This window comes from Sander vitreus, chromosome 1 (genome assembly GCF_031162955.1).
Source record: "Sander vitreus isolate 19-12246 chromosome 1, sanVit1, whole genome shotgun sequence".
In the NCBI taxonomy this organism is placed as follows: domain Eukaryota; kingdom Metazoa; phylum Chordata; class Actinopteri; order Perciformes; family Percidae; genus Sander; species Sander vitreus.
Genome location: NC_135855.1, coordinates 24081461 through 24285466, shown reverse-complemented (window position 1 = coordinate 24285466; position 204006 = coordinate 24081461). Strand labels below are relative to the sequence as shown.

At 39.8% G+C, this 204006-nt stretch overlaps 7 protein-coding genes across 19 annotated transcripts in view; 4 read left to right on the top strand and 3 right to left on the bottom strand.

The window, feature by feature from the left end:
- The window catches only part of znf280d (zinc finger protein 280D), a 14961-nt gene extending 14244 nt beyond the window's left edge, over positions 1-717 (bottom strand). For both annotated transcript variants that reach the window (XM_078249283.1, XM_078249292.1), the window contains exon 1: positions 583-717. The gene's annotated coding sequence lies outside the window, so the exon portion shown is untranslated. The remainder of the gene's footprint in view (positions 1-582) is intronic.
- A 3981-nt stretch (positions 718-4698) lies between these two features.
- LOC144517256 (uncharacterized) lies at positions 4699-12429 on the bottom strand. 2 transcript variants are annotated; one of them, XM_078249262.1, is made up of 4 exons: positions 12281-12429; positions 8780-9223; positions 7359-7483; positions 4699-6903 (listed from the first exon to the last, which is right to left on the bottom strand). In XM_078249262.1, exons 2-3 carry the CDS (start codon positions 9200-9202, stop codon positions 7469-7471), a joined length of 438 nt encoding a protein of 145 aa, XP_078105388.1. In that variant the 5' UTR covers positions 9203-9223; positions 12281-12429; the 3' UTR covers positions 4699-6903; positions 7359-7468. The 2 variants fall into 2 exon arrangements, with proteins under 2 accessions (XP_078105388.1, XP_078105397.1); XM_078249271.1 differs by having other exon boundaries at positions 7364-7483.
- A 155-nt stretch (positions 12430-12584) lies between these two features.
- Positions 12585-23477, bottom strand: LOC144517236 (uncharacterized). Of its 4 annotated transcripts, XR_013501911.1 has the most exons (11): positions 23002-23477; positions 21906-21992; positions 21160-21751; positions 20755-20815; positions 17380-17475; positions 17024-17095; positions 16853-16912; positions 16647-16757; positions 15420-15544; positions 14752-15094; positions 12585-13485 (listed from the first exon to the last, which is right to left on the bottom strand). XR_013501911.1 is itself a non-coding variant. In XM_078249230.1 (10 exons), exons 1-10 carry the CDS (start codon positions 23386-23388, stop codon positions 14808-14810), a joined length of 1878 nt encoding a protein of 625 aa, XP_078105356.1. In that variant the 5' UTR covers positions 23389-23477; the 3' UTR covers positions 12585-14807. The 4 variants fall into 4 exon arrangements, 3 of the variants coding, with proteins under 3 accessions (XP_078105356.1, XP_078105377.1, XP_078105369.1); XM_078249230.1 differs by having other exon boundaries at positions 12585-15094; XM_078249251.1 differs by lacking the exon at positions 23002-23477 and adding an exon at positions 22479-22943 and having other exon boundaries at positions 12585-15094.
- A 13479-nt stretch (positions 23478-36956) lies between these two features.
- tcf12 (transcription factor 12) lies at positions 36957-114478 on the top strand. 4 transcript variants are annotated; one of them, XM_078249218.1, is made up of 21 exons: positions 36957-37144; positions 37891-37979; positions 38249-38321; positions 48119-48192; positions 56791-56893; positions 76438-76499; positions 77611-77743; positions 78661-78713; positions 93832-93931; positions 94524-94663; positions 95177-95318; positions 95413-95477; positions 98984-99128; positions 104440-104513; positions 105867-105938; positions 106386-106577; positions 108811-108922; positions 109033-109195; positions 110368-110597; positions 111110-111263; positions 111736-114478. In XM_078249218.1, the coding sequence occupies exons 2-20, from the start codon at positions 37908-37910 to the stop codon at positions 111250-111252; spliced, it is 2148 nt and encodes a 715-aa protein (XP_078105344.1). In that variant the 5' UTR covers positions 36957-37144; positions 37891-37907; the 3' UTR covers positions 111253-111263; positions 111736-114478. The 4 variants fall into 4 exon arrangements, with proteins under 4 accessions (XP_078105344.1, XP_078105325.1, XP_078105315.1 ...); XM_078249199.1 differs by lacking the exon at positions 105867-105938 and having other exon boundaries at positions 36958-37144; XM_078249189.1 differs by lacking the exon at positions 105867-105938 and having other exon boundaries at positions 36959-37144; positions 110353-110597.
- A 5986-nt stretch (positions 114479-120464) lies between these two features.
- On the top strand, positions 120465-154140 carry cgnl1 (cingulin-like 1). The gene is made up of 19 exons (XM_078249175.1): positions 120465-120650; positions 123815-125513; positions 125749-125843; positions 127253-127358; positions 127905-128006; positions 128504-128640; positions 129827-129965; positions 130683-130895; positions 141803-142009; positions 142148-142252; positions 142343-142495; positions 142981-143151; positions 146145-146306; positions 146495-146584; positions 149397-149480; positions 149690-149814; positions 151756-151864; positions 151999-152162; positions 152598-154140. Exons 2-19 carry the CDS (start codon positions 123867-123869, stop codon positions 152752-152754), a joined length of 3966 nt encoding a protein of 1321 aa, XP_078105301.1. The 5' UTR covers positions 120465-120650; positions 123815-123866; the 3' UTR covers positions 152755-154140.
- Positions 154141-160676: 6536 nt separating this feature from the next.
- myzap (myocardial zonula adherens protein) lies at positions 160677-173436 on the top strand. 5 transcript variants are annotated; one of them, XM_078249133.1, is made up of 14 exons: positions 160677-161181; positions 161959-162039; positions 166524-166616; positions 167317-167481; positions 167568-167660; positions 167769-167882; positions 167974-168138; positions 168564-168689; positions 168984-169112; positions 169197-169291; positions 169795-169900; positions 170343-170426; positions 170712-170779; positions 170883-173436. In XM_078249133.1, exons 1-14 carry the CDS (start codon positions 161104-161106, stop codon positions 171472-171474), a joined length of 1989 nt encoding a protein of 662 aa, XP_078105259.1. In that variant the 5' UTR covers positions 160677-161103; the 3' UTR covers positions 171475-173436. The 5 variants fall into 5 exon arrangements, with proteins under 5 accessions (XP_078105259.1, XP_078105248.1, XP_078105238.1 ...); XM_078249122.1 differs by having other exon boundaries at positions 160678-161181; positions 167986-168138; positions 170667-170779; XM_078249112.1 differs by having other exon boundaries at positions 160678-161181; positions 170667-170779.
- Positions 173437-176405: 2969 nt separating this feature from the next.
- On the top strand, positions 176406-181020 carry polr2m (RNA polymerase II subunit M). Its single transcript, XM_078249162.1, has 4 exons — positions 176406-176763; positions 177813-178409; positions 178565-178787; positions 180336-181020. The coding sequence occupies exons 1-4, from the start codon at positions 176654-176656 to the stop codon at positions 180477-180479; spliced, it is 1074 nt and encodes a 357-aa protein (XP_078105288.1). The 5' UTR covers positions 176406-176653; the 3' UTR covers positions 180480-181020.
- Positions 181021-204006: the final 22986 nt, after the last annotated feature.

The following is a 204006-nucleotide window of genomic DNA, read 5'->3' as shown; positions in this document are numbered from 1 at the left end:
GGACTTGGGCACAAGCTATTTCCTAGTGATAAAGTACAATTTGATGAAATTAATCTGAGAATGTAAAGATGCTGTTTTAGTTTTGAGCTAAATTAACATGGTTCCCTTCGCAATCTAATCCAAAATGTATAAAAACATAAATAAATAAGAAGAAAACACAACTATTAGCTTCCTTCAAACCTCTGAACAGTCACCACTTCAATTGTGTACCATTAGCAAATGTAGCTTGCTCAAAATGTAGCTAACGTTACTGCGCTGTGTAACGTTATTTTTGTTGTTAGCTTCTTGGTCCTTTTCAATACCCAGGGAGCTAATGCTAAGTAGCTAACATTTCTGATTTCCAATGCTCCTGCTCTTAAAATGCTGCAGTATGTAGCTAGTAAGTAATTTTTCAGAAAAGGATTTCTTAGACTTAAACACATTTTTTTATTTCCAATTCATCCTATCGTTACGTTGCAAGTTATCGGTTAACGATAACATTAGCTAGGCTCCGTTAGCATGTTCACATTGTCCGGGAGGTGAATGTTGGGACAAAGACTGCAGAGTTACAGGAAAAGTTACAAGGTTTATGTTTCAGCCTACCTCTCTCACACCCTGCCTCCTGTCTCAAGGAAGAGCCGTGTCTAGACACCAACTTCAGCACTAACGTTAGTCGCTGGTCTGAGGAACACAGTGCGGATCTATTTCACACAGGTTGGGGGTGGGGGGGGGGGTGTATCGCATCGCTAGCATGGATGTATTAAGGGAACATCGCTAGCCCAAAGACGGCGGAAATGCTAAAACTGTCTGGACCAATCAGATTACCGGTCGCATTTCTTCTTCCTTTGATGAAATTTGCGGCGGATTAGACGCGGCAAAGACGTATTGCTGCCCTCCACAGGTCACATGCATAACTCCATTCTTTTTTTCTTCCCCCCCCCCCCCAAGTCTCCTAATAGCGTCCACGTTTCCCTCATTTGTCCTTTATTTAGACTGTATACAAAGATTGGTGGCTTAACAGACAGATCCCCAAAAGTGAAGCCAAAACATCTCGATTGCCTCTTGGTGGCTGCCTGGTCATAAATACCGCCTCCTCCATTTTTAGCGGACTGGACATGGGCCAAACTACAATGTGTAGTGTATGGGCGGGACTTCGATACCGCGACTCCACCACCCGATCACTGCGCAGACACCACTGATGTATTATATTAACAGACCCAAACAGACACTTTACAATTATAAGAAGACCTCTACATTGCGGAGACGCGTCGTCCATGATCTTTTTATACTGTCTATGGTTGACATACATTTGTAATGCATTAGGAATTATATATACAGTCTATGGGAATTATGGACAGGGGGACATTTTCCAAATTGGTCCCCTCATCCACACACCCACTCTAGCACCACCGCCACCACACACCCTTAGCTCTAATGCACAGGTAACTAACTACTCCATTAAGCCCTAAATCAATCATGTTCCATAGTTCCATTGTTGTCTTGTTCTCATCAGTTGCTTTAACTACACTTTAAAGAGGGACAGATGTACCAATCATAGAACGAAGCATCAATAAATTAAGGATATATATATATATAGCCTAGTTCCCTGAAGCTTCTCTAAAGTTTTTTTTTTAAAATAACCTCAGGGAACCGAAAGATCGAAATCGAAAGATTTTTTAATATTTAATGACCTTCAGGGAACGTTCCCTGATACAGCGCTGTGGAGATAGGTCTGGCAATACAAGACTAGATGGGTGGCCAGTGCCCCTAACTGTAACAAATAGTTTCAAACATTTTTAACCTCAGCTTTATCCCCAAAGAGGGGGTATTATTCATGTGCAGTGATAAATAAAATGTAGTTTAAGACTGAATGACTATTCTTGTGATCATTGTTATATGTGTATCATTTGTCTTTTATAGATCCAAACCTATGGAGGGTTGGTGGTATATAACACTTGTGCTTAATACATTTGGTACCACTAAAATCGCATGTGGCCCCACCCTGGACCCTCCATTTAAAATGGTCTAGAACCGCCACTGGAAGTCATTGTTGCTTAATTACAAATGAAAGAATTATCTGCGCTATGACTACAATTTATATTGTCTTCCAGCTAATTTCATATATCCATAGAGTGAATGCTACTAGCGCCTGTATTGTTTACTTGTGCTGGATTATTATTATTTTATTTGCCAATTCATACAATCCACAAGGTACATGTAATTGGCAGTTGAAATTAATCTTTCTCAGACCCCACTTTTATACACACAGCACACACATGCAATTCAGCGTAGTGCATGTTCAACAATGGTACGACGCCCCTGGAGCAGTAAGGGTGTCAGCAGTGCTCAGGAGGCGAACTAGCACCTCTCTCTCCACACTCTATACTTGGTACATATGGATGTTACACTGTTAAGTTCTCTGTACTGCTACGTTTAACTGATTTATTTTCCAATTGTGTCAATAAAAAAACATACAGTATTAACAGCGGTGGAAAAAATGAACACAGGTGAGTTAAAGTAGCAATAACACAATGAAAAAAATACTCATGCATTCAAAATGTCAGTAAAAATCTTAAATTAATAATAGACGTGCAAGTGCTCATGCCAGTGTTACTAAGGCCATGATGTGTAAATAGCATTTTTGTAGCAGCTTTAGTCGAAGGTGGAGCTATTTAATTTACCAAGGCATCATATTTAACTATTTATTTAAGTTTTTTTTTTTTTTTTTTTTATGTTTATCTGTCAAGTAAATGTAGTGGACTAAAAAGTACATTTACTACTGATCAAACTGCCAAACACTATCAAATCATACTTTAAAGAACTATTCTTCACAATGACTAATTTTACTCTTGATGTCAAGTCACGCCCATCTGCAGCCTTGATGAACACAATTTGACTTCAGGGTGAATCTGGTTTTCTTAAATCATCTCTATACAAAGTTTTATTGTTAGCATACATGAGATCAGAACACTGCATTTCGTTGGCCATGTCCTTTTAGGCACTGATCATTGTATTTATGAGGCTGATTTGTTGACAGCATTGTGGTACAACATTTTTCAAATATCCCCAAAAAATTAAAAAAAAAAGAAATATTTCAAAGAAATACTGTAGCTTGATCACATTGTTGACAATGTACTAGTTCATTACACTAGGATATTGTGACCTTTTCTTAATGCAAAATTGTATATATTCCAGACCTGAGATGTAGCTATTGTAAAAGAGTATTTTATTCAGATAGTGAACACGTCTCCTCTAGGAGTTTCAGCTCAATGGTTTCTCCCGTGTACATTCATCCACTGGTGTTTTATTCAAATAGCCTACTTGAGTTGAGTAAAACTTTTTGTTGGGGTCAGCTAAGGAAAAAAAGCCATGCGTAAATCCGTGCACACAGATTTGCAAACTGTGTGCACAGATATTTCTTTCCTTCTCAGCTGACCCCAGGAAGGGAAGGCTCTGTAGAATTGTCTCTGCATCAGTCAATACTGAAGCCACTTTTTCCCAAAACTCTTCAGTCTGCATTACAACATACATATTGGCCAGACAGTTAGTCTCCTGTCCAAAATTCACTAAAAAAAAACCCCAAAACACACGTCTGAAAATAAGCGACCACAACACTGGCAACAATTCTCACTGAGAAAGCATTCATTGTCAATCACACTAACAACAGGGAGCAATATATAAATTATAGACTTTTATTTTTGAAGTTTGAATAATTTCACATAAATCAGTAACACCTTTTCACTTTCACATTGACTGTACTGAAGTATATGTAACAAAAATGAGTCAAAATTGCATCTACAGTCAGGTCCATAAATATTGGGACATCGACACAATTCTAATCTTTTTGGCTCTATACACCACCACAATGGAGTTGAAATGAAACAAACAAGATGTGCTTTAACTGCAGACTTTCAGCTTTAATTTGAGGGTATTTACATCCAAATCAGGTGAACGGTGTAGGAATTACAACAGTTTGTATATGTGCCTCCCACTTTTTAAGGGACCAAAAGTAATGGGACAGATTAACGATCATAAATCAAACTTTCACTTTTTAATACTTGGTTGCAAATCCTTTGCATTCAATTACAGCCTGAAGTCTGGAACGCATAGACATCACCAGACGCTGGGTTTCATCCCTGGTGATGCTCTGCCAGGCATCTACTGCAACTGTCTTCAGTTCCTGCTTGTTCTTGGGGCATTTTCCCTTCAGTTTTGTCTTCAGCAAGTGAAATGCATGCTCAATCGGATTCAGGTCAGGTGATTGACTTGGCCATTGCATAACATTCCACTTCTTTCCCTTAAAAAACTCTTTGGTTGCTTTCGCAGTATGCTTTGGGTCATTGTCCATCTGCACTGTGAAGCGCCGTCCAATGAGTTCTGAAGCATTTGGCTGAATATGAGCAGATAATATTGCCCGAAACACTTCAGAATTCATCCTGCTGCTTTTGTCAGCAGTCACATCATCAATAAATACAAGAGAACCAGTTCCATTGGCAGCCATACATGCCCACGCCATGACACTACCACCACCATACTTCACTGATGAGGTGGTATGCTTTGGATCATGAGCAGTTCCTTTCCTTCTCCATACTCTTCTCTTCCCATCACTCTGGTACAAGTTGATCTTTGTCTCATCTGTCCATAGGATGTTGTTCCAGAAATGTGAAGGCTTTTTTAGATGTTGTTTGGCAAACTCTAATCTGGCCTTCCTGTTTTTTGAGGCTCACCAATGGTTTACATCTTGTAGTGAACCCTCTGTATTCACTCTGGTGAAGTCTTCTCTTGATTGTTGACTTTGACACACATACACCTACCTCCTGGAGAGTGTTCTTGATCTGGCCAACTGTTGTGAAGGGTGTTTTCTTCACCAGGGAAAGTATTCTTCGGTCATCCACCACAGTTGTTTTCCGTGGTCTTCCGGGTCTTTTGGTGTTGCTGAGCTCACCGGTGCGTTCTTTCTTTTTAAGAATGTTCCAAACAGTTGATTTGGCCACACCCTAATGTTTTTGCTATCTCTCTGATGGGTTTGTTTAGATTTTTCAGCCTAATGATGGCTTGCTTCACTGATAGTGACAGCTCTTTGGATCTCATGATGAGAGTTGACAGCAACAGATTCCAAATGCAAATAGCACACTTGAAATGAACTCTGGACCTTTTATCTGCTCCTTGTAAATGGGATAATGAGGGAATAACACACACCTGGCCATGGAACAGCTGAGCAGCCAATTGTCCCATTACTTTTGGTCCCTTAAAAAGTGGGAGGCACATATACAAACTGTTGTAATTCCTACACCGTTCACCTGATTTGGATGTAAATACCCTCAAATTAAAGCTGAAAGTCTGCAGTTAAAGCACATCTTGTTCGTTTCATTTCAACTCCATTGTGGTGGTGTATAGAGCCAAAAAGATTAGAATTGTGTCGATGTCCCAATATTTATGGACCTGACTGTATTTGCTTCAATATCCTTTCATTTTTTCTATATCTGTGTATATAATCATTTATTTGTGAAAAATAAAAAGCTTGAAACAAAAACAAATTCCTGAAATTCCATGACTGCAATAATAATTACCAAAACATCAATATGTATAGTATTATCACTCATACTTTACAGTACTGTGAGGGTTCTAGTCCTACTTCTCTCCTGCATTTGACCTTAAGTTCTCAACATCACCGCTTGCGTCTTATCTTGGGATGCAATCAGCTATGTTTGGAATGTTTATTTAATTTTATTGTAAATATTCTACTAAGATTTTCTGCATATTTCAATATGGTTACTGTAGAAACGCACTAAATTTGATTCTGTTTTGAATGTGTTTTTGACAGTTTTGAAAACAGTGTGTTAGTATTTGTACAATGTGTTGCAGATACATACTGTAGTGTTTTGCAGGTGGTGGAGTACACATGAGAAAAAAGACCTAATTGAATGCCTTTTGTGTGAAAGAAATAAACAATGATTCACAGTTCGGTGCCCATAGTCTTTTGTTTCACTGTGTGAAGTGTTTTGACAATGTGACTTTAGTTTTGACCAACGCATGTTAGCAATCGAAAAAAAAACTAAGGATACTTGTACCTGTATTCTATCTTATACAGTATGCTTTGCCAAATCAGACGCATCAAAGTATGTTTTCCCGCAGATCTTGAAAAGGTACGGCTTCTCATCAGTGTTTGCTCCTCTCATGTCTTGCAAGAATATAGCCTCTCACCAGTATGGATTTTTATATGAGTGTTCAATTGTGATTTCTGAATTAACTTGTTTCCACACAGTTTGCAAGAATATGGCTTCTCATCTGTATGTTTTATTGTATGACCTTTCAATAGTGATTTCTGATTGAATCTTTTCCCACATGTGTTGCAAGAATATGGCTTCTCACTTGTGTGGTTCTTCAGGTGTCTCTACAAATCTGAGTTTTTCTTAAAAGCTTTCTCACACGTGTCATTTGAAAGCCTTTTTACCTGTGTGAGTATTACAGTGAATGGTTGACATAGTAGGGTCTGTAGGACTATTACTTTTGTGATGTCTCTTCTGTGGTTCTGGCTCTGCCTTTCTAGTTGATCCTGAATCTCCATGGTTGCCTCCTTTCCGATCTTGGTTCTCAGCTTCATGCTAGTTGTGAGAGAGGACCTGGTGGTCACTGTTTGGTTCTGATGCTTCAGAATGTTCCCAGTCAGATTCGTCTTTTAGCCAAGTGATACAGATGCTAGCTGGATGCTCGGTCTCTGCTGCACTCTGACCTTTGGTATCGGTCTCCTGCTTTGGTACAATCAGTACAATCTGCTCTCCCTTTTGACCGGTGTTGAGTTGCTCCAGTTCCTCTTTAATCTGTGGAGGCTCCACAGGTCCAGACTGGAGTTCCTCTCCTGGTTACAGAGCTGCTGATCAGGGAGAACCTCTGCCTCCTTCCAGACAGGTTGCTGTTGGTGCTCTGGAGAGACAGAGAATGAAAAGAATATCATACTACTGTGATAAAAAAAACAACAGACATCTGCAAATGGACTGACCGAGACCCCACACTATTGGCAGAAGAGCCATGGACTGCATTACTTTGAGCAGCATGCATTGGAATGAATTACAATATAATATATTTGAATATATTTCTTGCGTTTTCACTGATAGTCTGAATAAGTCACTAAATATGTATCTTGTTGATTCAGAAGTAAAGTCAAGAAGACTTTAAAAAAGTCGCTAAATCTAACGAGAAAGCCGCCAAGACTGTGTTTGAATATCACTCAAATATCAATATTATGATAAACTATCAATATTCAACCAACAGTAGCAGGTTATTTTGAAATGTTTACATAATGACCTGAAAGGCATATAGAACTCGGATGTTTTAAAATCTCAAACCAACATGTTTTTCAAAAATTTGGTGTGACATACTCAACTCTCTAACATCATCCTCTTCAACATCAGTCTCTTCTTTCAAGTGAACATGTAAAGTGTGTTTCTGCCATGGCTCCAGCTCCTCTTCTTCACATTCCAGTAAAAGTTCAGATGTTTTGGACCTGTAACAGAAGACAACAGACTGACACACCTGGTTTGAGTAATATACAAGATCCAAAGACAATTCTTATTCCTTGTATTCTTAATTTATATTATACTTCTTCCAAATAATTTATAAGTGTATGTGTCAGTTAAAGACAAGTAATGGAGGGTGAAGGAACAGAGTCGCAACAAATCATTTGTGATGTTGTGGTTTTAACAAGTGCTCTACCCACTGAGGCAGCCCGGCCACTATTATCAGGTGTACTGAGCAGGGACAATGCACCCTAATAAAACAATTATTTAACAATTTAAAATGTGCCAGAATTAGCCAGGAGACTATTTTACCTCTGCTGTCCCTGGACTGGTGGTAGGAGGTCACCCTTTGGAAGGTAATTTGAGCAAACAATGGCCCAATCCCAAAGTCCGGACTCACAGACTCACGGACTTTGGTGCGCGTTCTCGTGAAATTCGTAAGGGCTTAGGGTTGTCCAAATGTCGAATTTCAAAGGGCGTGAGGGTTTGAGTACACACTTACCGAGCCCTTTCCGTGAGTCTGCATCGATGCAGACTTCACCAAAGGGAATTAACCACAGTTCAAAGCGTTGTGACGTTTACCACGGAGACCAGAGGGAAATCCGGAAATTGCAAAGGTAAACAACAGCACGACACACGACCATGGAACACAGACCAACCTGTTGTCCAGCTTGTAAAATATGAGTTTGCAACAAACTTAAAATGAAAATTCCCAAACCGACAAGTGTCAGCAACATCTTTGTTATTAAACGTCGCCAAGGTAACGTGAGATCTCGTGAAGTGCTGTCCCAATCCCATTTATACCTATCTGAGCCCATGTGGCCTCACACACTCACTCTTAGCACCTGAGATCAATTCAGTCTGTGAGTCTTTAGTACTTAGTCCTCAGGGCTCACTTTGGGATTGGGTGAATGTCTTAGAGAGTTTGTGTTTGGACATTAAAATACGTGTTTACACCTAGCGCTTGGTCGTGTTATGAAATTGTGTTGGATAAATCGGTCGGGTTGTAATTACCTCCAAAGAATGGCTATTGCTGTACCCAGCTGAATAGTTCGTGGAGTACACAAACTAAAATATTAGGCTAAGCAATGGCCTGTAGTTTACTTTATCATAATGATGCACTGTTTATGCCATTTCATTTCAATATCAACATCAACAACAAGTCTTTTCCAAATCTGTGTCTGCTTGTAATGTTACCAGTCCCACCACTAGGCAGCACTCAGCAAATCCACATTTGTGCCATCACTGAAAAAAGACTAGTGCAGCACCCGTTCAAAACATACCTGTTCGGGTTGATTGCTTGGTGTATTGCTTAGAATCTGCTTGTAATCACCATGAAGCTCCTCTCGGAAGAAGTCAGTATCATCATAACATGCCGGGTTGTGACTGTCATGGCACGTCTGCTGCAGTTGCGTATGGTGCACTTCCTGATGCCGTACAGCGTCCCCAGCAGGGGTCTCTTCTTCTAGTGTACACATGTGCCGTTCAAGTTCACGTGCCCGACGTACCCTCAAGTAGGCAGAACGTGCAGCGTTTCTTGCCAGGCGCTCCACTCGCACCTCTGGCGTTTCTTCTGCCCTCTTTTTAGCCACACGTGCAGCGTCAATTGCCCGGCGTGCACGCCGTGCTTCGTCTGACTCGGCTGCACGTGCACGCCGCTTTGCTTCGCGCGTTCGCTCCCGCCTTGAACGGCTATCTTTAGGCATTTTAGCATCAGAAAATGTTGTCTGCAACAAAGATTAGAGGTCACAGTCAGTGGTTAAACTCTGATTCTACTTACACAAGTACCGTCCACTTTCCACAATGGAAGATGAAGATGCCGGTGAAAATTAGGGATGCACCAATCCGACTCTTTGAGTCCTGATACCTGGCCTTTGGGTATTTGCCGATACTGGGTACTGATCCGATAACAGTGCCTAATTAATAAGCTGTATACGTGCATCACTGTGTGGAAGAGACTGGGATAATTATTGTATGTGTAAGGCAACATCAGGCTTTATCTTAAACATTGCTTTCCTAACTGTGTAAAAATAAAATGTAATACATAGATATTATGTATAATATTTAGGCATTTATTTTGTCTATTTGTTCAAAATTATATTAGATAATTATTAATTAATGAGTGAGTGATTCAAGTCATACACCGGGGAAATACACTTTTATGGTGCATTCATCACACCGTCTGCTTTTTGCGCGAATTCGGCAGCACGGGTGACAACTGCATCAGGGGTAGGGGCGCGTGCGTGATCACGTAAAGCGTTCATTATACTAGCCATTCCCGACCTGTCACGCGACAGTGTGACGTCATGGGAGCGCCGTAACTGTTTATACTCGATGGTCGAGACACTAGTTGCAGTCTTCTCCTGTTGCAACTGAGGAAAGGCTACCAACTTTGCTATTTCTACGGTCTAGAAGAAGAAGAAAAAAGGTGAACAATGGCAGAACTGGCAGCAGCATTGGCGTCAATGTCAACAGTGGCTGAGACGATATTGGAGTCAATGGATGAGGAAGAACAGCTGCTTTTGAGCCTGCTTGCAAAGAAACGTAGAAAAAGAAGGTGGAATGTTCGTCCTTTGAACAACACCAGACATAAATATGGTGAGTTCAATATCCTCGTGAAACAAATGAGGGTGATAGACGAAGAGAAGCACTTTGAATATTTCATAATGTCTGCACAACGATTCGATGACCTACTTCGTCGGATCAAGCCTTTCATTCACCATGAAAGAACTCATCTTAACCCTGTAAGTTTACAAGAGAGAACTCGTCCATGCTTCCTGTTTCCGCTTTGTCGTGCACCGCTGAAAAAAATAGAGTGATGCGCGACCTCTGGTCGAGCACTTTAAAGCTACATTGTGTAAGAATTACTCCCATCTAGCATTGAGATCATATATCAACTCAACAACAATCAACTCTCTCTCGCCACGCAGTATTGCAGCAACAGTAGCCTTCACACTTCAAAAAGAGAAGGTGTACAAAAGGCCGTCTATCGGCCGTGGTTGTTGGAGTTCATGCATGAGTTCATGTCGGAGAGTGGTGCGGACGCGCGCTTCACACCACGAGTGGGCACGTGCGCCACCTGACGGAAAGGAGAGAGAAAGAAAAGGAGACTGCAGCGGTCCGGAGGATAATTAACTAGTTGGGATTTGGTGTGTGCGTCCGAAGCAGCTCCAATGTTCACTCTTTTTTCTGATGACGCCAGACTCTTTTCAATATCAGTTTTCTTTTTCTGGGCGAAGAAGAAGACTCCTGTTCCTGAAATTTTGATTTTGAATACGTGTGGTCCTCCATGTTTCCTTCTTCAAACTTGCCGGGGCCGGGAAGCGATGATACCCATTAGCAGCAGCTGTGAGTCGAAAACGCAAAAGGCGGAGCAGTATAGCCTGTATGTCCCTTACCGGCTAACGTATTTCAAGATGGCGCATCATTCTGGAGCGTCTACCCCAGTTCATGCAAGCGCAAATGTAAAATTCCAAGCCAATATGAATACTTGGAATTGATGGTGGTGGTCAATATTCATAAAAAAGGACGTTTGTTAAGGGCAATACAGGCAATACAGATTTTGATAATGAACAACTACAAATGTTACACACTGGGGCTTTAAAGGCATACTATGTAACTTTTCCCTCTTCGGTCCCCCTACAGGTTGTCTCATTGGAACTACAGCCGTGCCTGTACGTCCAATGAGACAACCTGTAGGGGGACCGAAGAGGGAAAAGTTACATAGTATGCCTTTAAATCCTGGCGCGCCAGTGAGATCATTGTCATGCGACAGGTCGGGAACGGCAACTGTAAAATAGTCTCCTTACCGACGTTGCTCTTTCTACGGACCAGAAGAAGAAGAAAAAGGTAAACAACAGCAGAACTGGCAGCAGTATTGACGTCAACGCTTCGATTTGATTCGATGATCTACTTCGTCGGATCAAGCCTTTCATTCACCATAAAAGAACTCATCTTAACCCTGTAAGTTTACAAGAGAGACTTGCAGTCACTCTGAGAGTCCTGGCATTCGGTTGTCGGCGAACTCATTCAGGCCTCGCGTTTTCCGCTGAAAAAAAAAGAGCCGTGCTGAGCTGACCTCTGCTCGCGCCCCATAAATCGAGCCGGCAGGATATTATGTCATTTTGATGTCACGATGGCGCGCGCCACCTTGAATACGGCTAGTATAATTCACCTTTAAAGCTTGTATCATGTGGACGCGCCGACAGTGTTGTTGTCATTACTTAGAATTCCTCATGGGGGCGACAGAAACTACGCACTATAGCTTTAAGTGCATTGTGCTGATAATGCCTCTCTTTCACTCTTACTGTGTGGTATTAATAGTTTGACTAATAATAGTTAATAGTTTTATTTTAAGAAAAAAATATTTAGAGTACTTTTTCTACCACTGCCAATCCCCAATACCTAGTTAAGTTAAAGCAAGACGGTGCAATACATCCATGGCCTGGGGCCGCCAAATCACTACATGAAACCACCCCTGAAAATTATGTTTCAAGATGGCAACGGCTCGGCTCTATCTGGTACTGCTTTTATTTATCCATTTGTTATATTTTAACCACATTTATAATGCAGTGTATAGTATATAGTATAATGACAATAAGATCATTCAGATAAAAAAAACAAAAAAAAACCAATCCAAGTCGAATAATGTTAGACGTATTAACGTTAGTCGCTTGCTTTGACATAACCACCGCGGTAGTAAAGCAGAGCATATGACATTATTTGATGTATGAAGGTAATTCGCCGGCGGTAACGTTATTAGTGTTATTAGTTGGCGAACTTACATAATTTAAGTTGCCTTGTAGTGGTACTCGTTCACTCCAGGGAAGTGTCGCCTACAAGAGTTCGGTTGTAACATCAACCGGTCTTATTATACATCCATGCCTGCGACCTGTAAGCTTCGCTCCGGACGTATTTGAAGACATAAAGACATGCTCGAGTCAGAGCCCGGAAGCCCCGCCCCCGCACAGAGCGGTGTTCCTTTGTTTGTTTATTCAAAGTGTATTAATATTGAACGTGTCAGACCTTCACCCGCCAAGTCAAGTGTGAAGTAAATTAGATGAACGGTTATGATTTATTTGTTTATTTTTGGGGCTTTTTCCCTTTATTACATAGTGACAGTGGATAGACATGAAAGGGGGATGAGGGGGGATGACACGCAGCAAAGGGCAGCAGGTCGGATTCGAACCCACGCCGCTGCAGGACTTACCCAACATGGGGCGAACGCCTTACTGGCCGCCCCAACGGTTATGATTTATACGCGAAGGACACACAATACAGACAGAATGATGATATGATTATCTATCTCTAGAGCATTAATGCGTATGCATGGCATTTTGCGTTATATTAATTATCCTATAATGTTTTAGTATATACTAAAACATTACAGGATAATTATACTTAGCAGTCGGCTACATATGCATCACAATATATCTTTATATATTGTATATCTAGTCAACTATGTTATGGAGGGATTTTGTCAGAAATACTCTCAGCTCAATGTATACAGTTAAGATTTTTTTGAGTATATATATATATAAAGAAATTGGATTTAAAATGAAACAAAGAACTCGCCTAAACTTTATTATGAGGGTGTTTACATTCATATCTGATAACTGCGGGGGAAATGTAACGCATAATTGTGGTACCCAAGTAACTAAATACTGTACATTTAATCAAGTACTTATTTTAATTTCAATCACTTTCCAATCCCCTTTTCTTCACCATCATCTCTTTAGTCTTGCTGACATTCATGAGCAGGTTGTGATCCTCTACTTCTTCGGGTAGGCCTTTTCATTGTCTGTGATCAGGCCCACCACAGCTGTGTGATTAGCAAACTTGATGATGGTGTTGGAGATGGAAGTGGATACACAGTCACAAGTGTACAGGGAATACAGCAGGGGACTCAAAACACAGCCCTGGGGTGCTTCGGTGTTAAGGATGAGGGTGAAAGAGGTGTGTTCGCACACCCTCACCGCCTGGGGCCTGCCTGTCAGGAAGTCAAGGATGCACATGCACAGTGAGGTGTGACAAACACTTTGTGACAAACAGTAGGACTTGTTCCTGAACAGACACAAGCTTCCATTGTCCACCACCCTTGTAGCTCCAATGTATCAAGTCTATAAAGATTCCGGCAAACAAGAAATGTTCAGAAAGCAAAACATGATCTCTTAATTTTAATTAGGCTCCTTTTCTGACTATTTCCCCAGTATTGCTATTGGCTGATAAACATTGCAATCAGATTTGCATGATGGTGAGTATGGGCTTCCAAAAGGGGGCTTGAGAGTTTGGGAACCACCAATTTAGACCATCTTTTATAAAACAGCCATGGTTATCCATCGGTAGCAAACGAAATACTTTTGTTCTGCTTTACAGTGATCCAACTACATGTTAATCTATTGTAGAGAAACTATATGAACCAATACCATGCATTTAAATACAGCAATGAAGCACTTGAAAATGGGTTTTACTTTAAGAATCTATTTTACTGTACAATAATATTACAACAAAACATACCTTTGACATGGAATGTAACTGACTGCCTGGTACAAAGTTGTTGATTTTAGAAAATGAGGTAACAGGTTGTGTAATTATGACAACTGGTTAACTTACCCATTATAACTGTTGGTACATAACGTTTATTACCTTCGCCAAGGAGGTTAATTTTTCGACTCGATTTGTCCGTTTGTTGTTTTGTTTTTTTGTCTGTCAGCATGATTACTGAAAAACTACTGGCCTGATTTTCATGAAACCATGGTGGAAGGGTGTAGCAAGAGCCAAAGGAGAACCCACTACATTTTGGTGTAGTTCCGAATCATGGAACAAATGGGGCACAAATTATTTTTCGCTTTACAAAATAAACTGCATTGGGATCCATCAGGACAACACAACTCTCCCTTTGCTCCGAGTGAAGACAACAGTGTATGGAGGACAAAGGAGGGAGTCAACAAATGAAGTTGAAAACAAGATTAAAGCGGATCATGAACCGCTCGCCGCTGCACAGTCCCGCTCTGACCGTGTTTCTCATTAACATGAAATGGTAAGTAAGAAAAAGCAGTCCGGCGAGAGTGACCTTCTCAACACCACTTCAACACAACCCAGCTCTCTCTGCAGTTACTGTGGTGTCTTCCTGATTTTAGCAGATTTCCCCTCATCAACGTCTCACAGAACTTTTGGAAATATAAAAATCATATTTTTTGCAGGTGCGGGCGGCAGCAGACGCACACACTGCAATCGGGAGCGGAATTAAGGATACAGTGCAGAGCTCTAGGGTATGGCCTTGGCGTAGGTCTACACTCTCGGAGTGCTCTTCTAGCCATTATATTTGTCTGATGTGCCAGTTGACTGAAGTTTGACTTCAGCTAAGCATGGCAGAGACAAAGGTACAGAGAGGGTCTGTGAGTTTGACTGCAGCTGGTTAGATGATGTTGCACATACTTCCGGACTCTGGACACTGGATAAAGACACAGGGTTGTTGCTGATTTGATGCACCTCAGAAGTGTGGACAAAACCATTGGCTTCAGGTTTTAGGGTGTGCTGACCAGCTGACCAGTTCTGAAGAGATGAAGGATCTGGTTTACAATCTGTTTGGTCATCATCTGTAAGAACATACAAAAAAAACACACAACAAATCAGAAATTTCAACAGGATGCAAGTAAACTATGGCAAATCAAGGTGAGAAAGTGTGCAACAGCACACAGACAGTCTAGTAGTCAATCCATCAATTAAATACCTTTAATATTTCTAAATATCACTCAAACATTAACATTATGATAACCGATAATTCAACCTACAGTAGCAGGTTATTTTAAAATGCATAATGACATGTTTCGACTCAGTTATTTGAGTTTTAGAGGCGTACAGAACTCGGATGTTTTAAAACTTTAACACTGACATGTTCTTCAAGAATTTGGTGTGACATACTCAACTCTCCAACATCCTCTTCTTTGACATCAATCTCTTCTTTCAAGTGAACATGTAAAGTGTGTTTCTGCCATGGCTCCAGCTCCTCTTCTTCACATTCCAGTAAAAGTTCAGATGTTTTGGACCTGTAACAGAAGACAACAGACTGACACACCTGGTTTGAGTAATATACAAAATCCAAAGACAATTCTTATTCGTTGTATTCTTATTTTTTTTTTTTACATTATACTTCTTCCAAATAATTTATAAGTGTGTCAGTTAAAGACAAGTAATGGAGGGTGAAGGAACAGAGTCGCAGCAAATCATTTGTGATTTTGTGGTTTTAACAGGGATGACTCAAGCTGCTGCCCCTTTGCACTCTTTGGCCAAAGAAACCCCACCGCACTAACTAAATGGGTTTAAAAGGTGCTTTTATGGTTACATATTAAACAATATGCTTGTCCAGAATCCTTCTTAAGTAGGCTATTTATGATTCATCTTAATTTGATAACTCTAACATCATGGCACCCTTTCCGGTTGCTTTTAGCACAGTAGCATATTTCAAGAGGGCTGAAGTGGTATTACCCTCGCCTGAACCTGTAGACGTTGCCCTATTAGACCGGATGCTCTGGACAGTGTAACCTGAAATTAATCTGTGTCCCTAATATATAGGTGTACCTGTGAAGTTGTTACTGTACGGCTGCTCCAATTTTACCCTCTACAACAGGGGTCTCCAACAAGTAGCTCTCGAGCTACCGGTAGCTCGCGAGCAATTGTCCAGTAGCTTGCGGATAGGTTGACAAACTGAGATACAAAATTACCCCGATATTAAAAGTGAGGTAGCTAACTTTGTGGGCCATAGACTGGTAAAGTGGTCATTTTTTCTTGGACCTTGATGGGAATATTTTCAGTAATGTAGCTAACTATGTGGGCTAAAAGAACCTTGACGTGAAGTTAAGATTTTTCATAAGCTTTGGCTATTGCAATTTCAGCAAGCAGTAGCTTCATTCAGCTATGTGATGCTAGTAGCTCTTGGCCACTTTCGTTATTTTAAAGTAACCCTTAGATGAAGAAAGGTTGGAGACCCCTGCTCTACAACGATTATTTGAGCAAAAATAAGTGAAAGATGGGAGTAAATACCGGAAAGAAATAGATTCTGCATATCAAAATTGTGGACTAAGTATAAAATCTTTATAACTCCAATATACAGATGTCGTCTAAAAAGGTAAAAAAAACAACACCACGTACCTCTGAGGAATTATTGGTACGTAGACATCTTCATCGCAGCTATCAGCAGCTCCTGGAGAACTCGGCTCAGTTGTTTCTTCAACGTTTTCCGTGTCACTGGTCAAGTCAGATCTGTGAGATAAAAAAATCAAATCATACTAGAATCAAATGAGCCACAGAAGCAAAAAAATAAGACATACATTCTGTATAATTAAGTATAAAATTACAGTCTGTTCTTCACACTGTTGCATTCATCTTCTTCTATGGTGACCTCCATTTCCTCAAAACTGAAAATAACAAATCACAGAGGGGACATTGAAAAAGAGAGGGTGAAAATGTATCTTAGGAAAGTCGATACAGTTATGACAGATAGTATAAACCTTAAGATCAACACTCACCTGTCCTGGAGCCAGTCCACCTCTGATGCCATGTGTGTGGTTTCACTCTGATGTTCATGTTTCCGTTTACCTCTGCAGAAGTCATTTTCTGACAGTTTAAAAGTTGTTACAGCATGTGGACATTAAATGGCTAGTAGTACGACACCCATGCAGTGAACACAACAGGAACGTCTGTCAGTGTGTGTGTGTGTGTGTGTATATATATATAAAAAATCATCGACATCAATATATAATGTTGTCCGATACAGAAGCCAGAGAGAAATGCAGAGCATGCAAAGCAATACAATGCCATACCAGGGTGTTCTGTTCGTACAACTGGTGTGTGAAAAAACAAAGGCAAGGTTGTGACTGCTTACTTTTCAGAGGCCGATAGACGTCCAAGACTTGATAGTGCAGTTGGCTCTTGCAGACACATTTCAGTAGACGCCAATATGGGGGATCTCTTCTCGTAACTGTAAAGAATCAGAATCAAAACGTCATCTTGAAATGTTAAGCATGCAAACTTACCCTTGGCTTGAAAAAGTTACAGGTCAACTTGTTTCAACTTTACCTGGTAGATTTCGTCTGAATTAGACAGTGGTGAAATCAGGTCTTGCAACCAAGAGTAGATCTCATTTTCTATGGACAACCATGTCTATTTGGGTAAACCAACCCTCCAAATATTAGTACTAGCACAAATGTTTGTCTTTAAAACTGAAAAAAAACAGTACAGATCACAATATATGTATACCACAAAACCAACTGTTTGGAGCAAAAGTTCACTTAGAGCTGAAATGATTGTATACAGTAGAAGTGATGATGTGTAGGCATAGATTCAAAAATCTCTTACGTGTAGAAACCTAGTTGTGCTTCAGGTAGAGCAGTGTTTCTCAACGGGGGTGGTACAGCCCCCCAGGGAGCGTTGAAAGGATGACCAGGGGTGCTGGAAGCAATATTTTGGAAGGGCATTGAGGTGCCCTTGGGGGGGGGGGGGCGTTTGTTTTAAGGCAAGTTTACACCAAAGATTCACAACAATACCAGTTAACACTTTAAACCAGTGTTTCTCAAATGGGGGTAGGTTTACCCCTAGGGGTACTTTGGAGTACTGCAGGGGGTACATGAAATGTTTACAAAAATGCTAATTTTAAAATATGTCAGGGAGGGGGGTAAGGGAAGTGGATAATGGATAAGGAGGCGCTGGACCAAAAAAAGGTAGAGAACCACTGAGTCAGAGTATAAAACCACTCACAACCTGGATGGTAGTTTCATTACAGTCAACAGACCATCCTCCAAAGCGCGCTGGAGGAGAGTCTGGCTACTCCACATAGCATTCCGGATGGGAAGAAAACGTGCTCTGGTTTATTGGCATTTCTTTAAACCAATCACAATCGTCTTGGGCGGTGCTAAACACCGGAGAAAAGCTGCGGTGCCGCTGCAAAATAGGCTCGGAAGGAACTTGTTTTGGTGGAACACGTTTAAAAGCTGTTTTAGTCGTGCAACAGTAAACTCAGATTGGACAGATAGTCTAGCTAGCTGTCTGGATTCACCCTGCAGAGATCTGAGAAAAGGTTAACCATAGTCCTCATAAAAATCGACCAGAGTTTAAAATGCCAACACAAAGGAAGCCCACAGCAACGGATATCCGACCTAAATGAGTGAAATCCGGCGGATTTTCCAGCAGCAACGGAGCAATCCCGGAAGTGGAACGTCAAGGATATAGACTACATTAAACATTACTTGAACAGGATATTATAAAAACTAGTATACCAAATTTTAAAACCAAAATTGGTTTATTATGCTTTGGGAAATTACAAGCTTATATGTGAACCATCTCATGACCCCAAAATGAAGAAACATGGCTTTTAATCACCATTTAGCCTCTTAAAAAGTTTGCCGCTCTTAGCCGATCAGTTGACTAATCAGTTGTTCAAATCAGGATCTCTCTGTGCGTGTGTCCCCACACATGCGCAATACAGCAGCGGGGGCGGGGAGTTGCTGAATCCCTACATGGCTCACAGATTGCGGTTCACCGGCTACAGGTGTCTTGCCAAAAACTGATCATCCGCTAAAAACTCATTGCCGTCTACCCTACATGCGAATAATGAAAACGGGGGACACGCTGAATGTCGAGATGAGCCGAGCCACGACTGATTGAGATGCGCTGCAACGTGTGTAACAGGTTGAGTTTTATAAAAAAGCCAATTACAAAAAAAATAAATAATTACACAGTCACAAGGCGCTTCACTTATGCCATAGAAAACAGTGCAAGTTCCGTTTTCAAATGTTTAAAGTAAAAAGAGAGGCATTATCACTCAACTAATATAATGCTGGATAGTTTAATACATTATATTTTAGTTGTGGTATTTTGTGAGTACAATCGGAATGCAGCGTTCCCCGTTAGGTAAATGTACATTTTCCTCTGAAGTAAAAGTACACAGTAAGTCAGTAGTATAGGCCTACAGTTGCATATTGAGTGCTTTGGAGGCCTTCTGTAAGTTATTTTGGAGTGCAGTGGTTCTGGAGAAAGCTACAAGCAGTAATACAGGAGGCCAAGCAATCGGCCCATTCCAAACAGCCATGTTTTGAACAGGCACTGCACTAGTGTTTCAAAATACGACAACAAATAAGAGTCATGGTGTTTCCAGGAGGCACAGTTTTGTGTAAATAAAAACGTTAAATGCCTTTGATGTTTTATTTTCACTTTATTTTGTGCTAACAGATGAGGATACATAGCAGGCCATTTAAAAAATGAAAGACAGCAATGCATTTAGCAAGCATGGTAGATATCAATTTAATGAGGACTACTCTTTATATTTATACCAAACATATTACATAAAGATTTAGGAGATCAATTTGATCATGTTGTTAGTACAATAAACTTACTGGAGTGACTTTGACCGACAGTACTGGCATCCCAGTCATCAGCAGACAATCCATGCAGGGTGGGGGTGCAAACTTCTTCAAACTGACTCATCTATCAGACCCTTGGGAGGTGGCCTGCCCACCGCAGGTGTTAATATCTATTAATGTTCACATGGGGAGTAAAACATGTTTCATGCTTCTTGGTAGCCGCAAACTGTCTGGTCGTCCATCGTCCATACTGAATGCTGTCAAAGCGGTCTGAGCGGCTCCAAGATCGGACTTCTTCTCTTCTGTAGCCAATCACTGCAACGCGGTGTCCGCATCGTTACAAAATCTTGGAGGTACGCGGCTCGGCTTGCCTAGGCAGCAGTTCCGTCATATTGCCGTCCACACCACCCTGACGGCGCTGAACTCAAGAAGCATGAAACACGTTTTACACTTCCTGGAAAATGGCGCCCTCATACTCCACTACTAGGTGCGACTCAGAAGTTTATCCAATAAAGCCATAATACAATTTTCAATTATGGCTTTAATAAGTTTTATCAAACTGAACTGCCTGTCTCTCTAGAATTGATATCCCACTGGTTACAAGCTTCATTTATTTATTTATTCTTACATTAAAAATAAATCGCTGATTAATAGGGCTACCCTACTCTTTTTAACTCCACACACCCAGATCAAGGTAAGCTTTCCATTTCAAATTTGTAGTCTCCCAACCACAATCAGATTACCTGATTGATGCCACTCAAGTCATTTTATTGGCTTTCTATAGTTTCCTCTTGATCCACAGATTACTTTATACAACCGTTTGACATGCTGATTAGTTCTTTCCATTAAAAGTAAAAAGAGTCAACTTTGCCTCTCTTTGTAATATGTAAATGCTGCCTCACCTTGACGATAGAGCTCCCTTCTCTCTTCTCCTCGACTTGGCCTTCATTTTCTTCAGAGGATCTTCAAAGTAAAAACAAGAAAACATTCAGTAACAAGTACTGAGATTTCAGTTTCTGGGTTAGGGTTAGTTATTAAGAATATGTCCAATAAAGGAAATTGTAACTGGCACCATAAGTTATTGCTTTACCTGACATGAAAAACAAGGAAAAACCACACAGAAATGGCAACATCACAGATTCACTAAGCTGAACAGTATATGCATATTTCTGCCTTAGTGCGTACACAGACTTTTAGTCTTCGACCAACACAGTTTCATGCATCTAGCCCCTGAAAAAGTTAAACGTTTGAGAAGTTTGACACTTTTTTGTCAACGCTGAAACCAGGAGAATCGGAGCAACCATCACCTGAAATGTGAAGAAGAATGCCTTCAGGCGGTTTGTGGACGTTCTTTGCAAAGATCCGTTCCTGCTCAGTCCTGTTCATCCGTTTCATTTTTGGGTTGAGGTATGCCTTTTGAATTTCAAAAAAGGTTTTATGCCCCATGAAATTCAGGTGCAGGTGTTTGGCCCATTTTTTAAAGTGTGTAAAGGTGCCTCCAGAAAAAAGAACAGAAAGAGTTGTAAGAAGGTGGATTTCAGGAAACGCCTCCCAAAGGTGAGGTGATGACATCCATATGCCCCTGTGTCCACTAAGGCAGCTCCACCTCACCTTTGTCTGTGCACCACAGTGAGACACCTTATTTTTGGTTATGGGCTGTCCACAGGTCTGACACTTCTTAAACAGCTCCATCAAACAGCTGTCATTTACAATAGTCTTCGATTGGCTCAAGTCTTTTTCTGTGTTCTCATCTGATTTTGAGGTTACGGTCGAGCTCAACTCAGTCTCTTGGTGGAAGCTCTCCTTCAGACGATCCACAGATGCCACACTGCACAAACTTCCACTGAGTTCAGCTGGCAGAGGGGGCTGGGAGGGGATACTTGGAGTTCTTGAGGAAATCTGGGATAACAGAGACAGATGTCAAATTTGAAATTAGTTACAAGTAACTGTCTGTGCAACTCTTCTAAATTGGGTTCACGATATCCACACATTACTTTTGACATGTAATACTCATTTACACAGAATAAGAGCTATGATGCCATGTTATACTTACAGTAATTGGCAGGGAGGGAGGTGATGCAGTATCGACACCAGTACCATGGACACCGAGGAAAGAAGCCTGTGAAGATGTACTCAGACCCTTGAGTAAAAAACAAAAAAATAAAACTAGTGTTACATTCAGAAAAGAGGGCAAGTGTCTTTTTTTGAAAAGCTGGGTGACTCTAATGTACATGAAAGACATAAATTGGAGCCAACTTTTGCTTAGTTAACACTATATAATTAGTTCCTCGCCCCTTCATCCCTCACCGACTCCCAAACAAAATGCCGTTCAAACTCCGAGGTTTTAAGACGGCACGCGCCGCAGTGTTCTCGCCATATTTGAACCTTATATTTACCTACAAAACCACAAGTGAAACACGTGTTTTACCTCTGTTCGGCCTCTGTAATCTGCTGGCAGGGATGTTCCGAGGTCCTCTTGCTGTCTTCCAGAGAAAACGGTTGGAACTACGCCGGATTTGAGGATTTTTCGGGGCGTTGTTTTCATAAGTTCTGCTTGTATGTCCGGTTCGTAATCTTCCGGTTTAAAATGCTGGCTACAGACTCTTATATTGCCGTATTTACTTACTGGTGTGTTTTCGTCAAATTTGGGATTCTGTATGGCCTTTAACCACTTTCTGCATCGCCCAGGGTCTCTTGTAGGCAGAGAGTGAAAGACGACTCCCCGGGACCTCGCCTTCTTGTAGCCCTTGCAGCCCGGCACAGAGCACATCCCCGGCATCGTTACAAAAATATAAACTAACCAGTGTCAAAGAAACGAGGAATTACAGACGAATGACTGCCACCATTTCTGAGTCTTGTACACTGACCAACTAGCCTGGATGCCAGCCGAACTTAGCCAATTTGGACCAATCAAATTGTCCGGGCGGGCTTTATACGATGATGGACAGATGATCAACAGTAACGTAATCAACAACGTCACCAAAGAGCGCTTGGGTTGAATTCGTTTACTGAGGAGTGTGGGAATGCAAGTGTGTTTACCACACTGGACAATAAACACGACTCACTATTCACTCATGAACAACTTGGCAATCGAGGTTATTATCATAGTCATATCATAAGAAGTAGAAACTCATCAACAACAAGCTTACCTCTGTAATGCTTCTTCGCGTTCTTGTAACGGTTGGAGTTGACAGATTGGGGCAAAACTTCTTCAGAGCCCTGGGCGTCTTGGAGGGCGTAGGCTCACGGTCTCTTTTCTCTGATGAACACGCTTCTTCAGCCTGGTCTCCTTCGTCGTCTGTCCATTTTTTAAACACAGGCATGTCGCGTTCCAACCGTGTTATTAAGTTCTGACAGGACCGACAAATGCGATAAGATTTGTTTGCTGTTTTGTAGAGTTCTAATCCTAAACGGAGAACTTGTTCGTATATGCATTCACCTTTACTATTTCTCTCAAAAATGATGATCGTGTTGGTAAGTACTCCGTGTATCCTTAAATTCTTTTTACAACACCGGCAAAGATCGTTTACACTCATCTTCTTTTTCTACTACTTCTTCCAGCGTGCGTGCAGTTGAGTTCTGGTTCTGTTGACAACCTTGCGTCGCTCAACATACGTCACAAACTCCGTTGCTCTGATTGGTTGTAGGTCTATCCAATTGAGTGCAGAGGCTTTTTAAAAAAAAAATTATTTATACAACTCATTACAGTCAAATACAACAAAATACACAGAACAAATGACATACAACATTACATCAGATACAACATACAGGAGTACAGCCACAGTCACAATAGGCCTAGGTGGACAGGCAGAGAAAGAAAAAGAAAAAAAACCTTATTAAACCTCTGAGGTCACACACGACTCATATAGAACCAGAGTTCTTACGGCCTTAGTATTTTTTGAGTACCTAATTGAATCAATTTCATTTCTAAACTCAGTCATAAATACAGAAAAGAATGGCTTAGAACCACTGAATTTGCTCCTATGGATGTGGTATTTAGCATATAGAAATAAAAGATTTATAATGAAGTGTTTGCCTTCATATTCAGCTTCAAAGTCAAACATACCAATGAAAACATCCTTAAAGCAAAATGAAAAATCTGGGATTAATACTGTGTGAATGAATTTTAAGAACTCTGACCAGAATTTTATTGTATGGGGACAGTTCCAAAAAAGATGTGACACGTTTTCATCAGCGCTATTACAAAAACGAGCAGTCAGATTCAATATTCTGCTTGTATCTTTTAAGGTTAGGATTTTGCTTTGTAACCATGAATTCAGTTTCCTTTGCGTTTTCTGAAAGGTAGGACTAAAGTTTAGGGAGCACCTTGTAGATTGGTCTTTGGCTATGATAATTCCTAGATAAATGACCTGATCTCTTACAGGGATGTTATGTATAAAGGGCACCAAGCTATCTTTTATTTATTTTTTAAAGAATACTAGATTTTTGGTATCGTGACATCCCTACAGTCAACGGAGTATTACAAATATGAACTGAAATGTTATCATTTATCAGGCATCTGGAAACCAGCCAATAATCAATTCTAGACTGTCTCGATCTGTCCTTATTAGATCAAGTATATTGTCACTCACAAGGAAACAATTTCATCCAGACGTCAACTAGTTCAAACTTCTCCATAAAACATTTCAGAGTTGAGTTGAGAGATACTGAATTCCCTGGGGGGAATCGGTCTATGGTGTTATTTAGGGCTATATTAAAATCCCCACTTAAGATTAAAGAGACATTGGGATATTTGGTTAACCAGTAAGAGACTTTATCTTCCAAAGTATCAAAGAATGTACTATTCTCCAGAGAGGAGTGGTAGCCATAAATGTTGATTATAATAATAGTAAGATTGTTTATGGCTATAATCATACTGACAAAGTGACCTGAAACATCTGTATCGGTCTCCATAACACTTCCCTTAAAGTTGTGTTTGAAAATCCCTACCCCAGCAGAATGTTCAGATCTGTGTGCTAACCATATGTCGTTCCCCCATTGTGATTTCCAAAACTTAGTCATTTGGAGTTGAGTGACATTCTTGAAAAAAATAAAAATCTGCCTTGTATTTCTTTGCAAACAAAAATAAAGCCTTGCGTTTCACATTATCTTTCAGACCCCTAACATTAATTGACAATAAAGACAAAGACATAGAACAATACTGTGAAGGAAACACAGATAACTAGAGAAAATTAAAAATGTTCCTATGAACACTTAATAGCAGACTAACTCTGCAGTAGAGGAACAAAACCTCTAATCAAGATAGCAAGGGCATGTTTTCCATACTGTTCAATAATATGTACATGCTGAATAAGCACTAAGAAATAACCTATTAATTTCAACACAAGGATACTTTAACGACTTAAACTCCCCCTTCTTTACCTAAAAAAAAAAAAAGTTGGTGATATCGAATCACATAACAGTGGCGCCGTCTTCAGGCCGCACACGAAAGAACAAAAATAGACTAGATCGTGATCTATGAGAATCTATTAATAACTTCATTACCCATTTAAGAGTGGGCCAAATAAAATTTCAGACAGCACCGGCAAAATGACAGCCTAGTAGCAGTAAAACAACCTTCATTCACAAATAATTAGCTGTGACTTTTTTACCGTCAATGTATGCAAAGGACCCTTTGAAGCCTGCTTTCTTCCCCTCCTTCCTCGCCTGTTCAACCAACGGCCACAGTTTGTTTCTGATGTCCTTGGACTCCTGAGTCAGATCTTCATCTAGTTTTATTTTCTTTTCCTTGAGTATGGCTGCTGATCTAGCATCCCTCCAGAATTTGTCCCTACGCGAACTTGATAGGAACTGCAATGATGCGACGGCTGGAGTTCACATGAGCAGAGCGGGGACCCGGTCTGTGCACAATGTCCACGGAGTAGGCCAGATGATGAGCGATGTCAGGGGAGACCTGGCTGAAAATGTCGACGATGATATTCTTAACGTTCTCTCCAGTTTGCTCAGGAATGCCAGCAACTCGCAGGTTCCATCTTCTTTTGTATGCATCCAGGTCGCCGCATCTGTCCCGGACAACGACATACTCCTTTTCTAAGATGTCAACTTTGTTCTGCAGGGATGCAACTTTATGTGTCACGTCTTCGACTTGTTTCCCCACGGAGTCAAGGACATCGGTGATGCTTTTGATGGAGTTGGTGTTGAGTTGGTGTTTTCTTTAACCGTTACGTCTGAGTGACTCCTCTTGCATCTTTTCAATTCTTTCCATTACCGTTAACAGACGTGAGGTGGACACAGGCTCAGAGTCATTCTCGTTGCTTGTTCGTAACTTGGATTTCTTTGCTGCTCGCGGTTTAGGAGTTTCTGGTAACGTTAAAGGCGCCAAACACATCTCAGTTTGCTCTGATAATGTTGAAGTGTTTGATTGAAATTGGTCACTCAGGGATTTCTTGGCATAAGAATGCATTACGGATGCATATCTTACGCTTCTTCCATGGTCCAAAAGATTTTCGAAAAAAAAGCAAGAGTAAAAAAAAGAATAAAAAAGGGCACTTACTGAGTTAGTTTCTTAAAAATAAGTCAGGTCAGTTTGACCACGCTGAGTTAGCAGGTTGCTCGAACCTTCTGGATAACTAGTTAACTCGGCTAGCAACTTTTGTTCGAGAATAAACTAAAGAAAAAAAACACTTGAATGAGAAGCTCTTCTTGAGAGTTGTCGTCTTGATAAGTTATTTTTTTCATAAGGTTTCTTCTGTTCAGCCCTTAGTCATGTTTAGTTGTTCAAAACATTAGTTTTATTCCTCACACTGCAGAGCCACGTGGAAAGGATGTTACCGAGATGCCATCTTGCCGTACGTCCAATTGAGTGCAGAGGCATTTTTCTTCCCTGGTTCGGTTGAAACACGCCCCATAATCACAGCCCAATGGAGCAGTATCAGACTCACTACTATAGTGATGAAGAGGCACGAAAGATTGTGAAACAAGAAAGTGAAACAATCCTTATTCTATCCCCTTCCATCAAAAGCTAAAGAAGGGACATTTAAAATATTAAAATGATATTTATCCATCAAATCACTTCCTACATGTAAAATTTAATTGGCAAAGTAACTCGTGTTTTTCTGTGAGAGCGATATTGAGACATGATCAACAGGCATAGTTCAAATGACTCTGTAAGCAATTGGATAGTCCTTCAACCAATCAGACCAACGATCCGAGTGACGTAGCAGCGACAGCGGCATCAACGGGTTGCTGCATTGGAGTGCTGCACTTCGGTGGCCGCTATATTGAATGTAAACAAGAAGCTGCTTGGTCGCTTCTCTATCGCCATCGTGTTAAACCCGCCAATAGCGCGCCAGGTGGATAAGCCAGTTAGTGATTGGTTCCCGCAAAATTGTGAACGGAAGCAGGATAGATAACGTACAGGTTTCCAGCCTGAGCTACAGGGCGAAATCAAATCGCCGGTAGATTGGGCGGGGTTTACCCAGTCTACCCATTAAATGTAATGTCAATTAAAGCTGGAATAGTTTTAAAGGATAATAAGTTAGAGTTCTTATAAATAAATAATAAATAACTTGATTGAACATGGTAAACATTGTATTCATAGGTGTACGTATTTAAGGTCAAACCCCACATCAACGGTTGGAAAAATGAGCTTAAGCTTTTTGCTACTTCTCTTCAATGCATGACAAAGAAAAAAATTCCAAAAGACTCTTATTTGTTGGAGTTACATTCCCTACTTGACTAAAAAGACCCCCAGTATCTCTTTTTTGTAATTTATTTTTAATTTGTTATGTTTTGCTGTATATATTGTCTCTACCTCAAAGCTGTCAACACTTTTTTGACAAATGTACAAACACATTGTGCCTTGATCGTTTGTATCACTATTATACAATAAAAACTGCTGGCCCTGCAGGAGGACTACGCTAATGGAAGAATCAGGAGAGAAAGAGACTTCAGGGACCACGACGATGACTGGCTAATATGCCGCTTTAGATTCCTTAAAGCTGTGCTCTTGGAGCTAGTATGTACTGAATTGGGTCCAGTAGAGAGGGCAACGCGCCAGAACTGTGCCATCCCGGTCCAAATACAGGTCCTCACCACTCTGGGGGCAACTGGCTGTTTCCAAAGGGAAATGGCAGACAGCCACAGTGTTTTTTTTATATATAAATATTATATATAATCTTCACCTTTATCACTAAGGCTTGCATTGACTATTTATGGTTAGAAATGGGCATGTACAGGGTGGGGTAAGAGACTGATTCACGTACGCACACTTGTGGGCAAACTAATTTATAAAGGGAACATTGCTTACAGATGTGCGTACGCATGTTTTTTTTTGGTGTACGCCATTTTTGGCTTTTGGGCATACGTACACTGTTAGTAAGTAAATGAGACCCCAGATGAGGCCAACAGGCACGTTTTAAACGGGCACTGCACTAGTATTTTACAAATATCAACCTGTCCAAGAGCAGTAACGCGACATCCGTGTCTGCCTTAGCCCCTTCTTTTATTCCAGCGCTCTCTAACGAGTAAGAGCTACACCAATGGCGATCCGTGTTTGTTCTCACCGTCAATCGCTTTCTTTTTTACTTTAACCCTTCCTCTGAACGCCGAGTGTCTTTTTTATGTGGAGCATCCACTCCAGAAACATTTCTTGGACTCTTCTAAAGATTTTCTAGTCGGGCTTCGCCCTCCTACGTACTTATGCTCAATTTTCATTTTCCTTCAGTACCAAGTCTGGGTTCGCAATACAGTCAGGTCCATAAATATTGGGACATCGACACAATTCTAATCTTTTTGGCTCTATACACCACCACAATGGAGTTGAAATGAAACGAACAAGATGTGCTTTAACTGCAGACTTTCAGCTTTAATTTGAGGGTATTTACATCCAAATCAGGTGAACGGTGTAGGAATTACAACAGTTTGTATATGTGCCTCCCACTTTTTAAGGGACCAAAAGTAATGGGACAACTGGCTGCTCAGCTGTTCCATGGCCAGGTGTGTGTTATTCCCTCATTATCCCATTTACAAGGAGCAGATAAAAGGTCCAGAGTTCATTTCAAGTGTGCTATTTGCATTTGGAATCTGTTGCTGTCAACTCTCAATATGAGATCCAAAGAGCTGTCACTATCAGTGAAGCAAGCCATCATTAGGCTGAAAAAATCTAAACAAACCCATCAGAGAGATAGCAAAAACATTAGGTGTGGCCAAATCAACTGTTTGGAACATTCTTAAAAAGAAAGAACGCACCGGTGAGCTCAGCAACACCAAAAGACCCGGAAGACCACGGAAAACAACTGTGGTGGATGACCGAAGAATACTTTCCCTGGTGAAGAAAACACCCTTCACAACAGTTGGCCAGATCAAGAACACTCTCCAGGAGGTAGGTGTATGTGTGTCAAAGTCAACAATCAAGAGAAGACTTCACCAGAGTGAATACAGAGGGTTCACTACAAGATGTAAAACATTGGTGAGCCTCAAAAAACAGGAAGGCCAGATTAGAGTTTGCCAAACAACATCTAAAAAAAGCCTTCACATTTCTGGAACAACATCCTATGGACAGATGAGACAAAGATCAACTTGTACCAGAGTGATGGGAAGAGAAGAGTATGGAGAAGGAAAGGAACTGCTCATGATCCAAAGCATACCACCTCATCAGTGAAGTATGGTGGTGGTAGTGTCATGGCATGGGCATGTATGGCTGCCAATGGAACTGGTTCTCTTGTATTTATTGATGATGTGACTGCTGACAAAAGCAGCAGGATGAATTCTAAAGTGTTTCGGGCAATATTATCTGCTCATATTCAGCCAAATGCTTCAGAACTCATTGGACGGCGCTTCACAGTGCAGATGGACAATGGCCCGAAGCATACTGCGAAAGCAACCAAAGAGTCTTTTAAGGGAAAGAAGTGGAATGTTATGCAATGGCCAAGTCAATCACCTGACCTGAATCCGATTGAGCATGCATTTCACTTGCTGAAGACAAAACTGAAGGGAAAATGCCCCAAGAACAAGCAGGAACTGAAGACAGTTGCAGTAGATGCCTGGCAGAGCATCACCAGGGATGAAACCCAGCGTCTGGTGATGTCTATGCCTTCCAGACTTCAGGCTGGAATTGAATGCAAAGGATTTGCAACCAAGTATTAAAAAGTGAAAGTTTGATTTATGATTGTTAATCTGTCCCATTACTTTTGGTCCCTTAAAAAGTGGGAGGCACATATACAAACTGTTGTAATTCCTAAACCGTTCACCTGATTTGGATGTAAATACCCTCAAATTAAAGCTGAAAGTCTGCAGTTAAAGCACATCTTGTTCGTTTCATTTCAACTCCATTGTGGTGGTGTATAGAGCCAAAAAGATTAGAATTGTGTCGATGTCCCAATATTTATGGACCTGACTGTATGTCAATGCGTTCATGCCACCTGGTAGTGATGGGCGGATCGATCCAAATATCGATAATATCGATACCAATGTTGGTATTGATATTGATCAATACCAGTGTAATGAGATCGATACTTTAGTTTTAGTTTCTCTTCAGTATGCACTGCGACCTGGCTGTCTGTGTAAGTGCCGCTGCTTTCAAGTGCCACTCCTGTCACAGCGCAGAGCAGACACACTTTGCTCCTCCTCCCCCCTCTTGTGATTTGATGTTGTACCATCAGGTGACTTAGTGGCGCCAGGCAAACAAGCAAGAAAGCAGCCAGGCACGGCGGTGGCCAGCAGCACACACAAGAGCAGGATAGAGACGGAGCAGAAGAATGGCAGAGAGGAAGAGGAGCGCTGTGTGGATATATTTTCAGGCCAAAAATGAAACAATGGCAAGCTGTATAATTTGTAAAAATGTTGTTGACACAACAAATTTATAAGCATATGAACATTCTGTACTGGGTTTTAATGTATTAATAATCCAAAGGAAAAATCACAAAACCACTCAATTCATTCAGAATTAGCAATTTGATGATGCATCCACCTAAGTTATTAAAAGGTATTGGTATCGTATCGGTATCAGCGATACTGGCCCTGTATTTACTTGGTATCGGATCGATACCAAGTTTTGCAGTATCGCACACCACTACCACCTGGGAATAACAGGGACCGCCTCCGTGATTACATTTTTCCGACTGCCAGCGTTCACATGATCGGGATGCTTGTTCTTCTTCTTCTGTTATATTGGCGTTTGGCATAACAACTTGTTGCATGACTGCCACCAACTGTTGGCTGTAGCCTAGAGCGTCAGGTGAGTGAAAACATGGAGGCCACAATAATAAAAGATTTGTTGCTGTTTTCTTATGCGAGCATACAAACAGCACATTGACAGGTGTTTGTTTGTGTTATCTGCAGGACAACGAACGGGAAAGGACACGGATAAGGTGTTGTTTTTTTAATACATGTGCCTATTTATGAATAATTTGAAACAAGTTATGTCTGTGTATGTTTCTTGGCAGAGGCATTTGTCCACGATAAACATTTTATTGTCATTGAAATATGTTCAGTGAACCAAAGTCGCCTACATCAAACGTCAGTTGTCAACAACGCGTCACCAACTGGGAAACTCGGTTAGCAAAATCTAGCCCAAGTTTCCCACCTCTAATTCCCACAGGAAGTGACGTGGATGATGACGTTTTCACTCGGAAAAATGTTTTTCCGATGTCTATGAACGCATCAATAGTCTTGGGTTTTCTCCAGCCAAATTTTTGGCGGTCCAATCAGCGAACAGAGGGAGTGGCGTTGAGGCCGTGCGTTAGAGTTGTAGTTCCGTAATGGTGGCGGAGAAAGATGCGAGCAAAGCCATTCGGTCCGTTGTGGCAACGCTGCCGAATATCCAGAAGTTAAAGCCCGAGCAAGAACAATATTTGCTGAGTTTTGTTGGTGGCCATGAACCCTCACGGGGTTTGGGAAAAGTTTGATTTTCCAGCTTGCTCTGTTAGTGGTGAAGGAATTGGCTAAGGCTAACGCTAGCGATGCTAATGCTAAATATAAGCCAAAGAATTTCTAATAAGGGAAGAAGTTCCACTCTCTCGTTACTTCCGGCTTCAAAACTGGTTGCAGTTCCACCAGAGTTCCATATAGGGGGCGCTCACAGGCCAGTGCAGAATGAATGGGACTCTATGGATCTATACCCCTCAAAATCCACTTTTCTCAGGATATCATTTTTTTGTCTTGTAGTTTGAATGTTGCATTCGAAAGAGGAGGCTAAGAAAATACACACTGCTGGGTGTTAGATTTTTTTAAAGTGGCTTTTTTGTTCTAAAAAGCCTTTTAAAATGTCAATGACGTCATACGACATCATATGCTCTGAGTCACTTCCTTTGTTCTCTCGAGGCATCGACAACACAGCTGACAGGTTAGGCTCTCCCTGTTAATACACGTGCTAGAAAGAGGTTTGCTAATGTTTTAAAGACCACACCGAAATATTCACTATGACATTCTGGCTCTGCTTTGGATGCCGTCAAGCGGGATCTCCGATCGTAATCAGTCCTTCACTGACCAATCAACATTCGTTAGCAGAATGCTAGCGTGTTATGGGCAACAACGACTCAACCTGTAAGAAATTGAAAGGACACAAGTACTCGTTCATTCAACTTTTGACCTATAATCCATGTTGAACTTGCAAAAACTACAATCAAATCTGAGATTTCTCAACGACAATCAGGCGAAAGAGACACATTTAGCCGTCTAGCTCCATAGAGTCCCATTCATTTAGCACTGGACCGTGATCACCCCCAGTGGAACTCTGGTGGAACTGCAACCAAATTCGGTACAATGGGGCTGAACAGGGAATGGAACGGCTTTCCGTAGACGGGCTTTGTATAAGCCTTGTCGGTCTCCCCTCTTGTTGCACATGCGTATGACATACGTCACGACCAAACGTTAGCGATTGGTTATGGCAGATCCAGAGTGGCTCTGGGCAAATCCAATAGTTTTAAACTTCAACAGAGTACCCGCCTTCAAGGAAGTTAACACTTGTCAATGGACAGTGGTAAGACTCTCTGTACAAATGAAATGTACAAGAGTCTGGTTGGACCAGGCTAAAGATTTTCTGCCATGGTCGTAACTGTTGCTCCGTTGCTATGGTCTATCCTCCATCCTTTTTCACAAGCCAATCTCCAGAACATTTTGACACTAAAATGGCAATTTTCAGACATACAAATTAGGAGAAAATTTGTTCGAGACCTGTTTCTGTCTCAGGAACAAACTCTCTCGAGATCTCGCAAAACAGATAAGCTTAACGTCAACTAACATTTGGGAACGCTGTAAAAAAAAAAAAGTAATTTTCATAAAGCTAAATATGGCTTTTAGCTGTGTAAATATCTAATGTTAGCGAAAGAAAATATTAGTACATTTTACAAATATAACATTTCATCCATCAACACGACCTTCACTACACTTTCAAACGAGGCCACGCCTATTTAGGAGACAGGAAGTGTTTACCCTAGTCTACCATTGGCGCTGCTTTAGCTGTAGAGTATCGTTGGTTTACCCATCATGTTTATATGTCCTGTGGTGGATCTTAAAACTGTCACTCATTGAAGCAGATAAAGTAATAGTAACGGGATACTCCACTGATATAATACATAAAGGTTTATTTCATTGTAAGTACTTCTCAACCTGTGAACAGGGTTGTATGATGTTGTCTGTGGCTGTGGAGGAGCTTTGTCAATTTAGAGAAAATAACCCTGATGAAGTCATAGTGATGTCACCAGGGTTATCTCATCCTGGGCTTCAAGACAAACTGGCAGCATGAAGTTTGAAAGATGTTGGATTTTACCGGGCTGGGAGGCTCCAATAAAAATAGGTTATTAAAAAAAAAAAAAAAGTATTTAACTTTTATTTATCCAGGTAAGTCGATTGAGAACATTCTCATTTGCAAGGACGACCTGTCACATTCACACAGTTACACATTCATACCTAGAAGCTGCCCAGTACAACCACAGTCTGATCTGCTGACCACTGAGCAGCTCCACAGGAGCAATTAGGGTTAAGGGCCTTGCTCAAGGGCACCTCAGTGGTGGTAATGAGGGAGGGACAAGCACTGCTCTTTCACTTTCCCCACCCAGATTTATTTTTCATTCTGTCAGTCTGGAGATTGAACCAGCGAGCTCCCAGTCACAAGCTCGCTTCTTTAACCTTTATTATTGCCCTGCATTAGGAAATGGAGTATCCTGTGATTCTGCAGCTTGACCCATATTAGACTCTGGATAGCTCTGCTGCTTCAATTTTTTTGTGCCAATGTGCATTCTGGTTTCACACCACATGAACAAGAACAGACCTGTTATTTCAAGCAAGAGCAGAACTTGCCATGATTTCCCACCAGGGTCTGAGGACAAGTGCAAATAAATAAAAAATGTCCCCCAAATAGGCTGAACTCCATGACATATTGAAGGTTATAATGTTGAAACTGTTTTAGAGAGGTGTTGGTTAACTTTATGGTACTGGAATTGTATTGTGCTATACTGACTGGTGTCTACCTTTATTGATATAAATTATGTTTTTAACTGTCACGCTTAACTCAACACAGTTTGGAAGACCAATAGCCACTGCCCACCTTTAGGAAGATAAAGCGTTTAACCCAAAAAATGTTGCAATGTTGACACCCTACCATGTCCCTCCCTTCATAGTCCACACAGTTTGGATAATGGTGGATAGGTGGTATAAAGGGCAAATACATTTTTAAAGGGGCCCAAAAATGCCATATAAGCATTTACATGTATAATGTTTTAAAATTACTACATAGCTGGGAAACACCTGTTTGTGTTTTGTCTCGTTTACTAATTTGTTTATTTCCAATATCTGTGAAATCTTGGAAATAAACGATAAAACATTGTTAAAACAATTTGCTTATCTGGGTGTGTTTTCATTAGTGAAGAACATCTGGTGAAGTTTGTGTGATCTGAGTTTGTCCAACAGGTGGCAGTCTGGAATAAATAATACAGGTCAGAGGTGCCTCCCATAAGTCCTTGTTTCAGTATATGAGAAAACTTGCTTCATGTGACAAAAGATCTCCTCTTGCATGACTTTTAAGTTCTAATGTAAAAGTTCAAACATTTTTGTTATTTTAATTGGCTGATATTTAGTATTACACTATAAACTGAACATGAGCACATTGTGTTTGAGCCCTGTAGTTTCTTTGGTAGAAATTATGTTCAGTGTTGTTTTAATTGTTAATAAATTGACAGGACATGGACATAAGACATTCCTCTCCTCTAAACTCGGCATGGTTAGCTAAAGTGTCCACTGGCTTTTTGCTTGGGCTCTTTGTTTCTTAAAGTGTGCACAAAATCTGTCTGAAATTATCATATTGCCACCTTGGATGATTAGGTCAGTTGTAATTTTACCGTTAAGTGTTCCCAACAGGCTTTACTGTTAAGTCAGTTTTATATTTTTTATAGTTTCAGCTTAATGCATTCAAGTTGAAATCTCACATATTATAAACAGTATGTTTTCATAATTAAACAGGAATGAAGAATGTTGATCAGTGTGTTGATAAATGTTGATTTATCAACACACTGCACCACATACCTTACCCTGTTTTATCTAACATTTACTAAAATACAACTCAAAACCTAACACTGTGTTCACACAGAAACATTTAGTCATATCATATTTTGTTGTCAGGATGCTGTTTGATGTTTACTATAGGTTGCAGGATAAACTACTAAAGCCAAGGATAAAGTGTGTAATCTTTACCCGCTTCACTTGTAGTTTTTATTGAGTTTGATGAGTTTTGAGTCTTGAAACTATGGTTTGTAATGTTTTGGCTGCCTGTGTCAGTACATGTGCTGCGCAGTAAGTGTTGATGAGTGAAGTTCTAAACTGTGCCAAAAGTGTTGGTGGTTGGTTGTGGGACTGAGTTTACTAAGGCTCCTGTAGGTGTAGCAGGCCTCATTCAATAAAACATCTACATAAGATAGGCAACCCCTAGTGATGCACCCCGCTCCTTTCTCAAAATGTTCATTCTAATTCAAGTGTTTCATTCTATTTATGTGCTGAATTTGATTCGCAGCTGTAAAAATATTGCATAGTGTGCCAAAAAGGTCTATCTAAAAAGATCTATATCTGTAGGGATCCTTTCCATAATGTTGTCAGACACTTAGAATAATATTTTTCATTTGGGATGAATTGGTTAGGCAGCTTTACAGCATTAGGAATGGGTGTCTCAACTGTAGGCCTACTCTGATACTGTTTCAACTGTACCTGACATGGGTTTATGAGCTAATTGTGAACTACTTATGGATGTTATTGATTATTAATATTTTAGTAGACAAGTAAAGGAAATGCGATATGAAAAATCACGTATTTTCAGTCCCTAGTTTTGGTGTGGTAATGGAAAAATCCAAAAGTGTACCAACTGTACCTGGTCTACCTACGTGTGTTAGGATGACGGCGTTAGAAGCACCAGGGGGAATCACTACACTGGCTGTATCTCAAAAAACATTTTTGCGAGTAACGTTCTCGAGTAGGCTGTGAGTATCTGTGATAAATTAGTGAAGCTCAATGCTTAACATTACCTGTTTATGAGGAAAGTAGCCAACTCTGCATCCGTTTTAAAGTCCTTTTGGGCTCTAAGCTGTCTCCAGCTTTCAAATGCATCTCCAATATTTACCCGGGTTTTGTTACGTCTCTGGTCATGCAACTGTTTAGAAAGATGCCGAGGTTTTTTAGGTCGCGTAGAATCTGTTGATCCAGTTCGTTTGGTTGCTGCTTCCATGGCTGCAGCATGCTGCGTTTGTGTTCTGTGGGTCAATGGGCAGTGCGGCAACACGCATGCCAAACAAAAACAAACGTTCCGGACCCGGGAATGGAAATGTCAAAGGAGAACATATGCTGGCTTTCAAGTATTTCAACTTGTTGAAGCATGTTTCCTTTATATCTAATGACCATGGTGATGACATGTCATAGTAATTTTATGATAGCCTGCCCTACAGCAAATATATTACATATTTATCTTATGTCGCAGTATGAAAAAAATAACAGCTTTGTGAGAATAAAGATGCAAACATAACAATCATGGCAAGTTTTGAATTTAACTTATTCAGAATTAATACATTGAGACACTACATGGTGCAGTGTGTGCTGATTCCCGCAGCATCTACTGCTGTGTGGGACCATCATGTCACTGTGCTTGGCGGAGGGATACAATAACCAATGTCATCGTGGTGCTGAGGCTTTTGCAAACCAAAAATGTCTGCCTAAGGGAAACTCGTAACTGATATATAGAGGATATTTTACCCAGGTATTGCCGTTTAAACCCACATTTCGCTCTTTTGAGGCGTACTGCAAGAAAGGGAGTCTTCACCAGATCACCCTAGTCGGGATTGTAATCGGAAAAAGGTAAAATATCAGTCGGAGTTTACCAAAAGCTTTCGGACCAGTGAAAGAAGTTGGGAGTTGAGAAAGACCTACGTTTTGTATTCTGGAGCTGGGGATTCAGATGGTCATTTGAAACATTTGTTTTTCGGAGTTACTTATTTTGAACCAGTAGCTTATGCAATTTATTTATTTATTTATTTTTTTCACTCGTTAGAGAAAACGGTCTTCTCTGCACTAATGTCTCCATTGACTAACACCGCTGCAGCTGGTTGCGAGCCATTTTCCATACAAATGAACCAGAAACTGCAGCTAGCGTTAGCCAGCTAGCTAACGTTAAGGGACGTTATGCCCTTATGCCTCAGCAAATGTTAACCATCGTTATGCTCGGAGAGTCCGCCACACAAGCCACTGACATCAACATTGTCAGTGACAACCTCATTAGCGAGTTACATAAATGTCGGTGTTACTACTGTAATGCGATGCTGCAGGTCCTGCAAGCTGTGCCATCCTTTCATCTCTCTTTAATCAACGCAGTGTATGAACAAACTAAAGGTGTACACAAAATGGTTGCACTACTTTAATCTATTATAATGTGGTTGAACTGTCAGTGTCTCTATTTGCTGCAATGCCAGAGCCAACTTTACTTCCCAGTGATGGTCTTTTATTCTGCATCCATAACAATTAGCTCGTGGCCATGGTCATTTCCCGTGGCACTCCGCTGTTGAATAAAGCAGCCACGCTGTGACCTGATGGACTGTTTTCTTCAGGTTTCTAGATCGCCAGGATGAATCCTCAGCAGCGGATTGCCGCTCTCGGAACAGACAAGGAATTAAGTGACCTGCTGGATTTTAGTGCGGTAGGATGGCTTTTCTCTCTCTTTTTTTCACTCTTTACCTTTTGGTGCCATGCTGCTCTGAGGGCTTTTAGAGGTGTGAGGAACAAATTGGCTAAAGCATGACTAATTGATCAGCTCATATTAGTGTTGGCTAATACGATTTGACAAACTATCCTTGATTTTTGAAAATAATGAGCTGCTTTCAGGATAATTGCAGCAGATAATGTGAGTGGTTGCTTGTACTCTGTTGAGTCTTTGCTCTAATTGTAGGTCCATATTCTACCTTTCAGATGTTCTCTCCACCTGTAAGCGGAGCGAAGAACAGGCCCACCACACTTGGAAGCAGTCAGTTCACTGCATCAGGTAGGATCCCTCAAACCTATTTTAATAAACCCTTTGATCTGCTCTTATAGTTTTAAGTCTTGCATTGCATGTGATGCTTTTCCCTCCTCTATGATCTCTCCACCTGGAATAATAGTGCAGTAAAGATGTAGAACAAAGCATGGTTTAGGCTATAGTCATGTAAATACTATATTGATCTGATTAGCATCATGTTATTATTTACTATTATTTACTGTCAGATGCATAAATAAGACGTAAATCTTGCATGGTTTGGCTGCTTTGATCATAGTGTTTTATTAAGTGTCAAGTGTTCACAGATAGTCTTTTCTTATCATGGTTTGCTATAAGGTGTGCTGGAGGAAATTTTTGATCAGGTTAACTCATATGTCTGAGTGAGATGCAATCAGAAGTGGAGCTGGTTGTGAATGGAAGTTTAGTTTAATGGGTGAGACATCCTCTCATTGAGTTATTCTGTAGTGTTTTTTTCTGTGTAGCAGTTTGATAGAGGGTTTTCACGGCGCGTCATCAGACCCGAAGTCGCCATGTTGGAGGTACTCCGCATCACAACAAAGCACAGGCACTGAAGTAGATCCCGAAAGGCGTTAAGGAAAATTGTTAATTATTGCCGTGTTTTAGGTTGTACCAATAGGTCAGACCGAGAAAAACATTTGGAATATTATCGACTTCCAAAAGTTATTAAAAACCAGGGAGAGTGCTTGTGGTTGGCAAAGCTCAACCAGGATCTATGAGGGAAAACTCTGTCTTGTTCGGTCTTTGAATTGAAAAAAAAAACAACTATTGAGAGTCACTTGGCTACACCTTGAGTATCACAATGATATCATACAGTTAAGGTTAGGTTGATTAAAGATGTTATTGCATTACTTACTTTGGCCTTCACAACACATTGGTCGTTAATGACTTGGTACTGCGTCTCCCTCACCCATCCACACACCATCTGGTTATAAGCCTCCAAACTTTTGTAGGATTTAAGGTCTTCCGCTGTGTATGGGCTCGGCGAGAAAACCATGTAGTTGACTATATCGGGATATGCAACTGAAGGAAGAATCACCGGGTCGCCATGGATCCAAGAAGAGGGAGCCATCTTGTAGGGATCTGCACCGCCAGTAAACTGTAATTTCTCAAAGTATCGCGCTTTTTTTTGGTGATCCAAGTCCTTCCATGCCTTTGCATCTTAGACGCGTTTTGATGAGCTTTTCTGTTGTTTAGACATAAAGTATTAAAGTATCCAAAGTGCACAATACTCCATTATTCCATTCAGTTGTTTACACTGAGTGCCTCCAATATGGCCGTGCATCCAGGTTACCACCCAGAACGTGACGTCAGTGAAAACCCTCTATTATTGGCCAGTACCTCTGATAGCCCTCATATACACAAACACGCATTCAATTGTTGTTTTGTTTATCTATGAGCATCCTGATGGATGATTTGGTTATAACAACAAGAGGTCAGATTCCCTGCTCCTGGATCGCTTCCCAGCTATAAATGCTACAGGACATTAATCCGAAGCACATCTAATGTCTGATATGCGACTAGAGAAAGTCAACAATCAAGCATTATGTTTTCTGAAAGCATGTTTTGTGTGCATCAACAAAGCCTCGTTGTAGTCCGTTATCTGTGAAACGAAAGACACACACTTAGTGGAAACTGAACGAAAAGACAAAGAAACGAGAACAGAGCTGTCTCGCATGAACTATGGAGTTTTGAGGATTCATTTTAGTATACCTAATCATTCAAGTGAGGAGGATGTTGTGTGTGTGGGTGTGTGCTCTCTTGAGTGAAACAAGGAAACCGTACTGTGAAGTCACACCTTCCTGGTGAGGTTCCCACAAAGATGATTGTATTAATGTCACAAAAGCTTCATACTATCATGTTTCTGCTTGTTTTTTTAAGAATCATATTAGAGGTATTTTTATTCACCTGTATTTTTATGTATATTAATGCAGCTCAGTAACAACACTAACTGCAGCCCCTTGCAGTTTATAATAAAATATATGTTGGCCAATAAGTGACAAGAAATTGTAGTACAGAAATGCCAAACTAACGTAGTTTGTCCACCAGATAGCAATCACAAGTCTAATTTTACACTGTGAAATGTCCCACTCAGTATGTATCTTCACAACAATTCTTAAAAAATACTAATCTAAGGGGGCCGTATCAAAATTGTCTTTTTATGTTATATATGTAGTGCGCGTGCCGGTGTGATTGTCTAACGTTACTCTGCGGTTGAACATCATGGATGTATAAATTGAAAATACAGAATATTCTTTGGAGAAAGAACAACAATGGCGAAAAGTCCAGACCAGGGATTTATTTGCTTGGACCGTATGTAAGCCTACCTAACGGATAAGACTGACATGCGGCGTCGTTTCCAAAGGTCTGTGTTTGTGCCCGTCCAGACTACAAAGCAACCCCGGCGTATCAAAAAAAGTTTGTTTCAGGTACAAAACAACAGCCTACAAATACACTTTATGTTTCTAAAGAACAAAGCTGCTCACCAGACAACACACAGTCATGACAATGAGCTTAGGCTGTAACACACGGTTCTCCTGACAGTCCCCAATTCTTTTCTGTTATAGACAAAAAGCATTGTGCTGATGCTGTCTATTTTAGAAGTCACAGAGTGCAAGGCCCAGAACTAAAGGTGGTTGTCCACATCTTACTATATTAAAATCCTAAAGCACACAGCAATGTCTTCTAAATACAGTATATGGATGACATCGATGGTCGTTCTAGTATACAGTCAGTATGCGGGGGTCTGGTTATCTGCACACAATGTGTTTCAGAAATCACTCAACATACAGTACTGGCTTGTGAAAACATTTCATTATCCGTTATAAGAAAACATACACTGAGTTACCAGTTTATTAGGTACACCTGTATAATCTGATGCAATCCAGTAAAACTAAACCTTTATCACGTAATCACATATTAATGTGAAAATGAACCGCTTCACCTCAGCAGTGACAGGCTGATAGTGGGTAAAACCCCTCCTTCCTTCAGCCCACAGTATGTGCTCCTGTGTCTCTGATCCTCAAGGAAAGGGAAGAAGCACCTATATAAGTGATTGTGAACATAAGGCAAGTGAGTGTGCAGACACAAGTGTGGAAATTGAAGGGAATGAGAGTTTGGATTATTGCATCTCAGCTGGGCATAGCCAGATAATTGAGGCAGAGTGGGACGGGCAAGAGCCTTCAAAAGTGTGCCAGAGAGAGATGGATTGGAAAAAATACCCAAAGTGGCTCTAACGGAGAGTCATCATTTCTCCCTTCCAGCTGTGTTGAGGATGCAAATTTGATGAGGCCATTGACTGTAGTGGGTGCAGTGGATGGCTGCTGTTGAATGGGTAATTTTCATTTAGTGGTGTGTGTATGTAGTGGTGCATTTGTTAGCTATGACCAGCAGTGAGTGTAGGTTGGTTTGTCAGTCAGTTGGATCCCAAAATGAAAAAGCACAGCTACAAAGAGCCTCTCTGCTGCCTCACTTTGAGTTCAGCTTGGTGGGTGAACTAAAGATCCCAAACAGAGGGCCTGGGCTGCAGTATGTGATGTGACTCATTTCTCAAGCTATTAACAAATTATTAAATTATTCATTACAAGATTTGTATCACTAAAATATTATTTTTGGTGATCTTACTTGACAGATTCACCTTTTCTCTGTGAGATAAAGATAGGTTTAATTGAATTTGTTGATTACATCCATTACAGGGTAGTTGATTTGTGTAGTCCTCTGTGACTCTATGTACAGTTTATTTGAACTATTAAAGCACTAAAACACACACACACACACACACACACACACACACACACACACACACATATCCCTGGATCACATTTGTGGATGAAGAATTTCCAGCTGTAATGCACATTTATTACTGTACATTATGGTGACTATGGACATTGGCGATACAGTGACTCTTGGCATGCATGGACATTTATTTTCTATTTATTCTTGTAACACTTTATTCTCTCTTTGCCTGTATTCTGATGTTGTTTCTTGGTGATTTTTATATACCTTTTCAGAAAGTTCAAAATAAAATGTAAATAATAGTGTTGATATAGACTATTGGCCATTGTTTTCTTACTGCCATCCATCATAATAGTCATGTTTGTGTCTTAGCTAATGTTGTGACATACACATCAGTGGGCATTTTCTCTCTTTCTCTCTGCAAATAAGAGGAATGTCACCTCTTCCTCCAAGAATGTAGGACCTGGTGCAGAATATTTCTCTAAATTAAATGTCATTTTATACACCGTAATGGAGGGCTGAGACATCAACGCCATGTGACCTTGTGTGTCTAGTTTTTACATCACATTTGTTATTTGTATACAGATGTTTGATGCAGTCATTGGTTTTACCATTAGTGCTGCTCTCAGTTCATTTATACAGGAAACAAAATTAGGTGAAAAGCTCTCTTTAGTCAGCAAAGCCGGGGGGGGGGGGTGTTGGTTGTGATTTGTTTGCATTAACATGGACTTTGCCAGACTGTGAATGTGGTCTGTGTAAAGGCATGGGAAGCGGGTCTTGAACTAATTACACTGCAGTAGAAGTTACACATACATATTTCCATAGTCTCATAAACAGATATAATAACCCTCCATCAGGGTTTTACATTTATTTTGGGTCATAGGAAACTTATTCGTGCTGCGAATCAGGTTAACTACTTTTTAAATGTCTGACGTTTCTCATTTCTCATTTTATTCAAGATGCAGCCCGGACCAGAAGCTTCTTTTTTTCTTTTTTCTTTTTTTCACCCCTGTAGTTTTGCTGCCAACAGTTTTTGAGTGACGGGAAGTGTTTGATCTCAGAAGGAATGGGGTTTTATAGATTCCTCAATCAAACTGAAGTTGATCCTTGTTTCCTTGTGAATGTATTCAATGTTGTTTTAGAGCTTATTGGAGGCATATGAAAACACCAGGAGGGTTTCTGTGTTTATATTGTAAAGTTTGTTTAACCGTTTGTCCTGAGTAAAATAGTTTGGCCAGTTTGAATTTTGATGTAATCACAGTTATTGTTATGTTAAGTATGTATATGTAATAGTATTTCTATCTTGTTGGGGCTTTTGACTGTTATAACTTTTATGTTTCACTATCATTTTCTGTATTATTCAGAGCCAATTTAGTTTGTATCTGTAATTTCTCTCTGTCTGTCTCTCCTTAATATAAAACATACAATTCAACTTCCAAATGAATAAAACCAAACATCTATCAGGTGTTTTGTGGTAAATAATAATCTGATCCGATTCTCATGAATTAAAAATAAATAAATAGATAATCACTCTACTTTCTATGTATGTAATGATTGATATCAACAACAATAAAGATACTGGTAAGTTGATAATTTAATACACAATGTTCTATGGCTGCTTTCACACCTGTAGTTTGATTAAATTGGTCCGAACAGAGGGGGAGAATATTCTGCATTGTTACATTTGAGTGGTCTGCATGTTCTGACTGACTTTGTACAAACAAACCAAGAGGAGTAAACATGAAGTTATACAGACTGACAGTGACAGGTAACTCATTGATTGGACAGTTTTGTTGATGTCATCCTACATCATCAGCGCTACATCATGGACCCATGTGGGGAAATCAAATTCTGTTGACTGACAGCAGTTTCTACACTTTAATGCTTCATATGTGTATATTTATGTTTTCTGGTGTCAGAGTTCATTTCAACTGAACCAACAGGTTACGTACAAAAGCACCTGACAGTAAATGGAGAAAATAGATCGTCTTCTCAGTGTGGGACTATGTGTTCTATTGGATATGGATATGAGGCAGTATCACTGGTGGTGAAATTGTGAATGAACAACCTGATATTTGACTTTACTTTTTGCCAAATATTGGTAAGGTAAGGTTTTGCAATGCTTTAGCCATGTCGCATGAGAAGACCTCGGTCTTTCTGTCGGATGACATTTTGCTGAATTGGGAGCTTGCTTGGGGAGGGTGCACCGGTTTATGAATGACCCAGCAGAGACGGTGAGAAAGTAAGAGTCAGTTATGATAGCATAGCTCTGTCTATCAAAACATTAGCACAGGTTTACAGGACATTTACAACTGTGGCATCATTATGCCAACTTTATTCATCTTGATGTTTTAAAATCAACCACATAATTTCCTAGACACATTTCTCTTCATTGTCATACATAAACTGTTATTGAGAATAATCTATAGTAGTATGATTTTTTCATAGTTAATAATGCCTGTGCACATGAACTTCTATAAGCCATGTATTAGGAGTTGTGGTGGAAAAAAAAGTGTTAGGAAGAATAGATGTCTGCTTTAGTTACAGATTTAATTATTCAGACTTAAATTGCTTGCGTGTGCTGAATCCTGACATCCCAGCAGTACAAATACTCGTAGACCTATAATTTATGCTGGATAGACAAACATATGAGGGTCACAATACTTTAAGGACATTCAAGGATACAAAATGTATCCACCATATGGCCTGTAATAAAATGGCTGAATATATTCTTTCTAGTTACGTTTTTTTTTTTTTTTTTTTAAATCTGCATGCACTCTGCAAGTCTAGTTGTAAGTTCCAACACAAAGTTGGTTGCATGACCGGACAAGTCAAGTAAATGCATAATATTGAATCCTAAAGCAGTGTGGGGAGTGACCGAGACCAAGCAAGAACATTTCCCTCAGGTGTCTCCCTCTAGTGCAGCTGTCTTTCATGAGAGGCTTTCTTACATTCTCTAATTCACACTTTTTCCTCTGGAACGAACCCGAAATGTAGCCAAATATCTCTTCCAACAGTGAAATTCTGTCCTTAAATTCTACAAATCCATATTGGTTCACTATTATTTGTCTTAATTAAAAATACCCATCAGATGTTCAGTATACATTTTTGTGTTTCTTGTGAATCGTTGTTACAGAATGACTACAACTGAAAGATGTTTCTGATATTTGATCTACTCTCAATAATTTGAAATCACCATAAAGTTGAATCAACACCTCTCTAAAACAGTTTCAACAAAAACTGAACTTTACAACCTTCATCAAGATGGGATTTGTTGCAGTACTTTTGTATTAGACTGCATTCGTTTTTAGAGAGGTGTACCTAATAAACTGGCAACTTAGTGTATGCTCATCAAATATTCAGCAACACTGTCTAGCTGCGGTTTAGTGCTGGGCATGTAGGGTGCATTTGGGTTATCTGAGCTTTTTATCATACTTTGCAGCTTTCTACTAAAAACATGGTTGTTGAGAATGGTTAGACAAACTATACACTGTATGTGTGGCTGTAAAACCAAAACAGTGAGGTAAATTAGGCTAAAAAGCTCAGCTCCGGAGTTTGGTGATCATTTCTTGTTTTGTTTTTTTTAAACATTACACACACACGTTTAGTGTTCATATACAACTATTGATTATAGCTGTGAGCATACTGTGTGAAAAGGAAATGGAAGTCCTAGCGTAGGAGTTTGTGCATCTTTGCCACAGAGTACTTCACAGCAGAGCAGCAATGGTTCTCCCAATTCATTAGACCTAAATTACAGACCGTGCATTTGTGTTTTTCCCTTTTGCCTCTTGTGTCAGTGAGTAATCTTATTGTGCAGCCTGTCTGTGCCTGGAGAAGAGAGGGGACCCTTGAGCCGTGGTAGGAGATGGTAATCAGACAAGATGACAGCCAGTGGCCCAGAGAGCAAACACTGACCATTGTTACATTCATTGTGTAAAAAGGCCTCAGTTGGGCTACAATATGTCACATCGGTGTTGTCACAGTACCAAAATGTAGACCCAAGTGCTATTTAGCAACACAAGTATAATAAAATTAGTAACACAAGTTTCTCTATCACAGACTTTTTAAAGAGGAAATGAGTCTGCTGTGTGCTAGCAGCAAAACATGTTTGTCAGGATGGAACTTATATCTGCTCACTGGAGCGTGATTCCTGGTTAAGAGAACTGTCGCGTACTTTCTGGTTCAGTATATGATTAGATTTCTGACTAAGAATTGATTGGCAGCATGCCTGTTGAAAATGAATATAATAATACTATAAAACACAATATAATTACAAAATGATATTCAAATTCCAAAATGTGTAATTATCACATCTCTGATTGGATATTATTCTACCTTCACAGATCCTGAAAACCACATCACACTGCCTTTTCATGGTTTCTCTTTGATATTGAAGTGCTCAGATTGAATTAAATAGTCTTAGTGACGCATAAGAAGCACCCATAAAGCTGCACTGAACCTTAAGGGGAATCAATAGCTAGTCTTTCTGTTAAGATGCTTGCTGAGCTATACTTTGACTTGAATCAGAGGACTAGTCCACATGTTTTGATCTGTAACTACAGGCTTTGCAGTGCAGATTCTACTTCTGCTTTTATTAATTGTTTGTTTCAGTCGTGTAAATTATTTTTCAGTCTTTTGGATTGTATGCCTTACCCTGCTACATAGAGGCACCTCAGTGCATATCATTTGTTAGATTTTAAGGTAAAAATGTACATTGCTTGGAGTATTAATATTATTATTATTCTGAGCATACACAATTCTTGAAATCTGATATTTTTTTATTTGAAGTTAAAAATATACAAACGGTATTGCATTTCACTGAGACAGATGACATTACAACAGGGACAATCAATAACTTTGGCTTTTACTACAACACAATATTGTTTCAAACAGCAACAACAATTGAGGCATCAAATATTTTTTACAGATAAATTAGATTAGAAAGATCAGATATTATATTTTTCAATATATGCCAGATGGTCTTGCTTTGGAGTTGGTTGGAGTTATTGATTTTATTTGTTTATCTGTTTGACGTTTGAAGCATAGAGATTTTCTTTAATTTTAACATGAGTTCTATCAAGTTTTGGTACTCCGCTGTCTGAAAGTAGCCTGGCATGCATCAATGCCAAATCATGGCGTTGTAAATTACCTTTTGGTACATTAGAGCACATAAAACAGTTACTATTTGTTATTCATTTCCAAATGTTGTAAAATCCCTATCATGGGATAATGCTATTACATAAACTATAACAGTTTTTACTTGAGTGAGATGTTAATCAGACCTTAACACAAGCATGCCCTTCTAATTATTTGTAGCATTGCCAACTTGTATGCAGATCACCTCTGAAGAGTGCAAGTGGATTTCAGGGTTTGATTTGGCTGCTAATTAGTGCTGCAACTTATTTTCACCAATTTATCTGATAATTATTTCCTTGATTTATCCTTTTTTTTTTTTAAATAAAATGTCAGAAAATTGGGGGAAAAAAAAGTGTAACATGACAAATTCACATCTTTATTTTGTCCAACCAACAATCCAAACCCCAAAGATTTCTAATTTACAATAATATAAAACAGAGGAAAGTCACAGATTTAAGAAGTTGGTACAAACAAATGTTTACTTGACAAGTGACTCAAGTGAGTTTTTTTTTTAAATTATCAAAATAGTTGCCAATTAATTTTCAAGCGTTAATCGACTAATGATTTCACTTATACTGTCATTATTTAAAAAGATTTTATATAGAAAAACAAGCATTTTTAACTCCTTATCTCTTGTAAGGTAACAGGAAAACACATCTTTGTCTCAAGTGTAGGATTGTCCATATCAAATGTTTAAAACTGAAAACACACTGTTAAACTCAATCACAGGGTCACTGCATAAATGTGTGTATTTAATTAGCAGTATTGTCTTTGTCATTGTGATTCAGCTGTTCACTACTTCTTCATCGTGCCTCAGTGTGAGACAAACACAGAGAATGTAGATATACTGTGTGTACATTGAACTATCTGAGTAACCTTGACTTGCTGACACAGTCGTTCATCTCTCTCTCTGACAGGTATAGATGAGCGGACCAACCAAGCGTCTTGGGCCCCAGGTGGCGAGTCCAGTCCCTCCTATGAGTCCTCCCGGGTAAGATGACCCTCACCTTAACGCCTCTGAATGGCCTTTCTGCTCCACAGCGCATCATTTAACACTCATTACATTAAACCGGTGCATTTACAATGTTATAGTCTCACCCTATCCAGACTACCAGTCATGTTGAATGAACTGTAATATACACAGTTCTCTGTAACAGAAATGACAAGTTAATGTTCTCATGGGTGGTGGAATTGATATATATATTTATATTTTTATACACACACACACACATATATATATTAGGGCTGTCAAAATAACGCGTTAATTTCGATTAATTAATCTGAGAACAAATAACGGGTTAAAAAAAAATAACGCAGATTAATCCATTCCATATTGACGTTTGACCCAGAGCCGTTCTAGCCACCATTGGACTGTAAAATGAAGGAGGGAGACGAGAATGTGCTGACTGGATTATTAATTGGAACATTTACTTGTAAAAATCTTCTTCCTGGCTACCGAAATCTGGTGCCACTGATATGTCTGCGCTTCTTTCTGATGCTCTGAAACACAAACACCGCTGCACATGACGCTAGTTAACACTATACTCGACAGCAGCTAACGTTAGCCTACCGCTAGCTAGTAGCTGGATTGAAACACGGTTAAAATGCTGACAGCTAACGCTAAACGGTGTAAAGTTTGACTGTGTTTTACTGTAGAGGATTCAACACCGGGATTAACAATCTGCAGCTGCCGTCGGAGAAACAACACAGCCGGTGCGTTCAATGAAACTGGTAAACTACAGCTTCGTGGTGCATTTGACGTTATTGTAAATGTCCTTTTCTCATCTGATGGTTCAACAGCAATTTACTACTGAAATTAGTTATTGTTATACATTATTATTAAATCATTTCATCTTGACCATATGGCCTTAGAAATAAACAAGCCGATCTTTAATGTCACCAACTGTTGTTTAGTACCCTTTTTTTCTTTTCTTTTTTTACTTTCTTAAAAAGTATCGGTTCAGGCACCGTTAATTACATATGCGATTCATTTCGATTAATTAATCACAGAGTATGTAATTAATTAGATTACATTTTTTAATTGATTGACAGCCCTAATATATATATATATATATATATATATATATATATATATATATATATATGTGTGTGTGTGTGTGGAACCAAATACCAGTTACTGCAATCTGATATTATAGTGGGATCAAGCTTCTTTTTAGTCATAGAGGTCTGTTGAAATGTTTCCGCTCATGTTGATGCTGTTACTTTTTTTTTAAACAAATTCAGCAGTTAGCATGTGATCAGTTGTGGCGCCTTTGAGGGAATGACTTTATAATCATGGGGGGAAAGATCATTATAATGTAAAATAGGGAAACAGTGTTATAAAAAGGACAATTAATGAATAAACATAAAAGTAAATTTAAGGGTCCTCCACCCCTTGAACCCCAGAACTCAAAATGTAATCCCAGCTCTCTGTTGGGGTTTTTAAACCCTAAAAAATATGTCTTCAATTTCAAAACATCACTGATAATTTTGGACGTATTATCAGGTGATATTAACTAAGGATTCTTTTCATTTTGGATTAATCTGCCAATTATTTTCTCGATGAACCAATCAATTGAATACAAATATATTTAATTTACAATAAGATATAAAACAGAAGCAGCACATTTGAGAATCTGGAACAAGAGAGTTCTTGGTGTTTTTGATAGAAAAACTACTGAAATAAATAATAAAATATCAAAATAGTTACCTTTCTGTTGGTTTACCGACTATTCATTTCACCTCGAATAGTGTATCTTTTAGGCAGGCACTGGCAGTAAAAAGCAGTTGTTGTTGTTTGTGCATTTGAAAACTGTCTGTCAACAGTGGTGAAACAAGCCAATGTAGTGACACTGCAGGTGATTCCCGTTTTTAAGCAGGGGTTGAATGGGATTCACTGACCTCCATTTGGTAGATCTCCAAGGCCATTGGTTTGTTCCTCAACTGGCCAGTCATATCCTGTAACGCTAGCGGGAGTAAACTGCCGTAAACTACAGTAAAAGACATGATGGCTGAAAGCTCTTCTTTCCACTGGTAATTCTTTACACATGCTCAGTATCTTTGTAGATATTGCAGTAGTGTATTTACAATAAATTGTATCTGTCACTGCAAATGGCACCCAGCTACTATTTGATGACTCTTATTAGATTTGGGGTAACATGGTTCCACTATATGCACTAGTAATAAGAAAACTGATGCAGCCAGAGGGAATACTGTACATCAACTTATTCATGGTCATAGAAAAAAGTATGAGCAGTAGTGAAAAAGGGGGGCTACACTGATACATAGATTAGATAATAGTTTTCTGTAGCACATCTAAACACTTCTTTGTCCATGACTCATATGAAGCTGGTTTGAAGCAAAATTAACATTTTGTCTTTCACTGTTGTTGCAGTGTTGGGCCATAATTTATTTTATCCTGCATTATGCAAGGAGGGGGCATGTCTTCTGTGCAGCCTCAATACTTCAGATTATACTATGACATTGTGTTAGTGATTACACATTTACACAAAAAAAGAATGTTTATAATTTACTTCATTTTATTTTTTATTGTTTATTTAAAAGGGACAATGCAAAATACATTTGTTGCACCAAAAATTGCAATAAGTGTGTGTTGCATTTGTATAATAATAATAATGTAGAAGAAATTGTGCATATTAATCTGCATCTCTATTGTTCTGTTAAAGTGAGAACATCATTTGTGTGAGCAAGTGTGAACAGCTCTCCCCCTGTTTGTTTGTCCCTCACACATTGGTTGTTCTAGATGCCCTGTATGAATTTCATTTAATGTCAATCTCCTGTCACTTTCCATTAGATTTCATGTAAATGTCAGAGCCACTCGGGCTGCGTTACCTTGTTTATTTCTCTGTGCCCTTCCCGAATGAACATCTACAGGCTATGGTAACATAGGCAGCTTGATTTGAATTATAAGACAGAGACGCTTGAGATATATGTGCTCCAGGTGCATATAAATGAGTGTTTCTGACATTGCAAGGCACAGCATCAGCCAGCAGACAGCTGTCTGCACCACCATAAGGCGTGCACGCAAACAAGCACAAGGCACACTCACACACACAGCTGCATACACACCTATATTGATATGCTTTAGGAAGTGAGTGGCATTTCTTATGAACCTCAGTAAAATCTGTTTAAAGGTGCAATATGTAATATATTTACTGTATTTAATTAAAAAATGACCCCAATGTGTTATCAGATATTAAGGAAGCATGCTAAGTTGAAATACTATGTTTTCTGACAACAATGTATTTTCTGAAATTTCCGTTCCACGGAATGTCTGTTTGTGTTTTGGCCTATGTTGGTATCAACTGCCCATTTTGACAGCCGGGCCAGGTTGCCAGATATGCCTGTAAAACGTGAACCCAGTGCGTTACAGCTGCAGTACAACAATGGAAGCAGCAAACAAACAAACAAACAGGATCAACAGAGATAGATTCATTCTACCCGTCCTAAAAAAAAACTCACCATCTTTCTAAGATTACATAACCAGAGACAAGGTAAAACACGGGTAAATGTTGGAAATGCATTTAAAAGGAGACAGCTTAGAGCCTTTTTTTTATTTCACCTTTATTTTTACAGGCAAGTCATTAAGAACAGGTTCTTATTTACAATGGCGGCCTGACAAGTGGCGTAGCCACTTAGGGAAAGGGAAGGAGGGCTCGATAATAAATACATTAGAAATACATACAGTTTAGAAATTACATAAAATACAATTTGAAATACTACAAATAAAACAATAAACACTTATAACGAGATAAGTGCACAGGTACATGGGTGAGTAAGAGAGGGAGAAACCATTCAAATATTTTGCTGGAAAAATGATTATGTAGAGAAGCAACTGCATATGTCCGTGAACAAGGATGATATGATGGTTTTGAAGGATGAAATGGAATTTAGTTTGTCCAGTTTGAGAATCTTTTGCAGAGCGTTCCAGTCGCGAGCGGCAACAGATTGAAAAGATCCGAGACCAGAGGCAGAGTTGGTTTTGGGAATGCTTAATTGAAGATGAAGTGAGGACCGGGTGTTGTATGTGACAGACTTTGGCTGCAGCAGGTGACCTAAGTAAGGAGGTGATCAGCCAAGAAGGGTCTTGTAAATGAAAGTGAACCAGTGAATCTTATGGCGGATGTGAAGGGAGGGCCAGTTGACAGATGAATATAGGGTGCAGTGGTGTGTATTGAAGGGGGCATTTGTGGCAAACCTGATAGCGGAATGGTAAAGAGTGTCAAGTTTTGATAGAAGGACACTGAGTTGACTAATTTCCTTCTAAACAGGTAACGTTAAGCGTTGAGCTTCATTCATTTAGCTGTATCATGGCTAATGTAGGGATAGTCATTTTCATTCATTTCAGCATTCATGTGCTCGCAATAAATTATATAGAGTACTCAAGTTAGTTACTCGCAAAAAAATTTACATAGCCAGTGAAGTGATCCTGACTGGTGCAAATGCCACCATGCTAACACACGCTAACTGCTAACGTAGGATCCATGACATATGCCAGAAACCAGTTTGACCTCCTCATAATGGAAACATGCAATTTAAAGCGTAACTCTCACCAAAATGCAACCTAGGGTCTTTTTGTTAATGTACCCGAGTCAAACTTTCATTTAAAAGCATATTTAGGACGGAAGCGCCACTTTTAAGATTTACCGTATTCTCGTTTTTCGGTCAAATGGCCTTTTGAATGGGAGAGCTAGCGGCACTTTTATGCTAGCCTCAAAATAGCTATTTTTAAAGCACTTTGTTCGAAACTTTGCTCGAAGTATCACAAGGGGCTTAAATTAGATTCAGAGAAAATTAACATCCTATTATGGTTGTCAATCATTACTTTATGACCATTAAATCACCAATTAAAATATATTAATTGATAATGCTCAAAGTTGTTGCAACATTCATTTGTAGTGTCAGGTTACTAAAAAATGAGCTGACTTGTGTGTGTTGTAGAAAACATGGGGTTGAAAGTTGAATAATAGCCAAAACGTATGAAACAAGAGTTTCTAGCTGAAAGTACGATTGAGAATATATGGAAAAAGTGTGGAAATGTTTAAATGTTCTGTCTATTCACTCGACGCAGAAGGTCCAGGGTTCGAATCCCACCTGTGACGATTTTCCTGCATGTCATCCCCCTCTCTCTCCCCTTTCATATCTAGCTGTTCTTTCCATTAAAGGCTGAAATGCCCCCCAAAAAAATCTTAAAAAAAAATAAACAGAACATAAGTGTGCTTCCTGCATTTACACCCAATGAAAGCATCATATTTATATTTGTGCATATTTGCAGTCCCTGAGATGTGTCTTCTTGTCATTCTCTACTTCTACTTGATTTTGAAAGTAACATCAGCGTTGCATAGAGCTTGGGTATTATTCTTTTCTAAAGCGAAAATATTGCCCTTGGTCATAAGTTGTTTTTATGAATGATTAGATTCAATCCATTATTTTGTTAAATGAGAATCAAATAATTGATTAAAAAAAAATAAGAGCTTTTTACAAATTATGCTTTATTCACAATATTTGTCCAAGGCTCTTGGGAGAAATTCTCAGTGCTTCATCTTTCAGTCTGTTACAAGGGGAATTCACTCTTGTCCCTGAGATTGTTTGAACTGGTGAGCTACGAGTGTGTGATCAGTCAACTGTGAACAGTCCTGAGACCTGCCGTGCTGACCTTGGCTCCCAGCCAGCCGCTGTATCCTGGGCAGCTGTAGCTTTAAGCTGGCGGCCTGACAGTCGGGTCTGTGCCCACCGCCACTGCATGACAACCCCCACTTCCCGAGTGCCCTGCCCCGACTTGATACTCGAACCCACACGCATCCATCATAACCATATCATCACTTCCCAAGTGGCCACATGCAGCCACATGTACACCTGGGACGCAGCACTGAGTGTGGAAGAGATGACTTTTTAAACATTGTGGCGAGTGATTGGGGGCCACAGTGATCTGACAGTTATTTAGCCAACGGAGCCCCGTGGCAGAGATGACAGCGTGTATAAGTGTCTCAGATAGATGAGGCCACTAGTGTTTGGGAATGATGAGGGATCTGTGATTGATGATCCAACAGTCCCAGAGGAGCAAACACAGTTTGGTTGCATTGACACAGTTGTAACAATTAGAGAAGACTTGTTGATAAGGGATCAAAGTGATCATCACCACCAAGTGCTTTCTAATATTTAGTTAAAGGAATAGTTTGACATTTTGGGAAATTCGCTAATTCGCTTTCTGGCGGAGAATTAGATAATACGATCAATACCACTCTCATATCTGTCCGGTAACTGTAGTTTTAAAGCTCAGTAATTTTGTTTGTCTAATTTGGAGAAGAAAAATGAAGCATTAGAATGACAATTCGCCGTTTTTTTCTTGGCTGATATCAGTTGCCAGGCAACGAGCAGAGACTCCAGAAGGTTACTGATCCTAGCCAGAAATAGTCCTGAACATAACCCCCGTAAAATGTCTGATTGTAGTTTTAAGCTCTTAAACTGATTAAACTAACTAGCTACAACCTGTTAATTAGCGGATTCCCCGTTTCCACTCTTTATGCTAAGCTAAGCTAACCGGCTGCTGTCTGTAGCCTTATGTTTAATGGACAAATATAAGAGGGGTATCAATTTTCTCATCTAACTCACTGCCAGAAAGCGAATAGTTGTATTTTCTAAAACGTGGAACTATTCCTTAAGTCTGTAGTTTGAAGCATTTTCCCTTTTCTGCTACAGAGCAGAGGATATGTTTTTTCCCTGCTTACGTTAGCCGTGTATGTGTAAGTCTTTGTGTGTTAGTTTGCTAGAGCCTCTCTCACAGGGCTGTTGTTGTTATTGAGTCTGTTCATGGTGTGATTAACAGTGTGTGCGGCCTGGCAGGAGCACAATAGCGAATCTCTAAGGATTCCCTCGACACAGCACAACACTTCACTGCCTTTGAAATTACTCCATCACCATCCACTCACTAAAAAAAGATGGATAATAAGATTTACTTTTTTTTTTTTTTTACTGTATATTGAATGCAAAGGGTATGAGTTGGTGAAATTACCTCTATAGAAATGCAAGCCCACTGCTGCTCGGTCCCTCTGGTGGGAGTTAATGTAGTTTGGGGAGATGTATTTGACTGGAGCACATGAGGACTTTCACAGGGCTTGGGATTAGCACTGTAACGGAGTATCTTTTATTACATGGGACCCCGAGTTTCAAAAAACCATACTGTGACCGATATTTAGACCTAAGCCCCTGAAGCTGATAACTGTCATGAAAAGGCACTGTTAAGCTGCAGGAGAAAAAGGCAATTTTTTTTAAGCTGCGGGTACCTGGGAATGATGTACGATTGCATCTCTCTGTTTCTTCCTCTTCTAACAACACCTTCTTATATGCTGTGTGGTGATATATAAACCTGTTATCATATAGATAAAATAGTAGATTAAAAAATAAAACTTTAAGATAAACACAAATGAATATTTAGGGTTTTAGATGTTGTTTTATGGATGTACTGTGATAAAGATAAAGCTCTACAGGTCCAGTTGTTTTCTAAGAGCCAAGAAACCAGCAAAAATATTTACAACACTCACTTGTTTGTTGGTGATGAAAGGTTGGCAATATGAAGTTCATATGCTGAGGAATTAAGTAGGATGTTAGTTAATGTTAAAGCTCAAATATTCCTTAACGACAATGGCATTTTGCCTCTTTTATAAAGAGCTTGGTTTTTGATTACACTTAGTCTAAGTGTTTTCATTCCAAGACAAGTGAAAGTTGGCCAAAAATGGTCTTACTATTGTATACAGTTAAATGATATAAAATACAACAGTAAAACAGCAATTATCATTATAATTTATAACCACTTCCACTTTCATTAAATACATTATACCCACGCAGGGCCCAGGGGTGTAGTGCTGCCGTAGTGCACCGGAACGATGCTCCGTCACTTTTTTTCTCCAATGAGGAAAGTTTATATAATCCAGTTGAAAAAAAATAAAATAAATGTAAGCGCTTGAAGATCCAATCATCACTAAAGCGAATGTCATGCAAGAGAGACAATAAAAACAAAAGGAATGGTCAAAGTTGTAAAATTGACATTTAAGGTGTGTTGATTGATTCACGACGTCAACACGTGCAAGAAAACATTCTGGCTAGTCTATAACTAGCTAACTGTTAACTCATCAAAATGACAAGGCAGCAAAACATCCTTTCATTTTATAGTAGTATTTGTCTAATGTATGTGAACTTACCACTGTAGGAACGGTGGTTAAATAACATTCGAAACGAGCCCCAATTTAAACTGCACGCCTGCGTCGTAGGTTCGCTTCGGTACTCAAACAAATAGCACTACACACCTGGGCAGGACTCACAATAGATGAGGTAAAAAACAACAGCAGTGTAATACATATCATTGTTGGTTTGTCCACTGAATGCTTGTATCTTAAGATCTTTTTTTCTTTACTTTCTCTTTAATGTATTTGGACAATTACACAAGAAAGGGGGATGTTTATTAGCATAACAGACCAGTTGGGCTCTCCTCTTACTAATTAGTGGTATGCCATATCACTCAATTAGTGAAGTTGCCCAGTAATGTGCTTAATATTCTGATCTCTTCCCCCAGGGTTTTGCTGACAGCCCTCATTACAGCGATCATTTGAGTGACAGTCGATTAGTGTCCCATGAAGGATTGTCCCCAACACCTTTCATGAATTCGAACATAATGGGTAAGTAAGTGATTCTCTTCAACTCACCCGTCACATGCCCTTTGGTAGGGGAAAGACATTGAGTTAGAAAATTGCCTGATTGAGGTTAAGGCACATCATGCATCTCAAGGTAGAAGTACTGAAAGGCTTGCCAGGCTGCAGGGCTGTATTTTCTTTTCATCTCCTGCTGTCTTTATTTCCTCCCTTAATCCCCCTCCCCTCTCTCTGTATCTCCCTCTTCCTCCTCCTGTGATGACCCTCCCCCAGGCTAGAAGTCACGCCATCAGTATAGCTTTCCGTCATAAGAAGCTGTCTCCTAGACATGAAAACTGCCCTCAGCAACTTCCACTGGCAGCAGTGTAGTGGTTTTGGGGTGTGGGGTTAAACAGACAGTTGTAGCAAAGACCTTCTCACATAAGAATCAAATAGAATTTATTGTAGATTATTTAACAGTGTTCTATATTTTTTACTGTCTGTAGTTTTTGAATTTGTCAAATCATGCTTGTCCTCATTGTTTGCTTGATAATGTTTCCTGATAATAATGGGAAGATTTCCATATTTGCATTTTATATAAAATTTTCAGAGAGCAGACATCCGTTTCAAATGTTATCACTCCATTGAATGAGGTAGGGCCTCACCGCTTCATATCTATAATAGCGATAAACAACTGATAACGGCCATTAAACCGGCTGATAACAGTCGAAGTAGGTGGAGCAGAGCAGTGATTCTCTGTTATTATATTGTTTCTTAGATCAGTGGTCTGATACACCCCCACAGTACTATCGGGTCAGCATAAGTACCCTTTAATCGACACCATCCGTCGTGTTCCAAGTATGTTTATAACAGGATGTTATTTAACACTATTAATTATATAAAAGTCATACAAGACATAATTATTCTGGAGATGGTCTCTCTTTTCAGTACTGTAGGTTTGGTCAAGTTCAACTCTTGGAGTTGCAGAAGCTGCACGTTTCAGCCATTTATCATTTATCATCATTTATTTTTTAGCAATCTTTGTTGACTCCTCTGCTTGCTTCGGAAGTAGTTTTCACATATTCTTAATCATAACGTGTTGTTAAGGTGTACTTACTCAGGTTGGTGGCATGGTAGCTGGTAGTTTTTGTCTTTTGTGAAAGTAAATACACTAAAGATCGGCCTATTTGTGTGTTTTTTTTTTCTCCTAAACTTTAATAATGATCGCAAAACCTACCCCCTTTCGCAACTAAATACTAACTAAGTTGTCCTATTATAACAACTAAAAGCTGTGTGTTATCCAGCTCTTTGGCCTGGCATCATTGTGATGTGTAACCACTTGACAGTTTTATGGCTACATACTACATCTCAGCTCATTATGTAATGACCATGGTTTCCAAGAAAAGCAATTAGTTCGCAAATGGGTGCTACTGAATTTAAACAAAATGTTATCTTTCTTGTAATTGATATCACACACACACACACACACACACACACACACACACACACACACACACACACACACACACACACACTGCATATCTCTCCTGCATATCTGTAATTATGCTTACGAGCTACAGAATATGGATGTGACCTGTTGCAGTAATATGTCAGATTTAGACAGCCTGATTGTAAACTTGGAATTGCATATGCTTACTTTAGGCGTAGGATTCGAGATGAGTAGGGTCTTATTAAATTGTTGTTCCAGGGTAATATCTGGGACTTACATAGATGTATGGAGTTTTCAGCACCCTCTTTAAATTATGTCTGAGGGGTTATTCCTTATCGATGAACAGAGGTGAAAACAACCACACAACAGTGAAATACACCGTTATACTATATTTTTTCTTGAAGTAGTGAATCCAGTCAGTCACTCTAGTTTCTGAACTGCTGAATGGTTGGTTTCAAGTCAGGTAGCATCTCAACATCTCTTGTTGTTGTTGCCGTCAGCAGAAAAATGCTGCTGACAAAGAAACCTGATCAAATGCTTTGTGCCTTATGTCACCTCATGTCTTCTGTTTAAAGTTGCACTTGATCACATTGCAAAGACTACAGCAGAGAGCCGGATGCAGGTTCTCCACCTGCATGAAACAAAATAACTGTATTCGTAAACTGAATAAGAAAAGCAGAAGACCCAGGATTGCAGAAAGTCAAACAAAACAAAAATAACTAGCCTACCAATTTTACAACTGTAATTCTGTTTAAATGTTAGCATTGAAACCCAATTTGAAATATGTTTGATTCAAATGTTAAATATAATAGCGGCTGGCAGCTTGGTGTGTCAGGGCACTAAGAACCTTTTCATGTTTCCTGCCTCTTATTCAATGTAATGTTCCTGATGGGAAGTGCCCAATTCATAACCCTAATGACATACTTTCCATGTTTACATGGCTTAGTTTATCAGCACAGTAGATCTAAACCATGCTTTGTATTAAAAAGTGCAACACTGATTAGAAATTTCCTTTGGAGAAAACATACGGAAATCTATCAGTCAAAGTATTAGTTGATCAAAGAAACCACAGACAAACAATCACTAACTATGTATTATATAGTGTTCTGATCTTGTATATCATTATTTGCATGCAGTGTAGTCTTGTGCTAATGCATGACTAATGATCAGTTTTTTGTATAACAGTATATGTGGTTTGCGTGTAGTAAAAGTATTGTATATACATTGGTTCATACTGTCAGTATTTTCTGAATGTGCTCAGAATGGTGTGACTCATAGTGACCAGGAATCCCTTATACACAGTGGGACACTGAAAAACATTAGTCATGTCAGTGTGTATGTAACTACAGTAAACATTATGATACAAACATTTTGATTAGAAAAAGCCAGCTTTCGGTTCCATGGATTTGAAGGTTTGAGTGAGCAGAGGTTAAACAGTCATAGCGGGTATCAGATGGCTGACAAGGGGAGCTCACAAGAGAAGTGTGTGGGGGTTCAGACTGAGGGAGGGGGTTTGGGTTAAATGCACTGACTGCTTAACGATGACACAGTTCTCTCCAGGGGCTCTCCATACTCCCATGTTAGTATGGATCAGCTAGTCTGGCCCTCACATGCACTAAGCCTCACCCTCTTGGGCTACAATCCTCTTACTAACCCGCAGGTGATCCACTGAATGCTGCCGTGCAGGTGGCAGCGACATTGTTCATGTATATTATTGGGCACTATAGACAAACGTTTTCAGTCTCAGCCATGTGAGTCCCTTTGACTCCACCGCTCATCACATGCGTTGCAAGAGACTGCCTTCGTTAAGTCCACAGACAAATCATTCAAAGTGATCTGCAGTTACACAATGTGTGATTCCTGTGGCCTCACAGACACACAAGTACTTTCCCCACCTCTAGGTTAGGGTTAGGTCTTAATAATGAGATGCAGTGGGTGGAAAAATGGAAAAAATGATCAGAGAGTTATATTAAATCAAAGCACAGAGCTGCAGTTCGGCCTCCGTCTGCTCGTCCAAAACATCCTGTGAATCCACAACAGCGCAGCTGAAATGATGTTACAATTATACAGTAATCATATTTATAGTGTAATTTTGATTCATATATATTGTGAAAAATATCCCTGTCAAAGAAATGTCTTTCAAATATTGCGATATTATTTTACAGCCATATCACCCTACCCCGATTCCTACCTGTTGTGACCAAAGAGCATTATTTGACTGAAGTATCTGTGTGTAATAGTTGTACATCACTGATTAGCTGGTCATTTAAATTCTCATTATATTGGTTTTAATGATTTGATTGATGAAACCATGATTGGATCAGAGTCTAAAGATAAATGTTTTATCGTCCAACCGTTCTAGGATTACACATTAATCTTTTAAATTCATGCAGTTGTTATTCTTGATTGTCTCATGTTCTTGCACAGCTGATGAGTTAAATCGGTGTAATTCACTGTATTGCTCTTTCTTCACTGTATGTAGTAACACTTGACTTAAGGGCTTGTAGTGGAGGGTTGTTTCTCATTCAGTTCGTCTAATTGTGTAGCCACAGGGATAGTCAACAGTTCATGGCTCTGACTTAAAAAATGGTTAGATCTAATAACATGCTAAGATTTTTTTCTCGTGGTGTTAGCTCGATGACGGGAAGCCAGTGGGGGAGGATGATTTCAAGCAATCTGGGCAATTAACACAGGCGATGAGCTGAAAGAGCTGCACTCTGCTCCTTTACTTCATGCTGTATTGTGATTGGACGTGTGTGTGTGATTGTGTGTGTGTATGCTGCGTAATGTTTGCCTTTTTGTCATTATTTACTTAATGGACTCATATTATTTTCCGCCAAAAGTGCCTTTTGATTCCCATGCCTAACCTCGGATGACGCTTTTAAGTTGCTATGCTGATTAGCAAGACAAGGTTGATGCAGCTATTCACAGCTGTCAAGAGTCACAGTTTGTGGCCCTTCATTGTAATAAGAAGGACAAAGTCTTATAGGGACATCGAAAGACCTATGAAATCCATTATTCCGTCAAATTTGCTGGCTTTTATTTTAATACTTGTACATGTTTAAAGTCAACCTTTCGTCACAGTCTTGCCCTCTGTCTTCAAACTACTCTTAACTGGCCAGAAAGACAAGGACCATGAAAACATCGTGGTTGTCACTACAAAATGCAAGATGCAGGAAAAGCCCCCAAGCCATTGTCTGGATTTCTGTCTGTGTTTGTGACACGTACACAAAGACAATATCTAAGTCCTCAAAAAGTCCAGAGGTGGGGGGGGTGCTTGGTCTCTTGTCTATACCACGCATAGTGTTATGTTTATTGTGATGAAATTTGATTGATTATAAATTACTCCATAGCCCTATAGCCTATATCACGTTTAAGTTTTAAGAAATGCTGGCTTTTTCCTTTTGATGTTTTCCTTTTGGGTTTCATGTTCACTGCATACCTGTGGTGATGACTGCTTGTGCATCATTTCTTTTTCCAGCCATGTGCCTGAGGGCACTGCTGAGTCATACTTTAATTCTCACATTTCTCTGGTGTGCTTCATACATAATACTCGTACAGCTTTAGTCCTGCATGAATACTAATCAGCTTAACGCTGTCATTAACACACTCATACAGTCGCATGCATCCTGCTCGCAGCCACGTGACCTTAATGTAACCATCTTTTTGTTTCGCCCGCCGCTAGGGCTGGGCGAAATGGCCAAAATCTTCTATTAATTACATAGGTAATTTCATATCTCGATAACGATATATATCACAATATAGCATGTTTTCTGCTAATTTGATAAATAAATAAATAGTCTATATGAAATAACCACATGGTAAACCTATTTGTGTCTACTCCCGTGTGAATTAAGTTCTTGACAAATGAAATGTACTGAGTATTTTTTTTATTTTATTAATAACTTTAATGCAAAATGAACAACCTGCAAAATATATAAGATAGACATTTATATATTGTTTTGATGATATATATCGTCTTATCACCGAGCCCTACCCACCGCTGTATATCCCCTTTCACTGGGTGTTGCAGGTACCTGCAAGTAGTATTACCAGCTTAAAAAAACTCCACATGTTAGTTAAACAGAACATAATAAGTCACAATTAACTACTTTCTGTCATTGTTATATAATTGCCTTGGTCTCTATTTCCATCCTTTAGGTGGAGTTTTTGCCATGAGTTAAAGAAAATGATGACAATACTGATGTTGCAGTACATGACAGACAAGCTCTGTATGTTGTATTACAATGTGTTTCAGACTTGTCATCCTAAACTAAGGCACCTCAGAGCTCAATCTCACAAGGGCTTCAGAAAAAATAAAACCAGTTTTAAGAGCTGTGCATTTTTGTATTACCTGACCAAGGGATTTTCTTAGTGCAATCAGATATTTGTTTAATGTGACCAAATAAAGGACCCACAACCTGTGGTATGATGTTAAAATGACTTGCATGTAACCTTTTCAGAGCCTGTGTGTTTGTTTGCTTATTGCCTTCATTGCTTTCAGTTCTTTATCATTGTTGTACTAGCAGGCTCCTAGCCAACGTTTATAGTTGTAATATGATGGTTTTGCAAATACCTCAGATCAATATTATTGGCCTGGATTGATATAATAGATTACCATATATGGTAATCATACGCTATGTATTTGTCTGTGCTCTCTAGGTAGTCTATTGCCATAATGCTGGCTGGTAAAGGGAAAGTAATAATGCACTGCTGGAAACTAAAATTTGCATCATATTAGCATTCATATTTAGCACTGATTGTGCAATTGTTTCCTCTCCTTGTCTACAAACTGTGTGAACAAAAATCTACTTCTTGTCTTGGTTTAGTTTCTTTTAAAACTAAAGAATTAAATTTAAAATGGAGTTATTTGCATTTTTTAGGATATAAAAAAGCTTTATCTTTTTGTCTTTTTCACTAGAACAGAATTAATCTCTTTCAGTCTTTTCCCTTTTCATTTCTAATTGTTCCTCAAGGCTTTTGGTGAAGTGTCCAATCTCACATCACACAGTGTGTTTTCACTGGGGCAGGTGTCATGTACTAATGCTCTGTCCCATGGGAGACCCTCCTCAGACCCAGGCTTTGATTGTGGCCAGGTGCTGTTCAGGTGTGCACTCCACTTTCCACTAGAGTATGGGTCACAGGTGCTGCCAATGCTGCTCCCTCTCCCCACTCTGTCATTCACCCACACATACACATACAGTATACTGCAAGCTTTCACAGTAAGAGCTGCCTACAGTACTAATTCACAGTAATCATGTTTTTGCACATTCTCTCAAAAGTGATAAGTGCAAAATATATATATGTACTGTATATATGACCAGAACAGAGAGCAGTGAAGGGAAGACAAGAAGATGTGTTGCAGTACAGTTAAGTGGATGTAGCCGGTCATTATGCAGAGCTGCAGGGTGTGCTTATCTATTACCGCGGTCAGTGGAGCTTGAAGAGCTGAAGACGAGCTGAAAGGCCGCAAATCCCCTTTCTCCATTCACATGCCGCCCACATCTCCCCACACATCCCAGCCCTCCCTGTCCTCGTGCTCCTCTCAGCCCATCTCGGCCCTGCCCAGCCCTGGCCTTGCCTTTCCTAGGCCCTGGCCCCCAGCATGCGACTGGCAAGGCTTCCCAGCTGCAGAGGATCAGCTGTAGTCCCAGTAGGCCCGGAGGGGCTGTCTCTCCAAAGAGGAAGGAAGAGCTGGGGTATGGCCAAAGTATGATGACATAAGTCATCACACACCACGATTGTATTTATAATCAGTGGAAAGCTGTCTTCAAGTGTAGCTCGTTTCACTACCTTTTATATGAGAGAATGCTTGTTATGTATGTTGATAGGAAAGACCAAAAGCAGTTGGTTATAAGGGTCCAGGATACTTGTGCATAATCGTGTACATGTGAGTCTACAGATGTTGCACAACAAAAGAGTCAAATTCTGTCTTAACTTTATTTTGTGCTGAAAATACAGATTTTCGAGAAGCGGTTAAAATAAGTTAGAATAAATCCATATTCTGTCGCTAAGACCCATTGTGCTCGTTGGCCTTCTTGTACATCCGACATCTCGCTTTATTTTCAATTTTTCCTTTCTTTCTCCCCTCCCCCCTTTTTTTCATTTCCCTCGCCTCATGCTGCTGGCAGCTGATGCCAAGAAGAATGTTAGAGATTATTTAATACAAGCGCAAAGCTTAAAGGGAAAAGATTCATTCAGAACAATTTCTGTTAGTGGAACACTTAAAGTCTGCTGACTTCAGCGCTGCCATTGCCAACAGCACTGAATATCTTATCACTGTGTAACTTCGATATACAAAAAAAACATTTTGTGTCTTGAATCTTCTTTGCAGAAAGTCGTACTTACTGTATAGAACTGTAAACACAAACCATGCCAGTGAGTATGTGACTCATTTTTAATTTGGCTGGACCCATTTTTCATCTCTATACATAGCAAACATATTGTAAACTTCGATGTATTATGTAGTGTTGACCCTGGTACATCTTTGGTACTTGGAATTTACAGATGTTACAGATGAGAGCATTAAAGCTAAGCTACAGTTGTTTTCAATTAAGAACAACTTGAATAAATTGCGCTGTGTCCATAATCTTACCTGACACTATGTGTTACTGTACATACCTGTTGCACACATCTATATCTGATCCTGTACATTCAGCATTCATAGCTCATTTTTTCCTTTACGATAAAAAATGTCTTGGCCTTTGTGCAAATTTTGTCAGGTTTGCCCAATGGAATCCTGGTATAAACCCATGTTGGGCACAGAGATGGATCCCCTCCTTCCTTTCTACTACAACATAGATAATGCATGAAATTGACCCCTGATTACTGGACATCAATCTCTGTGACATGGACTAATTCAGGTTTAAGTTTGTAAAGTTTCACTCACCGAAAGCCTCTAACTTGAAAACACATTGAAGATTGAGTCCTTTGTTGACGAGCCCCAGAAAACCTGGCCAACAGTTGCTGGTTAATTCTCGTGCCCACCACTCCTAACCCCCGCCTCCATTTTTTCCACAGTCACAAATGCTCTCCTATGTGTCCTGCGTCCATGCGTGGTGTGCTGGCAAACAAAGCACTAGATAATGTTACACTCCCTTCTTGTTAGACTGTAGTGGATTGTGATTGGTTAATAAAATGCAAACATTTGTTTCGCCTTTACACCCACTTAACAATGCCTGGCACAGGCCTGAGAGTGTGAGGTGTGGGATGTGTAAAGAGAAGCACGGCACTGTGAGACTTTTTCTTCACAGCCAGGAATATGGGGGTGGGGAGGTACATTTATTTTAGTCTACTTAGAATCAACAAAACTCTTTTAAATGGCTGCTATAGTTTTTGCCCACAATACAATGCCATCTCCACAGAGTGCACTCATCAAACGATTTATCCCCTTCAGGCTGTTTGGGTGTTTTATTTAATGCAGGCTTATATTCCTAAAGATTTGCAGGGGTTTTCTTGTTTATGAAATTAGGAAATATGCCCACAGTGCTTGGAGCTGGATCAGCATTCCTAACCCATGTGTGTATCCTTACTTGCCCTTCACCTCGGATCGCTGTTGTTTCACTGTTCAACAGTTGTTTGCCAAACATCGACACACACTTTGATGTCACACACTGACTTGATTCTAATATCCGACTGGGGGACATTTCTTCAGCTTGTCAAATGTGCTCTTGTTTTTCTGGATATCCCTCTCTCGTGAGCTCACATGTGAATGTGTGATGCAGGGGGAGCATGTTAGCATCCCTATCGAAGCAGCATCCATTACAGTGTTGGTGGGAGACGTTATTAGGGAGCTCATCGCCTTCCGCCTCCTGAGAGGATGGATGTGTGATTATGAAGTCATCAGCCATGAACCAGTGAGGCTGTGGAGGAGCACCCCTCCTCATGGGTCCTCAGGGTGCCATTGATTGGTGACCATGTGTTTGTGCCTGATAGACTGTGAAATGGTGTGTTGCTGCACGGCTGTGTCACACCTGTGTCCCACCAAGGTGATTGATTGGTTTGGTCATGTGGAATGTTCCCATCTGGTCCGCAGTAATGCATTTTTTTCCCTCATTCGTGAATAACAAGCGCTGGCAGGAGAATAGTTGGGCTCGGAAAAAGGCAAAGGCCAAGCAAAAACATTTTCCCCTTTACACCTCCCCCTCTTTCCTTTTTACCAAATTAGAAAAAATTCAAATAGACCGAGCCATGGCACCTGATTATCCCGGGAGGGGATAAATACAATCAGGAAATCCACATCTCCTCTCTCACACAGAGATGGATTTTAGGAGAAAATAAAGTAGTGTGAAGGGCAGCAGCTTCTAATTTTTGATGTCCTATTTCAGGGCTAAAAAATGTGCAGTAAAATCTTTGATATCTCTGATCTAGCTGAGAATTTAGACACCTTTCCTTGATTAGTATCCCTTTCCAGATTTCTAGTCTAATCTAAAAGCAATAGAGGTAAGCTTCCCACCCCCCAAGCCTAATGTGTTATTTTGTTTCTCACTCCTGCATTCCTCCTGGTTTGATTTCTCTTAATCCTGGCCCCTCTCCTTTAATTGATCTATTTATTCCACCTAATGGCTAATTACACATCAAGCTGCATGAGCAGATGCATTTATCATCATAGTACATAATAATCAGTGACATTTCAACAAAGAAAAAAATAAATATGCAAATAAGAACTCATTAACATTTGCTCTTGCTGTTTTGAATAATGTCACTGCTGACAAGGCTGTATGCAGAAATTAATGTGGAGCTCAGGGCAGAGGAGACATGTTTCCTCAGTGTTTTATGGCTCTATCATTTTTCTCTGTCCTACTGTTGTTCCTGATGCTGGGCTGTAGACATTCACCCCCAGCCAGGGTGGAAGCTGATGTGGTACACTACCTCCCTTCCCTGTTTCCTCATCCACACTGACCTGAACTCTAACCCAGCCAGCTTTTATTCACTGTCAAACAGAACCTGGTGGAAGCATCAAAAGGCTTTGACAGGATGGATGTACACAAACTCTTGAGAAAAGGAAACAAAAGGAGGCATTTTAAAAGGTATGGGGAAAAAGTGAGTGAGTGTACATCTGATTTGTCCGTGTGCCGTCTCTTGTTGCCAGAGGAATGCATTAGTAACCACAGAGCCTGTCTTGCTGTACTTCCAAGGCATCCAGAGAGGCCAAAACCTGACTTTATATAGGATAGGGTATCCTGGTCATGATTTAATCCTCACAGAATAAGAATCATATTCTCTCCCTTTCATGGAAACAACACACATCTGTATAACAGTATTTAGGTCTTGGAGATCTCAATAGAGATTCATCAAAATTTCTTTTTGCCATAAATTAGTCCTGCTAGGGGTCTGACATTAAGAAATGGGCCATTGACTTTATAGGATTAATGTTTCGTGGTTTGGTGCCATGGAAGACATCCCATGAGAACATGAGCACAGACACCAACAGCAATTGTGTGGTTTCAACATTAACAACATTTCCTCATCCTGTATTATGTGTTTGTTTTAATGGTCTTGGCTTTCCTTGGAGTGAGGAAAATGGACATGTTATCTGGATGGAAAAAAAGAGGCCCTTGGACTGCATCTGAGAGGCTTGTGAAGCACGCTCACTAATTGGCTGTTTTTGTGGCGAGGGTTTTGAATTGATCCCTGGAGACGCTTAGGTGACTACCTCTCACATTATCAGAATAAGGGTCTGTACTGCAGCACTGTGATCAATAAGGAGGCACACTATGAATGACTGGCCAGCTTGCTTTTTCCTTCAGTAGGATTTCCAATGTTGTTTTTTCACTTCATGAGCTCAGCATGTTGGTAGCTGAGGTTGAACTGGATTGAAATTTTCTAGATTCTTATTTTAAGTCCTTTAATTCAAACTATTATCTTTTGTAGAGTTACAACTAATGTGAATTTGTGGACACTATGGAAAATAAGTGATCACTGATAAAGTTAGAGGACGCATCACAATGAAAAACTATTGCTCATACTTGAATTTATAATTATGGAACTTGAACAGGTGTACTGGTGCTTTCTCTGTGCTTGGTGAAGGGGTGTGTGGGGTGTTTTGTTAGTTGGAGTGAGTTGAACAATCTCAATATTACTAAGTTCAAATTAACACCAAATTGCTTTGTTTGCACAGGCTTGTGAAGAAGGTGCTCACTAAACAAATTGTCGTATTTTATGTCTCGTATTTTATATTGTGGTTATAGCAGAATAAAGCGTGTGGAATGCAGTTTAAAAACCAACCTAATGTGTGTAAGGTTGCTGGTTTAATCTTGTGAAATAGTAGAGAACATCTGGGTAAGGAAAGTGAAAGAGAAAATGTCCTTTCTAGTGTTAAATCTGTAGTTTACATTTGGTGTATGTCATTTGGTTATGGTTTTTATATAAGCCATTACAGGTTTCTACCACACCCTCACATGTATTTTTGTATTTCTTCAATTTAATTTGTATTTTATGTTCTGTGAAACAAATAAACTAAACTAAACTAAACTAGCTTAGAGCAAAGCACCTAACCCCCATCCTCTGTAATTTGGCTGTGTACCAGGTGTCTGGGACAGCAGTGAATGTCAGTGTATGTCAGTATATTGCATAAAGTGTTGCAAGAGCTCAGCAGGTTTCATCATTAAGCGCTGCACTAGTATTATAGTACTAGTATTTACTAGGGCAGTGCCCGTTGAAAATGTGCCTGTTTGGAACAGGCGATTGCTTGGCCTTTGGTATTGCTGCTTGTAGTATTCTTCAAAACCAAATTGTACCCCAAAATTACTCACAGAATGACCCCAAACCACTTCATATGCAACTCCACTGTATAGCCTATACTGACTTACAATGTAGGCTACATCAGAGGAAGACATTGTAGGCTACTACTGTATTTACCTGACAGAGAACGGGGCAGATTCAGAATGTAATCACAAAATATCACAATGAAAATGTGGAGTAATCAGACATTAGCATCATGTACTCATGGCAGTGTGCTACCCACCGAGAGAGAGAGAGAGGGTTTGATTCGCGGGGGTATTTTGGCTACGGTAATATTATTAGTGTTGTAAGTTAGCAGTAGACTTAATTAACCCGACCCAGGGTGAGTCTGATGAAAACTGATGTGTCTGCCCGGTTCAGCTCTGAGATTTTCTCGCATTGCACAGCACTGTGAAGGAATAATCTCAGAGATTAGTTATGTTCTGCCAGCTCACAGCAACTTAATACAATAGCAGGAAAAGAGTCCCCGAGGTGTATGTCACATTTTAGCTGCCAAAGCTCCGCTGCTCTCTGTCTCTGGTCCTCAGGGTGAGAGGGGGAGTAGCCAGCAGCTAGAGCGGCAAAAGCCAATGTGTTTACCTATATATTTAACGATATCTTTTGCATTTCTAATCCAAACAACGTCAAACGTGGCACTGCACTTACTCGTGCCCATAGCAAGACACCTGTCAAGATTGAAATCCATCGGACTAACGGTTCTAGAGATATGCACATAACAGACAGACAGACAGACGTTCCTGCAATTTATAGATAGAAAATGTGGAACAAGAGACCTGGAGCTGCTCATCCCAACCAAACTGGGCAACCAAACATATATGAAATAATGTACTTCCTTGGCAGCAATGAGAGAGCTTTCCAGAAAAATAAGATAGCAGTGTAACAAAAATGTTGGGCGGAATGGGTAGAAACAAGCCTCTCCTGATAAAAGGCACATGACAGCAGCCTGGAGTATGGAAAAAACAGTGAAAGACTGAAAGCATGGTATTTTTGGGTCTGGCTAAACAATAGCTGATGTCCAATACAAAGTGCTATATTTAGCAGCAACTGGGCAGTGTTGGGGAGTAACGGAATACATGTACCGGCGTTACGTATTCAGAATACAAATTATGAGTAACTGTATTCCGTTACAGTTACAATTTAAATAGTTGGTATTTAGAATACAGTTACATTGTTGAAATCAATGGATTACATGATGATACTTCTGTTTCACGGGTTTATTCACTCTCGCAACTCCATGCATTTCCCAGAAGCCCCAATATGAAAACGAAAAAGTGAGCTATTTGCGTGATCACTGATAGAGGTAGAGATGGAGCTGGAACCGGCACAACAGAGCCAGGGCAGGAATGCGTTTCTATCTTGGAAATTCAAACAGCATTTTACATTAAAGAAAGAGAAGGGAGAACGAAATATAACTGTGCACTGCAACCTCTGCTTGCCAGCAACCAACTTCCTTTCAGCGTCCAAATTCCTCCACCTCCAACCTGAAGAAGCATCTTAAAGTAATTTATTTTATTTTTTTTTAATTAGCCAAGGGTAGTCGTCTGCTGTAGTTTCACTGATAACCTTGCTATTTTGTAGTTGACGTGCGACTTTACATTCTTCTACGTGCTGATTTACTATCCCTAGAGACTAGCCCCATTTGACATGTTAGCTAACGTTAGCTAAAATTAGCTCATGGTAGCTTAGACTGCGGTTAGATTTTTGTAGTATGCAGACTACAAATACATCAATCTATCTACTTGTTTAGGTACACATTCAGCCAGTTGGAACAGAAGAACACACCAGAATAGGCCTGTTTAGTAAGCTGTATGTGATGGCCGCATTCCTACACTTATAAAATGCAATTCAATGTGGAAGTAATCCAAGTATTCAGAATACGTTACTCAGATTGAGTAACGTAACGGAATACGTTACAAATTACATTTTTGGGCATGTATTCTGTAACGGAAAAGTTTTGAAAGTATCCTTCCCAACACTGCAACTGGGCACAGTGCATCACTGAGATGTTATTAAGCTGTGTTGACCAACTAATTTGACAGATACAGGCACATTATTAAGCATATCCTGCTTCAGAGTGCCTTACATTGGGATGATGATTTCTGTCCTGACAAAACCTTAACCTCTGGCATTCTTAGCTTAGAGTTAAAATAACACTGAAGTGGCTTCACAACTTGTATGTGAAAGTCTTTGAGTGGAACAAAATACCAATTCTTAAATGCCTTTAAAATCTGTGGATTGACCTTATTATAGCTATTCACAGATGCTCCCTAACCAGCTTGACCAAGCCTGTGCAAATGTAGCAGTTACGGTGAGAGATACTGTAATGAAGGCACAAAGACACAAAGCTATAATTGCTGGCAAAAGTTTCAATGTATCGAATTGACATGGTATTGTGTGATTTAGCTTGACACTCAGATCTTTGTGCTTTTTTTGATTGTTTGAATGTAGCTGGCACATCCTTTTTTTCCAGCTGGTTACATGGCTGCAAATACTGTACTGTAGGTTTTTAAATAATATTAACAGCTAAGGACCAGTGTTAGCGCAAGGGATGGAAAGAGTAAAGCATGGACATTTAGTTTTTTGCCACAATTTGTCTCCGTGGAAAATTAGCAACTAATGTAATCTGTCTGCCAGGACACATTTTTATAGATTCTTCTTGTGAAAATGTTCACGATCTTAGGCCCGTTCTGACCTGGTTTGGATTTAAGTGATCGGATCACAAGCGGACACCTCGGTACGGGTGTTTCCACCTGGCAGTAGAATGTGTCTCCAAATGCCTTCTGAGTGACCACTTGTGATCAGATCTCACTTCCCTGCTCTATATGCAAATAAAGACGTACATCAATTCAGTTTGCATATAAGCTGGTTGTCTGTGTTTATAAATATCAGTTGTTAGTCCTACATAAATCATACATACATACATACATAGAAACGTGTGATGACTTGAAAACGCGCTGCCCACAGTCTGTCTGTGTGCCGACATAAAGATGTCTACTGACGGGCGGTGGGACCCGTGCAGGAGAAAAAGACATTTTTAAAAGTCTCTGTGTGTCATCTCTCAGTTTGTAGCTTCTAACTGCATCTTTGTGGTTTAAAGTTTAGTTTCAATATTATATCTGCTTATTTACTTTTATGTTACCTTTTAGGAGTCGTGTTACTGCTGATGAAGACCCATCATTTCCTGATTTTGCCCCTTCATAATAAAAGCATTTAAATAACAAAATAACGGGGGACTTTTGTGAAGAATTTATAGGAAATTAAACCGTTTCACAGCCACACTCTCCAGAGCCAACACAGCACTGTGGAGCTATAACAATACAAGACTAATAAATAACAAACATCCAAAACACACGATTCACTCTCAGTGGTTTCTGTGACATGAGAAATACTTTGAATGAGTGCTAGTTCCGCTCACAATTGAGTAGGCGGTCGTTAATGTGGCTGAGGAAACATTCCCATTCTCACTGGTATTAAAAATGTGGACATTTGAGGCCTAGACCACCTCCGGTGTGGTTTTAGTGATCGGATCTCACTGCGTCCTCAATGCGTCCGGACGTAGCCCTGCTCAGAACAAATGGGCCTACTCGTAAATAAGAATAACAATAAAAGTGTTGCTCTTGTTGTAAGGCTGTGATCACACAAGCTCAGAGGAGGGAAAACAAAGCAAAGCATTGATAATAACAAGCCAGTAACTTATAAAATGAGTTGTGCTTTTATTTGGAATAGTTGTGGAACTTTATGATTTAACAACTTGTTTTGAGTTTTGTTTTTTATTGGGAAATACAGATTCTTACAGTGACCTATTTTCCTCTAAATGAGTTACAGTCTATGTAGACAGGAGATTGTGTCACTGTATGATAAGGGTATATTTTATTCAGCTAATTTAGGCTCCTGGCTTTAGAACTGGCCAACCCAGCAATATGTTCCACTTGATATATCACTTTGTTCTACTTAACTTCAGCATCATAAATATGCATTCTCCTGAAATTTGAAAAGCAATTCAGCCACATAGTCTTAGTTTACTGAGCCTTTTATAAGCAGATGTTGTTCTCGGGTCGTTGCTTTATTGTAGAGTTTAAGAGGCTACACAGGGATTTAAACTGTCAGAAAGACATAAGGGATTAACTTGAAAAGTGACAATCGACTCTTGTCAGATTGTTTCTTTAATATCTGTTCTATCTACTAAAGAAGGAAAAAATACCTACTCATTGTTTCCAGCAGGAGAAGAAGATGGAGTTGACGAGTTACCGCTCTCGCACTGCTGAGGGCAGAGATGAGATACATGATCAGATCTCAGATCAGAGCTGCTGCATCTTCAGCAGGACAGTCTAAACCAGTAGTGTCAAACTCAATTTCACTAAGGGCCACACTGGAAAATGAGAATCACATCAAGGGCCAGACATGTACTGTATAGTTTATAGACATGCTTTTATTTAAGAGAAAAAGTCAAATATCTTTGACTGTATTATTGCACGTCTCATATAGCTTTCTCATTTACAGTTTGGTTGACTTAATGCCCTAAAAAAGTCAGCAAAAAAGTTCCTCAGCCATCATAGAAAAAAGCGCCAAAAAAGGTTGAAAAAAGCAAAAGCAACTTTGGAAAAAGTGACAAAAACTAGGTTTTTTTGGTTTTTGATTGTGAACCTAAATTGAATTGCGGGCCGTTTTTAAAATCTGAGAGGGGCGGATTTGGCTGGCGGGTCTTGAGTTTGACACGTGGTCCAAACAAACCATGACCTCTGCACACGGTACTGAAGTTAATCCCCACAGTACGCTGCCATGTGGCCGCCAGTCCCCTGAGCACTGCAGCATCCTTCTCTTCTAGCTGGCTGATTCAGGTCATTGGAGGTGGGGGAGGGAGGGGGGGATCATGACTAGTCGTCACACAAGTGCTTCAGCTGGCTTCAGTTTGTCAGAAATGTTTTGGTGCTGTTTGCAGTGACAGGTGATGGTATTTTTGACAGACTTTTCCCTGTGATTTCTGATCGTGTATGCTACTTGGTTATTGTTTCATCTTCTAATCTACAAAACAAATCAAGATCATAAGTAAAACTGAATTTTACCTTACCATATTTCAAACTAAATACAAGTGACTAATTATCTTTGAGAGACATTGGACATAAAATTGGTGCCTCAAATACACCAAGAGCATCCACCTTTCCAGTCCTAAGGAGGATAGGGAGCCTTTCAATGCTAAATTGCAGGCTCTGTGTCATGTTGAAAGACAGACACTTTCAAATCGTAGTAATACAGTGGTGTTGATCTATTCCTCTAAATACACTGCATGCACAATAGTGGCTTTAGCTCTTCACAATTATAATTTAAAAATGTGCATTTCTGCCTCCTGAACCAATTCTGTCTATCAAATTTTACATGCTCTCTCAGATTTAGCAAATCCAGACCAATTCCCAGTAGAAGACCATGGTTCAGTACATTTTTTAACAATATTGTGTCATTACATTTCAAGTCTATTATGTGTTTTTGGATGAGATTTTTGCAGGGTGGGAGACAGAAAGGATGCCATGTAGTAGACTGAATCAAAGCTTGGTATCTATTTGCACAATGATGCCTGAATACATTTAATGCTGTGTTTATAAAAGAAGCAAGTTAAATTGATACATTGTTGATAACTTGTATGTATTTTTGTGTTATACAGTGTTAAGAACACATTTTTTTTATGTTGCATAAAATAAGCAGACATGATGGCTGCAGTAAGTGAAAAATGATATGTGTTTTCCTATTGTGACAGGTAGTGTCCTTGTAGATGCATTGGCAAGAAAGTAGAAGTATGTAATTGCTTACAAATGCAGTAAATGATTATGCAAGGTAATTTGCTTAGTGATTCCTTACTGTGTATTCCGGTGTATTCAAAGTTAAGGCTTCACTGTTGATTGAGCATCTTAGTAGACTTTCTTTTGGCAGGTTCCGTTGTTTTTGGGGGCGCTGTGTGGCTGCTTCTCTGTCTTATAGTGTGGACTTAGACATTGTTTTCACAAACACATCTGTCTGCCCCGGTGGTGCCTGAAACTACAACAGTGACCATCAATTATTCACATCAGACACAGTGTGTGTGACAGAACACATGCTGCCAATGAATATTTAACTTTTATTCCTCAGAAGACATTTTTGGAATGAAAATAAATTCCACTAAACCACTTTTAGATGTATTAGACAGAAAATAAAGAAATTAAAATTCTCCGTCAAAGGAGATGTTTCTTCATGCTGCCACGATAGTGAACGTTGGTGGTAACCGACAACTTAATCCTATTTCTTTTTGCAAGAGCGATGGCTCAGAACTGTATCACATTATTGTTAGAAGAGAAGCAGCTTTGCCAGTTTAACCATCTTCCCTGATTTCCTCAGCTTCCTTCGTCTCTAGACGCAGCCTGCACAGATGCAGAACAACTGTCTCCTTCAGGACTGCGCAGATAAGCACAAGTGAATTCTCTTAGATCTGCTTCTGTTCACCTGCGCTTTTGAACGCCACGTTCAGATCAGCCAAGGTGTAACAAAAGATCCAGGCTGTGCAAGTTTTTAACTCGCAAAGAAATATTTACCTTTTCTCCAGAGTAAACAGAATTTAGTTCCAACGCTTGTGTCTGTGCTTGTAATATTTGGAAGTGTGACAAAAATAATGTACGACGCTGTTAAAGTTATTCATCATTCTCCCCAAGGAGCTCTCATTTGTTTGTTTGTTTGTTTTTCCAGGGGAGTAAAACTGCTGAGTTTGGATATTGTGATGTGTATGATTCATGTGTGTTGTGTGCTGTATGTTTTTTTTACCCGTGATGGCTGCTTGTGAGCCTTCCTTTGAGGTGTGCAAACGGAACGTGACACTGATAGAAGGACTCCCTGACAATTAACACTCTATCAGTAATTCATATTTATTTTAAATTTTCTGCATACTGAAAACTTTGTGAACCATAACACTGTTTTACACAAGTGCAGGTTTTGGTTTTGGTTTTTCTTGCGATCCAACCTAAGGTCCAACTAAACTACCGTATGTTTGTTGGATAGTACGACATGGTACACTGTTACAGGACCTGTGGGAGTCTCCATCCATCCATCCATCCATCCAGCATCAGATGATATCCAAAGAAAACAAACACAACTCAGCTGCTTACCTCAGTAAAAGGAACAACACCTCTTAGATATTCCAATGGTATTTTATTAGTGTAGAAGAAACCCTCCAGCCCCATAGGCACAATTACATACCAATCATTATCAATGAAGTTAACACTTTACAAGAGCAAATTAAGTGTTCATATTGCAAGAAGCACTGCAGAACAAAACAATCAAAACAGTGTATGTAATCTATTATTCGGTGTTCATCCAGGTGTGTGCGCAACTATCATAAAATATAACAGTCGTTATCACTGTCTTTTGTGTGTTTTTACAGGTAAATCGGAGAGGGCTCCATTTCCTGGCTATGGGAGGAATCCTGGGGCATCTAGCGGCCAGGTGAGTTCAAAGCAGAGCTATATGCAATTTTTAAGCCATAAATCAGCTTCTATATTCCCCAATATCATAAAACTGGTTGACCTGAAAACAAATCAAGCAACACATCCTCAATTGTTCTATATTGGTAGTCCTATTTATGCAAGAATATATCAAAAAGAGTGTTAACATAAAACAGTTAGAGCTCAAAAGACCCAACATCTGAGTTGGTACCCAGCTACAGACAGAGGTAGAGGTATCATGTAGCTCTTTTGTTTTTAGTTCGACCAGTAAACAGCAACTGAACGTAGCCGCCCCCCGTTTGTTCACCTTTTGTTCCAGATAGATAGACTGCTATAACTAATGACAACGTTTTTAAGCTGCAAGAGTTTGATTCTCTCGTTCTTGCATTAATCAAACATATTCACAAAAAGAGTCACAAGCATCCAAATTTGCATGCGTCCTTAGTAGTTCCATCCTGAATAGCTACAATAGTGTAAAAGAGGCCAGAGCCAGTGTTGCTGCAGGGATTCAAAATCATTGAACAAAGGCAACAGCAAACGTGAGTCTGTTGTGTCATGTGAATGCTGTGGCACCAGTGACACATTTTACAGAACCTGGTTTATTTATTTTTACATTACATTAGTCTTACGTCGCCTCTAACAGTTTTTCATGACCTCCATTTTAGTGCTGCAGCCTATTACACTTGTTAGACCAAACTAATGGGCCTCTTAGCCCAGTTTGTTGGGGTTGTAGAGGTTAAATAGATATTGGTGATAGGATGATGTGGTGTGCTTTCAAAGGTTGCCTCAGTCTGTCCTTTGACACAGAATAAACAACAGGTTACATATCACCTAATATGCAATGTGATACAGTAAAAACATTTTCACACTTTATAATGATCTTGATATTTACAGTAAACACTATGTCAATGCTTGCATGCTTTTTACTGTTGTATTATTTAGGGCAAGTACACACTTTAAAAATGTAGTTGATGGTGGTTGAAATTACTAGCGGAGTACAAGATTGTTATTTTTTTTTAAACCATCAACAGGTGAAGTAAACACACTTCTGACAATGAAAGCTAATATCATTCTTTAATTTTAAGCATTTGTGTGTTGGTTTTCTCTTTCAGTCTTCTGTAAGGTCGGACGTCGGGTTGGTGAGTCCGAGTCCAGTGACTCCATCAGGGAAGTCAGCTGCTCCTTTCTACTCCTTCACTGGAGCCAATCCTAGAAGACGTCCTCTACAAGATCCTCCGTCCATCGGTCAGTGCCGTCTCAATGATTGAAAGAAGAAATGCCCTGAAAATCGTATTTTATAGTTTTCTCTTCAGACACAAATGTAGCTTATGAAATCCGAATCAGAACCTCACGATAAACAGAATCCAGTTGAACTTGGGTTGGTGACACAGTCACTCAAGATTTAAACTCCAAAAAACTATGAAAGGTATGCTTTTTTATATTAATGAAAAAGGACATTGATATATTATCTCATTCTTTTTGTAAGCAAGTGGATACTCTTGCTACATTGTCTTTTTACCTAGTGCCACTGTGGAGTGAGTTTACTTGGCAGGGATGAATTTAACACAGGCCTCTTGAAGCGGCCTTGATTACCACAAACACGGTCAGGTTTTTGGTAAAGCTGGCAGCAAAGCTGGCACCCTAAACGCTCCATGCAGGAAAAACCCAGCAAACAAGTCTTTCAAAAGGTTAGTCCTCTTTGGTGCACTGCTTGACCACACTTTTTTTTTTTTTGCCCAATACCGACACACAACCCGGTTTGGGGTCGAGATAGTCACTGGCCCTACTCTCAATCACAACTATTAAATTGTAGGTCAACGGCATTAGCCCCGGTTCAACGTGGCATGGTGTAAATGCAGTGAAAAACAAGTACTGTATAATCAAAGTGGAATTACACTAGATAGATAAGTGAAAGTGTGTAAATAAAGACACATTTTCAGCACTCCATTACAGAATGAAAATGTAATTTGTATGTATCTGAAGTTGTAATTTTTGAAGGTTGTTTATGTGAAAATCACGATTTAATCACAAGTAATACTTTACTTCATACAGAACAATACCACAGAGTAGATTTTGTTGGTGAGTTTTAGTTTACAGCAGATTCATAGTTACCTCTTTTTTCTTGCCTGTGAATGACTAGATGTGCTTTCATCTCTCCACAGATCCTCTACAAACAAAAAAGGTTCGCAAGGTCCCTCCTGGCCTGCCTTCATCTGTGAGTGGAAGATCATCTACCTCTCATATAAATAGATTTCACAGTGAGCTTACTTATGCAGACACACACACACACACACCCTCTCAACACTTGCACACAAAGAGCGCTCTTGACATCACTAACACACTTCTTGGATGGGAATTCAGTTGCTTTTTGTAGCTCAGTGACACCAGTGATGCCTGTTAATTTAAGTTCTGACTTTTTACATGTGTTGTTTCATATTAATATGTACATGTCTCTGTAGGGCACATTTTTCATGGTTGTATGTATGTGTGTGTGTGTGTGTGTGTACATGCATGAATGTGTGTGCGTGCACTTCAAGGTGATTGATTTTCAGTGCTGCCCTGTCACAGTCTAGCCTCCTCACAGCCTCTCCTGGGAGAAAGAGGCTGTCAGAGCGGATCCCCAGCTCTGCTCTTTTGATGTTTAATTAGTCATTACGTAGCCGAACAGGAGGACAGACAGAGATTAATAGCACAGAATATCTGAAATTTCTATTGGTAATGATCCCGGTAGAGCAGGAACCATTAGGATGCAGAGAAGTGTGGAGCTCAGCTTGCATTCGCTTAGACAGGGGGTGTTGGAGTTCATTAATATGCATAAATCAGTAAGTCAGATGTTCATTGTTAAAACCCTGGTGGATTAGCAGGTTTTATTAAGCTTTTGCTTAAAATTCCTAGAACTGGCACAAGACAATTCTTTTTTTTTCTTTTCTTTTTAATAAGAAGCAACTGGTTTACCAAAAGCCCACTCTTTTATTTCCTTAAACAATGAAAAGGGTTTTCTTTTCAGATTGTTTTTTGGTGAGGGAGTCTGAGACTGGATTTGCCTTTCAGAGCTTTGATAATCGTCACCTCTGTTCATGTTACTCTGAAATCAAATATGGAACAGGCTGCTCAACATAAAAGGCTGGCATGTGTTTTGTTTCTGGATTTGTATTTGAAAAGAAGTTTGTCAGAGCATGAGGGAGAGAAGCAGTCTCTCTGACAGCAGCAGGAGCGTGTGCTGCCTTCCTCTTAAGTAAGTGATATATTTGTCAGACAGAGTAAGGGAGGTAAAAAAAATGGTTGCCTCGCGGGTTACATTTCTTTGTTGTGTAAATGGACTCTGGGCTTTTTTTTTTTTCAGTACTTAACACGTAGGCGCAGGTGCGGTTCTGTGACTCATAAGAGTACAATCAAGCAGTACAATGCTATATGGGGAAAAACAGTGACAGAGCATGGGATAAAATACAGCTTCTTCTTGTCACTCAGCGCTTCTCAGAAGATAAAGCCTGGAGCTCAAAGGAATTATCCCAGTTAGTCTTTGATCCCATTTGAAAGAATAAAGATGGTAGTGTTGAATAAAGGGCTATAGGTGTCTTATAACCTGCTGACAGAGAAAGGACAGAGGTTTTTTTTGTTAGGTGGTATACGTGGAAAATGTTTGAGTAGGAGGTTGTCTGGCAGCTTTTAGGACGTGTAAGGATGTTGGTATTGGAGGAATAGGTGAGGTAGGGTGGCATGACCTATAAGATGGTGTAAAGAGCTACTTGTGGCCCTTAAAAATATGTAAAGTGACTGATGCAGATTGCTGTCTAAGGATGGCTATCAGCCAAGACCCATGTTTGTGTCGCTGGCACGGGCACTGGAAGCAGTGAGGGTGATGTTAAAGAAATGTCGAGAGGAAGGCACACCTGGAGTCAGAGCTACTCTGCCAGAGGCAGCTGTGTGAAGAGCCTGCTGCCTACCTGTAAACCCTGAATGCAGCTGCAAATGCCACTGAAAGCTTTTGCTTGTGTAAGCAAGTGTGAGAGCCTCACCAGAGACTTTAATAGCTGCTTGATTTATAAAAAAAATCAACACAGTGCATCCTATCATTATGTCTACTGCTGGGAATTTTCTTATTTATTTATTTCATTCTGAAATCCCCTTTTGCCTCCAGCTTGTATTCTAAAAATAAATTTCAGAGTTTTAAATCAGATTGGCAATGTAAGTTGCAAGCCCAAGCATGATTTGTGTGTGTACACTACATGATGGAGCTGAATCAAAATATTTACGGGAGCAGCACATCCTCTGTGCATTTAGGCTTTGACACTGCAGTGCACCAGAATGTGAAGGCTATCTAGACAGGCCAGCTGGCTGATTGCAAACATTTAAATGTTTCTTCATCTTATATACAGACACCCTCCTCCCTCAGCCACACACTTACCTTCCTCTGTGGTCTGCTGGATGTGTGTTTGCAGACATGGGATACTGCAGCTGTGGTTGTAATTGTGTGATGCGTATGCCTTAGAAATTCTTATTTTCTGCCGTTATTCTAAGGATTGTTTAACCTAGTTTTTTTTTCAGCCTTGCCAAATGAAGGAATGGAACAGTAATTCAAAAACTTTGCTAACAAATTTGGAATATTGCTTACCGCCTTGTGTGACAGAAGAACATCTTTAACGTGCTAAGGCATGAAAGCTTTTATTTTTGTTACAGTAGACACCTCGGCTATAATTGGCTGCCTGCATTATTTGACTGTATAATCTGAGTGCTGAGAGCAAAGGACAGAGCATGTTGTCATTGGACAGGCTGATACGCTAAGGGATGCTGATGGGCAGCTGCGTGGGCACCTGACTGAAGATGGAGAGAGAGAGAGAGAGAAAGAGAGGGTTTTGTGGCTTGTGGGGGAAAGTTGCATCTAGGATATTTATGGGAAGCTGCAAGGGCATGGTGTGTGTGTGTGTGTGTGTGCGCGTGAGTCAGTTTCTTTGTGTAAATTGTGGCCCCCCCCCCACACACACACACACACACACACACACACACACACACACACACACATGCACGCACACACCCTTGTCAGAAGGCAGCTTGATGTGACACTTCCTCCCTCGCTTTGGTTACGATATGGCTGCAGGATGAGAGAAAGAAAGTGGTGGGCTGAGATTCAGCTCCCCTCAGGGACTTTTTCAAGCGAGAACCCTGAGTGTGGATGACAAAATAGATTGACATTTGCTTTTGACAGATCACTCAGACACCCTTGTTTCTCAGAGATCTGTACTGTGTGAGCGGTACGAAAGGGATTCTGCTCTAGGCTCTGAATCTTAAGACCAAGAGATGTTCCATGCAATTCTGTCTGGTGCATGACATTCAAAAAAAACATATTCTCTCTCTCTCTCTCTCTCTATATATATATATATATATATATATCATAATATTGTACTACAACAGTAACCTAATATTCCTGCTGCTGAGAAAGCAGCTTCTTTTTGTTTGTTTCCTTTGAACCACAGCATGCCAGGGCGTAGTAATAGGACTTGGTGAATAGACTGTGGATGAAATGCATCAGTAAAGCCCTATGTAAACATCCAGGATCACTCCAGGCCTTTATAATTCTCCAGGCAAAATTAGATTTTAGGGCCTCCCAGCACAGTGGTGTAAAGCTGCACATGCACAACAAATGCATTTAACATCAACACTGGGAGGGTTAAATCATTTAAAAACAAATGTGCACATGCATGCAATTCACATTACCTCCTGCGAAGTCCACTGATGGAAGTGTATTTATAATTGTTAATGAGTCACTCTGCAGAGCCGTGTACCCGAGTCCAGTGTCATTATTTCACAGTGCAGCCAATTCCTAACACAAGTGTGGTAAAGCAAGGCAGGTTAGGCGAGGAAAACTTTAGGCACTTTTGTGCCTTCAAGGAGGTCAAACTTTCTAAACTGTTTTGAAACGGCAGTGTATGTTCTGTTCAGTATGTCATTAGTCGTGCCAGGAGAATGATTGTTCACAATTTTTATGCTTGTGGAAACTACAATTACTCTGGTTATGTCATTATAAGTGCCTGGTTAACTCAACTATGTTTATATATCAGCGGTTTTATTTTAATAATGTAAGAAATTACATTCTGTTTTGGTGTTGAACAAATGTGTAAAAAATGACTACAATAGTTGCAGCACAGGTTGTAATACGCTAAATAAGTTTTAAAAAAATCACATTTTTTTGTGCATCAATTTTGGATTTAAATAATTATTTAAATTAAATAATTTCACCTGATGCAAAGAAGACGCATTTTCTAGCATACTAATCTGAATTATTTTAGTATTAAACTTTTACCAAAGTATCTTTTCTAAATGTCTACAATTTGTATTATCAATACAAGTACGGAGGACCTGTTTTATTAAACATTAACATTGACATTATTCACTAGTGCTTAATTTAATGTAAATATGCAGAGGAAACTGCAAATCACTTAAATGAAATTAGAAAATTGAAAATTTGTACAATGACATTTTGACATTTTTTGTGTTAGCTTGCCTGCCTGTGTCAGTGCCAGAGTGACCTGATATTAACATTGAAACAAATAACTACATGCCACACTTACAGAAAGTTAACAGTCACTTCTGCAGTTCTAAGCAGCTTTCACCTGCCTTTAGATCATTGTTTTGGTTCTCTGGTCCACACAGAAACTGCGTGGTTGAGTCTCGCTCCTCTCATCGAGCCCACCCATATAAAACCATAGGCAGCAAACAAGCTCAGACAAGCCAAGTATATGCTGCCTGCCCAGTGCAAGATGACACACCAACCCAGACCTGTAAGTGAGTGCTGTGCTTCCTGTCATCAAGTAAAAACTTACCCATATTGCTCTGTTTTTTCTGGATGTGTAAGTAGGCAGGAAGGTCCTAGATAGTGTACATAAGCTTTCGCATAGTGCAGCGCTTGTACATGGTAGCTGTTATGCAGACCTAAGTGCATTTGTTTTTTTATTCATTAAGGATGGATTTACCTTGTGTAATGCTGCTGTCATTTATTTGGAATTTATTTTAGGTGTGTCTGGAATTTCAGAGATGTTGTGGGTGAACTATATATTTTTGAATAGGTTATTTATCCAAAATGTTCTGTTCTGTGTGGGTTAGTTTTGCAGTAGAAACACAGGTGAATGGGACTTCACTGTGTACTACAAAGTCTATAATGCATATTCTACATGTTATTACTCTTTGTTCAGCCTGTTCAACTGGCAGGGGACAATATTTTAGGCTTCGACCTGACCCCAGTTACTAAGCTCCCCAGAGATGACCTCATCAGATGGCTGATTAGATAGACACCCTTGGTTTGACAGGGATGATGCTGAACAGTCTCGGCCACCTCTGGGACCCTGGCCTTTGTGTTTATCTTTGTTTGGGTTGCTGAAATTTACCACTGACATTAGAAGCTGCAGATAATTGAACAGGCAAACAAGCCAGAGGCCTGACCCCTTTCATCTGCAAGGAGAACAAGGAGTTAAAAGGACAAAGAGTACGAAAATAATGCACAGATTAAAGTCATTACTTACATTCTGGCCTGTTGTAAATTATTTATGCAGGGCTTGCGTGAGTTTACAGCATTAATGCAAACCTTGATTTTAGATCGCTGGCAGGCTCAGAACACAGCCTGTCAACAATCACTAAGGTAGAGTCCGTGTTTGTAATTTAGAGGCCATCTAAGCCAGGCTGCTGTGACCGAGTACATCATTGGACCACATGAGGCTCATGTTGTCCCTGAGGTTCTTAACTCCTGGAAGGTGGCGTGTGTGAGGGGTAAATCACACCCGTTAAATGTAATGGTGATAGTGGGTGACCATCCTGCTCAGTGTGCAGGATGTGTCCGTTAGTTTGTTTCCCTTGTTTTGCATTTGCTATTTCAAATATAATATATAGTTTATCAGCACCAGTGAACTGTAAGAGCATTATCATGTAGTTCATTTCTGATTCTAGTTTCATAAAAACAGACTCTGATATACTTCAAAATGGAAGTATTTATAATTCAGAAATAAATGATGCAAACATTTTTGAAATATTCCCAGGTGCACATTTGCATTTTGTTCCAGTGTGCCTGTAAATTAGGGATTTGCACGATTTGACCTAAAATCAAAATCACAATTAATTGCACATTTAACTCGATAACAATAAATGAACGATAATTTAATTTTTTTATTTATTTTTTCTTCTTTTTCTCATAGTTCATTGGCAAGGATTGTACTGTAAATAGGCTCAAATATTGAAGATGAGATATTTTTTCAAATTCAAAAGTGCTTATCTTTGTGATTTTGTGAAGGAAACACACAAAGCGGGAACTATTATGGCTATTTATTGAAAATGTATAAAATTGAAATGAATGGAAACACAGCACACATTGCTTGACATGAAAATGTTTTGTGAAAAAAGTCACATTTTAGTTTTATAAAAATTATCGAAATTATCGTCATTGGAAAAATACGTCGATAACAGCTTCAGAATTTCAATGTTGATACATTTTCGATTAATCGTCCAGCCCTAAGTACAGTACATAGGTTCACACAGTCCAGAGTTGTGATAAGCCTGATTGAGCTTGCCATGAAAAGAGGTTGAATGCAATGTGAAACAATAGAAATCTGTTAGTGTAAATAATGAAAATCAGGTCTCAGGGTTTTTAGTTTTTAGTTCAACAAAGATGTCCAACAAATCTAGTTGTTTATTTTCCTTCTAGCATAGGGAATGGATGTATTTAGTAGCGTTGCTACGTACTGTACATTTACTGCCGTCAGACATTTAGATGATTAATATCCGTTGTTTGAAGGCGCTGTTCCCAATTATTAATTTGTGTATATCTTTCTTGCAGCCTTGTAAGTATGATTGAAAACATAAATGCAGGCAATGTACAGTATATAACAAAGGCAAGGCAATTGTATTTGTATAGCACAGTTCAGCAGCAATGCAATTCAAAGTGCTTTACATAAAACATTAAAACACAGTCAAAAATTAATACAAATTGATAACAAATTGAAAGCATTTAATACAAAAATAAAAACAATAAATACAAAATTAAAAACAATTAAAAGTACAAAACAAAGCAAAATTATAGTGGACAGGAATGGTAAAATGTTGGTGCATAGCACTATCTGTACTAAAATGTAATTTCTATGACAATATATCCACAACATGGACATTTTGTACCAAAGCTTGTCCATTGTCTTAAAAAAAGAAGTTATTTGTAAAAATCAAACACATGCAAATAGGAAACTTGTGTTTTAAGACTTAAAGGTACAAGTTATTAAGCTTAATGTGTAATTAAAACATGGGCACTCTCAGAATATTCTTTTTTTCCAGCATAATGTATTTACTCTGTGTGTGTGTGTGTGTGTGTGTGGGGGGGCACAAACTATTGGGCTGGTTTTGCTTTATTAGAGTTTATTAGAAATTTAAAGATGATGTTGTGTTTACCAGCTGTGGTCGACAGTCTCAGAATCCTAAAGTAGGTGGCAGTCAGTAAAGTTAATTTAAATTCCAGATTTATTAAAGTTCATAATGTCTCTTCACTTACTGTATGTGGATCCAAACAAGCTCAGCATTCTCTTTGAGTGCCTTTATATACGTGGAACTAGGGGTTTCCTGACCGCCAGTCAGTCAAAAGCAACGACTTTAATGAATACAGCTGTGACATCACTGCATTCTTCAACAGCAGTCGTGTCTAAACTCAGATGTGATGCAGTGTGTGACAGTCAGCAGGGTCAGACAGGTTTCCCCTGTGCTTTTCTTCACCTTCTATCACAACATCTCTATTTCTGCTCTCTGAGAGAAACAGTAGTGACTATGTTTACATGCTCGCAAAATTCTGGTTTTTGCCCTTATTCCAAAAAAAGAAAAATATTCCTACTAAGCTAAATTGCATTCTATGTGTATTAAGAATGTTTTACAGTCATCTTAAATTTAACTTGATGAACCCATCAAGTTAAATTTAAGATGACTGTAAAACATTCAGGAACCCTAAGTCATTCCATTCATGATACAGCCAGGAGTTTGAGAGGTGGGGCTCCATCCCCATGTACCCCCCCCCCCCCCACTCTCCGAGTCAGCCCTCTCTAATTAGAACCAGAGCTTACAGGAAACAATCTTCCTGTCTGATGACATCATCCCTAAAGCCATGCATGAGATGGGGGTGACCTCAGCCTGTGGATTTGCTCTGTGTTTTTCAACACCCAAACAAATCCCAAGAAAAGCACCTTGTGATGACTCGAGTGTCTTTAGAAAGGGTAGTGTGAACAGGTGGGTGGAGCTGAGCCTTCATCTCCTAGACAAGGGGGTTTCAAAGTCTGACCCTGTGAGCCCACCCTCAGACAAAATTGAGACAACTATGTCCACCATAAGCTATTAGCATTTTTCTGTATGCAATGCACGGATGTACAGACAACTATCACTGGATTACTTTGATATTAAAGAAAACTGATGATGATTCATGAAGTACTTGAAGAAGGAATGTATTTTCCTATGATTTCTAAGCAGATTTATGGATGTTTTTTTATAATAGACATCAGGGATAATGACATTCACGAACATTTACAGTCACAGTCACACTGAATCTAGAAATATGTGTATCATGTCTCTGTGTTGAGAGTTGACTGAGTTATGACTCTAAGGAGTGCAAATCTTGACGCAAATTGTGGCTATCGGGCGCCAAGGGTTTGTTTCACCGCCACTGCTGCTGCTCCAACTGCTGACTGTGTTGGTAAACCGGCCACATCAGTGGGTCAAACTACAATAACTTACTTCCTGTTGTTTTTACAACACCAGCATGCACCTGTCCCTGCACTTCACGGACTATCTTTGCCTCACGCCTTTCCCTCCACGCCCCCCTTCAACTCTCGCCACACAGTCGGAAAACCTCCTAGACTGAAGCACTGAATCATTCACTGAGATTCATTCAGTTTGATTCAATAAAACATGTTCTCTACTTGAAAGGCATAGACTGTGTCTCCTGCAGAGTCAGTATCAAAAGAATGGTCGCAGTGTCCTGAGTCAGCCAGCACTGGTACGATACAGTATGTGTACATCATTTCCCAAATGAATGCTTATTTTCTCCCGCTTTCATGTGTTTTCCTTGCAACACCGTGCTGTGTGTCTGGACTTGTTTTAGACCCCTTCAAACACTTCTATCATTTTCCTTAAAGCCTCAACTTGAAACAGCGGCAGATATAAAGCAGTAACCGCATGTCGAGCCAGTGTTTTGGACGAGTTTAAAAGAGTCCTAGAGAAGAAAGAGGGATAAATAATAACAGCACTAAAAGGGAAAGCATAATAAAGGCCTAGTTTTCTTCGGGAAGTGGAAGCTTTCATCTCTCTATTACAATAATGTTCTCAATGAGTCTACAGGCCTGTGTTTAGTCCAGGAAGCTTCGAGTGGCACACATGAAAGGCTCCAGTCAGACAGGACAGACCGGACCGGGCTCTCACTGGAATATGGTATCTATCCTCTCCTCCTCTCCTTTCTTCTCCTCTCGTTTGCTCTCCCCTCCTCCCCCTCCTCCTACATGATAAAGGTAATGGGGAGCTGTGTGGCTCGCAGTGACAGTAAACCATGGTAAAATGGCTGTCGATGTTCTGCCCCCCGTCTGAGGCCCCCAGGGTTTAGGAAATGGAGCATTATTTTCATGTTCCAACGTCACGAGCCGGCTTCCCTTTGCAGCTGTTGCGTGCTTTTACAACTCTGTGTTTACAGGCTCTTCAGCTAAAGGTCTCACTCTGCCAACACCAAAACTCAATATTTCATAAATACAGTTCATCTTTCTTTTCCTCTCATTTGGATTTGGATTCATGGATTTTTGCTTTACATGTTGAGCCTTCACATTCTCTTACTAATGACTCCTGATGTGTGTGTGTGTGTGTGTGTGTGTGTGTGTGTGTGTGTGTGTGTGTGTGTGTGTGAGTCATGTGTGAAAACAGGTTAAATGTGTTGCCAGAAGCTTGCGTTCTTACAAAAAGACATATTTTACCCCCTGCCTGTAAAGTCGTTAAATCATCACAAAGACACTCTGGATTAAAATGTGTGGAAGAGAACAGGCTCACACTATTTATGCACTCATTTGGACGCCTTTTAATTCCACATATTAAGGAAATCCAGCTTTGAATGAAATTATTTTAGTTTCAGTTTGATGGGGTTTCCCTGCAGAAAATCAAAATATTTTATGCTTGGAATTAATTTCTTTTTACTCTGCTACTTTTTTTAATCCGCTCACACATTTGTTTTCTGTCCCGCCCACTTCGCTTTATCTTTTCTGCACTCACCTCCCCTCCCCCTCGTCCTTTTCCTCTTTGCCTCAGCACTTAGAGGCTTAAGAGAGGGATGTACCACATGAGCCACTCCCTTCTGACAGCCACCCCCTTCACACAGTGTGGAATGGCACAGTCCTGCTTTGCATAAGTTTCCTCTGAGTGGGTCTGTGTGGAGGCCAGTACTGGAAGAATTATTAGACCCTTTTGAACGGCTTGGATGTATGAGAGAGAAAGCTAGAGTGCTGCTGTAGTGTATCTGTATCACTTAAACTGTTAAAGCTATAATGTATTGTGCCTACCCTGTCCCAGGAATGGGCAGTAACTCTTTAATGTATTACTACAACGGGAAATCGGTGAGTAGTCTCTTTGGGAATGTGTGTGTATTAGACAGAGAAGAGCTAGAAGAAGTGTGTGTGTGTGTGTGTGTGTGTGTGTGTGTGTGTGTGTGTGTGTGTGTGTGTGTGTGAGTGAGAGACTGTCGGTCTCAGTCTGCTTGTCCATCTGACTGTCCTGTCCATCATTTTAGTATTTCATTTATTTGAACATAAAGGCACTGTGTTCTTGTGTGTGTGAATGCATGTGCCTGAGGCTCCTCTCTCCATTTCCATTACATCAGTTAAAGCTCTGTGACAGTACAATTTAATAATTCAAGTGTTTTGCTTTAAACTTGGTATGCTGCTTTATACCTCAGCTGTGTACAAACAAGTTCATATTCTAGGCAACACATTAAGAAAAGTTATGCCATTTTAAAAACTTTTTCTCATACACAGAAATGAAACGTTTTGGCAGAAAAAGTTTTTTGCAGCCTTGAATTTATTTTTACTGGCTGGTTGCTTCAGCTCTGAGACTGGGTTGAAATAATAACAAGTGGGAGTCTGGGAATGATTAAGGGAAAAAGGCTGCCTGTTGAGGTTAGACTTTCCTGTTTGCAGATTGAGCTCTAAGCACCAGTGTTGCTGTTATTCCATCTGTATTTAATCACATTGGCATTCTTGACACCACAGGGAGCCTAATGTGATTTCTGAACTTCTCTGTAATGATCTCTTTCATTTTTGTTACTCTGAAAATGTTCTCTGTATGAGTAGTTTATGGATGTGTGTGTGTGTGTGTACGTGTGTGTGTGTGTGTGTGTGTGTGTGTGTGTACGTGTGTGTGTGTGTGTATACGTGTGCTGCACTTGTACTTGATGAGTTTTGACTCAAACTTAAGATATTGATCTAAAGATAGGTTGCTTGTGTGATGCAGAAAGTTTTTAGAATGTGTTCTTTTGAAATAATTCCTCCTGTTTCTATGGTCAATGTTATTGTAAAATCAATCCAGTGGGCTTATGAATTTGCTCAAGGACACAGTTCTGACAATGGCTGAATGAGCTTTGTAGTGTATTTCAGTAATCCTTAAGTGATGATCCTGCAATAAGCAAATTACACAAGCAGATTGCCACCTGTCAGTGCTATTTTTGCTTTTACATAAAGGGTACATGAAGGAAAAATAAAGAGGATAGACTTTTTATGACTTTTTATTGTATTGAAAAGGTCATCTTACTCATGCTTGTTTTTCAACTTTTCCTTATACTCTGTTACAGCATTTCCGTTTTGTTCCCGCTGATAACTTTGATCTTTTTCATATTAAGTATTAACAGGCTTGTGTTATAGTTGGTGATGTGGAGAAAATTGATAGCATGTGGACAGAACGGGCAAACTTAATGATCAAAAGCACTTTTGAAGTCACTCTTTTTTTCTGTTTTCCAGTGCAAGGAAAAAATGAAAGGTGGCGTTTATTATTTGCATCAACTTCATCCACATTAATTTATAATGCAGAGTTGCATAGCAGGCTCACCATCTGGAGCACTGGGAGAATTCGCAGTGGGCTATTGGCTTGTGAGCTGGTGGCACAGTACCAATACAGATGGACTGCTCACTGATCTTTCTTCCGTTGCCCATTAGTGAAAAAGAAAAGATTGAAATGAAAGCCCTGCAGTGATTGTTAGAGCCTTTTTTTCCCTCTTGTGTTGCTAAACAGAAAGCTTATCCCCCCAAAAGTGGAATGTCATACTGTAAAATAAAGAGACAAGATGTGCTCTTTAAGATGCCTGTTGTTGTTTTGTAGTGCAACAGGTTATACCCCAGAAGGTAATCCTTACATGTGTTGCACATGCACTGAAGCATCCATGCTTATGTGCATATGCAACAGAGAGTGGGGGTAGAGTGATGGTGGTGGTGCTGTGTGTGTGTGTGTGTGTGTGTGTGTGTGTTGGTCTATTATATACTCTATACAGTATGTACACATCAGTCACACATGTGAGTATTTAATGAGGTTCATTGATGCCAAACCCACATTTTTGTGGTATTAATGACTGGAAGGTGTTATTCTGCAGTGTGGTTGCTCTATTTTTAGAGAACCTGACTCCCAGCAGGCTGCATGCTCTGCTGTCAGAATGTGCACTTGGATAAAATATTTTACTGCTCTGCTAAAGAAGAAGGAAACCAAACATATTGGATCTTCTGTTTCTATTATAAGACAACTAAAGTATCCACATGCATATGTATGTGCTTTGACTTTGGTTAATAAGATATATTTAATATCTTTACATTTTTTTATATAATCTATTATTTTATTTTAATCTGTATTTATATTTGCGAGCTGTTTTTCACCTGTGCATTTTATTTATATTCCAGTTCCATGAAAGTAAACTAAACAGGTTTTTGAAATTCTGAATAATTGTAATTTCAAAAGCTCTATATGTTTATGTGAGATCTTGCCTTTCATTACTAATATCATTTTAGGACAGTAAGATTTTTATGAGGGAAGTTTTTTCAAACTCAACCAACTAAGTGTGAAATGTTCCTGTCGAGCTCATAGTGTTGGCAACATCTGCATCTTACTTAACACATTCTAATGTCAAACTAACTTAACTAACTTCATCGATCAACAACATCTCACCAGTGAATGTTGGTCTTTTGGACCTTTGTTTAAATGACACAGTTTAATGCATGAAAATACTAAGACCTTTATTTTCCAGAAAGCATTGGCAAGTATCACGCACAAATATTGAACAACGCCCCTCCAAGCAGGCTGAGCGGAGCAGTTGTTTGAAGAGGCATTGTGTCTGTCGTGCATACTAAGCCTCGTAAGAGTGTTAGATTTGGACTTGAAACAAAAATGCCCCAGAGATATGGTTTGATTCCAAATAATGACATAGAGCACAAAAACAGGACACGCCATTAAGAGTGCCTTTGAACTCTTTTCTTGGAGCTTCTTGGCCTGCTTTTTCTCAGTTTTCCTTTATTTTTAAAATGTCCCTTCCTTTCCTGTTATTAAGTTATATCCTCAGTGTAAGTTGACTGCTTGTGTTTTAACACATGCACTTCAAAGGTAGGTATGCTTGGAGAAATGGGGGGGGGGGCATTCATTGCGACATTAAGGATAGTCTCAATTATTGTCATTCATTTTTCTGCAATACCTTCCCCTAATGTGAATGAGTGTTGATGCATAAATAGCAGCTAACTTAACTTGGTGTTAACTGATTTTATTATTGTACACTTGTAATACAAGGACACGTGTTAGCGTTAACGAGCCTCAGTTTAGGATATGTGAACACTGGTGAGAGAAAGGGCACAGAAGGGAATTTATTTTTATTTTTTGATTAAAAATCTGCTGATGCTCAAACAACTGGTGTAGGTCTGTGTTGGTGTGCTGATCCGTGTGAGTGACGGCTTTTAATTAATGGCCTTGTAAAAGGAAACCCAGGTGGGCCCTCTCTTCCATAGGCCGGCAGAATGAGGCACCCAGTGTTTGGGATGGTTTATTAATGCTTTGACTGGTTATCCCAGGGTAAAAAGAACAATTAGCATTATCTGCTGCCATATGCTGCCCATTGAGTGTCTGACAGAGGCAAAAAACAAAAGCCCGGCCTCCTCTGCGAGGCTAACTTGAGATCTCCATGGAACTACTATCAACCCTGGGCACATGTGTAATCCAGAAGACCCATGAGAGCTCCACCCCTCCCAGAGCACTTTAATTACATACTCAGAGAACAACACGCTGGAGTCCAGCTCACTCAGCAAAGCCCAACAGCACTGAATCTCACTTCAGCTACACTCTCTATTGATATTATGTTCACGTGTGCTGTGTGTGCGAGCGAGTGATTGAATTTATACTGTATACTTTGCTTGTGTGGCATATTTTCCATTAGCGCTGTGTCATAAAAACAATTTAAACGACCGTCATCACATCCGCAACCAACCTTTGAGCAGTGAGCTGTAATGATGCCAACATCTGAGTGCGATGTGAGGCTATTAAAAGAGGGATTCATCTTTCTGGGTTTGAGACACGGGCTGGAAATGTGCAGGTGGAATCGAGCTGGCAGGTCTGGCTCTGATTAGTGTTACACCATGGTGGGGTCATCCAGTCCTGTCTTGTAGCAGGGAGAATTTGTTCAAACCTTCTCTCCCTCGTGCTCTGTCAATCTCTCTTAACCTCTCCTCTCTCCCTCCATCTGGAGTGGATGAAGTCAGGAACCACATCACTGGTGTTTGGCTTCCAGTCTCTTTGATCGTCCCGCCTAGCCTGGCTGGCACACACACACACACACACACACACACACACACACACACACACACACACAGCTGAACAACAGCATGCCCATTGTGCCTCTCCTTTAACTGTACCACCACCAGCTTGCAGGAACAAACATACAGAAATCAAAGAAGGCAGTTTTTTTACGACTTATTTGATTTCTGCCTCTCTGGGAATGCTGTAATTTGCCAGGCATTTAGTCTATGCATGTAAGCGGGTATCATTATACTTCCATTAGAGGTCGAGTTGATCTGAAATGCAAATACTGCTGACAATCCACTCCTCGCATCATGAGCTTGATTGCTTGCTAGTCATTAAAGTGTGTTTGTTGTTTTAGGGCCATATCTGCACGTGTTTTTACTCGTGCGTGAATGATCACATACCTTTATATACCCAAAATCTTAATTGTGATATTTTATAGGAATTAAGATTCGAAAGCAGGTGCTTTTTATAGGTTTCGGCATCCTTATGCTCGATAATACTTTCTACTAACGTTGATGTTCTCACGGCAGGTGTACGCACCATCTCCAAACTCGGAAGACTTCAACAGAGATTCACCTTCCTACTCTTCTCCTAAACCCTCCAGCAGTATGTTTGCAAGCACTTTCTTTGGTAAGTTCAAAAGCAAGTTGCCATGTTTACTCTGGAGTATTGGATTATCGGAGTATCCGATTCTTACACCACAGGTTTCAAAAAGTATATTCTTATATTGTAGAGTCTTGTCTAGAGTTTGTAAAGTCTGTGTTTTATTAACAAGATCAAATTCAGGTCTGTGTAAAGTTTAAAGTCGTGTTTTTTTTTCATTGGGCTTGTTTTTGTTTTTAAGAACATCATTTGTCAATTCATCTTCATTTCATCAGTTATCACAATGACATACCAAAGGCGAGAATATTGTACCAAATATTATCAAAAAATACTGACATTTGATGTTACCAGACACCTTTTTGTTTAGTATTTAGTAATATAAAGCCTGTGTTCAGTATTTATTTCAGTGTGACTGACAGAAGAGCAGACTTTGTTGGTTTTTGTCTTTGTGTTATCTCAGCTGTGTTCAGGATGAGGATCATGTTTTAGTTCCAAGAGCAAAAGGACCCCAAGTTTTAAAGTGTAGGGTCGGAGGTTAGCCGCTGTCTGGCACGGTGTCAAAACTAAAGTGCATGTTGTATACAATAATATACTGAAATTATTAATTTATTATCTTTAGATGGTACCCACAGTTCGTCTGACCCTTGGAACTCGTCCAATGGGATCAGTCAGCCCGGCTACGGGGGAATGCTCGCCGGATCTTCATCTCACATGCCACAGTCAGGAAACTACAGCAGCCTGCACTCACATGACCGTTTGGTAAGCAGCACCTCTTAGCTGGTGATACCTAAGCATATAAACAGGTGATAAAGTAGTAGTAGTGATTTCTAACAAACAGAGTGTAAATTGTAATTTCCCCACTGGGGATCAATAAACAGTATAAATTAAATTAATTAAAATTAAATAAATGATTGTTAGTTACTTAATCTTGCACATACAGCATGTCAATTGTTTTTCAGTCCTTCACCCGGTCACAGTCAGAGTGGATGTGTCTTAAGTTGTTGTCTGGTTATTATCAGTGAAGACACTGCTGACCCTTTTTGTCAGTGTTTGATCTCCGTCTGCCTGCCTCAGCTGGCTGGGCATCACAGGGAGCCTGCAGATGCTGCCTGTCCTCTCTTTATCTCTGTTCCCCAGTATATTTTTCTCATCGCAGCCTGGGAAATGTCAAGGAGAATATAGAATTGAGAGAATAAATAAGCTCCTTCTTTCTCACATACATACACATTTGTGACTGAAAATAGTGTTTTTTTTTTTTTTTATATCTTCCAGAATTACCCCGCACACTCAGTCTCTCCAGACATGAATGCCAGTCTTCCTCCCATGTCCAGCTTCGGCCGAAGCAACGCCAGCACTTCACCATTCGTCACCGCAGCGCACACCCCGTCCATCAACTCAGCCGATGGGGCCATGGGTACGTTCTTGTGTTAACAGCTACCTGCTCAGAATGACTAATTCAATGGCCCCAGGTGTAATCAGCGCTGAACATCCATTCTATGTTTTCTTAGCAAATCGGGGGAACCCCACTGGAAGCTCACAGACTGGAGATGCACTGGGCAAGGCTTTAGCCTCGGTGAGTTACAACACCACATTTAACTTGGACTTCAGTTTATTTTACCATACATTCATAGCATTAATGAGTGTGTTTCCACTGCACACTAGTATCATGGTTTTGTGTCTTATCCTGGTTCAGGAAATGATGTTTACATTGAACATGAGAAACATGGTCATTCCTGTATACATGATTCTAACAGTATCCAAGTTTCTGATAATCTTTGTGCAGTTGTGTCTTGAATGATTTCACCTTCTCAGTCACCATGTTCTGTACCAACAAAACAACGTTCTGAAACCTGGATAAGGTGTTTACATGCCACAGTATCCTGGTTTCTTTTGGACTACTCCAGGTAGCATATTCAGGTTTTTGAAACGGGCATGACATGGGGTTTATATGCGCAACACATAACCGGCATACTCTAAAAGCCTGATCAGGATACCCATACACGTGAACACACCAAGTCTGGTTTAGGATTTGTCTGTCAACCACACAGAAGTCTCTGCCTATCCCCTCAAGTCTGACCTCCTCTCAGGGTGTGAAGCTCATGTCCCATACTTTACTCTGCAAAATAAAACAATGGTCCGTTTCTGTCTCTAAAGAAGGTGACCTCAGTATTCATGCAAGGAATTAAGTGCTATACTGACTGCTGATTAAAAAAAAAAGCCCAGAGGACATGTTTGTACTTGTTTTTGGCTAAGCCTGGATAATTGTGGGCTTAAACTAAGAGCATTCAAGAAAGGGAATTGTACATTAAAAATACTCCTAAAGCCAGTGGATTACACTTCACTTTGGAAAACCAGCCCTGAATATCTGTGACATCCTGTAATATATCATAGTATCAAAGTGTTTAATTTGCTGTAGCTCACATAATGGAAGGAAATATGTCTTGCATACAGTTGTGCACACATCAGCTGATAGATAATCTATTGGTTTTAGTTAGATTCGGTCTCTATTCTGTATAACGGAGCCCTAAAGCTCCTTCATATCATATTTACAGTACAAGAGGAACTATTTATAAGTAGGATGGGAAAGAACTTTACTCAGTCTTCGATTTCTTTACCTAAGACGGAAATTTGCCCATTAAATGAAAATGGAAATTGAGGAGAAACCATCAACAGGTTCAACATTTAAACTAAACACAGAGCTGAAACACAGGGTAACTCTTTAAACTGAACAAAATGGAAATAAATGTCTTGAATGGTATAGAAATGTAGAAAGTATCCCTAACTTGAAGATGGCAAAACATTATGGGCATTACTTATCTTATCCCAGCCTCGACATGTCCTCAAATAATGACAAACAATAATATTTTTCCTCTAGGATTGTATTTGAATTTCTGCCTTTCCAAATACCAGACTAAATTCTGCTTTGTTACAAGCTGCTTTTGATTTTACAAGTCTAAACCTTACAATTTCACCAAAATCTCCTTAGATACTGTTAAACATTTAAACAATTTTAAATTCACACACCCTAGCACAAGCTGTACGTTTAGGAAGAATATTTCGCAATAGACAAAAAAGAGAGTTTAGGGATGGTAATAACAAATTAAGTCCTTTATATTTGCAGACTCAATTCTATTAGCATGACAAAGCTGGAGTGAAATGGACACGGTTGGACTGGGGGTGGGGGTGGGCGATGGAGCAGGGGGCACAGGGGAGTTTATAACTGCTGTGGCTCAACTCCACGGGCCGCCCTTTGTAGAGCTTTTGTTGTCCGCCCTTTTAAATTGGCCGTGCTTATTGGCCCCATGCCGCCTGCGGGAGCGTGACTGATGATGAGGCGGAGCTTTCATTTATTCCAGTAAAATGAGCCATGTTTCACTTTGAATGCAGCGTTAGTAGCCAGTCAGCGAGAAGAATAGAAAGTCATATATATTGTCGGGTCAGACGTCACGTCACAGTTATAAACAGCTTGCTTCTGAGAAGCAGAGAAATATTTAGATATATTTCAGTATAGAAAAGCATAAATAGTCATTCCTCCATTTTTACACAGTCAATCCCTCCTCCACACTTCAATGAAACATCCATCCTGATACTCCAAGTTGATTGAAAAACTAAAGCCCAGAGATCAAGATTGAACAAGAAGATTATTAATAATGAGTGCATTCTATCATCCCTGCAGAAGTCAACGGTTTCCTGCAAGCTCAATTTGGTCTTAACTTGGAGGAGAAATCTCTGTGGATCTTCTGTTTTTTCCCTCTACTAATTAGACAGGATCCAGCCGTAATACCTTGAGTTCACTGAGACATGTTCCATTATGGCACAATATCCTCTTATTACAGGAGGAACAGAAAATCAGGGATGTGTTTGTGCTTTAATCCAGCATTTGTTTAAACAGATGAAATCCCTGTGGTAGTTTGAAGACATAATCTCCTCGTTCCCTTGTGATTGACATGTCATCCTAAAACTCATTGACCTTGGTGTAACCTAGCAGAGGATGCATTGACACAATAAAGTTACTGTGAATTGTCTGTTAGTAACTCAAAATTAACTTGTGCCAAAAAACCAAGGCATTTGCCCCAGTTGTCCTCTTCATAGAGTTTAGAAACGTGCAAAAATAAACATTTTTCAAACAGCATTTGAATCATACTAGATGTTGATATATGGTCCACAATACAATATCTGGTGCAGGCTGAAATGCAGCCCTTTTGAGATTTACTGTTGTTGGCTTAACAGGGTTTCCAGGTTGGGCGGCACTTTTTGAAACCACAGAGGAATAATAACCAGAGTGACTTTCTACACAAGTGAAAAACAAACCTTTTCGGTGTAAATCTGCAAGTTTTATAACTATTAGAATATGAGTTGTCTTTTTTTCTTCCAAAACAGAAAACTCTCTTTTTACTCTTTTATTTGGAGCCAGTTCAACACCAACCTCTTAACAGTGTGACCTGTTACATTTTCTTATTTGCATGTTTATTTAATCATTGTCCATTTTATATAAAATTCTCTTTTTCATGTCTTGATAAGGGAGATTAAACAAAGCCAACCACATATTTTTATTTGCCAAGTAAAGTGTCAGTGTAGCATTAATGTGTGTTACATGTACATACTATTGTTTAAACCTTTTTCAATAAATTGACACTAATGTTTACTTGAATAACTGTTGTATATAAGATAATAAAACTTTTTTTAATCCAGCAACATTAATTAAAAGAATGAAAGGTGCTATCAAGATATACAGTATTCACTCTTGGTGGTGATCAGCACTGACCACAAAGTGGATACAAAAGCAAGACACAGGTGAAAGGCATGAAAGTCACTAGAGTTTATAGTTCATTTTGTTAAGGCCTTTCTCTGAGCACTGTTAACGATTCATGTGTATGCACTTAGCATTTTTATGACATCCCTGGCAGTAAAATCTCCATAATTAATGATACATTTTTGGCTGGAAGATGGTAACAGCTGTGAAAGACATAAAGAACAGTGACAAGCGATATATATATATATATATATAATATTGTCTGTGTTCCTGATGGTGCATTAATGAGGAATTTTAATTTTCTCTCCTTCTCTCTGCTCCCTCAGATTTACTCACCTGACCACACTAGCAGTAGTTTTCCATCCAACCCGTCGACACCTGTGGGTTCTCCTTCACCTCTGACAGCCACAGCAGGTGCTGCCTCAGCAGGTACCGCGGTGACTGCTGCCGGCACCCCGTCTGGAAGGCAAGGTAGAGCACCAATGTTGGATTTTAATCTTGTACACACCTCCCATGCACCTACACCAGATATTAACAGTAGAATAGAATACGTACTTCTCGAAAACTACTTTATAAGTTACATTAGATTGTGTTAGAAGTAGGGCTCGACCTGGAATAGCTAAACTAATTTAGAGGCTTTTGTGAATATGACTTTCTAATAATTGAATTACTTTTACTATTTATATATAATAAAAGCCTAAGAAGAGTGAAGTGTGAAATTTCCCTAAAACTTAAAATGTAATACCCCTTTTAAGTTGTGAAGGAGCTCTAATCATTCTCCATGCTTTATCTATGCTAGGGCAGTTAATGCCATTTTTTAACAGGAATCTATTGTAAAAGAAAGCTTAGTTTAGTCTGGCAAGTATTTTTAAAAGGTACAAAAACGATTTTTAGTATTTAAAAAATGTATTTTTCTGGGACCATGTAATACAAACATTCATCTCAAGCAAAGAGAAGAGATGCTTTGTACCAGATTTATACTAGCTGCTTTCTATCTGCAGTCGCTGAGTTAACAAAGTGATGTGGTTTGTACTAAAAGTATGAAATCAGTGTTGCAAGTTACAGCTGCACTTGCTGGTCCAGTGTCCATGACGTGGGCTATATTTTCATGGCCGAGAGAGCTGCTCCACATATATTCCCGGTGACATCACAGACCAGTTTTGGCTCTCAGCTTTTTAGGAGGGTCTTTGTTCATGTTCATAAATTTAGCTGACAAGTGTTATGAAATACAAACAGGACTTTGTTTTTAAGTTAAGGAAATTAAGTTTTATTGACAAGCCCTGGAATGACAGTGTGGATGAAAATCTTGTAATGAAAATGTTTGAAGTGGGTCTCAAATTCTTAGGAGTAGATTTATTGTTACATAATCCAGTTTTTCCACACAAGTGCTTGGCTGTTTGTGTTTTTATGTCAGCTTGATTTTTGATTAAGGACAGACAAGCCTCCCCCTGAATTATATTCCATATTGTATATTATATTATGGAACATACAGGGGAAAACCCAGAGTTGAGATAACACCAAAAAGACGGTTCCTGTTTTTGATATACTGGGTTTTTTACGTAAAAAGAGACGCGTATAAGAAGAATATGTCAGACGTGTTGACAGAGGTGAGAGAGTAATGGAAAGTGAATCAGGGGAGGCAGTAGGGGAAAGCCCAGTGTGTTGTTTTAGCAGGCAGTTGTGTCATGTGCAGTAATGGAGTGACGACAGCTGTCTCTACGTATGCCCCCCTCATCCTCAGCTGTTGCCCTGCCCCATGGACAGCTGTTCCCCCCAACACACATACACCCAGACCAGGCTGCAAAAGGCCTCGTTTATCTGCCAGTGGGTGAAGGAGGGTGGCTGTGACTCAGCTGATGATCAGGGCTATGACGGCCTCACACAGGGAGATCCTCCCTTTTGACCTATTTACAGTAGAGCATCCCACACATGGCAGCATAACAATAGAATTTACGGTCTAGTTTATCATGTAAGTGTATGTTCATAAATTGAACAGATGCTATTATATTATAACAGTATGTGATGTTACTAGATATTTTTTTATGATAGGAAAAAATGAATATAAGTATACAGGTTTTTATATTAATGGGATTCATATATATGTAAGAAATAAAATACATGCTGCAAGATGAATACATCTGGTATTGTGGGAAATTGATATGGTTTCGCTAATTATTCACCCTTATTACGCTTCTGGGGTTAGAAAAAGAGCGATACTTTGAAATTGGCCCAAAATTTGGCTCGCTGTTGAAAATCCATTCATCATTAGGATTACACCAATATACAGCACATTACTCAAGACTGGTTTGTTCAATTAGCCCTCTCTGGTGCACGTGGGAACCAAAGCCCGGGCTAATTTTTCAGCCAGCAGAGGCTCATGTGGAGTGTCTGTCTCACTCACCTGGGAGAAAGCTGAGGCAGAACAGAGGATTTTTCATTTCCTCTTCCAAAGTCACTTTTAATAGTCTTTTAATTAAAGTCTGATTTAGCCAAGGCTGCGAGAGTAAAGAAACATGAAAACTCATGTGGAGAAGTTTAGTGAGACATTTCATTGGAAGGATTTAATGGAAAAACACATTTTTAACTTTTTCCCTGAGCTTGAGGGAGGTGTGTTTTTTCTTGTGTTTGTCAAAAATATACATTAGGTGTGTACTCTCTGTCTCTGTGTAATTGTCCCGCTTTTAAAAGCCATAGTGTTAAGTTCAGTGGTTTATTACTATGTTTAGTCTGACCACACAGGCCTGGATTTGTAAAAAGAAACAGTGAACAATTAGGAGTACAAATATTGCATCAGTCTACTCACACGTGGAACTCAGAATGCCATTCAAACCATTGTAGCGTTTTAATTAGGGCTGTCAAAATAACGCGTTAATTTTGATTAATTAATCTGAGAAAAAATAACGCGTTAAAAAAAATTAACGCAGATTAATGCATTCCATATTGACGTTTGCATACAGACGAAAATCTGGTGCCACTGATATGTCTGCGCTTCTCTCTGCTGCTCTGAAACAGACGTTACAGGAAACACAAACACCGCTGCATGTGACGCTAGTTAACACAATACTCAACAGCAGCTAACGTTAGCCTACCGCTAGCTAGTAGCTGGATTAAACACGGTTAAAATGCTGACAGCTAACGCTAAACGGTGTAAAGTTTGACTGTGTTTTACTGTAGAGGATTCAACACCGGGATGTAACAATCTGCAGCTGCCGTCGGAAAAACAACACAGACGGTGCGTTCAATGAAACTGGTAAACTACAGCTTCGTGGTGCATTTGACGTTATTGTAAATGTCCTTTTCCCATCTGGTTGTTGTTTTTGTCATTCAACAGCAATTTACTAGTGAAATAAGTTATTGTTATACATTATTATTAAATCATTTAATTTTGACCATATGGCCTTAGCAATAAACAAGCCGTTCTTTAATGTCACCAACTGTTGTTTAGTACCCTTTTCTTTTCTTTTTTTACTTTCTTAAAAAGTATCGGTTCAGGCACCGTTAATTATGTATGCGATTAATTTTGATTAATTAATCACAGAGTATGTAATTAATTAGATTACATTTTTTAATCGATTGACAGCCCTAGTTTTAATTACTATTTAAATTAAGAAAAGATAACGTTTGATCACAGTCAGCATTCCCCAGGCCCCCTCTGCTATACTGTAAATGCTTCCACTCATCCTGGTCTGCATGTTTTATTGCCTTGCTATTATAAAAAGAAGGAGTTTTTAGATTCACCCTAAAGGATAGATAACCAAAACAAAGTCGCCATCTGAAGAGTGTGTCACACTGGACTCCATTCACCAGGATGTAGGCTGGGTTTGGCATCCCTAAACCATAACAGACACCAGAGAAGCACTAAGCTGGAATGGTCCAGAGACTATCCTGTGAATAACCTGGGAAGGTTCATTATTCTCAAAGTCCCTTTAGGTTATTTGATTGTATAACGCAATGCGTCCTGTTGCACATGGCAGGCGGGTTCCTTGGATGATTGTGCTTTAGAAAGAGAGAAAGAAAGAAACGTAGAACTGGAAATGTGATGAGCAGATGTGGATTCCTTTTCCTTTAGCACTAATTTACACCGGATCAAATCAGCTTGATTTGCTTTCCTGTACTGGCCCGTAGATTTTATTTTTTGGCTCAAATACATGTACAAAATCCACGGTGAGCTTCTTCCAGCCAAAGGTAAATTGTAATCTCTAGTGCAGAGTATCTTAAGTTTCTCTATATGTAGATTACATGATTAAAATTCATGATTTTTATTTGGAATGAAAAGAAGAAAAGTGCAGCAGTAGATTTGGCTTCATGGGTCGTATTAGTATGAATGATACTCAGATGTTTCCAGATGTGTATGCTGGAAAATACATGGACACAAACTGACTGTACTACCACTACATCACCAGTCAAATAGATGTTTGACTGACAGAAAACTAAAGAGAAAGATAACTCAGCAACACTGTAGTGGAAGATTATGAACTTGAATCCAGATGCTTGGCATATTCATCAAGAACACTGATCAAAGCCATGAGCCAAAACACTATTCAAGTGAAAAAAATGTAATGTCCGCAACACTGCTTTAAACTCCCATATTTAATACAAAGGCAACGTTTCGACCCTGCTGGGTCTTCTTCAGGCAAATGGTGGACACATTTGATGAAGGGATAAATGTAGGCCTTACAATCAGCATCACCATGTGAATTCAATTAGTTTGATTAGGTCTAAAAGGCCTAATAGCCCCACTCATGACTCAAGAGAACATGTCTCAAAAGAGAGCTTTTAAAATTCAATATCCCCAAAAGAGTACATAACATTGCTATCCACAGAAAAAAAAAGAAAGAAAAAGGAAAACAATCAGTGGAAGAAACAGTTCCATATATACAAGCCTACCCCAAACATTTAAAGAACATTACCCCACACAATAATAAAACCTGCTGCAATATAGTAAATACAGAAACAGACAATTTCTTGCAATTCTTTTTTAAATTTTTTTTTATAAGAATGGTTTTATATCAAATTCTTCATTAAGACCATGGGGAGACATTGTATTTAAATAATGAATAAAAAAGTTCCCTATTGGAGAAGCCTTTTATCATGATCTCCCCCTCTAGGTGATTTGACCCGCTCCACGCCGATATATCTGAGGACGCTGACATTATGCCCGGCTAGTTTAAAATGAGCGGCGACAGGACTGCGTTTATCCCCTGTTCTAATGGTACTTCTGTGTTCACTGATTCTGGTCCGTAGCGCTCTCATTGTTTTGCCCACATATGCTAAGCCACGTGGGCAGCGAATTAGATAAATAACATATGTGGTGAAACACTATTCAACCACACTGCATTTTTGATCCCTCTGATGTGTTTCGTGACTTAAACGTTTCTGGGAAAGAGGAAGCGTAAAGGAAAACTGTCTGAAATCAGATCTCTTATATTGTTCTCCAGCCTCTCAATTGCTTTTGTTATTGATGTGCAGATGCAGCATACATTTCAGGGTGGAAATGAGTATTAGACGAAGTCTCCACTGGCTCATGTGTCAGGATGCAGTCCAGCCATCAGGAAATGATGCAATTGAGCCCTAAAAGATAAAAATATCCCACATAGAACAACAAGAAACCAGAAAATCAGGATGTCAGTGTGTTATGACTGCCTGTTATTGTTTGTGTCAGTTAGCTTTTGTATTGGTGTACCCAGTGGAGCAGGATACAGCTATCAGCCATATTGATAGGAAACTGAATCAAAGGATTGCTAATGCTGACCTCCGCTACATCTCTTCCTCTCTTTATCAGGTACCAACCAGTGGCCCCGCGCTGGTGGACAGAGCCCCTCCTCTCCAAATTATGAGAACTCCCTTCACTCACTGGTAAGCTTCCTGTCTGTCTCCGTCTTACATAATGGTTGCTCACTTTGGATAAGTTACCCGTGAAGGACTGATTTAGCATTACAGGGAGATTCCTGTCCGACAAATGTTTTGCTGAGGAAGGTGGGGGTAGAGGAATAACCAAACTGAACAATACCTGTCTCTTGGGGCTTGCCATCTGTCCTCTACTCCGTGGGCCAGGACGGGGATGACAGTTGGGGGTTGGGTTTAGTTTAGGGGGCTTGTGTGGGGGTGGCAGCTGTTTGCTGATCAACTTCTCCAGGATTCCTTCGCTGCCATGAGACCAGAGCTACAGATCACCTTTCATCCAGCCTTCTACCTGATGCAAAATGTCATGAATTTCCATTTTCTGTTTGGAGGTTTATTATAAAGGAAAGTGTTGAATTATAATAGATTATTATAACAGAAGTACAAACAGCATTTCATGATAAATAGAAATGTAGCAATAAAGACAAATAATACAAAAAAACAACAAAACATACAGACCATGGTCTACGTCAAAGCAACACAATTTACAATCATTTAAAATACGTTTTAAAGATTTGATGCTGCATAATCCACATTTTAAACACATTTTATTGTTTAAAATAGCTCAAAATACAGAACACGACTTTTAAAGGTGAAAATCATTCCAGTTTCAATCTTATCACATAGTCCCATTCAAACAGCCACAATGTAGATGTTTCCTCCCACTTTGCCTCCAACATTGTTTTGTCTCTTCATGGCCACCAAAGATAAGTGAGAAGACACAGGTGACGCTAACAATGCAAGTGAATGAAATCAGATAACCTGAAAATTAGCTGCTGCTGATAAAAGTGATGTGGCAACAAAATTCAATTCATGTCCTGTTTGATATGATGTGTAACATAAACACAGCACTGCAGTAGGTGGTGCTTATAGTTTTATATATTTAATATGATATCTTATAGGTTTCTTTGACTTATAGAACTGCAGTAGTAAGAGGTAGTTTTTTGTTAGTGGCAAATAACATTAATAGTCTGAGACTTTTCATTATAAATCTAGTATAATCTTTCTGGCAAGCTTGCCAGTGATGGAAACGCTGGTAGAAAAACAACTTTTGGATGTGTGGGGCCATAACATCTGTCTGAAAGTCACTTATCACTTTATATTTTTCAAGTCTAAGCTGTAAAAATGTAAAACTTGAGTTTAAAAAAATGAGTCTGAAGAATGCTTAACCTTTATGCCCAATGATTCTGTTACAGTTTTTAATGGATGAATTATTCCACTGGCAGCAGCTCAAATGAGTGTGTTTCCAGTATTTATAGATGTTGATCTTTTTCATAATCCTGTCTTATTCTTATTTGACTTTGCCAGAAAAACAGAGTTCATCAGCAGTTACATGAGCATCTCCAGGATGCCATGTCTTTCTTAAAGGATGTCTGCGAGGTACTCGTCAGATAGTCTTTACTCATTACTTGTTCCATATGTCATTTTTTTTTTCATTGTTTTTTTATTGCCTTTGTTGCCATATTGTCGTGTTATGTTTTAGCCGCTCCAGCTTGCAGTAATCAGCTTAAGTTGTGCTTAAATGTTATATTCTAAATTGTAATTGTTGAAGCACTCCTGATGTGCATCTGTCCTTTATTCAGTTGATCTGAAATAAAAGCATTTGTTGACTTTTACAACTCAAGCTTAAACGGCTCAGTTGATCTTGCATTTGAATTGCCTTCTTTATCTTGTGTTTCAGACGTTTTCTTTTTCTTTTTAAGTCCACACCATACAATCAGTGTTTTCAATTGTTGTCCTAATGTGCTTATACTAAGCTGCTCTGTCCTTTTCCCCTCTTCTCCCTCTCCCTAACCCTTCACTCTTCAACCTCTCTGGTCCTCCCAGTCTCGAATGGAGGATCGTCTGGACAGACTGGATGATGCAATCCTTGTTCTGAGGAACCATGCAGTGGGCTCCACCGCCAGTCTGCCCAGCGACATACACAGTCTGCTGGGACAGGCACAAAATGGGCCAATAGCAGCCCTTGGAGCAAACTTCCCTGCCTCTGCATTGGTTCCAAGTCGGACAGCAGCGATGGTATGAGAACTTCATATAAATGTTTAGATCTTTAATTTTATATGCATTTAGGATATTTCATGAAGTAAGGGAGAAAATGTTGGTGTAGTCCTACATGTTATTTGTTAAACACAAACCACCTGTTCAAAACAGGTCTGCTGCCATGTGTAAAAACTAGCCATTTTCCACACATGGACAGTTTAATTTATACTGACATATTTTCCATAAGTGTCATGGCTGGCCTAAGGCTCACCTTGCTCTTGAGAGCGGTTGTATACACACGGGTAAAAGAGAAATGAGAAAAACAGGCGTAATGGAGTGAATTTGCGTTTTGGTGTAGGACGTGTTTGTGTGTTGCACTAAACCTCTTGAGAAACAGGAGAATGCAGGTCTGAGTATAAATCATGATGTGTTCACCCATCCTTCATCCGAGGTATTTCATTCTTAAGAGCCAAGAGATTTGGCACATCTGCAGTGGAAATTAAAATGCGGCGGCTCATCCAACTGTAATCCAGAGGTGATTGGAAATCATTTTCACACACATTAAACTGAACCATCAGTTCTAAAAAGTTACATATTTGGCATTTTTGCTTGAAAAGTGACTTTAACGATAATTATCTAAATAGCTGCTGATTATAAATTCTTCGATGGACTAATCAATTAATCAACCATTTTTTCAGCTATAGTACTGTTATATTGTCCCTGATAACCCAGCCCCAGGAATCTAGCTGACACGAAACGCATATTCAATAGAAATATCTTCTTCTGATGCCCATTTCAAATTGAGTGCAACAAAAAGGAGAATAATTCACATTTTCATTTAGACATTTTAATGTTTATTTTTCACCAAAAAGATTTCACTTGTTTTGTTGGCATGATCATCAAAGCTGCACTGTATTTTGGTCCAACTTTTAATCAAGATTTTGTTTATGCCCCTCTCTGGTCTGTGGTCTCAAATTTTCTTTGTCAACATTAATATATTTTGAATAGTCTCTGTTTGTTGTGGTTGTCAGAAGAGCTCAGTTTGACGTATTTGTTACAGAGAGCTGGGTTGTGGCATTGATGTTGACCGACTGTGACTGTGAGATAGAACATACTGTGTCTGCACTAACACAGCACTTCCTGTGTGGGAAGAGGTCCCCTCAGACGGAGCTCAACAGCCTCGGCACGGCACAGCCACAGGCTTTTTACTCTGGCTGACACCCCACCCTATACCCCTTCCACCCCTTTTCATCACTTCTTTTTAACAACCCAGGAAATCTGAATCGTTGGAAACGTGTGTCTGAACCCGCGGCCTCCACCCAAATAGAGCTCCTCAGCTGTATGGTAATCAGGCCTAGCCATGAAAATGGCAGCGTTCTTTTCTTGCCAGAGCCCCGGCTTCCCTCCTCCTCCTCCAGACAAAGAGTTGTTTGGACACCTGTTGAGAGCACAGCAAAGATTAGCGTAGTGCTGAGGAAGGGGAGGGTCTCGGGGTGGCGGGGTTAACAGAGGCCAACAGTGACTGGGGATCACATTCCTTTAAGAAAAGGAGGGGACACCCTCCACCCTCAGCGATGATTTCCCCGCCTTTCCCTGGTTCTCAGAGGGGAAATTAAATAGCTCCAGAACATGTGGTGAACCTCAGGAAGGAGGGACTTTGTGGTACGACACGGTGGGAGTTGACCATTTTTATGCTATGAATGTGGACAAAATATGAAGGAAATGTTCAGACTGTTGAGTGGGTTCAGCTTGACATCTTTTGAAACAGAACACAGAAGCATTTGTCTCATTTTAGACATGAGAAACAGACGTGGTCGTAGTTGTGGTTACAGAGAGCTAGGCCTGAGCATGTGGCAGCAAAGAGGTTTTCATAGTGTATTGTGCATCCATGTATTGTTCAAAGGTGGCTTTTATTTTGTGTTTTTTTTTTACCCTTGGTTATGTATTCTACATCAAACTACTGTAAAGGAAGTCACCCAAGCCCCCCCCCCCCCCAGTGTTGGGAATGAATACATACATGCTGTCAAATAGCATCCAATCTTAATTCAAAGAAACATGTGAAAACACCTTTCTTATATTCATTGACCTGTGTGAATCTAGCATAATACAGAATCTGACTGACTGACTACCTGCAATGGCACCTGAAGTTTATTCCTCTAATTTAGGCTCTTATTAATCACTCTCCTCTTGCTGAAAAGTATAGTTTTATGCATCATCTCCAGAGAATGTCTTCTTCCTTCCTTGACAATGATTCCTGTCTGTGTTGCAACAGGGTGGTACCCACGCTGACGATGCTGCCAGCCTGAACAACAGCCAGGGAGGCCTGCCCAGCGTCAGCTCCACATCCAGCACAGAACTCCACCACCAATTGGAAACCTTCAGAGGTCTGATGCACCCCCCTGTTCTTACCAACTCATTATATGGCTGACCAAATATGGGCATGGCTCAGTTTGTGTATAAGGTCTTACCTTTACGTTTACATTGTCTACTACAGGTCTTGCTTCAGCCCTGGCTGGACAGTTGCCTGCCACCTTGGAGCTGAAGGTGGAGAAACAGGACAAGGATGAAATGAACGATAACCTTTCCACCGATGGCAAGTCTGATGATGAGAGCGACAGAAGAGAAATGCGAACACCCAGAGCAGGCACACGCACGAGGTAAGAACATGGTGATACACAAACCAACAACATATTTTCCAAAAGTGAGATCATTTTGGGTATAACTGATGTTTGGTTAGGTGTGAGGAAAAAAAAAATGATTTGAACTTAAATTTGTTTAAACCAACCCAAATCTTGAGGATTGATCCTGTGATTCCTGTGAAGGCCTGACATTGTCTCCAAACAATAACATTAATCTGTGCATTACATCATTTCGAAGACAATATCACTACACACACCAAAGTTTTTGTCCAGTATGATGGATTTCAGTCAGTGACAGATTTTGACATTAGTGCAGAATCTCAACAAAAATGTTTTGGATTGAAATGCTGAATTCCCGATCAGTGCCACAATATATTAACGCAAACAAAATACGCTGTTAGTTGAACCTGGACAGGTAACCTCCTTCCTGTTCTTGTTATTAATCTTGCAGCAGCAATAAGTAGGGAAGCTGACTGAATTACATATAGCCCCAGGTCAAAAAGTAAATCTGTGTTAAGCTGTCACTAACATGAATGCGTGTCATTCATTTTGGTTAATTAGGTTGACATATTTAATGTTGTTAATGTTGTTTTTACAAAGTGTAGTAGTACTTAATGTAGCTTGCCACCTGGTCTTTCAGTGTAATGAGTTCATTATTGCAAATCGGTTGCTAATTTTCAGCTGCACCTGCATGCAACCATTAGATTGTTTCAATGAAGATTAGTTTTCATTTTCTTAGGCTGTGGTGGCCTGTTGTGGCTTAAAGGCGGCGAACATGAGCCTTTACTGGTTTGAGTTTGACCACAGACCTTTGTCTTTTCTATCTCTCTCTCTCTCTCTCTCTCTCTCTCTCTCTCTCTCTCTCTCTCTCTCTCTCTCTCTCTCTCTCACACTGTCATCTCTCTGTGGTTGTCGCACTAATAAAGACAATAATCTGTTAGTTATTAATTTTGTTATTTTTATCCAGGTTTAGGTCATCCGTTTATTTTAAAGAAGGAATGACGTCAGCTATAAATGCATTCAAATTTAATTTCCCTTGTAACGTGGTGTTTTTTAGCTGGTGGGAGTGACTGTTGAGATTTTACTTTTTTAAATATAAGGTATTATTATTTTCATTGTTCTTAGTTACAACATATGTTTGTTTTTGTTGTTATGTGACTTTAACCCTGAAACAGTTCTTTCTCCCACAGTATCACTGAGGACGAGGACCTGAATCCGGAGCAGAAGGCGGAGCGTGAGCGCGAGAGGAGGATGGCTAACAACGCCCGTGAACGCCTGAGGGTGCGAGACATCAACGAGGCTTTCAAGGAGCTGGGTCGCATGTGCCAGCTGCACCTCAAGAGCGAGAAGCCCCAGACTAAACTGCTCATCCTCCATCAGGCTGTGGCCGTCATACTTAACCTGGAGCAGCAAGTCAGAGGTCAGTGAAAGCTTTACCCGAGCACTGTTGCAAATTACTGAAATGTCAATGTTACATCACATCAAATCAATTGCTCAAATGCTAACATAAGATTCTTGGCGCCAGTAATTTCATTTTGGTGTCACATCCAGAGTGGATACGGAGTTATAGAAAGGAGAACTGCAGTAAACAGAGCTACACTACTGATTTATAGGGCGTTATTTCACCGACAGAGCTGCCAAATATGTTACTCAGCCAAAATATCACAACACCAGTCGAGAAACTGCTGGGAAGCTATTAAAGTGTGATAATACGCTGGCTTATGACATCCAGTTTGCTGTAGCATTATATGTTTAGATATTAAAGTTAGTAAGTAAAGAATTGTTTAGCAGTAATGCATCTTAATGCTTAATTCACTCACTGAAACACTGTTATGTTAAAAAGAAAAAGAACAAATCAAAACGTTCACTAGTTTTTGTTCAAAGAAATGAGAAAGGCAGAAAAGTTAGATTTCCGTCTCTCTGAACCCACAGAGCGGAATTTGAACCCCAAAGCAGCCTGCCTCAAGAGAAGGGAGGAGGAGAAAGTGTCTGGGGGCTCCGGTGACACCCAACAAGCCCACACGGGGGTCCATCCAGGCCTGACTGACGCGTCTAACCCCATGGGCCACCTCTGAGCAGCAGACAGGTACTCTCACCTCACGGGCTGCACAAAAACACACTTTTTCGATATTAATTAATCTGCGGATTGTCTGAAACAATTGATTATCAATCAGATCTCAGCAGAGTCAGTCATTTATACCTCATGGCTTTCTCTTAACGATGGAATTTTTTGTAAATCTTTTTTACATTTAGGATTGCATTTACTTTTTTTGTTTGTTTATAAGATGGTAAAAAAATGTCCCAATTTCCTAAATTCTCAGGTATTGTTATCAAATTGCTTTGTTGTTGTTTTCTTCCAACCAACAGTCTAAACCCAAAGATATTCTGTTTATTATAAAACAAACCAATAAAAGCAACACATATTTACTCCTGGAGAAGCTAGAACTATATCATGTTTGTCAACCATTTGTTAAAATGTTGAACCAAAGGTATAGATAGAAGTTGTGTTGTACCTTGTGTGATTGTTGATTGATTGATTTCCCCCTTCCTCTCTCCAGATCAATGATCCACATCATTTCTGTCCCGTTTGAGTCGGTGACCTTGCTTCCCAGTGACAGACAGGACTCACAGTTTGTGACACCAATCGGAGGAGACCACTTGAAGCAAAACTACGAGACTAACACAATCCAATCCTACGTAAAAAGACTGAAGAAGAGCCAAGTGTCCAGCTCCCTGTGACCAGTTTCCATCTGCAAATTTCTCCCCACAAAGAAAAAGATCTCCAGCACATATCACCGTCTGCAAGAAGTGTTGTTGCTTCTGAACAATCAGAGACTTCGCAATCTCCTCTCAACCGTACGTGGATATTGCCTTGTGCCTAAACTGAATTGACGAATGCATTGTAACAGCAATTTGTTTTTGTTTGTCTGTTTTTTTTCTTCTATTTATTATGTTATTGAGCTATAAAGTGTATGTCTAAAGGGAAAGTTGAGTCATTTTAAAGAGAAGTATGCGGCTTTTCAGTTGATCTATAGTTTGCCAATGTCACCATTAAAACAAAGCACTCCACCCTCGTAAATCTTTGGCGAGTCCGAGATGAGGGGAAAATATTTGGGCACTGAGAAGATTAATTTATTGGCTAGTTCAAAGTGATATTTATTTCCAACTGAAAATGATCTTTAGCTGTTAGAAATGAAGACGCAAGCGCCCCATTTAAAAAAACAAACAGAGGATATATTATTTATATTTATATTTTATTCATTCTGCCACTGGCCACACGTGTAACCAAAACTACCTGTTTGTTTCTGTGTAGTTTAGATCACTTTCTATGCTGCGGACCAGCTGAATAATCGGCCCGACTAAGTCAGCATTAACGGAATTGTCTACAAAGGTGACAGACGAATGGCAAACTCTAGGTTTACTGAAAGCTCAGATGTAGTTGTGTGTTTTTTTTCCTCGGTAGTGAGCATTCCCTGCACATTTTTAGTGTCTTAACTAAAAGAAAGGGCCCTTCTTGTATAGTGTTAAATGTAAGCAGTGACATATTTTTGCAGATTCTTGTCTTTGTTTAGCCTCCTGACCGTTACATGCTCCTGACGTCAGCACAGAAGTGGATTTTTTTTGTCATTTTCCCGCCACCAGCTAATCAAAGATTGCTTGATTAAGACCTAGTTTTTAAAAAAACGACCACACTTTCTTCTGGCCTGATGTACACATCACTTCATTTTTTTTCTATTAATATCTTGAGACATTACATTTCAAACGCAGTTATTCTGAGTAAAATTTCAGTTATGCTTATTTGTGTTGTAACAAGTCATTTCTTCCAGCATTATAACGTCCAGTTTCAGTCAACGGAGAGAACTTCTAAATTATTTTTCTATTATGTTATTCAATATACAATAAGCCAGACTGGATATTTCATCTATTTTGGTGAATATCATAGAACCGTAGCACAATGAACAACAACACGTAACAGGATCTTCTTTTATGTTTGAAGACATTGTTCATGGCTTTATTTTGTTTTCCCTATCAGTGTGCATGCTTTATGTCTTTGGTCTTAAGACTTGCTTTGTATCCCTTTTATTTCTTTGTATATTGTCTTCTATCATTTGCCACACCTTAAACAAGGCTTTCAGAATTAATTTTCTGTACAAAAAAGGGACTTAAATTAGAATAAAGGATGCCACACCAAGAGTTTACATAAATGATACATTTATGATTTAAAAATGTTTTTGTGAAGAAAAAAAACCCAACCTAAACCATATTTGTGTAATCTCTGACTGAATGTGGCCTTGTTCTTCATTTCAGTATTATTTCAGTAGCTTGTATTAATATTGGCAGACTTTGATTGAGGATATAATGTCACTTCCTGCTCTCTTTTTTTATTTTTTATTTTCTGTTCTTCCTGTATTTCTTTGCTCCTCTGATTGCCAAGTTAGACTTTGCTGTATTTCCAGATGCTTTCCCGTGTATAATATATGAGAAAAACAGAAAATCAAAAGAAAAAAAAAACATTTGGCTTATTTTTCACTGTAGTTAGTCTTTTATACAATAATACTCTAAGAATATTTCTTGAATTCTAAATATTACTCTTTCTAGATTTTTGAAAGCAAAAGTTTTGAGTAAAAAGTTTCTTACTTTATTTTACTATATTAGATAGTAAAACGTACAGTTATTCACAATAGCCTGTCCATTATTACAAGACATTTACAAATGGCATCTCGTGAGCATAGCTGAATTGTTGCTCGTAGTCTAGTACTTCAAAAGGCTTCGTACGAGCTCCAGATTCCTAAAAGTGCGACCTCCATCTTATTTTTCAGTCTCTCGTTGTCGATTGATAAAAGATTTGTTCTTGTGTCAAATGAAAAGCTATTGTTGATGCACATCAAAAACACGAGAATTTGAATTTTCTGTCTTTTTCCAACAGAAAAACACAATGTATATAACATTTATGTTGCAATAAATGTGCCATCTTTTTTAAACTCAATTGTATGTGCATTTATTTCTCTCACTGAGCAAACACATTTGTTTCTGTTACTGCTCCGTATGTGCTTTTTCTCCTCTCCATAAAGTTTTATTTTATGAAAAGGCAAAGGAAGGATGAAGTAGGATGAGCTCAGAAACATGGGGGTTCATTTAGACTTTCTAATAAGACATTCCTACAGTGGATTTAGGCCAAATGAGTGTTTGATAGTATGTAACTCATTTTTGAAAACAATACCGGTGGGCCATTGCAGTCTGTATGAAAAGTACTATTATATGTTTCTATTTTTTAATAAAGTGTGATAGTAGCGTACTGTACATGTGCTGTGGTCCTACTTTTTTTTTTACCTTTAAATTTACACAGGATGAAGAAGAGCTTGAGCCACACATCTGTATGAAAACCGCTCCAGCAAAAAAGGAAATGCACACATATTTGTTCAGTCAGGAACACTCTCATCATATATTTAACCATTTATTGCAACAAATGGAAATACAGTTATACTTGGCAATGAAGGCTCTGTTCTAATGATGCTCCCTGGATCAGCCAAGCAGCATGCTAAGATGATCAGGGAGCACGCTGCTGAGACCCCCCTGTACACAAGAGTGGGCCCAATCAAAGACATTAAAACAATTTCAGACTTAAGTTATGATGACACTCTAAATCAGGAAGGTGGAGGCTGGGGTGGTGGAGGCCAACTTTTCCAGCATCAGCGGTCTCGGAATAGCAGGAAGCAGTGAGAAATAGGGAGACATTTAAATGGACCGCCTGATGTGAAAAATGGCTGTGATTGGTTGTGACTGGTGGGAATGATATTTCAATTAGTGAGCATATGACTTCCTGTCCTACTTGAACTAACGCAATGCTTAATTTAACAGTGGAAATTAAATGAATATTTTGAACATGTATTTCATACATTCATATATATATATATATATTGATATATTGATATATATATATTGATTATGAATGTATATTTTTAGGAACTTTGGTCAAGTTTATTTCACTGGGTGTGAATTTCAAAATTGTATATTTTTTACAATTTGTTTTGACATGCAGAGGCAAAAAAACATAAAAAATAAATAACAACAAACACATTACCTGAAACCAAAGTGCTGGCATGAAATTGAAGTAGCCATTATGAAAAGAACAACCCTGTATTGCCTAATAAACTTCCTGTACTTTGACTGAAGTTAATAAACCCCCAAAGTGCTAAACTTGGAGGACTGTTGTGCTGTAAATCTCAGACCCCCGTACATCTGCACAGAATTATCCTCATGCAGATGTGAGCATGAGAGCGCTCATCACGTCTTGAGAGGTCTGGTCCCAGTTCAGTTTTCTGACAGAGGTGACATTCGGAGGAAAACTGCTGACTGCTGTTCTGCCTGTGGTGAGCTCAGTGATGCAACCTAAATCATGACATGTCATTTTTCAATTTTCTCTGCAGGGAGAAACATGTGAGTGTGTTGGGCTGGTGGTGGTGATGTATGTTTTCTGTAGGAGTGGGACCACCATGTCTGAAGGCTGACTTCCTGTCATGGTTGCTGGGCCAGCTGACAGAGAGTCCTTGGCTCACATCCTTGAATCCAGACCAAAGAGCCTGCTGCTCCTCCTGCTCCGAACAATAAGATCCTCCGCCTCTCTACTAATTTCAGGATGCACGCTGCGCTAAACATGCTTCTTGTCTTCTCTCCACTAAGCTGTTTCAGATTTTTGGAATAAATAACTACATGGGTTTAAAATAAGCTTTTCTTTAAAGACATTCCCATTCTACCTATAATGTGTACACAATTACAACCAAAACAACAAAACAGCTCTGCTTTAGAAAAGGGTTAGAACCTACATCTCAGGCTTTCTTATGTTTCCTATAATACATTGTTTACTGTGCTGTTGCATTTAGTATAACTAGTGCAGTGCCTGTTCAAAACATGCCTGTTTGGAATGGGCCGATTGCTTGGCCTGTATTGGTGCTTGTAGCTTTCTCCAGAACCACTGTACTCCAAAATAACTTACAGAAGGCCTCCAAAGCACTTAATATGCAACTGTATGCCTATACTACTGACTTACTGTATACTTGTACCTTAGAGAAAAACGTACATTTACATGACAGAGAACATTGCATTCAGATTTCACTCACAAAATACCACAATTACAATATGATGCGTTAAACTATCCAACATTATATTACAGTTGAGAATCTCCACCTTGAAGTACAGTGTGCTGATAATGCCTCTCTTTTTACTTTAACTAAACATTTGAAAGCAGAACTTGCACTGTGCGGTCACAGGTGGTTTTATATGGTATAAGTAAAGCGTCTCGTGAATGTGTGTTTGTGTTTAATTTGTTTTTTATAAAACTCAACCTGTAACATATGTTGCAGGTTTAATCAAAAAATTATCTTTTGGGGCTCATGCAGAGATTCAACACTTTTTTCCGTGTAGCAGTCACACATCGTGGTACTTTTAGGCGATGTGGCCCGGGCGGTAGAAGCAAGGTAACCTGGCTGAGCAGCGCGCAGAATGGCCGGAGAAATGTGCGCAACAAAACAACATGCTGGAGATCAGTTTTTGGCAAGACACCTGTAGCCGGTGAACCAAAATCAATGAGCCTTAGGGATTCAGCAACTCCTCGCCCCCGCTGCTGTACTGCACATGTTTGGGGACACACGCACAGAGAGATCCCGATTTATAGATAGATATCTGTGCAGAGGAGTTTTGTTGTTGCAGGAAGCTTTGGTAAGGAGGCACACAGCCTCTTTTCTTCTCTAGTGTGTGAACTAATTAGTAGTTTGGGTGCAGTTTTAGAACCAACAGCAGTACCTGAGAGTTTTGGTTCACCTGCCAAATGTCACTGAAAGATACACAAAAAGACGCATTTCTTTTAATATGGATGTCTTGCTCCTAGAGAGGTGGAGGAGCCTTCTAGATGTCTGTGCCCAGGGGCCCATTGTCTCATAATCTGTCCATAATACAATTACAGTGTCTTTTGGACAAGAATAATAACAGCACATTGGTAATTTTGGAGTTCAGGATGCAAACAACCTTTGGGTAAGTGCTGTTGCTGAACCTAGTTCTGATATTTTTCAGTGTTTAAAAAAAAAGATGGGGGAAGTTAAAATGAGTGGGGTGAGAGGAGTCTTAAAGAATCTTGTGTTCCTTTTTTCCAGGGGTCAGTAGCTCTTGATTTTTGCAGCTTGCACCACTTTGTCCAGTCTTGTGCTGAGGCGTTGCACACATACACAATTAATCCGAAGTGAGGATTCTTTCAATACCACTATGTTAAAATTGCATGATACCTTCCTGTGATATGGAAAACTTTTTCAGCTGTTCTAAAAAGAAAAAACGTCTTTGCTTAAAAGAGGAAAAAAAAAGATTTGAATGTGTACATCGGTCCCACATAATCAGAATGTGGTTAACTGAAATACTTTTTTTTCTCTCTCTCTATTACTTATTTCTTGTCAAACAAACATATTTTATTCACATTAGACTGTCCATTAAAATTGTGTTAATTTAACATATTATTTTTCTTTTTAATAATAATAATTGATTTGTTAAAGTTAACTCTATCCAAATGTATCATAGCCATCGGTTCCTTGTTGTGTGTAGGTAAATACAGTTGTATGTTGAAATGATTTACACTGAAAAAAAGAGGCAGCTGACTGCCTTTTTTTTTTTTGAGTTCTGTACTCAAAATTGTCTATATTAAAACTTACGTACCAATTTTACCCAAAACAAATGACTCCGTGCAGTTGCCATTAACAGATTTCACAGAGGGATCAAAAAGCTTAACCTCTACATCAACAGCAGTCGATTCAACCACACAACTATGCAAACCACAATGTTTTCAAATCGTTGTAAATTATGCATACAGTGCAATGGTTTTAAATATAAAGTAACCTCGCACTAACCATCTTCACAGTGTAACAATAGGAGCATATAGTTTTCCACCTGTTGAATTTTCTGACCATTGATGGTTAACTTATGGAGGTCCATAACTACTTTTGTTGTTTTGGAAACATTAAGCTCCAAGTTGTTGGCTGCACACCAGTCCACCAGGGATGGAACCTAATTTCTGTAAGTTGCCTCATTGTTAGAAATCAAACCTATAAATGTGGTGTCATCGTTCAATCTTAAACAATTTAACAGACTGAGAGTGGAGAATACATTTCCCCACCACACTGTCTTCATTGTTGGCTTTTGCCTGTTACATTGGTGCAGAGCTGGTTAAATTTACATCAACTTTTTTCACCATTTGTCCTGTCATAAACGCATAAATGTAAAAGATGATATCGAAAGAGCTAAACGTGTGCCTCTATGATATCTCTGGTGCATGTAAGTTAGGTTGATTTGCTGCTGGAAAGCCTGCAGGGGGTAAGACTGAGCTATGTACTGAGCATGCCCAGAGGTCCCAGCTGTGGCACCTCAGCGGAGAACAGAGGTGTCATTGTGTACTGCTGTAACCAAGCACAGTGGCACAGAGCTCAGATTAGGACTGCGGTGCTGCGCGGGTCTCTGCCGATTGCCGACACACATATAAACAGTGGGCTGCTACAACGGCACAGGGGCAGCTGGGCCTCCAGTAATGTAGTTTATGCTGCAGTGGTAAGGTCTATTAAAAGAACTTTGTGGTTATCAAATTTCAGAATAAGTATTACAAATTGTGTTTTTCTGTCACTGACTTGAAAGTTATGAATGTACTGTACTTATGTACAGTTTTGAGGTACTTGTACTTGAGTATGTTCATTTTATGCTAATGAATACTTCTGCTTCACTACATTTATTTAATAACTATAGTTACCAGTTACTTTGATGATTTATTCAATCAAAACATATGATCAACTTACTGTATAAAATAATGGATCATTACTATATCTGTCCCAACTCTTAGTATGAATTCACTCAGTGTATAGCATGAACTGTAATCTTTTTATTGTGACAGTAAAAACTAGATACTGCCAGAAGCAAATGTGGTGTTTGCTATTATTATTAATCAATTTGTTTTGAATTGTTTATTTCAATTAACAGTTTATATAGCCTACAGTATAGGGGTATTGTAATTTTAAGATGCTGTGAAAAGTAAATATCATAAGACATTGTTGTTATTGTTTTATGAAGATATTTATACACAGTATAGGCTACAGTAGTACATATACAGTACATCTCTCAGTGCACCTACTCTACTGTACAGCATCACTAAAGTCCACTAAAGTCCAGACTGTCCTCCTAAGCCATCCTAGATACTATTTATCACTGCTCAGTGTTGTTTGCTTAGTCCTGCACATCCCCTTAAAGTACACATAGGCCTACACCACAGAGACTTTATTTCTAAAATAATACTCACTCTCCAGTTCACCCAGAACTTTTCAACATTTCCTCATCCCACTCAGCATAATACATGCCTCCTGTTTGCTTTTAGGTTGTACAGTAATGGACTCCTACCATCCCTGTGCATTACACAATATGCTCACTGGGTATATCTATGGGGATGCGTTTACTGCACGGTCTGTGTGAGTTGCATGCATTCACCAGTACCACCACCAGCACAGGTTCTCATTAACTCATTCAGATCAGCTTAGGCTACTATCCACTAGATGACGCTCTCGGTTTTTAAAGACAAATTGCATTTATGCAGAGCGCAACTAATTAAACTGACATCGACTTTGAGGGGAGCACATATGTGTAGCCTACAATCCTCCCAGTGCATTAAATAGCCTAGTTCATAAATTAGTTTTTTCAAGAAATTAATATCCATTTATGTAACTTGTTATTTTAATCTTCAAATATTTCTGATTTCAGTAGGGTGTGTTTGGCTTAGTATTTCTCCAAAACATATATCTAATGGGTCCACCCCATTTTTTACATTGCAAAATAGTTATCATACATACTCATACGTAGGCTACTCTGATTGTATGAGCTCAGTAATTTTTTATTTGAGATAGTTATTTCTTTATTTTATGTTGGGCCATCTTATTCCAAACACAAGCAAACATAGCATAGCCTAGGCTACTGTCACTACTTTCTCCGTTGGCCTAAAGTTTATTATTTAGTTTATTCAGTTAAAAAAAAATAATGAGCTCAATATAGAAGATAATTAATGGAGTGAGTGTGAGGTCTCAGATACAACCTGTGATTTCGAAACCTCTTAAGACCCCGCTGAGCCGAGCCGAGCATCGAGGTCCAAACTGAGCCGGGCTGGGTGCTGCCAAGGCTTCATGCTTCAAGGGGGATTCGTGATGGGAACACTGTTCCTGGACCAGCCGGCTGGTTTTTGAGTCGGTGGGCGGGTTTGTGCGCTTGTTTCAGGAGGCGGGGCGGCCCGGATGGTCGGACGTCCTTCTGAAACTGTCCTGCTCTCTCACTCAGAAAACAACACAGAACTAGCTAGTTAAATAAGTTTGGAAGAAGTGTCGTGGGCACTTTGCTCAAAACCCATTTTTTTTTAAACAAACGTTTATAACCTGCGATAACTGAGCGAGAGAGAAAACCGACGCTGGTGAGTAACGTTACATGTCTGCTGGGAGAGTGTTACCGATAAACTCAACAAGAGGCACAAACTGAACATTTAACTGCAAAAAGGACAATTAACTTGACTTAATTAAGGGACTCGTGGAAAAAAGAAATACGTTTTACAGTAAATCTCAGGTTGGTGGTGTGATTCATGCCACCTGTTGCACTCAGCAGCGATATAAAATGCCCAGAAACTGCGTCAACTTAAACTGCCACTGTTTCTTCACTTCAGTCAACTAACGTTAGCTGTTTACACGGACATAACTCTAAATCTCGGTTTGTGTTTGTCATTTACACATTAGTGCATTTTAATTGTGTTCGCACTCCTGGACGCTCACGTTGCATTTACCTGACGCTCCAGATTAGTGAACCCCCATTCATGTTACGTAACTTTATATTTTTCCCACAGTGTAAATCCTTGCAGTCTTGAGTGACTTAGTTAACCTTTTACATTTACTTCATTTCAAGGTCGGGCCTCAGCTGCTGCTCTAACTGATGTGTTTTCTTCATAGTCATGTGATTCACCGCAGCTACAGACCCACAATGTCTGGACTCTGTGACACAGAAGATTAATCAGTTCACATGAGGAGATACAATCTGCTTTTGTTAAATCTGTGCAGCGTGTCCCCTCTCAGATCAAAGCCAGGGCCTTGACATCCAACCTGTGCCCCGTGCTGACCTCTGTGCTCTGCAGCACAGGGGTCAGTGAAGGCACCACTGCCTCTATGAGGGACAGCTCAGTTAGGGTTTCCACCTTTTGCAGTGACAAATACCATGGGAGGAAGACAGGTGCACACTTGTTGAAGCATACATGTGACACTTAGGATGAAAGAGTCCATTGTGTGTCTTTTTTAGCTTTAATCTGGCTTCGACAGCACTCTTGCTCCTGGACAGGACACTTTACATTGGCCTTCGTCTTCCCTCCTGTACAGACTGAATTAGTCAGCTTTCCACTCTTCAAACTAATTGAAGGATCAACAAATCGACCTACTCGTTGACTTGTCAAAATCAAGCTGAGGTGAATTATTCTCAAGTGGTGCTAGGAGTGGCTGACATGTATAAAAAAAAATGGTTTCTTGCTGTGTTTTATGGCAGAGGCTGGCCACTTCACCTTAAACGTAGGCAGCCTCTGCTGACATTATATTAAATTAGATTAATACACTAATGAAAAAAAAATGTTACCCTTTAGGGAAAAACAGTAGAGGTGCTATTTCATGCAGCAAATGCCATATGTGTCAGGAACGGAGTAGCTTACCACCTTAGCTAACCAATATCCTGAGGGAAACCCTAAAATCTTCTATCGGGATGCATGTGACTTTATATTGCAATATTGATATATATCCTAACATATACATTTATGGGAAAATCAATGTAGACTGATGTCTGTGTTGACTAATCCAGCAAATTGAATACCTGAGGAATCTTTATCATATGGAGTCAAAAAAATAATAAAACCTCTAATAATAATTTGTTTTGGAACTTCCCCACAATGACATAATACAACCAGTATGGCAAAGTCTGTGTCAGTTAACAAATGTAAACCTTTTACGGTACATATCGTTATGTCTCCAAAGCCTACTATGTGGTGCTATTTTTTTTCAGTTGTCCGTAGGTCTGCCTTTACCCATTTCATGCTAATGTGACATATCCTGCTTGTCGCTTTGTTGCCAGTCTTATCAGTGTCCTTCTTCCAGGCCCATCTCGGTCTGTCTTTGTATTGTAACATCAGGTAGAATGGGACGCTATCAGCAAGGCTAACAGGAACCTGTTAAAAGCTAATTGTCCAGCAAAACATGTTGGCTGCTGATGGCTTTGTCTTTACTGACCTCCCAGGCATAAATGTGTCTGAAGAACATTCAGCAGCTTACTTCAATATTTGTACACAGTGTGATATTTATTGCCAACTGTGTTCTCATGATCATGCTGCAAATCTGTCAACCCTAGACAACCCCGCAATTATTATAAATGTGACAAAAGTGAGCTGAATAAGATTTTGTTGCTCTCTTGTCATGACTTATCTCATGAGCGTGGGCTACAAATTACAATTTCATTTACATCAATTGCACACACACACACTGCACATTCACTCTAAAATGAACACCCTCCAAAGCTTTGTAGAGATGACAAAGCTCTCACATTTCTCTCATGTCTGACTAAAGGCCGTTTTTATGCTTCTGCGTCGAATAGACGGCGTACCCCCGCAGACCCCTCTGCGTCTATGCTGTAGCCTGACGTGCACCTCTCGAAAAATGTAACTACACGTCGCAGCGACGCACGTCGCTCGGCTGTGGCTCGGTAGCATTGCATTTCCCCCCGACTCATTTCCTGGTTCTCCTTCTCCATAAACAACATGAAATCAAGGAGAGGGTTAACTTTTCCTGCTAAAGATTTCCCACCGTGGTCAGAAAGAACAGGGGAGACACTTTGTTTCTCTCACTATGACTCTAGAGTCGGTACTCGCTCCAAAGCTAATCACCGTCACTCTCTCACTTCTCCCTCACTCTAACGCACTCCACACACACACACACACACACACACACACACACACACACACACACACACACACGTCGGCTCGACACACACCAGCACACAAGTATAAACATCAGGCCACTTACGTAGGCTACGGCGAAAGCTCTGTGTGGAGCCTCCGCAGAACCGTAAAACGGCCTTAACTCATGTTAGAGTGTTATCTTTCTATCTTTCTCTTAACCTGTTCAACCTATATTCTTTGTCATGCACACACCGTCCTTCTGTTACACCATACCTGTTAGTCACACACTTGTAAGGCTTTTCTAAACAGTACCTGGTCATTTTTGCAAAGAAGGTGGCTGATGTTGACTCATATTTTCAGAGATATTATGGGTTCTGAGACGTTAGAACATAGGGAGCTTATTGTCTCATTCTTCATTTGGTCAGAGCACATTAGCTAAGAAGTTTGACAGATCTCTGTGGAGAGGAAACGGAACATTAAGACTCGTGCAAAACAAGAAAAGCAAATGAAAGCAGACGACATAATTAAATGCAGTGACTCAGCGAGGCTTTAATGTTTCATTAGTGGCTGAGTGGGGAACTGGGAAACATTTGTGGATATTACTGAATTATGTAGTGCCTTATCTCTGTCTAATGAACTGTCTGAATCTTTGCTTGCAGAGGTGGGCCACCTGATCCAGGGAGAGGAATTTATTTTCTTTCTGCATTCCTGATGGAGTCATACAGAGTGACTGGCATTCCTAACAGCGGACCACAGCGGGGCCACACTCAGCCGTCCCGCCCCTCCAGGCCCCACAGTAATGGAGCTGGTACATACGGTCTCAGCATCCGTGTCCAGGGTATAGATGGACACCCCTACGTAGTTCTCAACAACCAGGACAGGGGTCCTCAATCCTTTATCGACCCTAACAGTAATGGGTACATCGACACAGAGGGCTCTTTCATTGAGAACTACCAGGAGTATGATTTCAAGGGAGGAAAGGAGGCTGGATCCAACAGCCCCTTCATGGAGTACAAGTCTCAGAAGATGACACATTACACTGATCCTGAAAATGGCATAGCAGATTCACAAGGAAAGAAACCATCCTCCCTTCTGAACTTTCAGAAGCACCCTGAGTTACTGCAGCCGTATGATCCAGAGAACAACTCCCTGAACCTTGACAGTTTCCACAGCCTGCCTCCAAGGTCTCTGCCTCTGGCTGAGACTGGGAACCAACACCAGAGTTCCTCCTCCAAATCTGCTGCACCTGCACCATCCAACACCAAGTCATCAAGCCTGGACCGGAATAAAGCTCCTGCGCAGCAAGAGAAAAGGCAACTTCCATCACAGAGCCGGAGTGAAACAGCCCTTCCAAAGCCAAAGTCACAGCCCCAGTCTTTGCCTCCAGCCCAGCTCGCTCAGCCTCAGATCAGGCCACAATCACAAGTGGGTCAGCCGCAGTCCAACCATCGTCTCGCCAACCTGAATCCGCCTCTGTTAGGCTCTAAAACTCAGCAGCAACCAGTGCCTTCAGACCAGCCTCAGCCCTCCACCTTGTTGAGTCCCACAAATGAGCAGAGCAAGACATCGTGCAGATCCCCAACTTCTATGAGCAGCGCCAACTCCAGCCTTGAGCGCAGCCGGCGTGAGCCTGATGTCCTTCCTCTTCGCAGGACTGACTCCAGTGGTCCAGTTCTTCAGTCCTCATCCCGTTCTCGCCACTCCTCCTCATCTTCCACCTCTAAGGCTCTGGTGGACGAACAGATGGATGCCCTGTACGCAGACACCATCAACCGTCACGAGAACCGCCGCTACATCCCTTTCCTCCCAGGTTCAGGCAGAGACATTGACACAGGTTCCATTCCTGGTGTTGATGAGCTCATTGAGAAGTTTGATGGCAAAGATGGCAGTCACCAGCGCAGGGGCAGGGCGGGGCGCAGGAACAGAATCAATCCTGAGGACAGGAAGCGCTCCCGCAGTGTGGATAGCGCCTTCGGCCTGCCAGATGGCTCTAGCTACATGGACGGGTTTAGCAGCCAGAGAGGCACATCAATGGAGCAGGTTCTGCGTCCCTCACAGCTACGGCTGCAGAAAACGACCAGCAGTCAGGACTCCTGGCTCACGGCTGTAGATGGTAAGGCTACAACTTGTGTCAAGAGTGCGCCCGGCTCCCCACAGAGCACCATCTCTAAAGGTGTCGGCGCCATACAGGGTTACAAAAAGCCACAGACTCGCACCTCTGCACTACCATTCAAGAGTAAGGAGAGCAAGGACAGTGCCTCCTCAGCTGGAAATGTTTCGACAACATCACTGTCAACATCGCTATCCAAGCCTTCTTCCACCGCAGACAAAAAGCCCAGTACAGAGGCAGATGTTCAGGTAAAAAGAGATCTTTGCTGTAGTATTACGATTGCCTCTTACATTTGGAATCTGAAATTATTTCCTTTTCCTTACAAATTATACTTGTGTCTCATTTTACCTCAAATATACTATATTTTCCAGCAGGTGACCATCTGTTCAGTCTTATCGAAATAAGAATCTGTGAAAAAAGAACACATTTTTTTGCTTTCTTAATATCTTTCTTATTTCATTATGATCTCCCTCTCGTTTTCAGGCGACACCTGATCTTCTGAAAGGTCAACGGGAGCTTTCACAACAAACACACGAAGAGACCGCAAAACAAATTTTGTTCAATTACCTCAAGGATGGGTGAGTTATCTTGAATTTTCTGTTCTTATCAATGTACTTTTTTGCTGTATTTGCTCATATTGATAAAAAAAACAACAAATATTGTTAAAAATGTTCTAGCCTTAATCCTTGGCTGTCAGTTGAATCATGAATTGAGCATATTGTTCACTCTAAAGCCCAAATCCAGCATATTGCAACGTAAGGCAGTGCATCATAAAGGAATAGACTGTTTTGTGTTTTTTATCAGAGTTGGACTGTTTGTGATAAAAGTTAAGGAATGTGTTCTTACCCTCCCATCCAGGCTGCGAGAGATCCAGCTGTCTGGAGGTTTTCTTTTTTGCAGAATTCCCCCTTTCTGCGTTCTCATTAGTGCAGTGTGAAAACGTTCTGTTTGCTTCTGTAATCAGACACATACTGCCTGTCAAGGAAAGGCATGTTGGGTTAAAAGGTTAAATGCAGTTCAGATTTTAAAGGATATGATGGTTTATGCATTATTTGCAGTCATTTACTTACAGTATGGTAGAAGAGACTGTCAGGAATTGTTTCTGGAGAAAGTTGAAAGTGAAAGACAAATGCCAATTACACTGTACTCTGCAGTTGTTGTATTAGTTGTGTGATTTTACAGTTAAACGATTTGCAAGTTTCTACAAATCTTGCATGTGCTACAGACTTGTGATAATGTGGAAAGAGAGCAGGAAACTGCTTGGGTGTGTCGGGCCACAGGTCAGGAGTCACAGGACAAAGGAAAGGAAACACAGATGGAAGGGCTGGGGCTAAAACTGAGCTACATTCCCAAGGCCTCTGAAGACAAACATTCACCAAAAGGGGATATAAAGGTTTAATGAAAATCATCTGTAGGAGAGGTTTTTGGGGGAGGGGGGGGTCAGCTATGTAATTTATTGAAATAATATATCACTGTTGTCGTGTGAAAGTGGTGTAACTCCAGTTGTGTGGATTCTGATGTTTTCACTTTAACTGAAGGAGTAATAGTGGGTTGAGAAAATCCTCCCGTCTTTGGGCTTTTAAACGTCTGGCGATAAACTCAGAAATGCTCAGTCAAGACAAAGCTGCTTTTCTTAGCTCCGGAGAAATTGATGTTTAGGTTTAGGAAGGATTTTACTGACCAAAACAAAACTGTAAATGGTTTATTTTTTAATTTATTTTTTATTAAATATAGGACATACAGTACATAACCCCTGCATGCTTGCTGCAACATTTTTAGCTTTGGATTAGGGTTATATGTATACTACCCATATGTTTGATTCTTCCACTCATGTGGCTCATAGTTTATTGGATTGGTCTAATGAAGCTGTTTGTGCTATGAGGTGACACATCAAAGCAGTATGATCCTTTCTGACCTTGTCTAAGCTGGGAATGACTTACTCATTGTGTGTGTGTGTGTGTGTGTGTGTGTGCGTGTGCGTGTGTAGGAGCAGCGATAATGATGAAACGACAAAGAGAAAGGTCAACCTTGTCTTTGAGAAGATACAGACGTTGAAGTCTCGAGCCACGGCGAGTGCACAAGGCGACAACAAAGTGAGACATTGTTACATCTTAACTGTGCACAACTAACAGTTAAAGAACCCATAAAAGGTCTCCTCTGCAATTTTTACATATTGTTTTATATTGAAATCCTAATGTTGGGGGTGTAAAAGTGCAGTTTTACTGTCATGATTTAGCTTTCTACCAGTAAATGGGTGAGAGATGTATGTTTAAGGGATCAGCTTCCCAAAGTATAACAAACTGGTTAACAAACAAACTTATTATTTGTATTATTTACTTATATGTGCTAACATGAATTTCCATATAAATATTTCCTTTACGTCCTGTTTGATTCAAACCACTGAAGAAAATTGTGGTCTCAAAGAGATTTTATGAGACCTTTTTAAAACTGTGTGCATATTATCTCTCTAAGGCTTTAGCACTCCCGACTGTTTACTTTGCACTGTCAGCTATTGAATGTTTACCCTTTACTAAATAACTGAGTGCTGATGCCGGAGTCCAAATATTCAGTTTGTATTTTTATTCATAATGGATCAATAAGAAATAAGCAACTCTAAAACCTCTGTCTCCTTCTGTCAGCCCCTGGACTTAACTGCGCAGACCAAAGCTCTGAAGGAGCAAAATGATGAACTGGGGAAAGAAATGGCTGAACTGAAGAGACAACTTGAGGACCAAACCACGGTAATAACAGCCTGACACCAGCCTGTTTATGTTGGCGTGTCGGTTTATTGCTGAACTTGTTGTTGTTGTTGTTTGAGAATATCCTTTAATAAAGGGTTTGTTTGGGCAGTAGGTTTAAGGGATTACTGTTCAACTTGTTGAATTTAAAGAGATATTTTTGGACTACTGGTTTGAATTGGTAAGCTGAAAACCTGTAATTCTGTAGTGAATAGGTGTTTTAAATAAAGTAAGTGGGAATTCAAAACGGTGTGGTTTGCTTTGAATTTACTTTTCAGGTAATTTTTTTTACAACATGGGTATCTTATATGCTGCTTTTCCATATAATTGGGATCCTTGTTTGCAAATGACCATGTCTTTATGATTCAATCAAACGGATTGAAACACTGACATCAATTCAATCCAAAGCCCGCAAGCTTGGTGCAGGAGATGTAAAAGACTAGGTGTATGTATCTACACTGAAACTGAAATGTCAACATATTTGTGTGTTTCACCAACAGAAGAATCAAGCTAACAAGAGGACAGTAGCAGGTTTGAAGGAACTGCAGCAGGAGCTGGAGCGGAGTGCAGAGGAGTGCAAGCGTCTGAAGGAAAAACTATCCAAAACAGAGGTCGAGCTCCAGACCACAGTGGAAGAGTAAGTCCACAGTGGCAATTCTGGACAATGACAGGTCAACAATGATAAGCAAAGATTAATCGACTAGCGTAGCTTTGTTGTGTTTACTGTTTTCATTGTCAATGCCAGTACTTTTTACTACTTCTGTTAAACTTGGCTAGAAGTGGGTGGTTAAGAGCCAAAACACCCAAGTGCAGCTCCCTTCACTGGTATCTCCATCTTGGTTGTACTCTATGTTCCAGTAAACACAACTGGCAGTGTTTTATAGTGGGAAGCTGGTGAGGGATCATGATCTTGTTGCTGCGCTATTGATCCCTGCTGAACCCTGCTGCTGTTAACACCTTCCCCAGGTCATATAATAATAAATAATGATAATAATTAGCTTGATGTGTTTTTTATCAGCTGTTGCTTTTGAAGTACTGTCATGCTGAAAACAGTGTAGGATGTCTGTTTATAAAACCACTCAGACTGTTGATAGTTACTGAAGTGGTTACCTCTGTCTTATTATACAGCCCTTTGTGTTTGTTGGGTTTATCTTTCACCCTCCACGTTAATGTGTGCTTGGTGACTGATTTACTATTCATTCTGACAGCACTAACTGTCCAGCTCCATTTTTGCCCCTTTGAGTTAGCTGGTTCTGAATGTTTTAGATGGGAATAGTAGGAACATCGCCTATGTTTGAGCTAAAGGTTTTTTAAATTGTCTGTGATACCCTTCGGGGATTTTCCTTGCTACTCTAACTACTATTTCTGCCTCCTTTTCTGTTGGGCCTTTATTCTCAATACATTTTTTGTTCTTTGAATACAGGATATTTCACTTATCAAAGTTTTAATTAAAGTTTTGTTTTTCAGTTGATTATCATCTGTAGTTTTACCTTGTGGCCTAGTACACAACATCATTAGTCTATTTTTAGAACAGGAATAGATGTTCTGCTTCAGTCTACATTACTGCGTGGTGATTTGTTTGAGGTGCCTCACATCAATTATCACCCTCCCCCTCAGTGCTGTTGTGTCGAGGCAGTTCAGACATCGTTGGTTTGCCATTGTTCAGGTATTCGTTTTAACCCTTGTGCTCTGTAGACCTCACATTAAGACCCAGCACAGGTGCTGCCATTTGTATGTGCTAATTAAAGTGCGGGTGTGTATGTGACTATACACAGTATGTAGAGTGCCTGTACTGTGTTGTGACATGTCACGTGGTTTATCAGGCTGTTCCAGGTGAAGATGGAGAGGGAGCAACACCAGACAGAGATCAGAGACCTGCAGGACCAGCTATCAGAGATGCACGACGAGCTCGACTTAGCCAAGAAGTCAGCTGCAGATGGAGAAAAAGACATCATCATGGCGGTAATGCAGTGTTCATTGTTTTTAAAAGAAGAAACTTTTTTTTGCTCTAAGGTTTTAGAACATGTGGCTGATGGCAACTACCTCACCAAAACCACCATGAAAGATAAAAGCTTTTCTACTCTGCCTCCTGAATACTAAAACCATGTACATAAACCATATGGTAAAATGTTGCTTTGGCGTAAGTGAACATTTAAGGTGCTGTTTGTTTCACACTGTATTTAAAAGTTCTAACTTTCATGCAACCAGTGTAGAGACCAGCCTGTCTGGAAGGGGCTCAATGATTTGTTACATCCTATACTGCAAAATTGATATCGGTTGTCACACTGAAATAACACAGAATGCATTTTAGTTTGCCGAAAAACTTTTCCGTAAAACCATAGCAACTCCATATGGTGACGGCTTTATCTTAAAGATTTCTCTCTGGAGACGCTACAGAATAAACTATCTCAATGGGAATACAGCTGAATACAATATTGGAACCGTAGAAGGACCACATTGCTGTTATTGATTATTTCCAAAAGGTCCATATCCTGTCTTGTCTTTAGCTCTAAATGTGTGACCTATAAACAGTTCAATAAATGGGGTTGCAGTGAGAAGTGTCAGTGTGGGCAAGAGCAAACTTAAGGCTCACAGTCAAAGTCGGCAGGTCAACTCCAGTCTGATTCTGCTTTATTCTGAAGTGATAAAAAGTTAGCAAATTGTCTTTATTTTCCACAGGACATGATGCAACTGAAGATGGAGATGCAGGAAGTGTTCCTGGCCAAGGAGGAGCAGGAGGAGGTACTGAGGAGGAGAGAGAGGGAGCTGACAGCTCTGAAAGGAGCCCTAAAGGAGGAAGTGTCCGCTCATGACCAGGAGGTGGACAAGATGAGGGAGCAGTATGAAAAAGAAATAAGCAGGCTGCAGACATCTTTGGTGGAGGCCAAGCAGGTAATCAGCCTCCCGTTTGTTTCCCCTCCAGTTTGACTCCCTGTGTTCCATCCTCGTAATTTCCTTTTGCTCTCGCCCTCCCCCACTCCAGAAACACACCCTGTCACAGAGGAGTGTGGAGATAAGCAGCGCGTCAGGGGAGCTGTAACTGTGTGCGTGTGCGTGTTTGTGTTTGTTACCAAATACTGAGACACTGGTCTAGACCAGGTAGGACATACGGTACTGTATGCATTTCTATGGAAAGGATTTGCAAAAAGAGCTGGAAAAGGAGGCATAGAGGCCTTGTTTCACTGTTTTCGTTGCAATTTTTAAGACTTGTAGAATTAATGATGGCAATATGCAATTTGCAGGTCCGCCACAATCGGTGTATGAATGTTTGTTTGTGAATAGGTAAAAAAGAGGCAAATTGTAAAGTGCTTTGTCCGGTAAGGTAGAAAAGCGCTATATAAATGCAGTCCATTTACCATTTTACTGTACAAGGCAATGATCAGAGTGCAAAGAAAAGTCCTGAGTAAAATAATATTTTATAATATTTTAACTTTTTTATTTTTATATATATATATATATATATATATATCTCTCTCAAACCTGTCTGTCGCCCTACTACAGCCTCATGTACATGACAAGTTAAAGACAAGTTAGCAGTTGATTTTTCAATATTTACAGAGCTCCCAGTTCTGTTAACCCTATAAGTTCCACGTTCATGAATAGATTTTATAATGTTATGCGCAGATGTTTTGTGCATATCTTGCTGTATTAGTCATAAATCATTGATTCCATGATTTGGTTTTGCTGGCTTGCAGAAAAATGCTGATGGTAAAAAGCTTAAACATTCCAGTTTTTAATGGTGATGTTAAACACAATGATCAGCATAGAATAGGATATTCACCTGAAGCAGTAAGAAGTTTTGTGTTCAAATGACGCAAGTGGAAATTGAGCTCAGCTTGAGTTCACACACTTGAGCTGCGTCAACAGAGCAAACTGATAAATTGAAAATGAAACACTATGTAACTGCTAAATGTAGCTCGTCATCGTTTTTTATGGGAAGTCCTTCTCGCCAGTCAAGTGGAGAGATTTCTTCTTATCTTAGCTTGTTCCACTAGGGAGGAACATTTTACAGGAAGAATGTTGATTCTAACATTTAGAGACATTTATCTGTATATGACGAAGAGTTGCCTTACTGGCAAGGTCACCATAGCTTAGTAGCAAGTCCCTATTAAAGGCCCTGATATTCTCCAAAACAGACTTGGACACAGTTCTGTTTTTACTACATTGCCAAGAAATAAACTTCTGAAATAGTGCACATCATAATTTATTATCCTTATTGAACCAGTAATGAATCAGTCATTACTTAAGAGTGAATGATTAGAAGTACATTTTCTTTAGAGCAGAGAGGGTTTTTAAACTGTTGTTCCAAAAATGGAGGAAGGTGAGTTAAGATGAAACGAGCAGCAGTGCATGGCAGGAGACAGCACACTGAAAGGACTGAAGACACATTGTTTCCAGTAGGCCGCTGTGTGACCCACGTGTGTCCTGTTTGTCTCAAAGAGTGGAAGTTGTCCTTGTTCTCAGCTTCCTGCAGGCCGGTTGGGGGTCCACAGCAGCGCTCTGCACCAACAGTCTATGAGAACATTTCCTTTTGTCGAACAGAGGTACTGCTCCCCTGAGGGAGTATGCCATCAGTGCGTTGTAAACACTTGGCAAGATGAAGTCATTGTTTGTTTCTCTTTTAAGATATGAAAGAGTTTTCATCCATTGGTGCCTTAAATTCATGTCCTTGCATTAATGTTCTGTTCTCAGGTTAGACTTTGCGAGGCATTTGTAGATTAGAACACTGCCTATCAATTATTATGTGGAAACATTAACTCAGATTCATCTATACAGTGGCGCATTTATGCTTTACCTGTTTACATATGCTGTTTATGTTGGGGCAATGTGCAAACAGATGATACAGTAATAAGCAAAATAAGTGTATCATATCATGTCGGTAATAAGGCATTCTAGACATGGTTTTCTGTGTAATGAAAATACAGCGCGATAGACTCAAATACCAAAAGAAATCTTGCAAAATGGTAAACTAAATCTCACCATGAAACCCAAAGCCTTTTGAAGTTCAAATGGAACATGCACAGCATGTGGCCAATACTCTAAACTGCAGCTTATGAAAACGCCATTAAAACTGTTTATTATCTCACGTACGCTTCTACTTTGTATAAGGCTGTCAGACAGAGGAAAATGAGAGCAGGAGTGAACTCTGTATCTTTTTATTTTTGTGCCCCATCTCGAACCAAAGTGCTGCTTTTCCCCCTTTGAGTGGCCCTGGTGTTTCCGTTGACCAGAGCAGCCCAAAGCGAAGAAGAATGCTGGAAACTGGAGCACTGAGTTGCTCTGTATACTAGTTAATTGCAGTGGCAAGCCATCACTAATCTAATGAGCTGCTGTTCCTGAGTTGCGTCGTGTCCCCTCTTCTTTCTGTGCCCTGAAAGAGGGGGTAATTGCGGACCTCAGTCGATGATGAATGATGAGTTTGTTTCACACAATAATAGCAGCGGGGGTTGGGACATGCTGAATAAGTGGGTCAGTGTGCTGTAGAAAAGGGGATGCGTGGCTGACCCCCTGAAAGGAGCGGGGGGCCTGTTTTGTGTCTTAAATTGAAAGCTGCATTGTGTTTTCAATGAGCTCAAATCTGGAATTTTATCAAGGATGAAAAATCGTGTTCATACTTTCTTGAGGAGATGTGAATTTGCTTATTTTAAGGAATACTTACCTGAGTTCTTAAATGCTCTGTAACAAAAGGTGTCTGCACATTTAGAAGTGGATTTGATCTTGTCAGCATGTGCTGGTATGCAAAGAATGTGGAAAGATGAGGTGTGGTGAGTAGAGAGAGAAGGGTCTGTTTCCAGGAATGTCGGGGTCAAAGTGGAGAATGTGCACCCTGCAGACCTCCTTCTTCACTCAGCTCCAGCTCTGTTACAGTGCACCCGCTCCGACCTGCGGGAGAGGCTCGGATCTTTTCATTTATGCCTCTTCAGGGTGCTGCAGTTGCATCTCCATCTCTGCAGCGCTCCGGATTCTCAGTGTCAGAGGCTTTAATAGGTCTCAGCTGTACTCTCCCTTCCTAACTGTAAAGACAGAGCCTTGTGCTTATCACACCATTTCCAGCTCTTGTTATGTTTCACCTACAGCCTCGAGCCACAGTGTGTAACATGGCCACATTGTTATCACGCTCTCATCAGTAACCTCAATCCCAATTGCTGTATTTTTTCATTTCCTAACTCCACAGTTTCCACACAAGACTCCGTAGTGATTCCGCGCTCACCCAACACAATTCATTTTCTGGCCTGTGCCATTCTCGGCCATATCTCAGCCTGCCTCTCGAGTAATCTCTGCCAGTGTGTGAACTAAAGTCTCACTGTCTGATCATCAAACTTACGTGGCTCAGAGAAGAGTTCCCCCTCGGGCTTGTTTTGAAAGTAAAGACTCCCGCATGAGTCTGTGTGTTTGATGATAGCACTATATTTCCCAGCGTAGCTTTAGTAGCTGATTTAGCAGGCGACTGGAAAGAGGAGGAAGGAGACGCAGGGCAGAGAGTGAGGAAGGAAATGATGGGGAGAGTTTCTGGATCTTGACAGAGATGGCAAGGAGTTAGCCATTTATCCGTATTGGTTTTCAAATAGCTTTAATGATAACTTTGTAGTTTGATGACACTTTTAAAAAGGGGAACTAAATATAGTAGCATTTGCTGCACGGCCATATGATGGTCACATTCGTGTGAAACCAGGCTGTGGCTGGATTTAAGTGTTTGTTGTTCCTAACTCTGTAGCGCTGTGGAGATCTGGAGGTCTGACAATGCAAGACTAGTTGTTCCTTTACCTCACTGCCTGTGAGCACTGATGTGGTGGAAGCATAATCTGCCAAAACAACTTGCAGGAGTCAAGTTAAATACACATCTCCCATAGGGATGACCAAGAACATTTGAGACTAGTGGTTAAAACTAAGGCCACACGATATAAGGAAAATATTTAATTGTGATTATTTTGACTGATATCACGATTGCGTTATAATTCACGATATTGGAGGGAATTGTCATTTTTGTATCATTCTCATTTTCATTGAAAAATATGAAAACCAAAAAAATTAACAAAGATTTTTTTCGTTAGTCTGTAGGATAGGATTTGTAGGCTGGGACATCTCTGTAGCACCACAATACTTTAGAATGGTTTGACACATCGCCTTTAACAAATATTGCGCTACCCCCCTCTGCGACTTGGATATTGCACTAGTCCATATTGCGATTTTGATAAAATTGCAATTAATTGTGCTGCCCTAGTTAAAACCTGAGCGGTTGCATTCATCAAACAGTGCTTTTAAAGGCAGTCAGTGTGTCTTATTGTGACGTTGTAGGCGATTGTTCATTTTTTTACATGTTTTTTGACAATGTTTTGATGTTCTGCCTTTTTTGTAATCCACATGACCATGAATTAATTAACCAGAATCCAGCGGCCTGTTATTATTTTACATTACATTTTGATCTTGTATTTGTAACTATGCCAACTATTCAGAACATGAATTTGGACTTCACCGTTAATGTGTATAGCTTGGCCTGAGATCTCCATGTTTGAGTTGTTAGTCTCCACACTTTTACTGTTGTGTGGGATGTGGATTTTGGGCGTTCCTTCTCTCGCTCACATGTTTATTCAAACCTTGTCTTTTTTGGCCTTTGGCCTGAAGAAATGGAAAAGGAGTTTTCTCCCCTCTTTGTCTTTGATTGAGTTTTAGCCAGGATAGCAGTTCATGATTTTATTGGCACTGTGAAGCCTGAAAGTCAAAGTTTTGAGTCACACTCAACTAACATTCTTAATTTTGATAAATACTCTGTAAAAATGTAATTAGTTTTAAGAAGTGCTACATCTGATGCAGTACTTTATACCGTATTATGCCTTCACATTGCATCACCCAGTTTTACATTGGAAAATCAATGGATTTACAGATCTTTGCTGAATATTTTACAGAAATAAAAGACTCTGTATTAGATTATCCTGGAGTTTTTAATAACTCCAAAGTGGTGAGCACAGGACCCAGTTTAATCAAATCTGGCCTCAAGAAACCCAAAAATAAATGATTGCTATTAAATATAATTCTGCCTTTATTACAGGAAGTGCTCTTACAGGTTTTGGGATTCATTCAGTAAGTGACTGTACTGATGGCCAGGGAGTGAAAAACTAGTAAAATTATGTGAAATGGTTTTTTTGTGTGCAGCCCTGAGAACATGGATACCCTCCGCTCCAGATCACTTCCGATAGTATGTTCACTTTTTTCTTTTTTTGTGATTTAACATTATTTTTTTTAATTTTTTTATAAACATACAATTCGCAACATGAATATATCCCCCTCCCCCTTTCATCATCATCACCACCCGCACAGACAAGAATCAAGAAAAGATGACACAGTAACTACAATATTGAAGACCATTCAACCAAAGAGTAACAAAATCACCGGACCATAGGACATGAAGTAATTGGCCGTCCTCTGTCTTACATTTCCAACAATTTTGTCTATCTTTCAGACCAATTCTAAACAATCTAGAGGGAGTCCAACAGAAGTGATGCATAATCTTGAACAGAATGAGGTCCACCTTCACATCGCGTGACATATTTTAAATATTCCTACAGATTCTGTTCCACTCCTCATCATCCAATGTAATACTCAGATCCCTTTCCCATGTCTTTTTGAAGGCTCTATCCCCCAGGTTTTGCATACAGTAAGCATAGAATAATACTCAGAAGCCTCATGACCTTTTCCATCTTTCAACATCACCTTATCTAAACAGTCTGTTGCCTTCTGGGCTGAAGAACAGATGGTGAAGTTGCAAATATCTAAATACTTTAGACTTTAGGGATTCCAAATTGCTCTACCATTTCCTCAAAGGATTTCAATATGCCGTGTTCGCTTTTTTTCTAAAGAATAAGTAGTTTACTAATCTTGCAAGCTAGGTGCACTGTGATGAAGGCACATGAAAACATGTTTATGTCTTACAGCCATGCTTATTTATATGACGATTGCAGTTGTGGGTGTAGTTGTCAGGAAATAGTGTTTGTGGTGTCAACAGGTGGATCCCAAAGAGTTAAATGTGACACTTTAAGGTCACTCTAAGGAGGACTTGGGACTTTTAGAAAACAAAACAAAAATTATTTTTAGGAAGCAATTTTCTTAAATTCTCTTTTTATTTTTAATTTAGAAACGTCAATGTCTCTTACGGCACAATCTCACCAGTCTCTATAATACCCTGTTATATCCAAACATCTCTGCAAGCTTGCAGTTTGGCTTTGCACAGAGACTCTTTTAAAAGCTGGTTTTTGATTCCATTTCTCTGAGTACATGACAAGATTTGGTTACCGTCCTCATTTGACCAAAGAGATGCCAAAGCTTCTCGGATGTCGAGTTTTAATTTCTACTTCAATCCTTCCTTTCACTCCATGACAGGCCTTCTGTTCAGTTAACCTCAGGTCTGGGTACATTCTTTAATGAAGAATGCTGTTGTATTTGTAACACACACTTTGTGCTGGCAAAGCAAATAAAGGCTTCCACACTGCCAAGGACTTTTTTTTATATTTCTTTCCCTGATATGAGGGTTATGTGAAACCATACATGAAATGACGTGTACTCTTAATGACCTTGGACAGTTTTTTATTTTATTATGTCATGTTTGGATTTGTAGCCTTCTTCCGTCAAAGGAAACAAAGGCTACTTCACTTCAGCTGTCAGCTAAAACCCAGGTTAAGGGAAAAACAGGATCGGTGACATTTTATCTCCAGCCACCCAAACCGTAAGCTGCTAAGTAGCCAATAAACATAAAATACAAGTGTAGCTGGTCTATAGTTAAAAGGCTCATTATAGCCTGCCATGCATATTTTTGCACCTGTGCAAAGCTATAATATCTTTGTTTAGACTAAAGTTGTAAGGTAATAACATGTATTTCAATGAAAAGACAACTAGAAACAGATAAACTATAGATGCTTGTGGTAGTGCAGAGACAGCAGGTGGATGTTGAGGCTTCCTGTGTTGAATCAGTAGTGCAATCTGCAGGTGATGGTAAGGTGGAGGTTATGGTTTTGCAACAATTGGTCTAAAAAAAGAGAGAATCGTACAGTTTGGTTTGTAGTGCGCAAAAGTTAACCTTCAACATGTTTGTCCTCAAAAAAGGAAAACAAAGCACAAGCAGAGCAACATCAGGAATGGGGAGGGAAGAAAATGACCACATGTAAGAAGATGGCTTTGTGGCAAAATGTCTTAATGTGGACAAACTATCTGGGTTTGCAGTAATTCTGAATGATATTACCTCTTTACCTGCTCATAGTGGGTCTCTCAGAGTTGTATTTGAACTTGGTTACTTGTAGCTCAAATGTCTTTATGAAAGTGTATGTGCAGTATTATGGTGTTGTCTGTATACTTGATAAAGGGATTGAGCTTGCTGGCATTTATAGAAAATACAGTTCTCTGAAATATGGAATGAATGTGTAGAAAAACAATCTACACTCTGTTTGGTTGCAGATTTTTGTTGCAGGTTTGTTGCAAATGTATTTATATTTAGGACATCAGCTCTTTTGTTATGCTGGAAGCTTATTTGGTGGGAATAACTGAGTGCCAAGATTTCACCACAGCACACGACCTGAGACACATACTCCAGCATTCATGGAGCGCTTCAAAGACTGAACAAAGTTAATGTGCAACTTTACACAAACAGTTTGAATACAAACAAGATACCAAGTCAAACTTTGAGTTAGTGTAGAGTGGTGAAAAAAGACATACTTTTTATGATATTGTACTAATACACTACAGTCAGCTTGTGTTGTCAGTCTCTTTGTTAAATTGATATTTAAAGAGGGGATAAAGAACATTATTAAATGGACAAATGATGATAAAGTGATTGTTTTGTTAGTCCTTATCCTTCGTTGCTTGTTAGGTAAGCTTTAATAACACTTTAACACTTTTAATGAATGATTAACTTTGTAGGAGTGCACAAGAAAGATAGTATAGCCTCATAAGAAATTGAATGTATAAGAAATTAGTTGGCTAATAGGAAATATTAATGGTTCTCAGGTACGTGATTGTAATATTAGAGGTGACATTTATGTCTTAGATCTTTCCACAGCTGATGATCTGTCATAAATATAACCGATCATAATGCAGGTCAATTAAAATCACTCCAAATAAATCTGAGTTGCAGAAGGTAAAGTCTAATAAAAAGAGGCTAACGTCACTGCATCCCCTCCCGCTTCCTCTCACAGGCAGCAGTAGGGTCTTCCTCTTTCTGGCTGGGTGGCTTTGTCCATGTTTTTAACTGGTATGACACAATGTGGGAAATGGGACAGGCAGCGAGGTGTGAGGGCCGAACTAAAATGGAGCACTGACACACACTGTCAATACTTATTATTGTAGTGAAAGCAGTGTTTAGCGCTGCATCCTGCCCAACCCCATTGGAAACACTGATATGCAAGTTGTCAAAGCAACATGAGGAAGCTGCTGTAACCCAACATGTCACAAGAGACCCACTCGCCTGGGCCCAAACTGCAGCTACAATTGCAAACGTTTTCCTCTGTCAGTTGCCATTTTGTACAAGTAAACCGGTATATCGAGCTAAACTTGAATGGAGTTTGATATTAATACTTACTCAGTTTTTGTTGAAACTATTTTAGAAGTGTTGATTCAACTTGATGGTAATTTTGGCTGTAATACTGTAGTTTGTGGTGCTGCTACTGAGAAGTTGTTTCTAATATTTACAGCTTATTTTATATAAGATCTGCAGTGTTTGCAATTGTGTTTTAGTTACCATACAGTCTTCTATTATTTGACTGCTATTTGCTGTTGAGCATGAATTCTCATTTGTTTGGCTAATCTTGAGAGGTTTATCTCTGTATTTGGCAGTATTGAGTCTGTACAGAGCTCCTGGCTCCTTTGACCTAACTAAATGACCCAGTCAGGCAGAGATGAGGGCGGCTCTGTGGAGACAGGGGAAACAGGTCTGACTGGCCTGCTGCAACTGAAACAGGGAGGCACTCTTCACCTTACTAGTACAGGAGGTGACTGCATGTACGCACCATGACGGCAAGCTGATCCACGAGCTCCTTTCAAATTAGTCACAAATGGAATTAAGGGGTGAAGAGTAGTGGACTTTGGATTTCAGCAGAAACTAAATTTTCCATTTGTAAATAAGTTACCATCTTCATAACCTCCTTCAAATACCCCGTGACACTACTACACTATGCTATAACTCACAAAACTATACACTTTTACCTGCTTTTAAAGTCTGCTATGATAACCTGTTTCTGTGTGCTTTTTAAAAAGGGACACATATGATATATCAATATCAAAGGAACCCACATTTTTAGGATTTCTTCTTTCTGCTGCTTGCAATGTAATTTAGCAGGACAGTGTGCTGTACTACAAATTTAAGAATGACAATAACAAACCAGTTTTTTTTTGTTTACTGAAAGGGTGTCATCGTGACTGAAACCTGTTATGTCGTACGGATTGAGTCATGGTCGTGGTTGTTGTCAGTTTTCTTTGTCTGTCTCCTGTCGCACAGACATGTATTTCCGTCTGCCTCCTGCACAACACTCCACCCTGAAATGTCAGAGCCAAAGCACACTCTTCATTCATATATTTGAGTACAGGAAGAGCTCACAGTTCTCCCCATTAACTCTGTCTCTGCCACTGCAGGCGCTTGTCTCAAGACTTGTCTAAAACGCCACCTCACAAAATGGGAACGAGAGCTGAGCCCTGAGGGGAACACAATTAATTGGGAGGCAGTTTGGGACATTTTCCACTGTTCCAAGAACCCAAATCACCAGTATATCCACTTCAACATATGCCATAGGACATATTGGACTCCTCAGAAGAGATACGTCTCGAAAACCATTCCCACTCCCTATTGTACATTCTGTCAACCTGAACAAACTGGAACTTTACTGCATATGGTCTGGGAGTGTGACCAGGTGCATGAGTTCTGGAATAAAACAACATCAATAATATCTGATGTGATAGGATGTCGAATTCCTACTGACCCGATTGTTTTGTTACTTAATGATGACTCTAAATTACACCTGCTTGAGAGACAGAGGGAGATTTGGCTAGCTGGCTCAACTGCAACCAAGAAAATGATGGCTCAATGCTGGCTCCCCCCTCCCCCCCACTCGCTTTATATAAAACAGTGGTTAGTGTATTTTCTAGACATAGTTATGCTTGAGCTCTCTACAGCAAGATTAACAAAGCCAAGTCATCAACTATCAACCTATGGAAAAGCACAGCAGCACAAATATCAGACCTAATGACCTCAGCGCCACAAGAACGAGAGGTTTGTCTGTTGCTTTTGTTTTCCCCGAGATCGCAGAGGGTGGGGGGTGGGAGAGGGTTTTTGTTCTTGTTCGATTTGTTTATCTGTTCTATGCACCATCTGACATTACCTGGCACATATTGTGGAATTTGGTCTGTATGTCTGAATGATAAATGGTGCTAAAAAATTGATCTAAAAAGAAAAAGAAAACGCCACCTCACTGCAGTATGTCAGGTGGAAAAACTTAGAATCTAGAGACTAGCAGATCTGCCTTGCTAGCCTGCTGACATTGTATGGACCTCAGTTAACAGGCTAATGAAAGCTCAGATTGAGTTGCCTGCATTTGTGCTTTATTATGAAGTGTGAGAGAATTACAGGAGGACATTGTTTTTCTGTGTCTCCACAGCAACAAAGGTTCAGTGAGAAACTGAGCGCTTCAAAAAGCTTTTTGTTGCGTGAGGTGTTTGTTGGAGAGAGTCTCAAATGTTCCATCATGCATCGTTGTTTTTCTGATGAGTGTCACAGACTCCTGCTTCCTTTGTACTGAAGCCTTGTGTCTTGTTCTGATTTGCAGAGCAGCGCAGCAGTGGTCCGTGAGAAGGCTGAAGTGGAGGCAGCCAAGGGTGCAGTGGAGGGCCAAGCAGGACGGCTGACTCAAGAGGCCGAGCGGCTGCGCAGGCGGGCACAGGAGCTGGAAAATGAGGTGGCCAAACTCAACCGCATCATCGATGATGCCAAGCTACAGGAGAGCAGGCAGGGGGAAAGAGCTGGCCGAATGGAGGTGAGGGGTCAAGATGTATGAAGAGGAAGTCGGTCACTCAACTGCTGCTAGTTTTATTTTATTATAATCTGGTTTTGTTCTACACTGCCAATGTCTTATACTATATGAAAGTCTTATATGCCAATGTCTGCTTAACAGAGAGAGAAAAAGCAATTGGAAGAATCTTTGGCTGAAATTAAGGAGCAAGAAGAGGAGATGTCGCATGCCAATCGAGCGTTGACCATTCGGTTGGAGGATGTGCAGGTGAGATCAGCAACACTGCGCTACACTGCCTGTAGAGAAATTTCTATCACATGGACGGTTTGCCATTTTTAATATTGTATCCTTCTATAGAGGAACTTTTCCAAACTGAGCACTGAACACAAGGAGTTGGAGGCGAGGTTACAAGAAGAGAGGACTCAGAAGGAGCAGTTCAAGCACATGAAGAATGACATGGAGGATGAGAGGAGGCTGCTGGACCGCACAGTGGAGAAACTTCAGAGGGAGGTGAGTGTACTTGAGTCTATAGTACAGTAACATTTATCCTAACAGGCAACGCATAGGTAGAGTTTTTCTCAGATAGCAGATTTTGTAGCAAAGAGTTGTGTTGAGTAGTTATTAAATAATCGGTTATTTAAACAATGCGGAGGCCAGTGCTCCTTCAGTTTCACATGCAGTCAGTCCAGAGAACATAATATTGCTCCTGAAGATGAAAAATGAAACCAATTACAGAAAGTTCTTTGGGCACTCTTGGGCAAAGCCAGGAGAAATGGTATATTAAACATTTATGGAGTCAGTCATGTTGGTTTGAAATGCCAACTCGTTTTGACCTCAGTGTTTTCATCAGGGCAGAAATAGTAAGAGTGACTGAAGAACATTTTTTAAATTAAGGGATTCTAAAGGATTTAGGTTGGATATGTGGATTCAATGCATGTTTTTCCTCACATTTCTTTCTGTCTCTCGCCCTGCACTCTACCTCACTGTGCCTGCAGATGAATGATATTGTGGTGGCGTCCCAGTCATCCACTCTGGAGCTCCAGGAACAGATTGATATTTATAAAGAGAACAACCGTAGGGAGCTGACAGATCTGCAGAGGCTTCTGAAGGAGCGAGGACAGGAGCTGGAGAAGTGCCTACTGGCTACCAACATCCTGCAAGAAGAGGTACAGTGTGCTACGTCAGCCTCATCTAACGTTATGGGCCCTCAGAAAAGAGTCACAGATTTGAATGCTGACACCGCTGTCATGGTCAGAGTGGTTAAATCAAGGCCATCATTAGTCAGCCCAACTGAGCCCTCCCATGCAGAACAGCAGATGATGAGCCATTGTTTTTCAACCAGTTTGACTCCTCCAGCCAACATCATCCTCTCCTTTCAGAGAGTGATGTCATCACTTATCACGTATTTCTGCTCCCTGCTGTCCTCTTAAACCCAAAACATAATATTAAAGTGAAGCAGTTGAGCCGAGTAAAGGCATAGAAAATCTCTGTTCTTTATTCTCAGCTAGAATTAAAATGGAAATGTGGAGAATTCCTTCATAATACATTGATGTGGCCACAGCACCATAATGGTGAAACTTCACAACCTGAGACCACTGCATTGTTGCATTCAAGCAATTTATCTTTGTCAGCAGTTAAGAATGTAAAGAATGTTTTTGTTGAGCATAGGAACCGATGTATGTGAATAATTTATGTTAGAAAGAGGATGGCTTATGCTGTTTTATGTAGTTATTAGGGCTGTCAAAATAATGCGTTAATTTCAATTAATTAATCTGAGAAAAAATAACGCGTTAAAAAAAATAATGCAGATTAATCCATTCCATATTGACGTTTGACCCGGAGCCGTTCTAGCCACCATTGGACTGTAAAATGAAGGAGGGAGACGAGAATGTGCTGACTGGATTATTAATTGGAACATTTACTTGTAAAAATCTTCTTCCTGCCAACCCTGGCTACCGAAATCTGGTGCCACTGATATGTCTGCGCTTCTCTCTGTTGCTCTGAAACACAAACACCGCTGCACATGACGCTAGTTAACACTATACTCAACAGCAGCTAACGTTAGCCTACCGCTAGCTAGTAGCTGGATTGAACACGGTTAAAATGCTGACAGCTAACGCTAAACGGTGTAAAGTTTGACTGTGTTTTACTGTAGAGGATTCAACACCGGGATGTAACAATCTGCAGCTGCCGTCGGAAAAACGACACAGACGGTGCGTTCAATGAAACTGGTAAACTACAGCTTCGTGGTGCATTTGAAGTTATTGTAAATGTCCTTTACCATCTGGTTGTTGTTTTTGTCGTTCAACAGCAATTTACTAGTGAAATAAGTTATTGTTATACATTATTATTAAACATTTAATTTTGACCATATGGCCTTAGCAATAAACAAGCCGTTCTTTAATGTCACTAACTGTTGTTTAGTACCCTTTTTTTTCTTTTCTTTTTTTTACTTTCTTAAAAAGTATCGGTTCAGGCACCGTTAATTATGCATGCGATTAATTTCGATTAATTAATCACTTGCATAATTGTGTGTGTTCAGTGTGTTGATATTGTATGTGGTCATGTAAAAGAAAAGAGGATGAAACAAAAAAAAAAAACAGTTTTTGAACCACTAGTGGGGCTGTGAAGTAATGTTACATTACTGTGCAATCAACAGTAATGAAATACAGTACTGCTGATTGCACAGTTGCTCGAGGTAATGTGCCCCAAAAGGATGCAGTGTGCCAATAAAGAAGGAGAAGAAGATAACCGTAAACACTGCAGATTTCAAAACATTAAAAAAGGGGTGTGTGTGAAAATGTTTTCGAGCTAGGAAATGCATTCATCATGTTTGTTAGGCATTAAGGATACTCACAATGTACCCTGACTCTAACCCTGTAAACAAAACTGTGTCTGTTTTATAATGAAAACTTCGCTGGGTACCTTTTTAATAGAGGACTTGGCAGGCTAAGATGATTTTTGGCTTTAGAGAGCTTTAGAGTATTGACATTTCCTTCTCTGGGAGGAACTATCTACTGGAGTCATTACTTTCAGCCTTTATTTGACATGCATAACATGCTGCCACTCAATTTTACGTATTTACTGATCTGAATGGGCTTTCAGCTGTATGTGTGCTTGTGAGTGGAGTGTATAGGACGTGGTCAGCATCCTTTTTTCCTGTCTACATCCATGCTGATGTATCTTTGTCCAGCTGGTGTACAGGAAGAGGAGGATGTCAGTGTTGTGATATCATTGTTGTGAAAGCTGTGGTGGCAGGAATCACATCCTCCTCGCCCTCTCCAGAGAAACGGATTACTTTGGACTGGGCCTAGTGAGTCCACTTTTCCAGCTTGCCCCGTCCTCCTCCAACCAAGTGGACTTGGCAGACTGTCACTAAAATTACAAGTGCAGGCCACACACATGCTGCTTCTTTAAAAGTCTTTCCTTTTTAGAGAGGCCTGTCCAAGAAGACAGCAGTAAGTCACAGCAGGTTTCACTCCCTAGATGTAATTTATTAATTCCTTAGTACAGTCATTTATTAATCCTTTAACTTGCTTATTGCTATTCAGGGCTTGAGAGACGATGTACGAATATTCCATTACGCTTATTACTAAGTCTTTGTATGCTCAGCTTTAGTCCCGTGGCTTAAATTAGGTCTTACTTAAGTACTATTTACATAATGAAATATGGAATAATTCTGCACTAATGGCCAAATATTTGTTCTGGCTGAGACATAAGGGCAGATGATGAATTTTCTTTGTCTTAACATTAAGCAATGGGGGCAATTTTACAGCTGCGGGGGGCACTGCTGCTGAGTGAACACGGGGAGAATCTAGCTGCACTGGATTCATTAGTCACACTCAGAGTACTGTATATTTTCCCTAAGCAGCAACTAAATTGTTGGTCATCGCTACAGCTGTGATACTTAAGATACTTAGGCTACTTAAGATAAGAAGAAAGATGACATATTGAACAGGGAGATGGACTTTCAAGAAGTATTTATAACCATGCTGAGGGTCCTTTTAATGAGACCCTGAACCCCTACTAGACCAGGTCCACTGATCTTCAAAATCTTTGGTCTAGGTATTTACACAGGACAATGAAATGTGTAGGCAATGTGCAATGATGTTTCAGTAATTTTTCAGGTGTTGAAATATGTTGATGCATTTTGTTTTAGTTGTCCCGTCGGGAGGAGGAACTGCGGCAGTGTCAGAGGGAACGAGATGAGGCCGTGCTCAAGGAGACGACGCTGAAGAAAAAGGTTCATGATCTGGAGGTGGAGGCTGAGACAAAGGCCCACGCTAAAGACGAAAAAGTTCGACGCGTCAAACTCATGGAGGTACATAATGTCAAATAAAGCCACTGATAATGGTTTTATCATTAGTAGACATGATGATGTCAGATCGTTGCAAAAGGCCTTATGACCATCATTTAGGATACTCAAACATTCACTCAATTATTTATAGAAAAACAAATTCATATAGCAACACTCGCTGACTGTATGGATGTATCGGCTTCATTTTGCAGGAAAGGGTCGCTCAGCTGGAGTTGGACCTGGATGAGGAGCGTCAGAGCGGAGACCAGCTGATGGACAGGATAGACCGAGGAAGAGAGCAGGTACAACACACACACTCTCAACTAGGATTGGGCATCGAGAACCGATTCCTACTTGGAATCGTTTAAAAAATTACGATTCCAGTAGAATCGTTTCTTTATTGGAATCGTTAGGAATCGTTTAGAGGATTTGGTTTCAAATCCGATCATCGCTTCCCAATTTAACATGGCCAAGTTTTGGTTTCCGAAGCGGCCAGGTGCTTGTTGTGTTGCAGCCTTGGAGCACAGTAAGCAGCGCTCTAGTGTGGCTTTATTTTACATTGAAAAAGCAGTAAAACTGCAAACCACCAATGAATCAAAATAAAACTTTTCCTCTTATTTGTGAAAATAGATATGTGACCCGCTTCAACTCCACCCCTCGAATCGAGAATCGATAAGAACCGGAATCGAAAGGAAGAATCAGAATTGGAATCAGAATTATTAAAATCCAAACGATGCCCAAACCTACTCTCAACACATTCTCATTATCCCTGCTCACCTGTGTCGGTCACCTGCTGCCCATGTACACTTTAGTTCACACAGACATGTCTCTGTTCCATCTCAACCTGTGAATGATATCCAGATCTCTTGCTGCTTTGTCTTCCACCTCTCTAACATCATGACCGCAGTCACTAATCTCTGAACAACACAAACACGTGATCTCTACCAAACAATTTCAGGTCTCAAATATAGTCCTGAAAGAGTAAATTCAGTAATGATTTATATGCAGGTTGATGTGTTATATCAGTGATTCGGTACATGTGCTCACTCTGAGGTGTGTGTTCTTTACATATAATATCCACACCGCAGGATTCCCAGTTTTTTTTTCTGGTCTGGATAAAGTGGACTGGTTATTGCTTTGTAAGATGATCTTGCATAATCATTCATGTTGGCGGCCTGCCCGCGTGGTCTAAGAGTGCCTATCCAATTTTCATGCATCAGTCACAAAAGACCCCTCTTAATGTGCTGCTCGGGCCAAAAATGCAAGTTGCCAAATGTCTCAAGTTTTCAGGTTGTGGAGTTCACTTGGAAATTACACTCAGTAACTTCATCTTGAGAACAAATCCAATTCTTGTGCTTGAAGTCAGTTTTTATATCCTCGCAAGCAAATGCTCTAGTTTTCCTTCCTCCCTGATAAAGCTGCTGACGGAGGCACAGTAAAGTAAGATTTAGATAAAGTACATGTGCTTTTAGGATTGTTTGTTTGTGGAAGAGTGCTTACTAATCAGAGGGAGGATGTTAGTTCTGGAGTTTTTTAAATAACACTGCTTTATTGCAACCCTACTGTTTAAATGCAAATGTGTATGTATTGTGGTCAGAGTTTCATGGAACCTTTGCATCTCCTGAATATTAAATGTAAAAACTATGAGATCCAAACACAGGCCTGTAAGGCTTGGCTACAGGTTCCTCTCAATGTGGAACTGACAGACTCAAAGCTTTGGCCAAAGTTTTTAATTAATGTGCGTAGCGACAACAAGAGAGGCTTAGTGTGTGTTGAGTAGAGTATTTAAAATCTCCCTAAATGGTTTCCCTTTTGAAAAATTCCCTAGCAGGGAGGAAAGAGTGGCGTCGTGACAAAGTGGCATTGGTTCGGCATGAGGCTGAGGTTGGTTGTCAGGGCAACACTCGAGCTTTGTGCAGACAGAGTGGAGTAGGTTGAGTGCTCATGGTGTGTGTTTGTCAGTGCACACACCCGCGGGTATGTGCTGGTGTGTGTGTGTGCTGTGTACTGTGCTCTAATGTCTGTGGGGAGGAGAGGGGGGGATGTATGGCTATGGGATGGAGGGGTGCTGGGGTTGCAGCAGAGGCAGCAGGAAGAACACCTGCGTCTCTCCTGGCACCAGGTGCTGCTCTCCTGTCTAAATGAGAGTAATCTCCCCTCTCCTCTCCTGCCGTCTTTCACAAAGCAGATTAGTTTCGCGGTATGTTCCAGTCTGCTGATTCAGCTCCCTCAAGCACTGTGCTGGGTGCACCAGTTATAGGGGCCATCGTTCATCAGAGAAGCCCACTGTCACCTACTAATTGGCATAAAATATCACCAATTCTAAGCTCCCCTCACAAAGAAAGAACCATCACGGCTGTATCGATTTCTTTTCATCCTCCCTTCTTTTGAACCAGACTATCACTGAGCAGTCATGTTCATACAGTAAGGCCTCTCGGAGTTGATTTCATGTTCAGTGAGTGGATATTTGATCACATCAGATTAATATTAAAGGTATAGTTCGACATTTTGGGATATATGCTTATTCACCTTCTTGCTGAGAGTTGGACGATACCACTCTGATATCTGTCCGTCTGTTAAATATAAGCCAGTTAGTTTAGCTTAGAGTAAATACTGCTACTGATACAGCTAGTCTGGTAAATCTTAAAAAAAATCTTACTATGTTCACATAAGCACAACTTGTCATGTTTGCACTCCAAAATGTTGAACTATTCCTTTTAATGTTGTATATCCACACACCTTATACAAAAATGTTGCCAAGTTTAAATAAATAACGTTTTATTATTATTTTAATAATATGTTAGTCTAAAAGCCCACAGCTATATATTCTTTACAGAAACTACTGGCATTGATTTATTTTAACATGTTTTTCCTACAACCCTGTGTCACTGGGAGTTGACATAAAGATCAACAAAAAATGGAATGCAGCCAAACAAGAAAATCCAGTTTACTAATTAACTGAGGCCCTTTCAGCATTAAGTCTTCTATTGTTTAGCATTTTGAGCCACTGAGCGCTACAGTGGTTTCTGGTGTGGGTGAGACCGTATCGGATAATAATTGTCATCAGACTGTGTGGGACCGTAGCGATGACAGTGTCTGGACTCGGCTTGACAGGTGGAGCAGATGAGGAATGAACTCCTGCAGGAGAGGGCTAGCAGACAGGACCTGGAGTGTGACAAGATGGCTCTGGAGAGACAGGTACACACTCTGTCTGGAGGAAAACCCTACAAACTCAGAACAAAGCACAAACTCATTTCATTCATATGTCTTTTCATCATTTTCATTGAGTTTCCAATTCATTCATTTATTTTTGATACACTAATATTATTGTACTGTATATATTATGATATACACATACATTTGCCCAGTTATGTGCCTCACTACTTCTCTCTTTGTGACCTCTCTAGACCAAAGACCTGAAGAGCAGAGTGGCTCATTTAGAAGGCTCCCACAAGTCCAACAAAGAGGGCCTGGTAGCCCAGCTGGAGGATCGCATACAGGAGCTGGAGGGGAGATTGGAGGGGGAGGAAAGGTGAGATGAAGGCTCCGACGGGGAATAGAGATGAGGTGTGCTGGTGTCAAGGTGACGGAAGAGGAAAGTGTTAGGGGGGAAAGTTAACTGGAAAGTAGAGAACTAGGTTAGGTATGACAGCCTGGGAGTGACTTCTAAGTTCAAGTTTATACTTAGACACTGATGGATTTAGACTACAACATTGGAGCCCATATACAGGTGCTGGTCATATAATTAGAATATCATGAAAATGTTGATTTATTTCAGTAATTCCATTCAAAAAGTGAAACTTGTATGATGTATACATTCATTCCACACAGACTGATATATTTCAAGTGTTTATTTCTTTTAATTTTGATGATTATAACTGACAACTAATGAAAACCCCAAATTCAGTATCTCAGAAAATTAGAATATTACTGAAGACCAATACAAAAATAGGACTTTTAGAAATGTTGGCCAACTGAAAAGTATGAACATGAAAAGTATAGTTAATTGGGGCTCCTTTTGCCTGAATTACTGCAGCAATGCGGCGTGGCATGGAATTGATCAGTCTGTGGCACTGCTCAGGTGTTATGAGAGCCCAGGTTGCTCTGATAGTGGCCTTCAGCTCTTCTGCATTGTTGGGTCTGGCGCATCGCATCTTCCTCTTCACAATACTCCATAGATTTTCTGTAGGGTTAAGGTCAGGCGAGTTTGCTGGCCAATTAAGAACAGGGATACCATGGTCCTTAAACCAGGTACTGGTAGCTTTGGCACTGTGTGCAGGTGCCAAGTCCTGTTGGAAAATGAAATCTGCATCTCCATAAAGTTGGTCAGCAGCAGGAAGCATGAAGTGCTCTAAAACTTCCTGGTAGACGGCTGCGTTGACCCTGGACCTCAGAAAACACAGTGGACCAACACCAGGAGATGACATGGCACCCCAAACCATCACTGACTGTGGAAACTTTACACTGGACTTCAAGCAACATGGATTCTGTGCCTCTCCTCTCTTCCTCCAGACTCTGGGACCTTGATTTCCAAAGGAAATGCAAAATGTACTTTCATCAGAGAACATAACTTTGGCCCACTCAGCAGCAGTCCAGTCCTTTTTGTCTTTAGCCCAGGCGAGACGCTTCTGACGCTGTGTCTTGTTCAGGAGTGGCTTGAGCTGCTGAAACCCATGTCTTGCTTACGTCTGTGCGTGGTGGTTCTTGAAGCACTGACTCCAGCTGCAGTCCACTCTTTGTGAATCTCCCCCACATTTTTTAATGGGTTTTGTTTCACAATCCTCTCCAGGGTGTGGTTATCCCTATTGCTTGTACACTTTTTTTCTACCACATCTTTTCCTTCCCTTCACCTCTCTATTAATGTGTTTGGACACAGAGCTCTGTGAACAGCCAGCCTCTTTAGCAATGACCTTTTGTGTCTTGCCCTTCTTGTGCAAGGTGTCAGTGGTCGTCTTTTGGACAGCTGTCAAACCAGCAGTCTTCCCCATGACTGTGTAGCCTACAGAACTATAAAACTATTTTCTGAGATACTGAATTTGGGGTTTTCATTAGTTGTCAGTTCTAATCATCAAAAGTTAAAGAAATAAACACTTGAAATATATCAGTCTGTGTGGAATGAATCTATACATTATACAAGTTTCACTTTTTGAATGGAATTACTGAAATAAATCAACTTTTTCATGATATTCTAATTATATGACCAGCACCTGTAGGAGAAGGAGATCACAACTTTAATATTGCTTTAAATGATGTACATCAATTGGAATTGGGACTTTAAATCAGACTATACAGGTGACTTTTAAATCATTTTCTTATTCAGAGGAAAAAATCAAATTCTGGGTAATCAAATCCTTAGGGGGGGGGGGAATCTGAACAGCTCTTAATTATTAGAATTCAAAGCTTTATGCAAGTCAATATGATGTGCTGCACTACATGTACAGTATGATGATGCATCGCGTTGCATGGGTTTCAGGGAGCGTGCCAACCTGCAGCTGGTGAACCGCAGGCTAGAGAGGAAGGTTAAAGAGATGATGATGCAGGGTGAAGAAGAACATAACTCATTGCAAGATCAAAAGGACCAAGTACGTAATACACACTTTCATGCCCCGACTAACCATCATTAAACTCAATGTACTACATACTTTAAATGAATAGCCATCTAGTGAAAATATTTGTGGAACCCTTTTAACCCTGTGCTTGTTGTTTCTTCTTGAAGTTGAATCTGCGTCTAAAGGCCTTGAAAAGGCAAATGGATGAGGCTGAAGAGGAGATCGACCGACTGGAGCACAGCAAGAAGAAGCTGCAGAGAGACCTGGATGAGCAACAGGAGGCCAATGAGCAGCTCCACGGCCAGCTCAAAGCTCTGCAAAATGAGATCAGGTAAACGCATAAAAACAACATCCGATTGTCCATTAGTCATCCGTTACAGACTAAAATAAGAAAGGGTTTAAAAACAAAATAATAATACACATACATTCTCAGTGTCCTAGTTATAAGCAGCACGATGTCCAATGGTTAGCACTGTGGCCTCACAGCAAGAAGGTACCGGGTTGGAACCCTGGCCGTCCTGGGCCTTTCTGTGTGGAGTTTGCATGTTCTCCCCATGTCTGTGTGGGTTTTTCTCTGGGTGCTCCTGTTTCCCCCACCACTTAAAACATGTTCCTCTCCTGCTGCCCTACGTCACCCAAGTGGGTGCTACTATTGGTGGTGGTAGAGAGTAGTTCTCCCCCAACCCAAAAGCGTTTTTAATGTGTCTATGATAAAGCGCTATTATAAATGTAATGAATTATTATAATATTATTCTTTCTCATCCAGGCGTAAGAGCACCTCAGCACCACTGCTCAACACCCTGGACGACGACGACGACGAGGATGACGACATCAGCACCGACGGGGAGACGTACTTCAGCTCATCATTGGGGTACAAGCGCTCCTCAAGTCAGGACAACATCTTGTCCACCTTCACTTTGTAAACAAACGGGACGGGAGGTGGATGATAAAGCTGCTTTATATACATCACTGTTGGACCAAACGGCTGGAGAGCTGTGCCACATGCTTTTTGAAAAGACTACACGCAAATATCTGTGTGGTTCGTTCTGGGTTCAATCTTGATGTCCTTAAATTCAATCAGTATTATTTGAGCAGCTCTGAGATGAATAGATTCAATCATAAAAGTTTTGATGTTTTAGCCTCTCCAATGGAAATTAAATGTATATACTGTTTAATTTGGTAATTTTACATTCCCACATGAAATCGTATGTAAATGTTTCAGTTCTTTCTGAGTGGATTCTCCTTTGTTAACAAATACATTACACATGATTATCCTAGCATTAGTAAACTTAAAAACTTTAATTCACTGTAAAACAATGCAACCAGTACTGCCTTTTGAACAATATGAGGTGATTAATCCTCACTGTTTTATACCTATCAAATATGTTAAATGTACTTGCAGTATCTGAATATTAAGTTCTATATCATTCCATTTAAAAAAAAAAATAAATAAATAAATCTTTACATTTTATGATTGAAGATCATATCGGAGTATATAAAGTGACCAGTGCCAGGATGTTTTTTATTTTTTTTATTTATTCACAGTTGAATACACAATATCCTGGCTCAGTGAGTGTTTTAGGGAACAGTTAATGAGGGACTTTGTACACATCCATTTTTAGACCGTTTTATATGGTTTGATATGAATAATAGATCCATTAAAATATTATCAACAGGCATTTGTTGCAATTTTATCACACAAGTTACTCCAAATATTCGTGACACCACAGTATTGCTTTTACTTATCTACTGGAAAAGGCTGCTTAATGCAATCATGTGTGATAAAACCTAAATTAACTTTATTTAGTCTTTTCTGTGATTATTGATTCTGAATCAGACTTGTAGCAGTTACAGCACCGAACAAAGATACACATATCGAAACAATTTCATCTCTGAAGAGATTATATTAGAAACCCATTGATCTAACTTCTATCTTTGGTAGTGATTTCTCTCCTGAATGGGGTAGTGTTGATAACTGGACATGGTTTAAATCTTTTTGTTTAACCTCATGTGTGTGTGTTTGAATTGTGCCACTGCACATAAAGCCTTGCAATGCCTTGTACACGTGTTCTAATTTCCCTTGAGCTCAAGGGAATTTCTTCAGATGAGAAACTGACATTTGATGTTTTGCTACACTGTGATGATTTGCACTCTCTGTTGGCTCTGCATGAAATATAAGTCTGACATATAAGTCTGACACCTGTGGAGGGAGAGTTGAACGAGACAAATTGCTGCCACTACCTCTCTGTACACGTGTATGTTCATAAATCCTGCTGAGACTAAAATAAAGTTACTTCCAGTTACTCTTACTCATGTTTCTTTTCTTGTTGAATAATTCCTGGACATTGATTATAACGCTTAAAGATCCCTTTCAGACATGTTTTAGCAGGTACCGTATAAACATATTCTGCTTTGAATAATGATTTGTATCTGATATCATTTTTCCACAAAAGTTCAAATGCCTAGTTAAAAATTCTTAAAGTGCCCATATTATGCTCATTTTCAGGTTCATAATTGTATTTTAAGGTTGTACCAGAATAGGTTTACATGGTTTAATTTTCAAAAAACACCATATTTTTGTTGTACTGCACAGCTCTCTCTCACTGCTGCAGATCCTCTTTTCAGCTGGTCTCTGTTTTAGCTACAGAGTGAGACCTCTTTTCTTCTTCTGTACTATCTTTGATTGCACTCGCACATGCTCAGTAGCTCAGATGTAGATCATGTCAGCTAGCTAGCTCCATAGACAGTAAAAGAGAGGCTGTTTCTCCAACTTCGTCAGTTACAAGGCAGAATTAGCTGGGAGACTTCTAAATGAGGGTGCACATGTAAGTAGTTCTTTTGTAGATTATGGTGAACTTGTGTGTGTTGTAGCAGTGCTTTGCTATTGAGAACGAGGTAGCATGCGAGCTAACGGTTGCGGTTAACCAGCTCGTTTGCGGTTAACCAGCACGGCTTGTGACGTCACAAGCCGTGCTGATTTTGACCAGCTCACCTGGAGACTGAAGGCAGGACACATTCAGAAACCGTATCTCACTCAAAACAGCATGGATGGATTTTTTTCAAAGTTTGTATGCGTGTGGAAGCACCAGAGACACAAAAGAACACCCCAAATCCCAGAAAAAGTGTTTTTTTTCATAATATGGGCACTTTAAGACAAGAAGAATCCTTGATCATTGTCCTTTACTTAAGTAGACATAATCAACACAACTGTGAAAATAGTCTAGTAAAAGTCCTGCATTTTAAGTTGTACTCAAGTATCAGCAAAAATGTAATCAAAGTACTTTAGAAGTGCTTTTGTTTGAATATTAAACAAGCTATTCATTTTCAACACCTGTTAACTTTTATGCAGCATTTTCATAACTGATCAAGGTGGAGCTGATTTAAACTATTTCATGTGATGATCATATTGTTAATTTCCTTCTTAAAATAAGTGAAAGAATCTGCCATTCTAGTTCGATTTTTTCAGCCTGTTTCCGACAGAAATAAACTTGTTAATGAGTGTGAGAAAATATGACTTTTAGGACTCAATAATAGACACAAATTACTTGATGAGATGGAATTGTTTTGCAGTGTTTGCACTATGCAAAATGTGAAATTTTACAACGCAACTGAAACAAACTGAAACAGATGTACACAGTTGTACACTGACTTCAGTCAGCCTCTGTGATAAAATCTGTGGGGTCAAAGCAGCTGTGACAACAGAGGCTCTTTATCTTTAATTTTGTGCTCAGTGGGTCAGTATTTTTCCTGCTGGAACATATGAAGCAAATGAATCCTGTGTTTGGGCCTGATCCCCTTTCAGTGCAGAGCTTTGACCTGCTTCAGTCTGTGGGGAAAAGAGAATTCCTGGTGTCGAGCTGGAGCACAGTGGAAAGTGTATGTATTTGTAATGAATTTGCGTCACATTGTAGAGGTCTGCTTTTACTTTGATATTAAAGAATCAGTGTCAATAAAAGCTACAATAATCTACTTTGATTTCATGTTTTAAGACAAAACGTCCCAGTATTTCTTTCTTTACACTGGTATCTACAGCTGACTACAGCAAAACAAGGAGGTGAATGGGCTGAGCTTTCTTTTTCACACTGGCTATTGTTGGCAGGGCATGACCTTCATTTGTTGCTATTCTGTGTGGAACAAACAAATCAACCGTTCAAGTGCCACAGTATTATCTCTCTCTCTCTTTTGTGTGAAGTCTAAACTAATAGGGGCTGCAGGCTGGATGGCTTAAGAGGGGAAATTTGTGTATGCTTAACAAGGTGACCATTCTTGGGATTCCTTTATGTGCTTGAGTGAGTTCAACCAGAGTGACTACTGAGAAATAAAGAGGTAGACAGCTGAGAGAGAGTTGTCTCGGAGGGAACTGAGATTTCTCTTTATTTCACACTTCTAAATAAGAAACATACAAGTTCAACAAGTCTATTTCTGGCGGTTAAGTGTAGGTGGACAGAAAGAAATAATAACAGCTTGCGAGCATTTCTGTTCAAAATCTCATAGTGCCATGCTGCCCCCTTGCTGTAATAATGGTACATGGTTTCATAGTTTTGGTTCCCTAACAACAAGTAAGCTTTCCTAAAAACTAAGATGCAATAGAAGATCCGAAATAAACAGAAAAAAAAATCATATTAATCAAATAAAGATCTGAACATAATTTTTTAAGTAAATTAAAGCGAATTCGTACATTTGGACTTTTTTAATTGAGTGCAAAAGTGGTCACTATCAATGAAAAGGCATGTCTGTTCTGTGTTCCATTACTTTACAGGTATGAGCATTAATAACGAAGTAAACACTAAATGGTTTGTAAGTGGGAGTGGAGGCTAGTTTTTTATCCCCGAGCTGAGCTATCAGACCTCTGCAGACCCAGAGGGACATAAAGGGGAACGTCTCTCACTCAAACAACCTACGTAACTCCTAAATAATTCCATCTTGATGATGAATAGTTTCGCTATAAGACTTTTGTGAATGATTATTATTATATTTTATGGCTGGTTTACTGAATGTGGTGCAAAGATAAAAGGTAGATGTCCTTTTTGTAAGTTCAGTGACCTTTACACGCTCTGGTCTGACCCCATATCCTCAAATCTTATTTGTAGATCAACACCCGCAAAGTTGTATTGAGTTTTTGTGTTGAGTAATACAAGTAACACTGCTTAGGTTCTGTAACACATTCAACATTTGCCTCAGGCAATGAAAACTTCAGTACAGCAGGACAAACCTGCTTTCCAGGCTTGTTTGTTTTGAGTCACTATATTGTATCTCAACTCTTTTATGATCAACATATAGTTTTTGAAAACATTTTACACAGCTGAGTCCATTTCTGTAAATAAAGGAAGATTTTGTTCAGAAATGAAGGACTTCTTAAATTAACTACCATACAGGCAAATCCACTTGATATTACAATGAAACGTCAGCAAGCCAATCCAATGTGCCCCTCCCCTTTTGGATGAGGTCACTTACACTGAATGAATGATTTATCAGAGGCTATAGATCCATAAAGCTGTCATCATTTCCTTTGATTTTGGCATTGAACCTTTCCATCGTAAAAAACTCACCCACCATTGTGTTACAGTAGGTTTTTTTAAAGATTAGGTTTACATTTGTTCAAGTCTATCTACTACTAGATACACTTCAACAAATGTGAACTTAAATACTTTAAGAGGACAAAATCCACAGTACTAATAGTGTGCAGTTCAGCCAAATATAATGAGGCTTCAGCAGTTACAAAACTCAAGAAGGGATCTTTTAAATTTACTGTGTTTTTGGTACCAAATTCCCTCTTAGTCTTACTATTCCTCCGCCCCTGCTCAGCAAGGAAACTCTGTTTGTGGATTACCAAAGAGGGAAAGACTGTAACTTCCCCACTTGCTAAAGCTTCATATTAACTTCTTAATCTGAACATTAGATGTCATTTTCACACAGAATGAGGACTGTGTGGAGTTTTTCCACAATCACTTACATGATACATTACTTTAAGAGGGAATCACTTTGCAGCCAGTATGGAAAAGAGAACCAATGACACTTTCAATGTACATATTGTACGTGTTAGTATTGCTTTAAGACAAACTTAAAGAAAACGTGAACCTATATCCTTTAAAGAGTACACATTTTTTTGTACAGCAGCTTCAATATGTGTGAGAAAAATTCCTACTTTAAGTAAAAATATTCAGCTTTAAAATTGTACTAATGAAAAACTGTGCATGAACACAACTTTTTGAACAACCCAGTCAGTTGCTTTTTAAGGTTGCCACACATTTCTGAAAGCAGTGCAGCATTGGGAAGCTGCGTCACTTCATCACAGACAGAACATTTGTCTGTCAACAGTTGTAATGGTGTTTATCTGTCAAGCAATCACTAAAACACAAGTCCACAGCTACAGGCACGGTGAAAAGGACAACAGCTATTGTTGTTGGTTTAAACAGCGAAATCTTACACAAGCAACTGCTGCCACACAGGCGAGAAGATCAAACACCTCCACTGTAACCTACATGCAGCAACAAACAATACACGCAACTTAACTCCTAGTTATCGCTATCTTCCAGTGCTGGATAAAGTACTCAATAGCAATACCACACATATTCTATTACAAGTAAAAGACATGCATTGAACATGTTACTTGAGTAAAGGAATTTTACTTACTTACTTTACTTTAAAATGTACTTGAAGTTTCTAAAATGTAAATGTCCCCTGTGAGTGTTGTACTATATTATTAGATTTTTTTAGTGCTGTGTATGTGTTAATGTGCAGAATTGTACTGTTGTAGTTGGTCAAGGGAGAGCTAATTTTGCCCTTCATAATTTCCCAGAGCCCAAAGTGACACCTTCAAATTGCTTGCTTGGTGCAACAAATATTTCAAACAAATTACTCAGTTTACGATAACTTAAGACAAGGGAAAGCAGCAAATCATTACATGAGAAGCCGGAACCATGATTAATCAACTAATCATTTCAGCTCTAATGAGATCTGAAATAGTCAGTTTAATCTATAACAAAGCATCATATTTTGTAAGATCATCAATAACAAAGCATCATATTTTGTAAGATCATCATGTGTTTTATATGTAGAATAATAATATGAAATGCAACTACAGCCATCAAATAAATGTAATGGAGTAAAAAAGTACAATATTTCCCTCTGAATTGTAGTTGAGTAAAAGTATAAAGTGCCATGAAATTGAAGTACAAGTACCTCCAATTTGTACTCAAGTGAAGAACTTGAGTAATGTTAGTTACCTTCCCATAACATGTTGCTTATCTGCTTGTTGGCAAATCATAACAGATGTTATCTCAGGACACTTAACAGACAGAGTAGGTCTAGACCTACTTATTCTATAATTTTCAGAGACCCAGCAATTCCCCCCAAGAGCATGCATTTGGTCGAGGAGTATCATGACACAAAACCCCAGAGGATAGCGCATAAAAACATTACTAAAAACACTTAATTCCAAAGTGGTCCTCGACGGAATCAGCAAACAGGACACATGGAAGCACTCACATTACAATATAAACCTACTAGTCCCTCTTGCAACGTAACGCCCATGGCTCAAACTCCCTCCCTTAAAAGTGAACCATCACTCCCCACAAAGCAGCCTTAACTTTTGTTTTAAAAATAGTCTTTGTTCCATGAGAAAATCCCAGTATTGGAAAATTAGCTTCTTGCTATTTAACCTTTAATACGAGGAACACTGCATGCCATAATGCTTGCTCTTATGTCGCAATTATGTTGGCTTCCAACCATGTGACATTTGACAGTTCATATATTCTCGGTCTTTATTTGGGGGTTTTTCAGTCAAATGTACTCCACGTTATTTCTGGTCGTTCTTGGAAGACCGGCCCCGTGGAATTGATCCAATGCTGAATCAAAATCTGACCGAAAAACAGTTAAAGTACAATCGTGACAGGAAGTGAATAGGATATGTTTATGGGAGAGGACTTCCACATGAGGAAAGGATTGCCACAAGGCCTGGCTGAGAGACCGGCTCACTGATTGCAGAAGTAAAGATACACTGTTTGTTTGACGTCTGGTTACTGATTAACCACTCAGACCTGCAGAAATACCACGTATACTGATCTGGAAATTTTTCTTTTCATATTTACTGATGTATTTTGACATCAGCTAACAGCTGATCTGTGTTGATAATAAATAATGTACAGCCAAACAAGCTCTTGGTTGGCAAACAGCCTTTAAACTTGACTCTCCTCTGTGACTCTCGTGTGTCTCTAGTTCCTAGTAAAAGGGAGTGACTGTAGCCATTCATACGAAGAATAAGATCTGGCTGTCAGGACTGATGAGCATAAATACATTGTGTAAAAAAACAAAAAACACCAAGGTGTAATTGTGAGGCGGAAGGTAACAATACCAGTAACAAATCATGTTTACTGTGTTGCCTTCCTCTTCATCACTACCAACTACCAAGTATCAATAATGTATTGTCTTAAAGCGACTCCTGTATTACAAGACACCTCCTGCAGCTTTACTATAAACCATGTTCTGACTATTTGGAATTAGAAGAAAAGATTTCCATTTTCTCTGCGGCAGTGCTGGAAGAACTAGTCAAATCGTTTTTTCTTTTTTAAAGCAAAAGTATCAATACCACACTACAAGCTTGTAATAAAAGAGCAAAAAATGTTATGTAGTAAAAATATATTTTGCAGTTATTAGTGGATTATGACAACTAACACAACTTTGCATGTATAGCCATAAAGAGAGTATATTATCTCCTTAACTGTGAAGTGAACATAAGTACCAGCTCCTCCAATAAGCCACACCTAGTGATAAGAATAGCTCCACCTGTCCCAGCCCAAGTAAGAGGCCCCACCCTGTGAAAGTCCTGAGCTCTCAGGGCAGGAGGCACAGACTAGGGAGGCAGCTGAAATGTGGCCCGACAGGTCTGATAGGAATCCAGAGACAGTGAGAGAGAGAGAGAGAAAGAGACAGGGAGGTTGCTGAGTGACTGACAAGTCTGTCAACCAGGTGGAGTTAGGAGCAGCCTGGCTATAACTAAGAACATTACATAGTTGTGTTGCTGAGTGTGGGACTGGATTGCACCTGATCATTTTACTGACAGAGAGGGAACCTCATGGCCCAGTGGACTCCCAACCACCACCACCACCAGACTTGACAGAGTGGAATTTCCCTCCTCTTCCCTGGCTGGAGCCGGGGGCAGATGGTCGCTCTGAGAGTTTGAGCAGAACTCAGGAAGGAGCAGTGAGAGGAAGGGTGGGAGGAGGTCTGGGGAGGGAGAGGAAGAGAAGCGAAGAGTGGACAGAAGAGGAGAGATGCTTCGCTACGGTTCAGGACGAACTGTTTCCACCACCACCACCACCACCACAACACAGGACTCTCCAGACTCTGAGGTAAGAAATCCCAGAGAAGTCAGGACAATGAATCTCTCCGTCTGCCTCCCCACTTTCCTCTCTCCTTTCTCCACTGTGTTTTGCAAACAGTTGAAGAATGTTCCCCCCCCCCCCTTCTTCTGTTTGTCCCCTTTTAACTCTGTAGCCACTTGTTTCTTGTTTGCATACATTGACATAGATTTACTCAGTCCCAGTTAACATTTTCTGTTCCCTGATCATCTGAAAGTTCGTGTTTGTTGTAGGATGTGTTCAGTTACAGGAGCACGTAATGGGAGCTGCGTGTGCTGGAGGCAGGGCTGTCATGTTTATTTGAACAGCTCTCTGATAAAGCAGGCCTTTGTACTAAACCGGCCTTTAAACTTATTCCCATTGTTTTGTTATGAAGAAAGAACAAATCCTAATGTAGTAAACAGAGTGTGATATGGGTTCATTACTACACTACTGTTTTTTCTTGTTAGTCTAAAAATCTTTTAAAATATTTTTTTTGTACAAGATATCTGTTTGTTACACAACCAAACAAAGCACTCACTGTGGTTTTACAATGTATATGTAAGCAGAGTTTTGAAACATTTACATACACTTTCTTTGCAGCTCTGTTGGCATTGACTATAAATAAACCCACAGTAGTGGACTGTTGAGGTCTGTGAGATGTGTTTACCATTCTATGCCTCAGTTTCAGTGATGTTTCAATGTCAACATCATTCTTATGATGACATAATGCAAACATTCATTTGTGTGCAGAACATAATTTATTTACTTTTTGTTTGTTTTTCTCAGAGGAGGATTAGACGCCTCAGGTTAACTCTTCACGCAGGAGATAATGGAAACAAGGAGCCAAAACCCGCAAACTCGGACACAGTAAGTTGTATACATCTCCCTCATTGAAATTCTACAATTAACCATGCTACATCCTGTCTATAAGTCTTGCTTGACAGCCCTATTTAGCTAGGTAAATGTTTAATAAATAGAGTTGAATCAAACCACATGCAACAAGGCACTCTCAAAAATAGTGATCTGAATACAACTGAAAATACAACATTAATTCATCATATAAAACAAATAAAAGAAATATGGTGGAGCCACTGAGATTAATGTGTGTTTTATTATCTGGACACAGTTACACAATCATGACAGGAGGGTGTGCTTGAGTGTGATATTACACACACAGCTGTTTCACATTTACTTTAAAGCTCAACTCCCATTTGTGTTGTAAATCTATTCCATACAATAGGAAATATTTCAAATACTTGCTGAACAGACAATATGTTTGATATTACACCTGAGGTACAGTATGAACCCAGACACTGGTAACTAAACAAACTTAGTACATATGCTAATTTGTACATATACAAATTAGCATTTTCTTACTGAAGTGCATAAATGCACTCTGCACAGTCTCCATGTCTGTTAGTTCACATTGTGACTGTGTGGATTATGATTGTGAGTAAATGCTGCAGACTGTGGGGGTGTGTGCTGTAGGTGACTCTGCCCCTGCCTTTGTTTGTGTTCAGGATCTGTGGTCCAGAGGCTGATGCCAAAGTTTGACAGTGAGAGAGTGTGAGAACTGATTGTAATACTTGGCACTGAGAAGGTTTTTGGTCCTTGGAAGCTCAGAATCCTTACAGAAACATGGTGGTATGTTTAGTATGAACCTTGTCCAGAGAGTATGGTGTTCGTCTTGTTACCACACCTCCACACTCTCCACTGATAGCACACTGCCGCAATCTCTGAATGTGCTTCCCTTTGGAAGGGTGTGACCATGACTATTGGAACTGATGACAGAGGACAGTCTGATCAAGAGTGAACACAAAGTGGAGAGTAGCAGACATGTGCTCGATGACGACATTTACTTCAGTGTGTGTTTAGTGAGGACGCAAAGTCTGCACCCCTGCAACTGTGCAGCTCCTTCTCCCTGAACAGACATCAGCAGCTCGAACTGCAGCGTGACTCTTTTTTATTTATTTATTTTTCTATACAGACAATCAACCAAGGCCTGATGTGCAATAAAATTGGTGAAAGGAAATGTAGAGAGTAAAAACACAATAGAAAGAAATGGCCTTAGAGGAATAATAACATTATGGGAAATTCCCTTATTCACTTTCTAGCCAAGAGTTAGCAGAAAGACTGGAAACAGTGGGGAAACAGCTAGCCTGGCTCTGAATTCACCTACCAGCAACTCTAAAGCTCACTAATAAATATATTTATATCTTGTTTGTTTAATACAATTTGCTGTTTTATGGCAGGTAGTTATGTGTAATTAATAAGCTTTAAAAGTTCTTGTTAGCGGATTGTGTTACATTTGGACAGAGCCATAGCTGTTTCTCCATTTCCAGTCTTTATGCTAAGCTAAGTTAAGCAGCTGCCGGCAGTAGCTTCATATTTATCGTATAAACGTCAGAGTGGTATCAATCTTCTCATCTAACTCTCAGCAAAAAAGTGAAGGGTATTTTTTAAAGTTAAGTCTTTTAAAGTGTTGAACTATTGCTATAAGATCCAAAGGTTTCCAAAAACACAAAAGTGGTGCTGGCCCACAATATAAGCTAATGTATATTCACTGAAGGGCTAAAACAAGCTACTATATCATTTGGATTTGAACCTGTAGCACAGTGTGGAAAAAATAACATTGGAGCCACTTCAGGGGAAATTGAAGGGGAAAATCAGGGTTCAAGAGGTTAAAAACTCACCTCTCTGTGTCCTCTTCATGTGCTCATTATGTATGCAGCGCTGAGCTTAGGACTCTGTGCAGGTGCTGCTGTAATTGCTGTGACACGTAGGGTAACTCTGTTGTTGTTGCAACAGCATTTAGTTCAAATACCAGCAAGCGTTTAAAAGCGACAGTGTTTTTTAGCCAATAAGCTTAAAGAAATTTCCACTGAGGTTGCTCAATCTTTGATCTAAGATGTAATCTGAAGGGAAGTTCAAATGTAGGTCACTTGCATGTGTATTTTGGTGACTTTGTGAAAACAAGGATAAAGGGAAGACATGAAGTTAATCAAGGAGGAAGGAAATGACGGATACATCCTCTGCCAGAGATATCTGGACATTGTGTTTAAGGGGAGACACTGTAGGTTAATAGGAAAAAAGAATTAACTAATAGATATATTAGAGTCAAAGGGTTTTACAGAGAGGATTTTGGATATCTCCTTTTATCACTTCATAAATAAGAAAATGGTGTCAACAGCCATAAAAAAACCCCAAATTTTTAGGTATAAAAAGTTACATAAATTAGGCTATGAATGATATATGAACAAACCCCTCTGTAAAACCTTCAGAATATAGATAGGGGTGAAACTGGAATGTTTGGTGTATGTAAGTGCTGCTGAAGTGGAGATTTCTGACTCAGAGTATGGCCTTTAAAGATATCGATTATAAAATCCCAAACATTACAGGTGATAGGGTAAAAAAAAAAAGAAGACTAACAGATATCAACATGAACATTTTTGTTAAAATATGCAAATGAGGCATTATCTAATGCTAACTTTTGCTGAATTTAGGAGAAATATGCAGGTGTATCAAAATGTGTATTTTGGATGTTTTTTTCCCCAATAGTCTGAAGGAAGACATGCTATGGAAGTAAAATAGCCCAACAACTCAAAATTGAAAAATGATGGTTTTGCCTGGGTTGGCTCCCCTTAAATAGGAATGCTGGTTAAAGTGGTTATTCATCATAAAATTAGAAAGGGGGAATACTGCAACCTCACACATCATGGACACAATCCAACCAGTGACTATGGCCTGAATGATATGTCAATGCATGCACGCACGCACGCACGCACACATCCACACACACACACACACACACACACACACACACACACACACACACACACACACACACACACACACACACACACACACACACACACACACACACACACACAGGACTTACACACAGTTGCTGCATATAGATATACATATAGTTCCTAGAGCTACATCATTAGATTGCATCTCCACAATGGCTGAAAGCCTCTTCAGCGTGAACATGATTCAGCCCAATAAGATACACAAGATGGTCTTTGTTTTATGACTTCAAATACTTTCTTGTTTGTGTCGTAAATAAGGAGCTAATCCAATCAGTCGAATCCTTCACAATGCAGTCATATGACTGCAGTCAGTAAACAAATTAAAATGTTTGACAATACACAACATATAGTTATTCTAAAGGGGCATCTTTAAGTAGTTAGGTAGTAAGATTATTTTTTGGGCTTTTTTATTTTCATTAGATAGTGAAGATAGACAGGAAAGGGGGCGAGAGAGAGAGAGAGAGGGGATGACATGCAGCAAAGGGCCGCAGGTCGCTGCCAAGGACTCAGCCTACTTGGGGCACATGCTACTGGGTGAGCTAGAGGTTGCCCCGTCTTTAACTACTTTTTACCATGGTTTTAACATGTTTAAATGATTCCGGCAGTGGATGACTTCTGTGAGGAGGTCATGCTCCTTAAGGCAACAACAGAAACTCGGTGTTCCTTCCACCAAAATTACACGGCTGCAGTTTACAAGAAGCAGGTAAACATTGTTCACCAGTGTGGTCAAATATTGGCATTGAAAAATTCAAAGCTGGATGGAGAGCACATACAACATTGTTATTCTGAGCTCTCTCTTAAAGAGAAGAAGGCTGCAGTGTTGTTAAAACATAAAGATGACTGTTCTTCCCTCCCATCTGCTGGAATTCACATCCGCCTATTAGCAGGCCTTCACCACTTCTCAACAGCATGTCCTCTGTAGATGAAGTGGTGGAGAAATGTGAGGCTTGGTTCTGTCCACAAGACAACACTGGCGTCTTTGTTCTAGTTCCTCCTAACTCTTATCTCTGAGAGATGTGGAGACTGATGCCTCTTTCTCTAGGTAATAGATCTATCTATCTATCTATCTATCTATCTATCTATCTATCTATCTATCTATCTATCTATCTATCTACCTATATAAAAACTCATACAGCACTTCTCAAAAACACACAAAAACATTTGAAGAAGTTATTTAAAACAAAACTAAAATATATAAAGACTCCAGGCACGAGATACAAAATATATGTTTTACATACAATTAGCAGCATTCTGCAACATAATTAAATTAAAACAGAATGACAGCACAAAAAAGCAACAATATTCAAAACAATTTGCTTGCATTATGGATTTTGTTGAGCGAGCACCTTATCTACATGTAACCAAAAAACTATGAATTATTGCAACAGAAAAGTTGCTAATTAAGAAGGCATCAATGCTGTGAATTTTTGCAAACAACAATAGCACTTATTTTCACTTTCCAGGGTCCACACCTGGAATAAAGTGAATCATCAACAGCAATCTTGAATCTTGATTTTTTTATTTTTCTTATTTCTGTAGGCTGAGAAAAAGAAGGATGTCAATGAACCATGGAAGAAGAAGAATGGGCTGATCCAAAGAGAGAGGCCAGCTGGCAGGGAGTCACCTCAGCAGGTAATGAACACATGAATAATAGGCATGGCACTGACATCCTTCTGTAAAAACACATTTCTATGCATGCACCCTCAGGCATTAATAATATATTCATGGATATTCAAGCTGAACAGAAGCTTGAAGATGACTGTAACAAATTTGATGTCTATCTATCTATCTATCTATCTATCTATCTATCTATCTATCTATCTATCTATCTATCTATCTATCTATCTATCTATCTATACATACTGTATACAGGTAAGTCTTCTTAATTTCCAAACTGTAATTTATCTGTGCCCATGACTATAACTGTCATTTGTTATTTAGTTATAGCATTGTTTAAAATGCTGCACTTCTCTTCTGCTGGTGTGCATCTGTTTTCATTGGTCGCACGGCTGCTCAAGGTACAAAAGGCAGATACGGCAGCAGCTCATGTACTGGGTTGCAGAAACATGACACCTTCAATACACACTGCACTTTTTTTTTAGCCATTTGTTCCCAGCCTCCTGTTTCCAGTGCTCAGCAGCAGTAGTGCTGGAAATACCTGATCAAGTGTACATATGCAGGCATGTGCTTCCACACACAAACATGTGATGCACTTGAAAGTGTGCATTTCTGTATAAGCAAGCACATTAATACACAAACACAATGGCAGTAAAGTCAGTCTCAATGGAGGGTGGCTACAGACACCTGACCGGTGCGATCCTGTCTCCCTCAGCAACTCGGAAACATGACCAATGGGGCGCCAGAGACATCGCTGCAGAATCATGGGCCCACAGTGTACGGTGTAGTGCAGAGGACAGGTTCAGACAGACAGCAGGTGGTGATGGCGCGCGAGTGGACGGCCAATCACCTTCAGGATGAGATGAAGTACATCAGGGAGGTGAGTGGAAACTAACAACACAAGCAGCTGGCTTTCAAAGCTGTGTGGGATGTTTTGTAGATAATGACTGTATGTTCTGTGTACAGGTGAGAGATTCTTTGGAGAAGGTGAGAGAGCGGATGTATGGGCAGTTTGGAGGAATGCAGCAATCAATGGATAAGCTTTCACAAGAAATCAGGGTAATGAATTGTGTAACACCGTATGACTGCTCCAAACTCCCTCATCAAGCTCCAGTCTGTGAAGCTGTGAATACATCTGAAAATATAGTGTGCCATGTGTGTCTGCAGGCTGCCAATTCACATCGGAGGAGTCTGGAGTCAGAGGTGAAGACCCGGACGACAGCCATGGAGAGCTTCGATCAGATGAACAGCTCTCTTATATCTGCTAACATCAGCCTGCAGGTAACAAATCAGTGTCACTGAGTTGGTGAAGACCTACTCCATGACAACAGCATGCCATCACAGAAAAGGCTGGCTTGATAATTAAAAGAAGTTTCCTTTGCAGAAATCCCTTCTGGAGAACTGTCAGAAAAGAGTTGACACAAGAGACGAGTTGAAGAGTTTGCGGAGCACCTGTGAGAAAACACAAGAAAAACTCAGAGACAAGGAGAGGGAGCTGACTGCTGCACAGGTTGAAAACCAGACTTTGAGACTACAGGTAATCATACATCTCTTTGTGTGTAAGCGCACACTCACTCTTTCACACAAACCCTCATGCATCCACAAATTTCAAAACATTACAGTATAAGTACCTACTCTGGCACATTCATTGAGACACTGGTCACCCAGCTGGTGTGACAAGTGGGCGCCTAAAATGGCCTGTTTGAAAATGGTCTGATGAGTTAATAGCAGTGGAGAGGAACAAAATGTGTAGTCGCTTTCCATTTGACAGCAAATAACCTACATTTCAAAGAATTAAGACCTATGAGAAAAAGCAGATAAAGCAGTATGCTTTGATCCAGCAGATTTGATAACAGATCATCTCACTGCAGCACGCTAACACATCTGCTGCATCTGCATCTTCTATTCTAGTGTCAATATGGAATAGTCAACCTAATTTCTGCTGTGCTGTGAATTGTCCAGGTGGAGTCTGCACAGGAGGCCAACAATCAAGCGCTGCACGAGCTCTCAGCAAAGCTAAAGCTGGAGTATGAGGAGAAGCTGCAGGAGGAGCAATGGAAACACAGGGAGGACATTGAAAAGCTACAGGTCTGCATTCTTTAGTCCTTATTCATTAATGCATCACATACAGTTTCAGTGTCAATAGAAACCAAATATTTGTGTCATAAGAACAGGATAGATGTGTGATGATTACTCAAGGTATCTCAAATATTTTTGTTTTTCACACATTTTACAAAGATTATGGTGAAAATTGTTCTCTAAAGCAAATTCAATGTTAATGACAGCCAAATTTTATTTGTAGATGCTAAATTCTTGATCATTTGATGAGCCATTTTAAAAGCAGTCCAACATCTAAACCAAAGTGTGTTTCTGCTCACACAGGCCCAACTTGATGAATACATCAGGCGACTGGAGGAAGCAGAGAAAAACATCAGGATTGCAGAGGCCAAGATTGCTGAAAGGGACCAGAGGATCATTGAAGTGGAGCGTCTCCTGGACTGTATGGGAAAGGTAAGGCACATTTTTTTACATAAAAATCTATCTACAATTCTTGCAGATAAAAAAAGACCTTATATTGAAAAATATTTTTTACAGGAAAAGAGTCAACTCCACAAGAAGCTGCAGGAATGTGAACAGCGTCTCCGCTTGATGGAGCTGACAGACAAAACTGATGCAACTGTAGCCAAAAGGTACAAAAAGAATGTCCCCATAAACAAACACCAGTGTGACGAAACAAACCCAACTCAAGGTCTACTTACTAGCTTTTCTGAGCTTTGAACTCAGTATCACACAGTCTTCATTAGCAGTTGGGATTTACTCCGTTGTCATGGAGTTGGATCTGAAGATGTTGCTGTTCTTTGTCAGCTGAACACGTAGAAAGCTTCAGAAAAGCTACTAGAAGTACCTTGAGTTGTGATTGACTATTTTCAAGGTCAGGATTAAACTTTCATGCTTAAAAAAAAGTATAGACACTAGAGTAATCACATGAAGCCATAGTAGTTCCAAAGCATTTGGACTATTAAAGGCTGCAAGCCAATCAGTGTGCTACAGTCCTTTTCCCTGCTAACGTTTGTTATCCTTGATCTGAGAAGCATCTGACCTGGCAGCACATTTCTGGAAAAGATAAACCCCTTTTCACCAGCGTAATAGACCTATGTACATCTGGTTTTAACTGGTTCCTGGTCCTGTTTAGGTCCAAAGTGCTGCAATCTGAATCTGTGGATCTCCGTGAGAGAATCAAACACTTGAACGACATGGTGTTCTGCCAGCAGAGGAAAGTCAAAGGAATGATCGAGGAGGTGAGCAGAGTTTATGTATCTGTGTGTGAATACTTGTGTTTTAATAATGGGTGTGGATGAAATGCATACGTCAGCTGAAGTAGTAGAAGTTTGTTTCCCAACAAGAGTATGGATGAGTTTAATGAACACAAGGAATATAATACTTAATCTGACCAAGAGTCAATAAAGAGTGGGGTGCCGTGCTGGCCTAGTGGTTAAAATGCATAATCGATAGATATATATATATACACGAGTTCATAAAACAGTTTGGTTTTCCAAAACATTATCCCTTATATTAAGTATTTATCATACTGTATCTCGCAGGATTCTTCTTGAAGTGTTGCATGGACTGTTTTTATACTTTAATATACAGTAAGATCACAATATTGGATTGAATAAACTGATCAGAGAAAAGATCTGGCTGAAACACATGATAATTGTTTTCAATCTTAAATTTGTGAAGGTTGAAACATTGCGAGCCCAAGTCGCTCAGAAGGATATGTTCATCTCAGAGCTTCTGGACAGAATTGCGATAGTGGAGTGTGAGGTAAGAAAAATACATCACTGTGTGTTTACTGCATGTTTCATTTTTGGTGTGGTGTTGTAATCTGCAGCATGGCTACAGGACAGATGATTGTCTGGGCTGCTGAGCACTCAATATCCTGAACTTTCAGCTATGTCTGTGTAGTTTTCTCGTGTCACTGCACCTATCTAGTTTCTTTCATGTTAAGTGGTCCTTTGCATGTACCTGACCTGACAGTGTTGTTTCCTCTTTTCCTTTTCCCAGAATAATGAATTAGAAGACAAGCTGAAGTATTTTATGTCCACACAGAATAAACCGAAACCGCGAGAGGTTTTGGAAACCAGGGAGATAGGAGTAGGCTGTGATCTGCTCCCCAGGTAAGAAGTAAAGTTAGGGAAACATTTTTAGTAACATCAGGTTATATTTGGTGCTTCATTTGGAGGTGGTTTCTCATTCTGATGTCTGACTGTGCATCTGCAGACGTGAAGCAAAAAGGCATGATGCTGAACCTCTTGTTCAGTATGAACCAACTAATCTCCATCCCATACAACACCCACTACCTGTTCAACCTCCACCACCAGTGAAACCTCCATCACCCACTCTACCTCCATCACTGATACAACCTCTAGCCCCCACACAACCTTCATCCCCCACAGAACCTTTATCCCCCACACAACCTTCATCTCCTACATTTCCCATTCAACAACCATTCCACTACCTAACAACACCCAACCAACCAAGGACGTTCAAGTCTAACAACCCTCCACCCAGCAGGCTGGAGTCCAGTTTACTGAGGTACACTCCCGTCCAGTACAGCCGCTTCCTATCGTCCAACCCCTTGGAGCAGAGTGGGATGTTCCCTTCCACCCGCCTGTCTGAATCTGAGTCTCCTGTGAGTTCAGTCCAGTCTGGGAGAGATGAGATGGACGCAGAAACAAACAAAGATACACAATCGAGTCCTGAGGAACCCACTTCTTCCCTGTTCTCTTCTCAACCAAGATCAAGAGCACCTCGAGTTTATTCACCGTACATGAAACTTATGGAAATAACAGCAAAGATAAACATAGAGTGATCTTGAAGCAGTAGTTTGATAATATGGGAAATACATGTATTTGCTTTCTTGCCAACAGTTAAATGAGAAGATTAATACCACTCTAATTTTTTAATGTAACTATATATCCACAGCTAGCAGCTGGTAAGCTTAGCTTAGCATAAATACAGAAAAAGGGGGAAAGAGCTAGCCTACAGGCTTTGTCCAAAAGTTAGAAACTCTGCCTGCCAGGGCTGTCATTTTTTTTTATTAGGAATCGCGTTCAATTGTGGGAAAAAATAAAAAATTCAAACCTGTACGAATTCAAAATGTACAGTCTGACAAACCGTTTACAGAGGATGCTCTTAAAATATCTCAAATACGTATATAACTAAAAGAGCACTCAAAGAGCACAGACCTCTGCCATGCTCTATCTTGCAATGGTAACAAAAGTAAAAGATAATTTGGGTCTCTGCCCAATGATTCAGATCCGCTCCAAAATGTAATTGGTTCTTCCTTGGCCGATGCTACACTCCTCGACCAAGTTTCATGCCATTCTGGCCAGTGTAGTTTTTTGTAATCCTGCTGACAAACCAACAAACAAACAAACCAATCCTAAAACATAACCTCTTTGGCGGAGGTAATAGTTAACAAATTAATTAGTAAGCTTTGGTGCTGGTAGGCAAATTTTGCAGACCGCCCAGAAAACTACCATATAGGTTGTGCAAATTGCTCATTACAACTAGAGATGGCTCCGATACTGCCTAAAACGCTGGTATCGGTATCGGGAAGTACTAGAGTTTATGCACCGATCAGATACCATGTAATAAAGCCCTAAAGAAAATCTACGTTAAAGTAGTTTATTTATGTTATTTTTCTGTTATAACTGACAAAACTGTCAAACTGGATAATAAAAGAAAGTTCTGGGGCGTTCATTGTTCATGTTTCAAAAAGCGTTTAACCTGAGCCAGACCGACAACAAAGATAGAAATAATATCACATCCATACAGGGATAGTAGTATACAGCTGTTAAAACATAATAAAATATATGACACACTGGTATCGGATCGGTACTCGGTATCGGCTGATACGCAAGTTCAAGTATCAGTACGGCTAATCTATGACTTGTAGTTATATATTGCTGCTGTTAAAGCTAAGATAAGTGCAGTTACATATTTACTGTACAGTTGGTGGTATTGATCCTCTCTTCTAACTCTTGGCAATAAATCAAATAAGCGTAATTCCTAAAATGTTGAAGTCCTTTTAAACCCAGTTGTCTTTGGTCTTATTTTCACTGCTGGTTATCTTTTATAAAAATAACGTCACACATATGCATATTACTCCTTTCTCTGTCACATATGTTGGAGAACATGATTCTGGTTGATGATGTAAAAAGTCTTATGTAGGTTTTCAGCCTATGTTTTCATGTTTAATGATAATAAATTGTTGCTTGCTGTAGGGTGTAAATAATCTGAAGCTCTGTAAAAAATATTTTGTAAGTAATGTACTGAAGGATTGTGTTGTTTACATGGAATGTAGCCTGTTGCTTATGGAACTATGAAGGTTGAGACGGTTATTGTGTTTATATATCATTTTATATTGGCTCTGTACAAATTAACTGAAAATTATTTTGTTATTGTCACATTATGTACAAAATATTTATTAATATGCTTTGTGCCTTTGTGAACTGCCTACTATCTGATACTGGTGGTGGGAACGAATCTCTTTAAATTGGCAACAGGGTAATATTGTAATATAATATAAAGTGAATTTCTGTGTTAATGATGAGACTGGTCTATCACTTTAAAGGTAGATAGACCTTATTGAGGTGACTGCCATTCTTGAGCCACAGGCACAAGTATTATCCAGCTGTTTTCTGCACTGCCACAACTGTGTTTAAAAGATCTTTATGATGTGCCTTTTCCTTAAAGATACATATCATACTGTGACTAATGATAAGAGGCAAGCGTATGTTTGGATAATAAAGACTTTACTGTGTAAGTACCTAGAAATCCTGATTGTGTCAGCACTTACATACTATGCAACCTCATACATTTTCTAAAGCCATATGTATGACTACTTCACTGTTCAGCTAGTAAGAAACAAAATAAAATTTCCTTCGGGATGAATAAAGTATCTATCTATCTATCTATCTAAACACAAAAAGGGCTTAAAAAACGGTTTGTATTCCCTCCATTTCTAATGATTCAATTTCACACTTAATATCATGCATAAACACTGAACTCCAGATAAACTTTATGTAAATATGCAAAAGCTTAGTGACTATATTTTAGGATTTGTTTTAGTCTTCTGTACAGTATAGAAAAGTGTATTTTTAGGGCTGTTGTTTTTTTGCATTTACAGTAAATGCTGGCTACACAATGCAAATCTATTGTTGTCTGGTGAAAACTCAGCTATTTCCCTCAACCAAATATTATTTGTTATTGTAATTTTTATATGTTGTGCAATGAAGACAGACAAATTCAAAGTGAGGTAGCAGTTGTTGATAACAGTTATGTTGCAAGACAAATTGTAGATTGACAAAAAAGTCCACACTGCTGTGTGTTTTAAATTAAAACAAAGAGGTATAAATGGACATTTGACTAGGATCAGGAGTACACGGACAAACAAAAATAAAAACTCATATTGTGAATAAAGTACACCCAATTCTGATACTGTTTCTATTAGTTTGTGGGATTTTGATTAGAAGAGAGGATGAGAGTTGAGAGTGTTCATGTGGAGAAAACTACAAAATGTAAGAAAGCCATTGATGTTTTACAATGTATGGTGTGTTCTGACTTGGTACATGGACATGAATGCCTACATGCATTGAAGAAGAGAGAGTTGCAACATAATAAATCAAATAAAAATATATTTTTTGAAAAAAGAAATTTAGCGATAAAGTCTACTGAGATTTTATTCCAACTGTGCAGCTGCAGCCACATGTTAAATTTACTATGAACTCTGAGAGGGGACAGAAAGGACACAGCTGTACCCTCTTGGTTGAAGTTAGGTCATTGTGTTGTTGCGCTGAATGAGAAATGGTTGGCACAGTGGTTGGGAAACATCCTGACTGGGAAATGCAGCTATGGAAAATCTGAGATTCTGAATCCTATTCAGACAGACTGCACTGATTACAGAGAAGAAAGAAATATCTTTAGAAGATTACAGACAAAACTCTTTGCAATGTAAATGTGATGCTGATGACTATATTTGACCTGCAGAGGGCAGCAAATGACCTTTACTGGCTGTGACATGTTAGCATGTTAGAGGTGCATTACACCAGTGGTTTTAAAAGTGGGGTCCGGGGACCCCCAGGGGTCCTTGAGGGGGTTTGAGTGGTCCCCAACAAAAATGGGAATCATATATTTTCACTATAATTCCATCCATAAGTAACACAATGACAGAATGTATGACTACTTTGATCATGCATTGGTTTCATACACTTTCTGTAATAAAACATCTAAAAGCAGTCATTATTTGACGAGACATAAGGAATGGGACAAAATATAAAATTCACCGTCTAATTTTGAACAGTATTGGATCGAAGCGGTAGAGAATCAAAAGCAAAGTAAAATAATATCTAGTCTATACAACAAAATTTGCTTGGATTTGGCAGATACATACATTAGATGTGAGAAATAAATGGGAACTGGAGGCCAATACCATTATCCCGGATGATGTGATGTGTGGAACAGTCCTGGGTGTCTTGGCATAAATGACTAAATAGTCCAAATTGGAGGGAATTTGCCTGGAAGTTGAGAATGCGGTATTTTATTAATACATACTGTGTGTATATGTTTATACTTATATTGTTTATATTCTTTTTATCCTTATTATATTTGAGAATGTGTGACATGCACCAACAACACCATGACAAATTCCTTGTATGTACTTGGTAAACGTACTTGGCAATAAAGCCCTTTCTGATTCTGATTCTGATTCAAAACACCCTTTGTAATATATGGCTATGACAAGAGGTCTAGCCCCCTCTGCCGGAGAGGTTGTAGAGTAATTGGGGATTTCTCACACACCTTTTGGGACTGCCCAAAAAATACAAGTATACTAGAAGGAGGTAGTGAGAGTAATTGGAGAGATATTGGGGTTGAACATATTAGCTGAACCACAGAGACTAATTTTAGGGAACACACATTTAAGAGGGTTGGGAAAAAACTAATTGTAGCCTATATATATAGAGCTATTCTGGTGTTAGTAGCCCATAAAATGATTACGAGGAACTGGCTTAAACCCCATCCACCCACCCTAGATCAGTGGACCCAAAGAGTCAAAGCTGTCAATTGTATGGAAAATATAACAGCAAAATTACAATTCAGGATGGACATTTATTTAGAGAGGTGGTCGCCTGTCATACAGTACACGGCAATTGAATAGAGTGTTGAATTAGAACTGGACACTTGCAATTAGGAAAGCATGTCGATTTTTGTGTATATAAGTGCATGTCAATACTATCTGTTTTTGTACCATGTTGTGTGAGATGCTTTGTCAAGGATCTTGTTTTAATAAATGTTAAAAAAAAAAGAAAGAAAAAAAACCCCCATCTAAAAGCAAAAACCCTATCAGATGGGGCACCCTGGGACAACATCTTGGGTCTGTGGTCTAATATGTGTCAGTTAATGGGTCCTTGACGTGAAAAGGTTTGGGAACCACTACATTACATTGTCCTGTACGCAAGTATTTTTTATTCATGGTTGGTGAAGGCATGTCCCGCCCTACTCTGCATTAGTCTGCCTGTGAATGGCTTACACTGACATTCTAACCAACCCAACCAGAGCAGGCAACGAGTACTAGCCAATCAGAGGGAGAGTAGGGCGGGTCATGCCTTCACAATTGCCTTCGCCATCCTAGGAAAAATAAAATTGGCGTCCTGTACAGTGGGGGGCGGTAGAGCTATACCTCAGTTAGAGTTGGAATTCAGCACACAAAGAAGAAGAACCCACACACACACACACACACACACACACACACACACACACACACACTTTGAAATGTTGTTGTCTCATGTGTTGATGAAGGGAACCTGCTGCTTTTAGAGTTTTTAAAAACTCTCTAACCGTTAACTATTAAAGAGTCAATTAACAGGCGGAGTTTTGAAAAGGTTAACGTATGATTAGAGTTTGTATGTAACGTTAGCGTGTTAAACTGAGACGTTAGCTCACGCTGTTTGTGAATGGCTGTAGCTAGCTGTCACTAGCTAACAGTGATGTCCTCGTCGTGGACAGTGCGCCAGGGACAGACAGGAGACCTGAGAAACCAGAGCAAAGAGGAGCTCCAAGAACTGCTCCTGCGACAGGAGAAGATATTCTCTAACAAGTAAGCTCACACTATTAGCGTCAGTTTGTACCTCCCGTGTATTTATTTATTATACCAGAGATAGCTACAACTGGGGCTAAGTTAATGTTTCACTGACGTAGTTTGATATTGTAGTAACAATATGACAGAAGAAACTTGGTGACTTAAGCACACAAATAAGTTTGAATTAGTTGTAATGAGAGCTGCTCCACCTTGCCTGAAGCTACACTGTTGTGATGTTACTCATCAGTAATAAGTTACAGAATGCTGTGTTCCCCCCCTACAATATGTGTGTAAACAGTAACGTTACAGATCTACAAATTAACAAGTAATCTCTGTGTTCAATGAAATGAACTAAAACAGTGTTATATAAAACCAAGGCTCTGTCATATGTAAATGCATTGATTGGTGGTTACAAGTTTATCTCAGTCATATTTGGACCAACTGATGGCAAAAATGCTTCTAAAAGAAAACAGTGCAAAGCTTTACTATGTTTATGATGCAGAGCCTATACTATACTAACATGCTGCAAAATGATTACAACTTGGCTAGACGTGCACAAGCTGATTTATTGTCTCTCTCCAAAATAGTTTTGTTTAATGTGCTATAAAGTTTAGATTATTTTTTCCATAAAAATGTACACATAGATGTCAGCATCTAAGCCAGTTTTAATCTGACTAATATGTCAAGGGTAATATCTTATGCACAACTATTATTGTTATACAGCAGTATTAGATCTGATATATACAGAATATACAATACTAGTATGATTAATATACAACGATTTGAATATTGGATGCAACGTCACATTATTTAAGCCAAAATATAGATGGGTGAAAAAGAAAAAAGCTGAATGAATTATTGGAGAAACATAACAAATGCAGATCATTTCATTTCAGTGAATGGTTCAATGAATAAGAAAATGTAAAATGCTATCTTAACCCAACTGAACACCTATAGCTGAATCAATCTATCTACTAACATTTGATGTTGGTTTGTTTGTCTCCCATCTGTATCTTGAATGATTGTTTTGAATATAACATCAAATGATGCGTTTGTGTTGTTCATAGGAGGTTTTTACAGAGTCTTCCTGACAAAGGGAAAAAGATAAAAGAATTTGCGGAGAAAGTGCGACTTGCCATTGAACACAACAATGAAGAGGAGAGGAGACAGAGCTTGGTGTCGGCTGCCAGGACAGAGTTACACTCCAAGTATCAGCAGACTTTCACTTTGCAACAACGTGTTATCCCCGACACACCAGCAACCTTAAACCAAGACAGACAAGGTGAGGTTGCTGCAGGCGATGCTCTACAGGAGATGGCGACCTCACCTGTCTCAGCTCATGTGCATGAAAACAACATTTTGGAGCAACAGGACCAGTTTGTCTCCAGAGTGGCTGCTGGTGAAACCATGGAGACGGCTGCTGCTGGGGCCTCTCTGAACTCTGATCAGACAAAAGAGGGTGATCTTGTGGAGGCCTTGGAAAGGGTCAGACTGTCTGAAAGTAGTACTGGTTTCAGTAGCAAGTCCAAAGACCCATTTAACAGCACAGCAGGAGACAATTACTTTCTCAAAAAGCAGATACCAAAAAAGCCTCACTATGTATCTGTAATGGAAAGAACAGAGAAGACTTCAGCTCTCAGGAAGCCAAAATTCAAACCAAATCAGTGAGTGGACTTTGTTTTTTTTTTAATGATATGATGATTACTTTAGCAAAAATGCCAAAATACATATATAATTATGTAATGTGTGTCATTTTGCTTTCTTTTATATTTTTTATTGTAAATAACATCTTTATAATCTATCCTAACTGTGTTTTCAGGCTGCCCCAAAGAAGTGACATCTCTCCATCAGGATCCTCGTCACCCAGCCATTCCTCTGAAAGCTCATCACCGCTCTCTGCAGAGGCCAGAAGGGAGCGGGACAGAAAGCACCTGGATGACATCACTGCAGCTAGACTCCCTCTTCTCCACTACAGTCCGGCACAGCTTCTGTCTCTGGACGAGTCGGCCATCCTCCTGAAGGAACAAGCAAAGAAGCAGCAGGTTAGTGCAGCGGAATCCTCCACATTTGCACTGCTACCTTTTGGTTTAAAATATCTTTTGCTATGTTTATGCCTCACTTCCGCACTACTCCGGAGTTTCAGAGCCCCTAAGCCTGCATTCACACTGCCTGCGACGGCCATCAGACGGCGCGGTAATAACGCAGGTCTGCCCATTCATTTAAAATGGGGGTAGTGCCGCAGGGGGGAGCCGATAAAACCCGCAGCGACTTGCGCTGAAAAGTTGAGACAGATTCAACTTTTGGAGAAATGCAACCCGATGTCACGCTGCAGTGGCCAACCATGTAACCGGCGATCAAACTTGGCAGTCCGTTTTGAGGCGGTGTGAGAGTCCCGTGCAGTAAACAGGAAACACCACTGCCTCTATCGCTTCCATAAGAAGGTTAGAAACACTACGAAGGTAAAAAATGAAACAAGCACTTAACTGTACAGGGATTTCTGTAACAGCTGACTGTTTCCTGCAACAACAAAGCACAGTCCCTCCACATCTCTTTTTCTTTCTTCTTTTCCGTCTCTTTCTCTGTGAAATGAAGCTGCCTTTAAGTGTGATTGGAAATGTCAAGATCTATAAACAATTGATGGAAAACAGTAATTGTGCTTGTTGAAGCTTGTTTTATTGTTCAGCCTTGTAGTCATGTGTTACTTTCAATACCAGTTCTACCTCGTTGTTGGTCCAAACAAAGAAGAAGAAATCTGTCGTCCTATTTTTCACCATTGCTGCTTTCCTCTAGTCTTTTTTTTAGGTATGCGACGTTCGTGTAAGTAATTACCAGAAATGTGCACTTGAACATATTTGATTGGCCACCACAGCGCCTTGACGGATGACATTGCACTGTGGTCTAACAAAAGTTGTGCATGTTCAACTATTTTGCCAGATCCTGCTTTATTTAGCTGGAGCCCTCTGGGTCGGCACTCCTGGAATGGCCTCATTTTAATGAATAAGACTGCTGCGTTTTGTCACACAGTGCCAAAGTAGTTATCAACACGGCCTTAATTTTATACAACAAAACACCTTTAAAAATACAGAAGGTGAAATTTTTCTGTGAATAAATATTTGACCAGTAATAAATATAATTTGTGCATACAGCTGTTGAATTTATTCCAATCATGTCGGTAATAGATGAAAATAACAACTCTACGTTTCTATTGAAATGGTATTAAAACAGACAGTTTTGTTGTTGTTGCTTTTTGTACTTTTGCACTTTACGTATAAAAGCAAAATCACAAACAAATTGAGTTTATACAATGGCCACTACTATGTGGCAATGATTAAAAATTAATCCAAGGGTGAATTGTATTAAAGTCCACATCAGAGCCCTCCATCAGCTCTAGAGGGCAGTGTAGGCGCTGTGCATCAATTCACATCGAAAGTAATGACTTTAGAGCCAACTTACGGAGGCCTGTTAAGCTTATTATCGGTCCTACTTTTGTTAAGGGTTTAATAACTATGGCTCTGCTGCTTTATAATAATGTGCTTGTTTTCCGTTTACCAGCCTATTCATGTCAACTTTTTCTCTGTGTTTAATTTCAGGAGTTGCAGGCCAAGCTGGCTTCCCAGAAACTGTCTGACGGATTGAAGATCTCTATGGGGAGCTACACTCCTGACAGTGGTCCCATGGCTGCCTACAGAGACGATCACGATGAAGGATCCCAGCTCTCCTCAGAGGAGGACTGATCCTGGAAGGCCAGAGCTGGGGAAACCGGTGTGACCTTGGCCCTGAGGGAAACAGGCTTTGGACCTTGCAATCAGGATCCATCAAACAGGGTTTTCACTCCAAAGACAAGAATTCTTAAGATAGGAAAAGAGTCTTTGCACCGTGTGAAGGCATAGTTGGTATCCCAGACTCAGCTCAGGAAATGGCAGGTTGAGAAACTAGCTCACTTAATTGTCATTCTGTTTGTATTGGGTTTGTGTCAGTGTCCTGCAGTAATAATAATACCTGCTGTTGACTAGGAGTCTTAAATGCTAAATTTGAGGAATGTATCATGAGGGAAATGTTTCTTGTCAGTATACTGAAACTGATGATGTCAGGGAATTCTGGGCCTGAAAGTATTGAACGTTGAAATATCTATTTTAGTGTGTTAATATTTGCACTCAAAGCTCATCAGCAGGTGGAGCCGACTGTTTTGGCACAAAGGTGACTGTTTACAACTTTAAAATAGTTGTGTCAGATTGAATTATTACAGAATTCAATAAATGTGTCTGATTTCCCAAATGGTTGTTTGTGTAAAGTCATGTGAAAATCCATTTTTTTAATTACAGACACTGAGAAGAGCTGTTTTTTTTAGTGCAGATAAAAATGGATCTATAAGAGATATCCTTTAATTTCTCTTGTTAGAATTAAACTGCTCCCTGATGAGAGCATCAGAAATAAAGCGTGTTGTATTGAGTGTTAAATGTACCTGACAATCTAGTTTCTTTAGTAGAAAGTTAGTGGAGATGCATCAAGAAAAAACAAGCTTGCTCTGCCACAGGACTGAGCCAGCAGGAGACGGTAGTACGAGGGCTAAACTGAATTCTAAACTGGCAAAAATATGAATACAGTATAGAATCTATTGTATGTATAAAAACTGCTCAAAAATGGCACGATCTCTCAACACCACTTGTTTAGTTCTTATATCAATGAATCCATTTGACACCATCTATACGTTAGTTTTGACAATGAGAAGAGAAACCGTGTAATATTATTAATGTGATAATGTGCATTGCAATTGTAGAGTATTATACTGTGTCATATTTAATGAGGTTTACACACCTGAGATATAACGTTGTGTACATTATTGCCTACTGAAATAGAGCGTCAATTCTAAAAACATTTAAGACAAAATTATGCTATAGTAAACACGTTAAGCACTTTGTTACTCTCCACATCTGGATAAGGAAGTATCAAGTAATTTTACCTGAAAACTGCTCCTCATATATGATCTGCTTTCTATAAACTGAATATTTGTAAGATAATCAGTGTTGACATTTTGACTCCTTTGATTGTACGTTCAGATAAGATAAGACTTGGTTTCCCCTATATGCGGAGAATTTAAGTTTCACTATTTTCTGAGCATTAAATAGATGCAAATTAGTTTCTTGTTGGACTTGCAGCTTTTTTAGTTCATTTATGTGCAACATAAACCTGCTAGCTGATATCAGTTTCTAATGAAGCTGCGGTCAGCTGCAGGCACTGATTTTCCAAAATCCTGTGAGATGTTATCAAGCAGGGATCTGTGACACACTTGATAAGATTAATGCAGGGTTAGTGAAATATTGAAGCTTGATGGCTGAGACATCTGGACTGCATTTGGATCATGTTGTTGCTGGGAATGGCAGGCGATGATGGGACGGCAGCAGGCTAATGCAACATGGCAAATACCATTTCTCAACTTTGCTAATATGTGGTAGATAAGAAGTGCCAGCTACATTCAGCATCTTTCCAAACTGCCTTTCCCATCATCTGTCTTCCAACCCTCTCAGAAAACTACAGGCCATCTTAATTTAAACAGCCTGATCCAGGGATTTTAATGAGGAAGAAATAAGGCACTGAGGCACATTTTGGGGGAAATGAGGGTGGATTCATGTAGGTCAGAGTCTGGTGGTAGATGCCCCTTGATAACCTATGGTAATTTTTGCTGAGGCATTGGTGGGAGATGTTTTAGGGGGGGCAAAAACCCCATGTGATTGCTGTGTTTTTAGACACTATCTGATGGGCTCCAGAGTGGCCCTTTGGTGACGTCCAATAACAAATACATGAGCACGCTCTGCAGAAGATACTCATTTTGCTGGGATTAATTACAGCCTACCTTGCTTACATAAATTCAGAGACTGTTACCAATTATGGGGCACATTTTTGCTGTAGCTTTTCTCTGTGGTATCTGGCGTCAAACCTAACTCTGAACGGATGTTGTTGAGGTGGAACCAAGCACACACTCTCTAGTCGAAGCTCCTTTTTTTTTAACGTTGTCAATTGATGATGAGGTTGTTTATACTTCAACTTGAATCCCAGACCCCTTCTCTCAGATTAATAAGCTTCTCGTGAAGTAGTCTGCAAGTGATTTGCTCCAACTCTGAGTCCGAAATCACACGTCTCGCGGGAATAGAAATAATTTGCTGTTTGGGAGGGGAAACTGGAATGTGATTTCAAAACTGCCTCTTCAAAGACTAGTCAGCTCAGCCTTAAATTAGATATACAGTATGATGTATAGACTGGCGTTAAACACGAGTTAGGCCCTCAGCAGAATGATTGGATTATATCTGCCAGGTTACAAAGTCTGAGGTCATGCTTTTTCCATTCTCTGATGTTTTTGTCATATTTTTTCAGGGCACATGAGGAGATGAAATAATGCATCACACAGCAGCTTTCTGCAGATAAGGTTACAGCCTATCTCCTTATCCCAATCAGAACCAGCTCTCCCTCTTACTGCACTGGAACCAGTGGTGGAAAACGTACTCAGATCCTTTACTTCAGTTAAAGTAACAATACAAAAATGTAAAAATGCTGTTACACTACAAGTTAAAGTATTGCATTCAAAATTCCACTTAAGTAAAAGTACAAAAGTATCATCATCTAAATGTACTTAAAATATGAAGGTAGAAATACTTGTTCTGCAGTAAAATATTACCTGTGACCGTATAATTATATCTGACATTATTAGACTGTTGATGCAATAATGTGTAAGCAGCATTTTACTGCTATAGCTGGTTGAGGTGGAGCTAGTTTTAACTACTTTATATACAGTTAAATAGTTTAGTCCTGTGGTTCCCAACCTAGGGATCACAAGATAAATCTTAAAGCGTAACTCTCGCCAAAATGCAACCTAGGGTCTTTTTGTGAATGTACTCGTTTAAAAACATAATTGGGACGTAAGCGCCACTTTTAAGATTGCCTGTATTTTCGGTCAAATGGCCTTTTGAATGGGAGAGCTAGGGGCACTACTATGATCGCATCAAAATCGCTATTTTTAAAACACTAAGAAGGCTCGACACAACATAAAACTTTGCTCAAAGTATCACCAGGGGTCAGGGGCTCTACACATGAACTCGAGCATTGAGAACATTGTTTGTGTACACAGAGTTTACTAAAAAGAAAGGTTTTGAACAACTCACTTTAACAGTTTGTTTTTCCGCTCGCCGCCATCTTGCCAGTCAAAAAGTGTCGATCTCTGAATGCAACGTAACAGGGAGGAGAGTAAAGATGGAAAGCTCCTAAAGCTTAGTTCCATATAAATGCACGGCTAATTTGTTGTTTTGTCGTTAGTGAAAAACAATATTGACCTTGTAGTTGTTGAAAAAGGAGCCTCATATAAGAATGACATTTCCTCCTATGGAGTCAGTTCATTCACTTTCGGAGATCGAGACTTTTTGACTGGCAAGATGGCGTCGAGCCTTCTTAGTGTTATAAATAGCGATTTTGATGCGATCATAGTAGTGCCCCTAGCACTCCCACTCAAAAGGCCATTTGACCGAAAACGAAAATACGGGCAATCTTAAAAGTGGCGCTTACGTCCTAATTATGCTTTTAAACGAAAGTTTGACTCAGGTACATTCACAAAAAGACCCTAGGTTGCATTTTGGCGAGTTACGCTTTAAGGGTCGTGAGATGATTAAAGGGAGGAGTAAAGAGGAAAAAACTAAGTTCCGCAACACAAATTTATATAGATTTTTGTGACTTTTCCCTAATCTTTTTTGGAAATATTAAATCATTTTACCTCTTTGGGCCTTAATCAGTCATTTAGGAAACCACCTGAGATGGAAAAATGTCATTTTGTGGAACTGCTGACAACTTGACAATGAAACCCAGCTGGATACCAGTTTTACATAAGGGGTCACAAGCCATTAAGGTTGGAAACCTCTGTTTGGTATGTTATAAGATTATCATATTTTTTTAAAGTGTCAAATCTTAATCTGACAAGTAACTCGTAACTATAGCTGTTAAATAAATGTAGTAAGAAGTAGCATGAAATGGAAAAACTCCTGTAAAGTGCAAGTAACTGTCACAAGTACTTGAGTAAATGTAATTTCCAGCACTGACTAAAACTGAGTCAAGTGAAACTTCATTTTGAGCATTTCATTCACTGACATTTTGAAATGTGTTTTACTAATCTTAACATGTGGAAGACAAACCTCACAGCAGGTTGGAGAAATACAAGCTCATTTGTGTGTTTCTTAAGTGTGAAAGTTGAACAGATGTTTTATATGCAAATGCCACGAGCTTTGAATGAGAAACAAACTTTTGCATGTGTGTGTGTGTGTGTGTGTGTGTGTGTGTCTCTTGACGCGGCTACGAAGAAAGTAAATACTTTCCTGACAGGACTGCGCTGAGATCTCCACTTATCTCACCGTGAAACGTGTGTGTGAGGAAGCTCGCACATAGTTCATGTCATGACGGTTGACTGCCAGAGGAAGCATGATATGTGAATGCAACATTCATGAGAGTCCTGCAGCTGTCTCACCAGCAATGTCGATAGGAAAATATTCCCTGACTGGTGCGGGAATCTGTCTGAAGAAGAAAAAAAGACAGAGGTGCCTTGAACTGAGTGCCCGATGTAAAACATAGTCATGGGGAATGATTTATTGCATTTATACATTCTCAGGATTAAGTTTTCTCATTCATTTTCAGAGCTTGTGTTTGTCTGTCAAATACTGCACTCAGACACTGGCATTACAGTATATTAGAATCAGACCATGTTCTGTTCATTGTAGCCTGAACTGCATCAGGTGTTTTACAAAGATTTGATACATATATATATTTGATATGATCAGATCTGCAGGTGATGAATCTTTTATTCAATCTCATCAAAACTCTGTTCATATGACATATTGACCTTATGGATGCCAACAATCGTTATCTTGCTCATCTCTTTCCAAAAAGATGTCACTGTTGAAATGTGCTACCTGGACCTCCAGCAGCAGAGTAAATATTCACCCAAACAAGAGCTTGAGCCGGTCAGTCTCCCTGTTTACTACACCATCCTGCTGCACAAAAATCTCTGTTGTCATCTCCGTACACTATTACTTTCATGATTGTTGCCAACTCGTACACAATGGTAATTATTAAATGAATAAACCAATTACAACAGAGTCGTAATTTAGTTTCAGTACCACAACATTGTGCTCATATAGCACTTCAGTAAATGGCCTTTGTTACATTCCACGTCTGGATAAGGAAAAGTTGCACAAATCAAATTTGCGCCTCATATGTGATTTATTGTAAAATAAATCATTCCTATAAATTAAAATATGCATAATAGTTTTCTGCTGTCCATTGTGGTTCATAAGCATGCATAGATTATTTAGACAAACTAATAGTTTTCAACCATCCTCTATCTGTGGACACAGTGGAAGTCTGTGTGGTCACTTGCAGCCGTATCCACTGTGTGTTTTTGTTTTTACACATGGTAAACTGTTGAGTGTAAAAATCTCAGCAGCCCTGCTTTATTTCACACTTTCAAGTGTTGATTCGAGTAAAGGCCCATTTCTCCGTCTCAAATAACAGCAGCCCATGTCTTACATCCTTCTCAAAAGAGCCTCCTTTATAACTATTAAGGCAGTTTTAATGAATTTGATTTAATAGACATAATCAATAAGGAATTACAGACTTAAGTGGATTTTCTTTCTGTTTCAGAACGATAACATGTGCTTCTAATAGCCTGTAAACCACAATACATTTATTTTATTGAACACACTTGTGTTTTGATTAAAAGACAGAGTTTAGTCCTTTTTTTTTCTTCGCCAAGAGGTTATTTTCTCCAATAGTTAAGTGACTACCAGGTTTAATATAAGCACAATAACCAGCCCTTAGAGTTTCAGTGAGATAACAATGTCACAACACAAGCATTATGTGTTTCCTTTTCCTTGGAACAATGTTTACAGTTCAAAAGTCATTAAACTGACCACAAATGAAAAAGGCATGGTATAGCTGTAATGAGTTATCCTTGTGTAGTCACGTCTCGTAGCAGATGGACTATATGTTTATTTGAACTCTCTGCAGGTAGTACTCCTTGTTCAACACTGGATGGCAGTAGTGCATCGTTGTTTTTTTGTCTGGGCTTTTATTCTCATGTCAAGTTTTCATGCTAAATCTTTAAAAAACTGTTGTTCTACTGACATAAGACATCAAGGCTGTTACTTTCTTCTATGTATGTTTTTAATTCACCATTGTGCATATTATCAATAACCATGCAACTATAAGGAACTTGTGTTAACCAAAAGGTCAGAGTCACCATCTCTGAGGAAATCTGATGGATCAACAGCTGTCAGCAGTTATTTGCAAAATAGCGCTAAAATTACTGTTTGATTCAAGATAGTGAGTCTCTGTGTTTCAAAGGTGCGGTACATGTCCCAAGTGAGGCCACAGCCTCGCACCTGGCTGCTCAGCCACAGATAACAGCAGCTCTCAGCCTGGACACTACATCTCTCGCCATGACAGGAGATTGTACAAATATGATTTGGATACATCTGTGCTCGAAAGAACTCCCACATCTCTGCTTTGAAAGCTTTGCATAACAATCCTGAGGCACTAGAAAGAAAGGGTGGAGAGAGAGAGAGTGAGGGAGGGGAGGAAAACTAGGGGTAAAATGGGTTGAGGCCCGTGATGCATGGTGTGGGCCAAGAAGCTGCCAGCATCCCAGCCGCTCCATGTCTGGCCTGGCACAGCATTAAGCAGGCTGTTTTGGGGCCTGTCAAAAGCTCATCACGGCAAGGAAGCCGTCTCTGTGGGGTTGCTGCGGGGGTGCCAGGGCACGGCAGGAGGGAGAAACCAGAGACCCTGCCCGGCAGCTTGGTCATAATGAGGAGGGAAAATTCTTATTCTTGCATCCCCATTAATGTTACAACAACAATGCACTTTTGTCCAACTTTTTTTTCTCTCCTCAAGCATGTTTTACGATTCTACACATTTTCTTTGTTTATGCCCCTCATCTTGCATTAAGTGAAGTTTTAGCCCTCAAATCATTTTATAGTTAAATGATGTCATAAGCTTCCACATTCTGATAAAGGTACCTCTTGTACTAATTAACGTTGGATAGCTTGATACATGAATCTGCTTGTTCTGAGTGAACTCTTCCCTTAATGTCTGAGCCATCCCTTCACATTAATCTGATGCACATTTCCAATACAAGTGGAAAATACTGTTGCATTGTTTTCTGTAATCGCCTGATCGAAGGATTATAAAACTCTGGGTAATGTCACTTGTGGCAATCAAGCAGAGAGTACCAGTGTGTTAAGGTATAATTTATTGGCCAGTATTGTTTGTGACATCAATCTTAAGCTATCCAGAAACAAGGGCGGACCAAAACAACATAATGTTGTTTTTCATTACTGCTTGAGTGAAATCATGCCCCTTGATTTTAGAACATCCCAACTAACAAGCATCAAGTCTTGCCAAATCTTACCAATTTTAGTAAAATATAATAATATCAAATGCAATATTCATGCCAAATCCTTTTTTGTGTGTTGCAGGTGTGAAACAGATATGTGTGGGACTGTGGGTCATTTAAAGCTGAAGGACAGTTCACTTTATTTCCCATGCCAGGCAGAGTCTCACAGCTCTGGTGAGTCAGCATAGTACAGCTTTCTAGGTAATCCCTGTTTGTTTGTAAAATTATGTTCATAAAGTCTGTATTGGATGGTTAAGTTTGGCCCAGGGTCTTGTGTCTTATAACAATAGTAAAACTGTGCAGTAAAAAAAAAGCAGAAATCCTCTTCAGTCCAACAATTATGGGGCCTCTATATGGAGTAGTTGGCTCGTTTATATGCTGTAATGTTGTGACCATTCCAAGCCCCGAGGCCAGGTGTTTTTGATTGCAGTACAGCACGTTGGAGCGCAGACTCTGCAGCACGGCTCTGGCCCCTCAGGATGGTTGGATACGAGTATGATAAACCAGAGGAGACTGAGTGGGAGTGGGAGGCCCAGACTGTTTTCCTTATTAATTTATTTATTTATTAATGTTAATGTTTTCTCTGAGAGAAGCTGTCAGACAGACAGGCAGCTACACCCTCTTATTAGATGACTTCCTTCTCTGTGTAAATATATTCCAGCTGAGATGTAACATTTCAGTGTGCAAAGTGTTTTGGATAAAGTACAGACGAGGACAACATTGGATTTATAGCACAAACAGGCAAAAAAAAAACATAACAGACTAGACAAAGCAATGACTTCACGTTCACTCTATTAAAAAACAATCTGTACATTTTCTATACCTGTTCTGGTTTAGATCGTTGGGGTGCATACGGATAACTTTGAATTTCCCTCCCAATGGATGCCGAACCCTCTTCTTTCTTGCCCTTTCCTGGTTGTTGTTTTCAGTAAACATCTCAGCTGTCACTGCAATAGATATGTTTCTAATGTGGCTAGATGGACAACAACCTGCAGTCAAAATCCTCCTCTGAGCAACAAAAGTAAAAAGGTCCAGTGAATGGTTAAGAGTTAGTGTTAGCTTTGGGAAGAGAAAGTGATAGTGTCGCCCTCTGGTGGTTGCATTTCTACCTCAGGGAGAGGTAGTTTAAACCATCTATGTAAATTTGATTTAAAGTGCTCATATTATGCTCATTTTCAGGTTCATAATTGTATTTAGAGGTTGTACCAGAATAGGTCTACATGGTTTAATTTTCATAAAACACCATATTTTTGTTGTACTGCACATTGCTGCAGCTCCTCTTTTCACCCTGTGTGCTGAGCTCTCTGTTTTAGCTACAGAGTGAGACATCTCACTTCTGTTCCATCTTTGTTGGGAATCGCACATGCGCAGTAGCTAGGTAAGGACAACTACCCAGTCAAACACAGAGTATGAGGGCGCGTGCCACGCTAGCAGCTAGGCGAGCATTATAACGTGTGTTATAAGTTATAAGTTATTACTACATTGGTTGCTACAACAATCTCTTAATGCTTTGGCTCGTGACACAGTGACAGGGATACGCGGTTTAGCTCACGATACATACAAAGAAGGCTAAGTTACCATATGCAACACTTGAAATGCAACAATGCATCTGTAAGGTATTCTATTATTGTAAATGAATGATTTTCTGTCTGAGCAAAATATTCATTGCGACTATATGACCTCTCGGTAACGCTAACTCATTAATCTACAGTGGGCAATAAAGCACCGTAAATAAATTATCTTTACGACAGCAGGTATGGTAAAAACACTACCGCTTTTGTCCAAAGCGGCCGCTAGAATCAAAACAAACTGAAAGTTACTTATAGCCACTTTAAAGGGATATTTCACCATTGGAAAGATGAATATATCTTTAAATTGGGTAACTTATGTAGTAGAAATATGAAAGGTTTTTAGAAATTGGTGGCTTCTAGGCCGAGAAAAGCCAGAAAATGTGTTTTTGGCTGATGTGGATGAAAGACACAAAATCCCAGAATGCACTTGTGTCGCTGCTTTAGCGTCTACCCCCAAGCCACGCCTACCGTTACAGACAGACAGTGAGACAGTCAACTCAACTTTAGTCTGTTTTATTGTCATTTCAACCATATACACGAAACAACGTTTCACCGTGGCTCAATTGGTTACACAATCAAAATATATGAAAATGACATTATATAAAAACGACATACGAAACAGGCTACATTTAGTACACATGATATGCTCCGTAAGGTTCAGCTAACACATAGCTAGCTACTAGCATTAGCGCTTGGTACAAATTTGCGTGTAATGTAGAATGGTCGGCATTTAACAGTCACAAACTCCACCAGTAGTTAGTAGTTAGTTGGATACAAGCACCCCCATTTCTGCGGCAGGCAGTCTGTGTTAACACAGCTCACCTCCACTAGTCTTACCCGGCGACAGAGCGGTAGCTGCATAGTCCATAGAAATTGTTTCCACAACAACAAAAACACAGCAGTCTCTGAACTCGCGTTGGGAGTTTCGTTGAAGTTGGATGTAGTCCAGTTTGTTGTCTAATGAGCGGACAGCAGGATTGATGGAACAGATGGCCGGCTAACGTTAGTTTTCCACCTGCAAACTCGTTCAACGTCCACCGCTGATGATGTCCCTTTACCGGTCAGAGGCTTCAATTGGCACCGCTGGTCTCCATAGCAGACGGGCGAAGCTGTGTCGAGTATTCTGTCTGTAATAAAGTGTCCTGCATATCTCCGATCTGTACCAATGTATCCACGTATACACGTGTGCAGTAGTTTGAATGCACGTAGTTGTTCTAAAATTTCCTTCGGGATGGATGGATGGATCTAAAGTTTTGATGCTGAGAAGCCACTAAAGCTACGCGAGGATTCAAGATGGCTGACACTCGTTTTGTTTCGTGGAATTTCGGAGAATGCCGGAGTCCAACCCCCTATGGGCGGGTTTGAAATATGCGGAAGTTGGACTGTAGTCCATAGCCTCTCGGCAAAAAAGCCTCAGATGATGCAAAAATCTTCATTTTGCGTCATCTGAGGCTTTTTTCCAGACCCACAATACAGAGATCTCCCCTCTCAGGGGGATATGAGGGAGGGAAGCACGGTCATTCAAAAATACTACCGGGTTTCTAGTAGAATTTGTATCAGTATTCTACTGATACAAAGCTTAATGCTAAATCGGTGAAGTATCCCTTTAAAGGTAAACTTAAATTAAAACTGACAGGCACTTTGATCCATGTATTTGTGATCTTTGAAATGAAAAAATAAAATTGTCTTTACATTACAAATGTCCCACCAAGTTACCAGTCAAATACTGAAACTCAAAACAACTATACCCCATTTACATTTCATAACAACAATAAAATCTGTGTGATAGAGGGCAGAAGATTATTCATTTCTGTTGTCATCTATGCAGTCACTTAACTAAATTTGTTTCCCTTCCTGTTGCTCTTTCTTCTTTGTCAGCATAAAACAATGAGGGCCATGACCAATGAAGAATGTATCACACTCTGGCAAACATTTACAGGCTGCAGATGGTCCTGGTTGACTTGTGTATACATCCCTGTCTCAGCCCTCTACAGGTGCCACAGCACCGGGTAATAAAAAGCAGAGTGTGGAGGAGTCTTGGGCGCATTAAGAGGTGGAGGAGAGAACAAGGCTGCGCTCCTCTGTGACATGTTTTACATGCTGCATGGCTTGCTTCTTCAGAAAGGAGCTGGTAGTCAGACTGTAGATATAACATCCATGCTATCTTAAAGCTCTTCTTAAAGTTGGCTAATGCTTAGGACATAACGATTTGGAAAACACACTCAAAACCTTTTTTTTTATTATTTATTTTACTCAAAATGATCTTATATAAGTGTGAATATCCTTCTGAACCTAGTATGTCACTGACCTCATGTCTACTAATGGGAATAGGAATTTTTGCAACCTAAAGTGAAACAGCAACAGAGATACACAGGGGGCCTCCAGGGACTCCACACTGGTAACTTTTGTTCACAATCAGTCCTGATCAACCCTTAGCTTCAGTCCTTTTCTGAATGCGGCCACACAAATTGTTTTAAGATCATATATTGGACGTCACATTAGGACATTTTTCTTTCATTAGGGATCAATGATGATAAAATCTATTGAGAGGCTAAGGTTTCTTCTTTTCTGCAGTATAGGCTTAAGGAGTTTTTCTGTATCCGAAGCGAGGGTCGAAAAGGACAGAGGGCGCCTTTAATGGCTCATGTTTTGTGCTTAGTTTAGTGCTTGTGGTTTTGTTATTAGTCCTATGTTGAATACATGAAGTTTTTCAAATGACAGTCATGCATACCAAGTCATGACAAACGTTAATCAAGTCTGTTGTAGATGCGTTTAGTCAATACCATGGTAATTTTCAAGGCCTTCGTTTTTTATGAGCTTCTTCATCTCACAACAGGTGCTCTGCTGTACCAAAGTAGTTTGTCTGTGTTTTTGTCTAGAGGTGATGACTGTCAGGTCTGACACATGCTGGGAATAGACAGTGAATGTAACATGACTCAGCTGTGTAATCACTTTTGTAATTTTGCTGTCACCGCTTCAAGTCCTATTTACGGAGCCCCTAAGGGGACATGAGCAAAAGAAAATCTAAAGTTTAGTTTCATGTGCTCACACGAAACTTTCACGTGAGCACATGAAACTAAACTTTAGATTTGTTGTCCCCTTAGGGGCTCCGTACCTATTTCATGTGTTTTTTTCATTATTTTGTTTACAGGAAAAAATGCAAAAGTTTTTCCTTAAAGTTGTTTGTGTTCTGATTTGCAGAAAACAATACAGAAGAGAGAATGGTTGGGGAGATGTGATCAGCAAGGATTGCGCTCTTGCACCGTAGCCTACCTTGCGTTCTCATTGGCATTAAGTCGTCCCTGCTGCCATTGCCAGCCAAAACAATGTTCACACTACAGGATTTAGACTCGCAGACGGGTCCTGCTTCATATCTCTTAGGTGTTGGCGACACATCCGGGCATCTCCCAGATTGTGTGTATTTTAAGACTACTTATTTTGAAGAGGAAAAATAATCTGGGAGTGTGGAGTTAGGAAGAAGTAAGCTTACCAGATCTCTGTAGCCCGCTCCTCATCTCTGCTCCAGGCTCTGCTCCAGGCTATATTAGATGTTGGTAGCATAACACACCTGAATCGAAAGAGTGAATGTTATTTATGAATGAGGGAGTGATTTTCAAACCTCTTATTAGATGGACAGAAATGACCGTTGTAAGCTTGAAATGTCAGATCTGTTACCATCAAACTTGTTTGGAAGGTGACACAGTTGCTATGTGCAGTGACACGGATACACTTAGCATCTTTGTTGAAAATGGCTGCTTAAAGTTTTATAATGATGATAACTGTAAGAGTCAAGTATACTGTCTTTGTGAACAGAAAACAATTAGATAAAAGAGGACAAAACTGGTGTAGAGCTGCAGAGATGGTTGTGAACAATCAGTAGGTTAGACAGTACAGGAAAGTTAATTGTATTATATTAGCTAAAAAGATGGACAATATACACTTAAATAAATAAAGAACAAGAAAGCGGCCATTAAACCTGTAAACCTCAGACTCACCCTATCTGATTCCAGTGGGTATCCATTTTCCCTTCAGCCTTGCAGGAGATGGTGCTGCCTTATAAGGAACAGCCTTATATACTGTATTACCTTATAGTGGTTTTGGACTCAAGGTGCAAGGTAATTATAATTACAACTATGTTGCCAACAAAGTGTGATAAAACTAGGTTAGGCCCACTCATTTTGCGTCAAACTTGCATGTGAAGTATGGCTGGTACGTGCCTGGAACAGCTCTACACTATATGCAAGTGGTCCAACAAACCAGCATCCAACAGCCTGATCTGCACAGTCTCATTTCACCGGCACACCTACATGGGCTACTACTCCCTCACAAATTATTATATTTCCTCCCTGCTTTGGTGTCAGTGAAATTTTGAAGGAAACGTTCCTGTAAATCCCATTGATTAAGAGTGATTTGTTTTCACTGTATTCTTTAGGGATCTGATAATGTAATCAAACTTAATAATGTGTTTTGACAGGTAAATGGCATTAAAGAATACAGTGTTTGATATTACAAATGATGTTGTGCGTGCAACCTATGTTATTTGTGTATGAAATTATACTCACTAATCGTTTTTAATAGATGTTTCTCACAGCAGTTTGACTTGTCAAACACAGGCATAGTTAATCACATTAACATTCCATTTAGCTGCACCAGTGCCAAGGTCCTTGCTGGCATGCTGGTGCATGCTGGCTCACTGGCAAGGCTTACTGGGGCACCTTAATGGAACAGAGCCATTAATCAGTCATTAATGTTACTTACACCTGACATTTGAAATTGTCTGCTATGAGAAAGATGTGATTATTGTCTTCTTCTTCTTCTTCTTCTTCTTCAATTCTTTCATGAAACTTGATGGTAAGGTGTAGCATGGGCCAAAGAAGAACCCAATGTTAATCACAGGGCGAATACACAAATCATGTTTCACTTTTGTTAACATTGCGAGATAGGGCATGATCTTGGCGGAGGTCTGCGCTCTCTGAGCGCCTTTCTAGTTTCTCATTGGCTTTAGAGAAAAGAATAGCAATCCAAAGAAAATTAAAAAAGGAAAACAGCAGTTTATCACATCTTGGGTTTTATTTCCATAGCTCTGATCAGAGTCAGTCATTTCCCTCAGGAGTTTTTGGAGAACAAATAAAACCCACGTTGTAAAAAATAGTTCACCTGGTAGAGCATGAGCCCCATGCTCAGTCCTCGCCGCAGGTTCGGTTCCAACCTGCGGCCCTTTGCTGCATGTCATGCCACCTCTCTCTTCCCTTTCATGCCTAATCTGTCCTATCAAATTCAGGCCTAAAATGCCAAAAAGAAAATCTTTACAAAATATAAAAGTAAGGGGGCTGAACTTGACAAGTGGTCTGGGATTGCCTCCACACGGCTCTCACAGACCATTCCCCAACTCGTTAAATACCATTTTGTCACAACCCTCGGCCTCTGATACTGACATACAAGGCACTCACATGCACTAACATGCACGTGCGGCCGGACCGGCTATCAAAACAAACAACAGAGAAGCTCGGATTACAACACACACAGGGTGACTTCATTCTCGGCTCAGGATGACATCACTCCACTATTAATGTTCTTAATATCGAATACAGCCCCTTTAAGAAATGGCCATTTAAAGAAATGATTGATATTTTCTCTTTGTCATTGATGTCACCCAGAGAAGAGGGATTCTTAAGAGAGTCAGTACATGGAGCACCAAAATCACATAAACAGAACAATGATCCATTTGCTCTCTGCTGGGAGGTGACAGGTACAGGACAAAGCCGGTTCTAAAATAAAGAAACATACTGTTTACTGACAGGATGCAGACTGCTTCTTTTTAGCTTTTTTTTTTTTTTTAGCTTAAAGGACTATATACATCAAAACAGTTTTGGTAAAGCTCCATTTACTGTGGTCTCAACCCTCTGGAGGTCAGCCATTCGTCCATCCCAGCACTGGTACTGACCATCACACTAAACAGAAAACAAATGGCAAAAAAGGACCTGGCAAAAGGAGAGAAGCAGCTGTGGCTGTGTCTGTGGCCCAAAGTCCTTTGAGAGTATTCTTTAATCCTGACACCTGCAAGCCATTTCATTATGATTTACAGTGGAGAGAATGCAGGCTGGGGGCAGGGGGGCCACCAGGGGGACTGTTTTCACAACAAATGATGAGGAACACACTGTTTATTCTTGCAGTTCCAGGCATTTGTAGTTTGTTGTTCACAATCATATGGATAGCTCGATCTGACAATGAAAGCATTGACAGAAAATAGGCTTCTCAGGAGACTGTATGAATGATTATTGTATATTATGCATATACTTACTGTCTCATGTTTGAGAGAGCAAAAAGACAGGAGAGGAGAGTGTGACTGAATGAATATGTGTGTGAGAGAAAGAGAGAGAGAGAAAGAGAGAGAGAGAGAGAGAGAGAGAGAGAGAGAGAGAGAGAGAGAGAGAGAGAGAGAGAGTCAGTCAAACCAAGTAAAGATAAATACGCTGGAGGTTTTGGGACAGGATATGGAGTTCACATGAATGATCATTAGCAGGATCACTGCAGACCAGAGCAGCAACGTTTAGTAACTAAAAAGTCACCCAGCTGCTCACCCATAATGTCTTGATATAATGGTGATGTTTACATCCATTAACTTTCTCATTTCATTACTTGTGTGTGTGAGTTCGCCACATGCTGAATTACTTTAGGTTTAGACATACTGAATGTGTTGTATTGTGTAATGTAGCAGCAGCAATTATCTGTGACAAACACTGTTCACATGTGGTGAAAGGATTTAGCTGAGTTGTCCTATCTAAACACATTTTGGAGTTTGTCTGCACATTACAAACACAATTATTCCCTGAGACTGCAAAGATTTATAAGTGAAGAAATTCCAGGTGATGGAATTAATTTATTGTGGAACTGAGCTGCCATCAACAGTATTACTGTTACAGTAATCATTACCTCATTCATTGAAGTAATAAAAGAAGCCAGCCTGCCAGCTCCTTCAAACTTATCCAACATCCAAGAGCTTTTTAGAAGTTTACTTTTTGAGCTGTTTTGTTTTTATTGATGTAAGTAGTTTACCTGTAAACCGTACAATGCTTTACTGCACGATGAATTCACTTCCTGACATGGAGACAAAGCGTTTTACTGTGTATTTATATGACAAGTTACTGTAAGCTGTTTGATTGCTACAACAAAGTGCATCTTTATTTCATTATGTTTGTTGTGTTTGTCACAGAGAGTTAATTAATTACATCCAATTCATTCATTAATTGAGCCAACTTATGGCACGTTCATATACTAAATACCAAGGTGTGTGGGGAACAGTAAGGTGTGTGCCCTTTAGTTAATAGCACAAACAATTTAACATAAGCAATTGTGTTTTGCAGTTGATCCAGTAATGGCGTTTTTCCACTGCTAGTACCAGCTCTACTCGGCTCGGCTCAGCTCGACTCGACTCAGCCGCGGTGCCCCGTCCTCCTTTTTCCATTGCAGATTTAGTACTGCCTCATGATTTAGTACAGCCGCGTGAGGTGAGCTTGGCTGGTCGTCATAGCAGCGCCGCAGTAAACTGCCGTGACCTAACGCGACACACACACAGAACGTTGAAGGTGTGTTGTTGTTACCACAGCCAGAAGACACATTTTGTTTCAAATGAAGCTGGAGGCAGCAAAAAAAAACCACAGCTGGCTAAACTATTTAAAAATGGCGGGCTTGTTCAGGATACCCCCGTCTGTCGCTTTCACGTCACCTTTTGGTATCGGCTCAGCTCACTTGGAACCTCGACGGAGGTGGTACTAAAAAAAAAAAAGTACCTGTTAGCAGGTACCAGGGACTTTTTTTCGTAATGGAAAACCAAAAAAGGTGAGTAGAGTCGAGGCGAGTCGAGCAGGTACCATGTAATGGGAAAAACGCCATAAGTGATGTGAAGATAAAGGTCCCATATTGTAAAAAGTGAGATTTCAGGTTTGTTTTTTTTTAAATAGAAAGCAAGTTGAGGTGCTCTATAAATACAGTGAAAGTATCAAAATGCTCAATCCAAAGAGAAATGCACACAGCCCGTATTCAGAAACTGTGTCTTTAAACGAGCCACCAGGACTGATTACAGATTCTTGAAACTCCAAACACAAATCCATAACTTTTCACCCTATTCCTCAAACTTCCTATTTTCAGGTCAAAATGAAGCTCTCCACTCAAAAGCATTCAATCTTGCTGAAGAACCAAACTTTTCACTCAGACATGACACACAACACAAGCCCTCAAAACACACACACACACACACACACACACACACACACACACACACACACACACACACACACACACACACACACTACAACACACTGGTGAGATAAATTCAAAACAATACTACAAAAACTGGTAATAAGTAATGTTGATTGTGGTTCTCCCCCTCAAAATATGATGAACACAACAAAAGACACAACAAACGTATACATGTGCACATTTTGTATTCCTTAATGTACTGTACAGTACAATACACCAATTACAGTTTTTCTTGATTGCTTTGACACAGCAGTCAACTCAAACTCCACATTTTTCAAAACAGTTTACACACAGGCCGAAACAGTGGCACTCATGGTCAAAATTACACATTTTGTTTGCAAAAGGCTCTCACTGTGCCAAAACATTTAAAATATGCAACAAAAGAAAATGTTGTCTTCAAATGACACAACTTGCAAACAAGTGTATGAGCTCTTCCAATCAACCATTACACAGTGGACAACAAAATACTAAATACAGCAATCAGTGTGAATCAGTTTCACCATTGCTTGTCATTGTAGCCTATTACTGTACGTAGTGCCATTTGTTGTCAAATTTGCCTTCTTGCAAAGAATTGGAACCAGAATCAGAAATGCTTTGATGCAAATGTTATTGATTCCATTGATTCTTATTTTGAAACTGTAGCTGAAAAACTGAAATACTGTAAATATTATACAAAATAAAATCTATTAGAGTATGAGAAATTAAGAAAATAAAAATAAAATATATTACAGTAAAGTATAAACATCTATTACTGTAGAGTATAAGAAATAGTCACTATTGATACTCAGTCTCTTCTGTCTTAGACCTCTTCCATCCATGTTGGCAAAGAACAACACAGACGCTGCACCTTTAAGGCCTGCAGACTGATTGCTAGTTGAAGATTTGTGTGAAGGAGCGTCAAACAGGTGCTTCAGTGATTTCATACTGATGTAGGTAGTTTCTAATAGTTAGGAACAGATGGTTTCTGTTTGGTTACCATAACTAAAACAATGGAGTTTGGACTGCTTGAATGACATCCGTGTTGGATGGTGGATCCCAGTTTCTTTAAGCAGGTCAAAGCAATCAAGAAAAACTGTAACAACAAAAGTCATTCTGCCCCAGCATCCCGTCTCTGGTCTGGGACAGAGAATCTAGTCAACATCACAGGCTATATTGGCCCTAGCCAGGCAGCGGCTGGGAAATCCTCTTGCATGCCTGATCCACCCCTGGCATGCATCAACTGAAATGTCTAGGCAGGCTTCTTCCATGGCCTGGAGGAGGTGAACACAGATGTAAAGTTCTCAGTCATACACTTTCCACTGCCATGCCAAAAAAACTGGAAGTGGCTGGATTATCTCAGTTGATAGAGCAGGCGCAAATATATAGAGGTTTACTCATCAACACAGTGGCCGCGGGTTCGACTCTGACCTGCGGCCCTTTGCTGCATGTTATTCCTCCCCTCTCTCCCCTTTAATGTCTTCATCTGTCCTGTGGAAATAAAGGCCTAAAAAAAGACCCCAAAAAATGTCTTTAAAAAAAAACTCCCTTATCGGGTTTAGTAAGGGAGAGTATGCAGGCAGAAAGATGTTGGAAAACCTCTTCCTTCACCTCTTCCTCATCTCCCTACTCCACCTCCTACTCTCCTTCACCACTTCCTCCTCTCCTTGCTGCCCTTCTCCTCCTCCTCCTCTCCGGAGTTCTCGAACTCTTCCTTGATGTCTGCCACCTGTTGTCTGTAGCTGGTTGTGCTTTGCATGTGTGGGATTGTGAAACGTCCTTAAATTTGGGAATTGTCATTTGTTTATGTAGTGCTACTTTGCACATTTTTGTTAGTCTGAGGTGTATGTCACATTTTAGGCTGCCAAAGCTCAGCTGCTTTCTTCGACCCTCTCTGTGTGAGAGTGGGAGTGTCCAGCGGCTAGAGCGGCAAAAGCCAATGTGTGCTTCTTTTACCAATATATATTTAACGATATATTTTGCATTTCTAATCCAAACAACGGCAAACTTGGCATCGCACTTACTCGTGCCCGTAGCAAGACACCTGTCAAGTTTGACGGTTCTAGAGATATGCGCATAACACACACACAGACAGACAGACAGACACACACACACACACACACACACACACACACACACACACACACACACACACACACACACACACACACACACAGAGAGACATTCCTGCAATTTATAGATAAATGGCATTATGGTTTTGAAATTTTAGTTCCAAAGCCTGGTTATAGTTTTTTAAGCAATCAACTTTTGTTTAATGTTCCCTTAACCCTCATATTTGCTTGCAACGCCTCTCTCTAAACTGCAGTTAGTGTGTGGTTAGGTGGCACTATATTGTCTGTAGGTGAGAAAAATGTTGGTTTATGGAGAAGCATTAATGTATTTTTGCAACTATTTTGTACAAAGTGTTGTTTTTCTATGTGGATAAAGGGGAAAACCTTTGGACAGTCTCTCCTCAACGGCATTCATGGTGTTTTGGTTTGATGTACCAACACAGAGTATCCCTTGTTTATTTTCTACTCTGACCTTTGGGTTGCAGGTGAGGAGCCAACCTGTCATATACTCCATACTTTCAAAATCAGATGTTGTCTTTCATCTTTGGCAAACAATTCTTCCTCCTTCACGTGATAGATAGATAAATCATGACAAAATAAAAATAAAAAATATATATAAATATTGTTGAATCAAACAATTCCTTGTAATTACAGTACTAGTATGGCTGCAATGGCACCAATGTTCAACTAATCTGTGTGTATATACACACACACACACACACACACACACACACACACACACACACACACACACGTCTATTTTACTCTGCACACTAACAGTACCTCAGCTGTAATATAGAGAGAGAAAGTTTTTCAATGCATAACTGGAGCTCAGATGGTGAGTTGGACAATCAATAGATCTGCAGATCATTTGTTTTCACCACTCGTTATCTTTCCACGCTATAATGTAGTGTTGCGTAAATCACAGCAGAGGGCTGGTATCAATCAGCCCCCAAAAATGATTCCCTAATACAAAACACGTTCAGGACATTGGATATCTATCTTGTGACCTAGATCTTAATCTTGCAAATTACAAATGAGCCTGATGGCAGTGAAGGGTTATCTAATATCCATCAACTGACAAATATCAACCAACCAGAAAAAAACGCAAAGGACCACAAAATTCACTGGAATCACTACAAAAAGACAAAATTGCAAAAGTATGCGACACACACCACAAATCTTACATAGTACATGACAGTTTCTACTCACATCTCTATGATCACTTTGTATTTTGGAATTATTCATGATTGTAAATCTTTTGTATTATGATTTTGGTATTTTGTTGTAAACTTTTGGAGGATTCTTTGTTGTTCTTTGTTTTAGATTGCTTAAAACTTTGCTTTGATTGCTTTTCTTTGTTTTTGGACACTTTACACAATAACAAACAATAATGACCAAATATGACCATATCTGGTTATAAGTGATACATAAAGTAAAATACATACAATTTAACATCCCTTGTTTTACTTTTGATGTTATCTCTACATTTATGTACCTAATATTTTCATTATTTACAAGGTGGAATTCAGCTTATATCACACTGAACTTACCTCAGGCTCTGCTTAGTTTATTGCTTTTCATTACACTTTTTTTTTACGCACTTTTTTCTTTGCTCTGTTCCCCTTTTCTCTTCTCTTCTCTGCACTCCCTTCCCAGGGATGACATTGTCATATTTTGAAACATCTCTCTCTTGGTTGGCAGTGCTGTGCTTCCCTCTGTCTCTCTGTTTCTCTTTTGTTAAGGACCACACAGAGGGATGACATGTTGGAGGCACATCCAGGCTGGGTGGCCCGGCTGCAGGAAAGATGTGGGTGACAGGATCAGCCTTCAACAGACTATGGGAGTAATGCGTGTAGACAGTGTAAAACCAGTCTTTTGGAGACCTGTAGAAAGAGCAATGCTGGCAATTCTGAATAAATGCACTTTGGAAAAAAGAAGAAGAAAAAAGTTCTTTGGGAGCCTTGTTTTAGCTGCAGCCTTATGCACTGCACGCACTACTAAAGTCTTTAAACATCTTAGGCAATAGAAGTAACTCTAATCTATCTAACTTTCAATTCCCACCAGTTTATTAATATATTCATCCAGTAAAATTTGGCTTGTACAGATTTCAGAGGTAAAAATAAAACATAAAGGATAAAGCTTGGGAAATTAAATGATGGCTTTAATATGTTTTTAAGTTAGCTAGAACTCTTAAACAATAACAATTGTTTAATGAATGACTTTCTTTAGGAAGGTGTCATTTTCCTTTTACCTTTCAAGCACCCATTACGACAGTGTCCTTGTTTATTTAACTTTTTAATTTTATGAAGTTTAAGAAAATGTTATATAATCTATATCAAGACAAACCGTGGAACAGCAAAATCTCAAAAGGTTTATGTACAGCTTTTTTAAAAAGAAATTCACATTTCTAATGTCTGTTCATATTTTTATTTGGCATATTTTCATTTACGTGAAATGTTCATACATCTGTGACATGAAGCAATAAAGCATTTTCTGACTCACTGGTAGGCTAATCAACACTGAACCACTTCTGTGAAGTTCAAGGAGGCCTGAGAACTCCTCATGGTGTTTCCCACCAGAGTCATTTAAGGCTCTTTGGTTCCTGCAGAAAATGGGGAAGATCACCCCCTTTCCTGATAATCACCTTGTAGCATTTAGCATGTACTTAACAAAACAAATGGTCTGTGTTTGTGTGTGTGTGTGTGTGTGTGTGTGTGTGTGTGTGTGTGTGTGTGTGTGTGTGTGTGTGTGATAGAGAGAGAGAGAGAGAGAGAGAGAGAGAGAGAAATCCACTGATGCTGGACTTTGTCAAGGCTTAGAGGCTGCAGAGAAAATAGATCAGAAGTGTCATCACTAACAGGCCCCTGGATCCCAGCGGCCTGACAGCTTCTACATTCTTGCTTTGGATGAAAAATGGTGGGACTGGTGATTGTTTATTTTGTTTCTCTATCTTGTCTTAGCAACCCCTTTTTAATGAGAATGTGCAGTTGAACGTTAAGCTCTGATCTCCCTTTCTTTCTTGTTAACTGCTTTTGGGAGAAAGATCAACAAATACTCTTGGTTTTTGTGTCAGTACAGCTGTGGTAATGTTGGAAGCTAGGAATCTCATGCAATTAAAAAAAACACAACTTAAAACTAACTTCATTAAAATTCACTTTAGTTTTTTATCCAATCCAAAAGTCTCTACTTTGCACATTAATTTGAAAATCAGTTTGAATGTTTTTCTTAACAACTGAAGAGATAATGTGAGTCATGAATATCCCAAGGGTAAACAAATCAACATGAAACTTCTACACCCAGAGGCCTCATTGAGCAGACAAAACATTTACAGATTATAATAACATGTCAGATGAGGTAGATGGAAATGTAAGGGTGGATAGTCTTATGAATGAAAAAAGAGGTGCAAATAATGAAGCACAGACTTAATAATGGACAACAGCTTTATAATTTCAACAAGACTGAAAAAGAAGTCTGTACTTTAGTGTTTCAAACAATCCTCTGAGCGAGTAGCAGACTATTACACATTATAGTCTATGTGGTTTGGTATGTCAAAGTAGAATGAAGCATGTTAACTCACTCTATAGGAGGGGGAGGAGACATAAAGACACGTTCAAACAAATCTGCTGTCACTGAACAGATATAGACACAATCAGCAGTGTGTGTGTGCGTGTGTGTGTGTGTGTGTGTGTGTGTGTGCGCGTGTGTGTGTGTGTGTGTGTGTGTGTGTGTGTGGACTAGTAGGCGGTCAGGTGGTCCTCTGTGCTCTCCAGTCAAGCGTCCCCCCACCCACCAACCACCCCGATGCCATTGTGCGACGTAGAAGCTGCATGACTGATGCGACAAAAGAGGAGACATTGATCTTCCAAGACAAGCTCTGCTCTCAGCACACTGTGTTATATGGTAAGGGAAATGAGCTGATCCTCTCGAGCAGACCGCAACTAAGCTGTGCAGTTTT

Coding starts and splice junctions, on each gene's coding strand:
- LOC144517256 (XM_078249262.1), bottom strand. CDS start 9,202: ATGCCTAAAGATAGCCGTTCAAGGCGGGAGCGAACGCGCGAAGCAAAG.
- LOC144517236 (XM_078249230.1), bottom strand. CDS start 23,388: ATGAGTGTAAACGATCTTTGCCGGTGTTGTAAAAAGAATTTAAGGATA. Junction 17,096..17,379: donor CGTCTATCGGCCTCTGAAAA/GTAAGCAGTCAC, acceptor TGACTTCTGCAG/AGGTAAACGGAAACATGAAC. Junction 15,095..15,419: donor AGAGGATGTTGGAGAGTTGA/GTATGTCACACC, acceptor ATGTTCTTACAG/ATGATGACCAAACAGATTGT.
- tcf12 (XM_078249218.1), top strand. CDS start 37,908: ATGAATCCTCAGCAGCGGATTGCCGCTCTCGGAACAGACAAGGAATTA. Junction 78,714..93,831: donor CTCCTGGCCTGCCTTCATCT/GTGAGTGGAAGA, acceptor TTCTCACGGCAG/GTGTACGCACCATCTCCAAA. Junction 105,939..106,385: donor TCTTAAAGGATGTCTGCGAG/GTACTCGTCAGA, acceptor TGGTCCTCCCAG/TCTCGAATGGAGGATCGTCT.
- cgnl1 (XM_078249175.1), top strand. CDS start 123,867: ATGGAGTCATACAGAGTGACTGGCATTCCTAACAGCGGACCACAGCGG. Junction 142,010..142,147: donor AAAGAGCTGGCCGAATGGAG/GTGAGGGGTCAA, acceptor TCTGCTTAACAG/AGAGAGAAAAAGCAATTGGA. Junction 142,253..142,342: donor TTCGGTTGGAGGATGTGCAG/GTGAGATCAGCA, acceptor ATCCTTCTATAG/AGGAACTTTTCCAAACTGAG.
- myzap (XM_078249112.1), top strand. CDS start 161,104: ATGCTTCGCTACGGTTCAGGACGAACTGTTTCCACCACCACCACCACC. Junction 167,883..167,973: donor CTGCTAACATCAGCCTGCAG/GTAACAAATCAG, acceptor AATTAAAAGAAG/TTTCCTTTGCAGAAATCCCT. Junction 168,690..168,983: donor AGGACATTGAAAAGCTACAG/GTCTGCATTCTT, acceptor CTGCTCACACAG/GCCCAACTTGATGAATACAT.
- polr2m (XM_078249162.1), top strand. CDS start 176,654: ATGTCCTCGTCGTGGACAGTGCGCCAGGGACAGACAGGAGACCTGAGA. Junction 176,764..177,812: donor GAGAAGATATTCTCTAACAA/GTAAGCTCACAC, acceptor TGTTGTTCATAG/GAGGTTTTTACAGAGTCTTC. Junction 178,410..178,564: donor CCAAAATTCAAACCAAATCA/GTGAGTGGACTT, acceptor CTGTGTTTTCAG/GCTGCCCCAAAGAAGTGACA.